General features: G+C 43.7%; 2 protein-coding genes and 2 non-coding genes across 10 annotated transcripts in view; 1 reads left to right on the top strand and 3 right to left on the bottom strand.

The window, feature by feature from the left end:
* The first annotated feature begins 60,133 nt into the window (after nucleotides 1-60,133).
* Nucleotides 60,134-250,072, top strand: LOC132887218 (rho GTPase-activating protein 21-like). 3 transcript variants are annotated; one of them, XM_060922705.1, is made up of 25 exons: nucleotides 60,134-60,533; nucleotides 66,076-66,283; nucleotides 152,971-153,171; nucleotides 156,075-156,096; nucleotides 190,782-190,874; nucleotides 195,020-195,098; nucleotides 195,444-195,498; nucleotides 197,302-199,063; nucleotides 215,113-215,247; nucleotides 215,359-215,461; nucleotides 217,984-218,023; nucleotides 218,309-218,428; nucleotides 225,871-226,167; nucleotides 226,915-226,979; nucleotides 228,486-228,625; nucleotides 230,939-231,081; nucleotides 231,577-231,732; nucleotides 233,256-233,334; nucleotides 233,506-233,579; nucleotides 239,900-239,989; nucleotides 240,112-240,237; nucleotides 240,321-240,362; nucleotides 241,260-241,365; nucleotides 247,227-247,258; nucleotides 248,468-250,072. In XM_060922705.1, exons 2-25 carry the CDS (start codon nucleotides 66,224-66,226, stop codon nucleotides 249,986-249,988), a joined length of 5,541 nt encoding a protein of 1,846 aa, XP_060778688.1. In that variant the 5' UTR covers nucleotides 60,134-60,533; nucleotides 66,076-66,223; the 3' UTR covers nucleotides 249,989-250,072. The 3 variants fall into 3 exon arrangements, with proteins under 3 accessions (XP_060778688.1, XP_060778689.1, XP_060778690.1); XM_060922706.1 differs by lacking the exon at nucleotides 66,076-66,283; XM_060922707.1 differs by lacking the exons at nucleotides 60,134-60,533; nucleotides 66,076-66,283; nucleotides 152,971-153,171; ... (2 more) ...; nucleotides 195,020-195,098; nucleotides 195,444-195,498 and adding an exon at nucleotides 196,852-197,064.
* On the bottom strand, nucleotides 121,096-121,168 carry trnar-ccg (transfer RNA arginine (anticodon CCG)). The gene has a single exon. It is a non-coding gene; the product is annotated as a tRNA-Arg (tRNA).
* Nucleotides 250,073-256,977: 6,905 nt separating the features above from the next.
* Nucleotides 256,978-288,358, bottom strand: part of LOC132887217 (rho guanine nucleotide exchange factor 4-like) — a 267,768-nt gene continuing 236,387 nt past the window's right edge. For all 5 annotated transcript variants that reach the window (XM_060922700.1, XM_060922701.1, XM_060922702.1 and 2 more), the window contains 9 exons: nucleotides 271,151-271,330; nucleotides 269,891-270,085; nucleotides 268,674-268,853; nucleotides 266,639-266,871; nucleotides 264,190-264,319; nucleotides 261,506-261,637; nucleotides 259,207-259,450; nucleotides 258,840-258,917; nucleotides 256,978-257,631 (listed from right to left, as the gene is read on the bottom strand). In XM_060922700.1, coding sequence (XP_060778683.1) covers nucleotides 257,474-257,631; nucleotides 258,840-258,917; nucleotides 259,207-259,450; nucleotides 261,506-261,637; nucleotides 264,190-264,319; nucleotides 266,639-266,871; nucleotides 268,674-268,853; nucleotides 269,891-270,085; nucleotides 271,151-271,330 — 1,530 coding nt within the window. In that variant the 3' untranslated portion in view covers nucleotides 256,978-257,473. The remainder of the gene's footprint in view (nucleotides 257,632-258,839; nucleotides 258,918-259,206; nucleotides 259,451-261,505; nucleotides 261,638-264,189; nucleotides 264,320-266,638; nucleotides 266,872-268,673; nucleotides 268,854-269,890; nucleotides 270,086-271,150; nucleotides 271,331-288,358) is intronic.
* Nucleotides 288,300-288,358, bottom strand: part of trnat-ugu (transfer RNA threonine (anticodon UGU)) — a 73-nt gene continuing 14 nt past the window's right edge. Inside the window, exon 1 of the tRNA in view lies at nucleotides 288,300-288,358. This exon is cut by the window's right edge and continues 14 nt beyond it. This is a non-coding gene — a tRNA (tRNA-Thr).

The raw sequence follows: 288,358 nt of genomic DNA, 5'->3' as shown, positions 1-288,358 counted from the left end.
GTATTCTCCATATGTCTGGACTATGGGGTAGCGTCGCAAGACAGAAGCCTTTTCTTACAAAGAAAACATCCAGGCCTGGCTAAATTTTGCAAGAAAAAAAACCCATCAACTCTCCCAAAAGCATGTGGGAAAATGTGTTATGGTCTGATGAAACCAAGGTTGAACTTTTTGGCCACAATTCCAAAAGGTGTATTTGGCGAAAAAACACTGCACATCACCAAAAGAACACTATACCCATGGTGAAGCATGGTGATGGCAGCATCGTGATTTCAGGTTGTTTTTCTTCAGCTGGAACAGGGGCTTTAGTCAAGGTGGAGGGAATTGTGAACAGTTTTAAATACCAGTCAATTTTGGCCCCAAACCTTCAGGTGTCTGCTAGAAAGCTGAAGGAGAAGAGGAACTTCATCTTTCAGCATGACAATGACCCCCAAAAAAGTTTTGGAATGGCCTAGCCAGAGCCCAGACCTATAGTAGTGCTTGAAAGTTTGTGAACCCATTAGAATTTTCTATATTTCTGCATAAATATGACCTAAAACACCACCAGATTTCCACACAAGTCCTAAAAGTAGATAAAGAGAACCCAGTTAAACAAATGAGACAAAAATATTATACTTGGTCATTTATTTATTGAGGAAAATGATTCAATATTACATATCTGTGAGTGGCAAAAGTATGTGAACCTTTGCTTTCAGTACCTGGTGTGACCCCCTTGTGCAGCAATAACTGGAAATAAACATTTCTGGTAACTGTTGTTCTTTCCTGCACACCAGCTTGGAGGAATTTTAGCCCATTCCTCTGTACAGAACAGCTTCAACTCTGGGATGTTGGTGGGTTTCCTCACATGAACTGCTCGTTTCAGGTCCTTCCACAACATTTTGATTGGATTAAGGTCAGGACTTTGACTTGGCCATTCCAAAACATTAACTTTATTCTTCTTTAACCATTCTTTGGTAGAACGACTTGTGTGCTTAGGGTCGTTGTCTTGCTGCATGACCCACCTTCTCTTGAGATTCAGTTCATGGACAGATGTCCTGACATTTTCCTTTAGAATTTGTTGGCATAATTCAGAATTCATTGTTCCATCAATGATGGCAAGCTGCCCTGACCCAGATGCAGCAAAACAGGCCCAAACCATGATACTACCACCACCACCATGTTTCACAGATGGGATAAGGTTCTTATGCTGGAATGCAGTGTTTTCCTTTCTCCAAATTGGAGAAGATGTAGATATCCCTGTTGTCACAGAATGCCAAGTGTGGAATGCTCTTCAAGGGATAAAAAAGACAGCCACAGGTCCCAACTCAATTCCTTACACCATCTGGAAGGATCACGCTGAACTATTAACTCCGGTGATCACGAGGGTCTGGAACTTATCTTTAAAAATGCATACTTGGCCATAATCATGGAAGAGATCTAGCATCAATCCACTGCCAAAAGTTGAAGTACCACTGGAGAACAATGATTATCGAGGTATTAATGCGACACCCGTTATAGCTAGAGCATTTGAGAAAGTAGTCTTGCTTGCTCATGCGCGGGATGTAATGGAAGAACATCTCAGTGCTTCCCGATTTGCATATAGGCATGGGGGTAGCTGCACAGATGCCTTGATCACCATCCAAAATATGGTTACTCAATTCCTCGATAATCTGAAGTGTAAGGCTGTTTGCCTGTTTGCAATGGATTTTAGTATGGCCTTTGACACTGTTAAACATGATTTGTTGTTGGTAAAGCTATAGCAGCTCAGCCTCAATCCATATATTGTTAACTGGTATTTAAGTTTTTTTGGAAGGTAGACAGCAGAGTACATGGTGACAAAGAAACTTGCAGGCAAATTCCTGCAGATGGACAAACCAGTGAAGGACAATAGTGGGAACCTCCTCACAGCAACAGAGGAACAGCTGAAGAGATGGGTGGAGCACTTCAATGAACTGCTTAATTGACCAGCATCAGAAGCACCACCAGACATCCCACCTGCAGAGGCAGAGCTACCAATCAACTGTGAGAAACCTTCCAAGGCGGAGATCAAGAAGGCCATCAAGTTGCTCAAGAATGGGAAGGCAGCAGGACCGGATGAGATTCCACCAGAAGCCATCAAAGCGGACCTGGACACAGCGGTCAACATGCTGTATGACCTCTTTGGCAATATCTGGGAAGAGGAGAAGATCCCGAATGACTGGAAGGAGGGAATTCTCATCAAGTTGCTGAAGAAAGGGGACCTGACTGAATGCAGCAACTATAGGGGAATCATGCTCCTATCTGTCCCTGGCAAGGTCCTGAACAGAGTGCTGTTGGAGAGGATGAAGGAGGTAGTGGATACCAAGCTCCGGGACGAACAGGCAGGATTTCGCAGTAACAGATCCTGTACGGACCAGATCGCCAGCCTGCGCATCATTGTGGAGCAGTCCCTGGAGTGGAATTCCCCCCTCTACATCAACTTCATAGACTATGAGAAGGCATTCAACAGCGTGGACAGAGAGATGCTGTGGAAGCTACTGCAGCATTATGGAGTCCCCAGGAAGCTGATCTCACTCATCCAGTGCATCTACCAAGGCATGACCTGCAGAGTGGCACATGCAGGTCAACTGTCAGCAAGTTTTGAGGTTCGAACCGGAGTACGACAGGGGTGCCTACTTTCTCCACTCCTTTTCCTCCTGGTCATTGACTGGATCATGAGGACCACAACAACAGGCAGAAACAATGGAATACAGTGGATGCTCTGGTTGCAGCTGGATGACCTGGACTTTGCTGATGACCTGGCGCTCCTGTCCCACAACCACAGATAGATGCAGGACAAGACCACGCGCCTAGCAGAAACATCAGCAGGGACAGGGCTCAAGATCAACAGCAGGAAAACCGAGTTGATGAACATCAACACGACGGCCAATACACCAGTCACTGTTGATGGGGAGCCAGTCAAGGAGACAGAGTCGTTTGTCTACCTGGGGAGCGTGGTGGACAGGCAGGGAGGCACGGACTGTGACGTGACTGCCAGGATTGGAAAGGCAAGAGCAGCCTTCATTATGTTGAAGAACATCTGGGCATCAAAGATGATCAGCAAGGCCACAAAGATGCGCATCTTCAACTCCAACATCAAGTCAGTACTACTCTATGGCTCTGAGACGTGGAGGATGACCAAGGCGGCACAACAGAAGATCCAGACCTTCATCAACACATGTCTGAGGTGCATCTTCAACATCAGGTGGCCAGAGAAAATCACGAACGAGGAGCTGTGGCAGAGAGCAGGTCAGGAGGCAGTTTCCAGCCAGATGCTGAGGAGGAAGTGGGGCTGGATTGGACACACCCTCAGGAAGCCAGCATCCAGCATCACACGCCAAGCCTTAACCTGGAACCCGCAAGGGGAAGAGGGGCTGGCCCAGGAACAGCTGGAGGCGCAACACTGATGCAGAACTGCAGAGGATGGGAACCAACTGGACAGGCGCGGGAAGGACGGCCCAGAGTCGAGTCAGATGGCGAGGCGTCGTTGATGGCCTATGCTCCCCAGCGGGCAATGGGCTTAAGTAAGTAAGTAAGTAAGTAAGTAAGTAAGACAGCAGAGAATTGTTTACAATGATTTTGTGGGAAAATGGAAAGACATTAATAAGGGGACCACACAAGGTAGCATTAGTGTCCTGCATTTGTTCATAAATTTTCTCAATGATCTGGAGATAAGCATAGATAGTAAGCCTGTATTGCTTAAATATGCAGATGATACCAGTATTGTATCACCTGTGTGGAAAGGTAGAGACAATTCTGAGGCCTTAGTGAATCAGTTTAAGGAGTGATCTAGTTATAATAGTATGCCTAACAACCCGACTAAGTGTAAGGAATTGATTTTTCGGAAGAGAGGTTGTATGGAGGAATTCCCAATGGTATCAGTTATACCGCAGACCAGTGAGCTTTCCATCTTGGGTGTAATGTTTCAAAATAATAGTAGATTTGATATTCATATTCATGAAAAGCTTGTTAAGGCCAACAAGTGCCTTTTTATCTTAAGATCATTACATAAGGAAAGATATAATCGGTTAGAGATTGATCACCTTTTCGCTAGTATCATCCTTCCCAATATCACTTATGGCCTTCCTATTTATGATGCATCCAATGCTGAATTAACAACTGTCCAATGTTTCTTGGACAGATGCTATAAATGTAAATATACATCAAGAGTTTATGTGCATGAATTATTAGAAAGGCAGGACAAGAGAATTTTTAAGAAAGTAATGTATTTAAGCCAAAACCCTCTAAGGAAATTGATGCCAAAGAAAAAGAGAATAAAGTACAATTGTAGAAAGAACTTCAGCTGCCGCCCAAAAGTTAACACTGATCATTTTAAGAAGCCTTATATAAATTGTGTAGTTTTTAGATATGACCTTGCACTATAAGATTCATTTTCTACTTTCAATTTTATCATTTGATATACAGTACATTGTATTCATATTTTTATTGTAGTTATATTATATTTTGTAACATAAGATATTTATATTTTATCTTGTGATGAAATAATAAAGAAGATAAAGATAAAGAAACATAGCACTTCTCATTTAAACCAAAAAGTTCTATTTTAGTCTTATCCATCCACAAAACATTTTTCCAATAGCCTTCCAGCTTGTCTATGTGATCTTTAGCAAACTGCAGACGAGCAGCAATGTTCTTTTTGGAGAGCAGTGGCTTTCTCTTTGCAACCCTGCCATGCACACCATTGTTGTTCAGTGTTCTCCTGATGGTGGACTTATGAACATTAACATTAGCCAATGTGAGAGAGGCCTTCAGTTGTTTAGAAGTTACCATGGGGTCCTTTGTGACCTCACCAACTATTACACGCCTTGCTCTTGGAGTGATCTTTGTTGGTCGACCACTCCTGGGGAGGGTAACAATGGTCTTGAATTTCCTCCATTTGTACACAGTCTGTCTGACTGTGGATTGGTGGAGTCCAAACTGTTTAGAGATGATTTTGTAACCTTTTCAAGCCTGATGAGCCTCAACAACGCTTTTTCTGAGGTCCTCAGAAATCTTCTTTGTTCGAGCCATGATACACTTCCACAAACATGTGTTGTGAAGCTCAGACTTTGACAGATCCCTGTTCTTTAAATAAAACAGGGTGCCCACTCACACCTGATTGTCATCCCATGGATTGAAAACACCTGGCTCTAATTTCACCTTCAAATTAACTGCTAATCCTAGAGGTTCACATACTTTTGCCACTCACAGATATGTAATATTGGATCATTTTCCTCAATAAATAAATGACCAAGTATAATATTTTTGTCTCATTTGTTTAACTGGGTTCTCTTTATCTATATTTAGGACTTGTGTGAAAATCTGATGATGTTTTAGGTCATATTTATGCAGAAATATAGAAAATTCTAAAGGGTTCACAAACTTTCAAGCACCACTGTAAATCCAATTGAAAATCTGTGGGGTGACCTGAAGATGGCTGTGCAAAAGAGATGCCTTCACAATCTGACAGACTTGGAGCACTTTTGCAAGGAAGAGTGGGCAAATATTGTCAAGTCTAGATGTGGCAGGCTGATAGACTCTGACCCAAAAAGACTGAATGCTTTAATTCAATCAAAAGTTGCTTCAACAAAGTATTAGTTTAAGGGTGTGCACACTTATGCAACCAGCTTATTGTACTTTTTTTATTATTTATGTTTTTCCCCCGAACAGATTTGTTTGTTTTTCAGTTGAATTGTACAGGTTATAGGTCACATTAAAGGCGGGAAAAGTTTTGAAATTATTTATTGTGGTCTAATTTTTTGACATCAGAAAAACCTACCATTTTAATGGGGTGTGTACACTATTGTGAACAATACTTAAAGCAAGCTGTAAGTGCAGCAGATGAGTCAGCTTACCCTTCAAACAATTAGCCTGTTATTTTTTAAAAAAGAAAGTGCGTCAAATTAATACAAGGAACGTTCAGGAAACACATAAATATTAACTTAACCTTTGAAATTACATGTATATCTGAGACTCTGAATATGGTCCAAGATGTTGGTCCTTTTATAATATTTTATAATGTGTTTTGTGTCAGATTTTGCTGTGAATTATTTGATATCGCATTAATAGAATATTGTGTTAAAGGTTTTAAACAAAATGGAAAGTGATGGTTTAAAAAAAGTAATTAAAACACTTCTGTGTGAAGGAGCCTTTATTTCTTCTCATCCTGGACCTCATTAATTGTTGTTATTAGTGAGAGTTTTGTGGAAATGAATTGCCACCACACAAGGCTATGAGATAAAGAGATAAATCCAATCAGGGCTTATATGACCAAGAGAAACTTCCTGCAAATATCTGCTTGTCTGCTTCAACTGATTAAATATTCTGTGTTTTCCTTGAAAATATTGATGAGGAAAGATAATTTTGCCAATTTTGCCAAGATCAGTGCTGAAGAACTTCAAAAGAACTTTCAGTATATGTCACTCTCAAAATAGCCAGAACAACTAGTTAGATGTACTCTATTATATCTAATTATACATGTACATTACAAATGTTTTCAGGTGTTTGTGGAATATAAATACACCTGGGAAGGACAAGTCTGTGTGTGGGATTAGTGTCGCAGTTAAAGATCTGTACTCCTGACCAGAATGTTGGATTCTTTAATTCCTTTCCTGCTCTGCTTTAGATTCATGGCTTAATGGTTGTGAGCTTTGGCCAGATCTAATGTTTGGCAGAGAGAGAGTTTCTCTCACATTCAGAAAGCATTCCATGACTCAGCCTGGGTGTGAGACCAGCAGAACCATCAGAGCTCACCATCTGTCATGGGGTTGGGACTGGAGAATGCTGTAGGTACGCAATCAAGACCTTTAGATCCATCACTGGGGCTGTTTTCACAGGCTTTTGGATGAAAACTTGCCTCTTCTTTTTCACAAATGTTTCCTGTGTAGAGAAATGAACACTGAGTTTCTAAATCATGCAGCAAATAACACAGAAATAACGGCATATTAGAGGACAAGGGCAAGTGACCAAGAGCAGCCCTGAAGATAAGTTGCAAGAAGTGGCTGATTTACTTATTCATTATTTTGTTCAGGATTATTTGCATGTTAAAATATCTTACATGAAGAATCAAGATATTCTTGAAGCCTCTTGAAACAGAATAGAACAGTCAGAATTGTAACCTAAGTATTTCCACAACTGATGTAAACTGAAGTAAGTGACATAAACCAACACTTTACATCACAACACAACCCCTCCCAACACATAATATAATAACCAAAACCCATCCCAACACATTACATAATAACCAAATCCCCTCCCAACACATTATATAATAACCAAAACCAATCCCGTCACATTGAACCAAAACCCCTCCCAACACTTTACATTACAACTAAAATCCAACCTGACAGTTTATATTAGAAATAAAACCCCACCCAACAAATTATAATAAACAAAACCGCTACCAGGACTTTACATTACAACCAAGACCCCTCCCAACATTTTGTATTACAGCCAAAACCCCTCTTGACACTTTACATTAGAACCAAAACCCCACCCAACAAAATATATAATCATTAAAATCCCTCCCAAAACTTTACATCAGAACCAAAATCCCTCCCAACACTTTACATCAGAACCAAAATCCCTCCCAACACTTTACATCAGTACCAAATCCCCCTCCCAACACTTTAAATCAGAAACAAAACCCTTCCTGACACTTTACGTCAGAACCAAAACCCCTCCCAACACTTAACATAAGAACCAAACCCCCCTTCCAACACTTTACATCGTAACCAAAATCCCTCCCAACACTTTACACCATAACCCAACCCCTCCCAACACTTTACATTATAACCCAACCCCTGCGGACACTATAGATAAGAACCAAAACCCCTCCCAACACTTTACATCAGAACGAAAACCCCTCCCAACAATTTACATCACAACCCAGCCCCTCTTGACACTTTACATCAGAACCAAAGCCCCTCCTGACATTTTACATTATAACCCAACCCTTACCAACACTATAGATCAGAACCCAACCCCTCCTGACACTTTACATCAGAACCAAAACCCCTCCTGACACTTTACATCATAACCCAACCCCTCCCAACGCTATACATCAGAACCAACCCCCCCGACACTTTATATCAGAACCAAACCCCCTCCCGACACTTTACATCGTAACCCAACCCCTCCTGACACTTTACATCAGAACCAAAACCCCTCCTGACACTTTACAACATAACCCAACCCCTCCCAACGCTTTACATCAGAACCAAACCCCCTGACACTTTATATCAGAACCAAACCTCCTCCCGACACTTTACATCATAACCCAACCCCTCCTGACACTTTACATCAGAACCAAAACCCCTCCAACACTTTACATCATAACCCAACCCTTCCTGACACTTTACATCAGAACCAAAACCACTCCAACACTTTATATCATAACCCAACCCCCCACAACACTTTATATCAGAACCAAACCCCCTCCCAACACTTTACATCATAACCCAACCCCTCCCAACGCTTTACATCAGAACCAAACCCCCCGACACTTTATATCAGAACCAAACAGCCTCCCGACACTTTACATCATAACCCAACCCCTCCTGACACTTTACATCAAAACCAAAACCCCTCTTGACACTTTTTACATCATAACCCAACCCATCCCAACACTTCACATCAGAACTAAACCCCACCGACACTTTATGTCAGAACAAAAAACCCTCCCAGCACTTTACATTATAACCCAACCCCTGCGGACACTAAAGATCAGAACCAAAACCCCTCACAACACTTTACATCAGAACCAAAACCCCACCCAACAATTTACATCACAACCCAGCCCCTCTTGACACTTTACATCAGAACCAAAGCCCCTCCTGACACTTTACATTATAACCCAACCCTTACCAACACTATAGATCAGAACCAAACCCCCTCCCAACACTTTACATCATAACCCAACCCTTCCTGACACTTTACATCAGAACCAAAACCCCTCCAACACTTTATATCATAACCCAACCCCCACAACACTTTATATCAGAACCAAACCCCCTCCCAACACTTTACATCATAACCCAACCCCTCCCAATGCTTTACATCAGAACCAACCCCCCCGACACTTTATATCAGAACCAAACACCCTCCCGACACTTTACATCATAACCCAACCCCTCCTGACACTTTACATCAAAACCAAAACCCCTCTTGACACTTTTTACATCATAACCCAACCCATCCCAACACTTCACATCAAAACTAAACCCCACCGACAATTTATGTCAGAACAAAAAACCCTCCCAGCACTTTACATTATAACCCAACCCCTGCGGACACTAAAGATCAGAACCAAAACCCCTCACAACACTTTACATCAGAACCAAAACCCCACCCAACAATTTACATCACAACCCAGCCCCTCTTGACACTTTACATCAGAACCAAAGCCCCTCCTGACACTTTACATTATAACCCAACCCTTACCAACACTATAGATCAGAACCAAACCCCCTCCCAACACTTTACATCATAACCCAACCCCATCTGACACTTTACATCAGAACCAAAACCCCTCCAACACTTTACATCATAACCCAACCCCCCCGACACTTTATATCAGAACCAAACCCCCTCCCAACACTTTACATCATAACCCAACCCCTCCCAACGCTTTACATCAGAACCAATCCCCCGACACTTTATATCAGAACCAAACCCCCTCCCGACACTTTACATCATAACCCAACCCCTCCTGACACTTTACATCAAAACCAAAACCCTTCTTGACACTTTACATCATAACCCAACCCGTCCCAACACTTCACATCAGAACCAAACCCTGCCCACGTTTTATGTCAGAACCAAAACCCCTCCCAGCACTTTACATTATAACCCAACACCAACCGACACTATAGATCAGAACCAAAACCCCTCCCAACACTTTACATTATAACCCAACCCCTGCCGACACTATAGATCAGAACTAAGAACCCTCCCAACACTTTACATCAGAACCAACCCCCCGACAATTTATATCAGAACTAAAACCCCTCCCAACACTTTACATCAGAATCAAAACCCCTCCTGACATTTTACATCATAACCCAACCCATCCTGACACTTTACATCAGAACCAAAACCCCTCCTGACACTTTACATCATAACCCAACCCCTCCCAACACTTTACATAAGAACCAAAATCCCTCCCAACACTTTACACCATAACCCAACCCCTCCCAACACTTTACATTATAACCCAACCCCTGCGGACACTATAGATCAGAACCAAAACCCCTCCCAACACTTTACATCAGAACCAAAACCCCTCCCAACAATTTACATCACAAGCCAGCCCCTCTTGACACTTTACATCAGAACCAAAGCCCCTCCTGACATTTTATATTATAACCCAACCCTTACCAACACTATAGATCAGAACCCAACCCCTCCTGACACTTTACATCAGAACCAAAACCCCTCCTGACACTTTACATCATAACCCAACCCCTCCCAATGCTTTACATCAGAACCAACCCCCCCGACACTTTATATCAGAACCAAACCCCCTCCCGACACTTTACATCATAACCCAACCCCTCCTGACACTTTACATCAGAACCAAAACCCCTCCTGACACTTTATATCATAACCCAACCCCTCCCAATGCTTTACATCAGAACCAAACCCCCTGACACGTTATATCAGAACCAAACCCCCTCCCGACACTTTACATCATAACTCAACCCCTCCTGACACTTTACATCAGAACCAAAACCCCTCCAACACTTTACATCATAACCCAGCCCTTCCTGACACTTTACATCAGAACCAAAACCCCTCCAACACTTTATATCATAACCCAACCCCTCCCAACGCTTTACATCAGAACCAACCCCCCCGACACTTTATATCAGAACCAAACACCCTCCCGACACTTTACATCATCACCCAACCCGTCCCAACACTTCACATCAGAACTAAACCCCACTGACACTTTATGTCAGAACAAAAACCCCTCCCAGCACTTTACATTATAACCCAGCCCCTGCGGACACTAAAGATCAGAACCAAAACCCCTCCCAACACTTTACATCAGAACCAAAATCCCAACCAACAATTTACATCACAACCCAGCCCCTCTTGACACTTTACATCAGAACCAAAGCCCCTCCTGACACTTTACATTATAACCCAACCCTTACCAACACTATAGATCAGAACCAAACCCCCTCCCAACACTTTACATCATAACCCAACCCCATCTGACACTTTACATCAGAACCAAAACCCCTCCAATATTTTACATCATAACCCAACCCCCCCGACACTTTATATCAGAACCAAACCCCCTCGTAACACTTTACATCATAACCCAACCCCTCCCAACGCTTTACATCAGAACCAATCCCCCGACACTTTATATCAGAACCAAACCCCCTCCCGACACTTTACATCATAACCCAACCCCTCCTGACACTTTACATCAAAACCAAAACCCTTCTTGACACTTTACATCATAACCCAACCCGTCCCAACACTTCACATCAGAACCAAACCCCGCCCACATTTTATGTCAGAACCAAAACCCCTCCCAGCACTTTACATTATAACCCAACACCTACCGACACTATAGATCAGAACCAAAACCCCTCCCAACACTTTACATTATAACCCAACCCCTGCTGACACTATAGATCAGAACTAAGACCCCTCCCAACACTTTACATCAGAACCACCTCCCCGACAATTTATATCAGAACTAAAACCCCTCCTGACATTTTACATCATAACCCAACCCCTCCTGACACTTTACATCAGAACCAAAACCCCTCCTGACACTTTACATCATAACCCAACCCCTCCCAACACTTTACATAAGAACCAAAACCCCTCCTAACACTTTACATCAGAACCAAAACCCCTCCCAACACTACATCAGGACCAAAACCTCTCCCGACACTTTACATCACAACCCAACCCCTCCTGACACTTTATATCAGAACCAAACCCCCTCCCGACACTTAAATCATAACCCAACCCCTCCTGACACTTTATATCAGAAGCAAACCCCCTCCCGACACTTACATCATAACCCAACCCCTCCTGACACTTTACATCAAAACCAAAACCCCTCCCAGCACTTTACATCATAACCCAAGTCCTCCCAACACTTTACATCAGAACCAAAGCCCCTCCTGACACTTTATATTATAACCCAACCCCTACCAACACTATAGATCAGAACATAAACCCCTCCCAACACTTTACATCAGAACCCAACCCCTGCCGACACTATAGATCAGAACTAAGACCCCTCCCAACACTTTACATCAGAACCAAAACCCCTCCTGACATTTTACATCATAACCCAACCCCTCCTGAGACTTTACATCAGAACCAAAACCCCTCCCGACACTTTACATCACAACCCAACCCCTCCTGACACTTTACATCACAACCCAACCCTTTCCGACACTTTACATCACAACCCAACCCCTCCTGACACTTTACATCAGAACCAAAACCCCTCCCGACACTTTACATCACAACCCAACCCCTCCTGACACTTTACATCAGAACCAAAACCCCTCCCGACACTTTACATCACAACCCAACCCCTCCTGACACTTTATATCAGAACCAAAACCCCTCCCAAGACTTTCCATTATAACCCAACCCCGACCGACACTATAGATCAGAACCAAAACCCCTCGCAACACTTTCCATCAGAACCAAAACCCCTCCCAACACTTTACATCACAACCCAACCCCTCCCGACACTTTATATCACAACCCAACCCCTCCTGACACTTTACATCAGAACCAAAACCCCTCCCGACACTTTACATCATAACCCAACCCTGTCCAACACTTTACATCAGAATCAAAACCCCTCCCGACACTTTACATCGTAACCCAACCTCTCCCAGCACTTTACTTCAGAACCAAGCCCCCTGACACTTAATATCAGAACCAAAACTCCTCCCAATATTTTACATAAGAACCAAAACCCCTCCTAACACTTTACATCAGAACCAAAACCCCTCCCAACACTACATCAGGACCAAAACCTCTCCCGACACTTTACATCACAACCCAACCCCTCCTGACACTTTATATCAGAACCAAACCCCCTCCCGACACTTAAATCATAACCCAACCCCTCCTGACACTTTATATCAGAAGCAAACCCCCTCCCGACACTTACATCATAACCCAACCCCTCCTGACACTTTACATCAAAACCAAAACCCCTCCCAGCACTTTACATCATAACCCAAGTCCTCCCAACACTTTACATCAGAACCAAAGCCCCTCCTGACACTTTATATTATAACCCAACCCCTACCAACACTATAGATCAGAACATAAACCCCTCCCAACACTTTACATCAGAACCCAACCCCTGCCGACACTATAGATCAGAACTAAGACCCCTCCCAACACTTTACATCAGAACCAAAACCCCTCCTGACATTTTACATCATAACCCAACCCCTCCTGAGACTTTACATCAGAACCAAAACCCCTCCCGACACTTTACATCACAACCCAACCCCTCCTGACACTTTACATCACAACCCAACCCCTCCCGACACTTTACATCACAACCCAACCCCTCCTGACACTTTACATCAGAACCAAAACCCCTCCCGACACTTTACATCACAACCCAACCCCTCCTGACACTTTAGATCAGAACCAAAACCTCTCCCGACACTTTACATCACAACCCAACCCCTCCTGACACTTTATATCAGAACCAAAACCCCTCCCAAGACTTTCCATTATAACCCAACCCCGACCGACACTATAGATCAGAACCAAAACCCCTCGCAACACTTTCCATCAGAACCAAAACCCCTCCCAACACTTTACATCACAACCCAACCCCTCCCGACACTTTATATCACAACCCAACCCCTCCTGACACTTTACATCAGAACCAAAACCCCTCCCGACACTTTACATCATAACCCAACCCTGTCCAACACTTTACATCAGAATCAAAACCCCTCCCGACACTTTACATCGTAACCCAACCTCTCCCAGCACTTTACTTCAGAACCAAGCCCCCTGACACTTAATATCAGAACCAAAACTCCTCCCAATATTTTACATAAGAACCAAAACCCCTCCCAACACTTTCCGTCAGAACCAAAACCCCTCTTGACACTTTACATCTCAACCCAATCCCTCCTAACACTTTACATCAGAACCAAAACCCCATCCAGCACTTTACATCAGAACCAAAACCCCATCCAGCACTTTACATCAGAACCAAAACCCCTCCCAACACTTTCCATCACAACTCAACCCCTCCTGAAACTTTACATCAGAACCAAAACCCCTCCCAACACTTTACATCATAACCCAACCCCTCCCAACACTTCACATCAGAACCAAACCCCGCCAACACTTTATGTCAAAACCAAAACCCCTCCCAGCACTTTACATTATAACCCAACACCTACCGACACTATAGATCAGAACCAAAACCCCTCCCAACACTTTGCATTATAACCCAACCCCTGCCGACACTATAGATCAGAACTAAGACCCCTCCCAACACTTTACATCAGAACCAAAACCCCTCCTGACATTTTACATCATAACCCAACCCCTCCTGACACTTTACATCAGAACCAAAACCCCTCCTGACACTTTACATTATAACCCAACCCCTCCCAACACTTTACATCAGAACCAACCCCCCGACACTATAGATCAGAACTAAAACCCCTCCCAACACTTTACATCAGAACCAAAACCCCTCCTGACACTTTACATCATAACCCAACCCCTCCCAACACTTTACATCAGAACCAACCCCCCGACACTATAGATCAGAACTAAAACCCCTCCCAACACTTTACATCAGAACCAAAACCCCTCCTGACACTTTACATCATAACCCAACCCCTCCTGACACTTTACATCAGAACCAAAACCCCTCCTGACACTTTACATCACAACCCAACCCCTCCTGACACGTTATATCAGAAGCAAAACCCCTCGCAACACTTTACATCACAACCCAACCCCTCCCGACACTTTACATCATAACGCAACCCCTCCTGACACTTTCCATCAGAACCAAAACCCCTCCTGACACTTTACATCATAACCCAACCCCTCCCAACACTTTACATCGGAACCAAAACCCCTCCCAACACTTTACATCATTACCCAACCCCTCCTGACACTTTACATCAGAACCAAATCCCCTCATAACACTTTACATCATAACCCAACGCATCCTAACACTTTACATCAGAACCAAAACCCCTCCCGATACTTTACATCGCAACCCAACCCCCCCGACACTATAGATCAGAACCAAAACCACTCCCGACACTTTACATCACAACCCAACCCCTCCTAACACTTTACATCAGAACCAAAACCCCTTCCGACAATTTACATCACAACCCAACCCCTCCCAAAACTTTATATCATAACACAACCCCTCCCAACACTTTACATCAGAAGCAAAACCCCTCCTAACACTTTACATCAGAACCAAAACCCCTCCCGACACTTTACATCACAACCCAACCCCTCCTGACACTTTACATCAGAACCAAAACCCCTCCTGACACTTTACATCGCAACCCAACACCCCCGACACTATAGATCAGAACCAAAACCCCTTCTGAGACTTTACATCACAACCCAACCCCTCCTAACACTTTACATCAGAACCAAAACCCCTCCCGACACTTTACATCACAACCCAACCCCTCCTGACACGTTATATCAGAAGCAAAACCCCTCGCAACACTTTACATCACAACCCAACCCCTCCCGACACTTTACATCATAACGCAACCCCTCCTGACACTTTCCATCAGAACCAAAACCCCTCCCAACACTTTACATTATAACCCAACCCCAACCGACACAATAGATCAGAACCAAAACACCTCCCAACACTTTACATCATAACCCAACCACTCCCAACACTTTACATCAGAACCAAAACCCCTCCTAACACTTTGTATCAGAACCAAAACCTCTCCCGACACTTTACATCACAACCAAACCCCTCCTAACACTTTACATCAGAACCAAAACCCCTCCCGACACTTTACATCACAACCCAACCCCTCCTGACACTTTATATCAGAAGCAAAACCCCTCCCAACACTTTTCATTATAACCCAACCCCAACCGACACTATAGATCAGAACCAAAACCCCTCCCAACACATTACACCAGAATGAAAACCCCTCCCGACACTTTACATCATAACCCAACCACTCCCAACACTTTACATCAGAACCAAAACCCCTCCCGACACTTTACATTATAACCCAACCCCTCCAAACACTTTATATCAGAACCAAAACCCCTCCTAACACTTTATATCAGAACCAAAACCCCTCCCGACACTTTACATCACAACCCAACCCCCCCGACACTTTATATCAGAACCAAAACCCCTCCCAACACTTTACATCAGAACCCAACCCCTCCCAACACTTTACATCAGAACCAAAACCCCTCCTAACACTGTACATCAGAACCAAAACCCCTCCCGACACTTTACATCACAAACCAACCCCTCCTGACACTTTATATCAGAAGCAAAACTCCTCCCAACACTTTACATTATAACCCAACCCCTCCCGACACTATAGATCAGAACCAAAACCCCTCCCAACACATTACATCAGAACCAAAACCCCTCCCAACACTTCACATCAGAATGAAAACTCCTCCCGACACTTTACATCATAACCCAACCACTCCCAACACTTTACATCAGAACCAAAACCCCTCCTAACACTTTACATCAGAACCAAAACCCCTCCCGACACTTTACATCAGAACCAAAACCCCTCCCGACACTTTACATCACAACCCAACCCCTCCTGACACTTTATATCAGAAGCAAAACTCCTCCCAACACTTTGCATTATAACCCAACCCCTCCCGACACTATAGATCAGAACCAAAACCCCTCCCAACACATTACATCAGAACCAAAACCCCTCCCAACACTTCACATCAGAACGAAAACTCCTCCCGACACTTTACATCATAACCCAACCACTCCCAACACTTTACATCAGAACCAAAACCCCTCCTAACACTTTACATCAGAACCAAAACCCCTCCCGACACTTTACATCACAACCCAACCCCTCCTGACACTTTATATCAGAAGCAAAACTCCTCCCAACACTTTACATTATAACCCAACCCCTCCCGACACTATAGATCAGAACCAAAACCCCTCCCAACACATTACATCAGAACCAAAACCCCTCCCAACACTTCACATCAGAACGAAAACTCCTCCCGACACTTTACATCATAACCCAACCACTCCCAACACTTTACATCAGAACCAAAACCCCTCCTAACACTTTACATCAGAACCAAAACCCCTCCTGACACTTTACATCACAACCCAACCCCTCCTGACACTTTATATCAGAAGCAAAACTCCTCCCAACACTTTACATTATAACTCAACCCCTCCCCACACTATAGAGCAGAACCAAAACCCCTCCCAACACATTACATCAGAACCAAAACCCCTCCCAACACTTCACATCAGAACGAAAACTCCTCCCGACACTTTACATCATAACCCAACCACTCCCAACACTTTACATCAGAACCAAAACCCCTCCTAACACTTTACATCAGAACCAAAACCCCTCCCGACACTTTACATCACAACCCAACCCCTCCTGACACTTTATATCAGAAGCAAAACTCCTCCCAACACTTTACATTATAACTCGACCCCTCCCCACACTATAGAGCAGAACCAAAACCCCTCCCAACACATTACATCAGAACCAAAACCCCTCCCAACACTTCACATCAGAACGAAAACTCCTCCCGACACTTTACATCATAACCCAACCACTCCCAACACTTTACATCAGAACCAAAACTCCTCCCGACACTTTACATCACAACCCAATCCCCCGACACTTTATATCAGAACCAAAACCCCTCCCAACACTTTATATCATAACCCAACCCCTCCCAACACTTTACATCAGAACCAAAATCGCTCCTAACATTTTACATCAGAACCCAACCCCTCCTAACACTTTCCATCATAGCCAATCCCCTCCTGACACTTTACATCATAGCCCAACCCCTCCCAGCACAAGCCCCTACCAACACATCATAACCCAACCCCCCCTTATACATGACATGATAAACCAAGCCCCCAACAGCATCATAACTTCCAAGTTGGATCTCCTGTATTAATTTTTTGGATTTCTGTTCATGATGTCATTTTGAGTTTGCATACTTTACTGTAAAGATGTTTCTTTCCTGGAGGTCATTTGTGCATCACTTTCAGGATGTCTGATGAACTCCCCTGTGGAATGTTTGGGATGTATAACGCCCCGGCAGTGGCTGAAAGCCTAACTGATAACACATCACTAACACACAAAAATAAAAAATAAATAAATAAATAAATCCTGCCCAGGTGGTCAGTTAAGGAGGAAGGAGGGACCTTGGAGACCTGGAATTTCATGAATCTGTCTTTAGAAACTCATCCTTGCATTAATTATTGTAATTCACTTCCGGTAGCTATCACTTATTGCACATTGTCTTAATTTCATGCACTTTTACAAATGTTATTCCAAAAAATGTGTCCTTTTCCTTATAAAGCACAATACATAAACTGTTCAAAATGGTGAAGGACACATGATCACTGTACAAAACTCCATCCAAACAATGTGAAACAAATGAATATTTCCAGAAACAGTTTACATTCTAGCTGGGATAGGCTCCAGCTTGCCTGCGACCCTGTAGAACAGGATAAAGCGGCTAGAGATAATGAGATGAGATGAGATGAGTTTATTTGTATAGCACTCTTAACAGCAGACATTGTCGCAAAGCATCTTTACAGTAAATTAAAGACTTTCAACATGAGGAATTGTTATCCCTAATAAATTTATTTATCCCTGATGATCAAGCCTGTGGCGATGGTAGTGAGGAAAAACTCCCTCAGACGACATGAGGAAGAAACCTTGAGAGGAGCCAGACTCTAAAGGGAACCCATCCTCATCTGAGTGATAACAGATAGTGTGATTATGAATAACTCACTTCTATAACTGTGCCCTATATACTGTAGTCACAAAGTACAACTGTGTCACCAGGAAATTCATTATAGTTTTAACATGAAGTCAATTTTGCTGAAGTTATCAACTGTTCCTTGATGGAGACTTGAGTGCAAAACTGTTCATCACAACTGCAGTCCTAAAGTTATCATGCCAATTGTAGTCCTCAGCCATCATAGCAGAACCGTAAGTGTCCAGAGCATCTGCTAAGTGTTACTTTCGACTGTCCATGTGGGGTCGTTCTCCACAGGAGCAATGTGATGACACTCCAGCCAGAAGTAAGGCATTAGGATGGATCAGGCAGGTCTGAGGAGCAGAAGAGGTCATCATCTTACCAGTGTTTCAAGATCGACATATAACTTGAGAGAGAGAGAGAGAGAGCACAGGTTGTTAGGTATGCCTGGTGTCATCTAATGAATAAGAACAGTATATGTTTTGTGCTGAGTGCAAGCAGGGGCTCCGGCAAGACTAACTATGACAGCCTAATTAAAAGGGGAGAGCCAGGAGGTAAGACAGACATGACGGAGCCCTGGGACATAAAGCAGCAGCCACTCCACTGTCAACAAACCTGAGTGAGTGACTGAGAGTGTGTGGGTGACAGCATCCATACATCCCAGCTTACCAAAACACTCTATGCCTGAGGACCCTCCAGATCTACTCCTTTACCTCATAAAAACTGTTAACAAAAGGCTTGACTAAACAGATATGTTTTCAGCTAAGACTTAAACACTGAGACTATGTCTGAGTCCCTAACACTACTTGGAAGGCTGTCCCATAACTGTGGGGCTTTGTAAGAAAGGCTCCACTATTGTAGGGGAATAGTTCCACTATGTACTAAGAATAGCCTTCACTATTCGAGGTACCAGCAGATAGCCTGCACCTTTTGATCTAAGTAGACGTGGCGGGTCATAAAGGACCAGAAGTTCGCTCAGGTACTGTAGTGTGAGACCATTCAGTGCTTTAAAGGCCAATAGTAGTATTTTATAATCAATACAAAATTTGATTTTAATTTGATTTAAATTTTAAATTTGATTTAATTTGGTCGTTTTATTTACAGGAAAGTCAAGTGTACTTACTGATGTGCAGAATTCCAACATGTCCAAAATACTGCAGTGTAAAAAATACTGAGGTGTAAAAAATACTAAGGTGTATGGAATACTGAAGTTACATTACATTACAGTCATTTAGCAGATGCTCTTATCCACATTGACATCCAACATACTCAGAGCAGCCTGGGGAGCAGTTGGAGGTTAGGTGTGTTGAATATTGCTGAATATAAAATCTGGAATACTGCTGGTCCAGGGAAATGAGCCGGCAACCATTTAATCCCCAAGGTGTGTCTCTAAACATTAAACCATGGTTTCTCCAAGTGTAGGGAAAACTGAAGTGCTTGGAAAATTGAAGTGTATGGAAACTAGATATGGTGGTGTAGTGATTAGTGTTGCTGCCTCACAGTAAGAAGGTCCGGGTTCGAGCCCTGTGGCCGGCGAGGGCCTTTCTGTGTGGAGTTTGCATGTTCTCCCCATGTCTGCGTGGGTTTCCTCTGGGTGCTCCGGTTTCCCCCACAGTCCAAAGACATGCAGGTTAGGCTAATTGGTGGCTCTAAATTGATCTTAGGTGTGAATGTGAGTGTGAATGGTTGTTTGTCTCTGTGTCAGCCCTGTGATAACCTGGTGACTTGTCCAGGGTGTACCCTGCCTCTCACCCATAGTCAGCTGGGATAGGCTCCAACTTGCCTGCAACCCTGTAGAACAGGATAAGTGGCTACAGATAATGGATGGATGGATGGATGGATGGATGGATGGATGAAAACCGGAAGTGTGGTGATTACTGAAGTGTATGGAATACTGAAGTGTATGGAATACTGAAGTGTAGGGGTGTGCATTGGCACAGCCCTCACGATTCAATTCGATTACGATTCGGAGGGTTTCGATTCGATTCAATCCGATTCTACAATGCATTGTGATGCGTTAAAATTTTACTGAAAGCAAGGCAAATTTTTCAGTAGTCATGAGGCAATACATGCAGTCAGATACTGAACAACATTTTATTGGCTGTTGTGTGTATCACTCCTGTTTTAAACAAAATAAAATTGAATGTTATAGAGTTTCAAATATGAAAAAGAAAACAAATTACAGCTGTTTAGTGTTTTTAGCGTTAATAATAACCTGTCTCTCGCAGTCCTCTTCCTCCGCCTCAGCCATCTTGCTAAGCTAGTGCTCTCTCGACTGGCGTGCAGCTACAGACTGCGCATGTCTGTGATCTTGCTCCGGAAATGCCCATGGAAGTTTTTTTTTTTAATACGCTGAATCGATCTGGCATGTTGCCGAATCGATGCTGAATCGTCCATGCCCCGCATTGCAATGCATTGCCGAATCGATTATTGTTGACACCACTACTGAAGTGTATGGAATACTGAAGGGTACAGAATCCTACACTATATGGAATACTGAAGTATAATACTGCAGTGGAGGGAATAATTCAGTTCTCATAATAATTCCTTGTCTGTCTGAGATCCACCTAAATCATCTCATCTCATCTAATTTTCTTCTGCTTATCTGGGGCCGGGTCACGGAGGCAGCAGTTTGAGCATGGAAGCTGGAACTTCCCTCTCCTCAGACACCTTGGCCAGCTCCGCAGGAAGAACACTGAGGCGTTCCCAGGCCAGCCGAGAGACATAGTCCCTCCAGCATGTCCTGGGTCTTCATTTTGGATGCCTGGAACACCTCCCCAGGGAGGCATCCAAAAGAGATGCCCGAGCCACCTCAGCTGATTCCTCTCGATGTGGAGGAGCAGCGGCTCTACTCCGAGCTCCTCCCGAGTGACTGTGCTTCTCACCCTATCTCTAAGGGAGCGCCCAGCCACTCTGCGAAGGAAACTCATTTCGGCCGCTTGTATCCGCGATCTTGTTCTTTCGGTCATTACCCAAAGCTCATGACCATAGATGAGTGTCGGAACATAGATCGACTGGTAAATCAAGAGCTTCGTCTTTTGGCTCAGCTCCTTCTTCACCACGACAGACCAGTAAAGCGACCGCATCACTGCGGAGGCTGCACCAATCCACCTGTCGATCTCATGCTCCATCCTTCCCTCACTCGTGAACAAGATCCCGAGATACTCAAACTCCTCCACTTGACACAGGACTTCTCCACCAACCTGAAGAGGGCAAGCCACCCTTTTCCGGTCGAGAACCATGGCCTTGGACTTGGAGGTGCTGATTCTCATCCCAGCCACTTCACACTCGACTGCAAACTGCCCCAGTGCATGCTAAATCACTTCATGAGTTTATTAATAAACAACTAAAATGTGCAGTGAGAGCAGCATTGGTCTCACACACACACACACACACACACACACACACACACACACACACACACACACACACACACACACACCTCTTAACACCTTATCCCACCAGGACACACTGTACCACAAGCCCACACATTAACCATGTAACACACCTACCATCCCTCTTACATGCCTGTATCCGCTTCCTGCTCCTACACATCACACGTCTGTATGGGACAGAGAAGGTGTTCTGTACCTGGGTCTGGAGCAAACAGAGGTCTCTCACATCCACATAGCCGATCCAATGTATGGACAGGGATTAGTGCCAGGGGAAAGCCCGCTCTCATCCTGGGGATAATGGTGTATTTTGGTAAGAGTGACAAAGACATCCTTTGTGGACGTGGCTCAGCCTCTGTGTCCCTTATCGGACATCGGCACTTAGGAATGGTTAACTTGCCTCACCGATAAGCTCTCTGCACTGCCATTGTGTACTGGGACCGCTCAGGATCTGCTCAGGAAAACGTTCTCATACACAGTCCTGATGGTGCACTACTGAGTGATGAAGGAGAGAGAGAGAGAGAGAGAGAGAGTGTGTGTCTGTTACAGGTACTGTAAATACAAAAAGCAAACAAAAAGTGTATTGTAGCTGTGAGCTTCTGTGCTAGTGCACTTAGCATAACATGACTGAAATGTAGTCGATCAGCCAGGAAGCACCTGCTGTCTGAGGTTCACTTTTTTACTCCTGTACTGGAGCTAAGAGGTAATGCAGGACTGTCTGAAAGTGAGAACTGGAACCTCAGAACACATGCATGACTTCAGCCATGTTCTGATGTGGTTTAGTGTGTGTGTGTGTGTGTATATGTGTGTGTCTGTGTCACAGGGTCGGGATAATGGGATAATGGTCATTATCCCGACCCTGCTGTACGCAAGTGAGATCTGGACAACTTACAGGCGTCATCTGAAAAGTTTGGAAAAGTGCAATCAACATTGTCTTTGTAAGATCTTAGATATCAGCTGGCAAGACAAGTGGACAAACACTAGTGTCTTGGAAGAGGCCAACAGTACAAGCATCAAAATCATGATTGTCCGCAACCAGTTACTCTGGACAGGGCACGTCCTACGGATGCCCGATTATCACCTACCAAAGCAACTTCTGTTTTCCCAACTTTGGGAAGGTCAGCGGACACAGGATGGCCAATGCAAGCATTTCAAAGACAATCTCAAGTCCAACCTAAAGAGATGTGGCATTGACATTGACAACTGGGAAGGGCTAGCCAAATAATGCCCAGTTTGGAAGTGTCAGGTGGCCGAAGGCACTAAGAACTATGAAGAAAGCCTATGCTGAGATGCAACCAGGAGGAGGGAGAGAAGGAAAGAGCGACAAGCAAGTAACAGCAACTCTCTTACCCCGGAGCCCACTACCCAGTGTCCTCATTGCTGCCGTGTATGCAAGTCCAGGATTGACCTCGTCAGCCATCTGTGAGTACATAAATAAGAGAACAATCTTACTCATTAGCGAGTGATAGCCGATAGATAGATAGATAGATAGATAGATAGATAGATAGATAGATAGATAGATAGATAGATAGATAGATAGATAGTGTGTGTGTCACAGTCATCCATAAACATGAACAAGCTGCATGCTGGGATGTTATTATTTATGTTGGTAGCCATCTTGGACAACCAGCACCACTTTTTTTTTTTGCTTGGTGCAATTTCGTATCATCATTGGCCATGCCTTTAAATTGACTTTTTCTTCTCTGTTCGTTTACAGTGTATTGTATTACAGAATCAGAAATCCTCTGTACTCTATTTTTCTGTACTTCCTGTTAATGATCATGATTGACTACAGCTTTGTATATTTTATCTGTGAAAATATAAAAAGTTTTGTTTGACATGTACAAGTGATTGGGAGGTGGAGCCATTTTGCCAAGCCACTTGACTGGAAGACGACCCAAACTGTCTCCCTCAGCTGAAAAGAAATTGGTTCGGATGGTCAGGAACATCCCAGGAGCCACCAAGGAACAGGCCTGCCATGAACTGGAAGCTTCTGGAACACCGGCGTCACTGTCTACAGTCAAGTGAGTTTTAATGCTTCGAAATCAACATCTTCAAGCTCAACAAAAGTTTGCAGTTGACCACATGGACCAAAGGAGTAAAGGTGAGATATTCAGCCCTGAGAGTTGAATGGAATAATGAAGAACCTCAGAATTACTCAGCAAAACCTCAAACCATCAGAAACTTGGACACAATCGGGTGTTCTAACAGGACAATGATCCCAAACACACATCAGATCTGGTTGTGGAGGATAAAGCAGGGTAACATTAAGCTGAAAACAAGTCCTGACCTCAACCCTGTCGAAAATATATGGACTGTGATTGATTAAAAGTTTAGTTTGTTCCAAGAAACACACACATTTAACTGAACTCTACCAATTCTACCAAGAAAAAAGGACAAATATCCAACCAGAATTCTGACTGAAGCTTGTTGATGACCATCAAAAGTGCTTTAGAGCCACTGTTCAAAAGATAAAAAATGCAATATTTTGAGAATTAAGTCATATTGCAAAAAGCTGTAATATTTGATAAATGAAATATTTTGAGAGTCATATAAATGGTACAGATAAGAACAGTGTTGTGGAAAAATGAGGGATGTTGATGTTTTGGTGATGTTATACTTTGGTATTGGTTGAACAAACAAACAAACGAACAAGCAAACAAACAAATTACCAGTACTATAATTAGTCCTGGCACTTTTTTCCTCATAATATCATATATTATAAGTTTTTTTTTTCCTCAGCGTATTATGATTTTGTTGCCCCTTGAAATTGTACATCTTTGTTTTTGAAATCTTTTTTAACTCATCATACTCTAAAAAGTTATTGTCACTTTTTCTAACTACTCCTTGTTGTCCTGTAACTTTTTAAACACTAGCCCTAAAACTCTGTTTGCTGAAACGAGCTTGGGCAGAGAGTTACAGAGCACTAACTCGGGTAGAACAGAGTCTGATTTCAGAGATTTAAAAGATTTCCTTACTGAGAGAGCAGCTGCTGTTTAACACACACACACACACACACACACACACACACACACACACACACACACACACACACACACACACACACACAGACTCCTTCTCCTCCATTCACCTTTTGTTCACTGTGTCTCTCATCATTAGTTGATCTCTCCCAGTGTCCTCACCGCCCTTGCCCCTCCCTTGCCCCCCCCAGCCCCGCCCCCACCATCACTCTGGGTCCCACACTCTTACCATCATCTGATTCCCATAATCCTCTCTGATATCTCAAACACCTCAATAAATCAGAGACTGTCTATAAATCCTGTTCCTTTAAATCAACACACTCAGATTTAATAAAACAGAACCGTGCTCCTGAGGGGTTTATATCATTTATTATTTCTGTTTACATTTTTTTCATAATGTTCTTTGAGTTATTTTAATTGTATTTGTTTATTTTTGATTTATTTTATTCTATTTTTATGTATTTTATTTTGGTCGACATTTGTATTCTTGGATTTGTATTTTCTTTATCTTTTATCTTTGATTTTGTCCTCGGTCCTTTATTGCATTACATTTTACCATTCAATTTTTATGACTTGTTGGTACTTTGAGTTACTGTGTGTATGAAAAGTTCTGTATAAATAAAGTTTATTCTTTTATTATTGGTGTTATTATTAAACATTAATGGAGAGGGAAGAACACATGGAGGATTAAAAATGAAACAAAAAAAATAATAATATGTAAAAGAATAAATATATATGTTATTTACCAGTTGGGAGGTCCGTATGGTGAAATACCATGACCGAGGTCTTGAAAGTACTGAGCGAGGCCTCTGGGCTGAGGTCAGTATTTAAGGCCGAGGTCACGGTATTTCACCATACGGACCGACCTTAAGCTGGTAAATAATATATTTATTTTTTTCTTTACCAAATTCTAACAGAAAACGAGAGCGCCCGAAAGGGGAAACCGAGCCAAGCCGCCGTTTTGAATCCTCATTCACGGCTGTAATGCAAATGGCTTCCTCCTCGGTATACAAGTGCACTTCCATGGCAGGAAAAAAACTACATTTTGCTGCCTATGTAGTCCCCTATTTATACAAATAGGAGTCATTCAGGATTCAGCCATGTTTTTGCTCAGCGTTAGCAACAGTTAGCGGTTTTTAGCTTTCTCCTGAAATGTTTTCTTTTATTTCTTCTTCCTCAGGGTAGTAAAACTCGCTTTCGCTGTGAAGACTGTCATTATTGCTATCCATGATGGAAAATGAATGCTATTCTCCTGAGAAATGCGGGCAAAAATGTATAAGATTTTTGATAATCTTATAAATAAATCTTATAAAAAAAAAGATGAATGTTGACAAAAAATTCTACTATGTTTGTTGTTGTTGTGAACGAGTGAGTTGCCAGAGGTCCGTAACTGTAACGGTACGTAGGATACGGACCCACTCGCCAGCCAATCAGAGCGCAGGATTTGATGGAAACCGCACCACGAAAAAAATAAATCTATATAGCTTCCAAAAATGTATACACATTTTTTTTCATATATATATATATATATATATATATATCATCTCATCTCATTATCTCTAGCCGCTTTATCCTTCTACAGGGTCGCAGGCAAGCTGGAGCCTATCCCAGCTGACTATGGGCGAAAGGCGGGGTACACCCTGGACAAGTCGCCAGGTCATCACAGGGCTGACACATAGACACAGACAACCATTCACACTCACATTCACACCTACGGTCAATTTAGAGTCACCAGTTAACCTAACCTGCATGTCTTTGGACTGTGGGGGAAACCGGAGCACCCGGAGGAAACCCACGCGGACACGGGGAGAACATGCAAACTCCACACAGAAAGGCCCTCGCCGGCCCCGGGGCTCGAACCCAGGACCTTCTTGCTGTGAGGCGACAGCGCTAACCACTACACCACCGTGCCGCCCATATATATATATATATATATATATATATAAATAAAATCTCATTCTCATCTCATTATCTCTAGCCGCATATATATATATATATATATATATATATATATATATATATATATATATATATATATTTCAGTTGTCACAGGGGATGATGAATTAATTAATTAATTTATTTATTTATTTATTTATTAGTTTGTTTGTTGTAAAACATCAGTGAATGAATGAATGAATGAATGAATCTTATTTGGAAAAAAGAAATTAGATTTTATTGCCAAAATATCTTTTTGCTTTTATTTGTAGTTTTATTCTTAAAATATTCAATCAAATGAATGGTTTAATCTATTAAACCATTAATTAAACAAATTAACTAATCAAATAATTAATTGTTAATTATTTAATTGACCAATTTGGTAATTTAATGTCACCAATGTTTATAAAGCTAATCTATGATGATTAAGTACTTTCAGATTAAATTTGCAGATTGCGTGTTTGTTTGTTTGTTTGTTTGTTTTTGTTAGTTCCATTCCTTAAAGAGACAGACCAGATGATTGCATCATCACCAAAAATGGAAGAGCCAATCATTTTGCATTATGTAAATTCAGAGGGTTTATCAGTGAAAGAGGGCGGAGCATGGAGGTGTTTAATTGAATATTAATTAGCATGTTCACAGAATTTGTTTAAACTGGAAACTGCAGTACAGATGTTCGATGTATAAAGTGTTTATATGGCGTTTATGAGTTTTGGTGACAGGAATTATACTAATGTAGTACTCAAACAATTTCATGAACATGTATTTGAATGAAAGGGTAATAGTTTAAGATCATTCTTCTCATGTTTGTGTGATGAGTTTGATCTCGTTATAAGGTTTAATAACAGTCTGTATGAGTGTAACGATCTGAGAGTGTTGGGTTGTGTAGTAAACGTGTGTGCACTCAGATAAGCGCTTAAATCTGCTATTGTTTGTGTGAAGGCTGTCAGACAATAGGCGAGTGAAAGCCCCCTCTCTCTGAGGCTCAGAGCGTTTTCTTTTTTTCACACGGGGTCAGTGAAGGCGCTCTCATTGTCCCGGCTGCATTGTGGCACTGAGAGACAGCCGAGCTCGACACACTGAGGCTCTTTATTCTCATCCACACGAGCTGCAAACTCTCTTCATCACGCATTCTTCAGCTGCAGCTTCTGTGTGGGAGAAACGCCGAGACATCTGGAGATTAATCAAACTGTTTAACACCACATTACTGCTGCTGAATTCTGCAGTCTGAGTTTCTTTTTCTATAACTAAACCTCCGATAGGTTTATATTAATGCATTTCTTCTGATATGTTTTGGTTTCTATTAGAGACGGCATGATGCCACTTTTTAATATGTTTTAACTGAAGCATTATTTTAAGAAAAAGCAGGAAAAAATATGGAGCTGAACACACAACTCCATGCTTTCACTGCAAATATGACGAAATATAAATACAATAAAATCAATCCTATTGAAACATATAATCAAATCTCTTTACATGTAAACATTTCCAGTTCCAAAAATATCTTTTCCAAACCCAATTCCAATCTTTTCCATTAGTTTCAGGGTCAGATCCCAGGTATTTGTTCAATCTCATCTGTCGTTTCTATAGATACACAACAGATCTGATGTTTTCTGTCAGGAGAAATGTGTTTCTGTAATGTTTCTGGAAGGAGTCTCCAGTGTCAGCGCTGTGTACCAGTCAGATATGAAGCTGTAGCTTTAAGTTTTCAGACGTCTTCGGGACAGTGGAGTTTACACTTCTTTGTGTTTTCTCAGTAACACAAGTTAAACTGTTTTTTTTTTAACCTTATTAATTTGAAGAGAGAGAAATAAGAGATGCTGGTGGTGGAACGACTGTTTATAGCTGCTACAGAACCTCAGGTTAAAGAATTTTTATTCAACAGTTCTGGTTCTCAGGAGTCATCAGTGTTTATTCGATATTAAACATTTACTTATTGTAATTGTATGCTCTAACTTTACAATGGTGATTGAAAGTTTGTGAACCCTTTAGAATTTTCTATATTTCTGCATAAATATGACCTAAAACATCATCAGATTTTCACACAAGTCCTAAAAGTAGATAAAGAGAACCCAGTTAAACAAATGAGACAAATATATTATACTTGGTCATTTATTTATTGAGGAAAATTATCCAATATTACATATCTGTGAGTGGCAAAAGTATGTGAACCTTTGCTTTCAGTATCTGGTGTGACCCCCTTGTGCAGCAATAACTGCAACTAAACGTTTGCGGTAACTGTTGATCAGTCCTGCACACCAGTTTGGAGGAATTTTAGCCCGTTCCTCCGTACAGAACAGCTTCAACTCTGGGATGTTGGTGGGTTTCCTCACATGAACTGCTCGCTTCAGGTCCTTCCACAATATTTTGATTGGATTAAGGTCAGGACTTTGACTTGGCCATTCCAAAACATTAACTTTATTCTTCTTTAAACATTCTTTGGTAGAACAACTTGTGTGCTTAGGGTTGTTGTCTTGCTGCATGACCCACCTTCTCTTGAGATTCAGTTCATGGACAGATGTCCTGACATTTTCCTTTAGAATTCGCTGGTATAATTCAGAATTCATTGTTCCATCAATGATGGCAAGCCATCCTGGCCCAGATGCAGCAAAACAGGCCCAAACCATGATACTACCACCACCATGTTTCACAGATGGGACAAGGTCCTTATGCTGGAATGCAGTGTTTTACTTTCTCCAAACATAATGCTTCTCATTTAAACCAAAAAGTTCTATTTTGGTCTCATCCGTCCACAAAACATTTTTCCAATAGCCTTCTGGCTTGTTCACGTGATCTTTAGCAAACTGCAGATGAGCAGCAGTATTCTTTTTGGAGAGCAGTGGCTTTCTCCTTGCAACCCTGCCATGCACACCATTGTTGTTCAGTGTTCTCCTGATGGTGGACTCATGAACATTAACATTAGCCAATGTGAGAGAGGCCTTCAGTTGCTTAGAAGTTACCCTGGGGTCCTTTGTGACCTTGTCAACTATTACACGCCTTGCTCTTGGAGTGATCTTTGTTGGTCGACCACTCCTGTGGAGGGTAACAATGGTCTTGAATTTCCTCCATTTGTACACAATCTGTCTGACTGTGGATTGGTGGAGTCCAAACTCTTTAGAGATGGTTTTGTAATCTTTTCCAGCCTGATGAGCCTCAACAATGCTTTTTCTGAGGTCCTCAGAAATCTTGTTTGTTCATGCCATGATTCACTTCCACAAACATGTGTTGTGAAGATCAGACTTTGATAGATCCCTGTTCTTTAAATAAAACAGGGTGCCCACTCACACCTGATTGTCATCCCATTGATTGAAAACACCTGACTCTAATTTCACCTTCACATTAACTGCTAATCCTAGCTGTTCACATACTTTTACTATTCACAGATATGTAATTTTGGATCATTTTCCTCAATAAATAAATGACCAAGTATAATATTTTGTCTGATTTGTTTAACTGGGTTCTCTTTATCTACTTTTAGGACTTGTGTGAAAAATCTGATGATGTTTTAGGTCATATTTATGCAGAAATATAGAAAATTCTAAAGGGTTCACAAACTTTCAAGCACCACTGTAGTTCCCATGTTGATCATATAATTCCTTTTGGACCACAATTGAAATTAGTGCTTGCACTTTATTGTGTTATACATTTATTATGATGTTATTATATCATTTTTATACAATGTCATTTTAATAATGAATAAAACAATTCAGTTCAAAATTCAATGCTATATCATACAGTAAGAACTTGTTTCATTGACATTCCACAATGTTAACTGTAACTCTAAATGGATAACAAATATGAAAAAATAATAGATGCCAAACTGTAGTGTGATAAGAAACTACTCAGTGATTAATTTCTGCTGTAGATTTGACACTCTCCTTCTGAATTAAAGCCTGGGAAAAAGACCTGCCAACCACTCTTGACACAGAAAGCTGGATTAAAATCTCTAGGAACATCTTTATCATGACCAGCAATACCAACTTACAACTAATACAGGATAAGACAATCCACAGAACACATTACACCCAAAACAGTTTGTATAGAATGAGTTTCACAGACTCTGACTCGTTTGCACTGAAAAAAATGTATCCCAGATAACTATTTTCACTCCATCTGGCTTTGTCCTCCAATTAATCGTTTCTGGGAAGAAATCATGAACAGATTATCAATTATTACAAACTATAGTATCCCAGTCTCTCCATCTTTCTGTTTACTTGGAGACCTATCAAAAATAAACCCACCAATCTCAAATCCTAGACCTATCCTAATTGCCTTAGTTATTGCCAAAACAACAATTCTTCTAAATTGGAAAACAAGGAATAAATTAAATACTATGCAATGTTGCAACCTTCTCAAGGAATTGCTGGGTTTCAGTCATGTGACTTTTCTTAGTGGTTTTACTGGAAGTGAAATAGCTGGTGGCAGGGGTGATTCTAGCATCTGATCTTTGGGGGTGCTTAGCCCCCAGAGCTGACAGAGGCACCTGGCTTGAACGACAGTGTTTCCACGTTTATTCCGCATTTAGACTAGACTTAACTAGACAAGAAGACTAGACAAGACAAGACTAGACTTATGCAATGTTTTAACAGAAGCTGACCCAATAAACTATGATATCTACACATTTACAACCACTGACACAAATATTTACATTATATTTTTAACTAAACAAGACCTACTACTGCATTTGTAATGTTGGAGCTATTCATTTTGAACAGTGGTAATTGTTAATTAATGTGTTATTGTGTATTGTGTAATAATAGTGTGTATTATTATGATATTACATTAGTTTACATTAGTTTATATTTTTTGTTGATAAGCATGATAAGCATGATAAGAATGATAAGCAAACGTAAACGCTATGTTACATTAAATAAAATTGACTAACACACGGTGGTCTAGCACCGTAGCACTTGTCCAGCTCTGCACAAAAGTATCTCGATATGGATGATAAATGTCGTTTTTATCATTCTGTTCATAGACCAGGGAACATCTATATTGCATTATGTATATTATTGTGTTGTGTTTAACAATTGTAACTCCAGTCCATACCTTCACATCTCACTATGCCAGTAATACTCAGGTGCTACTTCGAGTTCCTCATCGGCGTGGAATCCAGTTAAAAAAAACACCATGTCATAGCAAGCACTCGCACAGACAGGCAACCCAATCAGAGGGGACGCAAGGAGGAGAGGTATTTTACTGGTCATAGAACAATCACGTAACAGGTGAATTCAAGAACACACACACGCCCACACACACATTCATTGCGCAGTGCGCAAGGGCACTTATTTCTGAAAATTATGTCCAAAAGCAGTGTTTTTGAGGGTGCTGAGCTAGGGGGTGCTGAGCTCATTTTTGGGGGTGCTTGAGCACCCCCAAAATTAGGCTAAACACGCCCTTGGCTGGTGGTCTAAATGGCTGTCGTAGTGCAAACAACTAGAGATAACTTATCAGAGTATGCTCGTAATCTAGAAGCCGCTGCTCACTTTAGATATGTTCACAACATTGCTATGTGCAATGGAATCGACCCCTACAGTCTGGGAAAGAAGGATTTGCCATACGATCTCAAAAACTACACTTCAGTCGAGTTCCCCAACATCTCGAACTATCTGGTGTTGCAGACGTCCTTCTACACCGCAAAACAGATGAAAGCATGGAAGAGTATGGAAGCTTACAACTTTTTTGTATGTGTCTGGGTAAAGGACCTCGGGATCAAGTTGCTGCCCAATGAATCCTGTATTGTTTTTGCCCATGTAAGTATGTTTTTTTTAAGCTTTTTGTTCGTGTCTTTACAATGAAGCACTGCAAGTTGAAGTGTAAATGAACAACAGTTGGCTTGATTCTCACTTGTGTTGGCTCTTATCTCTCAGGTAAATCATTCACAAAGATCATCAGAAACCTCTTTAAAGACCTGGATCTTCATTAAACAAGACAGAGAAGTGATCATGGCGCATTGTAACTGTACGGCTGGGGAAGAATTTTGTCACAACCTTCATGCATATGGACTTTGTGAGGAGTAAACAAAGAAACAGCTGGGGACTTCAGCGCTTCATGACTAAAAAAAGTACCGTGAAATAATGACACATAGCAAGAAAAGTACTTGGAAAACACTAAGGCCAGAGCTGAGAGGGAAATACAAACCTTTCACCAAGTGATCACTGCAAACTTGAGTATGCTTCGACTCGGCTCCCTTCAATTTCAGTGAGAGGTTCAAGAGCCACCTTTCTCCACGTCTTTTTGTGAAATCCTGTGTTTGTTCACCCTTTTTTATTAGTTCACAGGGAACCCTGAAGGAACTTTTATCAGTTTCACAGTTTGATTGATTCGAATAACCTAAAACAATGCAAGTGTAAGGCATTTTTCATGCCAGCAATGCACCTTCTCTGTACAAACATTTTGTCAACTGAGCTTTGGTAGACCACCAGCTAAAGCTTTGAGTAACTAATGAGGTGGATGTGACATGATGTGAAACCCAGCAATATACTAGTGCATCTCAGAAAATTAGAATATTGTGAAAAAGTTCAATATTTTCCATCAGTTATTTAAGAAAGTGAAAATGTTATATATTATAGACTCATTACACATAAACTAAAATATTTCAAGCATTTTTCTATTTTAATTTTAATCAGTATGGCATACAGTACAAAAACATAAAAAAAAATCTCAAAATATTAGAATATTTAATTTTGAGTTTGAGTAAAACAGTATGAACACAGTGTATCTCTCGGTCTAGTTCAGTACACACAACCACAATCATGGGGAACACTGCTGACTTGACTGTTGTCCAGAAGATGATCACTGATGCCCTCCACAAGGAGGGTAAGCCACAAAAGGTCATTGCTGAAAAGGGTGGCTGGAAAAGGTGCACAAGCAACAGGGATGGCCGCAGTCTTGAGAGGATTGTCAAGAAAAGTTGATTCAAGAACTTGGGAGAGCTTCACAAGGAATGGACTGAGGCTGGTGTCAGTGTATCAAGACCCATCACGAACAGACATCTTCAAGAAAGGGGATACAACTTTCACATTCCTAATATCAAGCTACTCCTGAGCCAGAGACAATGTCAGAAGTGTCTTATCTGGGCTAAGGAGAGAAAGAAATGGACTGTTGCTCAGTGGTCCAAATAGGTCCTCTTTTCAGATGAAAGTATATTTTGCATTTAATTTGGAAATCACAGTTCTAGAATCTGGAGGAAGAGTGGAGAGGCACAGAATCCAAGGTGTTTGAAGCCCAGTGTGAAGTTTCCACAGTCTGTGATGATTTGGGGTGCCATGTCATCTGCTGGTGTTGGTCCACTGTTGTAGCAGTTCGTATGGGTGGAGCACAGAAAGACAGCAGGCCAGGATCAAGTTCCACAAAGAAACTTTTTATTTTACTTAATTTAGCTTTTCAGCTTTTACTCACTCACTCACACTATCACACACTCTACACACACACACATGCGTTGTGGTTGGGAGGGAGCTTCCTTCCTCTGCTCTCTCTCTCCTTATATAGGGTGCGGTCACTGGGGAAGACACACAAACACAGATTATCCAACATCAGGTGCAGTGATTCTGCCACTTACCTTCCCTGACTCCGCCCTCTGGTCACAGACCGATGCTTGACCACGCCCCCGCTGCACTCAGGTTGGGCAGCCGTCCGGCCTGCACGTCCGGCCTGCACGTCCGCCACGACCATCTGCGCCCCCGGCCTGTGGACCACCTTGAAATTAAAGGGCTGGAGTGCCAGATACCAACGGGTGATCCACGCATTGGCATCCTTCATGCGGTGGAGCCACTGGAGGGGTGCGTGGTCCGAACAGAGGGTGAAAGAGCACCCCAGGAGGTAGTAGCGGAGGGCAAGGACCACCCACTTGATCGCCGGGCACTCCTTTTCGATGGTGCTGTAGCGCCCCTCATGCACTGACAGCTTCCTGCTTATGTACAGGATGGGGCGGTCCTCCCCCTCCACCTCCTGGGACAGAACGGCCCCCAGCCCTCTGTCCGACGTGTCCGTCTACAATGTAAAGGGGAGAGAAAAGTCAGGGGAGTGTAACAGTGGCCCCCTGCACAGTGCAGCCTTCACTTCAGAGAAAGCCCGCTGGCATTGCTCCATCCACTGGACCAGATCTGGTGCTCCCTTTTTAGTCAGATCAGTCAGCGAGCTGGTGATGTCCGAATAATTAGGTATAAACCTACGATAGTAGCCAGCCAGCCCCAGGAACTGTCTCACACCCTTTTTGGTCTTGGGCCTCGGGCAGGCCACAATTGCTGCTGTCTTGTTAATTTGGGGATGCACCTGCCCTTTGCCCAAGTGGAAGCCCAGATACCGTACTTCCACCCGCCCAATCGCACACTTCTTCGGGTTGGCTGTGAGACCCGCCCGCCTCAGCGACCTAAGGACGGCCCTCAGGTGTTGTAGGTGCCGCAGCCAGTCATTACTATAAATAATGATATCGTCTAGGTACGCGGCCGCATAGGTGGCGTGGGGGCGGAGGACCCTATCCATCAGTCGCTGGAACATAGCGGGCACCCCAAACAGCCCAAAAGGAAGTGTGACAAACTGGTGTAAGCCGAACGGTGTGGAAAAGGCCGTTTTTTCTCGGGATAATGGAGTCAAGGGGATCTGCCAATAACCCTTTGTCAAATCCAGTGTCGAGTAAAAGTGAGCCGTGCCTCGTCGATCGAGCAACTCATCAATACGAGGCATTGGGTACGCGTCGAATTTAGACACCATGTTGACTTTTCTATAGTCTACACAGAACCGGACCGACCCGTCTGTCTTGGGTACTAAGACCACCGGGCTGCTCCAGTCACTGTGGGACTCCTCGATGATGCCCATTTCGAGCATGGCCTCAAGTTCTTCCCGAACCACTTTTTTCTTGTGTTCAGGTAGCCTGTAAGGGTGGCTGCACACTACCACCCCCGGGGGCGTCTCAATGTGGTGCTCTATGAGGTCGGTGCGGCTGGGCAGGGGTGAGAACACATCCGAAAACTTGGTCTGCAACTGGGCGACCTCTGCAAGTTGGGTCGGGGAGAGGTGGTCTCCACAGGGGACCGGAGAGGTACGCAATGCCAATGTTCCCTTTTGAACCTCCGACCCCAGCTCCGCCTTCTCCGGAACCACCGACACCAACGCCACGGGGACCTCCTCATTCCAGAGTTTGAGCAGATTGAGGTGGTAAACCTGTAGCACCCCACCCCTGTCCATTCGCCTCACCTTGTAGTCAACATCCCCAATTCGCCGTGTGACCTCAAAGGGTCCTTGCCACTTGGTGATTAATTTGGAGCTCGATGTGGGCAACAGTATGAGAACTTTATCTCCCGGTGCGAACTCCCTAAGGCGCGTACCCCGTCGTACAGGCGGGTTTGCCATTCTTGGGCCTGCCGCAAATTCTCCTGGAGGTGTGTGAGTGTGTGGAGTTTTGCGTGCAGGTCCATAATGTATTGAATTTGATTTTTACTGGGCGAAGGTCCCTCCTCCCAATTTTCTCACAGCACATCTAGAATGCCGCGCGGCTTACGCCCATATAACAATTCGAATGGGGAGAACCCCGTGGAGGCTTGGGGGACCTCTCGCACTGCAAATAACAAGAGTTCGAGCCATTTATCCCAATTACGTGCGTCCTCACTTACAAATATTTTAATTATATTTTTGAGGGTGCGATTAAACCATTCAACTAAACCGTCCGTTTGTGGGTGATAAACACCGGTGCGGATCAGCTTAATACCTAATAACCCATACAGTTCATTCAGTGTACGTGACATAAACAAGGTGCCTTGGTCAGTCAGAATCTCTTTCAGGATTCCAACTCAGGAGATGACGCGGAAGAGCGCTTCTGCAATATTGCGTGCTGAGATATTGCGAAGAGGCACTGCTTCCGGGTATCGCGTTGCATAGTCCACCAGAATTAAAATAAAGCGGTACCCTCGTGTTGACTGATCTAATGGCCCGACGAGATCCATCCCAATTCTTTCGAACGGGGTCTCAATTAATGGGAGAGGGTGCAAAGGCGCTTCCGGAATGGCCGCTGGATTTACTAACTGGCATTCGCCATACACTACCTTCGGACATCGCCGCGAATCCCTGGCCAATAGAACCAGGCCATTAGTCGGGCTAGTGTCTTATCCTGCCCTAAGTGTCCAGCCATGGGATTAAAGTGAGCCGCCTGGAATACCAATTCCCGGTGGCTCTTTGGAATCAAAAGCTTGCTCTTTAGTCTGAGTGTCCTGTGTCACTCGGTATAACCTATCCTTCATAATAGAAAAATAGGGGAAGGACAGGGTGGCGTTTGGCTGGAGTGTTTGACCATCGATTACTCTCACTTGGTCAAACGCATGCCGCAGAGACTCGTCTCGCGATTGCTCTAACGGGAAATCCCCAAGGGATTCCCCGAGAGAGGGAGGAGGAGCCTGCTGCTCCTCACTCTGATGCGGAGATGATGTAGACAGCTCTGTGACAGCTGCTCCCACCAAAGCCACACTGGGACCTCCCCCTGCTGAATTACGGCAGGACCCACCCTTCACTAGATGGCTCATTAACACCCCGAATCCCAGCCAATCAGTCCCCAAAATTATCGAGTGGGCGAGGCGAGGATTAACCGCCGCCTTTACTCTAAATTTTTCCCCTCGGAAAAAAATGTGGACTGAAACTAAAGGGTAGCTGTGAACATCCCCGTGCACATACAACACCTTCACCCCCTGTGCCCCCCCCAATGCCTCGCCTTGCATCAGGATTTGGTGAATTGAGGTCTGATTACAGCCCAAGTCCACCAAAGCCTGATATGCATCCCCTTAGATACTCACCGGTATGTGATACGCCCCGGCCCAATCGAGAGCAGCTCCTGGCGCGTCGGGGATCCGAACCACCGCGCCCACTTCCATCGCCAAGCACTGCTGTTGGAGGTGGCCCGGCTCCCCGTGTTAGGACTAGGACTGTTTTGGCCTCTAGAGGCCGCTGTTATTTCCTTTTAATGTCATGTTTATTTTGGCCTCTAGAGGCCGCCACTGTTCCTGTGTTTTGTGTTTGTGTTAATTGCCTGTTTAGTCCTGATTATCTTCACCTGTGTTCAATTTAGTTTGTGTATTTATACCCCCTGAGTTCAGTCCTCTTGTCACGGAGTCTTTGTGCTGTTATCTCCAGTTTCCTCTGTACTGTGTTCTTTGTTTTGCACTTTGCTTTTCTTTTGGATTTAGTAGTGACTGTGTTTTTGGATCTTCTGAGCTTTTGCATTTTTGCCTTTTCCTTTTTGGACTTTGAACTTTTGGATATTTTATTTTTCCCTTTGTCTTCCCAGTGTTGGATTATACTCTTTGTTTTTTGTTTTGCCCTGGATTGTATATAGTGTATATAGTATAAATAAACCTTTTGATACTTTTTCTACTTCCGCCTCACGCCTCTGCATTTGAGTCATCCCCCTGGTGGCCTAGTGGGGGTTTGCTGGATTATCACACCAACGAACCAGGTTCGAATCCCAGCAAAATCCTAACAGAAAGACTCCGTCATGACTGACTCAGCAGAGGCTGCTTCAACTGTCTACCCGGCCAACCTTCAGGGAATTACGGCAGCTTTGACACGCTTTGGAGCGACCATGGACGCTCATGGACGTACGCTCACCAGCCAACGTGAGGCCCTTGCTCGCCATGAGGAACTGCTTCAGCAAATCGGGAAAACCCTGGCACAGCTGACATCTCTGCCTGCATCTCCTGATCCAGCTCCCGCTCCTGCTCCTGTGCCTCCTGCTATGCTGCCTTCTTCACCTCATGAACCCAGCCTTCCTGCACCACAGAGGGACGACGGCAAGCACAGTGAGTGCCGAGAGTTCCTTACCCAGTGTCAACTCACCTTTGAGCTTCAGCCTACCACCTACACTACGGATCGCCGGAAGATTGCCTTTGTGATCACCTTATTAGCTGGTAAGGCACAAGCCTGGGCTACTGCTATCTGGCAAAGACAGGGACCTGAGTGCCTTGATTTCCAGCTGTTTTCTGAAGAGATGCTTTGGGTCTTCGATCAGGCGGACATCAGTACCGATGCAGCCCGAAAGCTCATGTCCATCCGGCAAGGAGGAAGCATCGCAGATTACGCCATCTCGTTCCAAACGCTCGCAGCAGTAAGTGGATGGAACGAGACTGCCCTGGTGTCAGCCTTCCACCATGGTCTGTCTGACCCCATCAAGGACGGTCTGGCCTCTATTGGATGCCCAAGTGACCTCAAAACCCTCATCTCACATGCTATTCGTCTGGACAACAGGATGAGAGAACGCCACCAAGCCTTGAGCCCTCCCAGCCTCCCTACCTCTACCTGGAAACCGTCTACCTCCTTCAGTGACTGTCCAGAACCCATGCAAGTGGGTCGTACTCGCCTCTCCGCATCTGAGAGGGAGCGCAGAAGGAGGGACAAGTGCTGCATCTACTGTGGCAAGCCTGGTCACTTCCGAGCATCATGTCCCGAACTCTTGGGAAAAGGACCGCCCCGTCCAGCCGAGGGAGGGTTGTGACGGGGCCTACCCTCTCTCCCGGACTCCCTGGCCAAGGAATCTACATCCCGGTCTCCATCTCCTGGGGTGAGTCTGTCCACTCTTGTCAAGCTTTGTTAGACTCAGGGGCGGCTGGGAACTTTATGGATATTCACTTCGCCCAAAGCATCAATATTCCGACTGCACCTCTTGAAGTCCCACTGTCTGTGTCTGCCCTCGATGGCCAAGCGTTAGGTGATGGAAGAGTCACCCAAGTTACTTCTCCAGTCTTCCTCCAGTCTCAAGGTCACAAGGAAGAAATATCCCTGCACCTGATTCCTTCACCTGAGTTCCCAGTTATTCTAGGCGTTCCTTGGCTTACTCGCCACAACCCTCACATAGACTGGGTAACAAGCCAGGTTGTGGAATGGGGCCCTGCATGCCATGCCTCTTGTCTGTTCTCTAGCTCTCCTGTGTCTCCTGCCGAGCCCCCTGATCTCACCGAGTTATCTCAAGTTCCCACAGAGTACTGGGATCTCAAGGAGGTATTCAGCAAGAGCAGGGCCGCCATTCTTCCTCCGCACCGGGCCTACGACTGTGCCATCGACTTGCTCCCTGGGACTATCCCTCCTCGTGGCAGACTGTTTTCCCTCTCTCAGCCAGAACGCAAGGCCATGGAGGAATACCTCAAAGATGCCCTGGTCTCTGGGTTCATTCGACCCTCCACCTCACCTGCTGGTGCCGGCTTCTTCTTTGTCGGCAAGAAGGATGGGGGGCTCCAACCATGTATTGACTACAGGGGCCTGAACAAGATCACTGTGCGCAACCGATATCCCCTTCCGCTGATGTCCACTGCTTTCGACCTGCTCCAAGGTGCCACCGTCTTCACCAAGTTGGATCTACGGAACGCATACCACCTCATCCGTATCCAACAGGGAGACGAGTGGAAGACTGCCTTTAACACCCCGTCTGGGCACTACGAATACCAGGTGATGCCCTTCGGACTCACCAACGCACCAGCTGTTTTTCAGGCCCTGATCAACGATGTCTTAAGGGACATGATTAACCTGTACATTTTTGTCTACCTCGACGACATCCTTATCTTTTCCAAGACCGTGCAGGAGCACCGCCACCATGTCCGCCAGGTTCTCCAGAGGCTGCTACAGAACAATCTGTTCGCCAAGGCCCAGAAATGCGAATTTCATGTTCCCGAGGTCTCCTTTCTGGGATTTATTTTACGGACAGGCCAACTCCAAATGGACCCTGCCAAGACCCTGGCCGTCCGGGACTGGCCTACTCCCAAGTCCGTTAAGGAGGTTCAGCGGTTCTTAGGATTTGCTAACTTCTACCGCAAGTTCATCAGGAACTTCAGTTCTGTAGCAGCACCCATGTCAGACCTCACCAAAGGGATAGGTGGATCTTATGGCTGGTCTCCTCAGGCGGAAAAGGCGTTCAAAGACCTCAAGGACCGCTTCTGCACGGCACCCATTCTGGTCCTCCCGGACACCTCCCAACCATTCATCGTGGAGGTGGACACCTCGGACAGTGGTGTCGGCGCGGTGCTCTCTCAACGTTCGGAAGGAAAGCTGCACCCCTGCGCTTACTTCTCCCACCACCTGAGTCCTGCGGAGTCCCGGTACGATGTGGGGGATCGAGAACTGCTAGCGGTCAAACTGGCCCTTGAGGAGTGGAGGCATTGGCTGGAGGGAGCGCAACATCCATTCCTGGTTTGGACTGACCACAAGAACCTGGAGTACCTCCAGCAAGCCAAGAGACTGAACCCTCGACAGGCTAGGTGGGCCCTGTTTTTCAGTCGGTTTGACTTCACCCTCTCGTACCGCCCTGGCTCCAAGAACACCAAACCTGACGCACTGTCCAGGCTGTTCTCTGCCACTAACAGGGAGAATGAAGTAGGGCCTATTATCCCTGTGTCCCGGATTGTGGCCCCTGTCCACTGGGGTATTGAGGAGGCTGTCCGACGAGCCCAACGCCAGGACTCCGGTCCTGGGACGGGGCCACCGGGCCTCTTGTATGTCCCACATCAAGCCCGGGCCAAGGTTCTCCAGTGGGGTCACTCTTCCCCTCTCACCGCCCACCCGGGAGCTCGGAGGACCCTGGACTTCCTGAAAAGACGCTTCTGGTGGCCTAACATGGAGAAGGAAGTAAGGTCATTTGTCCTGTCCTGTGAGGTTTGCACCCGAACCAAGAACCCACAACAGCGTCCCCAGGGTCTCCTGCATCCTCTGACCATTCCCCGGCATCCCTGGTCCCACGTGGCAGTCGACTTCATCACGGGTCTCCCTGAGTCACAAGGTAACACGGTCATTTTGGTCATAGTTGACAGATTCTCCAAGGCCTGCCGCTTCATACCACTGTGCAAACTCCCCTCTGCTCTTGAAACAGCGAAACTTATGTTTAATCATGTCTTCCGAGTCTTTGGTCTTCCACAGGACATCGTCTCAGACCGAGGGCCCCAGTTCTCCTCCCGAGTGTGGCACGGGTTCTGCAAGGTCATCGGAGCCACTGCCAGCCTCTCCTCTGGGTTTCACCCACAGTCCAATGGTCAGACGGAGAGGCTCAACCAGGACCTGGAAACCACCCTGCGAGGCCTGGCTATGGATAACCCGACATCGTGGAGCACCTGGCTGCCATGGGCGGAGTACGCCCACAACACCCTGCAGTCATCGGCCACCAAGCTGTCGCCATTCCAGTGCCAATTCAGGTTCCAGCCACCTCTGTTCCCGGACCAGGAGGAGGATGCGGGGGTGCCCTCGGTCAACCAATATGTGAGACGGTGTCGCAAGACCTGGAGTAAGGTCAGGAAGACCCTCATACAGACCTCCAGAACCAACCAGACTCAGGCCAACCGCCATAGAAGACCTGCACACGCTTTCTGCCCTGGGCAGCGGGTTTGGCTGTCCACTAAGGACCTTCCGCTGCGGGTGGAGAACTGCAAGCTTGCTCCTCACTACATTGGCCCCTTCAAGGTGGTGCGCAGGGTGAACCCTGTCTCCTACCGGCTCCAGTTGCCCCGGACTCTGAGGATCAACCCAACTTTCCATGTTTCCCTGTTGCAGCCCGTACTGACGTCTACGTATGCCCCTGCCCCTAGGAACCCCCCACCCCCCCGCATCTTCCAGGGTCAGACTGTGTTCACTGTGCATCGCCTGCTTGACTCCCGCCGGGTCCGTGGCGGGTTGCAATATCTGGTGGACTGGGAGGGCTATGGTCCTGAGGAGCGCTGCTGGGTTCCTGCTCGGGATGTCCTAGATAAAGAACTGTGTCGGGACTTCCATTCGGCCCATCCGGATCGCCCTGGGAACGTCAGGAGACGCTCCTAGGGGGGGGGTCCTGTTAGGACTAGGACTGTTTTGGCCTCTAGAGGCCGCTGTTATTTCCTTTTCATGTCATGTTTATTTTGGCCTCTAGAGGCCGCCACTGTTCCTGTGTTTTGTGTTTTTGTTAATTGCCTGTTTAGTCCTGATTATCTTCACCTGTGTTCAATTTAGTTTGTGTATTTATACCCCCTGAGTTCAGTCCTCTTATCACGGAGTCTTTGTGCTGTTACGTTTATCTCCAGTTTCCTCTGTACTGTGTTCTTTGTTTTGCACTTTGCTTTTCTTTTGGATTTAGTAGTGACTGTGTTTTTGGATCTTCTGAGCTTTTGCATTTTTGCCTTTTCCTTTTTGGACTTTGAACTTTTGGATATTTTATTTTTCCCTTTGTCTTCCCAGTGTTGGATTATACTCTTTGGTTTTTTTTTTTGTTTTTTGTTTTGCGCTGGATTGTATATAGTGTATATAGTATAAATAAACCTTTTGATACTTCTTCTACTTCCGCCTCACGCCTCTGCCTCTGGGATTTGAGTTATCCCCCTGGTGGCCTAGTGGGGGTTTGCTGGATTATCACACCAACGAACCAGGTTCGAATCCCAGCAAAATCCTAACACCCCGCAGCGCCAGCAAACCGGCCCGGGCTTCCTCTCTGCACCGGCGCTCTGGGGCTCACTCACCTGAGGGGGGAAGAGACAGACACAGAAGGGAAAAATGGGCGGGCACCGCGGGTGTGACAGACCGGCTGGTGTGGGGCAGCCCCCGCCTCCACGGTGGGGGAACGGGGCGAGGACGAGACACAGGAGGAGAGAGGGGGAGAGAGAGAGAGAGAAGAGGGAAGAAGAGGATGTCCACTGTCCTGCTGTCGGAACAGCCACCAAATGGTCCTCCACCAACTAGATGGCCTGATTCAGCGACGCCAGGCGGTGGCACTGGACCCACTCTGTGGTTCCCTCTGGTAGGTGGGCGATGAACTGCTCCAGTACCACCTGATCGATGATCCCCTCAGCGTCGCGGTTGTCGGCCCTCAACCACCGCCAGCAGGCGTCCCAGAGCTGCTGGCCAAACGCAAACGGCCGGCCGACTTCCTCCAGATGCAGAGCGCGGAAGCGCTGTCGCTGTTGTTCAGGGGTGCGCCCCACCCACTGGAGGACGGCCCGGCGAAGGTCCGCGTAGACCAGCTGGCAATTGGCGGGGAGCTGTAGCGTGGCCAGCTGCGCCTCGCCCGTTAGCAGGGGGAGGAGGCGCGCCGTGCGCTGTTCCACTGGCCAGCCCAAGGCCTCTGCTGCCTGCTCGAAGAGCGTGAGGAAGGCCTCGGGGTCATCATGTGGGCCCATCTTAGTGAGGGTGAGGGGAGAAGGGCCCATGGCGGTGGAGGTGGTGGACCCCGCCAACACGAGGAGGTGCCGGAATGCCTGTCGGTGCTCCTGCTCCTTTCGGAGGGTGACTAGCGCCTGGTGCTGGCTCTGCTGGGCTGTGGCGAGGGCGTGGACCAGGTTTGCGAAGGGGGGGGACTCCATGGGGCTGTTCTTCCTGTGCTTGAATTCCCGGGTTTCGGCACCACTGTAGCAGTTCGTATGGGTGGAGCACAGAAAGACGGCAGGCCAGGATTAAGTTCCACAAAGAAACTTTTTATTTTACTTAATTTAGCTTTTCAGCTTTTACTTACTCACTCACACTATCACACACTCTACACACACACACATGCGTTGTGGATGGGAGGGAGCTTCCTTCCTCTGCTCTCTCTCTCTCCTTATATATGGCGCGGTCACTGGGGAAGACACACAAACACAGATTAACCAACATCAGGTGCAGTGATTCTGCCCCTTACCTTCCCTGACTCCGCCCTCTGGTCACAGACCGACGCTTGACCATGCCCCCACTGCCACAACTGTATTTTATCAAGTCCAAAGTCAACACAGCCATCTACCAGGAGATTTTAGAGCACTTCATGCTTACATCTGCTGATGAGCTTTTTGGATATGCTGATTTCCTTTTCCAGCAGGACTTAGCACCTACCCACAGTGCCAAAACTACTACCAAATGGTTTGCTGACCATGATATTTGTTAGGGTTTTGCTGGGATTCGAACCTGGTTCGTTGGTGTGATAATCCAGCAAACCCCCACTAGGCCACCAGGGGGATGACTCAAATGCAGAGGCGTGAGGCGGAAGTAGAAAAAGAATCAAAAGGTTTATTTAAACTATATACACTATATACAGGGCAAAACAAAAGACAAAAAAAAACCAAAGAGTATAATCCAAAAGAAAAGCAAAGTGCAAAAATTCAAAAGCTAAGAAGATCAAAAAACACAGTACAAAGGAAACTGGAGATAAACATAACAGCACAAAGACTCCGTGACAAGAGGACTGAACTCAGGGGTATAAATAGACAAACTAATTAAGGACACAGGTGAAGATAATTAGGCAATTAACACAAACACAAAACACAGGAACAGTGGCGGCCTCTAGAGGCCAAAATAAACACGACATGAAAAGGAAATAACAGCGGCCTCTAGAGGCCAAAACAGTCCTAGTCCTAACAGGACCCCCCCCTCTAGGAGCGTCTCCTGACGTTCCCAGGGCGATCCGGATGGGCCGAATGGAAGTCCCGACATAGTTCTTTATCAAGGACATCCCGAGCAGGAACCCAGCAGCGCTCCTCAGGACCATAGCCCTCCCAGTCCACCAGATATTGCAACCCGCCGCGGACCCGGCGGGAGTCAAGCAGGCGATTCACAGTGAACACAGTCTGCCCCTGGAAGATGCGGGGGGGTGGAGGGTTCCTAGGGGCAGGGGCATACGTAGACGTCAGTACGGGCCGTAACAGGGAAACATGGAAAGTGGGGTTGATCCTCAGAGTCCGGGGCAACTGGAGCCGGTAGGAGACAGGGTTCACCCTGCGCACCACCTTGAAGGGGCCAATGTAGCGAGGAGCAAGCTTGCGGTTCTCCACCCGCAGTGGAAGGTCCTTAGTGGACAGCCAAACACGCTGCCCAGGGCGGAAAGCGTGTGCAGGTCTTCTATGGCGGTTGGCCTGAGTCTGGTTGGTTCTGGAGGTCTGTATGAGGGTCTTCCTGACCTTGCTCCAGGTCTTGCGACACCGTCTCACATATTGGTTGACCGAGGGCACCCCCGCGTCCTCCTCCTGGTCCGGGAACAGAGGTGGCTGGAACCCGAATTGGCACTGGAATGGCGACAGCTTGGTGGCCGATGACTGCAGGGTGTTGTGGGCGTACTCCGCCCATGGCAGCCAGGTGCTCCACGATGTCGGGTTATCCATAGCCAGGCCTCGCAGGGTGGTTTCCAGGTCCTGGTTGAGCCTCTCCGTCTGACCATTGGACTGTGGGTGAAACCCAGAGGAGAGGCTGGCAGTGGCTCCGATGACCTTGCAGAACCCGTGCCACACTCGGGAGGAGAACTGGGGCCCTCGGTCTGAGACGATGTCCTGTGGAAGACCAAAGACTCGGAAGACATGATTAAACAAAAGTTTCGCAGTTTCAAGAGCAGAGGGGAGTTTGCACAGTGGTATGAAGCGGCAGGCCTTGGAGAATCTGTCAACTAAGACCAAAATGACCGTGTTACCTTGTGACTCAGGGAGACCCGTGATAAAGTCGACTGCCACGTGGGACCAGGGACGCCGGGGAATGGTCAGAGGATGCAGGAGACCCTGGGGACGCTGTCGTGGGTTCTTGGTTCTGGTGCAAACCTCACAGGACAGGACAAATGACCTTACTTCCTTCTCCATGTTAGGCCACCAGAAGCGTCTTTTCAGGAAGTCCAGGGTCCTCCGAGCTCCCGGGTGGGCGGTGAGAGGGGAAGAGTGACCCCACTGGAGAACCTTGGCCCGGGCTTGATGTGGGACGTACAAGAGGCCTGGTGGCCCCGTCCCAGGACCGGGGTCCTGGCGTTGGGCTCGTCGGACAGCCTCCTCAATACCCCAGCGGACAGGGGCCACAATCCGGGACACAGGGATAATAGGCCCGACTTCATTCTCCCTGTTAGTGGCAGAGAACAGTCTGGACAGTGCGTCAGGTTTGGTGTTCTTGGAGCCGGGGCGGTATGAGAGGGTGAAGTCAAACCGACTGAAAAACAGGGCCCACCTAGCCTGTCGAGGGTTCAGTCTCTTGGCTTGCTGGAGGTACTCCAGGTTCTTGTGGTCAGTCCAAACCAGGAATGGATGTTGTGCTCCCTCCAGCCAGTGCCTCCACTCCTCAAGGGCCAGTTTGACCGCTAGCAGTTCTCGATCCCCCACATCGTACCGGGACTCAGCAGGACTCAGGCGGTGGGAGAAGTAAGCGCAGGGGTGCAGCTTTCCTTCCGAACGTTGAGAGAGCACCGCGCCGACACCACTGTCCGAGGCGTCCACCTCCACGATGAATGGTTGGGAGGTGTCCGGGAGAACCAGAATGGGTGCCGTGCAGAAGCGGTCCTTGAGGTCTTTGAACGCCTTTTCTGCCTGAGGAGACCAGCCATAAGATCCACCTGTCCCTTTGGTGAGGTCTGACATGGGTGCTGCCACAGAACTGAAGTTCCTGATGAACTTGCGGTAGAAGTTAGCGAATCCTAAGAACCGCTGAACCTCCTTAACGGACTTGGGAGTAGGCCAATCCCGGACGGCCAGGGTCTTGGCAGGGTCCATTTGGAGTTGGCCTGTCCGTACAATAAATCCCAGAAAGGAGACCTCGGGAACATGAAATTCGCATTTCTGGGCCTTGGCGAACAGATTGTTCTGTAGCAGCCTCTGGAGAACCTGGCGGACATGGTGGCGGTGCTCCTGCACGGTCTTGGAAAAGATAAGGATGTCGTCGAGGTAGACAAAAACGTATAGGTTAATCATGTCCCTTAAGACGTCGTTGATTAGGGCCTGAAAAACAGCTGGTGCGTTGGTGAGTCCGAAGGGCATCACCTGGTATTCGTAGTGCCCAGACGGGGTGTTAAAGGCAGTCTTCCACTCGTCTCCCTGTCGGATACGGATGAGGTGGTATGCGTTCCGTAGGTCCAACTTGGTGAAGACGGTGGCGCCTTGGAGCAGGTCGAAAGCTGTGGACATCAGCGGAAGGGGATATCGGTTGCGCACAGTGATCTTATTCAGGCCCCTGTAATCAATACATGGTCGGAGCCCCCCATCCTTCTTGCCGACAAAGAAGAAGCCGGCTCCAGCAGGTGAAGTGGAGGGTCGAATAAACCCAGAGACCAGGGCATCTTTGAGGTATTCCTCCATGGCCTTGCGTTCTGGCTGAGAGAGTGAAAACAGTCTGCCACGAGGAGGGGTAGTCCCAGGGAGCAAGTCGATGGCACAGTCGTAGGCCCGGTGCGGAGGAAGAACGGCGGCCCTGCTCTTGCTGAATACCTCCTTGAGATCCCAGTACTCTGTGGGAACTTGAGATAACTCGGTGAGATCAGGGGGCTCGGCAGGAGACACAGGAGAGCTAGAGAGCAGACAAGAGGCATGGCATGCAGGGCCCCATTCCACAACCTGGCTTGTTACCCAGTCTATGCGAGGGTTGTGGCGAGTAAGCCAAGGAAGGCCTAGAATAACTGGGAACTCAGGTGAAGGAATCAGGTGCAGGGATATTTCTTCCTTGTGACCTTGAGACTGGAGGAAAACTGGAGAAGTAACTTGGGTGACTCTTCCATCACCTAACGCTTGGCCATCGAGGGCAGACACAGACAGTGGGACTTCAAGAGGTGCAGTAGGTATATTGATGCTTTGGGCGAAGTGAATATCCATAAAGTTCCCAGCCGCCCCTGAGTCTATCAAAGCTTGACAAGAGTGGACAGACTCACCCCAGGAGATGGAGACCGGGATGTAGATTCCTTGACCAGGGAGTCCGGGAGAGAGGGTAGGCCCCGTCACAACCCTCCCTCGGCTGGACGGGGCGGTCCTTTTCCCAAGAGTTCGGGACATGATGCTCGGAAGTGACCAGGCTTGCCACAGTAGATGCAGCACTTGTCCCTCCTTCTGCGCTCCCTCTCAGATGCGGAGAGGCGAGTACGACCCACTTGCATGGGTTCTGGACAGTCACTGAAGGAGGTAGACGGTCTCCAGGTAGAGGTAGGGAGGCTGGGGGGGCTCAAGGCTTGGTGGCGTTCTCTCATCCTGTTGTCCAGACGAATAGCATGTGAGATGAGGGTTTCGAGGTCACTTGGGCATCCAATAGAGGCCAGACCGTCCTTGATGGGGTCAGACAGACCATGGTGGAAGGCTGACACCAGGGCAGTCTCGTTCCATCCACTTACTGCTGCGAGTGTTCGGAACGAGATGGCGTAATCTGCGACGCTTCCTCCTTGCCGGATGGACATGAGCTTTCGGGCTGCGTCGGTACTGATGTCTGCCTGATCGAAGACCCGAAGCATCTCTTCAGAAAACAGCTGGAAATCAAAGCACTCAGGTCCCTGTCTTTGCCAGATAGCAGTAGCCCAGGCTCGCGCCTTACCAGCTAATAAGGTGATCACAAAGGCAATCTTGCGGCGATCCGTAGTGTAGGTGGTAGGCTGAAGCTCAAAGGTGAGTTGACACTGGGTAAGGAACTCTCGGCACTCACTGTGCTTGCCGTCATACCTCTGTGGTGCAGGAAGGCTGGGTTCGCGAGGTGAAGAAGGCAGCATTGCAGGAGGCACTGGAGCAGGAGTGGGAGCTGGATCAGGAGCAGGAACTGGATCAGGAGCAGGAGATGCAGGCAGAGATGTCAGCTGTGCCAGGGTTTTCCCAATTTGCTGAAGCAGTTCCTCGTGGCGAGCGAGGGCCTCACGTTGGCTGGTGAGCGTACGTCCATGAGCGTCCATGGTCGCTCCGAAGCGTGTCAAAGCTGCCATAATTCCCTGAAGGTTGGCCGGGTAGACAGTTGAAGCAGCCTCTGCTGAGTCGGTCATGACGGAGTCTTTCTGTTAGGGTTTTGCTGGGATTCGAACCTGGTTCGTTGGTGTGATAATCCAGCAAACCCCCACTAGGCCACCAGGGGGATGACTCAAATGCAGAGGCGTGAGGCGGAAGTAGAAAAAGAATCAAAAGGTTTATTTAAACTATATACACTATATACAGGGCAAAACAAAAGACAAAAAAAAACCAAAGAGTATAATCCAAAAGAAAAGCAAAGTGCAAAAATTCAAAAGCTAAGAAGATCAAAAAACACAGTACAAAGGAAACTGGAGATAAACATAACAGCACAAAGACTCCGTGACAAGAGGACTGAACTCAGGGGTATAAATAGACAAACTAATTAAGGACACAGGTGAAGATAATTAGGCAATTAACACAAACACAAAACACAGGAACAGTGGCGGCCTCTAGAGGCCAAAATAAACACGACATGAAAAGGAAATAACAGCGGCCTCTAGAGGCCAAAACAGTCCTAGTCCTAACAATATTACTGTGTTTGATTGGCCAGCCAACTTGCCTGACCTGAACCCCATAGAGAATCTATGGGGTATTGTCAAGAGGAAGATGAGAAACACCCAACCCAAAAATACAGATACACTGAAGGCCACTATCAAAGCAACCTGGGCTTCAATAACACCTCAGCAGTGCCACAGACTGATTACCTCCATGCCACACCACATTGATACAGTAATTCATGGTAAAGGAGCCCCAACCAAGTATTGAGTGTATAAATGAATATACTTTTCAGAAGTTGGACATTTCTGTATTGTAAATCCTTTTTTTGATTGATATCAGGGAATATTCTAATAATTTGAGATACTGGATTTCTGATTTTCATGAGCTATAAGCCATAATCGTCAAAATTAAAATAAAAAAGGCTTTAAATATTTCACTTTACATGTAATGAATATAGAATATATGAAAGTTTACCTTTTTGAATTAAATTATGAAAAAAAGAAACTTTTTCATGGTATTCTAATTTTTTGAGATGCACTAGTATACCTATGGAAAAAATAACATTTGAAAACCAACCCTCGTATTTCAAAAAAGTTTGGAGTTCCTTTATAACAGCCTTAGATTAGATGGTATATGTTGCTGAATTGGTGCATTAATGGCCGCAGCAACAAGGTCGGCTCGACTGTTGACTTTGTTGGTATTTGCTGCTGAATGGTTCATAAATGGCTGTGGCAAAAAATAGGGTAATTAAAACCCTCCAACACATAGACCTGCATGCTTAACTAGCATTCAGTAAATCTTATTCCCTACCCCTCTCTGAATGTCAGTCAGGTTTTACATTAAATTTGCACATAGCTTCAAAAATCTCCAGCTAACTCCATTATTTAATACTTGAGTTCATTATGTCTGTCTGTTTGTCTATTTATCTGTTTGTGTTTGTATTTCGTGAATATGTGTGTGTGTGTGTGTGTGTGTGTGTGTGTGTGTGTGTGTTTTGGTCTATGTGATATAGTGTGATTTATTTATTGATGGTTCTCCTTTTTATAATTTGTCTTGCTAATTTTAAACTTTGTAATTGATTGTTTAAAATAAATAGAAGGCCTACTTGTCAGTCCTGCACACTTTGGTGCGTGCACCTGAAGGCGTGCCTCGGCCTGCACATGTGCCGAGTGAACTCCAGCAGGCGCGCCGTGAACAAGGCGCACCTGAACGCAATTAGAGAACTATGTGTCTTGCCTATTTAAGGACTACACTGATGCAGTAGCGGTGCAAAGTATTACGCCACATTTAGTGCGCATTACAGAGTCTTTCTTCCTGTGTTCTTGTTTTCCTTGTTTTTTGACTCCTGTGCCTGTTTCTAGTTCTTGTTTAGCCTCTGATACTCTGTTTGCGCCTCGACCAACCCTTTGCCTGTATTCTCGTGTATGACCTTGCCTGCTGATTTGGATTGTTTGCCTTTTTGTGGTTTTCTCATCTCATCTCATTATCTCTAGCCACTTTATCCTGTTCTACAGGGTCGCAGGCAAGCTGGAGCCTATCCCAGCTGACTACAGGCGAAAGGCGGGGTACACCCTGGACAAGTTGCCAGGTCATCACAGGGCTGACACATAGACACAGACAACCATTCACACTCACATTCACACCTACGGTCATTTTAGAGTCACCAGTTAACCTAACCTGCATGTCTTTGGACTGTGGGGGAAACCGGAGCACCCGGAGGAAACCCACGCAGACACTAACCACTATACCACCGTGCCGCCCCTTTTTGTGGTTTTGTGTGTGTGTGTATATATATATATATATATATATATATATATATATATATATATATATATATAAAATGCACTTTATTATTATACTGAAAACTTCTGCATATGCATCTGCCTCCCTTGTGTACTTGACACTACTTTAAAAAAAAAGAAACTACTCAGTGGTGGAATCTAATGTTACTGTAAGAGCACAACACACACGCTGCTCTTGAACTGATTCCGTTTAGGTGCCATGTAGTGAACCAACCCATGTTTTCACCAGTTTTGAGCAGAACCAGTGTAATCAATGGTGCATCATGAACTGAGGGTGTTACACAATGCACCATGGAAGTAAACAGCAGCAAGATGGTGGATCACCTTACTGATAACCTGTGAGCTTTTGTTCTGTTTTTGCAGATATTTGTTTTCATCAACAAAACAAGCACAGAGGCTCCAACTACTAATGATTATAGGACATAGAAACTCTCCAAACTAATGACACGCCCACTGATGTCATCATGGTTTACATTGGGGGGAGGGAACAAAAACAGACTTTGGTTCCAGCTGGGAGACTACTTTTCAAGTTCCAAACTGAATTATGTTTGGTTGAAGCTCTAAAAGGATTCAAAATTTGGTGCGTGAACCATGGAACCTGTTCCCTGTTGGTGAAAAAGGGGTCCAGTGTGCGGCCCAGTGGCTTATCCTGGACCAATTTTTTTTTTTTTTTATATATATATATATGAAAGAATGTCCCTTTACACACTCATCCAGAAGGGTAATTTTGCACAAGGCCATCTGTCTACAGCAGGAAAAAAAAAAGCGTCTGGAAAAATCCCAAGGGAGTCTGGAGCCAGATTTGTGATGTCACCTGCAGAAGCGTGGGCAGGCTGCGAGAGCTTGCACGGTTTCAGTGCACAGCCTGTGTAGACCAAGTTTAGCAGCTAGCAATTTTGCATTGAAATATGGAATTGTCACCTGAGCGCAATGTGGGAAACAATGAGTACTAATCCCATCAAGATTGGTGTTGCTACACCCTCCTACGATACATCTGTTCACCATTTTAATAAGTCAAGTCAAGTTTATTTGTATAGCACTTTTAACAATAAACATTGTTGCAAAGCAATGAGCAAGCCTGGGATTGCACAAAATGCAAAATGTGACAGATATTTGACCAAAGTTTAATATAAAATAGGAGAATTACATTGATCTTGCTCCTGAATTTACCCATGATATGCACTTTAATGGGCAAGGTGTTAGCCTCTGGACCTGGAAGTTGTGGTTTTGAGTTCCACCTATGGTCATGAGCTTTGGGTAATGACCGAAAGAACAAGATCGGGGATACAAGCGGCCGAAATGAGTTTCCTTCGCAGGGTGGCTGGGCGCTCCCTTAGAGATAGGGTGAGAAGCACAGTCACTCGGGAGCAGCTCAGAGTAGAGCCGCTGCTCCTCCACATCGAGAGGAACCAGCTGAGGTGGCTCGGGCATCTTTTTCGGATGCCTCCTGGATGCCTCCCTGGGGAGGTGTTCCAGGCATGTCCCCCCGGGAGGAGGCCCCGGGGAAGACCCAGGACATGCTGGAGGGACTATGTCTCTCGGCTGGCCTGGGAACGCCTCGGTGTTCTTCCCAAGGAGCTGACCGAGGTGTCTGGGGAGAGGGAAGTTTGGGCTTCCATGCTTAGACTGCTGCCTCCGCGACCCGGTCCTGGATAAAGCGGAAGAAGACGAGACGAGACGAGACACTTCGTGTCTTAAAGTAATGGCTGACTGTTATTTCTCTTTACTTAGTTGAGTGGTTCTTGACATAATATGGATTACTACAGTTGTCGAACAGGGCTGTTTACTGTATTTTTATTATTTACTCTTTACTGGTTGATGGTGTCAAATGCATTAAGAAGGCAAGAAATTCCATTTTTGACAAGACATACCTGTTAATTGAGAAGCATTCCAGGTGACTACCTCATGAAGCTGGTTCAGATAATGCCAATAGTGTGCAAAGCTGTTATCAAGGTAAATAGTGATGACTTTGAAGAATCTAAAAGATGAAACGTTTTTTTAAACACTTTTTTGTTTACCATATAATTCCATATGTTCCATATGTTATTTCATAGTTTTGATGAGTTCAGTATTGTTCTACAATGTAGGAAAATAAAAATAAAAACATCAAATTTGAAGGTGTTTCCAAACTTTTGACTGGTACTCAAAAACACAAAAAGGCAAACAATTCAAATCGGCAGGCAAGGTCATTGTGGAAAGATGTAACCATGTTGTAAAGTTTCGGGGGACAGCCAATTTTCTTGAGGATTGCAAAAAGACCACTTCTGACTAGATTGAAAGCCTTTGTAAGGTCGATGAAGGTGATGTAGAGAGACTGCTGCTGTTCCGGGCACTTCTCCTGAAGCTGGTGTAGTGAGAAGATCATATCCACTGTAGATCTACCACCTCTAAATCCGCATTATGACTCTGGATAGACACGCATAGCAAGAGGTTGCAGGCATCCCAAGACGACATGAGCAAATTCTTTCCCAATGATGGCAAGAAGTAAGATTCCATGGAAGTTGTTGCAGTCGCCGCAGTCACCTTTGTTCTTGTAGAGGGTGGCAAGAAGTGAATCACGCATGTCTTGTGGGATGCAGCCCTCTTCCCAGCAGAGACATAGCATACCAGACTTCAGTACTTCAGGTGTAGTGCCATCATTCCCTGTGGCCTTCCTGCTCATGAGACAATCAATAGCTTTACTGAGCTCATCCATAGTTGGTAGTTGGTCAGGTTCTTCCATGATGGTGAAACTTGGTAGGGAAGATAGGGCAGTATCAGTGACCATGTTATGTGTGCTGTACAGCTCGAGGTAGTGCTCAACCCAACATTGAAGTTGCTTGCTTGGGTCTGTGATAATATTCCCTGCTTTAGACTTAAGGGGGGTGGTTTTAGTGGGTGTAGGACCTGTCGCTGCTTTGATGCCCTCGTACATTCCTCTTGCATTCCCATTTGCAGCTGCTGTCTCAATTTTACAACACAACCTAAGCCAGTAGTCATTTGCGCAGTGGCGTGCAGTCTGCTGTGCAACACTCCGTGCAGCCCTGAGAGCATTGGGTGTGGTGGGGCAGGGGTTTTGTTTGTAGGCCAGCAGTGATTTCCTTTTCGCTTCAGTTACTGGTTGCATAACTTGCCAAAAAGCTGCATGCCAGTCCACATTTCTGTGCTCCTTTTGCCCATATGCTGTAAGAGCCGAGCTATAGATGGCATCGCGGAGCTTGGACCACTTAGAATCAACAGCAACATCACTGACCATGACCATCACTGAAAGAATCTACGAATGTCTGCTTTTTCACAGGATCATCGATGCAGCAGGTGTTGATGCGAGCTAGGCCCTTGATTTTGACATGATGGATCTTCTTTGGCCTCAACTTCACTTTGCTGGCAACAAGGGAATGGTCTGTGTTGCAATTGGCACTGTGATAAGCATGGGTGAGGAGGACATTGCATAGGTCATACCGCCTTGTGATGACAAGGTCTAGCTGGTGCCAATGGCGGGACCGAGGATGGCACCAGGAAGCCTTGTGGATCTCCTTGCACTTGAAATATGTGTTGGTGACACACAGGTTATGGAAGGAGCACAGTAGTCTGGCTAACGCGACTGCAAAGCTCTACGAGCTATTGGTCTGGCCAAGATATTCAGCCCAACTGTTTCCCAAAGCGCGTGGTTGACCCGCCTCCCTGAAATACCTCAGTTTGCTACTGGTCGAAGCCAGAAAAGGTTGTGACGAAGCTTAAACCAATCACATTACTCTTTCCTCTGACGTATGTGACGCGACAATAGGATTCTCGCTGAGCCCCATTGATTTGGCTACTAGCGGGGCTAACTGGTAGATTAAACTCTTACCGAAGCCGGTCGGGAGCAAGGCGAAAACGTCCTTCCTTTCAATAAATACCTCCAGGGCTGCTCTTTGCTCCGTTTTCAATGAGAACTTCCCGTTGAATGCTTTCAATACAGCATGATTCTGTAAACAATCTATGGCTTCCGGTCACAGTTCTACTACGTCAGTGCCTTGGACACGCCTCTACCCAGGGCCGTTAGAGATGCTCAAAGTTGATCGGCTCCCGATTTTTCCGGAGCTTGGAAGAGCTGTAGATAGCTTGCCTGGCCAGACTAAGCTCGCAACAGGCCCTCGTGTTGCGTCACGCTTAGGATGGGCGGGCCCAGGCTAGGAGCACAGTTTGAGTAATCGCTGCCCATTTTCATTTATCTTGACAATGCCATGGACACCTAAGCATGTAGGCCAAGATTGACTGTCGGCTCCCACCCGGGCATTGAAGTCACCTAGAAGAAACAGGCTTTCAGCAGTGGGTATTCTGGATATGGCAGCATCTAGTGCTTCATAAAACTGATCTTTGGCCTCTGGAGTTGAGTAGAGGGTCGGAGCATAAGCACTGATGATGGTTACAGGGCCTGACGATGTGGACATACAAAGTGTGAGGATTCTCTCTGTACCACCGGATGGACTTTCAATAGAGGCAGTAAGTGGGTTCTTCACAGTGAAGCCAACACCGTGATGCCTTGGCTGATCTAGTGGCAGACCTTGCCAAAAGAAGGTGTAGCTGGATTCTCTGATGGAACCGCTATCAGGGAGACAGGTTTCTTGCAGGCACGCGATGTCGATGTTCAGTCGTGCCAGCTCCCTGTCGATGACGGCAGTCTTGCGTGTGCCGTTTATGTGCTGAAGGTCTTCGGTCAGCTCCTGGGACATAGTACAAACATTCCAGCTTGCGAAGCGAAGGGCTGAAGTCTTCTTATATCTTTCATTGTTGCCTGGTGCAGATTTGCAGCCTGCTTGTCAAGGGTTGCTCTTAGCCCCACGCACCCAGTGGGGCAGGCAGGCCGTGGTGGAACAGCACCTTACTGGCTGGGGACTACCCAGCTTGAGGCAGGTGGTAGCTGTTCAGTGAGATGCAATGACCTCTCCCACCATCAAAAGTGACACCTGGTGCTTTGTTCCTATGCCAATTGGATAGAAGCTTATCACTGGTAACTGCCACATCCCGTGTTTTGCTGATATCTTGCGACATCAATGGAGTGTCCTCTCCACGTGTGCTACATTGCCTGGGCAAGGTTATGGAAATCTTGGGCTGCCTACACATCAAGATTCCCCTCTCGGTGTTGCTGATATAATCCAAAGGAAAGGGTGAACCAATACAATTTGGTACTAGTTCAGCTGCAGGAATTGTTGGAAGGGGATGCAGTACATTGTCCAACCATCTCAGGGGCTCCACTTCTGATTTTTTCAGGTTTACTCTTTGGCCTTTACTCTGACAAGGCAGCTGGGGGGGGGGGGGGGGGAGAGAGAGAGAGAGAGAGAGAGAGATCACTCTTTGTCTGGTCCCTACCCTTCAACCAATATGGCATGGGTGGCCCTACCAGGAGCATGGAGCTCCAGCCGACATAGCTCTAGGGGTCATTGGGACACACAAACTGCTCCACCATGTTAAGGTGGTGATCCCAAGCGAGGCAGATGTATTATCATTACAATTATTATAATTAATGAATCAGAATTTATGATATATTTATTACATTAGGATTTTTCATTATGTACATTTATTTTGAATATCTTTTTTGAACATATGATGGTTATTATATTTATGTTTGGATATTTCACAATAGGATGTTTTAGTATTTATAGTTTTTATAGTAATCATATGGTATTTTACCAGAGGACATTACCATCAGCTATTTTATATCTTTGTCATATTTTATGTTGTTTTTAATTTTGTAATGTGCATTTAATCAGATTAACATGTAATTTGTGCACTAGAAGCATTTATTATTATTATTATCTCATCTCATCTCATTATCTCTAGCCGCTTTATCCTGTTCTACAGGGTCGCAGGCGAGCTGGAGCCTATCCCAGCTGACTATGGGCGAAAGGCAGGGTACACCCTGGACAAGTCACCAGGTCATCACAGGGCTGACACATAGACACAGACAACCATTCACACTCACATTCACACCTACGGTCAATTTAGAGTCACCAGTTAACCTAACCTGCATGTCTTTGGACTGTGGGGGAAACCGGAGCACCCGGAGGAAACCCACGCGGACACGGGGAGAACATGCAAACTCCACACAGAAAGGCCCTCGCCGGCCACGGGGCTCGAACCCGGACCTTCTTGCTGTGAGGCGACAGCGCTAACCACTACACCACCGTGCCGCCCTATTATTATTATTATTTGTCAGTGTTTATTTACAGCTCAGGCTTCCAGTCCTGAATTACAGCCCTAATCTCAGTCAGACGCCCCATGATCCTTTCTTTCATGCTTTAAGGGAGAACGAATAAATTAATGAATGTTTATTGCTCCTGCTGTTTGTGTATTTGTTTGAGTTTAGAACACATTATCTATTCATTCTGAATAATCTATCCGTATTCAGGTGTGTGTGTGTGTGTGTGTGTGTGTGTGTGTGTGTGTGTGTGTTAAAATGACGTTATATCTCAGTATGTGGTGAAGGTTGAAGTTTTGGCCAAACGTTCGTTTTAATCATGTTTATATGACGTCATGATGAAAGTTTCCTGAATGAACTGTTCTCAGAGGGGAGCAGCAGTGTGTCTCATCCAGCAGTGGTGTATTAATAGTCTCTCTCTCTCTCTGTGCATATTATATAACCTCCTCACACCTGCTGCATGGTCAGTAATGGAGTCTGGTTGCACTGCCACTCTGATTTACCCCTCAGTCACCACACAGCATCACAGCCTCATTTATCTGAGACAAACAAACAGCCCGAATACACTTCTGTTTGTTTTAGTTTCTGTTTGTAAAACTTTTACAAGAGTTTGATTTTAAACAAACAAACAAACAAACAAACAAACAAACAAACAAACAAACAAACAAACAAACAACAGACACACAAACAATAGATAGATAGATAGATAGATAGATAGATAGATAGATAGATAGATAGATAGATAGATAGATAGTATCAAATGAAAGATATAATCCCAAATATATTTCCTGTTTTTTTATTTGTATTTGTATTGTGAAATAAAAAAAGTTTTATTTTAAGCAAACAAACAAACAAACAAAGAAAAAAGTTGATACAAAATTAAATATGAAAATTATTTCCTAAATTTTTCAAATAATTTATGAAGCAGGCAAACAAGCAAAAAACATCAGACATAAATAATCAAGAAAATTCCTCTTTTCCCTATTTATTTGTGTTAATTTACTGAAATTAGAAATAAAAGTTACAAACAAACAAACAACTCTAACAGCTCTGCTGAAGTAAACAAACAGGTCAAAACACTTTAACTGCATGAAATATGGGCCAGTGATCATTTATTTATCACGTTTACATTTCTCTTCTGTAAATGAAAGTGAAATGCACTGGGAGGGGTTTTGTGAAATGATATGTGATGATGATTAATTTGACGTGTTTGCTTTAATTTATATAAAAAAACTGTAAAATTATTTAAAATGCAAATTAAAATATTTGCATGTAAAATATAAAGTTTTTTTATTTACAGAATAAATCACTGCAAAGCCTGTCTATCTATCTATCTATCTATCTATCTATCTATCTATCTATCTATCTATCTATCTATGTAAAGAAAAGGAAACAGCAGACATCCTCACACTTTAACCACACTGCAGAATAAAAATAACACTGTTCATACAAAACCATAACTGGAACACTTCCATTATTATTATTATTATTATTATTATTATTATTATATCCAGGTGAACTCTCTCTCTCTCTCTCGGTGCTGTTTTATCTGATCGATCAGGTTGATTGCCACGCCCATACCAGGACGCAGCTGATTGGCAGAAACAGGAGCAATAAGAGGAGGTGAATTGTACTTGGTGTCCGGTAGAGGGCGCTGTTGTTCACCCTACGGACGGGCAGGAGCGAGTGTGTGTGTGTGTGTGTGTGTGTGTGAGAGAGAGCTGAGCTCCATGCAGCGCTGCGCTCTCTGTGCGTTTCCTTTCCACACTGGAGCAAAGTGTCCGGGGCTTTTGTGCGGGTCTCACGGTGCGGGGAGGATGCACACACACACACACACACACACACACACACCACAGCCACACACACACACACACACACCCCACTCACACACGCGCGCGCGTTAGCGGAGTGAGTCGGCGCTGTCCCTCTCCAGGTCTGAGCGGCTGGAGGCGCTGATGGAGTGATGGAGTGATGGAGGTGATGGAGTGATGGATGGAGTGATGGAGGTGATGGAGGCTTTTTGCGCGCACTTTATACTGTCGGAGTAAATCTCAACAAAACGCGCGCTCGTGTGTGTGTGTGTGTGTGTGTGTGTGTGTAGGAAAGTGGATCATGCGCTTCACGCTGGCCTCTGTGTGTTTCTGCGCGTTTTGTAACAGGTAGGATGCACACACACACACACACACGCAACATACAGAACACGCACACACACACACACACACACACATACAGAACACACTCAGAACATATACAGAACACGCACACACACACACACACACACACATACAGAACACACACACAGAACATACAGAACACACACACACACACACAGAACATACAGAACACACTCAGAACATACAGAACACACACACACACACACACACACACACACACACAGAGAACATACAGAACACACTCAGAACATACAGAACACACACACACACACACACACACACACACACACACACACACACACACACACAGAGAACATACAGAACACACTCAGAACATACAGAACACACACACAGAACATACAGAACACACACACACACAGAACATACAGAACACACTCAGAACATACAGAACACACACACTCAGAACATACAGAACACACACACAGAACATACAGAACATACAGAACACACTCAGAACATACAGAACACACACACTCAGAACATACAGAACACACACACACACACACACACACAGAACATACAGAACACACACACTCAGAACATACAGAAGACACACACACACACACACACACACACACACACACTCAGAACATACAGAACACACACAGAACACACTCAGAACACACAGAACACACTCAGAACATACAGAACACACTCAGAACACACAGAACATACAGAACACACTCAGAACACACAGAACACACTCAGAACATACAGAACACACTCAGAACACACTCAGAACATACAGAACACACTCAGAACATACAGAACACACTCAGAACATACAGAACACACACAGAACACACTCAGAACATACAGAACACACTCAGAACATACAGAACACACTCAGAACATACAGAACACACAGAACACACTCAGAACATACAGAACACACTCAGAACATACAGAACACACACAGAACACACAGAACACACTCAGAACATACAGAACACACTCAGAACACACTCAGAACATACAGAACACACTCAGAACACACAGAACACACTCAGAACACACTCAGAACACACAGAACACACTCAGAACACACAGAACACACTCAGAACATACAGAACACACAGAACACACTCAGAACATACAGAACACACACAGAACATACAGAACACACTCAGAACATACAGAACACACTCAGAACATACAGAACACACTCAGAACATACAGAACATACAGAACACACTCAGAACATACAGAACACACTCAGAACATACAGAACATACAGAACACACTCAGAACATACAGAACACACTCAGAACATACAGAACACACTCCGAATATACAGAACACACTCAGAACACACAGAACACACTCAGAACATACAGAACACACTCAGAACACACAGAACACACTCAGAATATACAGAACACACTCAGAACACACAGAACACACTCAGAACATACAGAACATACAGAACACACTCAGAACATACAGAACATACAGAACACACTCAGAACATACAGAACACACTCAGAACATACAGAACATACAGAACACACTCAGAACATACAGAACACACTCAGAACATACAGAACACACTCCGAATATACAGAACACACTCAGAACACACAGAACACACTCAGAACATACAGAACACACTCAGAACACACAGAACACACTCAGAATATACAGAACACACTCAGAACACACTCAGAACACATAGAACACACTCAGAACATACAGAATATACAGAACACACTCAGAACATACAGAACACACTCAGAACACACAGAACACACTCAGAACATATAGAACACACTCAGAATATACAGAACACACTCAGAACACACTCAGAACACAGAACACACTCAGAACATACAGAATATACAGAACACACTCAGAACATACAGAACACACTCAGAACACTCAGAACACACAGAATATACAGAACACACTCAGAACACACAGAACACACTCAGAACACACAGAACACACTCAGAACATACAGAACACACTCAGAACATACAGAATATACAGAACACACTCAGAACACACTCAGAACACACAGAACACACTCAGAACATACAGAACACACTCAGAACACACTCAGAACATACAGAACACACTCAGAACACACTCAGAACATACAGAACACACTCAGAACACACAGAACACACTCAGAACATACAGAACATACAGAACACACTCAGAACACACTCAGAACATACAGAACACACTCAGAACACACTCAGAACATACAGAACACACTCAGAACACACAGAACACACTCAGAACATACAGAACACACTCAGAACATACAGAATATACAGAACACACTCAGAACACACAGAACACACTCAGAACACACAGAACACACTCAGAACATACAGAACACACTCAGAACATACAGAACACACTCAGAACACACAGAACACACTCAGAACACACAGAACACACTCAGAACATAACATCAACATCATTTCATTTCTGTCGTGTCTTTCTGAGCAGTGAATGTATGGAAGCTCTGTCAGTGTATCTGGAGATGTTAAAAGGATCTGTTTGTAAACATCTCACACACTCACTCACCCACACACACCCATGTTATGGGTTTTAGTGAGATCGTCATCATCAACATCATCATTTTAATACCAGCATGCTGTAAAGTATTTGCTGTGATGTGTTTAGTAAATGTTCCTGAAGAGCGGAGACTTGTACATTCTGAACAGAATTCCAGTCTGATCAATCTGCAGCTCACGTGTCACAGCCTGTACCTGAGGGATGTGCTGATACACCCGTCTCACATCCTTTCAATTCAATACTGAAATCACAATTATTTCATTATCGCTGTAGAAAATTCGTGATTTCCTGCAGTAAGCCCTGCACATTCCTGATGGCAGTGTGGTGACAATCTGTGTCCTGAGTTCAATCCAAAATCTGTCTAATGCAATTACAGTTACACTGCTCAGATACAGCTCGGGTATGGTTCAGAAACAACTCGGATACTGCTCGGGTACGGGTCAGAAACAACTCGGATAACTGCTCGGGTACGGTTCAGATACAACTCGGATACTGCTCGGGTACCGTTCAGATACAACTTGGATACTGCTCGGGTACCGTTCAGATACAACTCGGATACGGCTCGGGTACAGTTCAGATACAACTCGGATACGGCTCGGGTACCGTTCAGATACAACTCGGATACGGCTCGGGTACAGTTCAGATACAACTCGGATACGGCTCGGGTACAGTTCAGATACAACTCGGATACGGCTCGGGTACAGTTCAGATACAACTCGGATACTGCTCGGGTACCGTTCAGATACAACTCGGATACGGCTCGGGTACCGTTCAGATACAACTCGGATACGGCTCGGGTACAGTTCAGATACAACTCGGATACTGCTCGGGTACCGTTCAGATACAACTCGGATACGGCTCGGGTACAGTTCAGATACAACTCGGATACTGCTCGGGTACCGTTCAGATACAACTCGGATACGGCTCGGGTACCGTTCAGATACAACTCGGATACGGCTCGGGTACAGTTCAGATACAACTCGGATACTGCTCGGGTACCGTTCAGATACAACTCGGATATGGCTCGGGTACAGTTCAGATACAACTCGGATAACTGCTCAGATACCGCTTGGGTACGGTTCAGATACAACTCAGATAACTGCTCAGATATGGCTTGGGTGCAGTTCACATATGGCTCAGCAACAGTTCAGATACGGCTCTGATATGGCTCTGAAACCACTCGGATACAGCTCAGAAACTGCTTGGATTCTGCTCAGATATGTCTCAGAGACAGCTTGGATACCGTTCAGATACGGCTCGGAAACCACTTGGATACCGCTTGGATACGGCTCAGAAACGGTTCGGATACAGCTCAGAAACTGCTTGGATACAGCTCAGAAACTGCTTGGATACAGCTCAGAAACTGCTCGGATACAGCTCAGAAACTGCTTGGATACAGCTTGGATACAGCTCAGAAACCGCTTGGATATGGCTCAGAAACTGCTTGGATACAGCTTGGATACGGCTCAGAAACCGCTTGGATACTGTTCAGAGACTGCTTGGATATAGCTCGGATACGGCTCAGAAACCGCTCGGATACGGCTCAGAAACTGCTTGGATATAGCTCAGATACAGCTCGGAAAACTGCTTGGATACAGCTCAGATACAGCTCTGATACGGCTCAGAAACCACTCGGATACAGCTCAGAAACTGCTTGGATTCTGCTCAGATATGTCTCGGAGACAGCTTAGATACCGTTCAGATATGGCTCGGAAACCACTTGGATACCGCTTGGATACAGCTCAGAAACCGCTCGGATACAGTTCAGATGCAGCTTGGTGACGGTTCAAATATGGCTTGGATACCGATTGGATACGGCTTGGACACTGCCATCTCATTACATGTTCTTTAAGGCATCAGCGGAGACAGACGTGTTCTCAGCTTTCTAAACTAAGATTCTACTTCAGACCCTTTCAGAGGGAAACACTCTGTTATTGGGTTCTACAGAGGAACTTTAGGGTTCCTCTGAAATACAAGCTCCAAGGGTTCTAAAGTATCAGCTTTAATACCAGACTGTACTGCTGTCTCAGATAGACAGAGAGACAGACAGGTGGATAGATAGATAGATTGCTCAACAGACAGCTGGAGAGACTGATAGACTGATAGACAGACTGGGAGATACACAGACAGCTAGACATACTGATAGAAAGATGAGGGAGACAGATTGATAGGCTTACAGGTACCCAGACAGATAGACAGACAAACTGGACTGACTGAACAAGCAGACAGACAAACAAATGGATGGACAGATGAACATTTTGAACTAAAATACAATGAGCTTGTGAGATTCTTTGGTTTGTCTGTGTGGGAAATCCCCTGAAGATTTTCTGTAAACCCCTTCAGCAGGGTTTTTCCTGTCAGAGAGAGTTCCCAGTAGAACCACAAAGAACCTTTAACCGGCCAGAGAACCTCAAAAGAACTCTTAAAGTAAACTTGATCTGTGGAATGTTTTCAGGTTGTTGTACAGGTCTGATCTAGAACCCTCAAGGAACATGTTCTTCAGCAGTCCTTCTTAGGAGAACCGTAAAAGTTCTCTGCAGAACCCTAAATGGAGCTCTTCCACATATGAGCAGATCCTAAGAACCTTGAGGATCACACTGTGATGCTCCTGGTAGTTCTTTTCAGTCTTGGTGTTTAGAATAATTCCATGCGGTACTAAGGATTAGACGTGTGGTTCCCCGTCATGTACGTCCGATATAGGGTTCCGCATGTCTCTTTATTCCTCCTGAATGGGTGAAGAGAGAGTGAGTGTGAGTATTTGTGGTGTTAATGTAGACAGTAGCTGTGTGTACATCGTCATCGTGTTGTGTTTGCTGTGTTCACCAAAAACCTTTAACTCTGAGTTGTAATATTCCATCATTTTCACATCTCCAGCTGTTTTCCTTTTTCCTTCGCACTGTGTCCTTCTTCACACTGATGGAACGGAGCAGTTCTCCATCACAGCCTCATTTTATCCTTCTTTTTTTATTCACTGTAGATCCGAGTGAAAACATGACAAGAGCAGACGGTGTGGATTAGACCTTTTTTTTTTAATTCCTTGGATTTTTTTTTTTTGGACGTCCTGGCTCTCCTTTCTCTCTCCATGTGGGATGTAACGGAGCTTCTCCTCGGTGGTTTGGAATGAAATGATGGCGACACGTCGGGGTGATGACGGGGAACGTGCAACCGCATCGCCAGCGTGTGAGGTAAGACACGTGAAGATCTGGGATTTGATATGATATTACTCAAACTCAGTATGTACTGTATATACACACGCATGTGCACTCGAAGTAGTGTGTGTGGCAAACACACAAGAGCTCTGTGTCTGCATAAGTATTGACACCCTTTTTCACATTTTGTAGTTAGTTGGGAATGAAGCATGGTGGTGGGAGCATCACGTTTAAAGTTACCCTTGTTGGCTAAGGTGGACGGTTTCCTTTACAGTATATTACATTTAGCGACAAGGCCCTGATATGCCCACAGCAATGGGTAGCCAAGGGACCAGTTGGGGGTTAGGTGCCTTGCTCAAAGGCACTCCAGCCATTCCTGCTGGTTCAGGGAATCAAACCAACAACCTTTTAGTCCCAAAGCTGCTTCTTTAAACATTAGGCCATGGTTTCCCCTTTAGGAACTGATGTGCAAACTCAGATGGGACTCGAACCCACAACCCTTGGCTCCTGAGGTCACTAGGATGCTGGTTATATCGTTGAAGCCAGGGGTTTTCAACTTATGTACTCAAGTGCACTAGAACTCATAAACTTGTGTTCTAATGCATGGAGTCCACACACAATATTTCTAGTGCCCTTGGTTTCTGGTTTCACCCACTGGTTCCAGTACACTCCTGTTCTTGCTAGGTTCACCTGTTCTAGTTGTAGCTCTACACACCATTTCTAGTGCACTTGTTTTCTGGCTACACACATTGCTAGTGCAGTAGGTGTTCTGGTGCACTTGTGTACTACCTACACACACATTAGTATGTTGGCTGCACACTACTCCTAGTGCACTTGATGTAATAGAATGAGACCATGTTTCGGAGCTCATCTGTGTGTAGTGTAGCTGTGTTTGCTTGTCACACAGCCGCTGAAGTCAGCTGTGTGGATTTGGGACAAGGTCACGTGCAGTGTCTTTAACTGGACCGCTGAAGTGTGTGTGTGTGTGTGTGTGTGTGAGAGAGAGAGGCACGGGTGTGTCCAGCGTTTAAAGCAGCCGTCTGGATCTCATAAAGTCCCGATTTTGTTACTAAGTGAGAGAAACACACCCGTGACGTGGACACGGACGCTGGAGGAGGATCTTCGAGCCTGGTGTCATTTTGTTGCTAAAATGTCGTGTGTTAATCAGCTCTGATGATCATCAGGTCACCTGAGGTCATCCTTCATGGTGTGTATGGGAACTTAAAACGTAACTGATTCTCAGCAGGGGTCTTAAACACACACACACGTTTTATTTATTTTATTATTTTCTTCTTTTTTAGTTTGTTTTTGTGTATGTTTGTGTGTTCTATTCAACACAATGTCATTTTTTTTTTCCCCTCGTGGTTGAAAACTCGTTGTGTGGAGTTTAGGGGTTGAGTGATAATATCGATATGAAGTAATATTGCTATTGTTATTATATTATAATACATTTTTTTGAGGATATTTTGGGTCACATTAGTACCGTTAACTCAGGCTGGGGCGATATGATGTGAATATCGTATCACAATACTTAAAGACAGTTCTGTAAAGCTGCTTTGCGACAATGTTTATTGTTAAAAGCGCGATACAAATAAACTTGACTTGACTTGACTATGATCAGAAATGCCTAACAGGAAGATAAATTATTTTAAAAACTGTAAAAATGTAACGTCGTTTCAAACTTTAATAACACTTTTTAACATTTTACAGATTCAGTGCAAACTTGTAGCGCCAAATCAGCTGATTCGTCACTGTTACACTGCAAAAAAATGATTTCTTGTTAAGAGAAAATATCTTTAATATGGGTGAATTTATCTAATATTTCTTATTAGAAGATTATTTGGACTCCGATATAAAATTATTTCGCTTACTTTTAGACACCTTTCCTCATTTTAAGCTTTAAATTGATTTATTCTATTGGCAGGTAATTTCGCTTCCTCATCTCATCTCATCTCATCTCATCTCATCTCATTATCTGTAGCCGCTTTATCCTTCTACAGGGTCGCAGGCAAGCTGGAGCCTATCCCAGCTGACTACGGGCGAAAGGCGGGGTACACCCTGGACAAGTCGCCAGGTCATCACAGGGCTGACACATAGACACAGACAACCATTCACACTCACATTCACACCTACGCTCAATTTAGAGTCACCAGTTAACCTAACCTGCATGTCTTTGGACTGTGGGGGAAACCGGAGCACCCGGAGGAAACCCACGCGGACACGGGGAGAACATGCAAACTCCACACAGAAAGGCCCTCGCCGGCCACAGGGCTCGAACCCAGGACCTTCTTGCTGTGAGGCAACAGCGCTAACCACTACACCACCGTGCCGCCCCAATTTCGCTTCCTTTTAGAATTAAATGCTTAAAAATTAGCAAAATGATCTGCCAATAGAATAAGACAGTTTAAAGCTTGAAATGAGGAAAAGTGTCTAAAAGTAAACTAAATATTCTTATATTTGAGTCCAAATAATCTTCTAATTAAATAATATTGGCTGGTGTTGAGTGGTCTATCTGATATATTCCATTCAGCTAGCATGATACTGAACAAGTCGAAGACGAGTAGCTGAATGGAATATATCTGATAGACCACTCAACACCAGCCAGTATTATTATTATTATTATTATTATTATTATACATACACACTCTCTTCATATCAGCATTCTCGAAGGCCAACGCTAGCTTACCCACGACTCGGTGCTGTTAGCGCGGCAGTCCAGTTGCCTTCCAGCCAGTGTAGTGTTAGCGAAGGGCAATGCTAGCGCAGTCAGGCCAAATGTTATTATTATTATTATTATTATTATTATTATTATTATTATTATTTTCCCTGTGCAATTTACTGAGTTATTTTTAAAATCAACATTGACAGCTACACACAGCGGAGCGACCTAGCAGCCAAAATTCTCTCAAAATCTTCCTCTTTTAACAAAGCAAACCTGGCGGCCATGTTTATTTACAAATTGTCACAGTCACTCCCTAGCGTGGAAGTTTTACGTCTCTGACATGTCTCTTTTCCAGTTTTTTGATGTCCGTTGGTATGTTTTTTTTCTTGTAAATATGCGTGAAGAATATAGAATGAAGTTTTGGTAGCCTGTTGAGTGTTCAGTACGTCTTTAGTTTCAGTTTTAAGTTTCTTTATTTAGTGCTTAAACCGAGCACTGGATTAACCCTGTCTTCTCTCTTTCCTGGCCGAAAAAGAAATGATTGTGCTCATGCGCAGCAGAAAAGTTTGGTCACTGGATCTTCGCATCAGCTCCGATGTGTGACGTCGTGTTGTGTTGTATTGACAGCGTGCAATATTATAGCAATATTGCATGCTCATTCTCTATTGGGGAGAGTGGAGTAATACATGGAGGATAAGCAATATGATAACAATATTGCATGCCATCAATCAACCCACTAGAAGGGAATAGAACACATGTTTTTATTCTACAGAAAAAGTGGCCCGTATGTATAATAATAATAATAATAAGAAGAAATATTAGATAAATTCACCCATATTAAAGATGTTTCCTCTTAACAAGAGAAGTTTTTGCAGTGTGTAAAACAACAAATAAGATGGAAAATAAAAAAAACGTGTACCACTCTTTTAAAATGGACAAATAAGTAATATAATATAATATGATAAAAATAACATACTATACAGCAATATCAGTGATATCAATGATCATGACATCGAGCTCCATCATGTGGTAGGTTTGAGGTAAATTTGATTAATTTCCTCCAACTAGAACCCTGTAATTATCCAAAGAACCCTTAAAGAACCCTTGAGGAATTTTTTTTTAAGTGTGTGGTACAAACTCTCCACACTATTGCTTTTTAAAAAAAAATTTTTCCTCTAAACACCTCAAATCTGTCAGGGGTTTAACACTGACCTACATGACACACTCCTAGAAGAGATGGTTCCTCAAGGGATCTGTTGAATAATGAAGGGTTCTAGCACCTTCAGAGGTTTCTTCTTGGACCCCTTTCTGAAGTAAAGCACTGCTGTCGGGTTCTCCATAGCCTCAGTGATGAGGCTTCCGTAACTCTTCACTCCTCTTGAACTGTGTTACAATCTGGAACTGAAAGGGATTTAATTTGAAGTGAAGCACGGTGGTGGGAGCATCACTCTTCTCTGCTCTAATCAGGATTATAGTGTATGTCATGGATCAGTACAAAACACTATAATATTGTGGTTGTGAGAAAAAAATCTAGTTTGTATAATTATTTACAAATAAAAAAATATAAAGTTTCTGAATGCATAAGTATTCACCCCCGGTGTGAAACCCCAGAACTGAGTGATGTGTTCAAGCATACAAATAAAACGATAGAAAAGATTGCATTCGGTGAAAGGGTGAGTGGTTGTTCATCTTGTCCAGCCTTTGACAACGCCCGTGTTCGGAGACGGCAGTGAGTGTATCAGCTGCTTTGTGCTTAGTTAATCCCACATCGAGAGGCTTAATTGTGGAGGCTGATTGCCTTCATGTCAGTGATGAATTCGGTCAGATCGATGTTTCCCTGGAGGCCTGCAGAGCCTGCTTTACGTCAGACCAAATGGGTGGTGGTGGTGGTGGTGGGGGGGGGGGGGGGGGGGTAGACAGGGGGTAGATGAGGGGGAGACGGGGCAGACGTCCCATCGCTCCGTCCATCTGCCGCGCTGAAGTCTGTAGGGACTTGATGCTTCAGGGAGAAGGATAAGGAGGAGAAAATGTGCTGAGTGCATCAGAGGATCCGTGATGCTGCTCTTTGTTAGCGTGTGGCTGTGGGGGCGGGGATTAGGGCGGGTCTGTGTACAGTAGTGCTGGTGCGAATGTTTTGGTACCTCACTATTCAATTTAATTCAAAACAGAGGAAAGTATAACACAGTTTGCAAAACATTTAATGTTTGTGGAAACCAACGACTGTAACTAGATAGATAGATTGATAAATGGATGGATGGAAGGATGGATGGATAGGTGGATCGATCACGTTATTTATCCCAGAGGGAAATTCAGAACAAAACAATTCCTTATCAGATTACAAGAGGAACCCTTGCAGAAAGTTAAAGGCCCTCGGCTTTTAAAGACTCTGAGAGAAACTCTGTTTGTAAAGGTACATGAACTTTTCAGGAAAAAAAATAAGACGAAATCTCGGAGAAGGAAGAGTTTTTAGTTATAAAGTGTAATTTGTGCATTAATACAGAAACATTCAGGAAATAATGGTGATGTTTGGTGATGTTTCCCTGTACATGATGTGATGAAGATGAAGAATGAGTCCAGTGTTATCAATACACAGACGAGTGTGTGAACAGAGTCGGTATCAGGTGCTGGTCATTGAGGACTCTGTGTGTGTGTGTGTGTGTGTGTGTGTGTGTGTGTGTGTGTGTGTGTGAAATATGATGACAGTAAAAATAAAGTGTGTGAAACAGGAGATTCTGATGAATTCCTCACGCTGATAAACAGCATCTCCATTCTGGTGTGAAGGACCACGTTATAATAAACACCAGCTGAGTGAAATACAGCAGAAACACCGTCACTGATGAAACGCTTCCTGATTACTGACTCTCACACACACTGATCAAACCACACACACACACTGATCCAAACACACACACGCACACTCTGATCAAACCACACACACACACACACACACTGATCCAAACACACACACCACTCACAGAAAGGGCAAAAACATCTACACTAACCTGTCTCTCTCTCTCTGTCTGTCTCTCTCTATCTCTCTCTCTGTCTGTCTGTCTGTCTGTCTGTCTCTGTCTGTCTGTGTCTATCTGTCTGTCTCTGTCTGTCTCTCTTTCTCTCTCTCTCTGTCTATCTGTCTGTCTCTCTGTCGTCTGTCTGTCTGTCTCTCCTCTCTGTCTATCTGTCTGTCTCTCTCTCTCTCCTTCTGTCTCTCCTCTCTCTCTCTCTCTCTCTCTCTCTCTCTCTGTCTCTATGTCTGTTTGTCTGTCTCTCTCTCTCTCTCCCTCAGACTCTCAGAGCACTCAGTAGATGTGGAGGGTAATTAAAGCCCAGCTGCTCCTGGTCATTAAAGCAGATACGCAGAGCCCTGGCCTCACTTTCATTTATAAACGCCTTGAGACCTCAAGAATGGCACAGGAATAGTTTTAAGCGTTAATAATAAATCTAATATAGTCATTTTTACGATTAAAGTGATTTATATAGGTAGCGGTCTGAGTGAATGACCTTGACGTCCGTAACGTCACAGCAGGAAGTCTATCGGTCTCATTGCCATTTCCGCTAAACTAAAACACAGAGCTGACTGCGACTCCGATCCTCCATTTTGAGCTAATTTATCACCATGCCATGTAGATGTGTTGCTGGTCGGTGCAGCAACACGACAGAAGGTGGGTTTACGTTGCATTCATGGCCCAAGAATGTTCAAACTGCAAAGATTTGGATGCGTTTTGCGAGAAGTTCACGGGCACATTGGGTGCATATGAAGTGGTCTCTCCTCTGCTCTGCGCATTTTACTGAAGACTCGTACGAGACCTCTGATCTGTTGAGGAGCGTTGGCTATAAGCCCGGATTGAAAGAGGGTGCAGTACCAACAATTAAAGGAAAAGAAAACTACAAGAAAAGGAAAGTAAGTTCAATTGCACCAGTTCTCCTGGAGTGTGAGCCGAGGGTTGTTGGTAAAACCCGGGACGGAACGGGACGTGACATATTCTCGCTCGGGCAGTGACCTCCCCGCGGTTGTTGCTAAAACCTGTGACGTCCCGTCCCGTCCCGGGTTTTAGTAATTGCCTGAACCGAGCAGTAATGGTGGAGTACTCAGGATGGAGAAAATGGAGAATGAGTGGACCAGCCGTCTGAATTTTCCGCTGGATATGCTCGCCTCAGCAACAATGTCTCGCCCTTATGCGGGAGAAGTGAATGAATGAAGAACTGACCGAACAACTGAAAGTCAGATTGTTTCAAAACAATCGACCACAAGATCGGCCTTCAAGAAGCGAGAACACAGACGGGTAAGCGTCGACTCTCATTTGGATAAAAAGCAACAAGAACAACACTCGTTGTTTACCTGCGTTTAGATTAATCCATGTAACTTGTATTGTGTGTTTAAGTGAGGGGTGTAAGATTATTTAATTTGCTTCAGAATGTGATCGTCTCAGTTCATCTGATTATTTAATGAGCCTTTTATGTTTTATCAGTGAAAATGCATGCATGTACATGTATGTTGCGCAAGTTATAACACCCATCCTGTTTTAATGAGAGTCAACCCACAATCAGTGAAGTCAAATCAGTCTTAGTTGAGCAAGTCGGTAACGGGATTTCTTACTTTCACCATAAATTTTTATTGATATGACTTTGGTCTATAGCTGTAAAAGGCCTCGGCCTTAAAACCGGTTCCTGCTGTGACGTCACGCACTCAGGGCTGGCTGGCTCAGCGGGGCAGCTCCAATGACAACTTTGCGCTCAATTTTAACTCTCAAAAATATATATTTTTAAAATTCCCATTTATGCAGCATACAAGAGTCAAGGATGGAGATACTATCCACTCAGAAATAGGGTATTAGGCAGAAAAAGAAATTTACCAGTCAAAAATAATATTTTATATAATCCTGATAAGCGCCGCAGGCGCGAAGTCCCTCTAGGGGGGTCTGGGGGCATGCCCCCCCCAGAAAATTTTTGAAATTTAGACTTCATTTCCTGCATTCTAGGACATTTTCAGGGTGAAATGGCGTGTAATTTTTGATCAGAAATATTGCATATTTTTACTTTGTATTTTTTTCAGTTTCACTCCTGAATGTATCAGATGTATGTATGGTGTTTGATTTGGTAACAAAAGTGAAAAGAAAATAAACAACAATGAATTGTATATAATCTTTTGATCTAGTTACAGTATTTAATAAAAAAAAAAACCCAACAGTATTCTATTTTACCATACCCCAATGAAACCCCCTTGTTAATCAATGTATCACACATACCTTTTCTGTCTTTTTGTGGAAAAACGAATCAGTTTTTGTCACATTCAATTTGGGGCGTTTGTTGGGATTCATCTTGATCCAGAAGAGTGAGTCAGCAAAAAAAAATGCGGTTCTCCCGCCAAGAAAGAGGAAACTACAACGCAGGGTGTTTGGCAATTTTCGACCAATCAGAATTCGCGATTTATTCAGTCCGCATGTTACAAGATTCAGTGCGGGCCAAAATGGCGGAAACGATGAAATATTCTGATTTTTCATTTCAAGTTTTCAGTATTTTTCGTATTAAACTGTGTTTCTTACGATTTGTAAATGATGGCGGAACCACACACGGACTGGCCATCGGGAGTAGCGGGAGTTTTCCCAGTGGGCCGGTGGTTCAGTGTGGGCCAGCGGAGAAAAAAAAAAAAACAGTTGCGCGCTGGCCTTTAATATGATAAGCAATGTTAACAGTTTCTTTAACAAACTGTTAACATTGCTTATCATATTAAAGGCCAGCGCGCAACTGTTTTTTTTTTTTTCTCCGCCGGCCCACGCTGAACCACCAGCCCACCGGGAAAACTCCCGCTACTCCCGATGGCCAGTCCGTGTGTGGGCGGAACATAACTGGATTTATCGGATGACATGTGGGAGTATTCATGTGCGAAAATTTTCGGCATTATCGTCCGTTTCAGTATCCGTCTGTGTGTATACTTGCCCGTTGAAATCGGCAATTGCCCGTCAAATTTACGGGTGGACGGGTCTCTGCCTAATACCTTACTCAGAAATCTCTCATCTCACCCTGGACAAGTCACCAGGTCATCACAGGGCTGACACATAGACACAGACAACCATTCACACTCACATTCACACCTACGCTCAATTTAGAGTCACCAGTTAACCTAACCTGCATGTCTTTGGACTGTGGGGGAAACCGGAGCACCCAGAGGAAACCCACGCGGACACGGGGAGAACATGCAAACTCCGCACAGAAAGGCCCTCGCCGGCCACGGGGCTCGAACCCGGACCTTCTTGCTGTGAGGCGACAGCGCTAACCACTACACCACCTTGCCATCCGCTCAAAAATGTATTTAAAAATAAAGGTTCTGTGTATCTGCTTTAAGAGAACCCCCCTATAACCATCTCACACACACCACACACACAGAGCAGCTGAGACACATTGTTGAGGTTATTCTGATATCATCACATCAGTGTTTTATTTAAAGTGGTTTGCCAAAACTTTCGCTCTTATTTATTAAAGAATGACGTGTCGTACTTTCGGTGTGTTTATGGTTCCTGCTGAGTTCCTCTCCTCACTGACGTTACTGCAGCTATGAGAAACCACAGAGTGTAACGTACACTCCTCAGTCCTGAAGAAGCTCCAGCTTCACCTCTGAGTTTTACAGAGCGCTGACACTGGAGACTCCTTCCATAACCACCACCATGTCAGTGATTACTCTGACTCAGTTCCTGAGCCTCCTGCCTTTCCGCTCTCCTCTGTTTCAGCAGCTCTGTATTTAAACTCTCCTCGTGCCCGGGTTTGTGAGGTGAAGTGAGGTGTTTGCGGATGTTCTCGTGTGTTCCTTCGGCATCTCTTCACCCGAGTGTGAGGAGCAGAATTCTTTTCAACAAGGCATGAAGGCCAAAAGCTGATCCTGTTATGCTGGAAAATTGGATGTGTGCAACCACAGGCCCATGTGTTCAGCAGAGAGAGAGATATTTTCATTCCAGACCTGATTTGAGACGGGGCGGAGACGCACGAGAGTCTGAGCTCTGATGTTTTTCATCATCGTTCATCTGCTGCCTGAATTCAGTCATGCTGAGAATCAGATCTGCGTCAAATATGGCGGCTCAGGAGAAAATAACGCTCGCGGGATTTAGCGTAAACGTGAAAGGAAGTGTTCGTTTCGCATGAAGTCGAGGATTCTGTTAAACTTTAATCCATTAATGTTTGAGTAAAAAAAAAAAATTAAAAAATTATGTATGCGATAATGTAATCGGAAGTGTATGAAGGGGAGTGGCCTAATATTCTAATCAGAGATATGATTGACAGGCCTGTCTCTGTTTGAGATTCTGCATAAACAGCAGTACTGAATCAGGAATTGGCCTCGATTTACCAACCCACAGTTCCTCAGTAGCTCCACTCGCTTTCACTCACCAGGTTAGAGTTGCGGGGGGGGGGGGGGGGGGGTTTCTTGCGACGTTCGATTTCAACATTTAACGATTTAACTTGTACTGCGGGGCGGCGCAGTGGTGTAGTGGTTAGTGCTGTCGCCTCACAGCAAGAAGGTTCTGGGTTCGAGCCCCGTGGCCGACGAGGGCCTTTCTGTGTGGAGTTTGCATGTTCTGCCCGTGTCCGCGTGGGTTTCCTCTGGGTGCTCCGGTTTCCCCCACAGTCCAAAGACATTTAGGTTAACTGGTGACTCTAAATTGACCGTGAGTGTGAATGGTTGTCTGTGTCTATGTGTCAGCCCTGTGATGACCTGGCGACTTGTCCAGGGTGTACCCCGCCTTTCGCCCGTAGTCAGCTGGGATAGGCTTCAGCTTGCCTGTGACCCTGTAGAACAGGATAAAGCGGCTAGAGATGAACTTGTACTGCTCGCTTTTTCTCATGAATTTGCACTTAAAGCTGTACTGCCTTTCAGATTTTTCAAGAAAAGTAACATTTATTTAACTATTCTACATCAACTTAAATATTCATTTTGTTTAAAAAAAAAAAACGTTTGTTTCATTTTCTTAAAGCTGTACTGCCTTTCAGATTTTTCAAGTGTAGGTCATAAAAATAATTTTCCCCGACACCCGATTATTTTTGTTTAGTGACCGAAAGCTACTGAATTCGAATCACAGACTTCCAATTTTATTAGTTTTTAAAAAATAGAACAATTAATGAATTTATCTTCACATGTCCCCAAATTCTCCGATATTTTTTCCTGCTTCACCATGACCCAATACAAGATACTACGTCATGCATCACGTGGTGGGCTTTCCCCATTCGCGCAAGGTATTGTGGGATACAAATTTGAAACAGGAGAGAAAAATGGAGGACGTGAGTGTGCGAATGAAACGTGAAAGAGCGACTACAGTAATGGAAAGAAAGCGAGAAGAAAAGACGTTATGTTATATACGAAGGAAAGTAAACGCAGGACCAAACTAATAAATATCGGCGCTCAGCGAGCACCTCGGTGTGATCAGCTGTTCGTTTAGCGACAGAATAATGGAACTGTCAGCGCACGCTCAAAGGGAAACCTGTAGATGGCAGTAATGCAACACTGTGGATGCCAGCTGCCGTAAAACCCAAAAGAAGAAGAAGAAGGTAAACCTGCGCATGCGCACACGGACTTCCTCTGTCTGCTTGACTGCACCAAGCGAGCGATTTCATGCACATTATTTGCTTTAATCCCCTCAAATTAAATAACTTCCCAGCCACAGAATGGCCTGATATTTTGTGAGATATTACAGAAATAAACAGATATCACAATGACCACATTTCAGACGGAACTAAATTTCACCGATTTTATGAAATCGAAAGGCCGTCTCGCTTTAATGTTCTAGTTTTTTTCTTAAAAACTCGCGTGATTGGTGAAGGTGGCACTTACACCAGCATTAGCATTAGCCCCGCCCATTTAGCTTGATATATGTTATTCACACTGCTGAAGTTCACGCGTTGAACCTGTGTACCTTCCCAACTATAATACGATCCCAGTGCAGTCATAATCTTGGAAACGAATTTCAAATATTAGAAAACGATTATATACCTTGTACAGTATGTTGTGTAATTCTATATAGATCCCTACGGATGGCCGAGTGTGACCTCTGTTTGACCTTGAATGACCTCTCGTGATTTTAAAGAGATTCCTCGATGTGTAAATGCTAATCAGTTCACAGACCTGTTAAGGCCAATTTATGCTGACAACCCAGTCTTCGCAGATGGCGTCGCAGATGGCGTCTGCGAAGCCCCCCCCTTCGCAGACGCTCTGCGCGCACCTCCCAAAAATTGTGACCACCGCAGACAGCCTCGCAGACAGCGTCGCAGACAAGAGGGCTCTGATTGGTCCACTCTACAGCCGCTGTACACGCACTTCCGCTTCCCTACTTTCCCGGTTTGGTTTGTTTTCACGACCGTCATTTTTAAAAACACGAGCGAAGATGGAGCAGCACGAAGAGCGGTTGATCGAGGAAGTGAGGAAGTACGTACATCTATATGACTCCAGTTCTAGTCATTATAAGTAACCAGAGGATAAACACTCCACTAACCACACCCACCAACTACTCCTAGCGATTTCATGACTTCGTGCCCCCTTGCGTTGTGGCGGTGAATAACATCGCGCACGCCTATTACTCCCCGCTCAACGGTAAATTACAACTGTCTGCGAAAAGCTATCTGCGAAAGCCTTGTCGCAAGAGCATGCAGAGGCCTTTACAGTAGACCTGGCTAGCATTAGGTTAATGTGTAATTCTGTCATTGCTCTGGTGTGTGTGTGTGTGTGTGTGTGTGTGCTGTAAAAGGAAACCCAAATTCCGTCCTCATGTGGAATTCCTGCCACTTGAAGGTCACTTATTCATAGTTGCCAAGGAGCAGCGTAGTGGCATGCGCTCTGTTATCTAGTACACCGCACCTCTGCTTCAGCTTCTTCCTGTGTGTGTGTGTGTGTGTGTGTGTGTGTGTGTGTGTGTGTGTATGTGTGTGTTTTCACATTTCTGCCAGAAATCCAAAAACTCTCTTGTTTATCCAGGGACTTATGTGCTGTACCACCGGAAAGAAGGAAGCCACATCCGTGCTCTTCCTTTTTTTGTCCTTTTTTTTGGCCCTGACTGCGTTTTATTTTTATCTAGCGTAGCTGCTAACTCCATTCTGAGTCACTAGTGTAGGAGACGTGCAATAGTGAGCTGTGATTTCCTGTATGACTCTTGTGATTTGGCTCTGATTGATACGGCCGATTGGGCGGCACGGTGGTGTAGTGGTTAGCGCTGTCGCCTCACAGCAAGAAGGTCCGGGTTCGAGCCCCGTGGCCGGCGAGGGCCTTTCTGTGTGGAGTTTGCATGTTCTCCCCGTGTCCGCGTGGGTTTCCTCCGGGTGCTCCGGTTTCCCCCACAGTCCAAAGACATGCAGGTTAGGTTAACTGGTGACTCTAAATTGACCGTAGGTGTGAATGTGAGTGTGAATGGTTGTCTGTGTCTATGTGTCAGCCCTGTGATGACCTGGCGACTTGTCCAGGGTGTACCCCGCCTTTCGCCCATAGTCAGCTGGGATAGGCTCCAGCTTGCCTGCGACCCTGTAGAAGGATAAAGCGGCTAGAGGTAATGAGATGAGTTTGTGAATGAATGATGGAGAAGGTGAAACAAAATCGTTCGTTCTTTCGGCTGAAAATCGGTTACTGTTAATTTACTGACGTTCTTGACAAACTAACCATTCTGAGAGCGTGCTCCGAGACTTTCACCTGGGTTCTCCTGGAGCCGGCGCTTTCTGAAGACGGACACATTTTCCAGACAAACGATAAACAAGAACTTAAGAACAACCAAGAGGAGCGTGAGGAACCTCATCCAAGCAGTTGAACAACAGAAGTGAGAACGTTTCCAGTTTATCTGGAGCACTGAGCTTGCAGTACCTGAAAGCTTTTCTGCCTGTGAAGCAGGACTTTCAGCTTTGATGCCACATTGACATGTGATTCTGGAATGATTGACAATTCCTTAGGACTCAGTGGAAGCCACACCCACTTCCCCTTCCCCTTCTCCTGTTTCACATTATGAATCTCTCGTCTCCTTTCCATTTTTCCTGTGTGAAAGATGTGCTGATGTCGCATCCTCGCCTTCCGTCACAGTAAACTGAGAAGGTTTTTGTCGTTATTAATGTGAAACCTTAGACATTATATACAGATACAGTTCTGTGTAAGTCTCAGGCACATGCAGTGAAATGCTGTGGAGAAAAGACGCCTTCAAAAATAATGAAATGAAACATTTCAACTTAAAAAAAATACTATAAACCGTAATCAGTGAGCCATAATAAATGAAACGAAGCCAGTATTTGGTGTGAGACGACCCTTAAATATCCGTCTGAGGTCCAGTGAGTGCAGTTTTATGCGGAAATGAGCTGTAGGTTTTACTGAGCGTCTTACAGAACCAGCCGCAGTTCTTCTGGACACTTTGTCACACTCGCCTCTTCATTTAGCACCAAAATTTTGCCAGTAGCCTTCATTATGTTTTCTTTTTTAAATCTGTAAAGTAGAGGTCGACCGATATGGGTTTTTCTAAAGCCGATGCCGATACCGATATTTAGAGGTCAGAGTCAGCCGATGGCCGATATGAGCTGCCGATTTTTTTGGGCCGATATGCTATCGTATTGTCCTTAATTGGCATGCTAAAATATCATACTAGTAAGAGGACGCACAACACTTATAAACTTAACACGATTTATTGAAAATTGAACACTCTGAAAAAATCAACATATGAAATAAATATAAAATAAATAAATACCAGTTAAGTGAAAGGCTACTAATGAAATACTACTGAACTCTGAGTCTGAAATATTCAATATATAATCAACATAAAAATAAATATGAAATAAATGTATATTAGTGCTGCAAACACACTAGTAACACAGGACGTACTAGGCTAGTACGTCCTGTGTTACTAGTGTGTTTGCACCACTAGTTCAGATAGTTACTTCAAAACGGCAAAATACATGTTCAAGTTATACAGTTTCACTGTGGAACTTCCATGCCTTGAACTTTCACACGTTTCCGTTTCAACAATATAAAACTCCGTCTCCCAGCATGCTGTGCAGGAAACCGGAAATAGGAACTGCAGAGGTCTGGCATCGGTCTCTGGTTCACAATCAAATCAAACATGTAAACATCGCGAAAACGAATGGACATGGGATGGCAATGTTATAATACGTTCACAGGTTAGTTTTGCGTCCTCTTTTTGTTAACTTTTCACTTAGATTCTCCGTTACTACAGTTTAGATCGGAACATAGCGGTCACCAGCGTTAAGGGGGCTTACATAGTCGACGCATTCCCGATGCACTCGCGGCCGCAAGGCTATGCATCGCAACGTTTCGTTTCGAGAGGAATTCTACAACTCCGATGCAGTTGAAATGCTATTCGCTTTTCCTTTCGCTAAATGAAGCAACACATCACAGATTACAGCTATCATGAGAGCAAATATACGACTTTAGGACATTGAAATGTAAGAATTGAAGCCTTACCTGTAGGCTCTCTCTGCTGACTCCTGAAACGTTTGTTGGCTTGGGTCTTTTGCACGCCACGTTCTACGTAGCTGTCGTGCCTGACTTTAAATCGGCGCGACCAAATGAGAAAATCGGCCGATGCCGATTCATTAAAAAATGGCAAAAATCAGCCGATTAAATCGGCCGGCTGATAGATCGGTCGACCTCTACTGTAAAGTGCTCTCTTATGGAAGATGCTGCAGACAGAATACAAACTTTTTTTTTTCTGTCACATTTTAATTTTGTGCTGGAAAAAAAAATGCACGTTTGGACTCTGAAATGTTTTTGTAATGTTGTGACTCGATAATGTAGAAGTCATAAACTAGAAATCTATAACAAAGTTTGTATGGTAAAAGCATTAGGGTGCCAAGGACCTTTGCAGTTCACGTAAGTTCGCTATTTTTGTTATGAATGCACCAGAAATGGTAAAAGTGGCACTGTTTTGATCAAAAAAGGAAAAAACAACAACATGGCGGTGACTTATCAATTCTTTCTTTCTTTCTTTCTTCAGGAGGAAGAGACCCCTTTTTATGCCTCCGCCACCGTAAGGTTTTCGGGTTGTCCGTCTGTCCGTGCGTCCGTCCTGAAACCTTGTGAACGCGATATCTCAAAGGCTAATGAAAGGAATTTCACCAAATTTTCACCATTTGTGTGCTTTGGGACAAACATGAACTGATTAGATTTTGAGATCAAAAGGTCTAAGGCCAAGGTCACTGTGAGGTCAAATGTCTGTCCGCGTGCGTCCGTCCCAAAACCTTGTGAACGCGATATCTCAAAGGCTAATGAAAGGAATTTCACCAAACTTTCACCATTTGTGCGCTTTGGGACAAACATGAACTGATTAGATTTTGAGATCAAAAGGTCTAAGGTCAAGGTCGCTGTGAGGTCAAATGTCTGTCTGCAAACCTTGTGAACACAATATCTCCAAGGTGAATGAAAGGAATTTCACCAAACTTTCACCATTTGTGCATTTGGGGACAAAGAAAGACTGATTAGATTTTGAGATCAAAAGGTCTAAGGTCAAGGTCGCTGTGAGGTCAAATGTCTGTCCGAAAACCTTGTGAACACAATATCTCCAAGGCTGATGCAAGTAATTCCACCAGGTCAAGATTACTGTGAGGTCAAATGTCCATCCGCAAATCACAACTTAATAAGGCGTGTAGTCTACCAGGCGGAGGCATCCCCATCAACACCATTGGCATCAAGTTCTATCTTTTTTAATTTATGCTGCAATCATGATATGTCAGAAATTTGGAAATTGCAAGCTCCGAGTTGTAAAAACATGATCAGATTGTATTTTTTGCTCAGAAACCTGTTTATAAAATCGGAAGAGTACACCATCAGATCACATCTATGGAGAATGATATATAATATTCTCTCCACATTCACTGGATATAAGCAATCGTGCGTTCTGATTGGCTACTCTACTACTAGGATATCAGCTCATATACCTACCGTGAGTAGAAAAAAACAAAACGGCGGAGCGTGTTGCTGAACCAACCAAGGACGAAATAAAAACTCAACTCAAAAACAAAACCCCCCAAATTAGCAAGAAAATATGGAATAAAAGTATTCGATGGTAGGAACACATCTTTTTTTTTATTTTTCAAGAATTATTATTATTATCGCGTTTTTTCACAAATTGCTCCTGTTATTTTGCCGGTTAGAGGAAATTATTTTGTCGGACGTTTTGTATAAAGTTTTTAATTTATCAACTTTGCAAAATAATAAAAATAAAAATGCTCTGTTTCTCAAAAGCCAGCAAATGTGGATAGAATAAAGCAGTTATTCCACTCAATCTCGTCGTACATGGATTATAGACAACTCGGTGCTACGCGCCTCGTCAGCTGTCGGCTCATGTACGACTCGATTTCGTGGAATGACTGTTAAATCGGTGTGACGGATCCACAATCAGAATGTGATTAAGTGTAAAAAAAAAAAAAACGCAGAGATTTTTTATCCGAATACTATAAATATGCAAATTGTAAACTGTCTCTACAACCCGACACCCCACCCCCACCCCCATAAGGCGATATTCATAAAACCTTTAAAATCCATTTAAAAATCTTTCAAAAATTAAAAACATGAATTAAATAAACACATTTAAATTGTATGAAGTTGAAAGTAACTTTAACATTCTTCATCTTTGATAACACACACACACACACACACACACACACACACACAGTACAGTCTGGTGTTGATTTGCTCAGTGTGTGTGTGTGTGTGTGTGTGTGTGCGTGCACCACCAGATCTGTCATCCAGGATTGATTCCATCAGGCTGAATGCTGGAGGTGGTGAGGTAATCATACTCAGACCGTACCATTCTGTACCAACCCCGGGGGGTGGGGGGGGAGTGGGAGACACAAAGCTCCACTTTCTCCATGTTTCTGTTTGCTAAAAGAAGAAAATAATCAACACTTCATTTATCACTTCGCAGTTTCGTTTTCTATAATCTTTAGCCTTTTCATCAACGCTTCAGCGCCCCCTGCTGGTGGAGTAGCTATAGTTTAGTATTTGCGTTGTTCATGTTGCCATGGTTACACCCTATGCAACTCTTGCTACAGTTTTGTTTGTAAGTCCGTCGTTAACTAAAATGCACTGTACAGCAATTTTTAGCTTTTATACCAGATTTGTATTTTCAGTGCTGTCGCGATTAGCGTCACGTAAACACGAATGCTAATTTCCTACACGTCTCACACGCAGAACACAGAACTTCGTGAATAACGAATTCTTTATCAGTGACTGATTTCCTGCCACTGATTCCAAAGACATTCGACAACACAATCATGCATCAGTGCGAGAAACGTTTGATTAAAATCTCAGAATGTGAGCGCTCGTGAGCGAGGACGCTTCGAATAAATCCACCAGTAGGAGACGGGAAAACTCACGGGACACCTACAGATACGCTAGTGACGATGGAGATAAACACAAATCCCCTGAAAGGATGATGTCATTTGCTTTAATCACAGGTCTGCCGTTAGACGGACCTCCCGCTGTGACACAGTGTCATTGGGATCTCAGGCAGTGTGACAAGGAATGACATTAAAACAGCGCTGTCAAAAAAACATCTCGCCGGAAGCCAGTATTGGCTCTGAGATGTCACAAGATTGCATCAGTCACACACGAATGAACTCAAGAATGAGAACGGAGGTCGTAAATGTTGCGAGAAGTCGCCATATTTGTCAGTAATTGCGAAATAAGCTTTTTAGTTGTGAAGTCAGAAGGTGGCTAAATTGCCAATGCTACTTAATGTAAAAGTCTGCTGAAGTGACACCGTGTAAAACTAATAAACACGGTGAAACTTCCTGCTGATTGAAACGGAAAAGTGCGCAGGGACGCTGGAGCGGAATTCACTTCCTGCAGCCATTCATCCACCCAGATTTGCAGACCTGGGAAGCACGAGCTAACGGACAACAAGGAGGGTATTAGGATCACCAGGAACACATCTCGCACCATCTAATGTTACAAAAATAACATTTCTGCAATGTTCTAAAAACATGATGGAGTTCTGGTCTACTGCGCAATGTTCTTATCACACAACGGTCCATCAGTTAGATTAAAATAAATACAATACAACTTTATTAATTCTCTCACAGTGTTTTTCAGAATTAATTTACAATGCAGAATTTTTTTTTACAATTATCCTAACCTCAAGTCAAGTTTATTTGTATAGCACTTTTAACAATAAACATTGTCGCAAAGCAGCTTTACAGAATTTGAACGACTTAAAACATGAGCTAATTTTATCCCTAATCTATCCCCAATGATGAAGCCTGTGGCGACGGTGGCAAGGAAAAACTCCCTCAGACGACATGAGGAAGAAACCTCGAGAGGAACCAGACTCAAAAGGGAACCCATCCTCATTTGGGCAACAACAGACAACATGACGATAACATTAACAGTTTTAACATAAAGTCAGCTTCGTTGATGCTATAAACCCCTCACCGACGGAAACCCGAGCGCAAAACCGTTCACGACAACCGCAGCCCTAAAGTCAGCAAGTCAACCGCAGTCCCCAGCCACAAAAGCACCACTGCAAGAGTCCAGAGTGTCCTCCAGGCGCGACCCCCAACTGTCCACATGACAACTAACCTGCACATCTTTGGACAAAACCGGAGCAAACCCACACAGACATGGGGAGAACATGCGAACTCCACACAGAAACGCTCTCATCAGCCACTGGGCTCGAACCCAGAACCTTCTTGCTGTGAGGCAACAGTGCTGACCACTACACCACCATGCCGCCCAAATAAATAAATAAATAACTCCCTTAATTTAATTATTTGTATACTTTCTACAATTTAATTTAGGGTGGGTTTTATTTTATATTATTTTATTTTACCAAAAATGTTGGTGCAGGGTGGTGTAGTGGTTAGCGCTGTCGCCTCACAGCAAGAAGGTCCGGGTTCGAGCCCCGTGGCCGGCGAGGGCCTTTCTGTGTGGAGTTTGCATGTTCTCCCCGTGTCCGCGTGGGTTTCCTCCGGGTGCTCCGGTTTCCCCCACAGTCCAAAGACATGCAGGTTAGGTTAACTGGTGACTCTAAATTGACCGTAGGTGTGAATGTGAGTGTGAATGGTTGTCTGTGTCTATGTGTCAGCCCTGTGATGACCTGGCGACTTGTCCAGGGTGTACCCCGCCTTTCGCCCGTAGTCAGCTGGGATAGGCTCCAGCTCGCCTGCGACCCTGTAGAACAGGATAAAGCGGCTAGAGATAATGAGATGAGATGATTCTCAGTGTTTGATGAATAATTAATATTTTTAGTAAATGAATCAATGTTGTTTAATTTGCATGCTGGATACATTTATAATTTTTTCACCCAAGTATAAAAAAAGAAAAAAAAAGCAGAAAGACAGTTTGGCGTTATGGAGAAGCTGTAACATTTTGCTCACTAATGTTAGTCCACTCAGTCACTGCATTCCTTTCATGGTTGTGTCCCGTCAGGACCCGGACCGTCCGTAATCAAGATGATAAACACTGATGGAAATTTTTGGCAAGGCTGCTTTATAGTGCAGGAATTACAGTAAATTTATTGACATTTTTTATTAAATTAAATTATGAACATGATTTGGGTCACTGTGAGAAGGTGGAAGATTTATACAAACCCCGTGTGTGTGTGTGTGTGTGTGTGTGTGTCCTGAGGCAGTCCACCGAGTTCAGAGCTCAGTATTTGTTCATACAGCTGGTCTCTGTGAGGACGAAGAGGACGAGGTTTATTTTAGATTCAGTTCCATTCACACAATGAGACGGTGAATCAGTGACGGCGTAGCTCACTCCGGCCCCGCCTACTCCAGAAGGAACGATCTAAAGTGGGCCACCTTCCTTCCGCAATAAATATTAAAAGCTCTATACACTATATACAAGCTATATATAGAAGTGATATCCACTCTAGGGCTAATTAATACCTGGTTTTCTTTAATTAACAGACCAAGTCGATGTGATTCAGGAAAACTGAATGAAATCTGATCTTTGGTTTATTCCTGATGTGGCAGAGCGTGTTGTAAAATCAGAAACACTGTTTTAGTGTCAACATTACGCTATGTAGCTACTCTCATTCATTATAAAAGAAATTACGCAGCTCTGATTTGCTGTTTTTTGTCTAAATGCTTGCGTGAGCTTCACATTGATCTCTCTTTAGTCGTTAGCTCATCCAGCCAACAGGTGATGAGTTTATGCCCTTATGTATTGTCCGTCATCTGTCCGGCGTCATCCACATTTCCCAAAAATCGCTTCTTCTGTCTCAATTCTTCACCGATTTTGATTCTTTCTGGTATGAAGGTAGGGATACCTAGGGTGCATAGAACTTGTACCCAGATTTGCTTCATTACAATTATTAATAATGAAGTTATGGACTAATTAAGCTTGAATGAGCAGTTCAACAAAAATCGGTCAATTCCTCGCCGTTTTGGATTCTTTCTGGTAAATAGGTCGGTATTCCTAGGGTGGATATCACTTCTATGTATAGCTTGTATATAGTGTATATAGCTTACAACATTTATTGCACAAGGTGGCCCACTTTCGATCGTTCCTTCTGGACTAGACGGGGCCGGAGTGAGCTGCGCCATCATTGATAGTCGCGTTAGAATTTTTATTGTCTGTATCAAGAGCAGAAAAATCATAAATGAAGGTGTAAAAGTGTTCGGTAACATGATGCTAAACACTAACGCACTAACGTGGGTGTGGTCGCTAGTTAAAGTGCTAGCTAGTATACATTCGCATGTCCCATCATGGAGCACATTGTGTTTGTTTCAGCAAGTCGTTGATGATAAACGTTTCATCTATGAGCTGTAGAGTTCCGCCCTGGTGTTCTGTGAAAGACCTTATCTAATATCTAGCATGTTTATTTTGCTCATAATGCTTCATCGCTTTTCACAAACCTGCGTGTTCATCATTCTGAAAAGGTCACCGGACATCGCCGCACGCTAAATGATCCCGCGAGTAAAAACCAGCCGATGTGTGTATAAGAGCTGAGTGGTGTTATGATCTGATAAAGTATCGATATTGTGATAAAGTCGGCCACGATACACTTTTGTATCCCGGATATCATCGGTATTTTTAATAACGTTTTGAAACTTTGATTAGAAATAAAATGTGTTAAATTTGTACTGAACTTTTTTACAAACTGGTCCATTTTTAAATAAAATGTGAGTGTATTTCAGTGTTTGGATTTTCCAGTAAAGAAATAAAGGTAGTTTTAAAGAGGTACAGCACACTTAAATGAGGTTGTGTGGTTTGTTTGTTTTTTTCGGTGAAATCTCGATGATGCGACTGAACTTTGCTGTGATCAAACAGATCAGTGCTGGTGTTATCTCATCCCATCTCATTATCTGTAGCCGCTTTATCCTGTTCTACAGGGTTGTAGGCAAGCTGGAGCCTATCCCAGCTGACTACGGGCGAAAGGCGGGGTACACCCTGGACAAGTCGCCAGGTCATCACAGGGCTGACACATAGACACAGACAACCATTCACACTCACATTCACACCTACGCTCAATTTAGAGTCACCAGTTAACCTAACCTGCATGTCTTTGGACTGTGGGGGAAACCGGAGCACCCGGAGGAAACCCACGTGGACACGGGGAGAACATGCAAACTCCGCACAGAAAGGCCCTCGCCGGCCCCGGGGCTCGAACCCAGACCTTCTTGCTGTGAGGCGACAGCGCTAACCACTACACCACCGTGCCGCCCAGTGCTGGTGTTAATATTGACAAAATTAGCATTTTTATAAAAATCAGGTTAAAGTTTTACAGGTTGAAAAACAGCTCAAAACGTCACCATCTACTGTTTAAAATAATCCTGAACCTTTCAAGGCCGATGCTGACGTTGAGTCGACCGTTTGGCACTTCTTTACATTAAAGAATGTTAACACCCTCTAATCAGAAGTGGGAGGCCCCCAACTCCCCCATCTGCCCCACCCTCCCCAGCCCCTCCCCTTGAGTGGGAGTCTGTGAAACCGTACTCATTTTCAAATACTCTATATGCTAAATGGGACTCATCATTCCGAGGAGTTTATGCCCCTCCGCCCTCCCTGCACCCCGCTTAGACCCTTGCCCACTTTTTACCGTTTTTCAAAACTGAGTGGGTGGAGTTCGGCTCAGACCTGGGGGTAGAGTTACACTTTAATCTCAGATTTACACTTTTTTATATGCGTCACGACACTTTTGCTTGTTGCCTGTGTATTATGATAATGACTATTGAAGCATATTTAAAGGGGAACTGAAGGCAAAATTTTTATTATCAAAATTCTATTTATCTCATTTTATTAAATATCGGAATGCATGTTTGATCGCTATTTTGTCGCTGCTATAGCAAGTTATGAGTGTTTGAAATATGCTCTGTAATATATCAGTCCATATGTCAAAGCAACGGCTGTAAACGAGATTCGTTGACACCTGTGCGAGACATCGTAGGACGGAAGTAAAATGTACAGCGGAAATCAAAGTGACCAACATCTGCCAACGTTGTCAAAAGACGCACATGCCCTCTTTCAAATGCTGATGTAATCAAGCCGGAAGTTTTCCCTGTGTCCGAAATCGCTCCCTATTCACTATATAGGGCACTATATAGTATGGACGCCATTTTGTAGTGCTGTCCAAAACCTTAGTGAGGATTATGTGGGAAATGCGCTCAGTATAATATGGATTTATCACAAAAATACATGCATGTATTTGTTATTTTGAAAACTCACCAGCCGCCTGATCTGGCACGTTTTAATTGTGCGACAGTCTTCTTCTTCTTCTTTTGGCTGCTCCCGATTAGGGGTCGCCACAGCGAACCTTTCGTCTCCATTGGTCCCTGTCTTCCGCATCCTTCTCTACCACTCCTGCCACTTTCATGTCCTCTCTCACCACATCCATGTATCTCCTCTTTGGCCTTCCTCGTTTACGTTTGCCTGGCAGCTCCATCCTCAACATTCTCCTTCCCACATGCTCTGCATCTCTTTTCAGGATGTGCCCAGACCATCTCAGCCTCATCTCTCTTAGCTTAATTCCCAAACTCTCCACATGTGCTGTCCGTCTGATGTGCTCGTTCCTTATCCTGTCCAACCTCGTCACTCCCGTCGCAAACCTTAACATCCTCAACTCCGCCACCTTCAACTTTACCTCCTGTCTCTTCGTTAAGGGTCCGGTCTCCAATCCATACATCACAGCTGGTCTCACTACTGTCTTATACATCTTACCTTTCACTTTTGCTGGGACTTTCCGATCACAAATGACTCCCGAAATCCTTCTCCAACTGCTCCACCCTGCCTGCACTCTCTTTCTCACCTCACTATCGCAGCCCCCATTTTCCTGCACAGTTGACCCCAGGGACTTGAATTCACCAACTTTCTTTACGTCTACTCCGTGCATCTTCACTACACTCTCATCCCCATTCTCACTGATGCACGTGTATTCTGTTTTGCTCCTGCTCACCTTCATTCCTCTTCATTCCAATGCATCCCTCCATCTCTCCAAACCCAACTCAACCTCCTTTCTACTTTCACCACATATCACAATATCATCCGCAAACATCATGTTCCATGGTGACTCTTGCCTCACTTCGTCCGTCAAGCTATCCATCACTATGGCAAACAAGAAAGGACTCAAAGCAGATCCTTGATGGAGTCCCACCTTCACCTTGAACCATTCAGTCGTTCCAACTGCACACCTCACTGCTGTTTCACTGTTCTCATACATGTCCTGCACCACTCTAATATACTTCTCATTCACTCCACTCTTTCTCATACAATACCATAACTCCTCTCTCGGCACTCTATCGTATGCCTTCTCCAGGTCTACAAACACGATGTAGCTTTCTCTGGCCTTCCCTGTGCTTCTCCATTAACATTCTTAAAGCAAAAATTGCATCCGACTTGCTCTTCCTTGGCATAAACCCGTACTGCTGTTCACAGATTGCTACCTCTCGTCTCAGTCTCGCCTCCAATACCCTTTCCCATAGCTTCATGGTGTGGCTCATCAATTTTATCCCTCTGTAATTACTGCAGCTCTGTACATCTCCCTTATTCTTGTATATTGGGACTAGCACACTCTCCATTCATTTGGCATTTTCTCATTCTCTAGGATCTTATTAAACAATTAATTGTGCGACAGTAATGACGTAAATACCAACGCGACAGACTAGTCCTTATCCTGTCATCTTTCCAACTCTTCTCTCCTCCACGTTGGTTCGAAGTCGTATGGAATAATCTCCATCACTGATGAAGCTGGCAAATCTTGAAATTAATCTCAATTAGAATGATATGGCGATCTGGCCGCTGTGCAAACAGTTTTCAAATTGGCGGCGCTGACACGTCACGTTTGAAGTCTCGCACAAGTCTCGTGAAGATCGCGCGGATAAGCGACACCTGCCGTGGACCAAACGAACTAAATTCACCATGGCTAAAATCCAAATAGGCTGATAAGTACAGGGCTTTCCACTAAGGCTCATACTAGCCAGCCATGACAAATAAGTAGCCAGCCGGGGGGGTAAACAGGATAAACTCCTGTGCACGCAGTTCCCAGGATTAAATGTATTCTCCACAGACCATTTATTTATTCACTTTACTCAAATACAAAGTAAAATGGCAGTAAATCTTCTTTCTTTTCTTGCGTATTGCATCATGAGGCGTTCCTGGCTTGTAAATCTCTTATTTTCGGTGCATGACACATTCACGCAGCTGAGCATGCTATGAATTAACAACGACAACGGTCTGCAGTGGGGCTACACAATTACACACTCAGCCAACATTTCTCCATTTGTGTATGAAAATACACTCCAACCGCTCAGTTTGGGTTCATTTACAACCAACGGTGTCTTTTGATGCCAGCACGTAATTGAACGAGAGAAGACTGGTTTACCGGAGACAAAATAAGCGTCATCTCTGCTTCTGTTCCCTCCGACGGCCCCGACACACTACTGCTTCCGCCGAGTGCGCGCACACACACACCGCATGTCGGGGCCGCGGATGAGTTACTCTCCCTTCATTAACGAAGTCTGCGGGGAATTTGTGGTTATTATCGGTACAAACAGCGCGAATCACAACTTAAATGAGTGCGGTTCAGTTTGACATTATTGTCAGTCCGTTAGATAAACATTTAATTTTATTAAAATTGAAAATTAATATTTAGAGCCTGTGGGCTACAAAAATAATAGTCATTAAAGTAGCCGGCTGGACTAGACCCCGAAGCCGTTTGTTTTCAGGATAATGGCTGGCTGATGAAATTATTGGCTGGCTAGCTGACTCAGCCAAAACCTTAATGGCTGCTGCAGCCACCAAAATGTTTATGGCTACAAATGGCTGATACTGGACATCACTGTGTGGCATATATCCGGGCGAACGGATCAAACAAATGGGGGGAATAAATAGCAAATTACCACAGGTCCCCTGGTCTCTTACTTCATTGTAAATATAAATCTAGCAAGATTGTAGTTCAATGCTAATAATAAGCTAATCTGGATTGTTCGAGGAAGGCATCTAGCTATCTACTCTCACTAGCAATGACCAGTGAAGGACTGGCAGCTATCTTACTATGATGAAAGTAGAGTGGTGGAGTACTTTTTTTTTTATCAATCTCGAAGTATGTGAAACAAACAAACAAACAAAAAAAATACCTTTACACTTTCCCTCAGCAGCGGCAAAGAATGCAGCCATCTCGTCGATATCGGAGTCGATTGATGCTCTGGGTGGGTTCCCGGGTTCCCCAGTGTATCGTGGTAACGGTGTGAGGGGCGGGAAGCCAGACAGGTAGTCACAACGGCAAGCTTGTGGTGGCTCTCTGTGCTGTGATATCAGTTCTAAATCTCTACAGTGTATGCCTATACGTCTCTATTGTGTTACTACTAGTGTGTACAGTTGATCATGTTTGTGTCACTTTTCTTGTAGCTCATGATGTGGATAAACCCATTATTTGATGTACACAATTCTTAGTGGCTCAGCCAAATTTTATTAGATAGCGGCTCAAATTGGCTTACAAAATTATTGGCTGGCGGTGGCTCAAATTCTAAATGGTGGTTTTAGCGGCGCCTGGCGGCGGCTTCGGAGTCTAGGCTGGACTTAATTGTGTAGTCGGCTGTATGGCCGGCAGCCGGCGCTTGTGGAAAGCCCTGTAAGTATAATATTTAATTGCAATTAGTTGCCAATATGAGTCACAATATAAGGTTACTAAAACCGAAAACGGAATTGAATAACACGTTAATTAAGAAATAAAGCAAGTTTAAAAATGACTTCAGTTCTCCTTTAAGTATTGTGATCTGATAATATCGTCCAGGGGTGTTACGGTGGTGTAGTGGTTAGCACTGTCACCTCACAAAAAGAAGGTTCTGGGTTTGAATCACATGGCTGACGGGGGCCTTTCTGTATGGAGTTTGCATGTTCTACCTGTGGGTTTCCTCCGGGTGCTCCGGTTTCCCCCACAGTCCAAAGACATGCAAGTATTAGGGGAAAATACCCAGCCACTGAGGGTTACGCAGTCCAGTGCATACTTCGTGCCAGTCCCAAGCTAGGATAGATTGGGCAGGGTTGCGTCAGGAAGGGCATTTGGTGTAAAACTTACACCAAATCAAATATGCGGATTATAAATGGGGAAGGATTATCCGCTGTGGTGAGCCCTAACGGGAGCAGCTGGAAGAAGAAGATCTGATAATAGCAGAGAATGAGAAGTGTGTGTGCTATAGTACACCAGAAGGTAATGAAGAGTAGAGTTTTGTTTCTTTTCTCTGGTTATTGAATTAACGTGTCCTCCAAGGAACTATCAAAAAAAAAAAAAAAGCTGAGAAGTGAAATCTGGTCATCTCAGGTTACTGACTTGTCCACTGCTGTAGATATAAACTAAGGCCAAGTTTACATTAGACCGTATCTGTCTCATTTTCTTCGCGGATGCACTGTCCGTTTACATTAAAATGCCTGGAAACGCCGGGAAACGGGAATCCGCCAGGGTCCACGTATTCAATCCAGATCGTGTCTGGTCCGGTGCTGTGTAAACATTGAGAATACGCGGATACGCTGTGCTGAGCTCTAGCTGGCATCGTCATTGGACAACGTCACTGTGACATCCACCTTCCTGATTCGCTGGCGTTGGTCATGTGACGCGACTGCTGAAAAACGGCGCGGACTTCCGCCTTGTATCACCTTTCATTAAAGAGTATAAAAGTATGAAAATACTGCAAATACTGATGCAAATACTGCCCATTGTGTAGTTATGATTGTCTTTAGGCTTGCCATCCTTCCACTTGCAAGTGGTAAGTGACTTGCGCACAGCGGCTCAGTCCCGAATCACTGCTCGTGCACTACACTCGCGCGCTCTGTGAGCTGCGCAGGGCTGGAGTGCGCACCCTCTAGAGGGCACTCGCTGTTCAGGGCGGAGTGATTTGGAGCGCAGCCGCTGAGGAGGAAGCGATGAGCCGCACTGACACATTTCAACTTACGTGCCGAATTAGTCATGTGATTAGCGTATCCGTGTATTGGCGTTGCTGTGTGCACGCGAATCATGTATTGGCGTTGCTGTGTGCACGCTAATCGTTTTTAAAAACGTTAATCTGATGATCCGCTGATACGGTCTAATGTAAACCCCACCTAAAAAAAAAGTCTTGTCCATCTTGAGAGTTTCTTCAGGACTTGGTGATGAGGAGCGGAACACATGCTGATAAAAACAAATAAACACACACAAAGTAACTTAAACAACTGGCAGTTTCTCCAGTTAAATCAGCGTTTCAAGCAGGAGTCCTGTACGACGGCCTGGGACTCTGTTCTCCTCCTGCAGAACCACAGCACCATCACATCGCCTCCGGAAAACTTCTTCTCATCCACGACTCCGACTCGGCTCTCTGATGGAGCTCCTTTTGCTTGTTTCACGATTCGTTTCATGCTCTATCACACTGACACTCGGCATCTGGCTGTTATTAAATATGTATTGGACCCCCTCCGGTCCCTCAGCATCACACTGTAAGTGTGCAGCATTGCCAGATTGGACATAAATCCATCTCAGCTGGAGATATTTAAATAATTTTTTAAAATCATTACACATGTTCAAAGGTTTTTCCTTCTTGGCTGTTAAAAAAAAAATCACTGTATTTGTACTTGATGCTTTTTGTCAGAATTGAGTTATGTATAAAGTGAAGATGGGTAAAACAGGTCATAAAATAAATCCTAACTTTACGTAAAGTCAGTAAAATCGAAGACGTTTCTACAAAACGTAATCCATGATTTCCAAGCAACGCAGTAATACTGTATTAAATAAAGATGATACTTTATTCGATGCTTTTACTCAAAATATATTTTTCATTTTGTAATATTTAAAAATGACAGTTTTATTCCTGAAAATAATATTCAACACTGAAAGGAAGGAACAGGTCATAATTACACTTGATGTTAAAGATTAGTTACATAGCATTAATATAAAAAAAAATCAGCTGCTTCTGTTCGGTCTGTAATTATTTAAAACATAAAATATTTAATAAAAGGATATCAAACTATCCACAGTATTGATATTAAATCATCATATCATCCCGACAAATAGATCTAAAAAATTAAAGAACCTAATTAATTTTTGATGAGCAGACACATCACTTCAGATTCAGAAAATATTTTAAAAATGTTATCGTGTATGAAATTCAAGCCAAAAAAAAAAATCTCATTCATTCTATTAATTAAGTTTTTAAACTGACAGTCATTTAAGAACGACTGTGTGTGTGTGAGAGAGAGGGAGAGAGAGATGAAGGAAGGAATACAGAAAGACAGAGTGGATGACAGCGTATTCTGTCTTACTTTTGCCGGTTCGTTGATTGCACTGGCAATCTATCTTTCCCACTCTGATGCAGGAGAGAGAGAGAGAGAGAGAGATTTCAGGTGTATGGTGGTCTTCCTCATCCTCTCGCTTGTCTTGTTTTATTAGCGCGGAGTCACTGATGTAGAGAGTAGATGCTGCAGGGTGTTGGGGTGCCTACAGGACCTGCGCCTGAACACACACACACACACACACACACACACACACACACACACACACACACACACACATTCTAATGCGGATGGAGTTGGGCTGACGTGGTGTGATCGTACGCACTCATCATGGCTCACCTCGGGATGCTGGGCTGCATGGTGAACCGCAACTCGTCTGTGAAAAGCCTAATCTGTGACCTGTACTGCGCCTTCAACACACAGGTGTGTGTGTGTGTGTGTGTGTATCAGTATGTGTATGACTTCTGTTATGCAATGTGACCTATATCATCTGTAACTGTACCGTGTACTGTGGTTATGTGTGTGTGTGTGTGTGTGTGTGTGTGTGTGTGTGTGTGTGTGCATACATCTGAATTTCGGCTGGCTGTGCTTTGCTGTAACACTGCAGCATGTTTGAGTGATGCTGAATGTTTGGCTTTAATCAGGAACACAGACAAAGTCGCTGTCAGAGCCGAGCTCACATTTACGATTCTGTGAGGGAAAATGTGTGGATTCTGTTTTTCTGGATAAAATACAAACAGAACTGAGGCTCAGTCAAAAGTGGCTCTATAAATATATTCACTGCTGCAGCTGAGCAGACCATAAGAGTGGTCAGTCTATTGGTCAGTCAGTACCTGCTCGCAATTGGTACTGACTGACCATCTGTCAAAACGAGAACAGGTACTGACCAAGTGTCTGTCAAAACAAAAACGAGTACTGACCGACTGTCTGTCAAAACAAGAACGGGTACTAACCGACCATCTGTCAAAACAAGAATGGGTACTGACCGTCCGTCTGTCAAAATGAGAATGGGAACTCACCAACCTCATCTCATCTCATCATCTCTAGCCACTTTATCCTTCTACAGGGTTGCAGGCAAGCTGGATCCTATCCCAGCTGACTACGGGCGAAAGGCGGGGTACACCCTGGACAAGTCGCCAGGTCATCACAGGGCTGACACATAGACACAGACAACCATTCACACTCACATTCACACCTACGCTCAATTTAGAGTCACCAGTTAACCTAACCTGCATGTCTTTGGACTGTGGGGGAAACCGGAGCACCCGGAGGAAACCCACGCGGACACGGGGAGAACATGCAAACTCCACACAGAAAGGCCCTCGCCGGCCACAGGGCTCGAACCCGGACCTTCTTGCTGTGAGGTGACAGTGCTAACCACTACACCACCATGCCACCCCGGAACTCACCAACCATCTGTCAAAACGAGAACAGGTACTGACCGACCGTCTGTCAAAATGAGAATGGGTACTGACTGACCGTCTGTCAAAATGAGAACGGGTACTGACCGACCGTCTAACCAATGAGAAAGGGTACCAAGTGTAAAAATGTGAAGAGGTACAGTGTCTTGCAAAAGTATTCCTTCCCCCATTGGTGTTTGTCCTGTTTTGTCGCATTACAGGCTGGAATTAAAATTGATTTTTGGAGGGTTAGCACCATTTGATTTACACAACATGACGACCACTTTAAAGGGGAAATTTTTTTGTTTTAATGTGATACAAACAATAATTAAGATGAAAAAACAGAAATCTGGAGTGTGCATTCACCCCCCCCCCCCCCCCCAAAAAAAAAAGGCAATACTTTGTAGAGCCACCTTTTGCTGCAATTCCAGCTGCAAGTCTCTTGTGGTATGTCTCTATTAGCTTAGCACATCTAGCCACTGGGAGTTTTGCCCATTCCTCAAGGCAAAACTGCTCCAACTCCTTCAAATTAGATGGGTTGCGTTGGTGTACAGCAATCTTCAAGTTATGCCACAGATTCTCAATTGGATTGAGGTCTGGGCTTTGATTAGACCATTCGAAGACATTTAAATGTTTCCCTTTAAACCACTCCAGTGGAGCTTTAGCAGTATGTTTAGGGTCATTGTCCTGCTGGAACGTGAACCTTCATCCAAGTCTCAAACCTCTGGCCGACTCAAACAGGTTTTCCTCCAGAATTGCCCTGTATTTAGCGCTATCCATCTTTCCTTCAGTCCTGACCAGCTTTCCTGCCCCTGCAGATGAAAAACATCCCCACAGCATGATGCTGCCACCACCATGCTTCACTGTAGGAATGGTGTTCTCAGGGTGTTGGGTTTGCGCCACACATATGGCGTTTCCCATGATGGCCAAAATCATCAATTTTAGTCTCATTTGACCAGAGAATCTTCTTCCATGTGTTTGGGGAGTCTGCTACATGCTGTTGGGCAAACTCCCAACGTGTTTTCTTAAGCAATGGCTTTTTTCTGGCCACTCTTCCTTAAAGCCCCACTCTGTGGAGTGTACAGCTTAAAGTGGTCCTATGGACGGATACTCCCATCTCCGCTGTGGATCTTTGCAGCTCCTTCAGTGTTATCTTTGGTGTCTTTGTTGCATCTCTGATTAATGCCCTCCTTGGCTGGTCTGTGAGTTTTGGTGGGCGGGGCCTTCTCTTGTCAGGTTTGTAGTGGTGCTATATTCTTTCCATTTTGGTATAATGGAGTTAATGGCGCTCTGTGGGATATTTAAAGTTTGGGATATTTTTTATAACCCAACCCTGATCTATTCTTCTCCACAACTTTGTCTCTGACCTGTTTGGAGGCTCCTTGGTTTTCATGTTGCTTGCTTAGTAGTGTTGCAGAGTCAGGGTCCTTCCAGAACAGGGTGATTTATACAGACATCATGTGACACTTTGATTGCACACAGGTGGATCTTTTTTTTTTAAAGATATTTTTTGGGCTTTTTTCACCTTTATTGGATAGGACAGTGTAGAGACAGGACAGGAAATGAGTGGGAGAGAGAGACAGGGAGGGAATCAGGAAATGACCTCGGGTTGGAATCAAACCCAGGTCCCCGGATTTATGGTATGGCACCTTAGCCACCTGAGCCACGACACCCCACACAGGTGGATCTTAATCAACTTATTATGTGACTTATGAAGTGAATTGGTTGGAGCAGCTCTTATTTAGGGGTTTCATACGAAAGGGGGTGAATACTTATGCACACTCCAGATTTCTGTTTTTTCATCTTAATTATTGTTTGTGTCACAATTAACCAACAACGTGCACCTTTAAAGTGGTCGGCATGTTGTGTAAATCAAATGGTGCTCACCCTCCAAAAATCCATTTTAATTCCAGCTTGTAATGCGACAAAACAGGACAAACGCCAAGGGGGTGAATACTTTTGCAAGGCACTGTACTGATTGGGCCAGTAAAAATTATTGCTTGAGACATAATTTACATCAAATATGACGTAGATTGTATATTAGCAATCTTATTATTAGTATTATGCTCATTAAATTATATTGTTTCCACTGTCCTATTTTATCTCTGTGTGTGTGTGTGTGTGTGTGTGTGAGAGAGAGAGAGAGAGAGAGAGAGAGAGAGACTTTCTCCTGATATAGTTGTTATTTATAGAAGTGAAAGTGTTGCATGAATGATCTCTCCGTCTGGCTCGTTTCCCATCACGTCTCGCATGAACATGTGGGCTGTGTAGATATGCAACACTGGAAATCCTGTGTGTGTGTGTGTGTGTGTGTGTGTGTGTGTGTACCTAAATGCATATTCTAATATTAAACAATTGAGTTCATACAGTGCCCTCCACAGTTATTGGCACCCTTTCTCATGATCAGTAAAAAGGGATTGAAAAAATCCACCTTTTGGTGAAGTCGCTTCATCTCACCCTGAAAAAATGAGAAAACTCCAACCTTTAATTGAAATAACTTTATTCAGAGAAAACAAATGCATTATAAAGGATTATTTTCAACAAAAATACATGTGCCACTATATCTTTGGCACCCCTGCATTAACACTCTGCTCAACCTCCTTTGGCAGTAAAACAGCCTTGAGTCTTCTCTAACACTTTATAAGGTTGGAGATCTAGAGCAGGGCATCTGACCCCATTCCTCTTTACACAACCTCTCCAGATCATCCAGGGTCCTCAACCCTCTCTTGTGCTCTGTCCTCTTCAGCTCAGCCCACAGGTTTTCAGCTCAGGGGACTGAGATGTTCAGGGCAGAAGATGATTCTGTGCTCAGTGAACCATTTTGGTGTTGATTTGGACATCAGATCATTGTCCTGCTGGAAGATCCAGTGACAACGCAGTTTTAGTTTCCTGGCAGAGGAGCCAGATTCTGATTTAAAATGTCCTGGAATTTCATGGAGTCCATGGTGCCATGGACCCTAACAAGGTTTCAGGGCCTTTGGAGGAAAAACGGCCCCAAAACATCACAGAACCTCCACCAGTTGGGATTGGGTTCTTTTCATTATAGCCATCCTTCTTTTTACACCAAATCACTGTGAGTGTTAATCACCAAAAAGCTCAATTTTTGTTCCATCAGACCAGAGAACACGGTTCCAGTCAAAGTTGTCGTAGCGTTTTGCAAACTTCAGGTGTTTGTGGTTAACTGACAGAAAAGGCTTTTTTCTGGAACCTTCTGAAGAATCTGTTGGCATGGAGGTGGAGTCTGATGGAGGTTTTGGAGACTCGGAAACCCCAAGATTTGACTTTTTCTTGTAATTCACCAACAGTGATCCTTGGGGACTTTTTGTCTCTCTTACCCTCCTCACTGTACATGGGGGTAAAATAAACTCGTCTCCTCTTCCAGGTGAGTTTGTACCAGGTCCAGTTGGTGTCCGTTTTTTTATTATTGTCCTAACAGTAGAAATGGACATTTTCAGGCGAGAAGCTATTTTTTCTCACCATTCCCTGACTTAAGGTCAACACACTTCTCCCTCATTTGGTTTGTGTGTCTCTTATCTTTCCCATGTTGATGTTGAGGGAATTTGGCCTCTGTGTCACCTCATATTTGTTCCCCAGTTAATCAGGAAGTCATGGATTACAGCTTGAAAGTTCCTACACACTCCAATCAACTCAAACATGTACAATTTAAATAAGAAACATGTTTCAGGTACATTGTGTTCACTATTGTTTCAGCACATGGGGTTTTGTTGAAAATAATTATTTCTTGAGGAGAGATTTGTTCTTCAGAGAAAAAATAAATTTCAGTGAAAGATTGGATTTTTCTCTTTTTTTTTCAGTGTGAGATGAAGCGACTTCACCAAAAGGTTGATTATTCCACTCAAAAGTAAACAAAACATGGGCCTTGCATTTCCTAAGGACCATAAATATACAGATAATTAAATATTAACTGTAATTTTGTTTCCTGTAATGTGTTAGTGTTGTACTGGATCTGAAAAGAGAGACCGGGTTTTTTGGGCTCTTCTGAATGTGTGATGGTTCTGTGCCTTGTCTGAAGCGGCAAATGCATGCAGGACTTCACTGTACAGATCCTGGAAAAGACTGCAGCTATTATCCAGCCCACTGTCCTTCGTGCTTTTTTTGGTCCGATCTCTGCCCCCGAATTTAATTTTAGTCTTGTTGAAGCCGGACGAACTGATCTGCCTCTGTTCCATTGCTGAAAACAGGCTTTGTATGTGAGCTACAGTGCAGCCTTATGAAATATTCCTGCACCACCACCTGGTCACGAACAGGCGAAGGCAGCAAGGCGTCAACACACTCGCTGTCTCGCAGAAGAGCCGGAGGCCATGAAGAGAATATGCCATTGTATGTTCTCGATCGTCTGAGTCTTAATTCGACATGTAGGCGTGCGTGTTTCTGGGATTCTTACCAAGGAGGAGGCTGTTAATTATTTATAGTGAGTCTGTGGTGAAGATCCCAATTACAGTCGCATCTGGGGACGCCCAGGGGATTTGGAGGGGTAGGGGTGGGGGTGGTGGCTGGGGGTCTTTGTCTGGAAGCCCTCTAGCTCACCCCCCCACCCATGTGCACACACACACCTCTAGCAATATGCTTTGACAAATCCCAAGAGAGTGTATATAAGGTGTGGAGAATGAGAAATGATGGAGAAACCATCAAGACAGTGGGTTGATCATTATAACATTACAGATGGCTGTTTTGATATACTGTGTTGGGTCAAACTATGAAGGGATGTGCTGTGTTCAGGTTCTTTGGGTTTGGTTGTGCTAGCCTGTAAGGAAAAGCACATTTTTTTTTTGCTTGGTATATCCTGGCTCGTTAGGAAGTTGTGGTCAGAGCAGCTCAGATACAGTACTCAATAGCTACAGCTTGGCAGTGCTGGGACTTGATCCCCCAACCTTCTAGTCAGTAACCTAGAGCCTTAACCATTGAGCCACTACTGCCCCTCAGCTGGTGTTAGGTGTGCTGGGTTTAGGCAAGTCTGTTTTGGGCCAGTCTGTGTTCAGTTACCCTGTACTGGGGTGTACGGTGTTTGGTTTTATGTATAATGAGTATACTGTGCTGGGCTGTAGTGTCCTTGATTGGGATGAGAGCTGAACAAGAGGACACAACAAAGGATTCGCATGAGCTGGAGGCAGGCAGTCGGATATGAAGCTCATACAACAAAGACCTCGCACATCAATGTTAACGTTAATCCTGTTTGATTCACTGACAGCGGTAATTCCTTCATCCTTTGGAACTTCTAACTAAATTAGCTGACTAGTGTGTTTATATTTTTGGAAACAGAACCAACTAAATTAGTTAGAATTAGTGTTGGAGTCAAGACCATCTAAATCAAGACCAAGTCATGACCGAGACCAGAGTGTATTGAGACCAAGACAAGACCAGGACTTTGAGGGGTTGAGACCAAGACCAAGGCAGGGTGAGACCGAGTCAAGACCAGGATCAGACCAATGTGTGTGAATGGGTGGGGGAGGGGTGACGACCATTAACAGGAAGAAAAAATTCAAATGAGCAGTGAGTCACGTTATTGGTTGCATTTGATGCAGGAAGTTTTACATCCAGTCACAGTAATGATGTTAACAAGTAACAGACAATACACAGGTAGTTTAGTGAAATCCCCAGCTGTGGTCTTGACTGGTCTTGAAACAAAATCCTGAGTCCTCTATGTCTGAGACAAGACCGAATAAAAATGTGGTTGATTCCGAGACGAGACCTTCAAAAAGTGGTCTTGAGACCGGTCTTGATTACGACAACACTAGTTAGAATATATCACCGGTACAAAGAAAAATAATAACCATGTGAGTGGGATTGAATAAAGAACCTCATACACGTCTCCAGTTGAGAACAGTTCTGAACTGGAGTGATGTAGCTGAGGTTGAAGAACTGTTCACACTGTTCTACATCCTTTTACACATAGTTCAGGTTTAAATCTGAATGCACCTCCAGATAGACTTTGTGACCACAAGTATGTGCACCCTTGAAGATCACACCCATATGTGGCTCTTCTCCAAACTGCTACCGAGCAATTCCAGCGTTATGGACGTGACACTTGAACTCAAAATGGCAACAAATGACCCAGTGCATGTTTTATTGTCTCCCAGTATTTAAACAGGTGTTGCATGTTTTAAGGCTGTACCATACTGGAGAAGTGATAGAACAAGAACAATTCCCATAGTACATCTAGGGCATGCCAGAAAATGCCAATAAAAGATGCGTTATGGATGTGACAGAAAAAGTATCACTTTTCTTGGGTGACTGTACATTTTTATCAAACTCTGTGAAATTGTAAACCTAATGTCGAAATGGAGATATCCATTTGATAGAGGGGTCCAAGGTGAATATTAAAAAATCTTTGTTTAAAATATTTTGTATTTCATGCAGAGTTTCGGAAGGAAAAGTCAGCGTTATGGATGTGACGAAATTCCGTTATGGATGTGACGCGTCTGAAATAGACATGGCATACGTTTAGAAAATCAGCAATTTAACCACCATAACCCTTTGAAAAACTCTCTAAATATCAGCTAAAACTATCAAAGTTCTTAAATAATATTTAGGATGGCTATTGTTTTGCTGTTTTGTGGATTTTAGCATACATTTCTGTGGCTTGTGGCAATAATATAGAATTGTACATGATCAAAGTTGATTTTAGCTTGGGGTTTACATTATAAGAAAGAAAGACTGACAGTGACATATTAGGTTGGTTACAAATTGGTTCAACTTATTCACATCTGTAAAATACAGGCCGAGGTGAGATCTCTGGGAGTGGTTTTGATGTATTACATGTTGCTTTATTTTTGCATGGTGAGGTTGACATTTACATGGAATTGCCCTACCACAAAGTTTGAAGCACACAGTTGTATAGAACGTCTCTGTTTGCTGTAGGATTACAGTTTCCCCTCACTGGAACTAAGAGTCCAAACTTGTTCCAGCACAATGATGCTCCTGTACACAAAGCGAGCTCCATGAAGACGTGATGTGTGAAGGTTGGAGTGAAGAACTCGAGTGTCCTGCACAGAGCCCTGACTGAACTCAACCCCAGTGAACACCTTTAGGATGAACTGGAACTGGAGGCTCCTCAACATCCCAACAGCAGTGTCTGATCTCACTAATGAACACAGGTCCTGACAGCCATGCCCCAAAATCTAGTGAAAAGCCTTCCCAGACCTCAGATTGGAGCTTATTATAACAGGAAAAGGGGAATAAATCTGGAATGAATGAGATGTTCAGCTGGAACATATGGGTGTCATGGTCACATGTTCACATACTTTTGACCACAGTGTGTAATTTGAGCATTGAACAAATTAAATAGATCTCTCGTGAATGCATGAAGCTTGTTTTTGGTGTTAAAATGATAAACAGCCTGGATAACTATGAAACATTTCTGATTTTTAATAACCGAGCACAAGCACCTTCGTACATTGCGAGTTTGTGCTGGAGAGAAGAGTTCAGAAGCGAGACTGTCTGATAGTCAGGTTTCTCTCTGTGTCTTTCTCTCTCTCGCTCTTCTTTGCAAAAAAGAAATTCCAGGCCTTTGACCCCCACAATGGTGGCCATTTCCATATGAAAGCGTCCCTTTGGCAGGACGGAGGGAGCTGCTTCACAAACAGAGTGCACACTTCAGCCAAGTTGATTCTGTTTACACACCACACATCACACTTAGTGAACATGTGCCTCTGCTTCCGATACCTCAAAAGTGTGCTAGTGAAACGCTGGGGTATTTCTGAAGTTGGGCCATGTTTGTGTGTGTGTGTGTGTGTGTGTGTGTGAGAGAGAGAGAGAGAGAGAGAGAGAGAGCAGAAGGCTGCAGGGTCTCTGAAGGAAAAAACCTGAAAAGACGCAATGCAGGCAGGCTCAAGGAGGAGGGCCAATGGGCGGGGCTACAGGCCAGCGCCAAGGTTTGGAGGGAGGGTTTTTTAACAACTGCGTAACCAAGGGAAACGTGCTGCACGTGTACACACACACACACACACACACAGAGCATGCACATGTAGAGAAGAGGTGCCTTGTTGCCATGACAACAGCATTTGGGCAGCATAGGGCGACAGAAAGGGCGAGTGGCATTATCAGAGAGCAGAGAGAGAGAGAGAGAGAGAGAGATGGAGGGAAAGTAATGGAATGAGAGTTTGAGACAGGAAGACAGAGGAAGATAAATAAGAGAGACTCGAGCGGAGACGGATTGACGTAGATGTACGGGACACGGCTGAAGAGCACTCAGGAGGAGAAAATCTTCCTCATGTAAAATTCATATCCACGTCCAGATTTAGAACATTGGGATGAAGTCTTTCATAAGCATGGAAAAAAGGTCCTCTGGAGATACCCTTAAACTAGTCTTACACTGTACAGCCATTACCTCACAATGCTCACACTGTGAAATCATGAAAGGTTAAAATGCCACAGGAAGATCGCAGTTTGTGCAGTTTGTGCGCTGAAACTTCAGAACAAAAGGAGAAACCAAAGAACGTAATTACATTCTGTAGGACGCTGTGGATACTGTTCAGTTAATTCTACTTCCATCACTTGGGCTGTTTTATGATTTGTTTGTTTGTTTGTTTGTTTGTTTGTTTGTTTTTCCCTCAGTCACAGCATCGTTTTTACTTTTGGTTTTTCACTCACGACACAGATAGACGAGCTTCTGAAATGTTTATCAGACATTGTAATACTGCTCATACTACATGATGTCCAATGTCAGAAATTCCCTCTATCCCCCTAAAGCATAATGGAATGCATTTTTGGACAGTGTTTATAATTTTCCATCTGAATTAGCCACAATTTAAAAAAAAAAAAAAAATTGCTGTTGACTGCAAACTCTTATCTACTACATCTGGCTTTAGGTTGGGAGTTTGGGAAGCTAAGAATGCTCAACTATTCAAGAAACTGAAGTGAATAACAAATGTTATTAATACTCCTTGCAGCTGACTAGTGGCCTAGTGGTAGCGTGTCCGCCTCTTGATTGGGAGATTGTGAGTTCTATTCACGGTCGGGTCATACCAAAGACCATCGTAAAAATGGTACCTACTGCCATCTGGCAAGGCACGCTGCAATACAGATGTGCATGGGGAGTTAAACTCTTGTGGTTACCAGAGGACTAGCCCCCCACTGTAACCCTAGCTATGTGAGAGGCTGAGGGCTATGGAGATCGGCGCCGCCCGATGCGCCACATACAGAGTTGGGCCTGGTTAGTACTTGAGTGGGAGACTGCCTAGGAATACCAGGTACTGTAAGGTGTGGGAGGGACTTTAACTTTTAATTAATATTCCTTAGTAATACAATTCCAGGTATTTTTTTTAGATGCAGACTTGTGCCACAGACGACCTCTCACCTGTCTCCTCTCTCCAAAGAGTGTTCACTTAAAGGAGAACCGAAGTCATTTTTAAACTTGCTTTATTTCTTAATTAACGTGTTATTCAATTATGTTTTCGGTTTTAGTAACCTTATATCGTGACTCGTATTGGCAACTAATTGCAATTAAATATTATACTTATCAGCCTATTCGGTTTGTAGCCGTGTTGAATTTAGTTCATTTGGTCCACGGCAGGCGTCGCTTATCCGCGCGATCTTCACGAGACTTGTGCGAGACTTCGAAACGTGAAGTGTCAGCCAGGTGTCAGTGCCGCCATTTTGAAAGCTGTTTTCCAAACGAAGTATTGCACAAAAACGAGTTTAAATGACGATTACTGCTTACTTTTTTCAAACTTTCCTGATTGCTATCAAAACAAACAAAACTTCCGTCTTGATTACGTCAGCATTTGAAAGAGGGCGCGCGCGTCTTTTGACAACCCCTGTGTCCGAAATCGCTCCCTACTCACTATATAGGGCGCTATATAGTGAGGACGCCATTTTGTAATGCTGTCCGAAACCTTAGTGAGGATTATTTACACCCTATATAGTGCACTCAAAGTATCCCACAATGCATCACGAAAAGTAGTGAACAACGATGGTCACTAACCAAAGCAATATATCCCATCATGCATTGCGGTCGCGCTGAAAGAAATCAAATTAAAAGTCTGAAATGTGATTTAATAAAAGGCAGCGGCGAAGAAGAAAGTATTCAGCCTTGATTTAAAAGAACTGAAAGCTGCAGGTACTTTGTATTGATTAATGTGGGAAATGCGCTCAGTATAATATGGATTTATCACAAAAACACACGTGTGTATTTATTATTTTGAAACCCATCAGCCGACTGATCTGGCACGTTTTAATCGTGCGACAGTAATGATGTAAATACCAGCGTGACGGACTAGTGTCCGAAAGCGTTTTTTCATTTTACCAATGAGCTCACTGTATAGTCCTCTATACAGTAATTCCCTATATAGGGAGTAGGGAGTAGTGAACGAGTGAGTGAGTTCGGACACAGGGAACGTTGGCAGATGTCGGTCACTTTGATTTCCTCTGTACGTTTTACTTCCGTCCTACGATGTCTCGCACAGGTCTCAGCGAATCTCGTTTACGGCCATCGCTTTGACATACGGACTGATATATTACAGAGCATATTTCAAACACTCATAACTTGCTATAGCAGCGACAAAATAGCGATCAAAAATGCATTCCGATATTTAATGAAATGAGATAAATAAAATTTTGATAATAAAAAAATTGCCTTCAGTTCCCCTTTAAGAGAAACCCTTCACACAGAACCTCATAAAAGTCTTTTTTTTCTTCTCTTTTTTTCAGCCTCATTCTTTCGCCCGGGATATGAATGAATACTTTCCTAAACCTAAGCAGGAGTATTTGTAGTCAGGAAAATTATTAATATTCTGCTCGGCTTGGGATGATGGATGATCAGATCAAGAATCGTTGATAGCGTAGATTCCAGTTATCATGATGGATATCAAGTCGGACAGATTAAAATCTGTTGGAAAACATGGTGACTGATGAATATCTTTCTTCTTTCGGCTACTCCCGTTAGGGGTCACCACAGCGGATCTGTTCCACATATTTGATTTGGCGTAGGTTTTTACACCGGATGCCCTTCCTGATGTAACCCTCTCCAGTCTATCCTGGCTTGGGACTGGCACTAAGTACACACTGGTTTGGGGTACCCCAGTGGCTGGGGATTTAACCTCATCTACATGTCTTTGGACTGTGGGATGAAACCAGAGAAAACCCATGCAAGCACGGGGAGAACATGCAAACTCAACACAGAAAGGCCCCTGTCAGCCACTGGACTCGAACCCAGAGCCTTCTTGCCATGAGGTGACAGTGCTAACCACTACACCACCGCACTCTGACTTAGTTTTGTTTGTCTGTACTGCCAAACCAATAAAGCTGCGAATGAGAGTTAAACATAGTTTATACCTTTTTATTAAAATGTTATAATGATCTCAGTTGCAAGTAATAAATCATTAGGTTTATTTACAGTCCCGACTTCAGATTTGAAAGGATTCCTGACCTTGTGAAAAAGATTAAACAAACAAAAAAAACCCAGACTAAACGCTAATGATAGTGTTTGTAGATACAGATAATGCGTAATCAGCTTCTGGTATTTTTATCTCACTGGCTGTAGGGCGATGAGCTATTGCCATCATGTGGCATCCGTCTGTCCGTCCGTCCACAATTCACAAAAATCGCTACTCCTCCCTGAGTTTTCAATGGATTTTGATTCTGATTGGTTTGTTTGGAAGATCTAATCAGTCCACACAATAATTACTCCTTGGTTTAGTGATTGGTACGGCCGGGCGAGCTCCTGCATCGCTGACGCTCTGGTTTCTGCTCTAATGACACGACACACTGTAGGTGCACTACCGTTCAAAAGTTTGGGGTCACTTTGAAATGTCCTTATTTTTGAAAGAAAAGCACTGTTCTTTTCAATGAAGATCACTTTAAACTAATCAGAAATCCACTCTATACATTGCTAATGTGGTAAATGACTATTCTAGCTGCAAATGTCTGGTTTTTGGTGCAATATCTCCATAGGTGTATAGAGGCCCATTTCCAGCAACTCTCACTCCAGTGTTCTAATGGTACAATGTGTTTGCTCATTGCCTCAGAAGGCTAATGGATGATTAGAAAACCCTTGTACAATCATGTTAGCACAGCTGAAAACAGTTGAGCTCTTTAGAGAAGCTATAAAACTGACCTTCCTTTGAGCAGATTGAGTTTCTGGAGCATCACATTTGTGGGGTCGATTAAATGCTCAAAATGGCCAGAAAAATGTCTCGACTATATTTTCTATTCATTTTACAACTTATGGTGGGAAATAAAAGTGTGACTTTTCATGGAAAACACAAAATTGTCTGGGTGACCCCAAACTTTTGAACGGTAGTGTATGTGTGGCCACGCCCATGTCTTTTCCACCTATTGTCAATTAGAACTGCCTACTGAAGAATCTGGTGATATGATACACATCATGATACGATGGTTATGATTTAATATTTTGTGATATATACTGCAATTTCAGGAAAACTGTCTGATTATTGTAGCTGTTCATTCCCATTCATGTCTCATGAGCGCCCTCTAGGTGAATCACAGCCAATTTTGGTACTAAAGCACTAACAGGAAGTGGACAGGCTCTACAACACCGGGCTCTGGTACACTGCTAAAGTTAGCATTAGCAAAAATAGTAATATATAATAGTAATATAATAGTAATATAATAGTAATATAATAGTAACTAGTAATGCTAGCTAATTTTGATGGCTGAATCTGAAAGAGCTATAACCGGCTCCCAAAGCACCCTTTAATCTGAATTTATATTCTGATCTACGCAAATGTTAATTCCTTTGCACGATAATCAGTGTAACGATGTTGGCTGTTACAGGATGTTACTCTGAGTTTATGCATATGATGATGTGTTTTTTAGACAGTTATGCGCCTCTCGACAAAAAAAAAACAAGCCCAGATTTTATTTTGGTTTTGCAAATATAGTATTGATTTTGATGATAGATATATCAGAGTTGGAATTTCAAAAGACTAATGTGCTTTCGTTTTCTCACAGGAAGATGATTTTGCTCATAAAAAGCTACCTTTCTGCTAACATACCGTATACGTCAAGATGGTCACATTTTGATTTTGCGAAAAGTGCACTTGCTGCATATTTTACTGCAATTTAAAAATGAGAAAAAAAAGGGGTCTCCACCCCTTAACTTATATCGAAAACATAATGAAAATTGGCAGAATTTCTTTTCTTTTTTTTTTTACCTCATGAATGTTGCATTTTGGGGCTCTAACTCCATAAACCAGAAGTTCTGAGAGTGCGAGTGGCTGAAGATCGATTCCGACACTGCCATCTAGTGGTCAGGAGTTTAAACACAACCCAAAATGAAGCACTGTCTGCTACGAATCTTTGCTTGTAAACTGAATTAAAAATCGTTAGTGTTTTTGAGGATTGATATCGTGTTACAAAACATAATATTGCGATACTCAAGTGTATTGATATTTTCTTACCCGCCTATTTTCATAAGCTGATATCCGATGTTGTACGTGTCTCTCCTGAGTTTGTGTAAATCGTATCACTGTCGATGAGTTGGTGTGATTTTTCTGGACAAATGATGATACTGTCGAGTTTAATCACGTAAACACACGAAATGAACATTATTTCAAATTAATGACTTGGGGAGAAAAAAATTTGCAAAAGAAATCAATGAATAAATAAATAAGGAGGAGGAGTTAGTGTGTTTGTCTGTGTTAGCTGCAGTGGCCGAGCTGCATTATTGGAAGATTCAACAAAACGGCGTCTACGTTCCTGACACATGACCATGTAGGGATTCTTGGGTTGTTCTCACCTTCCTGAATGTCTTCAGCTTGAAAAATAACACAATTTCATAAGTTACGATTTTCCATTTCTGAGGTAAGTGCACTCTGAATATGGCCCTGTGTGTGCTCACGACATACACGGCACACAACGTGGTGTGTGCTGGTGAAGACACTGGAGTGGAGAGGAACGAGTGAGGAGTAAATGACCAAGAACCTGTGAAAGTGCGTTGGAAATTTGGAACGCGAGCAGAGGGGATGAATCGTATCATACTGAAAGTGTGTTTTAGACAGAAACCGAAACGTAAGGAAAGGAAAGAACAGCGGAGGAATAAAGAGCGAGTGGACAGAGAGGAGAGAGGACGGCTGGCACCAATACAGCAAGAGGGAGGGTGTGTGTGTGTGACAGAGGGAATGTGTTCATGTGACACATGGTGTGTGTTTGAGAGAGAGAGAGAAAGCAATAGGGAGTGTGTGTGTGTGTGTGTGTGTGTGTGTGTGTGAATAAAAAGGAAATAGAGGGATGGTGGGTGTGGTGTGTGTGTGTGTGTGAGAGAGAGAGAGAGAAATAAAGACAGACGGATTTGCACGTGTGTGTGTGTGAGGGAAACAGTGTCTTTATTGAGTGCAGCTGCACTGGGGTGTGGTCCTCGGTCTGGAGACCCACTGAGCTCAGAGTTTCTCAGCCTCGTGCCAAACGTCTGCTCACCTCTCCCTGTGTGTGTGTGTGTGTGTGTGTGTGTGTGTGTGTGGACCCCACCCTGCTATTGCACTTACACCAGAACCCAGATATGTTCTTTGTGTCGCTGAAGGGGTCCTTCACCCCAAAATCCTAACAGTGAGTGAAGGATAATGATTGGCTGCCTTGCATGATGTCATCATGGTGGTTGTGTTGAACAAACCCCACCCCTTTGCTAAAAACACCCAATGGCTTTGTTGATAAAGTAGCTGTGGACTGGGTGGAAAACCTGGCCTAGACCGGCACTTTACTCACAAACTCCTCCGTATAACGATGCGGCTCAAGAATGATTGTCGGACTGGACTAAGTGATCGTATGACATCATCGCTAGACCCCTCATAACATTTTAAGAATGTTATTGTTAAAACGTACCAGCAACATATTGCTGTTGGAATGGACCAGATGACACCGTTATGTCATTGATGGGACTCGAACATTGTTGGAACTTCGCAATTTGAACAATGAAACTTTCAAAGTGGTTCTACAACATAATGGATAGACGTACTCGACCGCATTTTTGCGCCGTTACCGAATCTCCGATTGTGGTTCTCGAAGCTGATTGGAGGAACATTCTAGATGCCATTGTTCTAATCAGTGATGGAGCGTCCATGCTTATTGTACAACATAACTGTGAGAAGGTCCTAGATGTCATCAATGTTGGTGCGTCATCAGTGGAACTTGAATGGTAGTGAGCTTCGAGGACTGAAATGGAACTCACGTCAGTGTTGGACCTCGGTGAAGGTGGAACCCTGTGATGAAAAATGTTTGTGCACGCAAAATAAAAATATGTCGAGAAAGGAACCGTTAAAAGTTTTAATGACGTTTTAAAGACCCAGAACGTCATTAACTCCCAAATGACTCCAAGCACATCTGATTCATTTGTGCATCGTTTGCATATGCGAAATAAACACATTAATGGGGTTCTGAGTGAAGCATGTGTATATACGGTATATTTAGCGTGTATCAACAAATCGAAATACTTTTATTCACATTCTCATCATATGGAGTGCCAAGTTCACAGCTCAAGAATTGTCAGACGGTATTCAATACCGCTGCTACCACATCATCACTGGGTCACAGCCCTCACTCTGGTTCTAAGGCCATTATTAAAAAATGTTCTGTTTCCGGTCCACCGGCTGGGTGAGTGCTGTTTGTGCAGGTGAAATTAATTTTTTTAACGCCGGTTTTTTGACATTTTTTTAGGGTTCATAAATCTAAAATCGAACTTGACATTTATGCATTCCCAGGGCTTTCCACTAAGGCTCATACTAGCCAGCCATGACAAATAAGTAGCCAGCCGGGGGGGGGAGTAAACACAAAATAAACTCCTGTGCATGCAGTTCCCAGGATTAAATGTATTTTCCACAGACCATTTATTTATTCACTTTACTCAAATACAAAGTAAAATGGCAGTAAATCTGCTTTCTTTTCTTGCGTATTGCATCATGAGGCGTTCCTGGCTTGTAAATCTCTTATTTTCGGTGCATGACACATTCACGCAGCTGAGCATGCTATGAATTAACAACGACAACGGTCTGCAGTGGGGCGACACAATTACACACTCAGCGAACATTTCTCCATTTGTGTATGAAAATACACTCCAACGACTCAGTTTGGGTTCATTTACAACCAGCGTTGTCTTTTGATGCCAGCACGTAATTGAACGAGAGAAGACTGGTTTACCGGAGACAAAATAAGCGTCAGTTCTGCTTCTGTCCCCTCCGACACACTACTGCCTCCGCCGAGTGTGCGCGCACTCTGAACTGAATCAGCTCTGTGCATGCGCCGTGCGGCACAAAAAAATGGCAGCCACCATGAAGGAAGGAGATCCGGAGTTTTCAAACATTTGCTTAAGTGTGAAATCGCAAAATGGTATTCTAGCGAACAACAAAATAGTAAAGATTCAGAAAAACAAATCATTCAGTGATCATTTTAATAGTGTAATTTCATCCGAACTAGGCCTAACGGGCGATTTAGAACTACAAAAAGTCCGTGTGTCAGACATTTTAAGTACCTTTGTAAAAGTTTTGCAAATGTTGCAGTCAGCATTTAAAATGCTAACTTAAAGTTTTTGTACAAGTTTCAGTTGATTAAACTGTCATTTTATTAAATGTGTCTGCTTTTGTAATAAAAAAAGTACTGAAAGAAAAAGCAAACACAGCATTGCGATTTCTTATCCATCCATCCATATATATATATATATATATATATATATATATATATATATATATATATTTAAAAAAAAAAAATCCCTCCCTACCGAAAATTTTTTTGCTCACCTGGTGGACAGGAAACGGATTTTTTTTTAAGGATGGCCTAGATTGTAATTGCTGGGGCGGCGAATCAAACTCGTATCACGTAGACTCTACAGCAGGGGTGGGCAATTATTTTTTCCATGGGGCCACATGAAAAACAGAAAATTTTGTGGAGGGCCGGACCAAAAGGCTGAACTAAATTCTGCATAATATTAATTATATTTCTTTATATAAAGCAGTAAATAACATTGTTTTTACAAGCTGCTAAGACTGGTAAGAGTATGGAAGAAACGAGGTTGCCTTACAAAAAATGTCATTTATTCAATCATTCATTTCATCTCATTATCTCTAGCCGCTTTATCCTTCTACAGGGTCGCAGGCAAGCTGGAGCCTATCCCAGCTGACTACGGGCGAAAGGCGGGGTACACCCTGGACAAGTCGCCAGGTCATCACAGGGCTGACACATAGACACAGACAACCATTCACACTCACATTCACACCTACGGTCAATTTAGAGTCACCAGTTAACCTAACCTGCATGTCTTTGGACTGTGGGGGAAACCGGAGCACCCGGAGGAAACCCACGCGGACACGGGGAGAACACGCAAACTCCACACAGAAAGGCCCTCGCCGGCCCCGGGGCTCGGACCCAGGACCTTCTTGCTGTGAGGCGACAGCGCTAACCACTACACCACCGTGCCACCCCTTTATTCAATCAAATTTCCCAAAACAATGGTTAACAAAATGTGAACGTTTGTACCGTTTTTTTTTCAGTCACATTCACCCCAAAACACAATAAAGACATCACAATATTGTCTTTCTGCTCCAAATATCAAGCAAGATACATCATATTATAATAATGATGCCCACATTTGTAGTCTAATCACCTCATTTGGTGTTTTTCATTTGGTAATGCCGACTCAAATTGTAGTCTTTGAACACGGCGTTCTGCTCTCCGCAAACTAAACACACGGCTTCATCTCTGACTTCAGTAAATAAATACTTAGCAGTCCATGTTTTGTTGAAAGCCCTGCATTTGGCATCTACCTTTCTTCTTTTTGGGGGCTAAAGTCTTCTTGCGATCTGCTCGCAACAACGTCGATTCGGTGTAGGAATCAGATCTACAGATCGGCTCGGGCTCCGGCGCCTGCTAGTGACGTCACACTATGTGATTGGCTGGACCGTTTGAAGGATGACGTATAAGTTTGTGGTTGGTCTGGACAAATAACGGAAGTAATTATCGCGGGATTAGGTTTCGTGGGATTTCATGTCATGCTCATGTCATGCGCATGTCGTGCGATTTTGTTGAACACAACTTCAAAATAAAAGCAATGCACATTCAGTCCATGCATGAGGTAAAATTAGAAAATACGTTTATTTTGTAATTTCTCATTAACCTTACGCGGGCCGGTCAGAATGAACCAAAGGGCCGGATGCGGCCCGCGGGCCATAAAATGCCCAGGTCTGCTTTACAGCGTAGGTACAGCACTGACACTCACGCAGGGTGAAGGATTTATACCTGCATGTAAGGTGGGTGTGTCCTCTAGGAGGCGCTGTTGCATGAACCGCATCAGAATTGGGGTAAAACAAAAAAGGCACGAGTTCTGTGAAGGAAGAATAAACAAAGTAACATGGAGAAAAGGTTTTGAAACCAGTGTTAACTGGCTTGGATTTGCGTCGCCGTGTTGTGTTGCTACATTTCTGGAGACGTGCGCGTTAGGCTACGGCGTAGATTCTATACAGAAATGTAAACCTGCCTTTATAGTACGGTTTGAGATTTATTTTTTTTTACAAAGGTACAAGATACCACTGTTAGATCATCAGAGGGACTCTCATTGTGGTTCCTGAACGTTTTTTCTTATCACTAACCCATTAGTCCTGTTGGTTTCCCAGACCCGTGTGTGTGAGATGTGTGTGTTTGTCTCGATCGCGTTCCGTCCTGTTTATTTCCTGCTGTACCCTGACGTCGGTGGTTCTCTGAGCTCTGTAATGCTGTTCTGAGTGCTCGGAGACACATTGGGGTTCTCACACACGGCTGTAGTGAAGCAGAAGTGTGTGTCGTATGTGTGTGTGTGTGTGTGTGGTTCTCTGCCTGCTATTACTGAATTAATCTGCAGTTGTACAATATGGGCTTGTTTGGAGCCTGAACCTGTGTCGGAGTGTGTTGGGTAGGTTCAGAGGCTCACACGTGTCTGATCTAAGCGTGCAGAGCGGTATGAGGGACGCCTGTGCTGTTACATGGTGAATATAAAACTCCAGGAGCTCATCGCTTTTCATTAAAGGGTTATTTTATACACAGGGGTGTATACGTGTTTAGATTGAAGCTGAACACACACACACACAGAGCACTGACGTTTCCAGTCACAACATTCCACATGCTTTTTTTTATAGCGCGGGCCTCGAATGCTTTTAATCAGCAGGTCACGAGGCGGTCCAGCTGTCTTCAGTTGGGTTGGGAGTGGAGGAGCTCAGAGGAGGAGGAGAACCTACATGCTAATGACGAACAGATTTCACTGGACCCTGCCCTCCACATTACTTCATCGGACAGAGAGAAAAATATTGTGTACGTGCACATGACTGTGACTTTACTGAACATGTTCATACATTTTTGCTGTTGTTGTGCAACAGAGAGAGAGAGATATTTAGAAGTGTCTCTAATTGACGGAGTGATGCTAATCAGCTAGCGCTTAGCACTGTGTGTAATATAGTCAGTGTCTCTCATGCCTGAAGAGTGTTGTCCAGAATACTGTAGCGTGACCATCTGTCTCTCTGTGTGCGTGCGTGTGTGTAACAGAAATATTTTGTTTACGATCATCATTTATTTCATTATTTCTGCTCCAGTTATTGTTTTGATATGAATTAGTTTTGATTTCTTACCAAAAAAAATAACTAGACAAAATAGTCTGACATTTCATTCAACCCTGTCCTGATTTACACAAACTGAGGACGCTTTTCCCAGGAAATGAAAATGCGTCACCCACACGCAAGCACCATGTGGAGATACCTGGTGTGTGTGTAGCAGTGTAATTTCAGTGCATGGCCACTAGAGGGTGCATCACAGGTATCCATGAATATCCACCAGGATTTCAGAAGAAACCTTTATTTGTCACATGCACACTTCAAGCACAGTGAGATTCATCCTCTGCATTTAACCCATCTGAAACAGTGAACACACACACACACACACACACACCCAGAGCAGTGGGCAGCCACACCAGAGCGCCCGGGGAGCAGTCAGGGGTTCGGTACCTTGCTCAAGGGCGCCTCAACCCAAGGCCGCCCCACGTTAACCTAACTGCATGTCTTTGGACTGTGGGGGAAACCGGAGCACCCGGAGGAAACCCACACAGACACGGGGAGAACATGCAAACTCCGCACAGAAAGGCCCTCACCGGCCACGGGGCTCGAACCCGGACCTTCTTGCTGTAAGGCGACAGTGCTAACCACTACACCACTGTCCCAGGGATCATATTAGAAAAGATAAAGAATCAAGTGGGATTAAATTATGGCCTGAGGTTGAGACGCATAACGTTTATGGTTTAAATCCTGATTGGATCCTACTTGAGTCTTGGTTAATTGCTGATGTATGGGTGGAGATCAGTTGGCGCTGCTTAGTTACGGTTGGACCAAACTGGGTCAGACTTGGTTGTTGGTTGAGTCCTGATTTGGTCCTATTTGAGTTGTGGTTAAAACCCTGCTGAAACTTGGTTGAAAAGGTATGGATCATGCTTACAGTCTGATTTAGGACATGTTTGAGTCCTGGTTAAAGGGCAGAGTCTGGACCAATTTCGTGTTTTTTTTTTTATATGAAAGTATGTTCCTTTACACACTCATCCAGAAGGGTAATTTTGCACAAGGCCATCTGTCTACAGCAGAAAAAATAAAATAACAAAACGCGTCTGGAAAAATCCCAAGGGAGTCTGGAGCCAGATTCGTGACGTTACCTGCGGAAGCGCCAGCAGGCTGCGAGAGCTTTGCACGGTTTCGGTGCACAGCCTGTGTAGACCAAGCGCTCCCATTTCTCTCTCACTGTCCGGTCTTTTGGGAAACGATGAGAACTAATCCCATCAAGATTGGTGTTGCTACACCCTCCTACGATACATCTGTTAACCATTTTAATTATTATGTGATAACATTGAAGAAATTTGCAGAAAACCACCAGGTTGTTTTCTCATAAACAAATCAGCGCTGACGTAGGATTCAGAGGGAGGCGTCCCGCACGCGACATCACGAAAATCAGTGTTTGCCAGGAAATCCAAATGCCAAGTTTTTTCAGAGGCGGACCAATTCACCTCAAATGGCTTGATTTCAACTGAATTTTTCTGGTATTGTGCAAGGTAAAAAAATTGCAGAGAATGCAGAATGTGACAGATATTTGACCAAAGTTTAATATAAAATAGGAGAATTACATTGATCTTGCTCCTGAATTTAGAATAGAATAGAATGCCTTTATTGTCACTATACACATGTACAATGAGATTAAAGCATCTCCAATAACAGTGCAAACAGCGTGTAGAGAGAGAGAGAGAGAGAGGAAGGGAGGAAAAAAAGGGGGGGTGTAAGGGGGGTAAGGTGCACAGGCGTGAGGTGTATGTGTTGTTTTACACATTATGGAGTGAGTTATTGCTCATTTCACATATAAAGTATTGCACAGAGTCACATTATAAATTATTGCATGAGAGAGTCACATTATAAAATAAAATATTACACATTTATGAAGTATTGCAAGGTAAGGTAGGTGCACAGTCCTGAGGTGTATGTGTTGCGTGTAAGGTGCACAATTTACCCGTGATATGCACTTTAAGGCCAAGGTTAAGTCTTCGTTTCTTGTTGAGAGTTGTTTGGATCCTGCTTGAGTGCTTGTTAAGTCCTGGTTAGGTTTTTGGTAAGTCCTGGTTGGTTCCTGGTTGAGTCAAGGTTGGTTACTGGTTGAGATTGGCTTGCATCCTGAACCTAAGGTGAAGTTCTTGGTAGTTCATGTTTTGGCCCGTGAATGAGTCCTGTTTGAAGCCTGGGTCAGTCCTGATTGGATCCTGCTTAAGTCCTGGTTAAGTGCTGATGTATGGGTGGAGATCAGTTGGCACTGTTTAGTTATGGTTGGACCTGTTTTCATCACCCTTATGTCCTGATTGGTTCCTGGTTGAGTCCTGATTTTGTCTGATTCGAGTTGTCGTTGAAAGCCTGCTGAAACTTGGTTGAACAGATATGGATCATGCTTACGGTCTGGTTGGGACATGTTTGAGTCCTAGTTAAGTTCTGGTTGGGTTTTTGATAAGTCTTGGTTGGTTACTGGTTGAGATTGGTTTGCATCCTGAATCTGAGGTGAACTTCTGGGTAGTTCATGTTTAGGCTCCTGCTTCTTTGTTTCTTTCAGGGTTTGAGCCCTGGTTCTGTCCTGGTTGAGTTCTGGTTGAGTTCTTGTTTGTCCTGTTTGTACCCTGTAGCCTGTGTTTTTATGTATTCAGGTTGTTTGGGTTCACAGTAACACATTTGTCTCTCAGGCAGATTTAAAGCGATACTTTTCCCACAACAATGCTCAGATCACTAGTAAGTCAGCAAGGAAGTCAGTGGATGCTAGCAGGCTTGGTGTGGTGTGTTTGTGATGCTAATGATCCTCATTCATTAGAAGCAGCACTAGCATCAGACCCTCAGAGGCTTTGGCAGAAGAGCACAACATCAAGCCAAACGTCTTCCCTGGTAACACTGTTAAACCAATACAACAATGGAATTAAATGCTTCTTGTAAAGAACTTCTCAATTCTTGACATTTTGTGTGTGATACTGATACCACAGTGTTTAACTTGTGGTGTACGATGTTGGCCTTGTGTGTGTGTGTGTGTGTGTGTGTGTGTGTATAGTTTAATGGTTCTGAGTCCTGCCTCTGAATTGAAGTTTGAACGGTGATCAGTCTTCTCTTATTCCTAAACTCTTTCTGGTCTTCCATGACAGGACTTTTGGTGAATCCAATATTTAATTCCTTTTTGAAATGTCTAGCGACATGACACACAGCTAGCCCATGGTTTATAGGTGAGGACTCCGTGATTTATATCAGTTTCAGCGCCAACATGCTTTTGTTTTTGTTTGGTAAGTGTTCTTGCCCAGGGAGCACAGGGGTTTGGAGATCTCCGAACTCATCCACCACTGAATCTCTGTCTCCTGTTCTCAGATTAAAGACTGATTTAGTGATTAATCAGATGTTCTCTCTCACAGGCGCCCTGAGGGCTTGTCTCCTCCCCCTTATCCTGGGCATGTGGATCTCACTGATGGGACCATCTGGTCCTCATTCTGGGGTTGAGATGGGCCAAATGAGCTTTCTCTTCCTCCACTGAGCCTGCTGTGGGAGCTAGCCAGCTGATTGTGCTGATTAGCTTAGCTTAGATTTGGAGTGCACTTATGGCTTTAGCTACTGTCAGTCCGGCAGCCTGGCTGGCTCATGTTGTGGGTTAGGTGATGTAACGAAGAAAAAAACTGAGTAACTCAATATTGTAAGATTGATTGCACTGTTTAGCAAATGCTACATGACATCGTTTACTCGACTAATCAATCATGAAGTGGAATAAGAGTTGGCTGGATCACATTTCTGAAATTTCACTGCCATCAGGTAGAGAGTTTTCTAAGCCTGCTTGGGTCAATAACTGTAGTGCGTGTGTAAACTCGTGCCGTCTAAACAAGCTTGACTGTTCAACTATTCAAATTAAAGGCAAGCTCCAGCCTAGATTGAAATTTCTGTGATGTGTTTAGTGATTCTGGTGCTACTTTTATAATATTTAGCAGATGCTATTATCCAGAGTGACGTACAACAGGACCATGACATACCCCTAGCAGTGGGCAGCCCAAGGAGCAGTTGTGCTCAAACGTTCCTTCTGGTCCAATGAATCAAACTGGCAACCTTTCAGTCCCAAAGCTGCTTCTCTAATCATGAGGTGTCCCATAAACTCATCTCTCATCTTATCTCATTATCTCTAGATGCTTTATCCTGTTCTACAGGGTCGCAGGCAAGCTGGAGCCTATCCCAGCTGACGGGCGAAAGGCGGGGTACACCCTGGACAAGTCGCCAGGTCATCACAGGGCTGACACATAGACACAGACAACCATTCACACTCACATTCACACCTACGGTCAATTTAGAGTCACCAGTTAACCTAACCTGCATGTCTTTGGACTGTGGGGGAAACCGGAGCACCCGGAGGAAACCCACGCGGACACGGGGAGAACATGCAAACTCCACACAGAAAGGCCCTCGCCGGCCACGGGGCTCGAACCCGGACCTTCTTGCTGTGAGGCGACAGCGCCAACCACTACACCACCGTGCCACCCCGTCCCATAAACTAACAGCAAAAAACCTTACCTATCAGGAAATTATGGTGAGATTGCTCAGCTTAATGAAGATGTTCTTCAACATTTTGTCATGACTCACAGCAAGTGCTGTTAATATTAGAGCCGAAGGTCCAACCCAGGTGGGACTTGAACCCACAATCCCCAGCTCCGGAGGCTGATGCCTTTTCCATTAGGCCACTGGGTCTTGGTAGAGAGTTGAAGCGAAGATGTGTATGTGATGAAGACTTCTTCTTCTTCTTCAAAATTAACCTCTCTGAAGTGAATCCAGTTGAACGTCCTGCTGATGATGTGTCATGGAGGTGGATTGGCTGTTTTTTTGTTATTTGAGTGAGAAGTTAGTGATTGTGTGCTGTGTTAATCTCACAGAGGGACATGGTTATTGCTTGAGCAGTAAGAAAAAAAATCAACAAACTCAAACATAAGCGATAAGAATCAGGTTGTGTCGGTTGTGTGTTTTCAAGGTGATATTAATGAGAAATCCGGTGCAGATGTAATGGAGACATTGATGCAGACGCTGGACTCAGACTCCCAAAAAGCATTGCAGCTATACAGTACTGAGTTACGGAAAACACTCGGCTCAGATCAGCGAGTTAGCGAGCTAAGAAACGATGAGCGAGATCACACTGATGGTATTAGCATGAAGCTTTGGAAGTGGATCTGTTTGACGAAGGCCAGCATCCGCATCTGCGAGTACGCAGGAGTCAGCGAGGGTCCAGGTGATGTAAATTTCATCATCATCAGAGGGTGTACACGAGGCTCAGCTCAAACGTCCACGGAGCCTCCAAGGCACCGTTGTGTATACACTGTACATCTGTCATGTCCCAAATCTTTAACATAATATAAAGACAATCAAATGTGCAATAATTTGTGGAGGGAAATGAAGATCGACTGCGCATGGATGGAACGCGTCCTTCAAGTGGAATAGGAACAACTGCATGTTCTTGGTGTTCACAGCTTGGTGTTGGTGTGCAGGTTTACAAGGGAGGATAACCAGGACTAAAACTCAAGGACTAAAATTTCAATTAAAATTGTTTATTTATCTTAGTCATTAATATTTACACATAGTCATATCCTGGATATTTTAAGTAGATAAAATTTATAGTCATTCTTGTCCGAGACAGATTTTAGTCTGATGGTAATGATCCAACCTCATAATGGTTTGCAATATAACCATTATATACACTACTGTTCAAAAGTTTGGGGTCACTTTGAAATGTCCTTATTTTTGAAAGAAAAGCACTGTTCTTTTCAATGAAGATCACTTTAAACTAATCAGAAATCCACTCTATACATTGCTAATGTGGTAAATGCCTATTCTAGCTGCAAATGTCTGGTTTTTGGTGCAATATCTCCATAGGTGTATAGAGGCCCATTTCCAGCAACTCTCACTCCAGTGTTCTAATGGTACAATGTGTTTGCTCATTGCCTCAGAAGGCTAATGGATGATTAGAAAACCCTTGTACAATCATGTTAGCACAGCTGAAAACAGTTGAGCTCTTTAGAGAAGCTATAAAACTGACCTTCCTTTGAGCAGATTGAGTTTCTGGAGCATCACATTTGTGGGGTCGATTAAATGCTCAAAATGGCCAGAAAAATGTCTCGACTATATTTTCTATTCATTTTACAACTTATGGTGGTAAATAAAAGTGTGACTTTTCATGGAAAACACAAAAGTGTCTGGGTGACCCCAAACTTTTGAACGGTAGTGTAATCAATCAATCAATCAATCAGTCAATCAATTATGGCATGCTATGCGCTATCAAATTAGCAAACCTCCAAGCAGGATGTACGAAACACTATGCAGGAGTCGTGTTGATATTTTTCAGCCATGTTGTATTAAATATTTAAATAATGTTGGCTGGATTTTTTTTCATGGTCTATCAGATATATTCCGTTCAGCTAGCATGATACTGAACAAGTCGAAGATGAGTAGCTGAATAGAATATATCTGCTAGACCATGCAAAAAAGCCATTATTATTATTATTATTATTATTATTATAATACATTCCTTTTGGATGTTCAACGTGTCTTTCTCTTTTAAAGTTCTCTCAAAATCTTCTATATTTAACGAAGCAAACCTGGCAGCCATATTTGTTTACACATTGTTACAGTCGCTCACTCGCTAGCGTGGAAGTTTTACATCTCTGACGTGTGACATCATGTGGTCTTGACAGCCATGCAATATCGTAAATCATATTCAACGCTCATTCTCCATTGGGTAGAGTGATGTAATGCACGTAGGATAAGCGATATGCTCACAATATTGCATGCTATTGAACCAAATGAATGAAACAAGCTAGAAGTGAATAGAACACGTTTTTATTCCATCGAAAAAGTGTCCTGTATGGATAATAATAGCTTATATTGTAGATTATAATTGATTTTCCGTGCACGTGTAATGCATGATGATGTAAAACTCCTGGTGAAAGATTGATCTTCTCACCAGTGACACACGGAGTTACAGGTTTGCCATAACACGGTTGATTTATGTGACAGTTTTTAATGAACTGTAGATTCAGTCCTGGGAAACAGAGTAACGTCTATTACCGTGCCAAGAGAGAAACATTACCTGTGTGTGTGCGCGAGATTGAACACGACCCTCCTCACACAGCTTTCATCCGCCGTGTACCTGTACACGGGTGAGCTTATTCTCAGCTGATAGCTGACCTCCTCTTTCACCATCTCACAAGCTGGGATAGGCGAAGAAAAGAATTTCACTGTGCTATAATGTCTATGTGACAAATAAAGGCTTCTTATTCTTATTCATCGCCACACCTGCGGTTATTAATGAGATTCCACACATTTTATTGCACAATCGCTTCATTCTTTACAGAAACAAGAGAAACATGTCACGTTCTGACCATCCAGGAAGTTGCTGTTGTTGTAGTAAAGAATCAGAAAGACGCGTCTCTTCTGTAAGAAGGCTTTGAACGTTATTTGAAGTGCGGGTTATTTCAAAGTTCAAAGGATTTCCAGTGAAAGGACAACCAATCAGATTCCAACCTCAACAAAGAGCCGTGTTGGGATTCGGGACAGAGCTTGAATCATGTGATGGTGATAAATTTACGACCTGAGAACAAATCCCAACACAATACACATCAACCATAAAGACAAGACTGTAGCTGAGTGTCATCTGTGTATTTTAAGGAGAAGAAAATGATGAACTGGGATTATTACTGATCACACCGTCTGAGACGGGGTCAGTCTGTCATCCATTTCAGACGATACAATGAAGATTTAATAGACAGTGACTCATCAGTATACTGCACAGCTCCGCAAAATGTGCTTGCAGATGTGGAATTCAGAACCATCCAGCTGTTGTTCTCACGTCTCACTGGGACTGCCTTTATTTCTGGGTGAAAGCTGCAAAAATCTGCCTTTAAATCAAACACACAGGCAGTGATGATCATTTGGATGGTCCATGATGACATTCAGACTGGGCGAGTCTCATCTCATCTCATCATCTCTAGCCGCTTTATCCTGTTCTACAGGGTCGCAGGTGAGCTGGAGCCTATCCCAGCTGACTACGGGTGAGAGGCGGGGTACACCCTGGACAAGTCACCAGGTCATCACAGGGCTGACACATAGACACAGACAACCATTCACACTCACACCTACGGTCAATTTAGAGTCACCAGTTAACCTAACCTGCATGTCTTTGGACTGTGGGGGAAACCGGAGCACCCGGAGGAAACCCACGCGGACAACATGCAAACTCCGCACAGAAAGACCCTCGCCGGCCACGGGGCTCGAACCCGGACCTTCTTGCTGTGAGGCGACAGCGCTAACCACTACACCACCATGCCGACTGGGCACGGCATCAGATTTTATTTTCAATTATAATTCTGGGTGACCCGGCGATGACCTGGCGACTTGTCCAGGGTGTACCCCACCTCTCGCCCATAGTCAGCTGGGATAGGCTCCAGCTTACCTGTGACCCTGTAGGACAGGATAAGCGGCTACAGATAATGGATGGAATGGATAATTCTGGGTTCTAACGATTGCAATAATAATAATTGTGATATAAGCATATGACGATTCAGCCAATTCATGATTCCATTTGATTCATGATATCGGGTTCACGGTTCAATTTTCCCCACATATTTAAATAAATATATAAATACTTTTTTTTTTCAGAAAAGTAACATTTATTTAACTATTCTACATCAACTTAAATATTCCTTTTGTTAAAAAAAAAAAAAAACGTTTGTTTCAATTTCTTAAAGCTGTACTGCCTTGCAGATTTTTCAAGTGTAGGTCAAAAAAAGAATTTTCCCCGACACCCGATTATTTTTGTTTAGTGACCGAAAGCTACTGAATTCGAATCACAGACTTCCAATTTTATTAGTTTTTTAAAAAACAGAACAATTAATGAATTTATCTCCACGTGGCCGTAAATTCTCCACTATTTTTTCCTGCTTCACCATGACCCAATACAAGATACTACGTCAGGGATGCCATGGTTACGGCCCGCGGGCCGGAAGTGGCCCGGTTGGACATCACATCCGGCCCATGGTTGATATGGGAGAGCCATTTTTTAATTAAAAAATGTAATAAAATAAACTTTCATCTAATGGTTTTTCCTTTAAAAAATTCAATCTGACGTTTTATTTTTATTCAATTTTCGTGGAATTATTTCAGTTTGTCTTTTGCTGCTGCCCGCCTCAGCTGCTGCAGCGCGTGCGCTGACCAGGATGTTAGCCTACGGACTAACATCCTGATGCAAATGGAACTGATTGAACTGCAGTGTTGCGCGCCGTTGAAGGATAAGTACACATCTGTTGCAATCGAATCATTCTACAAATACTTGCCGCCAGAGTGCCCAGTTATGACGGCATTTGCAGGCAAAATATTGTGTATGTTCGGGACAACATATTTATGTGAGCAGGCCTTTTCTGTGATGAATATTAATAAATCGAAACTGCGTAATCGCCTGACACACGAACATCTCAATGACGTTATGAAAATAGCCACGGCCCAGAACCTGTCCCCCAATGTCGACAAGCTAGTGAAAGTTAAAAGGTGTCTAGCTTCGACAAGTAAAATGTAGCTGAAGTAGGTTTGTCTTCCCATTCATCATATTCCTGTGTGATATGGTTGGGAGGGAATAAAATGGGTTGGATTTTACTGATGTATGCTGTACAGTAGGCTAATGCCATAAGCATGGGTTTGTGAAAATGTGGGTTGGAGTTGTATGACTGGCAAAGGAAATGTGCCATCTGTTGTTGAGCCAATGTAATGTGAGGTCATATCTGGCTTTTTTCAAGAACCTTACGTTTTTCTACTGAATATTAAGTCACTTTGCTTATTTTTTGGATTGCTTTGTTCTGGCACTTATTTCTGTGACTTGTTTAGGAGTGTTTGGCCTTGACTTTTTTAATTGGCCTAATTTTGGCCTAACAATGCTTTTATGTGTAAGCCTTCAATAAATATGATCAAAATAATTTACAGTTTACTCTTGTGTTATTTGTAGAAAATGTGTTGGGATTGGCACCTAGTCTATTTTGTTGCATTTCTAATTTATAAATGTGGACTACTTGCATGGATATGTCCGTGTCACATTTTCAAAGGGTAAATATCTGCTATGTAATTGTATGTCTCATTGTGAGGCTATTGTGGTGCCAATACAATTCCTTTTCGATGTGTTGTTGGCATCATTTTAAAAACAGTATATCCATGTGTTGAGTTACCTAAGGTGTAATTCGGCCCCCGAGGTCCCACTTAAAAAAAATCTGGCCCCCTAACCAATTTCACCCTGGCATCCCTGTACTACGTCATGCATCACGTGGTGGGCTTTCCCCGTTTGCGCAAGGCATTGTGGGATACAAATTTGTAACAGGGGAGAAAAATGGAGGACGTGAGTGTGCGAATGAAACATGAAAGCGAGACTACAGTAACGGAAAGAAAGCGAGAAGAAAAGACGTTATGTTATACAAGTATACGAAGGAATGGAAACGTAGGACCAAACTAATAAATATGGGCGCTCAGCGAGCACCTCGGTGTGATCAGCTGTTCGTTTAGCGACAGAATGATGGAACTGTCAGTGCACGCTCAAAGGGAAACCTGTAGATGGCAGTAATGCAACATTGTGGATACCAGCTGCCGTAAAACCCAAAAGAAGAAGAAGGTAAACCTGCGCATGCGCACACGGACTTCCTCTGTCTGCTTGACTGCGCCAAGTGAGCGATTTCATGCACATTATTTGCTTTAATCCCCTCAAATTAAATAACTTCCCAGCCACAGAATGGCCCGATATTTTGTGAGATATTACTACATTATTGTTAAAATAACGGCTTTTGAAATGTCAGACATGAATATGAACAGGTTTATGAAGTGTCCTTGTGGATGTCTAAGGCTACAAGGACATTTGATAATAATAATAATAATAATAATGTATTTAGGGGCGGCACGGTGGTGTAGTGGTTAGCGCTGTCGCCTCACAGCAAGAAGGTCCTGGGTTCAAGCCCCGGGGCCGGCGAGGGCCTTTCTGTGCGGAGTTTGCATGTTCTCCCCGTGTCCGCGTGGGTTTCCTCCGGGTGCTCCGGTTTCCCCCACAGTCCAAAGACATGCAGGTTAGGTTAACTGGTGACTCTAAATTGACCGTAGGTGTGAGTGTGAATGGTTGTCTGTGTCTATGTGTCAGCCCTGTGATGACCTGGCGACTTGTCCAGGGTGTACCCCGCCTTTCGCCCATAGTCAGCTGGGATAGGCTCCAGCTTGCCTGCGACCCTGTAGAAGGATAAAGCGGCTAGAGATAATGAGATGAGATGAGATAATGTATTTAGATGTGATTAGTTTAACGTTCAATAAATTCATGATGTTTCCAAAGTCAGTGAGTAATTGTATTAAAGATCATGATCTCAATATTGACCAAAATAATCGTGATTATCATGTTTGCCCAAATCGAACAGTCCTAGACAAGATTATCATGAACCGTTATAGTGATACAGTCATGTGTCTGCATGCTGGGCGTTACAGTGGTGCAGTGGGTTATTGTTGTTGTCTCACAGCTCCAGCGTCCCGGTTTGATCCAGAGCCGTGTAGAGTTTCACATGTTCTTCCTGTATCCATGTGGGTTTCCTTCAGGTTCTCTGGTTTGCCAGAAGGTGGCTTGGCGTTGAAATACTCCTCGTTGTGAATGAGATGGGCTGGTGTTCCTTCCAGGTGCTCAAGCCTGTTCTTCCTGCTGAAACCCTGACCAGGATAAAGCGCTTGGAGATGAATGTCTGCATGTTATTTTTCCAAAGATGGTTTCTGAAGTCCTTGAGAGTGGAGCATGCTAAGATAAGAAAATATTTCTCCTGATCATAACCGGTGTGATTTGCACCATGAATCAGGCCAGTAGTAGATTCTTGATTAAAGGTTTGGAAGGCTATGCATTTTAGGACTGTCTGAGAGCTGCCTTTGACCATCTCTTAACCCTCAGCAGGCCTAGACCTCATCCACATTCTCAAAATAACAGGCTGCTTGGTTATGAAACATAACTGCGAGGTTCAGAATTCACCAGCTCTCGAGAAACCCAGGGTTGGAGACGACTCTCAGTCAGCTGATTGATCACAGTATGGTGGTGAAGAGCAGATTTTGGTCTGATAGTCCAGGAGATGTTTCGACGCCGTTTCTCTCTGGTTTGAGTCACAATTCTCTGTCTGTTCATCTAACCAGAGTAGGGAGAGACACTGCTTCCTCCACACTTGTTTCTCATGTCTTCAAGAACCAAAATGGTAATCCTCACACTCCTGGAAAAAGACGTGAATAATTAGAAATGTACTAAAGGTGTGAAATACTGTACAGTAGGTGTCTCCAGCAGGTAGGAGAGCACACTGCAGTAAAACAGTTAAAGTTTAGTGCTGTGGATGGAGAGCAATGCAGATAACATCCAATAGTTCTATCCGTCTGTCTTTCTGTCCATCCTTGTCTCTGTTTGCCTTTTTGTTTGTATATCTGTCTGTTTTTTTGTTTTCCATCTCTCTGTTGGTTTGTCTTTGTGTCTATCTTCTCCCTCATCTGTCTGTCTCTCCTACTGTGTGTCTGTTGGTCCGTCTCTCCATCTGTCTGACTTTATCTGTCAGTCACTTCATCTATCTGTCACTCCAACACTCTGTCTGTCTGCTTGTCTCTTTGTCTGTTCTTTCTTCCTGTTTGCTAATCTGCTCATTTCTTTACTAATTCCTACTCATTTCTAATCTGTCCTTCTTTCCCTCTACCCCTCTGTCTGTCTGCTTATCTGTCTGCCCCTCTATCTGTGTGTCTCTATTTTTATCTTAATTTCCCACCATCTATTGGTCTGTCCTTCTGTCTGTTCTTTGCTCCATTTATCCATCTCTCTTATTAACTTAAAGAGACCGAAAACAAACTGGCTGATGATGGAGAGACCGTTTATCGCTACTATAACAAATGTGAGAACTGGAACTAAGTTATTTTTGGGTTCCACAACATTAACTGTAGCACTAAAGGGAGAAAACATCTGATGTGTTGTTCTGTAATAATTGGCAAACTGCTGTGGTATAAGAAGAATCAAACACTTGGGGATATACTGTTATGGGAAACTAATCAACATGGGAAGTCTTTTACACTAACAGCAGAACACACCGTCTTCAATTCCTCTTGAAAACACATCTTGTTTTGTTTTTGTCTGAATACTCATTTCCGTCAGTGAGGAAATCTCTAACTGTTACAGAGAACGCATGTGTCCCGTGTGAGTCTCGGCAGAGTTATTTGTTCTGGAATTTTCTCTTCTGAGAAGCAGTGCAGTGCCATCATGTGTGGTGAAGGATGTGTTCTTGCACAAACCGAGCACTCGGGCAGCTGAGAGAGTCTCTCTGACCCAACTTCCACAAAGTGACGCAACTGAGAAGAAAAGAAAACATTCCTTGTTGATTCTGTAGTGTAGGACACGGTCGCTTGAGCCCACCACCTCCACACTCCTGGATCCCTTCCCGAGGTGTGTGTTTAACCTCCCCGGTGAGCTGGCATCATCTGAAAACCACAAACGCCTGTTGTGAGTCGATCAGTTGTCCAAAAGATCCAAACCTCTCAGGAGTCTGAGCTTCACCCCTTTCGTGTCGCTTACCATCAGTGTGGTTGAAGGTATTCTTCATTCTCAGCATGTCTCAACCTTCATGGCTGCACTTCTGCATGGTTTTATTGAGGCGGCAGTAAAGTGGAACCCCGCCGAGCCCACATGTCATCAGGTTTGGTTTCGACAGAAATATGTACAAGTGGGTGTTTGGTTCTCATCTCATCTCATCTCATTATCTGTAGCCGCTTTATCCTGTTCTACAGGGTTGCAGGCAAGCTGGAGCCTATCCCAGCTGACTACAGGCGAAAGGCGGGGTTCACCCTGGACAAGTCGCCAGGTCATCACAGGGCTGACACATAGACACAGACAACCGTTCACACTCACATTCACACCTACGGTCAATTTAGAGTCACCAGTTAACCTAACCTGCATGTCTTTGGACTGTGGGGGAAACCGGAGCACCCGGAGGAAACCAACGCGGACACGGGGAGAACATGCAAACTCCGCACAGAAAGGCCCTCGCCGGCCACGGGGCTCGAACCCAGGACCTTCTTGCTGTGAGGCGACAGCACTAAGCACTACACCACCGTGCCGCCGTGTTTGGTTTAGATTTTTAATTTTTAATTTTAATTCCAAGGAACCTCTGTGCGTGGGACGTCCCATGATCTATGCATTATTTCAGCTATTTTATAAAGAATCGTATGAACAGAAGTTATAATGTATATCCTGTAACGTTGTGCTGTTATAGGATAATAATCAGTGATCAGGTGGTGTGATGAAATTGAGTGACTGTGACCAGCCCAGAGTTGATTATTTTCCTATAATTGATACAACTTTATCGTTATTCTGCAGTACAGATGTTCAGAAACGAAATGCAGGTTAGCATCGACTAGAAGTGCAAGTAGTAGCATTGTGCAAACTAGCATGGCACTCGGAGAGCGCAGACCTACACCAACGACAGCAGTCGACTCTTCTATGATATGCAAGTCCACAACCTTAACCTTTTATCTGTCTGGCTGAGTCATACTGACTGTCCCTGAGGGCTCCATGACAGCTGCTTTCTGTACTACATTTGAGCCGATAACCCACATGTGTATCCCAGAGGATTACTGGTTCCTGTCAATGTGGAGGGTGATTACAGAGTCATCGTGTTTCTACATTGGCTATATTTTATCACTGGATTCTAAGATGTATAGCATTATTGAGTGCACACTTCCACCAAGGCCAAACACCATATCTCGCAACATTCACGAAAGAGAAATGGAATTCGTGGAGCCACCCCATGACTCAGATTCAACCCACAATTTATTGGGTTCTTCCATGGCCCATACTACACCCTTCCACCAAGTTTCATGGAAATCGGTCTATAGGTTTTGTATATACAGATAACCAGAAAGTCAAGGACGTAGTAGCTCATCTGTCCTGCCATCAAAACAACCCTGACGACCAAAACATCAAACAGAACTGAAATGTGACGATGTGAGAGAGGACGAACCTCCACGACAAACTGTTTACAGCAGGAACATCAACAACCAAATGACCAAGTTTTGTTCCCCGAGAGAAGATCGACCCAATACATCGATCAGAACTGAATTCACATGATCAGTGAGAGAGGAGATGCAATTCTAGTCAGAAGAAAAATGTGTTAAGTTGAACTAATTACTAATTCGTTAGCAGAAAATTGACAATGCAATGACCAGGTTTTATGCAGAAGGTCGAGTTCTTTCAAATAAAACAATCAGGACTGAAATCCATTGAGAACTGAGGGAGGAGATACCGTATGATTTAACTGAATTGTGGATGATGGATGGATGATGGACGCTACGCCATGGCAACAGCTCATCGGCCTTATGGACACTTGAGCTAAAAATAGAGAACATACCGTATCGAATAGAGGTGCAGGATGATTCAGGTGCAGGCAGTAAACCGTCAGCGGTGTAACGGTGTAGTGTGGAGTTCAGCACGGTGAGGGTTGTGGGGAAGAAGCTGGCCCTGAGCCTGCTGGGTCTGCTGTGAATGTGAATGAAGATGGTTGAAGAGTTTGTGAGATGGATGGATGGGAGGAGCCCCTGATGAAGTTGTGCGGTCTGTGCAGGTATCTCCGGGGGTGAAGATGTTCAGTGGATGGGAGTTGGGCACCAGGGGTGTGTTGGGTGGTTTGTTGGGCTACAACACACAACAGCATGTTCACAAGTGTGTTAGTCCTCATGTAGCACAGCAATTTGCCAAATGCAACCGTGTAAGAGTGTGTGTGTGTGTGAGAGAGAGAGAGATGAAAAAGTGTTGAGAGGGAAACACACCCGTTGGCCAGTTGAGGCCCATTCAAGGGGACCATGTGCTCACACTCTGGCCTTGTTTACACTTGATGGGGAAAACACCAGCCCAGTTTCCAGGGGAGCTAATTTCACTATTACACACACACACACATTCTCAATGACAATTGTGGTCATTAACTTCTCTCACACTTTCTCCTTTTCCTTTCCTCTCTCTCTCTCTCTCTCTCTGTCTCTCTCTCTTTTTGTCTCCCTTTCTCTCTCTCTCTCTCAGATGGAGCAGCGCTCCTGCAGGATGTTGAATTCAGACTCAGCACTAATCCACTTTAATATTGTTTCCTTTCTTTTCTTTTTCTGACTCAGCTCTTCAACCCAAACCTTCTCTCTCTCTCTCTCTCTCTCTCTCTCTCTCTCTCTCACACACACACACACACATTTCAATACAGAAAGACACAGCTATGCTGAACTCTGTGGCTTCTCGCTGAAAGAGAAAAAGAACATAAAACCGTGTGGTTGTTGTGACTCAGAGTTGCTGTGTTAAGGAGTGCATGGTTTACACACCAGAGACTTGGACAGATGTTTTGGCAGATGTGCGTGTTTTTTCACCACCACACTTACAGGCCTGGTGAATCGAGGGCTGGGTTTTCTATACAATATTTCCAAGACACAAAAGTCAGAATTCCAAACGTATACTTTCTTTTCTTCAAGTCCAGCTTGAAACATGAGTCATTACACAAAACACTCACTCTCTCTCTCTCTCACACACACACATACACACAATGTCCCGAGTGACAAAGATCAGGGCTTTTTTTTTTCCTCTGGCATTATCTTTCCACCTCCACACTCATTCATTCTTCCATGAGAAAAAAATAACATTTTAGGTGTGTGTGTGTGTGAGAGAGAGAGAGAGAGAGAGAGAGAGAGAGATGGTTATAATTAGCCTGGGCCCGCCCATCCTAAGTGTGACGCAACACAGGGGCCTGTTGCGAACTTAGTCTGGCAAGGCAAGCTATCTCCAGCTCTTCCAAGCTCCCGAAAAATCGGGAGCCAATCAATATGTAGTGAAAGTTCATTATGTCTACCTATTGAAACTATTCTTTAAATTCGTTTCTTAAGACAAGGATTTTTTAAGATGTTACCTTGACAGTTTCGGCGATAAACTTCCGCCTTCTTCAAAACAGTCACCAGATGTCGAGTGGTGACGTGCCTTATCAGCTGATGTTACTCTAAGGAGGCGTGAACGTCCCGCCCAATTTGACAGGTAGTTCATGCCTCCTGCTGTCAGGTCGCTCCTCCAGGACGGCGCTCCAGGTGTGCGACAGCGCATACGCTCCCTCATCCCGGTTCATCGTCCTCTGCGCCCGCTTGCGTATCTCCACTGCCTCTAAAATCCAACACTGGAATCTATTTTCTTCAGCGCAAATGACTCTGGCCTCTTCCCAATTCATTATATGATTTTGCCGTTTACAGTGGTCTGAAATGGCTGATTTTAGGTTTTCTTGGTGTGCTTTTTCTTTTTCGGCAAACGGTAAACGGTAAACAGCAAAATCATATAATGAATTGGGAGGAGGCCAGAGTCATTCGCGCTGAAGAAAATAGATTCCAGCGTTGGATTTTAGAGGCAGTGGAGATACGCAAGCGTGCGCAGAGAACGATGAACCGGGATGAGGGAGCGTATGCGCTGTCGCACACCTGGAGCGCCGTCCTGGGGGAGCGACCTGCCAGCAGGAGGTGTGAACTACCTGTCAAATTGGGCGGGACGTTCACGCCTCCTTAGAGTAACATCAGCTGATAAGGCACGTCACCACTCGACATCTGGTGACCGTTTTGAAGAAGGCGGAAGTTTATCGCCGAAACTGTCAAGGTAACATCTTAAAAAATCCTTGTCTTAAGAAACAAATTTAAAGAATGGGAGCCAATCAACTTTGAGCATCTCCAACAGCCCTGGGTAGAGGCGTGTTCAAGGCAGTGACGTAGTAGAACTGCGACCGGAAGCCATAGATTGTTTACAGAATCTATGCCGGAAGCGCTTCATTCACTAGAAATATTACGAACATGGAGCAGCGGCAAGCATTCAACGGGAAGTTCTCATTGAAAATGGAGCAAAGAGCAGCCCTGGAGGAATTTATTCTCCTCCTTCTTCTTCCTGTTACTCAAGCAGTTTCCGTCGCGTCACATACGTCAGAGGAAAGAGTGATGTGATTGGTTTAAGCTTCGTCACAGCCTTTTCTGGCTTCGACCAGTAGCAAACTGAGGCATTTCAGGGAGGCGGGTCAACCACGCGCTTTGGGAAACGGTTGGGCTTAATATCTTTGCCAGACCAAATGCTCGCAGAGCTTTGAAGTCGCGTTAGCCAGACTAGGTTATAATGCTTTTTAATAATCTTTTTTCATTTGTTTACATATTCATGCGTATTTATAATTCATTATTTTCTTTATGATGGTGAAAGTGGAGAGAGGTTCCTCAGCTCTTTTTGTCAGTTCATACATTTTTTCACACATTATTAAAAGATACTTACTTTTTTCACGATTTATGATAAAATATTATGCACTTTTCTGATTTCCGTGCCCTCCTGTCCTGCATGTCTGAATCTGCCGACTATAATTTGCTCTTCAGCTGTAATTTTCTTCTTGTTTGCGTCATCATATACACCGAGAACCAATAATTACATTCTCAGACTCTTCATTTCCCAAACTGCTGCATTTACATTTACTGCTCTTGGAGATGAGTTCATCCAAAGTGACCAACATGTGACGTAAAATCAATCCCAAGCAGAGGAAGGTTATGAGTTTTGCTCAAAGAAGCAGAAGTTTCTCTCTGGGATTTGATCTCACAGTCTACAAAATCCCAGGGCTGCTGGCTTACTCCCCAGTCTTACCCTGTGTCAGTCCAGTGTGTAGAGTTTAGTGTGGGGGGTACAGTGTGTAGGGTTCAGAGTGTAGGGTTTAGTGTGTCGGGTTTAGTCTGCAGGGTTTCATGTGTACGGTTTACTCTGTAGGGTTTAGTGTGTCGGGTTTACTCTGTAGGGTTTAGTGTGTCGGGTTTACTCTGTAGGGTTTAGTGTGTCGGGTTTACTCTGTAGGGTTTAGCATGTAAGGTTTACTCTGTAGGGTTTACTCTGTAGGGTTTAGTGTGTCGGGTTTACTCTGTATGGTTTAGTATGTAGGGTTTAGTATGTAAGGTTCAGTGTGTATTAGGGCTGCACGATTATGGAAAAAATGATAATCACGATTATCTTGATCAAAATTGTAATCACGATTATTAATCACAATTATTCTTGATGTTAGGGAAATCACTTAAATTTTATTTCACTATATTCAAACAAACAATATGAACAGCTTTCAGTGCAGAATGAAATTTAAAAGAGAAATTCTGATTTCCAAATGACAAATAAATGAAATTTATCCAAGAAATTACCAAAGGATGAAGGAACTGAAAACTCAATTGCAACAATTACATAGCATTATACTGAGGCCTACAAGTTTTTAGCTAGAGAGACCAGCCTATCAACATGCTCTGGCTTTAAACATGAGCGAAGGCAGGTCACAGCATTGCCTCCAGTGCTAAATAGTCTGTTGTTCCGACATAGTTAGCTTTTCTCTCTCACCTCAATCTGTTACCTACTCTCACGCCATTAGGGGGCGAACCGACGCATGTAAGGCAGCTGGGCCATAGAAGGTTCACGCTGCACGCTGCATGCTGCACGCTACACGCTACACGTTCACGTGAAGAACCGGACCCTGGGCCATTAAACTTCATGCTTGGATGTTCACGTGTTGCGTCTGTTCTACTTTGACCGAGTAACCAACAATATGGACTCTTCGGATGACGATGATTGCCTCATTCTGCTTTTACTGAGACAGAGGAAGAGAAAAAGGAACAGAATTTGGAGCCGAGAACACTTCCTTCTGAGAGAAACCCGTGGTGAATTTCACCGAACATTCTATAATCTGCTTGACAATCCCGATGAAGAACTATTTTTCAATTATACCATTCAATTATATTTTTTCTGAAGTTTTCCCCTGAAAGCATAGAGTTATCTCCCTAGACCCGTTCTGATTGGCTGGCGCGGCGGTGACCGCATGCATTGACTGGAATTTCCATCTTCACGCCTAGAAAAAAAGTGTGCATGTTCATTTCACGCTTCACGCGTGAAGTGTGCAGCGTGCAGCATGCAACGTGAACGCCGTTCTATGGCCCAGAGCAAGTCATGCTACGTTTGTCCACTTTTCTTTACACGCGTGTAGCGTGTAGTGTGCAGCATGCAGCGTACAGCGTGAACCTTCTATGGCCCAGCAGCCTAAGGTTTCATTACTGTGACTTGGCTTGCTTGCTTATTTAGGCGGAGTAATGAAACCTTACATGCGTTGGTTCGCCCCCTAATGGTTTGGCGGAGTACTGGTCAAAAAGTGCTTGATCAGATATGCAGCAGAGCTCGCATTTTAAATGGAAATAAATCGCGATTTTCATTTAATTTAATCGTGGCAGCCAAAATCACGATTTTCGATTAAATTCGATTAATTGTGCAGCCTTAGTGTGTATGGCTTACTCTATATGGATTAGTTTTTAGGGTTTAGTGTGTAGGGTTTAGTGTGTCAGGTTGTGTCAGTAGGGTTAGTGTGTATAGTGTGTAGGGTTCAGTGGTTTCCAGAAGCTCCATATGTTAAACTGGTGGGAGTTGAAAGTGGATCAGTTGAATAAATTCAGTGTGTGTGTGTGTGTGTGTGCGTGCTAGGGCTGTAACGATATGCGTATCGAAATCGCGATACGCAGAGCCACGATCCATATCGTGATACAAGAAGGCAGAATCGCGGTACACCCTTTCAAACTTCTCCTCAGCCCAAAAACAGAGGCGCTTCCAAACTTCAATTTATGAATACTTTACTTTTTATTTAAATTACATTTTAAACTTACTTAAATTACTTTTATTTTTTTTATATCTATTAGTAAGTCGTTTTTTCGCCGACCTGCGACAATTTTCTGCGAGTCACGCAACGTCCACACTCGCCACTGGCAGAGCATTCATTTCTTTTAGCGGTCGCCATTCTGATTGCAACGCGGGGAGCGAATCTGTAAACAAGCAGCTCATTGGCTGGCTAGGTGTGCCACAAGCCAATCACAATCACTTGACCGGAAAGGCATGCAGTGTTGCCAGATTGGGCGGGTTTAGGTGCTTTTTGGCTGGTTTTGAACATATTTTGGGGTGGAAAACGTTAGCAATATCTGGCAACACTGAAGGCATGTCTGCTTGGGCGGAAGCCTTCTGCGGCAGTTACATTTTGACACGCGAGCAATGTTTCACCATAAAAATTCCGTAATTTCCATCTGTTTTCCGCGATCACAGAAAATCATTGGCCCTATGAGAGTGAGACAGTGAGAGAGCCACCCCCCCAAAAAAAAAATCTTAACGGATTTACACGATTTGGAAAAATTACTTTTTCAGAACCGAAAAAAACAGAGCTTCCAGCTCAACAGTATTATTTTGAGAAATAAAACAATCTTTGGATATACATTTGTTCATTTTTGCATACATATTACTCATTCTCTGCAGTGGTCTGAATTATTTGTTATTAAATAGTAAATGTAAGTAAGTAAATGTTAATAAGTCAAATTTACTACTTTAAAAAAAAATTTTTTTAAAAATCGTGGGCGTATCGAATCGTGGGTCAAAAATCGCGATACGAATCGGATCGTTTGTTGGGTGTATCGTTACAGCCCTAGTGCGTGCGTGTGTGTAAGGTGAATATTGCTTGAATCATTACACATTGTCTTGTATAAGTATTCACCACTGTTGAAATTTTCAACATTTTGTCATCTTAGAAACGTGGGACTGAAATGGACTTATTTGGGAGTGAAACGTGGTGGTGGTAGCATCATGATGAGCATTACCCTGGCCTGTTGATTGAGACTCTGACTAATAATTTTATTGTGATTATCCATCATGAATCGACTCATAATAGCCCACCGTATTGAAGTGCGTGTGTGTATGAAAGATGTAAAAGCTGTGATTTCAGAAAGGGACGAGCATTCTCACTGATTTAGACTTTATACTGCAGACTGTGGAGCAACACGAACCTCATGAACACGGCCCTGGATTTAGCTTCCTAAAGCTTTAGCATGCTAATACCCAGACATACTGATGTAGAAATGTGAGGAAACTGAATTAAAGATTTGTAATCCACTTCACTTACACACACACACACACACACACACACACACTGAGCTGCCAGTGTGTTGGTGCTCGGTCAGTGGTGGTAAAGGTCAGGTGGTGATTGAAGGGAAGCACCTGTGGGGTCAAAGCACTTTCCTGTTCAAATGCTCGTCTGTGTTTTGTGGTTGCTTTGAAGCCTGTGTGTTTGATGCACCTTTGGAGAAGTGTAGATTTCTAAAGGTCTACTTTTATATTTTATTGATGAATAGAGTCAGAGCAAACAGCAAATGACATTCCATAGCAATTCTCACACACACACGCACACACACACTCTGCAGCATTGTGCAGAAACAGTCTACATGACCCACTTTTCCACACTATACCAAGTCCAGTGAAACCAGCGTAGGTGTGTATTGTCCTCAAGATTGATTTATTGTCTGTCTTTTTTATTATATTGTGAGAAAGAGAGGGAAAACAAAACTGGGTGGAGGTCATACAGTTATAAAGCTGTGCTGCAAAACAAACAAAACAAATGTTCTCAAGAATACTCTCTCAAAATATCACATTACACTGGCTTTGCTCCTCCCATAAATTAAGATAGCGTGGATATCATATCAAAATATCACCTTAGGTTGACATCCAGTGGTGCTTGAAAGTTTGTGAACCCTTTAGAATTTTCTATATTTCTGCATAAATGTGACCTAAAACATCATCAGATTTTCACACAAGTCCTAAAAGTAGATAAAGAGAACCCAGTTAAACAAATGAGACAAAAATATTATACTTGGTCATTTATTTATTGAGGAAAATGATCCAATATTACATATCTGTGAGTAGCAAAAGTATGTGAACCTCTAAGATTAGCAGTTAATTTGAAGGTGAAATTAGAGTCAGGTGTTTTCAGTCAATGGGATGACAAGCAGGTGTGAGTGGGCACCCTGTTTTATTTAAAGAACAGGGATCTATCAAAGTCTGATCTTCACAGCACATGTTTGTGGAAGTGTATCATGGCACGAATAAAGGAGATTTCTGAGGACCTCAGAAAAAGCATTGTTGATGCTCATCAGGCTGGAAAAGGTTACAAAACCATCTCTAAAGAGTTTGGACTCCACCAATGCACAGTCAGACAGATTGTGTACAAATGGAGGAAATTCAAGACCATTGTTACCCTCCCCAGGAGTGGTCGACCAACAAAGATCACTCCAAGAGCAAGGCGTGTAATAGTCAGCGAGGTCACAAAGGACCCCATGATAACTTCTCAGCAACTGAAGGCCTCTCTCACATTGGCTAATGTTAATGTTCATGAGTCCACCATCAGGAGAACACTGAACAACAATGGTGTGCATGGCAGGCTTGCAAGGAGAAAGCCACTGCTCTCCAAAAAGAACATTGCTGCTCGTCTGCAGTTTCCTAAAGATCACGTAGACAAGCCAGAAGGCTATTGGAAAAATGTTTTGTGGATGGATGAGACCAAAATAGAACTTTTTGGTTTAAATGAGAAGCATTATGTTTGGAGAAAGGAAAACACTGCATTCCAGCATAAGAACCTCATCCCATCTGTGAAACATGGTGGTGGTAGTATCATGGTTTGGGCCTGTTTTGCTGCATCTGGGCCAGGACGGCTTGCCATCATTGATGGAACAATGAATTCTGAATTATACCAGCGAATTCTAAAGGAAAATGTCAGGACATCTGTCCATGAACTGAATCTCAAGAGAAGGTGGGTCATGCAGCAAGACAACGACCCTAAGCACACAAGTCGTTCTACCAAAGAATGGTTAAAGAAGAATAAAGTTAATGTTTTGGAATGGCCAAGTCAAAGTCCTGACCTTAATCCAATTGAAATGTTGTGGAAGGACCTGAAGCGAGCAGTTCATGTGAGGAAACCCACCAACATCCCAGAGTTGAAGCTGTTCTGTACGGAGGAATGGGCTAAAATTGTAGCACTGTAGCTACCTTCTCAAATCACTGCATTTCCTTAAATATGCTAACTCTGCCCCAAATCCAGATTCAACCCTAAATAACCTTATCTCCACCCCCACATCCTAAATAGCTTTCGCTTTTCCCAAATCCTAGATGTTTTTGCATGAAATCAAGCCATCATCTGAAGATAGCTCCTCTCCCAAAGGTCTAACTCGTCTCCAACCCTAAATAATCCTAGCTCCTCCCCCAAACCTGAAACAGACATAGCCCTTCCCCTTAAACAGGTCTAATTAATCCCCAAACACTAAATAATCCTAGCTCTTCTCCTAAAACTGAAAAAGGCCTCACTCCTCCCTTGGACCATTAATAATCTCAGCTCTTCCTCTAAACTATAAACAGATAAACCCAGAATCTAGTGCTGTAGGACTCGAGTCCAATCTCAAGACCACTTTTTGAAGGTCCCGTCTCAGACCCGAGTGTATTTTTACTCGGTCTTGTCTCGGTCTCAGATGGAGAGGACTTAGGATTTTATTTCAAGAGCACAACTGTGGGGATTTCACTCGATTGTCTGTGTATTGTTGGATTTATTTGTTAACATCGTTACTGTGATTGGAGGTAAAACTCTCTCATCTCTCATTATCTCTAGCCGCTTTATCCTTCTACAGGGTCGCAGGCAAGCTGGAGCCTATCCCAGCTGACTACGGGCGAAAGGCGGGGTACACCCTGGACAAGTCGCCAGGTCATCACAGGGCTGACACATAGACACAGACAACCATTCACACCTACGGTCAATTTAGAGTCACCAGTTAACCTAACTTGCATGTCTTTGGACTGTGGGGGAAACCGGAGCACCCGGAGGAAACCCACGCGGACACGGGGAGAACATGCAAACTCCACACAGAAAGGCCCTCGCCGGCCCCGGGGCTCGAACCCAGGACCTTCTTGCTGTGAGGCGACAGCGCTAACCACTACACCACCGTGCCGCCCTGGAGGTAAAACTGCCTGCTTCAAATGCGACCAATAATGTGACTCATTACTAATTTGAAATTTTCATTACTGTTGAATTCCACAAGAATGAACTCCACAAAAGCATATTCGTTATAAATTTGATATCACTTCAATAAACTTATATTAAGTGCACATTGCTTTATCATTCCTAGCTCCCTTTTTAATCTCTTCGGTCGTGATTTTTGACTCAGCTCAATTGTTGTAATGTACATGATGTTTTGAGCCCACTCAATCAGGGAAGCCATGGCCTAATGGTTAGAGAAGCAGCTTTGGGACCCAAAGGTTGTTGGTTTGATTCCCTGTACCAGCAGGAATGGCTGAAGTGACCTTGAGAAAGGCACCTAACCCCCAGGGTATGTTGTATGCTGCTCTGGACAAGAGCATGTCATTAATGTAATATTAATGGCTGTCTCACACACTGGTCTTGACTTGGTCTTAAAGCTGTTGTCTTGATTACAACACTACCAAAGTTTAAATAGACTAGCTGTTTCCCAAACAGCCCATCCCTCAGACCCTACATAATCTTAGATCCTCCTCCAAACTAGCCTAACCCCACCCCCAAACTTTAAACAGCCCAACCTTCTCCCCTAAATGTTAAATAGGCCTAGCTGTGCTCCGTTAGTGACCGACTACAAGAGGACGCCTTTGGCGACTCGGCTACAAACATTAGAGCCAGTGGAAGATTTTAACGCTTTGCCTGAATATTGATGGGTGGAGGAGGAGGAAGAGCGAGGAACACTCAGAGCCTGGCTGAAGAGACAATATCAGATGCAGCTGAATAATAAACAGCATCAACAGCTCACAAGGCCATCACGAGGTGGACAGACACCACTGAGCTGTAGAATCACTTCAGACCAACACCGAACTCCTCCCTGATCTCTGGTTTGGTGGAACTCATCTCTGACTTGTATTCCAGGTTAAATTGTCATCTCAGATTGTACATGTAACTATCAATAAACTTTACTGACGAAGAGAGAGCATAAAAATATATATAACTAGGTCTAGCTCATCCCCTAAATCCATCAAACCTTCCTCCAAATAGGCTAAGCCCCTCCCCGAATCTTTATATAAACCCTAAACAATCCTGGCTCCTCCCTTGAACCTTGAACAATCTATATATCAGACAGGTCTAGCTCCTCCCCCAAATAGGTCATACGGTAGATATCTCCTGTTAGTTTTTTTGAAATCGAGGCTTTTTCCATTATCTACCACAAGCCCCGCCCATTCTGTTTTGCAGTGCCTGATGGGAGAGGATCACACAAAACCTTTTGGTCATCTATTTTTACTAATTTTCTGTCTAGCCTCATGTAGGTCATGTAGGAGCTGTAATGGGTCATGATGGATCCTGCGGTTGGCAGTAATGAGTGGAGTCGTGTGTGTTAAAGTGGTGCGGTGTGGTGAAGTAGCCCCACAGGATCACTGCATTAGAGAATAAACCACACACACACACACACGCTGTGTGTGGAGAATCCTAAAATAAGAAGGCGAATGTGGAATGCGATGATGACGGAATGCCCCCTCCGATGCTCCTATTACCACACACACATGAACAAGCGTCCCTCACACAGCGGCCTGTGGAGCACAGGGTAAAAATAATTCCATGTGAGGCCCCGTTGTTGTGAGGAGAGGCGAGACGGTGAAAGCCTGCAGTGTCGGAGCAAACCACAGACAGCCGGAACTAAATACCAGCCTAAAAAAAGATGGAGTGAAACGGGATGAGATGTGTGATGGGGTTTGTGCTCGTCTCGTCTCCCAGCGTTCCTCTCATCAAGCGAAAACATTCCAAACCCACTGACATCGTCGTCCTGGAAAAAATAGTGCAGATTGACGGCGATGAAATGAAATAGTGCAGCTTGTCTCGGCTCTACTGCCAATTCACGAGATGATCAGTCAGTCCAGCTGGAGATAACCTAGAAGAGGAAAAAAAAAAGATATTGTTGCTATGGAAACGAACATGGCAGTCAGAACATAAGACATCCTAAAATATATATATATATGGCGGCACGGTGGTGTAGTGGTTAGCGCTGTCGCCTCACAGCAAGAAGGTCCTGGGTTCGAGCCCCGGGGCCGGCGAGGGCCTTTCTGTGTAGAGTTTGCATGTTCTCCCCGTGTCCGCGTGAGTTTCCTCCGGGTGCTCCGGTTTCCCCCACAGTCCAAAGACATGCAGGTTAGGTTAACTGGTGACTCTAAATTGAGCGTAGGTGTGAATGTGAGTGTGAATGGTTGTCTGTGTCTATGTGTCATCCCTGTGATGACCTGGCGACTTGTCCAGGGTGTACCCCGCCTTTCGCCCGTAGTCAGCTGGGATAGGCTCCAGCTTGCCTGCGACCCTGTAGAAGGATAAAGCGGCTAGAGATAATGAGAATGAGAATATATATAAATAGAAAACTTAAAACTCTACCTTCACCTCCGACCTCATCTCATTATCTCTAGCTGCTTTATCCTTCTACAGGGTCGCAGGCAAGCTGGAGCCTATCCCAGCTGACTACGGGTGAAAGGCGGGGTACACCCTGGACAAGTCGCCAGGTCATCACAGGGCTGGCACATAGACACAGACAACCATTCACACTCACATTCACACCTACGCTCAATTTAGAGTCACCAGTTAACCTAACCTGCATGTCTTTGGACTGTGGGGGAAACCGGAGCACCCGGAGGAAACCCACGCGGACACGGGGAGAACATGCAAATTCCGCACAGAAAGGCCCTCGCCGGCCACGGGGCTCGAACCCTGACCTTCTTGCTGTGAGGTGACAGCGCTAACCACTACACCACCGTGCCGCCCTCTGACTCCTACCATAAACATTAAATAAAATTCTCAGTCATGATGATTGCACGCATTTCTTATAATCAGTTTATGTGGACCTTTCCACTGTGAATGAGCCGTTGCTATAGAAACGATAAGAATGATATCCATGTACAAATATTGAGAATAATACACTCACCGGCCACTTTATTAGGAACATCCATCCATCCACCTGCTCTTTGATGCAGTTCTCTAATCAGCCGATCCTTCGACAGCAGCACGTCATGCAGATACAAATCAAGAGCTTCAGTTAATGTTCACGATGTTCAAACATCAGAATGGGAAAAATCTCCGTGATCTCAAAGTGTGACTTTCTTTTACTGTGGTATGGGCGTTGGTTTGAGCCAGATGAGTGTGAGGTTTGAGTATTTCAGAAACTGCTGACCTCTTTCCTGGGGTTTTCACACAGAACAGTCTCTAGAGTTTACACAGAATGGTGCCAAAAACATCATCGAGTGAGTGAGCGACAGTTCTGTGGGTGGAAACAAACGCCTTGTTGATAAGAGAGGGTCAGAGGGAAATGGACAGATTTGAGTTGGGTTGAGCTTTTTTGCCAGGAAGGATATAGTAACTCATATAATCACTCTTTACAACCGTGGTGAGCAGAAAAGCATCTCAGGATAAAACATCCGAAGAACACAGTGGGTTCCAGGAATCTTAAGGGGTGTTCACACGGCAACTTTTACTCCGGTGTAGCGCCGGGGCTGCCCCGGTAGAGCGTTCACACGGTACAAAGTTATACCGGTGTAGCCCCTGAAAGCTGCTTAAACCGGTGCAAATCTAACCCTGCTCGGGAGGTGGTTTAAGAAATTTACTCCGGAGTAAATGCTAGTTTGCGGGGCAGCACCGATAATAAAATGGGACGTCTGAACGCTACAGGGGTAGACTCGCTACGCGTCAGGAGAGTTGATTACATACGGGCATTGCATAATTCGCATCCTGGTATTTTGCGCTTCCAAAATGGCGAATATCAACAACAACAGAACTGCGTGTCTTCCAGTGTTGCCAGATTGGGCGGTTTTAAGTGCATTTTGGTGGGTTTGAACATATTTTGGGCTGGAAAACGTCAGCAGTATCTGGCAGCACTGGTGTCTTCATCCACGTTGTTTTGCCGGCGCTTGGTGATGCCATGACAACCGGGAAAAGGAAGTACATTTTCACGCATGCGCATATTTCATTTCCGCATTATTACTATCGTATAGCACGGTCGCAAAAACTGCCGTGTGAACGCAAGTGGGGCTGCACCGGTGCTACGTGCTTCTCTCTAGTAAGCAGGTTTGTGACGTGTGAACGCTCCACAAAATTTACACCGGCGTAAGATATATCGCAACAAAATACATCGGTGCAGCATCGATGCAAATATGTGGCAGATCACAGAATCCAGGGACACATGTCGGCCCGGGGGCATTTTGAGTTATTGACAGATTCAGAAAATACAGTTTCTAAGCTTTGCAATGATGCCTTCCATGTGGAGATCTGACAGTATTTGAAGAATGTGTGGCCTTTTGAAAGTGTATACTTCTTAAAACAGAAAAGGGAGAAAATCGCCCTCAAAGTTTTCCATCTCAGCTACTCTGGGTGTAGGGCGGGCACATAATGCTGCTCATCTGCATGACATTAAGGAAAGCCCTACCCCCTACGAGCTAGCACGATACTACTTTCATGTAAACAAAGATCACCACGTCAATTTTCCTTCCATGCAAAGTATGCCCAACACAATTATGAAGTACAAAAATAAGTCCTAAAGTATACTTTAACGTTTTGTGGTTGAAAAATTACTCACACCGTAAGAAAGAAAGATAGCACGATGATGACACAACTAACACAACGCTAGTTTCATGTAAAGCCTCGGTCACAACCGAGGTCTACACGCAAAAAACGCAAGAAACACACGGAGAGCGCGCATGAAACGCACGAGAGCGCGCGTGTGAAAAGCACGAGAGCGCGCGTGTGATGTGCTGATTTTCGAGCCGCAGACCGGCCGCAGAGGTTCTTTGTCATGTCAAACAAACTCTACGGGCGCTTATGTTTTTTTCAGGTTGCAAGACAAACTTACGGCCAACGCGCGTCTTTCTCCGTGAACAAAAAAAAAACGCAGCGATTTGGGAAACGCCAAAAATCACACGGCCAAAAAATCGTACGTCCGGTTGTGACCTAGGCTTAACCAAACCACAACACTCTCCGTTACATGCAAAAATAAGCACACAGCCTTAGATTAATAAACTCACCCCATCAGAAAGAGAAACGGCGCCTTGCACACACCAATGCCTCCGATGGAATGTAATCCTAGAACGGTCCGTGTATCATCCGATCATTCAAGTATTCCATTCAATCTGGAAAACGAGGTTGCATTTTTTTTGCTAGAAATGGTTATCTCCGATGTAAATACCGTGTGTCTGTTTGCTTCGCGGTGTTTGCTCCTCTGCGGTCTGTTTAGTAACTCATTCCATAGTGAAATCACACGCCTGTATGCAGTTAAGTAGCCATGCGCTCAGCTCGTATCATACAGCTGATTCGCAAAAAAAAACAAAACAAAAGACTTAAATCATCATGTGAATGGCCCATATGGTAATTTACCCACACCCCCCAGCAGGCTACAGTCCTGACAAAAACGAGACAATTTGCAACAAAAAATGTATGCTTTTCCAACAAAACAATCTATTATCTGAAATACTGATTGCATTCTTCAAGATCTCAACTTGCACATGATGGAAAAAAACAAAAATCACAAATTTCGAAAAAAAAAATGCTTCTTTTGCCATTATCTCGGATTCGTTTCGGCCGACACGTGTCCCTGGATTCGGTGAGGGGTCACATATGTGCCGTGTGAACACCCCTATAGAATCAAGTACAGGTTCCTATTAAAGTGGCCGGTGAGGGTATACGTATGCTGTTTTAAAGACACGTGTCAGGGTGATTTCCTCTCATCGGATCGTCATTGATTGACATCTGTGTCCGTGCTTGAAAAAGAGGGAAAATCAGTAACGAGATTGGATTGACACACAGTGGATTGGTTTAATGACGATTAGAGAGAGAGAGAGAGAGTGTGTGGGTGGGGTTATTGTTCAAACAAACTGAGACATCATATTAGAAAACTGATGAACATTGCGAAGTGTCAGTGTGAGAATTATGTGGTGGTTTGAGTCAGCGTTTACCCAAGTGTGTGTGTGTGTGTGTGTGAGGTATGACACAGATCTGCCTTATTGTCCCAGTGCTGGAAAAACACACTCAGAAAAGGTGGTTTTGGTAAAACCAGTCCCATATAAACGCCTCCAGGATGTTCTTGTTTCATTTTGTTGCTATGACAACAAATCAAGCCACTCGTCATTATATCTGTGACTGCCATTAAAATAATGGCACATTAAAATGGAATTTGTGAATTTGTTTTTCTGGCTAACATAAAGACACAGCGAGGGTAGAAACCAGACAGAATTATCGGAAACATCAACATTTCCCTCAGATGTGTTGGTAATTTTCCAATAAAAGACTTTGTACAATAATCACAACGTAAACAGACTTAGCGTCGACCGCTAACCAAAATTTAATGGGTTTTTCCGCCATATTGAGAAAGTGAGCCGTATGTGTGACATTTCCTTCTAAAAACGTTCCAACATGACATGTGGCAAACATTTCAATGTGCTGTTTTGTTGCCATGACGACAACTTAAGCTACTCTAGTCGTATCCATGACTGCCATGAAAATGACCGTATATTTTCTTGTGAATTTGGGTTTTTGGATAATATAAAGACACGGTGAGGGTAGAAACTGTACAGAATTATAGGAAATATTACAACCCCGATTCCAAAAAAGTTGGGACAAAGTACAAATTGTAAATAAAAACGGAATGCAATGATGTGGAAGTTTCAAAATTCCATATTTTATTCAGAATAGAACATAGATGACATATCAAATGTTTAAACTGAGAAAATGTATCATTTAAAGAGAAAAATTAGGTGATTTTAAATTTCATGACAACAACACATCTCAAAAAAGTTGGGACAAGGCCATGTTTCCCACTGTGAGACATCCCCTTTTCTCTTTACAACAGTCTGTAAACGTCTGGGGACTGAGGAGACAAGTTGCTCAAGTTTAGGGATAGGAATGTTAACCCATTCTTGTCTAATGTAGGATTCTAGTTGCTCAACTGTCTTGGGTCTTTTTTGTTGTATCTTCCGTTTTTATGATGCGCCAAATGTTTTCTATGGGTGAAAGATCTGGACTGCAGGCTGGCCAGTTCAGTACCCGGACCCTTCTTCTACGCAGCCATGATGCTGTAATTGATGCAGTATGTGGTTTGGCATTGTCATGTTGGAAAATGCAAGGTCTTCCCTGAAAGAGACGTCGTCTGGATGGGAGCATATGTTGCTCTAGAACCTGGATATACCTTTCAGCATTGATGGTGTCTTTCCAGATGTGTAAGCTGCCCATGCCACACGCACTAATGCGACCCCATACCATCAGAGATGCAGGCTTCTGAACTGAGCGCTGATAACAACTTGGGTCGTCCTTTTCCTCTTTAGTCCGAATGACACGGCGTCCCTGATTTCCATAAAGAACTTCAGATTTTGATTCGTCTGACCACAGAACAGTTTTCCACTTTGCCACAGTCCATTTTAAATGAGCCTTGGCCCAGAGAAGACGTCTGCGCTTCTGGATCGTGTTTAGATACGGCTTCTTCTTTGAACTATAGAGTTTTAGCCGGCAACGGCAGATGGCACGGTGAATTGTGTTCACAGATAATGTTCTCTGGAAATATTCCTGAGCCCATTTTGTGATTTCCAATACAGAAGCATGCCTGTATGTGATGCAGTGCCGTCTAAGGGCCCGAAGATCACGGGCACCCAGTATGGTTTTCCGGCCTTGACCCTTACGCACAGAGATTCTTCCAGATTCTCTGAATCTTTTGATGATATTATGCACTGTAGATGATGATATGTTCAAACTCTTTAAACTGTCCCATGAGGACAGTTGAGGGTTATACCTGTTAAAACTGTTAATATTATAGTCAGGCTGTCTGTTGTTGCCCAAATGAGGATGGGTTCCCTTTTGAGTCTGGTTCCTCTCGAGGTTTCTTCCTCATGTCGTCTGAGGGAGTTTTTCCTTGCCACCGTCGCCACAGGCTTGCTCATTGGGGATAGATTAGGGATAAAATTAGCTCATGTTTTAAGTCGTTCAAATTCTGTAAAGCTGCTTTGCGACAATGTTTATTGTTAAAAGCGCTGTACAAATAAACTTGATTTGATTTGATTTGATTCAAACTCTTTGCAAGTTTACACTGTCGAACTCCTTTCTGATATTGCTCCACTATTTGTCGGCGCAGAATTAGGGGGATTGGTGATCCTCTTCCCATCTTTACTTCTGAGAGCCGCTGCCACTCCAAGATGCTCTTTTTATACCCAGTCATGTTAATGACCTATTGCCAATTGACCTAATGAGTTGCAATTTGTTCCTCCAGCTGTTCCTTTTTTGTACCTTTAACTTTTCCAGCCTCTTATTGCCCCTGTCCCAACTTTTTTGAGATGTGTTGCTGTCATGAAATTTCAAATGAGCCAATATTTGGCATGAAATTTCAAAATGTCTCACTTTCGACATTTGATATGTTGTCTATGTTCTATTGTGAATACAATATCAGTTTTTGAGATTTGTAAATTATTGCATTCCATTTTTATTTACAATTTGTACTTTGTCCCAACTTTTTTGGAATCGGGGTTGTAACATTTCCCTCAGATATGTTGGGAACTTTCCAATAAAATATTTTATACAACTGTAAAAACAGTGTAAATAGATTTAGTATCGACTGCTCACCAAAATTTTGTTGTTAAAACATGATAATTGAGAAAGACTGGGTCACACATGGAATTTTCTTATAAACATCTGAACATCGTGTGTGATGTAAATAGTGTGAGGGTAAAGCTCTGTGATGTTTTGATGTCGGCTATACGCAGAAGCTAGCAAGTGCTGGCTCCAGAATTAGCGATTAAAGTGAGATGTTTCTGGGTTTAAACAAAAGGAAATAGGACAGATGTTCTGTGAATGCGTGTGGATCATATATAATATTTCATTTAGTTTTCTTTAATGTTCATATTTTTGTTTTGTTTAGGGTGACCAGATTTCCCGAGTCTAAAACCGGGACACTTTGCACGTGACCGTGATACTCGTGCACGCACACGCGTTTTGATGTAATCATGCGCCGGCTCAAACCGGCTCAGACAGGTGCTGTTATCATTTTGTAGAAGCTCACTTTTATCAACATTTCAGAGAATAATCAAGTATTTTCTTGTTCTCTACATGTACTTCTATCACAATTCAGTTAAAGTAAGAAAATCAGACAGCAGATGTGATGATAGGGAATAGGCCAATAGCCTAAATTTCAACTGATTTATTCCACCTTTGTGAAAACGCCAAGAAAATGCATTGCTTGCATATTAACATCAACATTTTATGCGATGAACTTTTTTTTTAAACAATAGGCTATGCATTGTAACAGGAATGAGCGCATGAGCCTAATCGTTGTCACCTCCGAACCTTTACCCAAAATGCCTCTGTTTAATCTTAACCAGTGTCGGCTATTAACTATTTTGAAAATGTGAACCCTGAATTGACAACAGCATCAAACTAGCCAAGACAATCTGTGATACAGATTAAAGACACGTGAAAGACAACAAAAAATGTTTCAGAAACACAGCCGCCCAACCCACCCACCCTAAAGAAGATGCCATTTTATTGCATACTGTATATTTACATGATGAGTGAATTTGCTCCAGTAGTGCTTTATTGCCCGAGAGCCTGCTGGGAAACTGCGAGCAAGTATCGTTGAAATTGGCCTGGGTAATGAGCAAGGCTTCGAGAGTAGGCACGGTCATGTGATTCCTCTCGTCAGTCCGGGTGTTGCTCATGAGTGAAAATATTCGCTCAGCTGGAGCATTGGTGCCAGGTAGGCACATGGCAAACTGGCAAAGCTGGCTGACACTGCTGTAAGGAATCTCCCTACTCTTGAAGTGCGCGAACATCTCCCAGCGCTCATCCGTTCGGCATTGCCGCGTAGTAGTTAACAGCGGCTAGCGCAAAAAAAAAAAACGTTATAACGCGGCCTCTATATTACAACATTGTACAAATAGATACATTGTAAGGTTGACTGCGCACACACGCACATTGATGCTGAATTGCTAGAAGCTTTATTGACATCTCGTTGGCTATATATGATCGCTGTAACTGGGACAGTTTGTTAGTGTTTGGTGTAAACCGGGACATTTCAGTGTCCCGACGGACCTTTGTTGGGACTAGGGACACGCAACTCAAAATCGGGACTGTCCCGGTCAAACTGGGACGTCTGGTCACGCTAGTTTTGTTGTTTTTCCTGCAGTTAGTTAGCTGGCTAGCTAATTTCAGGTCATCTCAGAAGCCGGGTATGTAACTACAGTAGCTAGTGTTTGGGCAATTCCATGTAAATGTCAACCTCACCATGCAAAAATAAAGCAACATGTAATACATCAAAACCACTCCCAGAGATATCACCTAAGCCTGTATTTTACAGATGTGAATAAGTTGAACCAATTTGTCACAAGAATTGTTCCCTTCGCCTTAATATGTCAGTCTTTCTTTCTTATAATGTAAACCCCAAGCTAAAATCAACTTTGATCATGTACAATTCTATATTATTGCCACAAGCCACAGAAATGTATGCTAAAATCCACAAAACAGCAAAACAATAGCCATCCTAAATATTATTTAAGAACTTTGATAGTTTTAGCTGATATTTAGAGAGTTTTTCAAAGGGTTATGGTGGTTAAATTGCTGATTTTCTAAACATATGCCATGTCTATTTCAGACGCGTCACATCCATAACGGAATTTCGTCACATCCATTACGCTGACTTTTCCTTCCGAAACTCTGCATGAAATACAAAATATTTTAAACAAAGATTTTTTAATATTCACCTTGGACCCCTCTGTCAAATGGATATCTCCATTTCGACATTAGGTTTACAATTTCACAGAGTTTGATAAAAATGTACAGTCACCCAAGAAAAGTGATACTTTTTCTGTCACATCCATAACGCATCTTTTATTGGCATTTTCTGGCATGCCCTAGATGTACTATGGGAATTGTTCTTGTTCTATCACTTCTCCAGTATGGTACAGCCTTAAAATATGCAACACCTGTTTAAATACTGGGAGACAATAAAACATGCACTGGGTCATTTGTTGCCATTTTGAGTTCAAGTGTCACGTCCATAACGCTGGAATTGCTCATTTCTGATATGATCCCTAAGCGCTAGCAAGCAGCACATTTCACGTAAGCAGTGGTTTAGAATTATTGATGCTAGTGGTGTGTGTGTGTGTGTGTGTGTTGATGAACTGGGTCAGTGTGTGTCTGGGTTCCTCTGTTCAAGATGGCTGAAGTGAGTCATGGTGTTTCTTGTATCGTTGCCGTTGTCATGGCAGAATTGGGGACATTTGGAAAGTTTTATGTTTTGTCTTTTGGAAACAGGAGACTTTCTCCCTCTCTACACTGAGTGAGAGTCGGTTTTACACAGTCTATAAATTTACAACTTTTTTTTTTAATTTCATGTCACATTTTATTAAGATATTATTATTTTTTTAAAAGAATATGCTTTTTTGTGACAATGATATTGTGTCACACACTCTTACACACAGAAAACCTGTCTTGAATTTAATTTTGTTTTGGGTTCAATGTAATAATAAAATAGTTTTAAGTAAGTGTATTTTAATGAGTGAATTATCAATAATTAAAACCTTATTTTTATTTTTAAGTGCTTTCCTTCTTCTCTCTTTCCCGTCTCAGTGTAAGAAGGATGGCCGTGATCCGAGTGAGCTGTCCCCCGTGTCCCCCATGTCCCCCATATCCCCGGCACCTGTGGACCAGCTCTTCTCCTGGCCTGGGCCTAAAACTCTGCACCTGCGCCGAACCTCGCAGGGCTTCGGCTTCACGCTGCGCCACTTCATCGTCTACCCACCCGAGTCTGCCGTACACTCCTCGTTAAAGGTTAGGGCTGGCACACAACACGCACACAGTGGGAATAGACATGGTGCTGTGTCTCCTGTCTTCTTCTGGATTTGTCTGTCTGTCATCTGTCTAATGGCCTAAAGGCCTGTTGTGTCGATTTGTTTGTCTATTTGTTTGTCTCACATTTTATTTTTCTATCTCTGTCCATTTATCTGTCTGCATTGTCTGTCTGTCTGTCTTTCACTTCATCTTGCTATCTGTCTGTCTTTTTGTCTATCTGTATGTTGTTCTCTCTGCCTGTCTGTGTGTATACATATCTATCTGTTTGTCTGTCTATGTATCTATATATCTGTCTGTCTGTTAGTATCTGTGCCTGTATATCTGTCTGTATATGTGTCTATGTACCTGTATATCTGTCTGTCTGTCTGTCTGTCTATGTATCTATATATCTGTCTGTCTATCTATCAGTCTATGTGTCTATATATCTGTCTTTCTGTCTATGTATCTGTATGTCTGTCAGGCTGTTTGTCTATGTATCCATATATCTGTTGATATGTCTGTGTATCTATCTGTCTATGTGTTTACATATCTGTCTGTCTGTCTATATGTCTGTCTGTCTGTCTGTGTGTCGATATATGTCTGTCTGTATCTATATATCTGTCTCAGTCTATCTGTCTATGTGTCTGTAGTCTGTGAAGTATGATGAAGTGTAGATGTAGGTGATGTGTGTGTGAGGAATTCATTTTACCTGTCTGTCTGTCTGTGTGTGAGGAATGATGAAGTGGAGGTGATGCGTGCCTGTTCTCCGTGGTGTTTTATGAAGCCCCGTGTGTGTGTGTGTGTGTGTGTGTGTGGGGAATGATGAAGTGGAGGTGATGCGTGCCTGTTCTCTGTGGTGTTTTATCTGTGTGTGTGTGTGTGTGTGTGTGTGTGTGTGTGTGTGTAGTGTGTGGGGAATGATGGAGGTGATGCGTGCCTGTTCTCCGTGGTGTTTTATCTGTGTGTGTGTGTGTGTGTGTGTGTGTGTGTAGTGTGTGGGGAATTATGGAGGTGATGCGTGCCTGTTCTCCATGGTGTTTTATCTGTGTGTGTGTGTGTGTGTGTGTGTGTGTGTGTGTGTGTGTGTGTGTGTGTGTGTAGTGTGTGGGGAATGATGGAGGTGGTGATGCGTGCCTGTTCTCCTTGGTGTTTTATCTGTGTGTGTGTGTGTGTGTGTGTAGTGTGTGGGGAATGATGGAGGTGATGCGTGCCTGTTCTCCTTGGTGTTTTATCTGTGTGTGTGTGTGTGTGTGTGTAGTGTGTGGGGAATGATGAAGTGGAGGTGATGCGTGCCTGTTCTCCGTGGTGTTTTATCTGTGTGTGTGTGTGTGTGTGTGTGTGTGTGTGTGTGTGTGTGTGTAGTGTGTGGGGAATGATGAAGTGGAGGTGATGCGTGCCTGTTCTCCGTGGTGTTTTATGAAGCCCCGTGTGTGTGTGTGTGTGTGTGTGTGTGTGTGTGTGTGTGTGTGTGGAATGATGAAGTGGAGGTGATGCGTGCCTGTTCTTCGTGGTGTTTTATCTCTGTGTGTGTGTGTGTGTGTGTGTGTGTGTGTGTGTGTGTGTGTGTGTGTGTGTGTGTGTGTGTGTAGTGTGTGGGGAATGATGGAGGTGGTGATGCGTGCCTGTTCTCCTTGGTGTTTTATCTGTGTGTGTGTGTGTGTGTGTGTGTGTGTAGTGTGTGGGGAATGATGGAGGTGATGCGTGCCTGTTCTCCTTGGTGTTTTATCTGTGTGTGTGTGTGTGTGTGTGTGTGTGTGTGTAGTGTGTGGGGAATGATGAAGTGGAGGTGATGCGTGCCTGTTCTCCGTGGTGTTTTATCTGTGTGTGTGTGTGTGTGTGTGTGTGTGTGTGTGTGTAGTGTGTGGGGAATGATGAAGTGGAGGTGATGCGTGCCTGTTCTCCGTGGTGTTTTATGAAGCCCCGTGTGTGTGTGTGTGTGTGTGTGTGTGTGTGTGTGTGTGTGTGTGTGTGTGTGTGTGTGTGTGGAATGATGAAGTGGAGGTGATGCGTGCCTGTTCTTCGTGGTGTTTTATCTCTGTGTGTGTGTGTGTGTGTGTGTGTGTGTGTGTAGTGTGTGGGGAACGATGAAGTGGAGGTGATGCGTGCCTGTTCTTCGTGGTGTTTTATCTCTGTGTGTGTGTGTGTGTGTGTGTGTGTGTGTGTGTGTGTGTGTGTGTGTGTGTGTAGTGTGTGGGGAATGATGAAGTGGAGGTGATGCGTGCCTGTTCTTCGTGGTGTTTTATCTCTGTGTGTGTGTGTGTGTGTGTGTGTGTGTGTGTAGTGTGTGGGGAATGATGAAGTGGAGGTGATGCGTGCCTGTTCTTCGTGGTGTTTTATCTGTGTGTGTGTGTAGTGTGTGGGGAATGATGAAGTGGAGGTGATGCGTGCCTGTTCTCCGTGGTGTTTTATCTGTGTGTGTGTGTGTGTGTGTGTGTGTGTGTGTGTGTGTGGGGAATGATGAAGTGGAGGTGATGCGTGCCTGTTCTCCGTGGTGTTTTATCTGTGTGTGTGTGTGTGTGTAGTGTGTGGGGAATGATGAAGTGGAGGTGATGCGTGCCTGTTCTCCGTGGTGTTTTATCTGTGTGTGTGTGTGTGTGTGTGTGTGTGTGTGTGTGTGTGTGTGTGTGGGGAATGATGAAGTGGAGGTGATGCGTGCCTGTTCTCCGTGGTGTTTTATCTGTGTGTGTGTGTGTGTGTAGTGTGTGGGGAATGATGAAGTGGAGGTGATGCGTGCCTGTTCTCCGTGGTGTTTTATGAAGCCCCGTGTGTGTGCAGGTGTAGTGTTTACTCTGACGCTGTCCTGAGTGCACTGCAGTGTTTGTGAATGAAGTGATTTGATTCCATTCAGCTCTTTACTGGAACTGAAACTTCTTTAAACCTCACTCTGCTCTTCTCTCTTCCAGGATGAAGAAAACGCAAGTGGAGGTGAGTTTCTAGCAGACCTGTCCTCTATGCACACTCTTTCTGTTTACACTGGCACAGGTTAGAGGAGAGGGAGAGAGAGAGAGAGAGAGAGAGATTGTGAAACTGTGGCTTTTTACTGGCAGAGCGGAGACTGAAATTATTTGCAAACAAGGATTCATCATATTCCTTCTGCACAACTGATACAGAGGCCACACCTCCTTCACTGAGCCTGACAGATACAGAGGCCACACCTCCTTCACTGAGCCTGACAGATACAGAGGCCACACCTCCTTCACTGAGCCTGACAGATACAGAGGCCACACCTCCTTCACTGAGCCTGACAGATACAGAGGCCACACCTCCTTCACTGAGCCTGACAGATACAGAGGCCACACCTCCTTCACTGAGCCTGACAGATACAGAGGCCACACCTCCTTCAGTGAGACTGACAGATCCAGAGGCCACACCTCCTTCACTGAGCCTGACAGATACAGAGGCCACACCTCCTTCACTGAGCCTGACAGACACAGAGGCCACACCTCCTTCAGTGAGACTGACAGATACAGAGGCCACACCTCCTTCACTGAGCCTGACGGATACAGAGGCCACACCTCCTTCACTGAGCCTGACAGATACAGAGGCCACACCTCCTTCACTGAGCCTGACAGATACAGAGGCCACACCTCCTTCACTGAGCCTGACAGATCCAGAGGCCACACCTCCTTCAGTGAGACTGACAGATCCAGAGGCCACACCTCCTTCACTGAGCCTGACAGATACAGAGGCCACACCTCCTTCACTGAGCCTGACAGACACAGAGGCCACACCTCCTTCAGTGAGACTGACAGATACAGAGGCCACACCTCCTTCAGTGAGACTGACAGATACAGAGGCCACACCTCCTTCACTCAGCCTGACGGATACAGAGGCCACACCTCCTTCACTGAGCCTGACAGATACAGAGGCCACACCTCCTTCAGTGAGACTGACAGATACAGAGGCCACACCTCCTTCACTGAGCCTGACGGATACAGAGGCCACACCTCCTTCACTGAGCCTGACAGATACAGAGGCCACACCTCCTTCACTGAGCCTGACAGATACAGAGGCCACACCTCCTTCACTGAGCCTGACAGATACAGAGGCCACACCTCCTTCAGTGAGACTGACAGATCCAGAGGCCACACCTCCTTCACTGAGCCTGACAGATACAGAGGCCACACCTCCTTCACTGAGCCTGACAGACACAGAGGCCACACCTCCTTCAGTGAGACTGACAGATACAGAGGCCACACCTCCTTCAGTGAGACTGACAGATACAGAGGCCACACCTCCTTCACTCAGCCTGACAGATACAGAGGCCACACCTCCTTCACTCAGCCTGACAGATACAGAGGCCACACCTCCTTCAGTGAGACTGACAGATACAGAGGCCACACCTCCTTCACTGAGCCTGACAGATACAGAGGCCACACCTCCTTCACTGAGCCTGACAGATACAGAGGCCACACCTCCTTCACTGAGCCTGACAGATACAGAGGCCACGCCTCCTTCACTGAGACTGACAGATACAGAGGCCACACCTCCTTCACTGAGCCTGACAGATAGAGGCCACAACCCCTTCACTGAGACTGACAGATACAGAGGCCACACCTCCTTCACTGAGCCTGACAGATACAGAGGCCACACCTCCTTCACTGAGCCTGACAGATACAGTGGCCACACCTCCTTCAGTGAGACTGACAGATACAGAGGCCACACCTCCTTCACTGAGAATGACAGATACAGAGGCCACACCTCCTTCACTGAGAATGACAAATACAGAGGCCACACCTCCTTCACTGAGACTGACAGATACAGAGGCCACACCTCCTTCACTGAGAATGACAAATACAGAGGCCACACCTCCTTCACTGAGCCTGACAGATACAGAGGCCACACCTCCTTCACTGAGCCTAACAGATACAGAGGCCACACCTCCTTCACTGAGCCTGACAGATAAAGAGGCCACACCTCCTTCACTGAGACTGACAGATCCAGAGGCCACACCTCCTTCACTGAGCCTGACAGATACAGAGGCCACACCTCCTTCACTGAGCCTGACAGATAAAGAGGCCACACCTCCTTCACTGAGACTGACAGATACAGAGGCCACACCTCCTTCACTGAGCCTGACAGATACAGAGGCCACACCTCCTTCACTGAGACTGACAGATACAGAGGCCACACCTCCTTCACTGAGCCTGACAGATACAGAGGCCACACCTCCTTCACTCAGCCTGACAGATACAGAGGCCACACCTCCTTCACTGAGAATGACAAATACAGAGGCCACACCTCCTTCACTGAGACTGACAGATACAGAGGCCACACCTCCTTCACTGAGAATGACAAATACAGAGGCCACACCTCCTTCACTGAGCCTGACAGATACAGAGGCCACACGTCCTTCACTGAGCCTAACAGATACAGAGGCCACACCTCCTTCACTGAGCCTGACAGATAAAGAGGCCACACCTCCTTCACTGAGACTGACAGATACAGAGGCCACACCTCCTTCACTGAGCCTGACAGATACAGAGGCCACACCTCCTTCACTGAGCCTGACAGATAAAGAGGCCACACCTCCTTCACTGAGACTGACAGATACAGAGGCCACACCTCCTTCACTGAGCCTGACAGATACAGAGGCCACACCTCATTCACTGAGCCTGACAGATACAGAGGCCACACCTCCTTCACTGAGCCTGACAGATACAGGGGCCACACCTCCTTCAGTGAGACTGACAGATACAGAGGCCACACCTCCTTCACTGAGACTGACAAATACAGAGGCCACATCTCCTTCACTGAGACTGACAGATACAGAGGCCACACCTCCTTCACTGAGAATGACAGATACAGAGGCCACACCTCCTTCACTGAGAATGACAGATACAGAGGCCACACCTCCTTCACTGAGAATGACAGATACAGAGGCCACACCTCCTTCAGTGAGACTGACAGATACACAGGCCACACCTCCTTCAGTGAGACTGACAGATACAGAGGCCACACCTCGTTCAGTGAGACTGACAGATACAGAGGCCACACCTCCTTCAGTGAGACTGACAGATACAGAGGCCACACCTCGTTCAGTGAGACTGACAGATACAGAGGCCACACCTCGTTCAGTGAGACTGACAGATACAGAGGCCACACCTCCTTCACTGAGACTGACAGATACAGAGGCCACACTTCCTTCACTGAGCCTGACGGATACAGAGGCCACACCTCCTTCAGTGAGACTGACAGATACAGAGGCCACACTTCCTTCAGTGAGACTGACAGATACAGAGGCCACACTTCCTTCAGTGAGACTGACAGATCCAGAGGCCACACCTCCTTCACTGAGCCTGACAGATACAGAGGCCACACTTCCTTCAGTGAGACTGACAGATACAGAGGCCACACCTCCTTCAGTGAGACTGACAGATACAGAGGCCACACCTCCTTCAGTGAGACTGACAGATACAGAGGCCACATCTCCTTCACTGAGACTGACAGATACAGAGGCCACACCTCCTTCACTGAAACTGACAGATACAGAGGCCACACCTCCTTCACTGAGATTAACAGATACAGAGGCCACACCTCCTTCACTGTGACTGACAGATACAGAGGCCACACCTCCTTCCCTGAGCCTGACAGTTACAGAGACCACACCTCCTTCACTGAGACTGACGGATACAGAGGCCACACCTCCTTCACTGAGCCTGACAGATACAGAGGCCACACCTCCTTCACTGAGATTAACAGATACAGAGGACACACCTCCTTCACTGAGCCTGACAGATACAGAGGCCACACCTCCTTCACTCAGCCTGACAGATACAGAGGCCACACCTCCTTCACTGAGCCTGACGGATACAGAGGCCACACCTCCTTCAGTGAGACTGACAGATACAGAGGCCACACCTCCTTCACTGAGCCTGCCAGATACAGAGGCCACACCTCCTTCACTGAGCCTGACAGATACAGAGGCCACACCTCCTTCACTCAGCCTGACAGATACAGAGGCCACACCTCCTTCACTGAGACTGACAGATACAGAGGCCACACCTCCTTCAGTGAGCCTGACAGATACAGAGGCCACACCTCCTTCACTGAGATTAACAGATACAGAGGCCACACCTCCTTCACTTAGCCTGAAAGATACAGAGGCCACACCTCCTTCACTGAGCCTGACAGATACAGAGGCCACACCTCCTTCACTGAGACTGACAGATACAGAGGCCACACCTCCTTCAGTGAGACTGACAGATCCAGAGGCCACACCTCCTTCACTGAGCCTGACAGATACAGAGGCCACACCTCCTTCACTGAGACTGACAGATACAGAGGCCACACCGCCTTCACTGAGACTGACGGATACATCGGCCACACCTCCTTCACTGAGCCTGACGGATACAGAGGCCACACCTCCTTCACTCAGCCTGACAGATACAGAGGCCACACCTCCTTCAGTGAGACTGACAGATACAGAGGCCACACCTCCTTCACTGAGCCTGACAGATACAGAGGCCACACCTCCTTCACTGAGAATGTCAGATACAGAGGCCACACCTCCTTCACTGAGCCTGACAGATACAGAGGCCACACCTCCTTCACTGAGACTGACAGATACAGAGGCCACACCTCCTTCACTGAGCCTGACAGATACAGAGGCCACACCTCCTTCACTGAGCCTGACAGATACAGAGGCCACACCTCCTTCACTGAGACTGACAGATACAGAGGCCACACGTCCTTCACTGAGCCTGACAGATACAGAGGCCACACCTCCTTCACTGAGCCTGACAGATACAGAGGCCACACCTCCTTCACTGAGACTGACAGATACAGAGGCCACACCTCCTTCAGTGAGACTGACAGATCCAGAGGCCACACCTCCTTCACTGAGCCTGACAGATACAGAGGCCACACCTCCTTCACTGAGACTGACAGATACAGAGGCCACACCGCCTTCACTGAGACTGACGGATACAGAGGCCACACCTCCTTCACTGAGCCTGACGGATACAGAGGCCACACCTCCTTCACTGAGCCTGACAGATACAGAGGCCACACCGCCTTCACTGAGACTGACGGATACAGAGGCCACACCTCCTTCACTGAGCCTGACAGATACAGAGGCCACACCTCCTTCACTGAGCCTGACAGATACAGAGGCCACACCTCCTTCACTGAGCCTGACAGATACAGAGGCCACACCTCCTTCACTGAGCCTGACAGATACAGAGGCCACACCTCCTTCAGTGAGACTGACAGATACAGAGGCCACACCTCCTTCAGTGAGACTGACAGATACAGAGGCCACACCTCCTTCACTGAGCCTGACGGATACAGAGGCCACACCTCCTTCAGTGAGACTGACAGATACAGAGGCCACACCTCCTTCAGTGAGACTGACAGATACAGAGGCCACACCTCCTTCACTGAGACTGACAGATACAGAGGCCACACCGCCTTCACTGAGACTGACGGATACAGAGGCCACACCTCCTTCACTGAGCCTGACGGATACAGAGGCCACACCTCCTTCACTGAGCCTGACCGATACAGAGGCCACACCTCCTTCACTGAGACTGACAGATACAGAGGCCACACCTCCTTCACTGAGCCTGACAGATACAGAGGCCACACCGCCTTCACTGAGACTGACAGATACAGAGGCCACACCTCCTTCACTCAGCCTGACAGATACAGAGGCCACACCTCCTTCACTGAGCCTGACCGATACAGAGGCCACACCTCCTTCACTGAGCCTGACAGATACAGAGGCCACACCTCCTTCACTGAGCCTGACAGATACAGAGGCCACACCTCCTTCACTGAGCCTGACAGATACAGAGGCCACACCTCCTTCACTGAGCCTGACAGGTACAGAGGCCACACCTCCTTCACTGAGCCTGACAGATACAGAGGCCACACCGCCTTCACTGAGACTGACGGATACAGAGGCCACACCTCCTTCACTGAGCCTGACGGATACAGAGGCCACACCTCCTTCACTCAGCCTGACAGATACAGAGGCCACACCTCCTTCACTGAGCCTGACAGGTACAGAGGCCACACCTCCTTCACTGAGCCTGACAGATACAGAGGCCACACCTCCTTCACTGAGCCTGACAGATACAGAGGCCACACCGCCTTCACTGAGACTGACGGATACAGAGGCCACACCTCCTTCACTCAGCCTGACAGATACAGAGGCCACACCTCCTTCAGTGAGACTGACAGATACAGAGGCCACACCTCCTTCACTGAGCCTGACAGATACAGAGGCCACACCTCCTTCACTGAGCCTGACAGATACAGAGGCCACACCTCCTTCACTCAGCCTGACAGATACAGAGGCCAGACCTCCTTCACTGAGACTGACAGATACAGAGGCCACACCTCCTTCAGTGAGACTGACAGATACAGAGGCCACACCTCCTTCACTGAGCCTGACAGATACAGAGGCCACACCTCCTTCACTGAGAATGTCAGATACAGAGGCCACACCTCCTTCACTGAGCCTGACAGATACAGAGGCCACACCTCCTTCACTGAGACTGACAGATACAGAGGCCACACCTCCTTCACTGAGCCTGACAGATACAGAGGCCACACCTCCTTCACTGAGACTGACAGATACAGAGGCCACACCTCCTTCACTGAGCCTGACAGATACAGAGGCCACACCTCCTTCACTGAGCCTGACAGATACAGAGGCCACACCTCCTTCACTGAGCCTGACAGATACAGAGGCCACACCGCCTTCACTGAGACTGACAGATCCAGAGGCCACACCTCCTTCACTGAGCCTGACAGATACAGAGGCCACACCTCCTTCACTGAGCCTGACAGATACAGAGGCCACACCTCCTTCACTGAGCCTGACAGATACAGAGGCCACACCTCCTTCACTGAGACTGACAGATACAGAGGCCACACCTCCTTCACTGAGCCTGACAGATACAGAGGCCACACCTCCTTCACTGAGCCTGACAGATACAGAGGCCACACCTCCTTCACTGAGCCTGACAGATACAGAGACCACACCTCCTTCACTGAGACTGACAGATACAGAGGCCACACGTCCTTCACTGAGCCTGACAGATACAGGGGCCACACCTCCTTCACTGAGCCTGACAGATACAGAGGCCACACCTCCTTCACTGAGACTGACAGATACAGAGGCCACACCGCCTTCACTGAGACTGACGGATACAGAGGCCACACCTCCTTCACTGAGCCTGACGGATACAGAGGCCACACCTCCTTCACTGAGCCTGACAGATACAGAGGCCACACCTCCTTCACTGAGCCTGACAGATACAGAGACCACACCTCCTTCACTGAGCCTGACAGATACAGAGGCCACACCTCCTTCACTGAGCCTGACGGATACAGAGGCCACACCTCCTTCACTGAGCCTGACAGATACAGAGGCCACACCTCCTTCACTGAGCCTGACAGATACAGAGGCCACACCTCCTTCACTGAGCCTGACAGATACAGAGACCACACCTCCTTCACTGAGCCTGACAGATACAGAGGCCACACCTCCTTCACTGAGCCTGACGGATACAGAGGCCACACCTCCTTCACTGAGCCTGACAGATACAGAGGCCACACCTCCTTCACTGAGCCTGACAGATACAGAGGCCACACCTCCTTCACTGAGCCTGACAGATACAGAGGCCACACCTCCTTCACTGAGAATGACAGATACAGAGGCCACACCTCCTTCAGTGAGACTGACAGATACAGAGGCCACACCTCCTTCACTGAGCCTGACAGATACAGAGGCCACACCTCCTTCACTGAGCCTGACAGATACAGAGGCCACACCTCCTTCACTGAGCCTGACAGATACAGAGGCCACACCTCCTTCACTGAGACTGACGGATACAGAGGCCACACCTCCTTCACTGAGCCTGACGGATACAGAGGCCACACCTCCTTCAGTGAGACTGACAGATACAGAGGCCACACCTCCTTCACTGAGCCTGACAGATACAGAGGCCACACCTCCTTCACTGAGCCTGACAGATACAGAAGCCACACCTCCTTCACTGAGCCTGACAGATACAGAGGCCACACCTCCTTCACTCAGCCTGACAGATACAGAGGCCACACCTCCTTCACTGAGACTGACAGATACAGAGGCCACACCTCCTTCAGTGAGACTGACAGATACAGAGGCCACACCTCCTTCACTGAGCCTGACAGATACAGAGGCCACACCTCCTTCACTGAGAATGTCAGATACAGAGGCCACACCTCCTTCACTGAGCCTGACAGATACAGAGGCCACACCTCCTTCACTGAGCCTGACAGATACAGAGGCCACACCGCCTTCACTGAGACTGACAGATCCAGAGGCCACACCTCCTTCACTGAGCCTGACAGATACAGAGGCCACACCTCCTTCACTGAGCCTGACAGATACAGAGGCCACACCTCCTTCACTGAGCCTGACAGATACAGAGGCCACACCTCCTTCACTGAGACTGACAGATACAGAGGCCACACCTCCTTCACTGAGCCTGACAGATACAGAGGCCACACCTCCTTCACTGAGCCTGACAGATACAGAGGCCACACCTCCTTCACTGAGCCTGACAGATACAGAGACCACACCTCCTTCACTGAGACTGACAGATACAGAGGCCACACGTCCTTCACTGAGCCTGACAGATACAGGGGCCACACCTCCTTCACTGAGCCTGACAGATACAGAGGCCACACCTCCTTCACTGAGACTGACAGATACAGAGGCCACACCGCCTTCACTGAGACTGACGGATACAGAGGCCACACCTCCTTCACTGAGCCTGACGGATACAGAGGCCACACCTCCTTCACTGAGCCTGACAGATACAGAGGCCACACCTCCTTCACTGAGCCTGACAGATACAGAGACCACACCTCCTTCACTGAGCCTGACAGATACAGAGGCCACACCTCCTTCACTGAGCCTGACGGATACAGAGGCCACACCTCCTTCACTGAGCCTGACAGATACAGAGGCCACACCTCCTTCACTGAGCCTGACAGATACAGAGGCCACACCTCCTTCACTGAGCCTGACAGATACAGAGACCACACCTCCTTCACTGAGCCTGACAGATACAGAGGCCACACCTCCTTCACTGAGCCTGACGGATACAGAGGCCACACCTCCTTCACTGAGCCTGACAGATACAGAGGCCACACCTCCTTCACTGAGCCTGACAGATACAGAGGCCACACCTCCTTCACTGAGCCTGACAGATACAGAGGCCACACCTCCTTCACTGAGAATGACAGATACAGAGGCCACACCTCCTTCAGTGAGACTGACAGATACAGAGGCCACACCTCCTTCACTGAGCCTGACAGATACAGAGGCCACACCGCCTTCACTGAGACTGACGGATACAGAGGCCACACCTCCTTCACTGAGCCTGACGGATACAGAGGCCACACCTCCTTCAGTGAGACTGACAGATACAGAGGCCACACCTCCTTCACTGAGCCTGACAGATACAGAGGCCACACCTCCTTCACTGAGCCTGACAGATACAGAAGCCACACCTCCTTCACTGAGCCTGACAGATACAGAGGCCACACCTCCTTCACTCAGCCTGACAGATACAGAGGCCACACCTCCTTCACTGAGACTGACAGATACAGAGGCCACACCTCCTTCAGTGAGACTGACAGATACAGAGGCCACACCTCCTTCACTGAGCCTGACAGATACAGAGGCCACACCTCCTTCACTGAGAATGTCAGATACAGAGGCCACACCTCCTTCACTGAGCCTGACAGATACAGAGGCCACACCTCCTTCACTGAGACTGACAGATACAGAGGCCACACCTCCTTCACTGAGCCTGACAGATACAGAGGCCACACCTCCTTCACTGAGACTGACAGATACAGAGGCCACACCTCCTTCACTGAGCCTGACAGATACAGAGGCCACACCTCCTTCACTGAGCCTGACAAATACAGAGGCCACACCTCCTTCACTGAGCCTGACAGATAGAGGCCACACCTCCTTCACTGAGCCTGACAGATACAGAGGCCACACCTCCTTCACTGAGACTGACAGATACAGAGGCCACACCTCCTTCAGTGAGACTGACAGATACAGAGGCCTCACCTCCTTCACTGAGCCTGACAGATACAGAGGCCACCCCTCCTTCACTGAGACTGACAGATACAGAGGCCACACCTCATTCACTGAGCCTGACAGATACAGAGGCCACACCTCCTTCACTGAGCCTGACAGATACAGAGGCCACACCTCCTTCACTGAGACTGACAGATACAGAGGCCACACCTCCTTCACTGAGCCTGACAGATACAGAGGCCACACCTCCTTCACTGAGCCTGACAGATACAGGGGCCACACCTCCTTCACTGAGACTGACAGTTACAGAGGCCACACCTCCTTCACTGAGCCTGACAGATACAGAGGCCACACCTCCTTCACTGAGCCTGACAGATACAGAGGCCACACCTCCTTCACTGAGCCTGACAGATACAGAGGCCACACCTCCTTCACTGAGACTGACAGATACAGAGGCCACACCTCCTTCTCTGAGCCTGACAGATACAGAGGCCACACCTCCTTCACTGAGCCTGACAAATACAGAGGCCACACCTCCTTCACTGAGCCTGACAGATAGAGGCCACACCTCCTTCACTGAGCCTGACAGATACAGAGGCCACACCTCCTTCACTGAGACTGACAGATACAGAGGCCACACCTCCTTCAGTGAGACTGACAGATACAGAGGCCACACCTCCTTCACTGTGACTAATAACCCTATCAGTCACAGCATGGTTTCCCATCTTTGATCATGAGTTGCAACACACTGTCGCCACATTTATATCAGACCATCACATTCCTCTGTGCGTGTGTGTGTCTGTGTGTGTGCGTGTGCGTGTGTGTGTCTGTGTGTCTGTGTGTGTGTGTGTGCGTCTGTGTGTGTGTGTGTGTTTGTGCGTGTGTGTGTGTGTCTGTGTGTGCGTGTGTGTGTGTGTCCTGCATTCCGCTGGTTCTGTGCAGCACAATCAGACGGCTGTGTGCTCTTCAGTGGCCCGTGTTTGACCCGGTTGCTCACTGAGGCAGTTGGACTTTTCCTGAAAACTCCCAGTATGCCATGCAGTGGGAGGTCGTGGGTGTCAACTTTCAGAATTACTGGCACCCTTTATGAAAACAAACAACATATGTCATTAGTGATGATGTGACCTTAAACACTTGGATCGTTGCATTGTAGTTACAAACACGACACAGACAAAAAGTATTGGCACCTTGATAATTAATCCACCAATAGAAAGACGACACTTATTAATAATTAATGACGTCGATATGTTCTTTAATCGTAGGTTTATCATAAGAGGATCTTCATCGTATAACCTGAGACGGAGACGCACGCTATCAGACAGTCGGTTCTAGACTTCAGACAGCAGGTTATTGGGCTCTTGTACAGTGTGATGAGGAATGATCGTAAAAGAGCGCTGGAATTAGTAAAAGTCCACATGGTGACACTTTTAGAGGATCTTGGACTCTCCAGACAAAATGGCTGTTTGAGGTCATTGTCTCAAAACATGGAGAAATGTTAAAATTCCATTAAAAAAAAAAAATTCACTGTTGAGTTGGGCTGAGTTTGAACTGCTTCATGGTGACTTTTGCCTTCTTAAAGGGACCTGTTCATGCTTCCCAGCATCCAGCGTGCTGTTTTTGTTTACATACGGCCTGCTGTGTGCGGGCTCAGATCTCTTCAGAACTGATTTTGAACTTTTTCTTCATCCATGTGTCATTAAGTTTTGAACACAATATACCTGTCCTTCATGGCTGTGCATGAGACAGCCGAGGCCGAGTCCGGTTCTGATCCATTACCGGGGAGCGAACATGCAAAAACAGACTGGATCAGTCAAAACAATTTAAAGTATTTACAGTTTAAAACGTTGGCAAAACTCTGGTGTTTGATCTGTAGCCTTGGATGCCGCTGCATTGTTGAAGAGTGTTTGCTTGTTTGTTTGTTGTGGAATATTGCTGGCATTAAAAATGTTGATTCATTACTTCATGCAGAACCTTCTGGGAAGGGTGGGTGAACCCTAAAGTATGCTCATGGGTCCAATGTTTCACTGTTTAACTGAGACTTTCATGACTTTCTGATTCCTCTTCTCTCTTGGACTCTCCTCTTGTCCTCTTTTGACATCTGTCTCTCGTCTGCCGTTTCTCTGTGTGCAAGATTGTTTGGCGGTTTGTCCCTCATTCCTCTCTTGTCCCATTCCAGCACAGCGTGACAGTGGCACCATGCCTGGCCTTCATCTGCAGCAGCCACACACACACACACACACACATACATACATACATATATATATATATATATATATGTGTCGTGACTTTGGAATGCTGAACTCAGAGGGTGCAGGCAGTGTGTGTGTGTGTGTGTGTGTGTGTAAACATGGTGAAGTGAAAGTGTGTCTCACTTCAGTTCACACCAGAACATTCCAGTCATGTCTGTCATTCTGTATTGTGCTGTTTATCAGATACACCCACACACACACTCTCTCTCTCTCTCTCTGCGATAGTGTTGATCAGTGTGAACTGTCTGCTGTTTCATCATACAGCCATAAAGCCACCATCAGAGTCCAAATCAGGTCCAATAGACCCCACAGAACCTTATCCTCGAACCTTACCTTAGGAACTTCAGGAAGCACAAACACTTCAGCTCTAGAACATCAACTTCACACTATAGTTAGCCACATCAGACGCTCGCTGGCCGTGCTGTGAAAATTATCCATGCAGACGCTCATCTAAGTTTCCGAACCTGTCACTGCTTAACTCTTGAATATTTTCTATCATTAAAAAGCTTATAATCTCTGCTTTCCAAAGAAATGTACCTGGTTAAGATCTGTTCAGTACTTTGGGAGGAACGGCAGGTTGAAGTCGGTACAACAGAGTAAAAACTGCTCGCAGAGCATTGCGAAACTGCCGGTGCTTTTTTTTTTGAGTCGCGGGAAAGCGGTCAGACTCACTCTCTCTCTCTCCTGATCGGTTTCCCACTGTATTACTCGTGAATATCAATCAAATCACTTTTATAGGGATGTTCTCTCGCTCTCACTGTTTCTGATGAAGGATTCAGCAACATTTTCTGTCCGCTAGTTTTGATGTTCTGATTCACGGGAGACTTTAAAGTGAGTTTTCATAGCTTTACCTACTTCTTTTTCTCAATCAAACTGATTCCTGTAAATAAATAACTATGTTAGAATATAACTGGAGTTGTTTTGATGAAAAATATCGAGATCTTAGTGGTCGGAATGATATTTTATAAAACTGGAAGTCAGAAACGTGAGTGTCGATTTCAGTTCAGTTAATGTGAATTGTTTATTGGATGTGGATCAGACAGTTTTTTCGAGGTTCGCCTTGAAAGCTGTGAATATTAATCGAAATAATCATTTATATTCTTTCATATAAACACTACTAGGCGCTACTGAGAAATACAAAGGTCTACAGAGCACAAAGAGGGGATTAGAAATAAACTTTTATTACTTTTTTATTGAGTGTACCAAATTAACGTTTTTATATAATGAGCATAATTAATACTAATTAAATGCTAATTTGCATAATTTGTTTTTACTTTTTTTTTATTTGTATTCAGTATACAACCATCTAGGGCGGCACGGTGGTGTAGTGGTTAGCGCTGTCGCCTCACAGCAAGAAGGTCCTGGGTTCGAGCCCCGTGGCCGGCGAGGGCCTTTCTGTGTGGAGTTTGCATGTTCTCCCCGTGTCCGCGTGGGTTTCCTCCGGGTGCTCCGGTTTCCCCCACAGTCCAAAGACATGCAGGTTAGGTTAACTGGTGACTCTAAATTGACCGTGAGTGTGAATGGTTGTCTGTGTCTATGTGTCAGCCCTGTGATGACCTGGCGACTTGTCCAGGGTGTACCCCGCCTTTCGCCCGTAGTCAGCTGGGATAGGCTCCAGCTTGCCTGCGACCCTGTTGAAGGATAAAGCGGCTAGAGATAATGAGATGAGATGAGATACAACCATCTATGTTCCTGCCAATTTCCATGTAAATATCTTGAAAAAAAAAAGTTATGAAGAAAAAAACATTTGATCTCATTGGTTAATGAGGCCCATTTTGGACCATGTGATCCTCATACAGAATATTACAGCAGCTTTGTAACAATTAAGCCATTTTTGAGTCTTTGATTTATAATATCTGAAGAACAGATAAACATATTTTAATTCTGTAAAAAGTATGTTGTTCTGCATTCAATTCTGAATTCAGAGCAGTTTGGATTGAATTTGAATTTTCACCTGATATGCCTACTGTAGTCCATAAACTTCAACCCAGGAAATTTGCTGTAATTGATGCAGTATGTGGTTTGGCATTGTCATGTTGGAAAATGCAAGGTCTTCCCTGAAAGACACGTCGTCTGGATGGGAGCATATGTTGCTCTAGAACCTGGATATACCTTTCAGCATTGATGGTGTCTTTCCAGATGTGTAAGCTGCCCATGCCACACGCACTAATGCAACCCCATACCATCAGAGATGCAGGCTTCTGAACTGAGCACTGATAACAACTCGGGTCGTCCTTCTCCTCTTTAGTCCGAATGACACGGCGTCCCTGATTTCCATAAAGAACTTCAAATTTTGATTCGTCTGACCACAGAACAGTTTTCCACTTTGCCACAGTCCATTTTAAACGAGCCTTGGCCCAGAGAAGACGTCTGCGCTTCTGGATCGTGTTTAGATACGGCTTCTTCTTTGAACTATAGAGTTTTAGCTGGCAACGGCGGATGGCACGGTGAATTGTGTTCACAGATAATGTTCTCTGGAAATATTCCTGAGCCCATTTTGTGATTTCCAATACAGAAGCATGCCTGTATGTGATGCAGTGCCGTCTAAGGGCCCGAAGATCACGGGCACCCAGTATGGTTTTCCGGCCTTGACCCTTACGCACAGAGATTCTTCCAGATTCTCTGAATCTTTTGATGATATTATGCACTGTAGATGATGATATGTTCAACCTCTTTGCAATTTTACACTGTCGAACTCCTTTCTGATATTGCTCCACTATTTGTCGGTGCAGAATTAGGGGGATTGGTGATCCTCTTCCCATCTTTACTTCTGAGAGCCGCTGCCACTCCAAGATGCTCTTTTTATACCCAGTCATGTTAATGACCTATTGCCAATTGACCTAATGAGTTGCAATTTGGTCCTCCAGCTGTTCCTTTTTTGTCCCTTTAACTTTTCCAGCCTCTTATTGCCCCTGTCCCAACTTTTTTGAGATGTGTTGCTGTCATGAAATTTCAAATGAGCCAATATTTGGCATGAAATTTCAAAATGTCTCACTTTCGACATTTGATATGTTGTCTATGTTCTATTGTGAATACAATATCAGTTTCTGAGATTTGTAAATTATTGCATTATGTTTTTATTTACAATTTGTACTTTGTCCCAACTTTTTTGGAATCGGGGTTGTAATTTACATCCACCATCATTAAGCTCAAAATTAAAGCCCAGGAAATTGAGCCTGAGAATGGGTTAAATCCATTTTTTATCCATAGAATTTAAGCCCAAGTGTTGAAACCCAGGATCATTTCTCCACTGATGTTCATCCATGAATGAAAGGTCATGAACTGTAGCCTTATTATTAAATCCCATGAACTTTAACCTAGACATTCTGAACTTTACTCCAGGAATTAAAGCCCAGGAAATTTAACATAAAAGTGTGTGTTTTTATATGAAAGAATGTCCCTTTACACACTCATCCAGAAGGGTAATTTTGCACAAGGCCATCTGTCTACAGCAGAAAAAAATAAAATAACAAAACGCGTCTGGAAAAATCCCAAGGGAGTCTGGAGCCAGATTGATCCAGATTCGTGACGTCACGTGCGGATCCGCCAGCAGGCAGAGAGACTCTGCATGGGTTCAGTGCCCAGTCTGTGTAGACCAAGTTTAGCAGCCAGCGATTTTGCATTGAAATGATGATCGTTAAAAGCTTCAGCTTCTAAACCCATGGATTCATGTATCAATGCCCATCTATCTATTGTTACATAAACCCTATTTTTTCTAATTACTATTATGTATTTATATATTTCTTCATTTAGAAGAGTACTGGCTACTGTAGGAGAAAGATTTCATAAGCTACACACATGGAATCGGCTAAGCAGGGCTGTATACACATTTAATGTGTTTGACGGGTCCCAAGATCTCAAGCCCTGACACGCCGTATATCCCTTGATACATGCGAAGTAAGTGTATTATCGCCCAGCGCTTTCGTGTTGTTTACTTTTGTGTGTGCCAATAAATAACATTATCTGTGTATCACACAAACACAGGAACTCCTAATTTAGAGTATAGTCTCTCTTATTTCTTACCTTGGCAACAGTCAACTTGTGAATTGCCGATTTTCTTGGTCGTTTTCTCGGCTCTGCTTGGTCCTCGGCTTCGAGGGCCTCGGTGGATGCGGCACTTCGCCTTCTGTCAGGGGAGACGAACATGGCTGGCTCCTTTGGTGACACTGACACAGACGGAAACGGTGTTGCTTTGGGCATTCTAACAGATGGAACTGTGTCTTTTTTCAGATCAAGTTGCTTCTTGAAGCCCATTTCCCACTGCAAATAGTTCTCAAAGTCGTCGGGCTTTATGAAGCGAGCCCCGCATATGATGCTGTGGTCTGTTGCATGTTGCCAGTTTTTCCGGGTGCTTCGCACGAAGCGCTCCCATTTCTCTCTCATTGTCCGGTCTTTTGGGAAACGATGAGTACTAATCCCATGACGATTGGTGTTGCTACACCCTCCTATGATACATCTGTTAACCATTTTAATAATTACATGATAACGTTGGAGAAATTTGCAGAAAACCACCAGGTCGTTTTCTCATAAACAAACCAGCGCTGACGTAGGATTCAGAGGAAGGCGTCCCGCACGTGACGTCATGAAAATCAATGTTTCCCAGGAAATCCAAATGCCAAGGTTTTTCAGAGGCGGACCAATTCGCCTCAAATGGCTTGAGTTCAACTGAATTTTTCTGGGATTGCGCAAGGTAAAAAAATTGTAGAGAATGCAGAATGTTACAGATATTTGAGCAAAGTTTAATATAAAATACGAGAATTACATTGATCTTGCTCCTAAATATACCCAAGATGTGCCCTTTAAGAAAAGAAGAGCTGCTGAAACTGGTTGCCACTCACACAGCGCCATTCATCAGGATCTTCAGTGACAGCTCTGGAGTAATGGAGCACCGTTTTCACTCGTTTTCACCTTTTGGTCACTTTATTCATGTCTCATCACCATCATCTGCTTATGCTGTGCAATAATGTTACTATCTGGTACAATATCCTTTTCATTTTTAAGTATTATTCTTATTTAAGTCTCACTCTTATATTGTTGTGTACGGTTACATTCATAGCCGGTGTTTTTGTTATATACGGGTCGTTCTAGAATCCAGGGTATTTTGCATCTCTGAGATAAACCTTTTGTTATTTTCCACAAAATAAATCAGTTTTGAACAATAATGCAAATTATGACACACTTTCACCAATAGCGATGCTTGATGTACATTTTAGACCCAATTTATCCATAAAACATTAACTAAATGACTCTCCCCCGACATTATTGGCTGTCTTCGACTCCTGATTCATCCATTCAACTCCAATAAACAGGAAGTGATTCAGTCAAACAGTCTGGTTTTTTGGAGCTTATTCTATTAACTATAATAAAATCAATTGCATCTAAAGTCTATTTTCTGTATTATGTGAAATTTCAGTCATAAAAAAAATTATTTTTATCCGTCCCAATGTCCATGTCAACTCTGTTAGCTCTGTTATAAAACCGCATAAAATCCACAAAGACTTGTAATAATACGCATGACACCTGCACCGCGGGATGTCACTTCCTCTGGTAGGAAACTTCAGAAAGGCAGCGAGGTACGTTCTGTTTCTTCTCTCATTAACTTGAGCAAAATGTTGAGGATTTTACACCGACAGGAGATTCATTATTCATCAACTCTGTTATTGTGATATTGGAGTGAATCTCTCACTCATTTAAAAAAACAACAACAATAAGAATAAAATCCATAACATTCTGTTTTGAGACATGCCGTATAGCAACTAGTTTGAAGTTAGCACGTGGAATTAAGACACGGGAAATGTCAACTCTGTTGTCATCGAGTCTGTTAATGGATTGCCCAGTTTAACGGTAACAGAGTTGACGCTGACTAACAGAGTCAACACTTGAAATGTACCCATAACTATAGAATGGGCCATATATATTTTTACTATATATTTTTTTAATACTTTTATTGCGTACTATATTTTGTTACTGTATATTCCTGACTCTTTTTCTATCTGTGAGCTGCTGTAACATGTAAATTTCCCCACCGAGGGATGAATAAAGTTTATCTTATCTTATCTTTAGCTAGTAAGTTTTGGGCCAAGAATTAAAGCCCTGAAACTTTAGCCCAAGATTTTAAACCCAGGAATTTTAATGCAAGCCTTTAACTCAAACATGTAGGTTCTGAGATTTTGACTCAATCATTCAAACCCATGAAATTTAGCTCAGGAAGTAACGTGGTCTCGAACTCTATCCAGGACACACACGCCTTGAAACGTTAGTCTTATAAAAACCCAACTCTTGTTCAAAATGTATTTGTTTAATAACTGAGAGAATAAAAATAGCTCATTGGCTGATGTGAGGGAACGATTGGCAGCAAACACACACACACACACACACACAGTAGCATAAGAACCAATCAAATGTGTTCATCGACTGGTTGAAGTGTGTATTTAGAGCACAGCTCGAGCCTGAATAATGAATGAGAGAGTGCTATATTGAGGTTGATAGAAGAATAGGAATAGGTGCTGTAAGAACAGTTGGAGATCGTGTGTGTGTGTGTGTTCAGCTAAAACCCCTTCACATCCTGCAGCTTTAAAGGTCTCTGTGACCCTCAGCGATTATAGAGCTGATATAAATCAACAGCACAGCTCAATTAACCACTCAACACACACTAAGGAACTGTTTTCCTCACTAGTACATCTGCTCATCGTCCTCTCACCTTCATGGTTGTCTCCCTCTTTGGGTTTTATTTCTCTCGTTTATGGTTGTTTATTTATTCATTAATTGGAGAGCATTAAATTGCAGGCCATCGTGCCAGAGTACTGACGAGCCACAAGTAAACGATAAAAGATCGAAATAAAACATAAACTGGAACAGTGAAATACACTTACCATAAGGATGAAGTGCTTATACAGTCTTAGACTGTTCTGTTTTTATTGGCCTGATCTGGAATCAGTAGGAGAACATTCTCTGTGAGAACATCCTACTGTTTATATTACTGCTGATTGAGATGATAAAGTTATGAGAAGGTGGTGGGTGAGGATGGTGGTGATGGTGTTAATGCTGGTGAATATGATGAGTATTAAATGGATGATGATGGTGGTGGTGGGTGTGAAGGGGATGATGAGGAAGGTGATAAAGGAGAATGTCAGGATGAAGAGGTGGATCATGAAGTGGGTGGTGAGGATGTCAGTGGTGATAAGGATACTGGGAATGTGGAGAAGAAGAAACCTTTATTTGTCACATACACACTCAAGCACAGTGAGTATCCTCTGCATTTAACCCATCTGAAGCAGTGAACACACACACACACACACACCCAAAGCAGTGGCAGCCATACTACAGCGCCCGGGGAGCAGTCAGGCATTAGGTACCTTACTCAAGGGCACTTCAGCCCAAGGCCGCCCCACGTTAACCTAACTGCATGTCTTTGGACCGTGGGGGAAACCGAAGCACCCGGAGGAAACCCACGCAGACATGGGGAGAACTTCACACAGAAAGGCCCCTATCGGTCACTGGGCTCAAACCCAGAACCTTCTTGCTGTGAGGCGACAGTGCTAACCACTACACCACCGTGGCGCCCTCACCATAGAGGGTGATGATTATGAAGATGAGGATGATGACAGGGCAGGGAGGGATGAAGGTGAGGTTGTAATGGAGATAATAAAGTTGGAGTGAAGATGATGAAGGGGTTTGAGGAGGAAATTTATAATAATGATGTTGAAGAGTCAAGTCAAGTTTATTTGTATAGCGCTTTTAACAATAAATATTGTTGCAAAGCAGGTTTACAGAATTTGAACGACTTAAAACACAAGCTAATTTTATCCCTAATCTATCCCCAATGATGAAGCCTGTGGCGACGGTGGCAAGGAAAAACTCCCTCAGACGACATGAGGAAGAAATCTCGAGAGGAACCAGACTCAAAAGGGAACCCATCCTCATTTGGGCAACAACAGACAACATGACTATAACATTAACAGTTTTTACATGAAGTCAGTTTCGTTGATGTTATAAACTCTTCATTGATGGAAACTTGAGTCCAAAACTGTTCATGACAACTGCAGTCCTAAAGTTAGCAAGTCAGCTGTAGTCCTCAGCCATAAAAGCATTACTGTAAGAGTCCAGAGCGTCCTCCAGGTGTGACTTTCAACTGTCCACATGGGGCCGTCCTCCACAGGAGCGATGCGATGAGACTCCAACCAGACACAGGGCACCAGGATGGATCAGGCAGGTCCGAGGGGCAGAAGAGGCCAGCATCTCAATCCCAGGACCGACATGTAACTCAGAGGGACAGATTTGGGGGGAGGGGGGAGAGAGAGAGGGAGAGAAAACACAGGTTGTTAGGTATGTCCAATGTCACCTGAATAAGTAGGAACAGTATACATATTGCACTGAGTACAAGCAGGGACTCCGGCAACTAACTATGACAGCATAACTAAAAGGGGAGAACCAGAAGGTAACACAGGCATGAGGGAGCCCCGGGGCATAAAGCAGCAGCCACTACACCGTCAACAAACTCGAGTGAGCAAGCGAGTGGGGACTGACAGCATCCATACATCCCAGTTTACCAAAACACTCTGTCTGAGGACCCTCCAGATCTACACCTTTACCTCATAAACACCATTAACACAAGGCTTGACTAAACAGATATGTTTTCAGCCGAGACTTAAACACTGAGACTGTGTCTGATTCCCGAACATTACTTGGAAGGCTGTTCCATAACTGTGGGGCTTTGTAAGAAAAGGCTCCGCCCCCTGATGTAGCCTTCACTATACGAGGTACCAGCAGATAGCCTGCACCTTTTGATCTAAGTAGGCGTGGCAGGTCATAGAGGAGCAGAAGTTCACTCAGGTACTGTGGTGCGAGACCATTCAGTGCTTTAAAGGTCAATAGTAGTATTTTATAATCAATACGAAATTTGATTGTGAGCCAGTGCAGTGTGGATAAGACAGGGGTGATGGGGTCATATTTTCTAGTTCTAGTAAGGACTCTTGCTGCGGCATTTTGAACTAACTGGATCTTGTTTATGCACTTATTGGAACATCCAGACAGTAAGGCATTACAATAATCCCACCTGGAGGTAACGAAAGCATGAACTAGTTTTTCCACGTCATGTAGTGACATTAAATTTCTTATCTTTGCAATATTTCTGAGATGAAAGAAAGCTATCCGGGTGATGTTATCAATGTGAGTTTCGAATGAAAGACTGGGGTCAATAATCACTCCGAGGTCTTTTACTGCTGCACGTGAAGAAACAGAAAGGCCATCCAGAGTTACTGTGGAATCAGAAAACTTACTTCTAGCTGCATGTGGTCCTAGTACAAGTACTTCAGTCTTGTCAGAGTTAAGCAGAAGGAAGTTAATAAGCATCCGGTGTCTAATGTCCTTAACACATTCCTCAATTCTATTAAGCTGGTGTCTCTCATCAGGTTTTGCAGAAACATACAACTGTGTGTCATCAGCATAACAGTGGAAACTAATACAATATTTACGAATAATATCACCCAGAGGGAACATATATAAAGAAAAAAGCAGTGGACCCAAGACAGAACCTTGTGGAACACCAAACTTTACCTCAGTATGTCTAGAAAGATCACCATTTATATCAACTTACTGATAGCGATCAGTTAAATAAGAGCTGAGCCAGGAGAGGGCCGTTCCCTTAACTCCCACAACATTTTCTAGTCTATCCAGAAGAATGGAATGATCAATGGTATCAAATGCTGCACTAAGGTCAAGCAACACAAGCAGCGAGACACAGCCCTGATCAGACGCCAACAGTAGGTCGTTTACTACTTTAACCAAAGCTGTTTCTGTGCTATGATGAGGTCTAAATCCTGACTGATACATTTCATGGATGTTATTCCTATGTAAATATGAGCATAACTGCTGTGCCACAGCTTTTTCAAGGATCTTGGAGATAAAGGGGAGGTTTGATATTGGCCGATAATTGGTCAGCTGACAGGGATCAAGGTCAGGTTTTTTAATCAGGGGTTTGATAACTGCTAGTTTAAAGGATTTGGGTACATAACCAATCGTAAGAGAAGAATTTATTATTTTTAGAAGCGGTTCAATTACTTCAGGTATTATCTGTTTGAATAGACGTGTAGGTAAGGGATCTAGTACACAAGTTGAGGCTTTTGATGCCAAGATTAATTAAAGTAATTCAGTTTCTTTTAGTTAAGTAAAACATTCTAACTGATGATCTGATACAGTTATATTGTTAACTACAGGGTCACTTACATTGTCTGACCTTAAATTAGTAGTTTGAATTTTTTGTCGGATATTCTCAATTTTGTTATTAAAAAAATTCATGAAATCATTGCTACTACATACTACAGGTGTGCATGTGTCTATAGTGGACTTATTCCTGGTTAATTTTGCTCCAGTATTAAATAGGAATCTAGGATTATTTTTGTTATCTTCTATTAGGGAGGAGAGATATCGCAGCACTAAGAGCTTTTCTATACTTCAGGAAGCTCTCCTTCCACGCTAATTTGAACGCTACCAGTTTTGTTTGACGCCATTTACGTTCCAATTTTCGAGTGGGCTGTTTTAATGTGCGAGTGTCATCATTATACCAGGGTGCTAATTTTTTGTCTCTGACCATTTTCCTTTTAAGAGCAGCTACATTATCTAAGGTATGGTGGAATGTTGACTTTAAGCATTCAGTTGCCTGATCAAGTTCTGCAGGGGCTGACAGTGACCCAATCAAAGTTGATAACTCTGGGAGATCATTTATAAAGCTCTGTGCAGTAGTTGACATGAATGTACGTTTAATACAGTAGCGTGGTGAGGTGCATATATTATTACTCAGACATAGTTTGAATGAGATGAGATAATGATCTGAGATAACTTCAGACTGTGGAAGTGTGACTATATTTTCTACGTTTAATCCGAATGTTAGTATTAGATCAAGGGTGTGACCACCATTATGGGTCGGTCCTATGACATTCTGATTAATCCCGACTGAATCTAAAATGGACACAAACGCTGTTTTTAAAGGGTCTTCTGGGTTATCGAAGTGAATATTAAAATCTCCGACAACTAAAGCTTTGTCTAAGGAAATAACCAGATTGGAGATAAAATCTGCAAATTCAGAAAGAAACTCAGAATATGGCCCCTTACTTACTTAGACTTAGAGGCTCCCACGTCGTGCGACGCATAAGGCAGTTAGAGAAGTCCAGCACGCTCTGTCTACAGCCAGTCTCATCACATCCTTCCATCTCCTGTTCACTGTCTGGAGATCTCTGTCGATTGTCTGCTGCCAGCTCATCTTTGGACGACCCCTCCTTCTCCGGCCTTGTGGTTTCCATTGAAGGACTTGATTAGCAAATCTCTAATATTTATAGTATATATTATTATAATCTATAATATGGCCTCGGGGGCCTGTAAATAATAAGTAACGGAATTAATTGAGTAGACTTATTTTTTGAGGCTACATACATTATATGAGTATGAAGAACTTCAAATGTATTAAATTTATAACCAGGTTTGTGTGTTACACCTAGATAATCATTATAAATAACAGCGACGCCTCCTCCTCTGCCAGTTAGACGAGGCTGGTGTATATAACTGTACCCAGGAGGGCTCGCTTCATTTAATGCTATATATTCATTTGGTTTAATCCATGTTTCAGTTAAACAAAGTACATTAAACTCCTGATCAGTAATGAGTTCATTAACCATTAGCGCTTTAGATGTAAGAGATCTAATATTTAATAGCCCCACCTTTAGATCAAAGGTGCTGGCAGCAGCTGTACAGTCAGTATGATCTAATTTTATATTGATTAGGTTACTGGAACAAACTCTCTGAAAATTTCTACCTTTTTGTTGAGCTCGGGGAACAGACACAGTCTCGATGTAGTGGACCCTGAGTGACGACTCTGTGCAGCTAGCAGACAGTCGGTTTAGCCTGTTCGTCTGCTCCCTGGCCTTGGCTCTGGATTGTCAGAAATTAACTAGGCCTGTTCTGAGACTAGGAAATGAGAGCAGCACCTTCCCAAGTGGGATGGATACCGTCCCGCCCTAACAGGCCAGCAGTGCCCTCAAAATTAGCCCAATTATCTATAAAGCCCACACTGTTTTCAGAGCACCACCTGGACAACCAGCAGTTCAGCGACCATAACCTGCTGTAAGCTACATCGGCACGCCGCATTGGGATGGGGCCAGAGCATACTACAGCATCTACCACCACCATGGCAGTGAAGAGTGGGGTGTTTGGTAAGAAGATGTTGAAGGTTAGATTAGATTGAACTTTGTCATTGTGCAGCGTACAGGTACAAAGCCAATGAAATGCAGTGAGCATCGAAGCAGAAGTGCAGAATTATTGCAGTATTATTTATGGATCAGTGCCAGAAGTGAGTACTGCAGCACAGTGATCCATAATAACTCAGAACTTACAGTACTTACTTCTGTAGAGGGTGGTGATGATCAAGATGGCAGTGATGATGATGATGATGATGGTGGTGCATAGTGATGATAATGATGTGGTGTAAGTGATGATGGTGATGATGATCATGACGATAGCGGTGGGTGGTTGCAGTGAAGATGATGGTGATGATCAAGATGGTGGTGTGATGATGATGATGATGATGATGATGATGGCAGTGTTGATGATGATGATAGCGGTAGGTAGTTGCAGTGAAGATGATGATGATGATCAAGATGATGATGATGATGATGATGATGATGATGGCAGTGTTGATGATGATGGCGGTGGGTAGTTGCAGTGAAGATGGTGGTGGTAGTGATGATAATGATGGTGGTGGTGATGGCGATGGTGATGAAGATGATCATGATGATGGCGGTGGGTGGTTGCAGTGAAGATGATGGTGATGATCAAGATGGTGATGATGATGATGATGATGGTGGTGCATAGTGATGATAATGATGTGGTGTAAGTGATGATGGTGATGATGATCATGACGATAACGGTGGGTGGTTGCAGTGAAGATGATGGTGATGATCAAGATGGTGGTGTGATGATGATGATGATGGTGGCAGTGTTGATGATGATGATAGCGGTGGGTAGTTGCAGTGAAGATGGTGGTGAGAGTGATGATAATGATGGTGGTGGTGATGGCGATGGTGATGAAGATGATCATGATGATGGCGGTGGGTGGTTGCAGGGAAGATGGTGGTGGTGATGATGGCAGCGTGTAGTTGCAGTGAAGATGGTGGTTGTAGTGATGATGATGGTGGTGGTGATGGTGATAAAGATGATCATGATGGTGGTGGGTGGTTGCAGTGAAGATGATGGTAATGGTGGTGATGATGATGGTGGTGATCATGATGAAGATGATAATGATGATGGTGGTAGTGATGGCAGTGTTGGTGATGGTGGTGGTGATGATGGTGGCATGCAGTTGCAATGAAGATGGTCGTGGTAGTGGTGATGGTGATGAAGATGATCATGATGATAGTGGTGAGTGGTTGCAATGAAGATGGTGGTGGTGATGACGGTGGTGATGGTGATGACGATGATCATGATGATCATGATGGTGGTTGCAGTGAATGAAGATGGTAGTGGTGATGTTGATGGCGATGAAGAAAAAGATGATGATATCATGAAAATATCTCATATTTATTAGTTTAAAGTTTCTGTTTAAATAAACCCTACTTTCTTTACTCTGTGGTGTTTGGGTGGAGTCCCGGTGGGTGATTGTTTTACTGGACTCTCATTGGACACAGTGATACACTGGAATTCCTTATGATCCTTAACGACCCTGTTAAACCCAAAGTCCGACTGTTTTACTCCGCCCTGTATCTGCTCTCACCATCACTGCACGGCTCATACACTCTCTCTCACACACACACACACACACACACACACACACACACACACACACACACACACACACACACATTCCAGCCCTCACGTCCCTCCAGGGATCATCAGGAATCAGAGCAGAATCACAGGCGTGTAAAGGCTGGTGATTTCAGCACCAGGTCGCGTGCACTGCACTCTTTATGATGCGATCGATGATCGTGTTCCTCGCAGTTACATGCACAGATATGCCAGTGTTTCATATACTGTATTTACTCTTGGAGTCATTGCTAATATTATGAGACCTATTGCTTTAAACAGTGAAAGCAGCTCATTGGATGTGGCAGGAACTGGCAGTTACCAGGCAACTAGCTGGATGAGAACAGTACAGCCATGTTTATGAGGTGGTTTAACCCACACGACCTCCCAATAATCAAGACTTTCATATTGAGTATTGGACCATTTCAGAAAACATCACCATCTCTTCTCAATTTGTTTTATAAAAGAAAGAAAAATAGGGAGATAATGGATAAAGCAAAGAGGGAGGAGCAAGAATTCAATGTGAGAAGAGAGAGAGAGAGAATTCATCTGTGTTGTGTAATTGTCTGGCCGCTGAAGAATATGGGCGTCCTCCCAGTCCCTGCAGAATAACATAATCCAGTGCTTAGAGCGAGCAGGAGGACCAAACCCAACATAGCTCAACCAGCTGTGCTAAGTAGAGATCTATGTGTGTGTGTGTGTGTGTGTGAGAGAGAGAGAGAGAAAAGAGCGAATCCCAGGGTCCATCCAGATCATCAGTGTGCCGATGTCACATTATAACGCATTTATCCAAGATGGATGATTCATGGTGTCCAGTACACCATCTGACCCTGAGCGTCTGCCTGTCTGATCTCTGACAGTCAAACAAAGATGGAGTGAGGAATTGAGGGGGGGTGCTTTCTTTGTTAGGACGATACTGATCTCAGAGTTCGATCTCAAAGCAGCAGTTTGTGGTTGAGGGACCAGAGCTACAGATTGAAATTCAGAAATTAAAGTTGCAGTGTGTGAAGTTCAGGACTCAGAACTAAAGTTTCAATTTAATTCAGTTCAATTTTATTTGTAGAGCACTTTCGTTAATGAACCATGTCACAAAGGAGCTTTACAGAAATATATAAATTCTGGATATAAATTTTAAATGTATGCATTTATCCCTTATGAACGAGCCAGAAGCAACAGGGGGCAAGGAGAAACTCCCTGAGGAGAAACCATGAGGAATAAACCCTGAGAGGAACCAGACTCAAAAGGGAATTAGTTTGAGGTTGAGGAATCTGAGCTGTAGCTTGAGGATGAGGAATCAGAGCTGGACTGAGAGGATGAGGAATCAGAGCTGGACTGAGAGGATGAGGAATCAGAGCTGGAGTGTGAGGAAGAAAAATCAGAGCTGTAGATTGGGGTTGAGGAACCAGAGCTGCAGTGTCAGGTTGAGGAATCAGAGCTGTAGACTGAGAATGAGGAATCAGAGCTGGAGTGTGAGGATGAGGAATCAGAGCTGGAGTGTGAGGATGAGGAATCAGAGCTGGAGTGTGAGGATGAGGAATCAGAGCTGGAGTGTGAGGATGAGGAACCAGAGCTGCAGTGTGAGGATGAGGAACCAGAGCTGCAGTGTGACGATGAGGAAGCAGAACTGCAGTGTGAGGTTGAGGAACCAGAGCTGTAGACTGAGAATGAGGAATCAGAGCTGCAGATTGAGAATGAGGAACCAGAGCTGTAGATTGAGGATGAGGAACCAGAACTACAGTGTGAGGATGAGGAACCAGAGCTGTAGACTGAGAATGAGGAATCAGAGCTGCAGATTGAGAATGAGGAACCAGAGCTGTAGATTGAGGATGAGGAACCAGAGCTGCAGTGTGAGGATGAGGAACCAGAGCTGCAGTGTGAGGATGAGGAACCAGAGCTGCAGTGTGAGGATGAGGAACCAGAGCTGCAGTGTGAGGATGAGGAACCAGAGCTGCAGTGTGAGGATGAGGAACCAGAGCTGCAGTGTGAGGATGAGGAACCAGAGCTGTAGATTGAGGATGAGGAATCAGAGCTGTAGATTGGGGTTAGGGAATTGGAGACACAGATTAGGGTTGAGAACCAGAGCTGGAGATTGAGGTTGAGGAACCAGAGCTGCACTGCGAGTTTGAGGAACCAGAGATGCTGTTTAAAGTTCAGAAATTAAAGTTAAGAAATTGCAGTGTGAGACTGAGGAATCAGAGTTGCACTGTGAGAAGCCAAGGACTGAAGGTCCAGAGCTGCGGGTTGAGTTTTAGGAATCAGAGCTGCAACTTTATGTTCAGAAATTCAAGCTTTCCTTTGAGGTTGAGGAATCAGAGCTGCAGTTTGAGGCAGAGGGTTTAAAACCTCAGAGCTGGAGTTAAAGTTTATGGAAATGAAGCTGCTGTTTGAGAAATGGAGTGAGGTGGAGAACTCGGAGCTTCATTATGAATGTCTTGTTTAGACCTGCACTGTGAGGCTGGCATCTTGTTTCTGCACTCACTTAAGGAGCTTTATTAGGAAGAAATTAATATGTCATGTCTTCAAACTTACTATATCGTAATAATAATAAGTTAAATTTATATAGCACCTTTCAAGAAACCCAAGGACGCTTTACAATAGTAGACAAAGAAAAAAAATAAAAAATATAATAAGAAAAAAATTAATAAATAATAAAAAAGTAAAAAGTCCACCAAGTAGGGTCAGGATGTAATTCCGTGGTGTAGCAACCACAGTCCCACCAAAAGGCGCACGAAAACAAGTCCTACATCTCCAGCACTGCCGCCGCGACGCCGTCAGCAACATCGCTCAGAACATCACGCCATGGATCCACAAAGTGAGCAGAGAAGCTCCACCACGCAAAGCGCTGGTGTGTCCCAAACTGCCTGCACAGCCACCGCGACACCACCAAGCAACATCGCTCGGAGCATCACGCCAAGCGTTAAAGCGCAGAGCGCTGGACAACCATGATGTAAAATGAGCAACGAGCTCACTGCAGTCCACAGCTGGGAGCGCAGGCATCGCCCACAGCGAACCAAGGCCTGGAGGGAACTGACGCCCAAAACTAGGTCCGTAGCTACACCACCACCGGTGGAGAAAACACTCAAACAAACATCAAACTACACAAACACACAGAAAAAAAAATAGAAAAAGAAATTAAAAAAAAAAAGCTCTGGTGAGAAGCGGCAGCCAGAACGCGCACGACGTACTCTCAACTGGAAACGGAAACAAAAAAAAAGTAGTAGAGGAATGAAACTTTCTTCAACAATATGATAATTTTTACATCACATTATTGTGTCCCAAGTTGTATTGGATTGAACTTGTATTGGATTGAACTTTTTCTGGATTGAGCTTGTACTGGACTGAACTTGTACTGGACTGAACTTGTACTGGACTGAACTTGTATCGGATTGAACTTGTGCTGGACTGAACTTTTTCTGGATTGAACTTGCAGGCTTTCGTCTAAACCGGGGAACAGGGGCTCTGCGCCCTCTTACTCTCGGCATGCGCCCCCTTACCGAAATGCCGATTGAACCCCAAGTCACACTTAGGCCATGCACTTATATGCTACAGCACAACATGCAATCTTTCTCAAACCGATCTTTTCTCTGTGAAAACACCCCAGCAACACCATGTGACAATGTGTCTGATCATCAAATACGTTATAATTACTCCAAAAATATTCCAATCATAGTAGATACACCGCCAGACGGTGCAAAAACAATCCGAATTGGCATTTTCCAGACTGAGGCGCCATGTTTACTTGTCGCGGCTGCTCTCGCGAGATTTGACATGGGTTACATACTAGGTCAGCTGACTTGTAGAGTGAGATTTCTCGAGACTGAATGACCTTTCACCCACCGGCGCGGGAGCTTTTGACAGAAGTAGTTCGCGAGCTGTTTTTGTTGACACTTGGGCATTTAAAGATGTCATCCTGCGGCACGAAGCGGAAGAAAGCCAAAGACTGTCCGGGGCAGAAGAAGATTACTTTTCTTTTTCAATGTTGACAATTTGTTACAATTTCCCTGTCAGATAGCCTCAATTTTTCAAAGGCTTCGCACAGCGGAGGGGGGGGACGGACAACCGGCACCATCCCCCCCTCTGTTGTCGCTTCGCTCCCTCGCCATGGTGAGCGCCCTCATACTAAATTTTTCTAGAAAAACCCCTGAACTTGTACTGGATTGAACTTTTTCTGGATTGAACTTGTACTGGACTGAACTTGTACTGGATTGAACGTGTATTGGACTGAACTTGTACTGGACTGAACTTGTACTGGATTGAACTTTTTTCTGGATTGAACTTGTATTGGAATGAATTTTTTCTGGATTGAACTTGTATTGGACTAAACTTGTATTGGATTGAATTTGTCCTGGATTGAACTTTTTCTGGATTGAACTTGTATTGGATTGAACTTGTACTGGATTGAACTTGTACTGGACTGAACTTGTACTGGATTGAACTTTTTTCTGGATTGAACTTGTATTGGATTGAACTTTTTCTGGATTGAACTTGTACTGGATTGAACTTGTATTGGACTAAACTTGTATTGGATTGAATTTGTCCTGGATTGAACTTGTATTGGACTAAACTTGTACTGGACTGAACTTGTACTGGATTGAACTTTTTCTGGATTGAACTTGTATTGGATTGAACTTGTATTGGATTGAACTTGTACTGGATTGAACTTGTACTGGACTGAACTTGTACTGCAGGGGTCTTCAATCCTATCCACAAAGGGCCAGTGTGGCTGCAGGCTTTCATTCCAACCAAGCAGGAGCTACACCTGATTTCACTTGTTTAATCATTTCACCCTCGTCTCCAGTCAACAATCAAGTGAGCCTCCAATTTGGCTGTAATGAAAGCCTGCAGCTACACCGGCCCTTTGCGGATAGGATTGAAGACCCCTGTTGTACTGGATTGAACTTGTACTGGACTGAACTTGTACTGGATTGAACTTTTTCTGGATTGAACTTGTATTGGATTGAACTTTTTCTGGATTGAACTTGTACTGGATTGAACTTGTATTGGACTAAACTTGTATTGGATTGAATTTGTCCTGGATTGAACTTTTTCTGGATTGAACTTGTATTGGACTGAACTTGTACTGGACTGAACTTTTTCTGGATTGAACTTGTATTGGATTGAACTTGTACTGGATTGAATTGGATGTCCAGTCACTCAAATTGATTTCTATTTCTGTTTCTTATTTTTGCTTGCCAAATGCTTTTATCCAAACCTTTGATGCGAGTGTTAATCTGAGCAGCTGAGGGTTAAAGATCCTGATTAACGATCCATCACTTGCTCTCTGGCAATCCTGGGATTTAAATTCACCACATTCCAGCCACTAGCGCAGAATCTTAACCTTTGAGTTACTACTACATCTAGTGAGAACAAATAACCTGCACACGAGAGCTTTTACTGAGCACGTGCAGGTGGAGTAAGAACTGTCATTATATTATTCCTGAGAAATTATTACAGAGTTACTAATTACATTTTAGTCAGTAGCTAAATGGGAGTCAGATAAAAGCTGCACGTTTTGACATGATATTTTTTATTTGTAAAGATTGATTGATTGAGGATTAGGTGACTGAAGACATTTGATACTGTACTACCAATATGAGGACATTTCTCTATCAAACTTTGGTCCTCAAAAAGCTCTAAATACACACCCACGTGCACACACACATAAAAATGTGTCACTCCGCCCTCTGCTGGTGTCTTTCTATAAAAGTGAAAAAGTGAAACGTCCCGTTTCAGCAGTAAAATGAAAACAAGCTTGTTGTCATAAAGCATCAGTGGGAAAAGGAACTACTAAAACTCCACCCTTTGGAAAATAGTGATGCTATGAGACTGGAATTCGGTTGTAATGTGATGTAGAAGTGTGTTATTGAGCCCAAGCCGAAATCCGCTGCATGTGTGAGGGAGATGGAATGAAATATGATATTTTTTAGCTGAGACTTTACAGAAAAGTGTGAGGTACATGTGATCGCACTGCCTCTTTCCCTTCTCCACATCCATATCTATCCTTATCATCAGCACCACTCCATCAGAGACAGAAACAACTCTTCAGGTCTGTACGAGTCAATCGTAATCCAATTCGCCCGTACACACACTCGATCGAGTGGAGGTGAGTAGAGCTGAGGTCTTGGTCTGAGAAGCCTTTAAATCTTTTTCCACTACGATGGTGATGACATTATGGTTAACCAATTTTACTGCCCTCTTTAAATTTTCATAGCATGATTTTTATATGCCATGCACACAGTATGAGTTTAAACAAAAATACATATGTATGTTTTTCTCAGCAGGCGTGACCGCAGTGTCGGTCATATTTCAGCTGCAGCAAGTAATTGGCAAAGTAAAAAAAAAACAAAAAAGGGCAAAAACATAAATTCCAAAATAGTTGGCAATGAATTTTGTTCTCGAATCCATTACCTCATGAGCGCGTTAACCTTTTCTTTTTTTTAATAAGCGCTGCATGGTTTAATTCTAATATATATTTTAAGCCATCAAGTTTGCATCCTGCTGTTGGTTCACATCAGAGGAGTCGATTCCCTGATTCCAGACATTGAGAACTAAAACTCAATCCCCAAAGCTTCAGAGTCACTTCCACACACCAAGTGATGGCCACCAAATGATTTATTATAAATTCCAATTGATTCATCATGGGCAATAAATGAATCATCATACACAGTATGTGAGTCATTATGGGCACCACGTGAACCACATGATTCATCAAAGGCACCAAATGATTCATTATGAATAACAGATGTTTCCTCACAGGCACCAAGTGATTCATTATGGGAATCAAATTATTCCTCTTGGGCATTAAGTGATTCACCATGGGCACCGAATGATTTATTATGGGAATCAAATGATTCGTCTTGGGTACCAGGTGATTCACCATGGGAGCCAAATGATTCATTATGGGTATCAAATGATTCTTCTTGGGCAGTAAGTGATTCACCTTGGGCACCAAATGGTTCGTTATGGGTATCAAATGTTTCCTCACGGACACCAGGTGATTCACCATGGGCACCAAATGATTCATTATGGGAATCAAATGATTCCTCTTGGGCATTAAGTGATTCACAGTGGGCACTAAATGATTCATTATTGGAATCAAATGATTCCTCTTGGGTACCAGGTGATTCACCATGGGAGCCAAATGATTCATTATGGGTATCAAATGATTCCTCTTGGGCAGTAAGTGATTCACCTTGGGCACCAAGTGATTCGTTATGGGTATCAAATGTTTCCTCACGGACACCAGGTGATTCACCATGGGCACCAAATGATTCATTATGGGAATCAAATGATTCCTCTTGGGCATTAAGTGATTCACATGGGCACTAAATGATTCATTATTGGAATCAAATAATTCCTCTTGGGTACCAGGTGATTCATCATGGGAGCCAAATGATTCATTATGGGTATCAAATGTTTCCTCATGGGCACCAGGTGATTCACCATGGGCACTAAATGAGTCATTATGGGAGTCAAATGATTCCTATTTGAGCACCAACTGATTCATTATGAGTAACAAATGATTCATTATGGGTACAAACTGATAAATCCTGGACAATAAGTGGCTCATCACGGGCAGTGTGAACCATTATTGGCACCATTTGAAGCACATGATTCATTATGGGCACCAAATGATGAATTATGGGTACTGGGTGTGTCATTATGGTCACCATGACTTGCCCTGCGAATGATTATGGACACCGAAAGATTCATCATGGCCAGTAAATGAGTCATTTGCAGCAAATCAGTTTCACACACTAAAAATGATTTGCCTCGTGAATGCGGCAAGCAGAATGCATTTAGCATCTTAAATATTTCAGTTTCAATTAACCTACATCTTTAGAGAGGTTGTGGTCATTCATAGGGGGCGGGGTTTAGCTCAAATGTCTGTTTCTCTGGAACCATCTGTCTGATCAAGCTGAAATTTGGTATATTAAATTATCATACTAATCTGAATGTGATGAATGTGATTTGGTAAGAACTGGCCACTGGGAGTGCGCTATGCGAAGTGTGCTTGGACCCCGTAGATTACCTCTGGTTTTTATCTTTGCTGACATACACTATACAGCAATAACACAAATAAATTTGCTCCAAAAAATATTTGTAGACATTGAAATAAATTGAAGTTAATTGCATAACATTGTATTACACTATGGAGAGCATATGGTGTGTGTATGTGTTTGTTTGTAGGTCATGCTTTTGCTTAGCCATCATGTTTTCTCCCTGTAAACTGCTCTATACTGATATTTGCCATGCACACATCTGCTGCTTTTTAAAGCTCGCTGTGTGAAAAACTGGATGTGGGAATCTCCAAAGCTGTTTTAAGACAGATTTTATTTATTTATGTTTTATTAAAAACACTACAGAGATGAATTGAGCCATCGTCATTTGATTTTTATTTTTAAACAAAAGCATTGCATTCGTGTTTGATACCTGATTCAATAAAACATTTGTTGTGTTTTGGAGATTTATGTCCTGTGAATACAGAATAACGTTTTGTCTTTTGTCCTGCTCAGGGAGGCCGCGGTGCCGTCTTGAGCCGATGGACACTATCTTCGTGAAGCAGGTGAAGGAGGGAGGCTCCGCCCACCAGGCTGGACTCTGCACAGGTAGCATGGCCATGATTTCTCTCCTTCTCTCTTTCTGTGAGCAGAGAGAAAACAACCCTCTGCCTGACTCACTAATGATTATAAGTACGAGATTGCTGATTACAAGCACCAGTTGATTGATTTTGGATGGCAAGAGATTGTTTACTGGCCACAAGAGGGTTTTTTTTTTGTACTCAGGTTAATGATTGAATGTACCATGGAAAGTAAATCATTATATGCAATAAGTGAGTCATTGTGAGCAATAAATTAGTGATTCTGGCTAATAAGTGAATCATTCTGGGCAATAAGTGAGTCATTCTGGCCAATAAGTGAGTCATTTTGTCAATCAGTCAGTATGGGCAATAAGTGAGTCATTCTGAGCAATAATTGAGTCATTCTGGGCAATGAGTGAGTCATTCTGGGCAATGAGTGAGTCATTCTGGCCAATAAGTGAGTTATTCTGAGCAATAAATGAGTCATTCTGCCAATAAGTGAGTCATTCTGGCCAATAAGTGAGCCATTATGGGCACCAAGTTAACCAGGGGCTTCAATATAGGCAGCAAATGATTCATCATGGGCACAAAATGACTCACTAATAAGTGATTCACTGTTGATACCAAGTGATTCATTATGGGCACCAGGTGAGTCATCATTGGCAATAAGTGAGTCATTATGAGCAGTAAATTAGTGATTCTGGCCAATAAGTGAGTCATTCTGGGCAATAAGTGAGTCATTCTGTCAATCAGTCATGATGGGCAATGAGTGAGTCATTCTGAGCAATGAGTGAGTCATTCTGTCAATCAGTCATTCTGGCCAGTAAGTGAGTCATTCTGGCCAGTAAGTGAGTCGTTCTGAGCAATAAGTGAGTCATTCTGAGCAATAAGTGAGTCGTTCTGGCCAATAATTGAGTTGTTCTGGCCAATAAGTGAGTCATGATGGGCAATAAGTGAGTCATTCTGCCAAAAAGTGAGTCATTATGGCAAATAAGTGAGTCACTATGGGCAGTAAGTGAGACATTCTGGCCAATAAGAGAGTCATTATGGGCACCAAGTTAACCAGGGGGTTCAATATAGGCAGCAAATGAATCATCATGGGCACAAAATGACTCACTAATAAGTGATTCATTGTTGATACCAAGTGATTCGTTATGGGCACCAGGTGATTCGTCACTGGCAATAAGTGAGTCATTATGGGCAGAAAGTGAGTCATTATGGGTACAGATTGATTCATTATAGCCACCAACTGATTCATTGTGGGCACCAAATTATTTGTCAGATGCACATATTGATATTATTATTCACATTAAATAATTAATTAGGAGCACTGTGTGACATTAAGTGATTCATCTTGATCAATAAAGGATTCATTGCTGGCATCAGGTGAACCAAGTGATTCATTATGGGCACCAGGTGATTCATCATGGGTACAAAGTGAGTCTTTATGAGCAACATGTGAATCAAGTGATTCATTATGAGCAGCAAGTGAAACATGGTAGGTAAGTCATCATTGGCAGTAAATGAGTCATTATGGGCACCAGGTGATTCATTATGGGGAGCCGTTGATTGATTATGAGCACAAAATGATCAGCCACATGTACAGAGTGATTCTTTATGGGCACTGTATGATTTATCATGGCAGCAAATCATTTATCAAGCAATACATTATGGGCTGTAAGCGAGTCATCATGGGCAATACGTGATTCCTTGTTGACAGCAAATGAATCAAGTGATTTTTAATGAGCACCATGTGATTCACTTTGGGCGCTACGTGATACATGATACATGATGGGCATTAAGTGAGTCATTTTGGGCACTAAATGACTCATCATGGGTATGAAGTGATTCATTATGGTTACGCAGTGAGTCATTATGGGCACAAAGTCAATCGAGTGATTCATTGTGGGCACCAAATGATTCATCATATACACAGAGTAATTCAGTATGGGCATCAAATAATTCATTAGGAGCACTGTTTGATTCATCAGTGAGTCATCTTGGGGAGTAAGTGAGTCATTATGAATTAGCTTGGGCACCAAATGATTCACTATCGGCAAAAATTTAATTTAATCATGTTAATAGTTAGGTACAGTAAACAGATATACCCTGCACTGAGTGACTATTCCTGGAGCCTCTCAGTGCATGGGATATTAGATTTATATCCCTCATCAAAAAATTCCAAACTATTAAAGTATTAAAATTGAATCTTGGCGTAAACTCACTGGAGGCAGCCATGTTTGTTGCTTACATCAGAGTGACCTTTGACCTGCACATGTCCAATGTACCCTGCTATCACCTTCTTCGCTAGGCATGATCATGATATATAGATCTACACACACAGAAATGCTCACGATGCCACAGCTGTGACTCGAGTCGGCTGTATAGCTTGAAATTGTGGCATCAGTTCATGGAATATCCAATATATACCACTCACACCATATCCATTTTTTTTTCCATTTTTGACGTCACGAGATACATTGCTTAATCAGTAGTGGAACTGTTTAATGTCACGTGAGCCATCCTTGGCCAACCCCTGCACGGACATTTTTTTGATGAGGGATATAAACAGGGATGTAATTTTTCCGCGAATTCGCGGAATTCCGCTTTTTTCACCTCAAAACTTGAAAAAAAAAATGCTTCCGATTTTTCCCTCAAATCCACATTCGTATCCTATTCGTTCCGACTTTGTTTGAAAGATGGCAGCCTCGGATTTGCATCTTTACGCCTCGATCACGGAGGCTGCCATCTTTCAACTCTTTGTTTGAAGCGAGCGCATTCATTGGTTGTTACAGAGCGATGGGCCAATCATGTACCTCGTTTCATCTCATTGACGTAATTACGTCATTTACGCAATTACGTCATTGAGATGAAACGAGGTACGTGATTGGCCCATCGCTCTGTAACAACCAATGAACGCGCTTGTTAGATAGCTGTACGTAAGCTCGCTTCAAACAGAGTTGAAAGATGGCAGCCTCCGTGATCGAGCGTAAAGATGCAAATCGAGTTAAAGAAATCGACAGAATAGTGAAAAACAAGTTCCGCTGGGAATGGTTGGAGAAAGAGGTTGCTACAGACATTGGACATGAGACTGTGAGACATTTGTTCAGCGATTTCGTTCTTTGGGGAGAGGGCAGAGGTCTCTGGCTGTCAAGTTTGGGGATACTGGGACCTCCCCTGCCCGAGCTACGAGCGTCCAAATTCGGGCTGGAGCCCGGGATAGAAACGAAACCTAAGCGGAGCGCTGCGGCTCACCTCGGGGCGAATTACGTCCCAAGGCGCGGGGCTAGCAGGCCCTGCTGCGCTGGTTCTTTGGGGTGTGTGAGTGAGAGTGTGTGTGTGTTTGTGTGTGTGTGTGTGTGTGAGAGTGAGTGAGAGAGAGAGAGAGAGTGTGTGTGTGTGAGTGAGTGTGTGTGTGTGAGAGAGTGCGCGCGCGAGTGAGAGAGAGAGCGCGAGCGAGTGAGAGAGAGTGCCCGTGAGTGAGAGAGTGCGCGCGCAAGAGAGAGAGAGCGAGAGAGAGAGAGAGCGCGTGAGTGAGAGAGAGAGAGAGAGCGAGTGAGAGAGAGAGAGAGCGCTCGAGTGAGAGAGAGAGAGAGCGCGCATGAGTGAGAGAGAGAGAGAGCGAGTGAGAGAGAGAGAGAGCGCGAGTGAGAGAGAGCGCACGAGTGAGAGAGAGAGAGAGCGCGAGTGAGAGAGAGAGAGCGAGAGAGAGAGAGTGCGTGTGCGAGTGAGAGAGTGTGTGCGTGCGCGAGTGAGAGAGTGTGTGCACGCGCGAGTGAGAGAGAGAGTGAGCGAGAGTGTGTGTGTGTCAGAGTTGCATGTTGACCATGAAATTGGCTTGAATTTGTTAATCATGACAAGTTTTTTCTTGTGTGTTTGCTTGCCATTTTAGTACAATTTTTAAGTCAGAAAACCCCAAAACCCAGGAGCTTCGGGGGGCTTCCCCCCTTGTCCCCCCACCAGGGTGCTGCCCTGGACCAGCTGGGGGCCTGCGGCCCCCAGACCCCCGCCTAAAATTTTCAGATAATTTCACCAGCCCCAAATCACATCCCTGTATAAAGTTAAATAAACAGTTAAATGACAAAATAGTCAGCGGGTATTTTTATGGAAAGTCTAACTTGTACTGAAGGAGTAAAAGTGCTGCTGGGGTTCTCGTGTGTTTTCGATTCTCAGGTGATCGTATCGTGAAGGTGAACGGCGAGAGCATCATCGGCAAAACATATTCACAAGTCATCGCTCTCATACAGCACAGGTAAAGCACTTTCTTTTCTTTCTTTCATCTCTCTTTCTCCATCCCTGTTTCTTATTTTCCGTGGAGGCAGAGATGTGGGTGTTTTGTTTTGAGTGAATCACTTGTTTTTCAGACATCAATCCTGATCTCCAGCGAAACGGAAGGAGTGGCCTCTTGAGCCGAGCCTTATCTCTCCTTCATTTCCTCTGAGCATTTCTTCGTCTCATTTAGAATTTCAGATGAAATTCCTCTCAGCACTTCCGTGTGTGTGTGTGGGTGTGTGCTCTTCAGCACAGACTGTCCTACATGTTGTGAGTTTGTGGATTGTCAGTCAAAGATGGTTGTGTTTCTGTTTCCTGATTTCAGTGACACGTCTCTGGAGCTCTGTGTGATGCCTAAAGATGAAGACATTTTGCAGCTGGTGGGTTCCTTTTGAATATTTTGTAAAATTCTCTCTCTCTCTCTCTCTCTCTCTCTCTCACACACACATGCTCTCAACCACAGTGGTGTGTATGCATAGCCTGTTTTATCCTGCACTAGTGTGGCCATTATAGCTCTTGCTGATCTTCATTGCTTCCTTTCCTTTCTGCCTTCCGTCTTTCGGCCCACAGTTCTCCCGGGACATCACAGCTCTGGTAAGCAGGATTTCAGCTCCTCGTCTATTTTATTGCATCTGCTTTTCTTTTCCTTTTTTTCATAGGTACATGTCTTCTTTATGTCCGTGTTTATGTCTTCGATGCTGTGTAAAGCAGCTCTGTTACCCCTTTTCCACCAAATCAGTGCCAGGGCTGGTTCAGGGCCGGTGCTGGTGCTGGTTCACAACTCGTTCAACTTGCGAGCCAGCTGAGAACCAGTTTGCTTTTCCATAGCTCGCGGTGCTAAGCGGAGCCACGTCATTACGTCGCTGTATACGTCATTACGTCGCTGTATACGTCAGTTACGTCTTTGTATACGTCATTACGTCGCTGTATACGTCAGTTACGTCGCTACGTTTGCATAAACCTTGGCGCGAATATCGAAGCAAAAACAACACGGAAGAAGCACCAGCAGCAACAACAACAACAATAATAATAATAATGGATGACTTCGCGTTTGTACAGCTGCTGCTTCTCGGCGCTTAAAAATGGCGATCTTTCGCGGTCTTGTTATTGTTGTTGGTCTTAACAACTCCGCCCCCCCGCTGACGTAAGCGGTTCTTTCCTCTGGCCCAGCAGAGAGTTGGTGCTAGCCTGGAACCGGTTTTTCTGTCCCCAGAGCCAGTTCTTTGTCAGTGGAAACAGAAAACCCGGTTCCAAACTAAGCACTGGCCCCGAACCAGCCCTGGAACCGCTTTGGTGGAAAAGGGGCATGTGTCTCTACGTTAAAGTTCTTCCTAACTCTTATAGGAACTTGTGTGTGTGTGTGTGTGAGAGAGAGAGAGAGAGGATGGATGGATGGATGGATGGATGGATGGATGGATGGATGGATGGATGGAGAGTGAGTTATTGAAAGAAAGAAATGAAAAGAGGGGTATGAGCAGAGAGGGAGAGATGATTGATTATTTATGTATTAAGCCAGAATCGTTCGACTTGTTTAATGGTCATTAATAGTTTATCATTAGACAGTAAGTGCTTTAGTAATGTTGTTAATAAACAGAGAGCGAGAGAGAGAGGAAGAGAGTATTCCGAGGTAATTTGACACCTTCGGTAAATTTGCCATGGCAAAAGTCCAACACATAACTCACTCGCTTTCACTTCAGCCTAAGTGCTTATTTCATACACACTTGCAGAGAAGACGCGGCTTTAGACAGATGATACGCTGACCGCCGAACCAGTAGCACAGTACCGTTTGAATAACAGAGAACCGGGAGCGGAATGGATTTGGGCTCATTATTTTCACTGGAGCGATGAGTGTTATGTTGATAGTCATGTTTGCTTTGGCTGGTAGAAGCTGCCGTGCTCTTTATCGTTCCTCGTATGTGTGTGCTCCTATTTCACCATAGCCAAGGGTGTGTAAGTATGAGGCTCAAAACTACTCCTAAGTATCGCTGGATTTTGTTTTGTCTTGCACTTCTTGTTGCATGCTTCTGTCATGTTTAATGCCCTTGGGGTGGTAACGGGATCTCTGCTTCATCACAACATAGCGTTGTTGACTATTTTCATATAACAACATGAGACACGGTGTTTTATTCCTTACTTAATTAACAATCATGTAAGTACTTAAGTACTTGTTTGCTCATTTTTAGGCCTATTCCAAAGATGCATACCTCAAAGGGAATGAAGCATACAGTGGAAATGCCCAGAATATCCCAGCACCGCCTCCTATCTGCTACCCACAGATAGAGCCTAAGACGTTAGGGATGACGCACACTGATGAACCTGCTGCTCCCTCAGGAGCTCATGGAGGGTTCTCCCAGGGGGCAGAGCCAAGCTCTGCTGTGGGCTATTGTCTGGAAGTCCCTAGTACCCAATTGTCTCCATGTCCTCCTCACTCGCAGGTATCCAAAATCCAGACTGTTGCATGTGCATATGATGAAAATGTCCGGGTGGCAGGGGCGGAGGTTTCGGATTCCTTGGAATGTTCTCCTCACCCATATGGCACGAACTCTAATGATAGGTTGCAGGAGACTAAAAACACACGGCTTTGTACCATGTCCCTTGAAAACCTTTCCTCGGTCCGTCCGAGATCCCAAACCACGCCTTGTTCTTCTTCTGCTAGAGGAACACTGTTACACTACACACCAAAAAGACCGTCAGAATCACCGGGATTCTCCACATACATTCCTTTTCACCCTGACTCCACATCTACACCATCCAGTAGACAAACCAAGAGCCCGTTCACACCCTCTCCTCCAGCTGTCGCATCATCTCCCTGCTCCCCAATGCATCAGAACATTGACTGGAGGAATTACACGACTTACAAGGAGTACATTGACAACAAGCGTCTCTATACCTACGGTAGCAGGACCATCCAGGAAAGACTGGACAGTCTGCGGGCAGCAAGCCAAGCTAATAAAGCAAAAACAAGTGCAGAGAGCATGCATGGATCCCAGCCAAGGCAGAGGAGCATGTGTCAGGAGCGAGGTCCTGCAAATTCTGGGGTCCAGTCTCTATGCAGCATGTCTCAGGAAAGACTAGAAGTAAAAGAACGAGCAGCGTCAAGGGATTGGCATCGAAGTGCATCACAGGATGCACTTCCTTCATCCACAAAGAGCACATACAAACCTCGGGCAAGATCTTGCGACTATCTGGGCAGACAGGCTGAGAGCAAGGTGTCACTGATGGACAGAAGGGTTTATGGAAGAACCGAGACGGAGGAGAAGGCACTTATTTGCACTGGAGGGGAGACCAGAGGCTGCAGGCAGTCGCTCTCGTCAGGCAAAGTGGCACAGACTCAAAGTCTTCCAGGACTAAATGCTAAAAGTAAAGGTACAGATCCAGTTCTGAGCTCCAGAGTGGAGAGTCTGGGTAACACTGCTGCTGCTTCTAAGGCACGGCTCCCCATTCAGACCTCTATACTGGACGACTCCTACGTAGCCAAGGCTCTCGCTTCCTTAAACACGGGTGTCACCACAGCCTCAGTGACGACGAAAAACCAAAGAACTGCCCTGGTGCCAAATCACATGTCTCCTGGACAGCAAACTGAGAGCCATCAGGGACCCACTGGTTCCATTCCTTGCCCTGACCAGTCCAAAAGTCAAAGGAAACAGCAGACTGGGTCTTCAGCAGCCACTAATGGCTCGGAAGGTCTTGAAGGTGCAGAGGCCACAGTGGTAGTCTTGAGGAGGGAGAAAACAAAAAAGTTTGGTTCTTTACCCCTCAGACACCCATCCTACATCCAGGCTGTGAACGATGGAACAGGTAGAATGGAGAAACCCACAAAGACGCCAAAGTGCTGGAGGTCCAACAATGCTGTGCAAGACGGGTACAAGCAGTGGTTCGGAGACGAATACAGACCCTCAGGATACGACCAACTGCATGAGTCACTCGACTCTATCCCCTTCATTGGTAAGCCTTATTTTAATTCAATAATAGCTGTGATTGACCAGTTTGTATCAGCAGTACTGTCATGAGTGATATTGGTTACTGTACATTAATAGATATTTTTGAATAGATTTTGTAATGTTTTATTTGATCTATTTGATTGCTGCTTATTTTTTATTTATTTGTTTAAAAAGGCACAAGACTCAGCACAGTACCATTGTCAGGCTAGGTTTTACACTTAGTCATGGTTTATTTTTGGATGACACCTCTTAATTTCAGTGGTTCTCATCCCTGCAACTCCTCCTCCTCGAAAATTTCACAATGATGTCCAGAGATTTTCCATTACCAATTTGTGGCTTTTTAAAATGATTAATTCATAGCATGATACCCCTACTGATTCCACTTGTTGGGCAAAAACTTGGGAACTGGCCTGCTAGGTGTTAGTCTGCTCTAGTTTTAAGATCTTAAGTTGTATTCAGTGGTAGTATTATGAAGATGAGGATGTTTATATGCTCACCTGGCTATTTAACCATACTTTTTTTTGACCTTATAGTGAATGGGGTATTCGTATAGCTACTGCTGTAATGAATACACCAACTATTAAACATACAGCACTCGAGAGATATTTACATGCTACCAACACCCAAATCACTGTGTGTGTGTGTGTGTGTGTGTGTGTGTGTGTGTGTGTGTGTGTGTATTTAACACTTATTAAGCATGAGATGGTGAAATGAAGTGATCTGACTCATCATTTTCCATTACATGGAATGTTCAGTGTTGTTTTGGCTCAAACAGCATTTCAGTCAGATGAAACATGGCAGGTTCACAGAACACCTGAGATCACAGTGATAACAGATGATGTTATGGTGGAATGGGATGTGGAACAGATCAATTCAATTTTATTTGTATGATATGTGTCATATGATTATATGGCAGGATAAAGAGTGTAGACGTTGCCCTGGACTGCCAGGAAAGAGGATCCTGTTATTACTTTTACAGATTAAAGCTCTTATCTAAAGTTGTTCTGCTTTTAAATCTGAAACCTGAGACCAGTAGGTCATGTGTGAGGTGACTGGCATTACAAAACATTCCAGGAAACATTGCAGTGGATTGCGTAATGTAGAGTGTATTTAAGGTATGAAAAATATGTAGCTGCCTGTGCAAACATATAGTGGGAACCTAATAAAGCAGCACTTCCATTCGAGTGCACACCAATACCAAGATTCTCCATCACACACCAACACTCGCCATCACGCACCAACACTCGCCATCATACACCAAGATTCACCATCACACACCAAGATTCACCATCAGACACCAACACTCTCCATCATACACCAAGATTCGCCATTACACACCAACACTTGCCATCACACACCAACACTCTCCATCCCACACCAACACTCGACATCATACAGCAAGATTCGCCATCACACACTAACACTCTCCATCCCACACCAACACTCACCATCACTTGCTGTCACACACCAACACTCGCCATCACACACCAAGATTCGCCATCACACACCAACACTCACCATCACACACAAACACTCGCCATCACACACCAAGATTCGCCATTACACACCAACACTCACCATCACTTGCCATCACACACCAACACTCGCCATCACACACCAACACTTGCCATCATACACCAAGATTCGCCATTACACACCAACACTCCATCCCACACCAACACTCGCCATCACAGACCAACACTCACCATCACACACAAACACTCGCCATCACACACCAAGATTCGCCATTACACACCAACACTCACCATCACTTGCCATCACACACAACACTCGCCATCGCACACCAACACTCTCCATCCCACACCAACACTCACCATCCCACACCAACACTCACCATCACCACCAACACTCTCCATCCCACACCAACACTCACCATCACTTACCAACACTCGCCATCACACACCAACACTCGCCATCACACACCAAGATTCACTATCCCACACAAACATCTCAACTCATTATCTCTAGCCGCTTTATCCTGTCCTACAGGGTCGCAGGCAAGCTGGAGCCTATCCCAGCTGACTACGGGCGAAAGGCGGGGTACACGCTGGACAAGTCGCCAGGTCATCACAGGGCTGACACATAGACACAGACAACCATTCACACTCACATTCACACCTACGCTCAATTTAGAGTCACCAGTTAACCTAACCTGCATGTCTTTGGACTGTGGGGGAAACCGGAGCACCCGGAGGAAACCCACGCGGACACGGGGAGAACATGCAAACTCCGCACAGAAAGGCCCTCGCCGCCCACGGGGCTCGAACCCGGACCTTCTTGCTGTGAGGCGACAGCGCTAACCACTATACCACCGTGCTGCCCACACACCAACATTATCAGTCTAATCTTTCTTTCTGAGGATCAGTGATAGTAAAAGTAAACAAAAATGAAACTATGAAGTGTGATTACAACCTTGAGCTCCATTATTCAGATTCCAGGGTTTCACTTGGTTGCAAGACTGAGAGGCAGCAACCTGCTGAATCATATTTATTTGGGTTATTCCATTAGTCATTGGCAATTTTGCACCAGTGAGGATCCAAAACACAGAGTTTCAGAAAAAATAACCCCTCAAATTAAAATTAAAAAAGCAAGACTATGAAGATCCAGGAAGAGAGCCAGATCAAAACAAACGATTACAATGAGGAAGTTTATAGCAGAGAGAAGCAATCACTGGTGAGCGAGACAGAGGTAAGAAGAACAGGAAGCTCTGGTCAGATTGTACATGGGATGTAAAAGCTGAGGAACAGTTGAAATAAATCAACATAAAGAGGGACAGTTCATGAGAACAGGAAGTTGTGGCTATTATAATGAACACTAAAAGGAGGGACAGTGTGCTGGATCAACTGGGACAGAATCAGTGTGGACATGACAGACAGACAGACAGACAGACAGCTGTTTGCCTGATGATGGTTTATGATGGGGCAGGGTGTAGTAATCCGTATTATGCCAAGAATAGCTCAGCTAAGTAAAGAGAAACGACATCCATCATTACTTTAAGACAGGAAGTGACTTTTAATTAAAAAATAAAGAAAAAAAACACTGAATTTGGAGGTGTGGCCAAACTTCTGACTGGTTCTGTAACTTTAATATATCGGATTGTTGGCAGTGCATCGAGATGTGTATCGTATCGGCCTCGGTGATGGAAATGCGTCTCATCAGTGTATCAAAAAAAAAAAAAAAATCAGCAACTCTGTTTTGTTTGTTTGTTTGTTTGTTTGTTTGTTTGTTTGTTTGTTTTTCTAAATATAACCCAGAGCAGGTTTTATATCTGATTGTCTGCTTTGGTTTATCCAGTCACACACATTTCTGCAAATTATTGAGCTCTTCAGATCAGAGACTCGCTATTTCGAGACTGGAAACCTCCAGAGCAGAAATGGGAGAGTTTTGCACAGGTTGGTTTAAAGAGCTGACGGTGAAAACAGAAGAATGGGTGGAGAGCTGTGTGTTTGTTCTCCGTGTCATGTTCAAAACAGACGCTCCAGACAGGCTAATGTCAAATAAAACATTATCATATGACGCACGCTCTTAATAAAACCATTGGGAAAAGTCTTGTGACTGGGCAGATACGGATTTCTGAATCCGGTCCGGAAAAACCGTATGCAGCCCCGGGTCCGCTTCCTTCGCTCGCTTCCTTCCACCGTTTTCATTTCACTCCGAATTGTTACTTTGAAAAATGAGTGAAAGTGAATGTTATTATCCAGATGATTTATCAGACCCAGAGCTACAGTTGTGCTTGAAAGTTTGTGAACCCTTTAGAATTTTCTATATTTCTGCATAAATATGACCTAAAACAACATCAGATTTTCACACAAGTCCTAAAAGTAGATAAAGAGAATCCAGTTAAACAAATGAGACAAAAATATTATACTTGGTCATTTATTTATTGAGGAAAATGATCCAATATTACATATCTGTGAGTGGCAAAAGTATGTGAACCTTTGCTTTCAGTATCTGGTGTGACCCCCTTGTGCAGCAATAACTGCAACTAAACGTTTGCGGTAACTGTTGATCAGTCCTGCACACCGGCTTGGAGGAATTTTAGCCCGTTCCTCCGTACAGAACAGCTTCAACTCTGGGATGTTGGTGGGTTTCCTCACATGAACTACTCGCTTCAGGTCCTTCCACAACATTTCGATTGGATTAAGGTCAGGACTTTGACTTGGCCATTCCAAAACATTAACTTTATTCTTCTTTAACCATTCTTTGGTAGAACGACTTGTGTGCTTAGGGTCGTTGTCTTGCTGCACGACCCACCTTCTCTTGAGATTCAATTCATGGACAGATGTCCTGACATTTTCCTTTAGAATTCGCTGGTATAATTCAGAATTCATTGTTCCATCAATGATGGCAAGCCGTCCTGGCTTAGATGCAGCAAAACAGGCCCAAACCATGATACTACCACCACCATGTTTCACAGAGGGGATAAGGTTCTTATGCTGGAATGCAGTGTTTTCTTTTCTCCAAACATAACGCTTCTCATTTAAACCAAAAAGTTCTATTTTGGTCTCATCCGTCCACAAAACATTTTTCCAATAGCCTTCTGGCTTGTCCACATGATTTTTAGCAAACTGTAGATGAGCAGCAATGTTCTTTTTGGAGAGCAGTGGCTTTCTCCTTGCAACCCTGCCATGCACACCATTGTTGTTCAGTGTTCTCCTGATGGTGGACTCATGAACATTAACATTAGCCAATGTGAGAGAGGCCTTCAGTTGCTTAGAAGTTACCCTGGGGTCCTTTGTGACCTCGCCGACTATTACACGCCTTGCTCTTGGAGTGATCTTTGTTGGTCGACCACTCCTGGGGAGGGTAACAATGGTCTTGAATTTCCTCCATTTGTACACAATCTGTCTGACTGTGGATTGGTGGAGTCCAAACTCTTTAGAGATGGTTTTGTAACCTTTTCCAGCCTGATGAGCCTCAACAGCGCTTTTTCTGAGGTCCTCAGAAATCTCATTTGTTTGTGCCATGATACACTTCCACAAACATGTGTTGTGAAGATGAGACTTTGATAGATCCCTGTTCTTTAAATAAAACAGGGTGCCCACTCACACCTGATTGTCATCCCATTGATTGAAAACACCTGACTCTAATTTCACCTTCAAATTAACTGCTAATCCTAGAGGTTCACATACTTTTGCCACTCACAGATATGTAATATTGGATCATTTTCCTCAATAAATACATGACCAAGTATAATATTTTTGTCTCATTTGTTTAACTGGGTTCTCTTTATCTACTTTTAGGACTTGTGTGAAAATCTGATGATGTTTTAGGTCATATTTATGCAGAAATATAGAAAATTCTAAAGGGTTCACAAACTTTCGAGCACCACTGTAATTGAACGAGCTGAAATTGTCGAAGGAAATGGAAAAAAAAGGTACTTTTGAGCGAAGAAATTCCCGACGACAACAAGAAGTCAGTACGACATGAACGTTTTCAAAAGATTTCCTGTTGAAGTTCAGGAGGAAAGAGACACAACAGTCATCCGCTCGAAGGAGCTCGGCAGCTTTCTGTGTAGTTTCGATATACAGTACGAGCAAAGAAAAAAGGAAATTTTAGACGACCAACCTGACACTTTGTCTTCCTTTTGGCGAAGTATTCAACGTTACCTTGATAACAACAATAGTAAGATAAATATCCTGAAAGACGAAGACTTTAAAAAGTCACTGTGTATGTTAGTTAGTTAAAAAAGTTCATATGATAAAATACTTATTGACTGACTGGGAGGGCCAGACGGGAAAACATTTGGCTCGAGGTCATGCCGTACGGACCAAGCTTGGTCCGTACGGCATGACCTCGAGCCAAATGTTTTCCCGTCTGGCCCTCCCAGTAAGTCAATAAGTACATAATATCCTTTTAAAGCAGTGTTGCTGTATTTTAAAAAAGAGAAATGGTGTAAAAATGACTCTCAAGACTAGCATGGAAGTGCGACTTTATTTGTTTAAAATTGTTTTCACTGTAGGACAGAATCATTGTGGACGTGACAATCCACTCTTCTTCCAATCCCTCTGTTTACTCTTTGCCTGCTTTTGCAATTTGTCATTACAGCAATCCCACGTCATGGGTTAAGGATGTGGTATGGCGCAGATTACATGCAGCTCTTCAGTCTTTCACGCTTGGATTTCTGTTTTTTTACACTGTCGATATGGAAGTGCAATAACCCTCAGGGCCTGTTAGGACTCGAGCGTAGACGTTCAGCTCCCTGTCTGGCGTCAAACACGATGACTCCATCGCTCACCTGGTTCTTTAATCCCAACACAGGAATTAATCACTTCCTCTTCATTAGATGTGCCAGGTTTACTCAGACCAAAACAGTGTTCCTTGTCCAGTAAAATCACCACAAGCGCAAGCTTGAAGATGTAGACGTACCGTATACATTTTGAATAATCTGTCTTGACTTTTAAATTGTTAATAACGAAACTTGGATTATTAATTCAGTGGTACAATAAACTTGCCAGGGCCTATTAACTTCCTGTTAGTGATGATACTTGGCTACAGCTGGTAGCTTCTCTGTGCCAACATAAAAAGGGTTTGTTTAACAGCACTCAATGGATTGACCCACACACAATACAAAGGGAAAGTCCATGGACTCATGTCTAGACAACTACAGATTCCGAGTTCATCATTTCATACTGTATAAACGCTAAGCCGCTTTGCTGGAAGACGACCCAAATTGTCCCCCTCAGCTGAGAGGAAATTGGTTCAAAGGGTCAGGAACAACCATGGAACCACCAAAGAACAGGTCTGCCATGAACTGGAAGCTTCTGGAATACCAGTGCCACAGAAATGACCAGAGGTGCATTGAGCTTGAAAGTATGTGAACCTTTTAGAATTTTCTATATTTCTGCATAAATATGACCTAAAACATCATCAGATTTTCACACAAGTCCTAAAAGTAGATGAAGAGAACCCAGTTAAACAAACGAGACAAAAATATTGCATTTGGTCATTTATTTATTGAGTAAAATGATCCAATATTACATATCTGTGAGTGGCAAAAGTATGCGAACCTCTAGGATTAGCAGTTAATTTGAAGGTGAAATTAGAGTCAGGTGTTTTCAATCAATGGGATGACAATCAGGTGTGAGTGGGCACCCTGTTTTATTTAAAGAACAGGGATCTATCAAAGTCTGATCTTCACAACACATGTTTGTGGAAGTGTATCATGGCACGAACAAAGGAGATTTCTGAGGACCTCAGAAAAAGCGTTGTTGATGCTCATCAGGCTGGAAAAGGTTACAAAACCATCTCTAAAGAGTTTGGACTCCACCAATCCACAGTCAGACAGATTGTGTACAAATGGAGGAAATTCAAGACCATTGTTACCCTCCCCAGGAGTGGTCGACCAACAAAGATCACTCCAAGAGCAAGGCGTGTAATAGTCAGCGAGGTCACAAAGGACCCCAGGGTAATGTCTAAGCAAATGAAGGCCTCTCTCACATTGGCTAATGTTAATGTTCATGAGTCCACCATCAGGAGAACACTGAACAACAATGGTGTGCATGGCAGGGTTGCAAGGAGAAAGCCACTGATCTCCAAAAAGAACATTGCTGCTCGTCTGCAGTTTGCTAAAGATCACATGAACAAGCCAGAAGGCTATTGGAAAAATGTTTTGTGGACGGATGAGACCAAAATAGAACTTTTTGGTTTAAATGAGAAGCATTATGTTTGGAGAAAAGAAAACACTGCCTTCCAGCATAAGAACCTTATCCCATCTGTGAAACATGGTGGTGGTAGTATCATGGTTTGGGCCTGTTTTGCTGCATCTGGGTCAGGACGGCTTGCCATCATTGATGGAACAATGAACTCTGAATTATACCAGCGAATTCTAAAGGAAAATGTCAGGACATCTGTCCAGGAACTGAATCTCAAGAGAAGGTGGGTCATGCAGCAAGACAACGACCCTAAGCACACAAGTCGTTCTACCAAAGAATGGTTAAAGAAGAATAAAGTTAATGTTTTGGAATGGCCAAATCAAAGTCCTGACCTTAATCCAATGGAAATGTTGTGGAAGAACCTAAAGCGAGCAGTTCATGTGAGGAAACCCACCAACATCCCAGAGCTGAAGCTGTTCTGTACGGAGGAACGGGCTAAAATTCCTCCAAGCCGGTGTGCAGGACTGATCAACAGTTACCGCAAATGTTTAGTTGCAGTTATTGCTGCACAAGGGGGTCACACCAGATACTGAAAGCAAAGGTTCACATACTTTTGCCACTCACAGATATGTAATATTGGATCATTTTCCTCAATAAATAAATGACCAAGTATAATATTTTTGTCTCATTTGTTTAACTGGGTTCTCTTTATCTACTTTTAGGACTTGTGTGAAAATCTGATGATGATTTAGGTCATATTTATGCAGAAATACAGAAAATTCTAAAGGGTTCACAAACTTTCAAGCACCACTGTACACTGTAAAAAAAAAACTGTTACGCAAATATTAAACATGGTGGTGGTAGCATCATGCTGTGGGTTGTTTTGCTGCCAGTAGGAACTGGTGCTTTTGCACAAAAAGGATGATTTGAAGAATAAAGAAGGAGGACTACTTAAGAGTTCTCAAACCATCAGAAACATGGACATAATTGTATGTTCTAACAGGAGAATGACCCTAAACTCATATCAGAGCTGGTTGTGGAGGATAAATCAGACTAGCGTTAAACATAAAACAAGTTCTGATTTCAACTTTATCGAAAATATGTGGACTGTGATTGAGTAAACGTCTGGAACGTCTCAGGAAATGCATGGAATTGAATTGATCTCTACCAATTCTGCTAAGAAGAGTGGACAAATATCCAACCAGAATTCTGACAGAAGCTTGTTGATGACGACCAGTAGCATCTGGTCAGGGTGAAACCTGCTGAGGTGAAATTTTAATAAAATATTAGGTGTGCTGTATGTATACTTTTGACCCTGTGTTGATTTCAGGAAATAAATGAAAACTTGTGCATCGAATCCTTGTTCTTTGTTTTCTGTTAAAGACGTGTGGGGCACAATCAGAACAAGAACCATTCAGAGAAATCACTGGGAAGCCCAATATTAAGTAATGTTAGTATTTGGTGGTGGTGTGTATATACAGTGCCTTGCAAAAGTATTCACCCCCTCGGTATTTGTCCTGTTTTGTCGCATTACAAGCTGGAATTAAAATGGATTTTTGGAAGGTTTAGCAGCATTTGATTTACACAACATGCCTACCACTTTAAAGGTGAAAATTGTTGTTTAATTGTGACACAAACAATAATTAAGATTTAAAAAAAAAAACCAGAAATCTGGAGTGTGCATAAGTATTCACCCCCTTTCGTATGAAACCCCTAAATAAGAGCTGGTCCAACCAATTCACTTCGTAAGTCACATAATTAGTTGATTAAGATCCACCTGTGTGCAATCAAAGTGTCACATGATCTGTCACATGATGTCTGTATAAATCACCCTGTTCTGGAAGGACTCTGACTCTGCAACACGACTAAGCAAGCAACATGAAAACCAAGGATCCTCCAAACAGGTCAGAGACAAAGTTGTGGAGAAGTATAGATCAGGGTTGGGTTATAAAAAATATCCCAAACTTTGAATATCCCACAGAGCTCCATTAAATCCATTATAGCAAAATGGAAAGAATATGGCACCACTACAAACCTGACAAGAGAAGGCCTCGCCCACCAAAACTCACAGACCGGGCAAGGAGGGCATTAATCAGAGATGCAACAAAGACACCAAAGATAACACTGAAGGAGCTGCAAAGATCCACAGTGGAGATGGGAGTATCTGTCCATAGGACCACTTTAAGCCATACACTCCACAGAGTGGGCGGGGCTTTATGGAAGAGTGGCCAGAAAAAAGCCATTGCTTCAGAAAACACGTTTGGAGTTTGCCCAACAGCATGTGGCAGACTCCCCAAACACATGGAAGAAGATTCTCTGGTCAAATGAGACTCAGGCTTGTAGTACTCGAGTCCGACTCGTGCCCTAATTTTAAGGACTCATGACTCGACTCAGACTTGAGCACTGATGACTTGGACTTGAACAAAGTCAGGCATTAAATCCATTTTGCTATAATGGATTTAATGGAGCTCTGTGGGATATTCAGAGTTTGGGACTCATGCATTAACTGCATTTGGACTCGTAAATTGGAGACGAGGACTGATTTTTTCTTTATTTTTTTGTAACATGCCATAATAATTTAGTATAAGGTATTTATATTTATATCTACATTAATTTTGTACTAATTTCGTGTAAGAGTGTCACACCTGAGCGCCTTGGCGGGTGCATCAGATAGATTCTCGGGCGTGGTCTGGACAGCACACGTGCCAAGCGGACTCTTGCGTGCGCCATAAATGACACGCGTCTGCACAGGATTAAGGCACAAACAGTGCACCTATATAAAAACTGTGAAAACGCACTTACTTTGCGAAGTATTGAGTTGCGTTGCTGACACATTATTGAGCCTTATTTCCTTGTTTGGTTTCCTGATCCCTGATTTCCTGTTTCTCATTTTTGATTTTGCCCAGTCTATGATAGCCTGTTTGTGCCTCGCTCGACCTATCGCCTGTTTCACCATTTTATGATTTTGCCTGCTGTTCTGCATTGGTTACCTGTCTTCACTCTGCACTTACATCCGTCTCCCAACCATCTCTGACAGAATACTTCACACTCCCTGAAAAAGAGAAGCACATATACCTGTTCATACGTCATGTTCAGGAACAAACTAATGTTAATGGTGCTAAAACAGCCACCATCAAATGGTGCAGTTGGAGTGTTGGACTCAACTCGGATCAATCCTGGACTCAACTCAGACTTGGCTCAGTTTTTTTTTTTTAAATGACTTGGACTTGACTCGGACTTGAACACTGGGGACTCGAGACTAGACTCGGACTCGAGGTTTAGTGACTCGACTACAACACTGATGAGACTAAAATTGACCTTTTTGGCCATCATGGGAAATGCCATGTGTGGTGCAAACCCAACACCCTGAGAACGCCATTCCTACAGTGAAGCATGGTGGTGGCAGCATCATGCTGTGGGGATGTGTTTCATCTGCAGTGACAGGAAAGCTGGTCAGGACTGAAGGAAAGATAGATGTTACTAAATACAGGGCAATTCTGGAGGAAAACCTGTTTGAGTCAGCCAGAGGTTTGAGACTGGGATGAAGATTCACGTTCCAGCAGGACAATGACCCTAAACATACTGCTAAACCTCCACTGGAGTGGTTTAAAGGGAAACATTTAAATATCTTGGAATGGCCTAATCAAAGCCCAGACCTCAATCCAATTGAGAATCCGTGGCATAACTTGAAGATTGCTGAACACCAACGCAACCCATCTAACTTGAAGGAGTTGGAGCAGTTTTGCCTTGAGGAATGGGCAAAAATCCCAGTGGCTAGATGTGCTAAGCTAATAAAGACAGACCCCAAGAGACTTGCATCTGGAATTGCAGCAAAAGGTGGCTCTACAAAGTATTGACTTTGAGGGTGAATACCTATGCCCACACCAGATTTCTGTTTTTTCATCTTAATTATTGTTTGTGTCACAATAAAACAACAATGTTCACCTTTAAAGTGGTCGGCATGTTGTGTAAATCAAATGGTGCTAACCCTCCAAACATCCATTTTAATTCCAGCTTGTAATGCGACAAAACAGGACAAACACCAAGGGGGTGAATACTTTTTCAAGACACTGTATGAATAATAATAATAATAATAATAATAATAATAATAATAATGGCTTTTTTTCATGGTATATCAGATATATTCCATTCAATAAATTGGTATCTTGTAAGCACATTGTTCACCAATACATAGAAACAAACAGATAAATGAGTGGAAATGATTGAACACTGGTGTTAACTCGCACCTGCCTCTTGGAGAACTCACTTTCCCTCACTGAGATTTTAATAAGCAATTAGACTCTATGACTCACAGCTTCCCTTTCTATTGTTTACCCAACGTTTGCATTAGCAAGCCACAAAGCGACAGGGGACATACGCCACACCCAGCTGTGATTCCATTATTAACTGACATTTGAATTGAGATTTTCTCCAGTTTATGTGTTCAGTTTGACTCTGTAAACCAACAGAACCAACCACTGGCTCGAACGGTTCCTCGGACCAATCCTGGGGCGTGTGTGTGGTCCAACGGTTCTTCAGTTCCTCACTCAGAACTTTATTACAATTAGTTTGGCATAGAAAAACAGAAGAAAACCTTTTAACCATGATTTCATCATATCCTGTCATATACAGTACGACCGCTTATGAAATATGTGTACAGACATTACTGTACAGATGAAGAAACATTTCTGTCCAAAATGTGTCACTTCCTTTCTTGTACAGTACGTCTGGCTACAGAAGGTTTGAAGATAGATAGCCATGATAACCAGATCTTAAAGTGCCATTCCACCATTGGATGTATTCTTTGGCATAAAATACAATATATTTTATGACAACATGACTAGGCAGAGAAATCTTTTAGCTTCAAAATGATATATCAAACATAATTTTTTGACAACGACAAGTATATTAATTTTGCGACCAAAGTCACCTACCCTTTTAATTTCCGCGCGGTAGTGAAACGTGATGTCATCGGCAGGTTCCCCTTCTTGTGTACCACGTGTCGGTCTATTTTTAGACCAGGAAACCCCCAAAGTGAGAGAGTCATTTCTCCTCGTATATGGGGCCAAAAAAATTTCGAAAAATTTTGAGTTAATCTTTCAGTTAGCTAGATTTATTGGTATTAGCTAGATTTATTGGTATTATTTTTATCGCGTTCTATCCGCCATTGCTGATAATATGTGCCACGTCACACGTCACGTGGTACACAAGAAGGGGAACCTGCCGATGACATCACGTGCGGAAATTAAAAGGGTAGATGACTTTGGTCGCAAAATTAATATACTTGTCGTTGTCAAAAAATTATGTTTGATATATCATTTTGAAGCTAAAAGATTTCTCTATCTAGTGATACCATTTATATATGTTGTCAAAATATATTGTATTTTATGCCAAAGAATACATCCAATGGTGGAATGGCACTTTAAGGATGGAATAACAGCAAGAAAATCGGTGTCAAGTATTTTTCCTATAATTCTGCAAGCAAAACATGACACTGTAAAGTGTCTCGTTTGTCTCCGAGACTTCCTGTAAGCATAGCGGGTTATTATATGTCAAGAATCGTGCACGTTTCAGTGAATTGGAGAACAACAGGTCTGGTTCTCATCTTACTGATGAACATGAATTGAAGTCGGAAACTAAGGGCCCGTCCACACGAGTACGTTTTTGTCAAATCCGCATAAATACTTTATCGTTTCGGCCTCGCGTCCAGACGGATCTGGCTTTTTCGAGGTGTGAAACCGGTATTTTTTGAAAACGGGTCCCAGAGTGGGAAAATCCTAAAACGCCGGATAGCCCGAAGTCGTCTGGACGGCGAATGCGGATTTTTTCAGAAACGATGACATATAAACCCCACCTCTCTAACCTTTATCCTCAGCCTCCGCTGCTAGACGCGTCATAACAGCAACAATGGCGGACTACAGGCTTCTACCATATAGTTCCACTTCATTGTCGGTCCACACAAAAGACTCTCCTCTTCCTCTCAGAGTTGCACTGGCCATGATCGTCCTCTTCTCGTGTTATGAGCTTGTTTGTAAACAGCGCGTGACCTTTATACGCATGGTCCATGGCTTCTCTTCCAGTTTTAGTGTATTGGTGTGGCGGCGTCACAGCACCACATACAGGGCTGGCATATGTACTACAGCGTTTTGGGTCGTTTCCAGTGAATCCATGTGGACACAGATATTTCTGGAAACGACGCCGTGTTTATGGAGATTTTTTTCAAAACGACAGCGTATTGGGTGAGGCCGCGTACTCGTGTGGACGGGCCCTAAGCTACATCGTGATGATGTAAGTGCAGTGTGAGCACAAAACAGTGGGGTACTAGGGAGAGGGGTGGGGCATTCACTTTCAGGGGTGGTACAAGGCAGTTGGTCCTAGTGTCAATATGCCCCAACCTAGTGTGTCTACCAGAGGTCACCAACCCGTCGATTGCGATCGACTGGTCGATCTCGGAGGCTTTCCCAGTCGATCTTGGGGGATGAGGAAAGAAATTGGAAGATTATACAGAAATACACTGCAGTATATCTGATTGGCGTTCATATTACATGTCTTCCGATAGGCCCACTACAGCTTTCCCCCTCTGTGTCGCAGGGTTCTTTTTTTTTTTAAACTCCTGCTGCTTACGTCTTACGTCTCTGAGCGTCGTCACCATGGTGATAGCCTCGCAATATGGTTCAGGGTTCTCCACGAGGGGTTTTAGAGGTGCGGGCCGCCCCCCTTTCTGTGATTCCCGCCCCCGTTTAATTTCTGCCGCCCCTTTACAAAAGGAAGCATGATATTGCCTATAAAACCATGAGGATATAACCTGGCTATCAGTGTTACTGTAGCTCTTGAAGTGTTTCCGCGGAGTGGTGGATCAGACTCGAGCCTGGCATGAACCGCTCCGACGCGCTATAATGACACCAATCTATCACCAGCCAATCAGGAGACTTAATCAAACGCATCCCCCGCCCACCAATCTATCACCAGCCAATCAGGAGACTTAATCAAACGCATCCCCCGCCCACCAATCTATCACCAGCCAATCAGGAGACTTAATCAAACGCATCCCCCGCCCACCAATCTATCACCAGCCAATCAGGAGACTTAATCAAACGCATCCCCTGCCCACTCGTGTCCGCGTCTGAGACGTTGAATTTTCACAGAAGGAGGGAAGAAGTTGACTGAGGTAAGACTGTGTGATAAATTAACGAACGAATAAGAGAGGAATTTCAACATATAGGGCTTAAGTTTGTTACCGTTAAATAAGCATTGCTTGTACAGTAGCGTTATGTCGTTACAACGCTGACCCACTTTTAACGTGCCTAGTACCGACTGTAGCTGCTAACAAATGCTAATTAGCTTGCTGTCAAGTTTTTCCTTTGTCGAGCTTTAAGCGTAAGGTCATGGATGTTACTACTGCTTGTTCCTGCCGTAATATGATACATGATATGAACCTAACTATAAGGCACTCACTGACCGTGTTCAGTCACAGCCATCACATTGACTTGAGTTGCGTGATGAACTGGAACCTCTGTAGCATGACAGCAGTCACTGGTAGTAGCATCACTGCAAGTTCATATTTGTCTTTATTGTGTGTGTATGGTTAAAGGAAATCAGTTCATGTTGAATTGAAGTTGTCATTTTGTCACCTAAGTTACAATTTGTGATGTATCATCACTGTTGTGTTGTAATTTCAGTTGACAATTTCCATTTTATGTTGCTGTGAAATTAATTAATTTAGTGTTACAATACAAACAAGACAGTGCAACTGATGTTAACAGTTCAGCTTTCTCATTACAATATTATTAGTTGATATTAATAACAATCTGAGTCATTGGTGGTTCATTCATTCTGCTCACTACAGATATAGGCCTATATATTTTTTGTGTAGAGTTAATTTCCATTGTATGTTGTACTGAAATTAAGTCATTTAGTCAGCTCTCACAAGAAATTAAAAAGTTGGACCAGGGTCTTAAATCTTATTCAGTTAAAATTAGGCTAAATAAAAAGCCTCAACTTGAAACAGTCTAGTCTGGATTTCTTTTTCTGTCAACGCTTCAAGGGGTAGATCTTGCTTGCCATCTAGGCAGAGGTTAGGGATCTCGGGCATAAAAAGGTTGGTGACCACTGGTCTAGACATACCCGTAGCTAGTAAAAGGGTGGAAGGGAAAACAAAGCAACAATCAAAACAACTGCAATGCAAACAAGCGAGCAAGCTAACAGGCAAGAAGTGAGCTGACGTGAGGCTTTGAAACTGATTTGGTCAAGTTTCTGCCTTCTCATTGGTCAAGTCCTGACCACCGGTTCATGCTGATTGCTGCAGAGATCCAGGGCGAGAGCCAGAGCAGAGCAAACAATCAGTGGAGAAAAGAGTAGAGGGGAAGCACAGACATGGACGTACACTGATGCGTAACAATCACAATCTTTTTCACTTGTCCTTTCTGTTTCTCCTTAGACGAGCCGTCTAGCCCCAGCGCCGACCTCGATGACGCACAATTCCCTGTTTGCACCACCGTCTCCGCCGTTCCGCTGAGCCCCACCTCCTCCTCCTCCGCCGCCATCCTTCATCGCCAGCTCTCTCACGACCAAGGTAACTCACACACACACGTACATTTCAAACATGTCAAGTCAGCAGTCAGTGTATACCTGGAGAGCAGGTTATGACCTGAGTTTTGGTGTGTGTGTGTGCACGCGTGCGAAGACTCGTTGCGGCTCGCAGTTCTGGATTCAGATTCCGGCGCTAAAACAGAGCGCTCCAAGTCCTACGATGAGGGACTGGACAACTACAGGGACGAAGGACGCGGGTAGGTTTATCATTTCATCACATCACATCTATGTACGCAGAGGTGGTGGGGTTGATAGCGTAGAAATACAAATACTCAAAGTTTTAACCTCTTAACTCAAGTTAAAGCAGAAAAGAAATAATAATAAAGAATAAATAAACCCTACAAACCCTGTTACTACACGAGAATAGTTTACATCGTGTCCCAGGTCCGTGTGGATCTTCATGTCATAAATGTTACTGAACGTATTTACAATTAGGGGGCAATATTTTGTTAGAAAAACAGCACGGGGAGCGTGTGTTTTAATAATAATAATAATAATAATAATAATAATGTCAATAGTTGCAGATTTGATAGTATTATTTCCAGTTAATCAATATGTTTATTGTTGTTCTTTAGAATGTTGAGAGAATCAACACGTGACAGAAAACGAGTAACAATAATCACAGCGAGGAGAAGTGCGGCATTACACTAACGACATGTAGCAGAGTATTAATGACAGGCAGTGTTGTAGTCGAGTCACGAAACCTCAAGTCCAACTCCAGTCTCGAGTCATTAAAAAAAATTTCGAGTCAAGTTCGAGACCCCACCCGCACCATGTGACGGCGTCTGTTGCTGCCTTTATGTGAAAGCGTCTCTGCTACTGTGTTGGACTAACGTTCCTGCTCCACTGCACCATTTTAGTAAACGGGCTACAGATAAAAAGCTTGTTCATTGCTCAGCAAGCCCCGCCCACTATCAACAGAGTAAATAACATGCGAGAAGGTTAACACTCGCTAGTTCATTGCTCAGCAAGCAAGCCCCGCCCACTATCACCAGGGCGAATAACATGAGAGAAGGTTAACACTGGCTAGTTCATCACTCAGCAAGCCCCGCCCACTATCAACAGGGCAAATAACATGAGAGAGGGTTAACACTAGCTAGTTCATCGCTCAGCAAGCCCCGCCCACTATCAACAGGGCAAATAACATGAGAGAGGGTTAACACTAGCTAGTTCATCGCTCAGCAAGCCCCGCCCACTATCAACAGAATAAATAACATGAGAGAGGGTTAACACTCTTTAGTTCATCGCTCAGCAAGCCCCGCCCACTAACAACAGAATAAATAACATGAGAGAGGGTTAACACTCTTTAGTTCATCGCTCAACAAGCCCCGCCCACTATCAACAGGGCAAATAACATGAGAGAGGGTTAACACTCTTTAGTTCATCACTCAGCAAGCCCCGCCCATTATCAACAGGGCAAATAACATGCGAGAAGGTTAACACTAGCTAGTTCATCGCTCAGCAAGCCCCGCCCACTATCAACAGAGCAAATAACACGAGAGAGGGTTGACACTCTTTAGTTCATTGCTCAGCAAGCAAGCCCCGCCCACTACCACCAGCGCGAATAACATGAGAGAGGATTAACACTAGCTAGTTCATCACTCAGCAAGCAAGCCCTGCCCACTACCACCAGCACGAATAACATGAGAGAGGTTAACACTAGCTAGTTCATCACTCAGCAAGCAAGCCCCGCCCACTATCAACAGGGCAAATAGCATGATAGAGGGTTAACACTGGCTAGCTCATTGCTCAGCAAGCAAGCCCCGCCCACTATCAACAGGGCAAATAGCATGATAGAGGGTTAACACTGGCTAGCTCATTGCTCAGCAAGCAAGCCCCGCCCCATATCACCAGGACAAATAGCATGATAGAGGGTTAACACTGGCTAGCTCATTGCTCAGCAAGCAAGCCCCGCCCACTATCAACAGGGCAAATAGCATGATAGAGGGTTAACACTGGCTAGCTCATTGCTCAGCAAGCAAGCCCCGCCCCATATCACCAGGACAAATAACATGAGAGAGGGTTAACACTTGCTAGTTCATCGCTCAGCAAGCCCCGCCCACTATCAACAGCGCATTGAACATAGTGTGTCACTTCCTTCTCTGGGTGGAGTCTTAACAAATGGCGATTGAAGTTCGAGGTTGTCCCCGTCGTCTCCTCGATAGTTCTTCTACATATGGAACACACAGCAGTGCGTTTTTTCCCACTGCACGAGAAGAAACAAAGCGGACAATCCTAGCGGCGTCTCTCCAGGCATTTTAACGCCGTTAACGTTAGCTTGTTCCTGAACATGACATATGAACAGGTGAATGTGCATTCTCTTCCACAAAATTACTATAAAAATTAATGTAGATATAAATATCTTCTGCCAAAGTATTATGGCATGTTACAAAAAAATTAAAAACAAATCCATCCGAGTTCTCGTCTCCAATTTACGAGTCCGAATGCAGTTAATGCACGAGTCCGAGTCATCAGCGCTCAAGACCAAGTCAAATCACAAGTCCTTAAAATTAGTGCACGAGTCGGACTCGAGTCCTGCAAGCCTGGTGACAGGTGTTTATTGGCGTTACCGCGCTATTGAACTAATGACAGGTCCTCTGTTTCATTAATGACCTGTGAGGCCTTGCACTAATGACACTAATGCCAATTAACTGAAGTTACATTAATGACACGTGTCACGTTACAGTATTCGTCTCACTCATAATGTCTCCCTGTGTAGGACTCTGATAAAGCACATCGGTCTGAGAGGACTTCGGAAGGTCAGTAAAGACACTATTATAATGTGTGTGTGTGTGTGTGTGTGTGTGTGTGTGTGTGTGTGTGAGATTGCAGATCGTTTTACAGTGAAATGATGATGAAGAGAATGGTGATGATAGGTGTGTTGATTTTATTGTGTAAATCGTGACTGATATTTTTGGTTCAGGTGTACAGATGTTTGATGATTGAACACACACACACCGAACATGATGGAGAGAACATTTCAGACAAGCACACACTCATTGCGATATTCGTGTGTGTGTGTGTGTGTGTGTGTGCTGGTGCAGGCTGTGGATCGGTCCTCAGAAGATTCCGGCTCCAGGAGAAACTCTTTGTCGGACGTCTTTGTTCACGCTACTAAGGAGGGAGTCCTGCACTTCCGCCAGTTCAGCTCAGATAAGGGCAAGGTATACACATACACACACACACACACACACACACACTTACATGCATAGTCAGTCCTATTATATTATTATATTCACCATATTTAGAGGTGCATTTCTAAGCTGATGTTTTTTTCCCCCCTTCATTATAATGTACATAATAATTTCTGTATATTATACAGTGGTGCTTGAAAGTTTGTGAACCCTTTAGAATTTTCTATATTTCTGCATAAATATGACCTAAAACATCATCAGATTTTCACACAAACCCGAAAAGTAGATAAAGAGAACCCAGTTTAAAAAATGTGACAAAAATATTATACTTGGTCATTTATTTATTGAAGAAAATGATCCAATATTACATATCTGTGAGTGGCAAAAGTCTGTGAACTTTTGCTTTCAGTATCTGGTGTGACCCCCTTGTGCAGCAATAACTGCAGCTAAACGTTTGCGGTAACTGTTGATCAGTCCTGCACACCGGCTTGGAGGAATTTTAGCCCGTTCCTCCGTACAGAACAGCTTCAACTCTGGGATGTTGGTGGGTTTCCTCACATGAACTGCTCGCTTCAGGTCCTTCCACAACATTTCGATTGGATTAAGGTCAGGACTTTGACTTGGCCATTCCAAAACATTAACTTTATTCTTCTTGAACCATTCTTTGGTAGAACGACTTGTGTGCTTAGGGTCGTTGTCTTGCTGTATGACCCACCTTCTCTTGAGATTCAGTTCATTGACAGATGTCCTGACATTTTCCTTTAGAATTCGCTGGTATAATTCAGAATTCATTGTTCCATCAATGATGGCAAGCCGTCCTGGCCCAGATGCAGCAAAATAGGCCCGAACCATGATACTACCACCACCATGTTTCACAGATAGGATAAGGTTCTTATGCTGGAATGCAGTGTTTTCCTTTCTCCAAATATAACGCTTCTCATTTAAACCAAAAAGTTCTATTTTGGTCTCATCCGTCCACCAAACATTTTTCCAATAGCCTTCTGGCTTGTCCATGTGGTCTTTAGCAAACTGCAGACGAGCAGCAATGTTCTTTTTGGAGAGCAGTTGCTTTCTCCTTGCAACCCTGCTATGCACACCGTTGTTGTTCAGTGTTCTCCTGATGCTGGACTCATGAACATGAACATTAGCCAATGTGAGAGAGGCCTTCAGTTGCTTAGAAGTTACCCTGGGGTCCTTTGTGACCTTGCCAACTATTACATGCCTTGCTCTTGGAGTGATCTTTGTTGGTCGACCACTCCTGGGGCGGGTAACAATGGTCTTGAATTTTCTCCATTTGTACACAATCTGTCTGACTGTGGATTGGTGGAGTCCAAACTCTTTAGAGATGGTTTTGTAACCTTTTCCAGCCTGATGAGCATCAACAACGCTTTTTCTGAGGTCCTCAGAAATCTCCTTTGTTCGTGCCATGATACACTTCCACAAACATGTGTTGTGAAGATCAGACTTTGATAGATCCCTGTTCTTTAAATAAAACAGGGTGCCCACTTACACCTGATTGTCATCCCATTGATTGAAAACACCTGACTCTAATTTCACCTTTAAATTAACTGCTAATCCTAGAGGTTCACATACTTTTGCCACTCACAGATATGTAATATTGGATCATTTTCCTCAATAAATAAATGACTAAGTATAATATTTTTGTCTCATTTGTTTAACTGGGTTCTCTTTATCTACTTTTAAGACTTGTGTGAAAATCTGATGATGTTTTAGGTCATATTTATACAGAAATATAGAAAATTCTAAAGGGTTCACAAACTTTCAAGCACCACTGTAATTAATAAAGACTTTATCAGAGCCAGCTGTGTGGATGTAAAAGATAGTTTTGGCACAGAAAGGTCTCGATATCAAATGCTTTAACCTTGTATCCGTGCAGTACGATGCAGTGTGATATGATACAACACGCTGTAACGTAATTGAGTATCGCGTCATCAGTTCGATATTAATTCTGCTGTAGTTCTGTTCAGAAGATATCATTTCATGTAACTTCATAAACCACGATGTGAGGAAAATTGAGACTACATCACAAAAGACTCCAAGATAAGATGCTAATTGATGTACAGTGTGTCTTTGTGCGTATTATATTTATATGTATTAAATCTATAGTATTAATACGATTCCAAAACTCTCAGTATGTAAAGGAGACTTGTGTGTTCTAGCGACGGTAAGGAGACGTACGGTACATCAAGCAACATAAACACTTATTAAAGGAGAGCTGAAGTCATTTTTAAACTTGCTTTATTTCTTAATTAACGTGTTATTCAATTACGTTTTCAGTTTTAGTAACCTTATATCGTGACTCGTATTGGCAACTAATTGCAATTAAATATTATACTTATCGGCCTATTCGGTTTTTAGCCGTGTTGAGTTTAGTTCGTTTGGTCCACGGCAGGCGTCGCTTATCCGCGCGATCTTCACGAGACTTGTGCGAGACTTCGAAACGTGAAGCGTCAGCCAGGCGTCAGTGCCGCCATTTTGAAAACTGTTTTCCAAATGAAATATTGCACAAAAACGAGTTTAAATGACGATTACTGCCGACTTTTTTCAAACTTTCCTGATTGCTATCAAAACAAACAAAACTTCCGGCTTGATTACATCAGCATTCGAAAGAGGGCGCGCGCGTCTTTTGACAACCCCTGTGTCCGAAATCGCTCCCTACTCACTATACAGAGCGCTATATAGTGAGGACGCCATTTTGTAGTGCTGTCCAAAACCTTAGTGAGGATTATTTACACCCTATATAGTGCACTCAAAGTATCCCACAATGCATCACGAAAAGTAGTGAACAACGATGGTCACTAACCAAAGCAATATATCCCATCATGCATTGCGGTCGCGCTGAAAGAAATCAAATTAAAAGTCTGAAATGTGATTTAATAAAAGGCAGCGGCCAGCGCTCGAAACTAACGGTGTCCCGATGTCCCGGGGACTATAAAAAATGTCATCGGGACACAAAATTATCATATCTGGGACAATCCCGGGACAATGGAAAAAAATAGATCTAGAAAAAAAGTTCTACATTAATATTATTTACAAAGCCGTAACACATACGTAGACATTCACCTAATTTGTCAATTTTAATTTTAAAACGTTAACAGCGAAAAACACATAGTAGCTACACTTTCGATGCACCTGCATCCGTAGGCTACAGAGCAGCGCATTCTGTTCTAGAATCTTCGGCCGGTGTCCGCATTATATGGACTTGGAATGGAATTGCTACCGCACACGCTGCGCCGACTCTTGCCAGAACAAAAATGCTTAAGTGGTTGAAGCGGACCGACCGCGGGGAAGAAACTGAAAGCCCAGACATAACGTCTCCGGGACCTTCAGGATCCAAAGTGTCATCGCCTGGTCTGCAGGCAACGCTAGCAACTGAATGAACTTAATGAACACTGTTAGACACGTTATAAAATACAACAGGAATTATGTGGATGATATTGACGGAAGATACCGTTCAACAGAATAAGTGAGTTTTCTTGGTGTCTTTCCAGTTCAGAAAGTTTAGTCAGTCAGCAGCACAACTAGGCTCGGACCTGGCACTATGCTGATGTTCCACCCACGTTTCGGCAGCGAAAGTTCATAAAATGGATAAAGGAAAGTTCATAAAAATGGGAAAGTTCATAAAAATGGATAACGGTAATGGATAACGGAAAGTTCATAAAAATGGATAACGATCTCATCTCATTATCTGTCGCTGCTTTATCCTGTTCTACAGGGTCGCAGGCAAGCTGGAGCCTATCCCAGCTGACTACGGGCGAAAGGCGGGGTACACCCTGGACAAGTCGCCAGGTCATCACAGGGCTATGGATAACGGTAATGGTGAAAATTATAAGTTGGCCTTATAAGTGCCAACAGATATTCAAGGTATAAGTAGATGAAATGAACATAAAAGGGGTCTTATTTTCAACTAAAGTGTTCTGCAGATGTAGTGAGTTAAAACATTTTCTGAATGAGCTAGTTGGCCCCTTTAAATAAATGGGTATCTATTCATACAGCGAGATCGCCAAAGTTTAATAAACTGAAAATGCAATAACTGTAATTTTGAAGTAGATGATGTATAGGACATGTGTCACTTGTGTCTTGTGACTTATTGTAAAAATGATATAAAGGGTTCAAAATCGCATAGTTACAAATATAATAGTAACTTCATATGATAATATTAACCACTGGTTATTTCAGAGAGGAAAAAAAATGGGGACACTATTGCTTCCATTCGGGACAATACAACACAGAATTCGGGACCACTGGGGGACACAAAGAAAAAAAGTTAATTTCGAGCCCTGGCAGTGGCGAAGAAGAAAGTATTCAGCCTTGATTTAAAAGAACTGAAAGCTGCAGGTACTTTGTATTGATTAATGTGTGAAGCGCGCTCAGTATAATATGGATTTATCACAAAAACACACGCGTGTATTTATTATTTTGAAACCCACCAGCCGACTGATCTGGCACGTTTTAATTGTGCGACAGTAATGATGTAAATACCAGCGCGACGGACTAGTGTCCGAAAGCGTTTTTTCATTTTACCAATGAGCTCACTGTATAGTCCTCTATACAGTAATTCCCTATATAGTGAGTAGGGAGTAGTGAACGAGTGAGCGATTTCGGACACAGGGAACGTTGGCAGATGTCGGTCACTTTGATTTCCTCTGTACGTTTTACTTCCGTCCTACGATGTCTCGCACAGGTCTCAGCGAATCTCGTTTACGGCCGTTGCTTTGACATATGGACTGATATATTACAGAGCATATTTCAAACACTCATAACTTGCTATAGCAGCGACAAAATAGCGATCAAAAACACATTCCGATATTTAATAAAATGAGATAAATAGAATTTTGATCATAAAAAATTTGCCTTCAGTTCTCCTTTAATTTTCAGAAAAGTCACACGTCCGTCATATATAACTTCAGTCATATTATCGCACTATAAACAGTCAGCATCAGCCAGTTCTGATTGGTCAGAAGAGAAGGTGTTGATTGAATCTCTATAACAGCAGCAAATTACAGGTTTATATGTATTAATGCGCTCGTTGTGATATCGTTATCGTCTCCATAGTAACCGATTCATTCGCAGTTCTTCAGGACAGAGGAGTTTTTACTCTTTTTAAAGAATGGCAAGCTACATTTTTATCCCCCGCTGGCCGAAAGACCCAAAGAGGGATTATGTCGTGGCGATTTCCGTCCGTCCGTCCCGGGAAGGGTGCTCACCTTCTGAAATCAACTCCTCTCACAATTTTTGGAGGAATTTCACAAAACTTGGCAGGATTCTTTGTTATATGTCAATAATACTGTACGTATACAGTAGACCCCCGCCTATTCGCGGTTCAGTATTCGCGAATTCACATATTCGTGGGATTTTATATAGAACATATCTCCTATACATTTGCGGAAATCTCAACGATTCGCGGTCATTTGCGGCGAACATATCGAACGTTTACGCACTGTGAACGTTTACGCACTGCTACATTCTCGGAGCCGAATGCTCGCTCGCTATTGGCTGAAGTTTGAATGGCGGGCTGCTGCTTATTGGCTGATACGAATGAGCGCATTGTACAGTACAGTCTCGCGGTTCCCGTAGTTCAGACTTGTTCACGTGTTGTGCGTTCTTGGTATTTTTGAATAATTTTTACGCCCTACAATGGCTCCTAAACGCTCTGCATCTTCTAAGGCTCCTGCCAAGGAACCTAAGCGCCAGAAGAAGGTAATGACGCTGCAGGAGAAGGTAGGACTTCTCGATATGCTAAAGGAAGGGAAGAGTTTTGCGGCAGTGGCTTGTCACTACGGCATCAACAAGAGTACCGTTGGGGGGGGGGGTTACAAGTATTCGCGATTTTGGCTTATTCGCGGCCATGTTCGGTCCCTAACCCCCGCGAATACTGAGGGCTTACTGTATTGCAGTTTTGTTCAATTGGGTCATATTTTACCAGAGTTACAGCCCTATATTAACAAAATTATACTTTGACAGTTTCATGAGGGTGTACGTTCTTCTGAAATCAACTCCTCTCACAATTTTTGGACAAATTTCAGCAAACTTGGTAAAAGTCTTTGTTATATGTCAATAATACGCATATTGTTATTTTGTTCAATTCGGTCGCATTTTACCAGAGTGACCACCCTTGATTAACAACCTTGTACTTTCACAATTTCATGAAGGTGCGCTCGCCTTCTGACATCAACTCCTCTGACAAATTTTGGACGAATTTCTCGAAGCTTGGCAAAAAGCCTTGGTATATGACGGTAATACGCAGATTGCGATTTAATTTCGTTTGTGAAAATTCTCCCAGAGTTTTGACCCTTGATTAAATAACTTGTACTTTGACACTTTCATGAAGGTGTACGTTCTTCTGAAATCAACTCCTGTTACGATTTGTGGAGGAATTTCACCAAACTTGGCTTTCTTATATGACAGTTATACGCAGATTGAATTTTCATTTAATTTGGGCAGATTTTCCCAGAGTTACGCCCTTGATTATTAACAGACTTGTACTTTAGCAATTTCATCAAGGAGTGCTTGCTTTCTGAAATCAACTTCCCTCACAATTTTTAAGGCCTGAAGGGGGATTATGTCGTGACGATGTCCATCTGTCCGTCCCGGGAAGGGTACTCACCTTCTGAAATCAACTCCTCTCACAATTTTTGGAGGAATTTCACCAAACTTGACAGGATTCTTTGTTATATGTCGGTAATACACAGATTGCAATTTTGTTAAATTCAGTCACATTTTACCAGAGTTGTGGCCCTTGATTAACAACTTTGTACTTTGACAATTTCATGAAGGTGTACGTTCTTCTGAAATCAACTCCTCGCACAATTTGTGGAGGAATTTCACCAAACTTGGCAAAAGGCTTTGTTATCTGACAGTTATACGCAGATTGAAATTTCGTTTAATTTGGGTAAATTTTACCAGAGTTACGCCCCTGATTATTAACAAACTCCGTCCGTCCCGGGAAGGGTGCTCACCTTCTGAAATCAACTCCTCTCACAGTTTTTGGAGAAATTTCAGGAAACTTGACAGAATCCTTTGTTCTCTGTCAGTAATACACATATTGCAATTTCATTGTGCTCTCGGAGCACTCTTGTTGGAGAAAGAGAGAGATAATCAACTGCGTGTAGTTTATAGCTGCTATAACATGAGAAAAAGAACTAACTACAGTAGTTTCATCGACATTAAATGTAACTATAAATGGATAAAAGTATGATGGATTTTTTTTTTTTTCGTTTGCAAATTTCTGTAATATAAAAAGAATTAAACGCAAAAACCAGTTCAGGTGGTGACAGTGATTCTGATTCATCCTCATCCCGCAGTGAGAGTGATTTATTGACTTGCGGGAGTTGTTCCAGGTCACATGCACGTGATCATGCTCAGCGGTTTTGCTCCGTCATGTCGGAACATCGCGTCTGTGTAATTGACTCGTTTAATATTCGTGTCTGTACGTGCCTGACTCTCTGCAGCGTGTCAGCAGCGGCATGCGGCCGTGGAAGCAGATGTATGCTGTGCTCCGTGGCCACTCCCTCTACCTGTATAAGGACAAGAAGGAGGGGCAAACTCCAAACTCACATGCGGAGGAGGAGCCTTTGTCGATCAGCATTAAGGCCTGTCTGATCGACATCTCCTACAGCGACACGAAGAGGAAGAACGTCCTGAGGCTGACCACGTCGGACCGCGAGTACCTGTTCCAGGCCGAGGACAGGGAGGACATGCTGGCCTGGATACGAGCTATTCAGGGCAACAGCAACCTGGATGAGGAGGTACAGCGTGCTCCTTCATCACGCCTCAGTCAGTTCAGGACCAAACGCAGGATTTTAGACTTTACTGCACTGAAGGATCACGTCACAGATTAGGGAATTATCCTGTGATATCACCAGTGTTCAACACGCTTCAGTGATACACGAATAGCTATCACGGTATTTATCACGGTAGTGCTGTTTTTTATAAACAAACAAATAAAAAAATAAAGTTTGCTTAATAGTTTAATAAATATTAATATATTTTTCTCTATATATGTTTTTTTAATTACATTTTTATTTATACAAGAAAATCAAAACATTTTGATAAATACGCAATAAAAAATAAACAGAATAAAAGTAAACATCCTGCGATGACTTTAAAGATTAAATACTAATTGAACACCAAATCAGCTGTTTAAAAAAAACTGTAGTAAAATTCTATATCTCACACTGTATGATGTAATTAATATGGAGTGAGTGACATTTCAGACACAATCTGGCCAAATGCTCAGTTTATTTTTTCCCTGTGAGCGTAAATAAATCGATCCCGAAGATTCCACACTCACTTTATAGGATGATTTATAGCAAGCTCACATTTATTTATGTTACATTCCCGTTAAAGGTGTTTACGATCAAATTTGCGTCCTTTCTTCCTTTATGTGGCACAAACACTGGTGGAGTTTTACTTATTAAAAAAAAAATTCCTAGCTATATCCCCCCATCCTCGTGTTTTGAACCTGTAACTTATTCATGTTTTCTTTCATTTAGAACGCACTGGTTACAAGCACAGACCTCATCAATCGCAAAATCAAGGAGTACAACATTCTGATGAGGTGAGCAGTGTGCGAGCAGTGTATGAGGTGTGTGTGACCAGCGTACAAGGTGTGTGTGACCAGTGTGTGTGACGAGTGTGTGAGCAGTGTGTGCAAGCAGTGTGCAAGGGGTGTGATTAGTGTGTGAGGTGTGTGCGAGCAGTGTGCAAAGAGTGTGCAAGCAGTGTGAGGTGTGGGTGAGCAGTGTGTGAGGTGTATGCGAGCAGTGTGCAAGGAGTGTGAGGTGTGTCCAAGCAGTGTGCGAGGTGTGGGTGAGCAGTGTGCAAGGTGTGGGTGAGGAGTGTGCGAGGTGTGGGTGAGGAGTGTGCGAGGTGTGGGTGAGGAGTGTGCGAGGTGTGGGTGAGGAGTGTGCGAGGTGTGGGTGAGGAGTGTGCGAGGTGTGGGTGAGGAGTGTGCGAGGTGTGTGTGAGCAGTGAGTGAGCAGTGTGTGAGCAGTGTGCGAGGTGTGTATGAGGAGTGTGCAAGGTGTGGGTGAGTAGTGTGTGAGGAGTGTGTGAGGTGTGGGTGAGGAGTGTGTGAGCAGTGTGCGAGGTGTGGGTGAGGAGTGTGTAAGGAGTGTGTGAGCAGTGTGCGAGGTGTGGGTGAGGAGTGTGTAAGGAGTGTGCGAGGTGTGGGTGAGGAGTGTGTAAGGAGTGTGTGAGCAGTGTGCGAGGTGTGGGTGAGGAGTGTGTAAGGAGTGTGTAAGGAGTGTGCGAGGTGTGGGTGAGGAGTGTGTAAGGAGTGTGTAAGGAGTGTGCGAGGTGTGGGTGAGGAGTGTGTAAGGAGTGTGTAAGGTGTGTGCGAGGTGTGGGTGAGGTGTGCGCGAGGTGTGTGCGAGGTGTGTGCAAGGTGTGGGTGAGGAGTGTGTGAGGAGTGTGTAAGGTGTGTGCGAGGTGTGGGTGAGGAGTGTGTGAGGAGTGTGTAAGGTGTGTGCGAGGTGTGGGTGAGGAGTGTGTGAGCAGTGTGCGAGGTGTGTGCGAGGAGTGTGTAAGGAGTGTGTGAGCAGTGTGCGAGGAGCATGCAAAGTGTGTGAGGTGTGTGATGAGTGTTACCTGACTCTTACTCTTCATCACACCACACCGTCACTGATTATTTTCCATGAACAGTGTTTCACACGGTGTTTCACTCCTGATTGTGCTGCAAGAGGATCACACAGTGAGCGGGTCATTACCATGAAGTGAACCCCGACAGGATGATGCAGGACCCCGACACCAAGCGGAGGGTCTCAGATCAGCCTGAAGAGTTTTATTTCATGATAATGACCATCGAGCTTATTGCAGGGCTTTTTACTAAAGAAATCAATAATTTACACAAAATATTGATTAAAAAAAAATTATTGGTTCCGGTAATGTGTTCCATAGCAACGGAAATAACTGACTGTAGATCGACAAAATCGACCAATCAGAATTGAGTATTCAAATGAGCTGTGTAATTAAACAGTTTACTAATACACTACATTATGAAGAGTTCAGTCACACAACATGATTGTAAATGTGACTGACGTGTGTGTGTGTGTGTGTGTTTCAGTCCCCTCAGCAGTAAGACCGAGCCGTCCCCGAGGTCCTCCCGTCAGTCTCTGAGTATCAGACACACCCTGCTGGGGGGGAATAAAACCCCGAGCCCTCACTCACCCCACAAGGAGCAGGAGAGGAGATTCACACACAGAGGTAGTGCTGCTCGAACCCCAGCGGAAACACACTCACGGGTTCAGCTCACGATGGGTCTGAGGGAGATGCAGTTTCTCCAGGATTAAAAAAAGAAAAGTCAGGATAAAATAAGGAATAAACTTGAGCAAAATGACTGTAATAGTGATAGTGCGATGAATTATGACACAGGAAACTTTTCCTGAGATATAGCGGCTTTATTTATTTATTTATTTATTTATTTATGTATTTATAAACCTAACTGGAATCAGCAGATTTATTTTTAAAATTATGCATTTGTACTTTAAAAAAAAATTCCCCACATTTTCATTTTCACTGAGAAATAAATCAAATTATTATTTTTTAAATTTTATTTCTTATTTATTTAGATTTATCCAGGATAAAAAAAAGACAATGTAAAAATTGTAAACATTAGGATAAAGTAAAGCAAAGAGTTGAGCAAAATGGTGATATGATCTGGATCTTTTGTTAAATTATCTCACGGTAAAGTTTTCCTGAGACACCATGGACAGCGATGTATATTTAATGACATTTATTTATTTATTTAAAACTGATAAGAAGCAGTGGATTTGATGTGAAAATTATATACTTGTACGTAATTGATTTTTCCCTCTTTTTTATTTTTAATTTTATTTTTCATAAATACAGTTATTGATACAGTTAATAAAATACATTTATTTTTTTCGCGGTCCAAATCCTGCACTCTGATTGGCTGGCAAGCGGGTCCGTATCCGGACCCCGGTTATGGACCTCTGGCGACTCGTTCGTTCACAACAACAACAAACATAGTAGTATTTTTTGTCAACATTTATCTTTTTTTTATAAGATTATCAAAAATCTTATAAATTTTTGCCAGCATTTCTCAGGAGAATAGCATTAATTTTACAGCATGGATAGCGATAACGACAGTGTTCACAGTGAAAGCGAGTTTTACTACCCTGAGGAAGAAGAAATAAAAGAAAACATTTCAGGAGAAAGCTAAAAACCTCTTACTTGCTAACGCCGAGCAAAAACATGGCTGAATCCTGAATGACTCCTATTTGTATAAATAGGGGACTACATAGGCGACAAAATGTAGTTTTTTTCCTGCTATGGAAGTGCACTTGTATACCGAGGAGGAAGCCATTTACATTACAGCCATGAATGAGGATTCAAAATGGCGTCTCGGCTCGGTTTTCCCTTTCGGGCGCTCTCGTTTTCTGTTAGAATTTGGTAAAGAAAAAAATAAATATATTATTTACCAGCTTAAGGTCGGTCCGTATGGTGAACAAACTCTACAGGCGCTTACGTTTTTTTCAGGTTGCAAGACAAACTTACAGCCAACGTGCGTCTTTCTCCATGAACAAAAAAAAAACGCAACGATTTGGGAAACGCCAAAAATCACACTGCCAAAAAATCGTACGTCCGGTTGTGACGTAGGCTTAACCAAACCACAACACTCTCCGTTACATGCAAAAATAACCACACAGCCTTAGATTAATAAACTCACCCCATCAGAAAGAGAAACGGTGCCTTGCACACACCAATGCCTCCGATGGAATGTAATCCTAGAACGGTCCGTGTATCATCCGATCATTCAAGTATTCCATTCAATCTGGAAAACGAGGTTGCGGGTTTTTTTGCTAGAAATGGTTATCTCTGATGTAAATACCGTGTGTCTGTTTGCTTCGCGGTGTTTCAGCTCCTCTGCGCTCTGTTTAGTAACTCATTCCATAGTGAAATCACACGCCTGTATGCAGTTAAGTAGCCATGCGCTCAGCTCGTATCACACAGCTGATTCGCGAAAAAAAAAAAGACTTAAATCATCATGTGAATGGCCCATATGGTAATTTACCCACACCCCCAGCAGGCTACAGTCCTGACAAAAACGAGACAATTTGCAACAAAAAATGTATGCTTTTCCAACAAAACAATCTATTATCTGAAATACTGATTGCATTCTTCAAGATCTCAACTTGCACATGATGGAAAAAAACAAAAATCACAAATTTCGAAAAAAAAAAAGCGTCTTTTGCGATTATCTCGGATTCGTTTCGGCCGACATGTGTCCCTGGATTCGGTGAGGGGTCACATATGGACTGATATATTACAGACCATATTTCAGACACTCATAACTTGCTATAGCAGCGACAAAATAGCGATCAAAAACGCATTCCGATATTTAATAAAATGAGATAAATAGAATTTTGATAATTAAAAAAAATTGCCTTCAGTTCCCCTTTAAAATGAATTGAGTAACCCAGGGTAGTTTAAGTATTTCCAGTTAAAATAATTGTAGTTTGTGTTCTGACTTCGTTTCTGTGTGACGCTGTCCAGATGAAGGGAGCTCACCGAAGGATAAGGGGCTGCGGAGGAAAGGGATCCCGGGACTGATGAGGAAGCCGTTTGAGAAGAAAGTTGCTCCTGGAGTCACCTTTGGCGTGAGACTGGACGACTGTCCTCCTGCTCACACCAACAGAGTAAGAACTCCGGTTGTGTCCCACGTCTCACACTGCTCACTACAGTCCCTGAATTATCACCGTCATTCTCCGTGGAGAAAGTTCCTGGTATTCACATCTGAGGTTGCCAGATCTATGGGTTTTGAGTAGAAGCGTCTGAGACGACCTTTAAACACAAACACTCGGCTTTGAACCTGAAATAATGTGGATTGAACAGTGTAAAATAATTGTCAATTCTGCCGTATGTACGGGACATGGAGAGGACTGAAATATCATTTCTCTCTGACCCTGTGTTCAGACATACAGACGTGCTAAAACACAACAACAACAACACAAGGGTTAAAAAGGCAAGAAAAAGCGAGGGAAAAGCACAAAGAATGAAATATTTGAAAGAACACAACGCAGTGATAAGACTGATAACAAACACAGTGCAGCGACTTAATGAACCACGAGATACTAAATCAAGGTCATGACCGTAATGTGTATGTGACAAATACTGTGCTGTGTGTGTGTTAGTTTGTGCCCCTGATCGTGGAGGTGTGCTGTAAGCTGGTGGAGGAGAGGGGTCTGGAGTACACAGGGATTTACCGAGTGCCAGGGAACAACGCTGCCATCTCCAGCATGCAGGAGGAACTGAACAGAGGCGTGGGAGAGATCGACGTCCAGGAGGACGTGAGTCTCACCACACCGACACCCCACACACCCAGCACACGAGATTATAATTTACACCTTATTGTCTCAGACAGGACCGTATTATACTCTGCACCTCATATTTACCTCCTTACCTCTGTTTATACACAACACCGTTATCTTTTATCAGATAATATACACACCCATCGTTACTGTGCTCTTAAGCCTAGATCACAACCGGACGTACGATTTTTTGGCCGTGCGATTTTTGGCGTTTCCCAAATCGCTGCGTTTTTTTTTTTGTTCGTGGAGAAAAACGCACGTTGGCCGTAAGTTTGTCTTGCAACCTGAAAAAAACGTAAGCGCCCGTAGAGTTTGTTTGACATGACAAAGAACCTCTGCGGCCGGTCTGCGGCTCGAAAATCAGCACGTCAGACGCGCGCCCTCCGTGCGTTTCTTGCGTTTTTTGCACGTGCTCCTATGGCCGGTTGTGACCGAGGCTTTAGGGAGCTGTATAATATATAATACAGGATTATTTACAAATAATAATTATTACATTATTATTACAATATATAATCCAGTATACACACACACAACATTTACATGACTGAAAGCATTAAAATCGGTCAATTATGTGTTCTTAAAAAAAACTTTATTAAAAAAGGCAAGATTAATAAATAATTGAAATGTTCACGTTCACATTAATGTGATGATCATATAATAAATTAATAATAATAATAATAATAATAATAATAATAATTAGTATTTCCATGAATAATAATTATAATTAGCATCTCTATTAACTCTTCACTTCCTGTTAAATGTCTGATTTTTGGTTGTTTTATAGTTTTTGTACGTTAAAAATAAATAAATAAATAAATAAATAAATAAAAGGTGACTATTATTATTATTGTTGTTGTTGTTGATGTTGTTGAGATTTTTTTATTATTTAATGTTATATAATTAATTGATTGATTTGTATTATCACTAGTGTTAGTCTTGTTTGTTTGTTTATTTGTTTGTTATGCTTGATTGATTTATTGTACAAGTGAATTAGAAAGCTATTAATAAATTGCATTATAATTCGTACTAGTACAACAACAAGAACAACAGCAGCAATAATAATAATAATAATAATAATAATAATAATAATTAGTAATACCATGAATAATAATTATGATTAGCATCTCCATTAACTCTTCATTTCCCATTAAATGTCTGATTTTTGGTTGTTTTTTGTTTTTGTACATTAAAAAAAAACAAAAGGTGCATTATTATTATTATTATTATTATTATTAAATTTTTATTATTATTGTTGTTGTTTTTGAGATTTTTTAACTATGTTATGTTAATTAATTCATTGATTGATTTGTATTATCACCAGTTAGTCTTGTTTGTTTATTTGTTTGTTATGCTTAATTGATTTATTGTACAAGTGAATTAGAAAGCTATTAATAAATTATTATATTATGATTATTAGTAGTAAAACAACAGCAACAACAACAATAATAATAATTTTTAAATCTATAGTGATTAATTTGTCTCACCTCTGCTGTTCTTCACAGAAATGGAAGGACCTCAATGTGATCAGCAGTTTATTGAAATCTTTCTTCCGGAAGCTTCCTGATCCTCTCTTCACCAACGGTACGAAACCCAAGAGCTCTGCTGAACTCCTCTCCATTACACACCGTCACTGATGAGCTTCCTTTCACAGCACCGCACACACAGTGTTTCATTCCTAATGCACTTCATTCTGAACCGTTGTATCAGACAGTGATTATAAATGGTGTGTGTGTGTGTGTGTGTGTGTGGTAGAGAAATACGGAGACTTTATTGATGCGAACAGAACAGAGGATCCAGTGGAGAGGCTGAAAGTCCTGAAGAGGCTGGTGAGTCGACGCTCTCCCTGTGAATTCTGGTATTTTAGTGTGAAGATGTGATTATTCGGTGAACTGAGATTCTGGTATTTTAGTGTGAAGATGTGATTATTCAGTGAACTGAGATTCTGGTATTTTAGTGTGAAGATGTGATTATTCAGTGAACTGAGATTCTGGTATTTTAGTGTGAAGATGTGATTATTCGGTGAACTGAGATTCTGGTATTTTAGTGTGAAGATGTGATTATTCGGTGAACTGAGATTCTGGTATTTTAGTGTGAAGATGTGATTATTCAGTGAACTGAGATTCTGGTATTTTAGTGTGAAGATGTGATTATTCAGTGAGCTGAGATTCTGGTATTTTAGTGTGAAGATGTGATTATTCAGTGAACTGAGATTCTGGTATTTTAGTGTGAAGATGTGATTATTCAGTGAACTGAGATTCTGGTATTTTAGTGTGAAGATGTGATTATTCAGTGAGCTGAGATTCTGGTAATTTAGTGTGAAGATGTGATTATTCAGTGAGCTGAGATTCTGGTATTTTAGTGTGAAGATGTGATTATTCAGTGAACTGAGATTCTGGTATTTTAGTGTGAAGATGTGATTATTCAGTGAACTGAGATTCTGGTATTTTAGTGTGAAGATGTGATTATTCAGTGAACTGAGATTCTGGTATTTTAGTGTGAAGATGTGATTATTCAGTGAACTGAGATTCTGGTATTTTAGTGTGAAGATGTGATTATTCAGTGAACTGAGATTCTGGTATTTTAGTGTGAAGATGTGATTATTCAGTGAACTGAGATTCTGGTATTTTAGTGTGAAGATGTGATTATTCAGTGAACTGAGATTCTGGTATTTTAGTGTGAAGATGTGATTATTCAGTGAACTGAGATTCTGGTATTTTAGTGTGAAGATGTGATTATTCAGTGAGCTGAGATTCTGGTATTTTAGTGTGAAGATGTGATTATTCAGTGAGCTGAGATTCTGGTATTTTAGTGTGAAGATGTGATTATTCAGTGAGCTGAGATTCTGGTATTTTAGTGTGAAGCTGTGATTATTCAGTGAGCTGAGATTCTGGTATTTTAGTGTGAAGATGTGATTATTCAGTGAGCTGAGATTCTGGTATTTTAGTGTGAAGATGTGATTATTCAGTGAGCTGAGATTCTGGTATTTTAGTGTGAAGATGTGATTATTCAGTGAACTGAGATTCTGGTATTTTAGTGTGAAGATGTGATTATTCAGTGAACTGAGATTCTGGTATTTTAGTGTGAAGATGTGATTATTCAGTGAACTGAGATTCTGGTATTTTAGTGTGAAGATGTGATTATTCAGTGAGCTGAGATTCTGGTATTTTAGTGTGAAGATGTGATTATTCAGTGAACTGAGATTCTGGTATTTTAGTGTGAAGATGTGATTATTCAGTGAACTGAGATTCTGGTATTTTAGTGTGAAGATGTGATTATTCAGTGAGCTGAGATTCTGGTATTTTAGTGTGAAGATGTGATTATTCAGTGAGCTGAGATTCTGGTATTTTAGTGTGAAGATGTGATTATTCAGTGAGCTGAGATTCTGGTATTTTAGTGTGAAGATGTGATTATTCAGTGAGCTGAGATTCTGGTATTTTAGTGTGAAGATGTGATTATTCAGTGAGCTGAGATTCTGGTATTTTAGTGTGAAGATGTGATTATTCAGTGAGCTGAGATTCTGGTATTTTAGTGTGAAGATGTGATTATTCAGTGAGCTGAGATTCTGGTATTTTAGTGTGAAGATGTGATTATTCAGTGAGCTGAGATTCTGGTATTTTAGTGTGAAGATGTGATTATTCAGTGAGCTGAGATTCTGGTATTTTAGTGTGAAGATGTGATTATTCAGTGAGCTGAGATTCTGGTATTTTAGTGTGAAGATGTGATTATTCAGTGAGCTGAGATTCTGGTATTTTAGTGTGAAGATGTGATTATTCAGTGAACTGAGATTCTGGTATTTTAGTGTGAAGATGTGATTATTCAGTGAACTGAGATTCTGGTATTTTAGTGTGAAGATGTGATTATTCAGTGAACTGAGATTCTGGTATTTTAGTGTGAAGATGTGATTATTCAGTGAACTGAGATTCTGGTATTTTAGTGTGAAGATGTGATTATTCAGTGAACTGAGATTCTGGTATTTTAGTGTGAAGATGTGATTATTCAGTGAACTGAGATTCTGGTATTTTAGTGTGAAGATGTGATTATTCAGTGAACTGAGATTCTGGTATTTTAGTGTGAAGATGTGATTATTCAGTGAACTGAGATTCTGGTATTTTAGTGTGAAGATGTGATTATTCAGTGAACTGAGATTCTGGTATTTTAGTGTGAAGATGTGATTATTCAGTGAGCTGAGATTCTGGTATTTTAGTGTGAAGATGTGATTATTCAGTGAACTGAGATTCTGGTATTTTAGTGTGAAGATGTGATTATTCAGTGAACTGAGATTCTGGTATTTTAGTGTGAAGATGTGATTATTCAGTGAGCTGAGATTCTGGTAATTTAGTGTGAAGATGTGATTATTCAGTGAGCTGAGATTCTGGTATTTTAGTGTGAAGATGTGATTATTCAGTGAACTGAGATTCTGGTATTTTAGTGTGAAGATGTGATTATTCAGTGAACTGAGATTCTGGTATTTTAGTGTGAAGATGTGATTATTCAGTGAACTGAGATTCTGGTATTTTAGTGTGAAGATGTGATTATTCAGTGAACTGAGATTCTGGTATTTTAGTGTGAAGATGTGATTATTCAGTGAACTGAGATTCTGGTATTTTAGTGTGAAGATGTGATTATTCAGTGAACTGAGATTCTGGTATTTTAGTGTGAAGATGTGATTATTCAGTGAACTGAGATTCTGGTATTTTAGTGTGAAGATGTGATTATTCAGTGAGCTGAGATTCTGGTATTTTAGTGTGAAGATGTGATTATTCAGTGAGCTGAGATTCTGGTATTTTAGTGTGAAGATGTGATTATTCAGTGAGCTGAGATTCTGGTATTTTAGTGTGAAGCTGTGATTATTCAGTGAACTGAGATTCTGGTATTTTAGTGTGAAGATGTGATTATTCAGTGAGCTGAGATTCTGGTATTTTAGTGTGAAGATGTGATTATTCAGTGAGCTGAGATTCTGGTATTTTAGTGTGAAGATGTGATTATTCAGTGAACTGAGATTCTGGTATTTTAGTGTGAAGATGTGATTATTCAGTGAACTGAGATTCTGGTATTTTAGTGTGAAGATGTGATTATTCAGTGAACTGAGATTCTGGTATTTTAGTGTGAAGATGTGATTATTCAGTGAACTGAGATTCTGGTATTTTAGTGTGAAGATGTGATTATTCAGTGAACTGAGATTCTGGTATTTTAGTGTGAAGATGTGATTATTCAGTGAACTGAGATTCTGGTATTTTAGTGTGAAGATGTGATTATTCAGTGAACTGAGATTCTGGTATTTTAGTGTGAAGATGTGATTATTCAGTGAACTGAGATTCTGGTATTTTAGTGTGAAGATGTGATTATTCAGTGAGCTGAGATTCTGGTATTTTAGTGTGAAGATGTGATTATTCAGTGAGCTGAGATTCTGGTATTTTAGTGTGAAGATGTGATTATTCAGTGAGCTGAGATTCTGGTATTTTAGTGTGAAGATGTGATTATTCAGTGAGCTGAGATTCTGGTATTTTAGTGTGAAGCTGTGATTATTCAGTGAACTGAGATTCTGGTATTTTAGTGTGAAGATGTGATTATTCAGTGAGCTGAGATTCTGGTATTTTAGTGTGAAGATGTGATTATTCAGTGAGCTGAGATTCTGGTATTTTAGTGTGAAGATGTGATTATTCAGTGAACTGAGATTCTGGTATTTTAGTGTGAAGATGTGATTATTCAGTGAACTGAGATTCTGGTATTTTAGTGTGAAGATGTGATTATTCAGTGAACTGAGATTCTGGTATTTTAGTGTGAAGATGTGATTATTCAGTGAACTGAGATTCTGGTATTTTAGTGTGAAGATGTGATTATTCAGTGAACTGAGATTCTGGTATTTTAGTGTGAAGATGTGATTATTCAGTGAACTGAGATTCTGGTATTTTAGTGTGAAGATGTGATTATTCAGTGAACTGAGATTCTGGTATTTTAGTGTGAAGATGTGATTATTCAGTGAACTGAGATTCTGGTATTTTAGTGTGAAGATGTGATTATTCAGTGAACTGAGATTCTGGTATTTTAGTGTGAAGATGTGATTATTCAGTGAGCTGAGATTCTGGTATTTTAGTGTGAAGATGTGATTATTCAGTGAGCTGAGATTCTGGTATTTTAGTGTGAAGATGTGATTATTCAGTGAACTGAGATTCTGGTATTTTAGTGTGAAGCTGTGATTATTCAGTGAACTGAGATTCTGGTATTTTAGTGTGAAGATGTGATTATTCAGTGAACTGAGATTCTGGTATTTTAGTGTGAAGATGTGATTATTCAGTGAGCTGAGATTCTGGTATTTTAGTGTGAAGATGTGATTATTCAGTGAACTGAGATTCTGGTATTTTAGTGTGAAGATGTGATTATTCGGTGAGCTGAGATTCTGGTATTTTAGTGTGAAGATGTGATTATTCAGTGAGCTGAGATTCTGGTATTTTAGTGTGAAGATGTGATTATTCAGTGAGCTGAGATTCTGGTATTTTAGTGTGAAGATGTGATTATTCAGTGAGCTGAGATTCTGGTATTTTAGTGTGAAGATGTGATTATTCAGTGAGCTGAGATTCTGGTATTTTAGTGTGAAGATGTGATTATTCAGTGAGCTGAGATTCTGGTATTTTAATGTGAAGATGTGATTATTCAGTGAGCTGAGATTCTGGTATTTTAGTGTGAAGATGTGATTATTCAGTGAACTGAGATTCTGGTATTTTAGTGTGAAGATGTGATTATTCAGTGAACTGAGATTCTGGTATTTTAGTGTGAAGATGTGATTATTCAGTGAACTGAGATTCTGGTATTTTAGTGTGAAGATGTGATTATTCAGTGAACTGAGATTCTGGTATTTTAGTGTGAAGATGTGATTATTCAGTGAACTGAGATTCTGGTATTTTAGTGTGAAGATGTGATTATTCAGTGAACTGAGATTCTGGTATTTTAGTGTGAAGATGTGATTATTCAGTGAACTGAGATTCTGGTATTTTAGTGTGAGGATGTGATTATTCAGTGAACTGAGATTCTGGTATTTTAGTGTGAAGATGTGATTATTCAGTGAACTGAGATTCTGGTATTTTAGTGTGAAGATGTGATTATTCAGTGAACTGAGATTCTGGTATTTTAGTGTGAAGATGTGATTATTCAGTGAACTGAGATTCTGGTATTTTAGTGTGAAGATGTGATTATTCAGTGAGCTGAGATTCTGGTATTTTAGTGTGAAGATGTGATTATTCAGTGAGCTGAGATTCTGGTATTTTAGTGTGAAGATGTGATTATTCAGTGAGCTGAGATTCTGGTATTTTAGTGTGAAGATGTGATTATTCAGTGAGCTGAGATTCTGGTATTTTAGTGTGAAGATGTGATTATTCAGTGAGCTGAGATTCTGGTATTTTAGTGTGAAGATGTGATTATTCAGTGAGCTGAGATTCTGGTATTTTAGTGTGAAGATGTGATTATTCAGTGAGCTGAGATTCTGGTATTTTAGTGTGAAGATGTGATTATTCGGTGAACTGAGATTCTGGTATTTTAGTGTGAAGATGTGATTATTCAGTGAACTGAGATTCTGGTATTTTAGTGTGAAGATGTGATTATTCAGTGAACTGAGATTCTGGTATTTTAGTGTGAAGATGTGATTATTCAGTGAACTGAGATTCTGGTATTTTAGTGTGAAGATGTGATTATTCAGTGAGCTGAGATTCTGGTATTTTAGTGTGAAGATGTGATTATTCAGTGAACTGAGATTCTGGTATTTTAGTGTGAAGATGTGATTATTCAGTGAACTGAGATTCTGGTATTTTAGTGTGAAGATGTGATTATTCAGTGAACTGAGATTCTGGTATTTTAGTGTGAAGATGTGATTATTCAGTGAGCTGAGATTCTGGTATTTTAGTGTGAAGATGTGATTATTCAGTGAACTGAGATTCTGGTATTTTAGTGTGAAGATGTGATTATTCGGTGAACTGAGATTCTGGTATTTTTTGTGAAACTCGTCTTAAACAGAAACGATGTAAATGTGCCGCACGGATCGAAATCCAGCTTTATACATTAGGTTTCTGTTGCAGTGTGTGAGAGCTGCGTGTTCAGTCTCAGGTACGATGTGAAGTCAGTGGTGATGAATGTGACGTTGTTTTGGTCGTTTCAGCTTCACGAGTTGCCGGATCATCACTACGAGACGCTGAAGTTCCTCTCGGCTCACCTCAAAACTGTGGCTGAAAACTCCGAGAAGAACAAAGTACAAGCCTTCTCACATTTACTTTTATTTAACAATTATATACATGATATTTGTATGTTTATTGTGCGTGTGTGTGTGTGTGTGTGTGTGTGTGTGCGCGTATGTGTGTGTGTGCGCCTCAGATGGAGCCGCGGAACTTGGCTATTGTGTTCGGTCCCACGCTGGTGCGCACGTCTGAGGACAACATGACACACATGGTTACACACATGCCTGATCAGTACAAGATCGTGGAGACGCTCATTCAACAAGTAAGACACACACACACACACACACACACACACTTCAACATCAGCTCGTGTGTACTGTAACGAGCTGTTCTTTTGTTTCGCAGTATGACTGGTTCTTCACTGACGAGGGAGAAGAGGAACCAGAGGTGTGTAGAACCATCAGGCCTTTATTACACAGACAGACAGACAGATATGGTAGACAGACAGACAGACAGATATGGTAGACAGACAGATACTGTAGACAGAGAGACAGAAACAGATATTGTAGACAGACAGACAGAGACTGTAGACAGACAGAGACCACAAACAGATAGACAGACAGATACTGTAGACAGACAGATACTGTAGACAGAGAGACAGAAACAGATATTGTAGACAGACAGACAGAGACTGTAGACAGACAGACATAGACCACAAACAGATAGACAGACAGATACTGTAGACAGACAGACAGATAGACAGACAGAGACTACAGACAGACAGATACTGTAGACAGACAGACAGGTATTGTCAACAGACAGACAGACAGATACTGTGGACAGACAGATAGACAGATACTGTACACAGACAGACAGACAGACAGACAAATACTGTCAACAGACAGACAGAGACTGTAGACAGACAGACAGACAAAGACTGTAGACAGATAGACAGATACTACAGACAGACAGACAGACAGATACTGTCAACAGACAGACAGAGATATACTGTAGACAGACAGACTTAGAACTATACCAGACAGAGAGATAGAATGTTAGATGGATAGACAGACAGAGTGAGACAGACAGATAGATAGTTAGAGACAGAGATAGACAGAGTGATGGATGGATGGATGGATGGATGGACAGACAGACAGATGGATGGATAGACAGAGTGAGACAAGACAGACAGATAATTAGACAGAGACAGACAGAATGATGGATGAACAAACAGTCAGACAGACAGGCAGTGAGACCGCTAAACACATAGAGACAGAGAAGGAGGGATGGATAGACAGATAGACAGATTCTCCCTGATCTCACTCCATCTCTCTTGCTGTACAGACGGTGGTGCAGACGGAGAGCGCGGTGGAGACGCAGCCCGTTCCCAACATTGACCACTTGCTCACCAACATCGGCCGCACCGGCGTCTCCCCGGGAGAAGTGTCAGGTAACGTGTCCCATTGGCCCACAGCCTGTAGGAGGCGGAGTCTCAGTGTCCCGCCCTCCACACTGTCAGATCCACTCGCTAGAGCTCTGAGTGTAGTGCAGTCTGTGTGCTGAGGATACAGTGGCATTCCTCACTGTTTACTTAAAGCAGCAGTATGGAACTCTGGCGCCCCCTAGAGCGTAAGTGGTATAGAAAGAAACTTGATGTGACAAAAAAAAAGAAATAATAATAATACCGTAAGACTGTGCTGTAGATTATTCTGGCTGCTTTTACATTGTGGGACTTAAAGCATGTGTGCGATCTTCTGACACAGATCCGATTTCATCCACTGCGTAAATGTGAGCTCTGATCCACATCTGAAAACAGCGCCTTCTGCCAGTAGCATCCTGCAGCTGGAGAAGAGACGCGATGCTGCTGGTTTGATTGTGTTTATTGTGCTCTTTAGCTGCTTTGATTTTGAACGTTATCTGAACGTGGCACGTATCGAATAAGAAAAATCTGATCCATGCTGTTTACACTTGAGCACCACCATGCGTTCTGTTAGCAGTGTAAACGCAGCCTCGGAGTCGTGCGAGCGGCAAGAATGTGCACGCTTCAGTCGCACTGAAAGAGTGTTTACTGTGGTGCTTGAAAGTTTGTGAACCCTTTAGAATTTTCTATATTTCTGCATAAACATGAGCTAAAACATCATCAGATTGTCTCATTTCTTTAACTGGGTTCTCTTTGACTACGTTCAGACTGCACCCTGAAACGACCCATACCCGATTTTTTTTTTGCCCATATGCGACCTGTATCCGATTTGTTATTGACAATCTGAACGACACAGATCCGATTTTTTTCACATGCGCCCCAACCCACTTGGATATGTGGTCCTAATTCCGATGCATATCCGATATTTTCACATGCGACTGCAGTCTGACTGGACAGGTCGCATTCATGCGACCTACACGTCATCAACAAGAGACAAACGTCACTATTCTGCGTTGGCTAATCCCGCCTCTTTGGTGGAAAACAACAACATTTGTACAGTTTTCAGAATTTAAATAGACTTTTATAGAATTGATCAAGCTAATGGTGGATTTGGTAGGGACCTGGATGTTGATCTGTTAGCCTGATTAAATAAAACAGTTTCTATAACTGATTTATAACTTAAACCATCCTGTATTACAAGATTATAAGATTGTTCTGGAAATTTCCAGTAATTTGACACCTTCGGTCTCATTAGTCTGCTGCCCACATTAATCAGATTATTGTGTGAGTTCCGCCGCCGCCACAAAAACCACATCGCCAGGTCTCGCCTCATCTCCATGCTTTACTTGCAAACTTGAAGAGTGCACTTTTTTTTTGTTTACGTAGATGTGCTTATTACGTGTCAATTTGCGCATGCGGGACACTTTTGGGTCGTTTTCCGTTCATATTGGAGATCGCATACAAGTCTCATATAATTGTTAATGTGAACGGCCTAACAAAAAAATCGGATTTCACAACAAATCGGATATGGGTCGTTTCAGGTTGCAGTCTGAACGTAGCGTTTATCTACTTTTAGGACTTGTGTGAAAATCCGATGATGTTTTAGGTCACATTTATGCAGAAATATAGAAAATTCTAAAGGGTTCACAAACTTTCAAGCACCACTGTATGACATCAGTCAGACTCAGATCCAATCTGATCACACGGCGCTGACTAAACCAGCATTTTAAAGTACGTCTAAAAAAAAAAAAGAAAGCAGTAATGCTAATTCTTAGCAAAAAAAGGTTCCATACTACAGCTTGATATGCAAGTTTGAAAAAAGATGACACTTTCCTGTCTAAAGCTGTCTTTATGTTTTATTTGGATTCTCTGTAACCATGAATCTGATTAATCCTCGCTCTTTTCCACACTCGTTCTCTCCACTAAGCTTTCTCACGCTCACATGGCATGATCTTCCTGTACAAGTGCCAAAAACAAAAAGCGGCAGAATTCCTCATCGAGCAAGCTTGCCAAATGTCTGATCCCTCTGTCCGTAGCCCGGCCGTGTCGCGTCTCCTAAGGCCATTCGCAGCATTTCACACAATCCTGATCTTGACACAGGCCAGGTGGGAGGAGTCTATCACGCCGTGATGTCACTGATGGACTCGCTCATGTCCGTGATGGACAGATGGAGCTGTAGGAAGAAAGAGGACTGTTGCCCGCACTGTAGCTGCCTAATCTGCAGGAACCCTCGCTTCCTGTGAAAGGAAACAAAAAGAGATGAAAGAAACAGGGACGACAAAAATCGAGCGAGAGCGAGGGGAATGCCTTTCTCTTGTCCCCTTTTCTTTCTCTCTCTCTCTCTTTCTCTCTCTCTCTCTCTCTCTCTCTCTCTCTCTTTGAATGCTGACCCAACGGAGTGACGGCACGGTAATGCTCCTCTGCTCCCAAACCTCGCTTGCTCATACCATCCGTCACCACAATAAAGGGGTGTACAGGAGGGGCTCGGCTCCCGATGAAGGAACTCCACTTTAAATTTGACTTTAAGAAAATGATCAGTTCGTTACTTTACTTTTCCTTTGTTTTATTTTTTCCTCTTTCCCGTGCTAACACGTAGTGTTGTCTTTTCTCCGTAGCTAGCCCCTCTCTGACTCCCCCCTCCCCCATCACTTCTCCTCTTGGTTGCTTCCGTAGTCATCCCTGTTGTTGCCATGCTACTGTTGTCATGACACCACCTCCAGCACTCCATCAAAAATATCGCCAAAATTATCTCTCTTCTTAACCTCCCTGCCCTCATGCCTTTCCTTCTTCTGTTTTCAGTTCCTCAGTCGTTTAGATTATGGATATTATAGCAACAGGTGTCAGATTTCCACAAAGATTCAGGGGAAAAATCCTTCATTTTTGGGGCTGATTAGAAAAACATTCCTTTTATCTGGGTTAAATTTCAGGTCATTAGCATGCATCTACTGCTTTGTGTCATTTATAACCACAGCGCTGTTGAGTTCCGGACTGTGATTGGTCGGATTAATTTTCCATAACAGCAGCTCTGATGGTCGTGCAGCTGCACATCATCTTCATATGAACCTTTCACCAGATTTATATTAACGCTTTTGTCTTATTAAACTCAAGAGACAGAATAACGCGAGGCCGCTGAAGGAAGGGTAAGGAATTTCGCACAGCTCACTATCAAAGTCAGAGTCCCTCCCGTGCCAGGAACTGGTCTTCCCAGGCGGTCTCCCATCCCAGTACTAACCAGGACCTTAAGGCGCATTGGGTGGCGCCAATCTCCGCTTCTATAGACCACTTGCATGTGACGTCACAGCCGATCCAGATTGTAAACAGACGCCATCTTGTCGGTCAAACGCCATATTTCCGCCATCGCAATTTACCGACACTGACTTTGAATGAGAGAGGCTCTTTCCTCACAGAGAGAGAGAGAGAGAGAGCGTGCGCGAGCTGGCAAACACCAAAGCGGCGGGTTTCTTTTCTTCTTTCCCGAGTCGCGATCAGCTGCGGTTCTGTTCTTCATTGTTCTTCTGTTCTTCATTGTTTTTCACCCAAATCTGCAAATATTACCGTGCCACAATGCTGGAGAGTTGTATGGCATATAAATGCCACAACAGGAGAGGTCAGAAATCGGGAAGAAAGTTTCATAGGCTGCCACGGGACCCTGACAGGCGTGCAAAATGGATTGCTGCTATCAGGTATACCATATATACAGTAATAGTGATAGACTACTGATACTTGATCTAACTGATAATATAAAATATTCAACCATAATCGGCTGGTCAGTGCTATACTAGATACTACTGATATATCTAGTATCAGTATTAGTACTCAATACTTAAGTGACTTACCCGTCCAATGAGGATTGTTATTTTCTTGTTTACAAGATGCCACATCTGAGGGTGGCTGACAAATCCTGAATTTCTGTAAAGATAACTGTCCAGAGATTTATAAGCACGCAGTGCTTCACCACTGAACAGCGAGGGAAAGTTAATGAGGTAATTATACACGTCTGGGTATTCCACCTCTGGCAGTTCCATATCCACTGACACGGTCGTGAAAACTACGTCCGGTAATCGATAAGGGTCACTAATCTGTAGGTCGTTTATTTTAGACATATATCTAGTTATCTGTTCATTAGAAAAATGAGCCGTGTAGTCCGTCGGTTGAAATTTATCCATTTTGTATACGAGTGCAGCAATATTCAGCTGTGTTGTTGACCGACAAGATGGCGGCTGTCTACATTCCAGCCGGGATTCGGTCACGTGACTGCAAGAGGTCTATAGCTCTATATTATAGAGCTAGGGTTACAGTGAGGGGGCGGGTCCTCTGGTAAACGCAAGAGTTTACTCCCTACTCGCATCTGTATTGCAGCGTGCCTTACCAGACGGCAGTAGGTACCATTTTTACAATGGTCTTTGGTATGACCCAAAGAACCAGTAGAACTTGCAAGCTCTCAGTTGAGCAGCAGACATGCTAACCACTAGGCCAGCTCGCGGTACAGCAAAACTATTAAAAATTATAATGAGTCATTGTTAAATGAATAATAGTTGTAATCCTTGGCAAATCACTGTGGTTTAAGAGGAATAAAACACTTCAGCATGTGCTGTTATTGGAAAATAATCAGTTTGACATGGCAACGGGAGCTCTGCTTCATCACACCAGCCTGTCGTTGATTGTTTTACTGTAACAGTATGTCCTGAAATGATTTGTTCCTTAAATAACATTGGACTTGGTGCTTATATAAAGCTCAACACAGCAGTGAAAGCTCAGGATATTACAACTGAAGGAAAACTTGTAGATCGTGAGAAGGTTCGGACCGAATACAGAACCCTGAGGAACACCCTGAGGAACACCCTGAGGAACCAGTGCACTAGAGGAAAAACTCCCATTTTGTGTGTTATTTTTATCCTTATAACATGGAGTATTGTTTATTTTTAACAATTGTATACTAATATTTTCCGTTCATACTATTTTTCTTTGTAAGAGACAGCATAGGTTCAAAATTTAGCACTGTTTTTTTTTTTTTGTATCCCTTACCCCAAATTCCTTTGTCTCTTAATTAATTTTCTTTTTGTGCTTTATGATTTTTTTTAACTTTCTAATAATTATGATAAAATGCACGCTGCCTGATACACCAGAACGGCCACACCCTGCTTGCATGGCTCTCCTTGTCATGTCTCCGGTAATCCTGGCAGCAATACTCAGTACCATGATGACTTATCGAAGCAAACCTTTACTGCTTTCATGACAGCTTCCTGGCTTAATCATGAAAAACTTTTTACATCCACTCATTTGTTTATTCAGTATTCATGAAAATGGGGAAAAGTTCGCCCCCTGCTGGAGAACATGGACCTGAGCGTAACCCAGTGTGCTGCTCAGTCATTCAAGAACCCCTTACTGTAGAACCAACAGTCCAGGGGTTGGAGTTGGACCTGATCTAGCTCCTTCTACATGGGGCAGAGCTAAACCATAAGTCCCGGGTGATGGAGTCAGACCTGATCTAGCTCCTACTACCTGGGCGGAGTCAAACCAAAAGTCCAGGGGATGGAGTCAGACCTGATCAAGCTCCTCCTGCCTGGGAGGAGTCAAACAAATGAGGGGTTGGAGAAAACTCATTGTACGGTACTTCAGGCTGGATAAGTGTGAAAGCTGGGTGTTTTACAGCGTCGCATGAGCAAGGGGTTAGGGGAGGAGTTGAATCAGGTCCAGCCCCAGCCCCGAGACTATTGGTTATGCGGTAAGGACTGTCCCCATTCACCTGCATGCTCTCTCTCGCTACACTTCTCTCTCTCGTCTTACACGGTGTGTTGTGCTCCCTGTCCTTCCTCATTGTCGTCTCTCAGTCTGTCTGTCATTGATTTTATTCATTTTCTTACACCCTCTCTCTATTTCTTCCTTCACAGATTCACCCACTAGTGATTCCGCCAAATCGAAGGTGAGTGCGAGTCCGATTTTGAACTCTCTCTTGAACACAGTTCACTCAAAAAAAAAAAAAAAAGGAAGCAAATTCCCTTTTGAGTTAAACACGAGCAGCTCTGACAGACGGATCAGAACCCTTTCTGCATTCATCACGCTTGCTAAAAGTCACGGCTGCTTGCTAGAGCGATGTCATTTCTGCAGTGCGTCCATGTCATACATGCAGAGGTGCGAGTCAGTGCTGCTGATGATACTCGATATATCTGCATCCAGCTTTCCATGGCTGTGTTTACATGCAGGGATTTTCACCAATCCGAATGAATTCATCCCAGTCGTAGAGTTCTAATAAACTGGGCAGTGTGGAGACAGCAGTAGGCCGATCCAGAAATCAGCGCCTTCAGCTTTTAATTGAGGTTTTAAAGCGAAGTAAAGTTGCTCAACATTTCATAATTATCTGAAATTCCGGAACAAAGACATTAGTTGACGGAAATGACATAAAATGCACACATTATCCATCAGAAAGGCAAATATATAATGCATTTACTCATCTACTTTTCTATCTGTTACCAACCACCATTTGAGAATAATATAAGAAATAGAAGTTTTATCAAATATTTCACCACTTCTTTTTTTTTTTTGGTGAACGCTTTAAATGGATTAAATTCTGGTGGACTTTGTTTTCTTACAAGATCGTTGTATCGCACAAGGGGCACATCATGATACAAAACCGCAAATGTTCACAACTCATGCACTGATTCCGATTGTGAAAGGAATCTCACACACACACAGGTTTACACAACTATTATAGTTAATGAGTTAATGAAATTTGGAGAGAAATTCCATTCAGATTGGACTCGGAGTTTACCCCCCCGAAGGTCTCTCCGTATTCCGATGGAGCTCTCAGGCGGATTATTAACCGATGCATGTAAACACAGATAATAGTGAATTGATGGTTTCGCTGCTAGTGTTGCTGGTGTGCTTTATGAGCTCTGGCACTTTTTACTGAGACTCTTTTCTCTTTTGACTCTGTCTTTTTTTTATTTGAGCTGATTTCAGAGGAGCAGGTGGAGTGGTGTTGCAATGGCCACAGCGGTTAGATCTTTGACTTCCTGCTCTTAATGCTGCTCTCAATGCTGTTGGTGCTTTCTCATATGTTCTCCACCCTCAGTGTTTCCTCATATATTTATCTCTCCCTCGTCTCCTTGCTCTGTCTGTTTCTCTCTCTCAGGGTTCATGGGGGTCTGGGAAAGACCAGTACAGCCGCGAACTGGTCTCCTCCATCTTTGCTGCAGCTAACCGCAAACGCAAGAAGCCCAAAGAGAAGCTGCATGCCAGCAGCTCCGATGATGACCTGGATGCTGTTTTTCTTGAGAGTGAGCTGCAGAACCAGAAACTAATCGAGCAGCATATAGCAAGAGACTTACATGATGGGCAAGAACCTGCTAAAACATCTAAGGGGCACAAAGAGCACAGGAACTCGTTCTTCTTGAAGAAACCGTCACCCTCTAAGATTTCAGAATCCCAAAAATACTCTACGCTGCCCAGTCTCCATCTCCGAACTCCGGCTCCTTCCAAAAGCTCCACATCTGAATCATCTTCTCAGGTGGAGGACCTTGGCACCATGAACCCAGGAACGTCCAGATCCAGGAATCGGTTGAGAATTTGGGACACCGTAGCTCCCTCTGCCATAGATCTAACTCCACCCGGACCTGTCGGAGGATCAGCCACGGCAGAAGTGAGCTCTATCACCTCGGATTACTCGACCACCTCCTCCATGACATTCCTGACAGGGGCGGAGTCAAGCATGCTCAGTGCAGATTTGCAGAGCCGGGGTGGAGACGAGGCTGATGATGAGCGCAGTGAGTTGATCAGCGAGGGACGAAACATGGAGACAGACAGTGAGACTGAGTTTCCTGTTTTTATCAGAGGCGCTATGACTCCTGTTACCCCATCCAAGAGCGTCCCTAGAAGGTCAGAGTGTACTAACATTCAAAAACCTTTAAACCGCTACATCCTGTCTTCACAAAGGCTGATGACTTTGTCCAAGAGGCGGTCCTTGCACCAGAAGACGGACAGCGAATCGTCATTAGAAGTTGGAGCCAGCCGAGAGGGTGAGAGGATGAGCCGAAGTGAACCGAGCCGTCTATCTCGTGTTCTGGAAGCAGTGAAAAAAGGGCGGTCTGTGGGAAGCCTCAGCTCCGTCTCTTCCTCCTCCCACAACCAGACAGAACCAACAAAGCGCCTGAGTATCACCGAGAGGTTGAAGTCCCACTTCCGCTTGTCTGCAGACGATATGTTTGGCATCGGAGGGCACAAAAATAGCAGGAAAAAAGAGAAAAGAGTCCGCCGGAGACACACTGTAGGTGGCCAGCGGGACTTTGGCGAACTTGCAGTCATTAATGACTGGCGTGAACAGGGTGGTGCCGAGAAGGGGGCGGAGCTTTCGGACACGGACCGACTCAGACTTCAAAACTCGGGAGAGATTTCCATTCAGGACTGGAACACCCGCGAGCACTGGCATCCTGGGTCCTCACGGGCTGGTTCACTGGGGTCAAAGGTCATGACGGGGACTGGAGAGGGTTCGAGTCATCCTACTTCTTTGCCAAGTTGCCAATCCAGTATGGATCAGTTGAATGGGGGGGAACCAAAGTGCAAAGGCAAAGCCAACCTGAACTCGGGCTCCGATGTTCACCCACATAAACTTTCTGGGGCTCAAGTTGTGTGTTCACAGTTCTACCAATGTTTATAAAAAAATCTGCATTTATGTGTGTGGATGAAACAAATGAGAGTGAATGAATGAATGAATCAATGTCCATAAAGGTACTGCACAATATTTTTTATCCTTTTAATTCCTTTGCCTCTTTTTAACAAAGTATATAAATATAAATATATATATATATAAATATAAATTGTATATATCTATATGTGTATAGGCTTATAAGAGGACTAACTGGAGTAAAGTGTATCAGATATGGAATGTAATCTCAATTTTATGGAACAAAGTTGCTAAATTTTCCCTCTTGTAGTGGATTTCCCAAGACCTGTTTACCAAGACGTTTACATCTTTTCATAATTTTGCGTTGGTGCTAATGTAGCTAACAAGGAACAGAGGTCTCTCCATCCATCCATTATCTGTAGCGGCTTATCCTGTACAGGGTCGCTGGAGCCTATCCTAGCTGACTGTGGGCGAGAGGTAGCCTGGGCCCGCCCATCCTAAGCGTGACGCAACACGAGGGCCTGTTCCGAGCTTAGTCTGGCCAGGCAAGCTATCTACAGCTCTTCCAAGCTCCCGAAAAATCGGGAACCAATCAACTTTGAGCATCTCCAACGGCCCTGGGTAGAGGCGTGTTCAAGGCAGTGACGTAGTAGAACTGCGACCGGAAGCCATAGATTGTTTACAGAATCTATGCCGGAAGCGCTTCATTCACATCACGAACATGGAGCAGCGGCAAGCCTTTAACACAGCGGTAGATGCTGTATTGAAAGCATTCAACAGGAAGTTCTCATTGAAAACGGAGCAAAGAGCAGCCCTGGAGGTATTTATTGAAAGGAAGGACGTTTTCGCCTTGCTCCCGACCAGCTTCGGTAAGAGTTTAATCTACCAGTTAGCCCCGTCGCATCACATACGTCAGAGGAAAGAGTGATGTGATTGGTTTAAGCTTCGTCACAGCCTTTTCTGGCTTCGACCAGTAGCAAACTGAGGCATTTCAGGGAGGCGGGTCAACCACGGGCTCTGGGAAACGGTTTGGCTTAATAGCTTGGCCAGACCAAATGCTCGGAGAGCTTTGAAGTCGCGTTAGCCAGGCTAGGCGAGAGGCAGGGTACACCCTGGACAAGTCACCAGATCATCACAGGGTTGAGACAAATAACCATTCACACTCAATTTAGAGCCACCAATTAACATAACCTGCATGTCTTTGGGGGGAAACCAGAGCAAATCTCATCTCATCTCATTATCTCTAGCCGCTTTATCCTTCTACAGGGTCGCAGGCAAGCTGGAGCCTATCCCAGCTGACTACGGGCGAAAGGCGGGGTACACCCTGGACAAGTCGCCAGGTCATCACAGGGCTGACACATAGACACAGACAACCATTCACACTCACATTCACACCTACGGTTAATTTAGAGTCACCAGTTAACCTAACCTGCATGTCTTTGGACTGTGGGGGAAACCGGAGCACCCGGAGGAAACCCACGCGGACACGGGGAGAACATGCAAACTCCGCACAGAAAGGCCCTCGCCGGCCCCGGGGCTCGAACCCAGGACCTTCTTGCTGTGAGGCGACAGCGCTAACCACTACACCACCGTGCCGCCCACCAGAGCAAATTCCACACAGAAAGGCCCTCATCAGCCACTGGGCTCAAACCCAGACCCTTCTGGTTATGAGGTGATGGTGCTAACCACTACACCACCGTGCCGCCCCAAACAGAGAGCTCTCCGACAGTAAATTCATAATTAATAAAGTCTTTTTTTTACAGACTGTGAGTGCAAGCGCCTCTCAAGATTATACTGTATTTTATGTTCTGTAAAATGAGCTGTAGAAATAACTCCACGTAATGGGTATACTACCCTGTCTGAATCGGATAGTCACTCCAGTCCACTGTTCTCCCACTGAAACCGAAATTAAACCAAGTTTAAAATGCATACCAGTAAAATATCGACGTGTCAAAAGGACATTTCCGGAGTTTGAGGTAAGCTACTGAGTTCCTTGCAAGTGTACGCTATGGTTATGTGATCAAAACGTAACAACCAGCACTTACAACGAAGCTCAAAACAATCACTGTTTTACAACAAGGTGTGTGTCGTACACAAGGAATATTTAGTGTGACGAGAAATCGCATATCCTGTGTGAATTACTCCAGACATCCTCCAGCAACAATACTGAACAGGGAAATGTAATCCAGTCCAAGATGGTGGCCTCCATAATGTTCAGTGTTGTGCTGCATGCTGAGGTTGAGTTCATGTCCTAACCCACATCAACAATCTATAGATACAAAGTGGAGAAGATCTGAGCTGAGATAGACTTCCATGACTTGTTGGCTACATATCTTAGGACACTCCAGTGCAGAAATTAAAGATGCAAATGTCCCACTAACACATCTTGGTTGATCAACTCCATTTGTGGTTGAAATGGTTTACATTTGATTTTTTTTTTTTCTGAGACGTTAGAAGACAGTACTGGAAAGGATGTCAGGGTGATCAAGGTCTCCTCCTGAAACCGCAGTAATAGGAAGTTCCTCTTCAGCATTTGAAGTTCGAAAGAACACACGATACAACCAATGTTGCTATCTTACCACCAGATTTCTTGAATATAAGTCATGTTTCCTGATTATGTCTGAAGCATGCTTGTGTCCATTTATTAGCGAGTTTTCAGCAGGAGTGCGACTCCGGTAGTTACAGTGGGGTTACATGAAGACACATCACTGTTAACAACAGCACTCTGGAAAATAATGAGCAAAATCTCTTTTTTCAAGTAAATTCCAACATTTTGGTGAGGGTAACACTAACCCTACGTTCACACTAGTCACTTGTACTTTGTTGCTTGTGGGTGTGGCCTGTTTAGCATTTTTTTAGGGCCTGAGCACCGGAGGTGCATGGTCTCTGGTGTCCACCAGAGGGTGCTGCAATTAGGTGCAAGGTCCAATAGTTTTCCTAAGGATACTTCTTATTCTTTTTCTTCAAGACTTTGCCATTTTTGAGGTGGTTCCCATGGGTGAAAACTCATCAAACTTGGTGCACACATCAGTCCTGGCCACTGCTACTCAGGGATAGAGGCTTGGCCCCAGGTGTCTCCAGGGGACTCCATAGCGCCCCCATATGTCATTGAGACTTTTGCCTGGTAAATAGTTTCACCTATCCATGTCAAATTTGGTAGGTGTGTCAGGAGCCCCAAGATGAACAAAATTGTAACATACATTGTACTAGCCAGACTCAACAGGAAGTGAGTTATTTTTGGTTTTGTGCCTTTTGACACGTGTTACATTGTGACGTTCTTCTCCTAGGCGGTTCGTTGGATTCTTACCAGATTTGGTATACCAGAGGTGCTCGGGCCCTTCATCGCCGCTTGCGGCTATTTTTAATTTTTTTAGTTCTGATGAGAAATGTCCTTACATAATGTACTTTGTGGAGCTGACTAGTTAAACAGAAATTAAATAACGCGCTAATCAGTGTGAAAATCATTTGTTTGATTTGCATCATGTTACAGGCTTAGCGTTGTACTTGCTTCCTTAGCAGATTAGATTAGCAAAGCAAGCTAGCTGTATGAGCTATGTACACTCACCAGGGGCACCATCAACTTTTGCTATTTCCTTCTTAGTTTCTTAAATCTCAATAAACATTTGATATATAGAGGATCATATATAACAAGACAAAATGGAAGCACGGTTCGAAGTTTTTCTTCCACTTTTGTGTACCAGTCAGTAAACAGGAACTAATTGCAGGTAGAAAGTAAAGTCCTGAGAGCGGATCTGGTACCTAATTTACATAGAAATAAGAAAGTCTCTGTTCAAATCTCACTTGTTGTGATGTCATGGAAACTGCCACTCTGTGTTGTGTACATAACGTAGAAAATTAACGATCGCGTGTCGCTTGCTAGTGTGAACGTAGGGTGATGGGACAAACACTAAACTAGATCATAATAGCAGGAATGTTTGAAGCACAAACGTTAATGTGAAATAAAGCCCTAATCTATACATGTTTTTTCTGTACTGAATATTTTTTTTATTATTATTCTGAAGGTGAAGTCCACGTCAGGACTTGTTTTCTGTGCTGTGGGAAGCTTTTTTTTTTTACAGTGCAATGAAACAGCCAGGTATCACAAAGCAACGACACAAGAATGAAGTCAATTTATATATGAATATAAAAAAGAAAATCAGAGCCTTTATACTGGTACGACAGGAAGTACCCGTAAGCGTTTAAGTCACATGAAGTTGTGTCTGTCTGTAATGAAGTGCCTCGAACAGCTAATCTCTGGAACAGGAACGTGTGTTGCTCTTTTTTGTCTAAGGTTGCATTTTTTTTTTTAATCACCAACTCCAAATGTGATCTGCATTTTTGTACGAAACAATGTGACTGCAAACCAGTGCTTCCAGTCTTAACTCATCTTTCATTCTGTTACTGGTCCATTATATATTTTTACATATACATGCCGATATAGTGAAATGGTAATGTCTGGGTCTGAGGTTGGACAGACTGAGGAAGTGTGTGTGCATGACATAAGCAGATGCATGTGTGATGACCAAAATGAAAAAACAAAGCAAAACAAAAAACAAAAACAGATGGTTAAAAACACTGGAAATAAATTGCCTTTTTTTGAAACTGGCTCGTGTTTCCTTCTTTCTTGATTAAGGTCCAGTTTAATCAAAATCACGTCAGTTTAACAGCTGGCCATGACTCATTATTGAAAGAGAACAAGATACTGAAGGAGGGAGCATTCTGCTGGGCCCCCAGAGGAGTGAAGTGTGGGAATATTAAGAGGTGCCCTCATGGCCACTCCTTACGGTAATTCTCTCATTCTCTCATGTTACCAAGTCGTGGCCACTCCTTAATTATCTCATTCTCTCATGTTACCAAGCTGTGGTCACTCCTTAATTATCTCATTTCTTCATGTTACCAAGCTGTGGTCACACTTTAATTATCTCATTCTCTCATGTTACCAAGTCATGGCCACTCCTTAATTATCTCATTCTCTCATGTTACCAAGCTGTGGCCACTCCTTAATTATCTCATTCTCTCCCATTACGAAGTTGTGGCCACTCCTTAATTATCTCATTCTCTCATGTTACCAAGCTGTGGTCACACCTTAATTATCTCATTTCTTCATGTTACCAAGCTGTGGCCACTCCTTAATTATCTCATTCTCTCATGTTACCAAGTCATGGCCACTCCTTAATTATCTCATTTCTTCATGTTACCAAGCTGTGGCCACTCCTTAATTATCTCATTCTCTCCCATTACGAAGTTGTGGCCACTCCTTAATTATCTCATTCTCTCATGTTACCAAGCTATGGCCACTCCTTAATTATCTCATTTCTTCATGTTACCAAGTCGTGGCCACTCCTTAATTATCTCATTCTCTCATGTTACCAAGTCATGGCCACTCCTTAATTATCTCATTTCTTCATGTTACCAAGTCGTGGCCACTCCTTAATTATCTCATTCTCTCATGTTACCAAGTCATGGCCACTCCTTAATTATCTCATTCTCTCATGTTACCAAATCATGGCCACTCCTTAATTATCTAATTTATTCATGTTACCAAGCTGTGGACACTCCTTAATTATCTCATTCACTTAAGTTACCATGTTGTGGCCACTCCTTAATTATCTTATTCTCTCCCATTAAGAAGTTGTGGACAGTCCATAAATATCTCAATCACTCATGTTACCAAGTCATGGTCACTCCTTAATTATCTCATTCTCTCGTGTTACCAAATCGTGGCCACTCCTTAATTATCTCGTTCTCTCTGCTTACCAAGTCATTGCCACTCCTTAATTATCTCATTTTCTCTGCTTACCAAGTCATCGCCACTTCTCAGTTATCTTATTCACTCTTGTTACCAAGTCATGGCCACTCCTTAATTATCTCATTCTCTCATTTTACCAAGTCCTAGCTATGCCTTAATTATCATATTCTCTCCCATTCCCAATCCGTGGCCATGCCATTATTATCTTGGTCTCTGCCATTACCAAGCTGCGGCCACTCCTCTATTGTTTCATTCTCTCCAGTTTCCAAGCTGGTGGCACTCCTTAATTATCTCATTCACTCATGTTACCAAGCTGTGGCCACTTCTTAATGATCTTGTTTTCTTGAGTAACCAAGCTGTGACCACTCCTTAATTATATCATTCTCTCCAATTACCAAGGCATTGCTACTCTTTAATTTTCTTGTTCTCTCCCAGCACCAAGCTGTGGCCATGCCTTCATGATCTTGTTTTCTCCTGTTCCCAAGTCGTGACCATTCCTTTATTGTTTCATTCTCTCCAGTTACTAACTCATGACCACTCCTTAATGATGCTGTTCCCTCATGTTACTAACTGATAGCTGTATTTATCTCATTCCCATTTCGTTACTACACTGTGGAGCCTCGTTACTATGCTAACAAGAGGCTGATGAGTTCTGTTCATGTAAAAAGCATGTAATTGAAGTAGCTTAACTGATCTCATCTTCGCCATCCATCCATGGGCAGTGGTAGATCAGCAGGTACACTTCACTACTATTGACCAGAAGGTTGTGGGTTCAAATCCTATGACTCTAATAGTGTTTTACCACCAACATGGTACTGGTCTAGATCTGAGGTAACAGTACCGTTTTGGTAACCATGGTCACCTGACATTATAGGTCACATGGAGCATCTTGTGAACCTGATTAAAATGAGGGACTAAACAAGTGAGTGACGTATATGAGCAAAACATATGAACTAGCTCGCAAAAAGCCCCCTAAAGTAAGATAATGACTCTAGCAAAGTAGAACCTGCGACCCTGAAACATATTCATATTATATTATGAAATGATTCTGTGCTTGTTTGTTGGTTGGTGCTCTATTTTCATTATTCCAGTGAGAAATTCGCTAGAAAAAATGTGACATATTCCAGAGTGACATTGCTGTGACCTTCAACATATTCTGCTTCCGATAAAATGTTTCTGTCTGCCAAGAAGCACGTAACTGCACGTAATATGTCACATTTGATCAACAACAGTCAAAAATAAACGTTAGCCGATACATAAACTCATCAGGATGTAACTGTAGTAACTCTTATTTACTTTTTCAGGTGACAAGGAACAAACTTAAATATGAAAGCAAACTCTGGCACTGTGTACAATTGGCATCTGCTGACATGAAAAGATTTAAGAAAACAAGATAATAAAAAATAAACACCAACATGTTAGTGATATTAGTGTGGACAGGGGTTAATCAGAGCTCCAGGAAATAAAAGACCCCCCCCCCAAAAAAAAAAAAAAAAATTGTCGCAGTCCCGGGGAGCCAGTCGCCGAGCCTGATTATAACCACCTTAATAAAGTGCTTTCTCCAAAAATCAAACACATTTACAGTAAATCTGTGGAGCGGTCTGCAATTACAACCATGACGATGGAATAAAAAAAGAACAATAATAATAATAATAATAATAATAATAATAATAATAATAATAAAATGAGAATAGAAGGGTAAAGTTCAGGCACAAGCTGAGAGCTCCTCTCTCGCTTTCTCTCTCTTTCTTTCTCTCTCTCTCTCTCATTCACTTTTTAAAAGGTGTCAGTCGGCCAATGTTGTGCCAGAAGTTGGAGCTCTTGCGTTTGGGCTCGGCCAGCATGAAGACCTGCTGCTGCGGGAGGCTGGTGGGGAGCGTCGGGTGTTTCTGCCGCAGCAGGAAGTCGTAGTAGGGCCTGGTCACGGCTGAGAGAAAAGAAACACACAATCACAGGATTGAGGAGTCTAGAAAAAGGATCAATCCACGTTTTCTGTTCCTAGACGTCTGTTATAGCTGACGAAGACAAGTCCTTTACACACCAATCTGAATTTTCAGATGAAATATTCACATAAAAATCATCCATCCATTATCTCTAGCCGCTTATCCTGTGCAGGGTCATGAAGCCTATCCCAGCTGACTACGGGCGAAAGGCGGGGTACACCCTGGACAAGTCGCCAGGTCATCACAGGGCTGACACATAGACACAGACAACCATTCACACTCTCATTCACACCTACGCTCAATTTAGAGTCACCAGTTAACCTAACCTGCATGTCTTTGGACTGTGGGGGAAACCGGAGCACCCGGAGGAAACCCACGCGGACACGGGGAGAACATGCAAACTCCACACAGAAAGGCCCTCGCCGGCCACAGGGCTCGAACCCGGACCTTCTTGCTGTGAGGCGGCAGCGCTAACCACTACACCACCGTGCCGCCCCGATTCAGATCAATGAAATAAAAAAAAAAATGAATCATGATTATTGATTGGCTGCGTAATCTTGTAGTTTTTCCAAGCTGTCATTGTGTTGTTTAGACAGCAGAGGACGCCATAATGTACAATAGCAATCAGGAATGCATATGACTTCACTGTAGTTGGAAGTAACACAGCTTTAATGCTGAAAACACGCAAAAAAGCAGATCTAAATGTGAAAGAGCTGCTGTGTGATTGTGTACAAATAGATTTAATAAGAAATCAGGGCTCTGTTTATACAAACTGCTGAAAGATAAAGAAAAGAGAAGCAAATGGAGGTCGAACAAACGTTCATAAAAGATTATTAAGAAAAGGGATATTTGTTATAATTTTTCATAAAAAAAGGAATATTTTACTTTATAGGCTATTATATTTTACTCCAACTTTTACAAATGTGGGTAAATAATTATTGTTGGTTATTTAAAAAAAAAAAAAATTTAATTTTAACAAAATGAATAAAGTTGATAAAGAATAGGAAAAATATATATATGTTTTGGGAATAAAATTTTCTCCATTTACATTTTTTTGCAAAATCTAATCGTGAACCATCGACTCGAATCGCCAATCGGCTGAATCGTTCCATGCCTAATGAATAGAGGTTATATATAAACAACCTCGTCAGATGTAGAGCTGCTGAATAATGTGATAATCACAGAATCTGACCTTTGGGCTTTCCAGCTGGATGGCTTTTACAGGCATTGAGCATGGCCTGCTTCTTCTGCACCTCAGTGATGGAAAAACCTGCAGTGAGCAACAGGAGAGAAGGTAAGAGAGACGCAGTAATACATTTCACACCACAGCGCTCTTCCGTTCTGGATTCTGATTGGTCAGAAAGCTACAGCAGGTTTTTTTTTCATGTTTATGTTTATCATCTATAGCATTTTTCACATTTTTGATTCACTGAAAACCTTCATGCCTGAACCCTGGGTGCGATTTATACACTTTACTGTACTGTAATAAATAAAACTACTTCACATGTTTGGAATGATTCTACAGGAAGACATTTTATGTGTGTGTGAGTGTGTGTCACCTGTTTCTTGGTCATGTTGCACCTGCTCCCTCTCGTCTCCGAACGCTCGGAGCCAGCGCTGCTTCTGTTCAGGTTTTTTAGCGCACAGGAGATGAACCTCGTCTCCACTGAGCGAGCGGAGCTTCACTGCGTTCTTCACACTCACGTTCAGCTCCCTGTCCTTCCCGTCCTCCACGTCCAACACCTCCATCTGATCCATGTCCATCCTCCCCTTGTAGTACAGGATGTCCCTGCGGAGCAAATCCTGAAACAGCAACGACAACAAACAAGAGGAAAACGTGAGTGTCAGGGTGAGGTGGGATGGGACAGGGCAGGGCAAGGCAAGTTCTTTACCCGACGTTACACGGACGTAAGGCAAGAAGTTAAAATAAACCAAAAAACACACACTTTTCTTCAGTAAGTTCAGCCATAAAAACATTATCTCTATAACATATGGACTTGATTATTTTCCAACAACAGCACATCCCCTAAGCAGGTTGTTCTTTGTATACCACAGCAATTTACCAACAATTCCACAAAGTGTAAACTCATCTGTCCTGAAGATGTCAGAAAAATGAAAGCCACAGCTTCACCTCTGACTGTAACAGAGCACTGACACTGGAGACTCCTTCCAGAAATGTGATATAAATAAACATCTCCTTACCCTGGAGAAAACTTCTAAACTGTAGAAACGATAATGTGTTAGAACGAGCGCATTAATTATAAATAAACCTGTGAGTTGCGGCCGCACTATTGTCAGAGCTGCTGTTACAGAGAATTAATCAACACCTTCTGGGCTGACCAATCAGAATGAAACAATATAATAAGGTATAACTGTGTGTACGGTCTACTAATGTGCAACTACTTCTGCACATTTTATCATTTTAATTGTAACATTGCGGCAAACGCTAAGGACGCGGTAGCATTACTAGCTGCAGTTCAGCCTTTGACCACCAGGTGTCATTAACGTGCACAGTGTAAATCCAGTTCTCAGTACATTGATGAGAAAAGCTTTATGGCTTCAGAAAACCTTCTTTTATCTCATCTCATCTCATTATCTCTAGCCGCTTTATCCTGTTCTACAGGGTCGCAGGCAAGCTGGAGCCTATCCCAGCTGACTACGGGCGAAAGGCGGGGTTCACCCTGGACAAGTCGCCAGGTCATCACAGGGCTGACACATAGACACAGACAACCATTCACACTCACATTCACACCTACGGTCAATTTAGAGTCACCAGTTAACCTAACCTGCATGTCTTTGGACTGTGGGGGAAACCGGAGCACCCGGAGGAAACCCACGCGGACACGGGGAGAACATGCAAACTCCGCACAGAAAGGCCCTCGCCGGCCACGGGGCTCGAACCCGGACCTTCTTGCTGTGAGGCGACAGGGTTAACCACTACACCACCGTGCCGCCCACCTTATATTCATGTTAATGATAATGTAGAGTGAAATGAAAGTACTGAAAGGACTCGAACATGGAGTTGACAAGAAGGTTTTCTCCCAGTTGGATGTTGGTAATTTACATAAGTTGAATGCACTATAACTCTTTGACTGAACCTGGAAATTCACCTGCGAATTGAATCAAGAGTTTTATGCCGCTTTTCCACTACCAACGCGGCTGAGTCGGGCTGAGCCGTGCCGTGCTGAGTCGGGCTGAGCGGGGCTGTTGGCGTTGCATTTCAACTACAACCGTGCTGAACCGTGCTGGCTGGAAGTGGGTGGACACATTGGGTGGAGTTAGCGAAAGTGGGTGGACGTCACGTGATGTCGTTAGGCGGCGCAAACAGTGACATCAGTGAGCTTTTAAGCGGTAGTCTCACGACCCAGATAGTAAACAATAAACATGGAGTCGTTAGTGTTGCTGGTCTTGGTGCTGTGGCTTGTTGTCACCGACAACGCCAACAGATACTGGCAAGAGCGTATAGATGAGGCGAGGCGCATAAGGCTTCAGAAATGCTCGTAAGTCGTAATTCTTCTTCTTCCGGGTTTACGGTGTTTACAGATCCCAGCGTGCTCGCGGGGCGTGTGTGGGCATGTGAGGACACTCCTCCTCACCAATCAGTGCACAGGGGAGTGTCTGCTCACGCCCCTAGCCCCACTCGGCTCGGTTTGGCTCGCTTCAGCCTCGCTGCAAAACCGTGCGAGTTTTGGGTGCTAAGCAGGGCTGAAGCGAGCCGAGTCGTGCTGCTCTAAGGTAGTCGAAACGCGAGCCGTGTCGGGCTGAAGCGAGCTGAAAAAGGGTAGTGGAAAAGGGCCATTAGATGTTGACTGTTGAGGACCGGGTTTAAAGTGTGATGGTGTATCTTTAAACTCGCACCTTTTTACAGTAGACCATCTGGTGGTTGAAAAGGAAGAACATGCGTTGCTGGCTCTTGGCATGAGGTGGAGAGATCTTTGTGAGCTCTCCGGAGTAAATCAGGTCCGAGCTCCTGCTGAGGATATCTTCACCCTGGCACACACACACACACAAAATACTAATTTATACAACATTGCTGTCATCAACACCATCTCACCAATCAGAATCCAGAATTCATCAGACGCTCTACAACAGTAACTGTTGTAACTATAAACTGTATATTCTTAATAAATCAAAATTTGTATTTGTTGGCAAACTGTTGTGTTTGAAAGGAACTTGATTAAAGACATGTTTGATTAGGAAAATAATCAGCTTTCAAGAGGTCACTGTAACTCCACTTATGTCATATTTATACACCGATCAGCCATAACATTATGACCACTGAGAGATGAAGAAGTGAATAATGTTGATTATCTCATTACAGTGGCACCTGTAAAGGGGAGGGATATATTAGGCAGCAAGAAAGAGAACAGTCAGTTCTTGAAGTTCAGTGGCGGCTGGTAGTCTTTCAAACAGGGGAGGCTGGTCGGTTACGACATTTCCAGATTTTAAAAGAAAAAACACATCAATTTTGCCCATACTCTTGCCTCTGATCTGGCTGATTGTTGGCAGCGTCACAAACTGTGAAATAACAGGTTCTTTTGGCCCATTAGCCTACTGTCCAATATACATGATGGTGGTGTTGGGGGGGGGGATATTTTAACATTTTATATTTTAAAATTGTGGCATGTTGTTTAAAAATTGATCATTATTGAAAGCAGCTCTTTGTCAGGAACCTCAGCAGTAACAGCAGAGTGTTCTGGAATAGGCACAAGCACTGACCTTGGGGAGCCAAACATAGAGCTGGGTGCCACACATTTCATTCAATGACACTTTCCCTATATTTTACTTATTTTGACTGAGAAATGTTTTATTGACAATTTTGATAACCCTTCACTTTTAATCCAGGTCTGTAGTGTGAAATGTTCTCGGCTGTGTTTTTGTTTAAAAATGTTTTCCAAATTGTAGCTGTGTTTAATTCATATCCAGAAAAATATATATTCCAATATAATATACTCAGCATAAACATTTTAAATAGATTCTATATTTTTGGTCCATCCATGACATATTACTAAAGTAGCCTATTTACTGTTGTTGATGTGGGTCACTTGCTGTTAGACAATTCACTTTCTCGTACCAGGAGAGCTGAAAGGAACGAGTATTATTCCCTACCTTTTTCACCAAGTCAATTTGAGGCGTTGGTCTACCCTGCTCTTTAATTTTAATTTTTTCCTCGAAAGGAAGACTGGCAAATGGTTTCGCCAAAATTAAATCAGCAATGCTTGGCATCCGTGCGCAGCTTTCTTGCTAGCTGACTAGCCCCCTCAAGTTCAAGTTCAGTCACTCAAATAAATGAAATTTCTGGAACTAAGATAGCAAACTTGACAACACTATATTTACACTTTATTTACAATGAAAATATATACAAACTAAAAAAGCTGGTAGAAACCGTATGTAATGAATGAAATCGAAATGTAAGCTGATCTCTTACAATACACCACAGCACTTGTGAATCCGCATGGGACTGAACTGAGATTCACCGCTGCCTGTCTATAGTTGAAACGAGCTGTCAATCAAAGAAAATATCCGGCCGCTTTCACCAATCACCAGTCTCCTCGCGGAAACTGCCATGTCCCTCCCATGTGAGGCTGGGAGTCCGTAGGCGGGCATTTTCGCAGTATTTGTCCAATAACCGTCTTGAATTTTGAGATTGAAAAGCGCAGAGCTCCCAAATGCCATTGAAGTCCACTGAGGCTGGGAGTCCGTGAGACTCCGTGGGCGGGCGTTTTCGCAGTATTTGTCCAATAACCGTCTTGCATTTTGAGATTGAAAAGCGCAGAGCTCCCAAATGCCATAAGTGCACTGAGGCTGCGCTGCATCGCGCTGTCACGAGGGGGAAAAACTCACGCACACATTAAAGTTATAAGGGCATTTTTAGAGGAGGCTGAGCCTCCCTCGTTGTCTTAGAGCAATCGCCCGTGTTGAAGTTGATGTGTTGGAAGCAGGAAAAATGGGCAAGCGTAAGGACTTTGACAAATTGTGATGGTGAGATGATTGGGCCTGATCATCTCCACAATGACACATCTTGTGGGGTATTCCCGGTATCCAGTGGTTAGAACCGAACAAAAGTGGTCCAAGGATCTGAAGGACAACCGGTGAACAGAAAACAGAAAGGTGTCAGTGTTAACTTTTTCAGCAGTTTGTACTACAGTAGCTCTTCTGTGGGATTGGACCATATGGGCTAACCTTCGCACCCCATGTGAGTCATTGAGTCTTCGACACCCATGATCCTGTCACTGGTTTGCCAGTTGTCCTTCCTTGGACCACTTTTGGCAGGGACTAATCACTGCATACCGGGGAAGCTGTGGCCTAATGGTCAGAGAAGCAACTTTAGGACCAAAAGGTTGCGGGTTCAATTCCTTGGACCAGCAGGACTGTCTGAAGTGCCCTTGAGCAAGGCACCAAACCCCCCAACTGTTTCCCAGGCTGCTCTGGATAAGAGTGTCTGCTAAATGCTGTAATGTAGAAGGAAGTGCTGAGAATGTTTCTGGTTGAAATAGAACATTATAAACAGGTATTAATATATCATATCATCTTCATATCACCTCCCAGTCCTCGATGGAGCTCTGCCACTGAGCGATCTTATCCACATTCTCCAGACGCCGTTTTCTCTCGTTAATCAGCCGGGCCACATTCTTCATCCCATTTAAAGCTGCCTCCACATCTTTGTAGTCCCTAGGAAAAGACATTCATCATGGTGCAGCAAAACACCACTGTGTATTAAAAAACAGTTCACTTGTTCATTGAGAGAAACATACGGTATGTAGCCTTACTTTTGTAGCTTAATTTTGGTATTTTTTTTTTCTTATGTGCTTTTGCGAATACTATAAGACAAGTGATGTAGTAGATATTCTGTACATGGAAATGTTTAGATGTGTGTTAAAATGAAACAGAAAATCCCTCATGAAGCTCTCAACTGGCATGAATTACCATACATGATTGATTCCCAAAACAGGGCGGCACGGTGGTGTAGTGGTTAGCGCTGTCGCCTCACAGCAAGAAGGTTCGGGTTTGAGCCCTGTGGCCGGCGAGGGCCTTTCTGTGTGGAGTTTGCATGTTCTCCCCGTGTCCGTGTGGGTTTCCTCCGGGTGCTCCGGTTTCCCCCACAGTCCAAAGACATGCAGGTTAGGTTAACTGGTGACTCTAAATTGAGCGTAGGTGTGAATGTGAGTGTGAATGGTTGTCTGTGTCTATGTGTCAGCCCTGTGATGACCTGGCGACTTGTCCAGGGTGTACCCCGCCTTTCGCCCATAGTCAGCTGGGATAGGCTCCAGCTTGCCTGCGACCCTGTAGAACAGGATAAAGCGGCTAGAGATAATGAGATTCCCAAATCATCATGTCTCTTAGGCTGTCATTCACAAATAATGCATTAATATTAATATATAGATTGAGTCACTGCCTAAAAGCGGAGCTCCCATCTGTTTCTGGGTTGTAGAATTTTCTTATATCATAGCCAGCCTCTTGTTTTATTTCTTTACCAGCTAACGCTGGCCATTAGGCCCCGGTCACACCGCCCGAACTTTGCTGGAGCGTTCCTTGAACGGTAGGGAGGGGGGGCCGAATTTCGACAACGCTCGTCACCGCGCACAAAATGGGAAAAAAATCGAAAACACGGGCGTTGGTTTAGCGGTGACGCGAGCGTTGGTATAGCGGCGTTCTGCGCATGCGGGCTTTGGCTCGGCGGGGGTATAAAGTTGGTTTAGCACCAATCATAGCAAGTCTCTCAGCATCCATGGTGATACAGTTTTACTGTAACTTTGAGCAAATTCGATATAGATGAGGTCTGAACTCAACGGCAGCTCGATTCCAAATGAGCTCCTGGTCCATTTCTCCCCGTATTTATAGCCAAATTCTGGTCCTGCTCCGACACCTCTATACCAACGCCAAACCAAAGTTCATCGCTGCCATGGATAGCTGCTTCAACGCCCGACACCGTTCCAGCAACCCCGTGTCCGCTCGTAAAATGCTTACAACTGCTCCACCGAAGTTTGTGCAATGTTTAATCGCCGCCCAGGCAACGCTGGCGAAGCAGCGGTGGTCCAGCGTTCAAGATTTCTGCGTTGGCCTAGCGGACCCAAGCGTCCACGAACTTGCGTCTAGCGGTGCCAAACTTTGACTGGGTGTTGGTGGAGCGGGGGTGAACTTTGCCGGGGCGGAAAATTGCCCCCTCCTCACCGCTCGCAATATTTTGTGCAGCTCAAAACTTTCGGAGCGGTAGGAGGGCCCCTCGAGAAACATCAGCGGTGGCCGAGTGTATATGGCGTTGCTTTAACGGGGGCCAACTTTTGTTAAACGGTGGTGAATGGTTACGAGCGGTGATGAATTTTTTTCACCGCTCCAGGAACGCTCCAGCAAAGTTCGGGCGGTGTGACCGGGGCCTTAGGTGGTGTGTCTGACTGGTAATTACTAACACTGGCCACTAGGCAGTGTGTCTGACTGGTAATTACTAACACTGGTATGATGGGAGGCACGCACAGGACCGAAACCATCAGAAAACAGCTCGATGGGTTTCTTTATATATCCACACTCTATGCCTATGGGGCTCTGCAGGAGCTCTGCTATTATTCTTATTATTGTTGTTGTTGTTGTTTATTGCACTGATATGAATGAATTCATTCATAATTTATTCACAGGAATGTGTTCGAGTGTCATTCATTCATTCATTCTTTCACTTGACCAGTCAGGGTTATGAGTGAACTGGAGCCAATCTCAGCTGCCTTCAGGCAGGACACACCCTGGACAGATCTATCACTAAAACAGAGATGAAAAACCATTCACACTCACACCTATGGGCCATTTAGAGTGGCCAGTTAACCTAATCCACATGTCTTTGGACTGTGGGAGGAAACCAGAGGAAAAGGTCACAGTTAACCAGCAGGTTCAAACCGAGAACCTTCTTGCTGTGAGGCAATAGTGCTAACCACTGCACCACATACTGTATGTCTAACGTGCTTGTGCTGACAAATGAAAGAGACCCTGCTATCTACTGCATACCTGTGCTGGGGGTTGGTGTACTTCAGTAACTCGGCCAGCTGCAGTGGGTACTTGCAGATCTTTTGAACGGGAGTGAGGAGGAAACCATCCAGAGAAATGTCAATCATCTTCTGGAGGAGACGGCAGGCTTCAAAGAAGAACACATACTTGTTGAGCTTCATCAGCTTGGAAAGCTGGACACAGGCGTTCGGGTGGTTGTTACAATACTCCGAGTAGATCTGGAAATCTGTTTGCTAGAAAACCACAAATACAGGATGACAATGGAGATTAAATGACATCAAAAGGACAGTGGAATTAGTGAAGAGTAACATCAAAGATTAAGATCAACTGGATCCAATGTGATCAGTGATGTCAAAAATAAGATTCCATCATTGATCAACAACATCAACGGTAATGTGGTACCACCGATCAAGGACATAAAAGCCAAGATTCCATTGCCAAGGATCCTCTGCTCCCATTAGGGGTTGCCTTGCTGATGCCAAATATTTGATTTGGCATCGGGTTTTACACTAGATGCCCTTTCTGACACAACACTCCCCAATCTTTCTGGCTGCTCCCATTAGGGGTTGCCACAGCAGATCATCATCTCATCTCATTATCTCTAGCCGCTTTATCCTTCTACAGGGTCGCAGGCAAGCTGGAGCCTATCCCAGCTGACTACGGGCGAAAGGCAGGGTACACCCTGGACAAGTCGCCAGGTCATCACAGGGCTGACACATAGACACAGACAACCATTCACACTCACATTCACACCTACGCTCAATTTAGAGTCACCAGTTAACCTAACCTGCATGTCTTTGGACTGTGGGGGAAACCGGAGCACCCGGAGGAAACCCACGCGGACACGGGGAGAACATGCAAACTCCGTACAGAAAGGCCCTCGCCAGCCACGGGGCTCGAACCCGGACCTTCTTGCTGTGAGCCGACAGCGTTAACCACTACACCACCGTGCCGCCCAGCGGATCATCATGATCAGCATATTTGATTCGGCATACGTTTTACATTGCCCTTCCTGATGCAACCCTCCCCAATCTATCTGGGCTTGGGACCAGCACTAAGCATGCACTGGCTTGTGCAACCCCAGGGGCTGGGTATTTTACCTAATCACCATGTCTTTGGACTGTGGGGGAAACTGGAGCACCCAGAGGAAACCCACACAGACACGAGGAGAACATGCAAACTCCACACAGAAAGGCCCTCATCAGCCATGAGGTTCAAACCAAGAACTTTCTTGCTGTGAGGCAACAGTGCTAACCACTGTACCACCGTGCTGCCTCTGTTGCACAAGGATATCAAATGTATATGCCATCATCGAATACATCAAAGTTACAACTTCTGGGGGCGTCGTGGCTCAGGTGGATAAGGCGCCATACCATAAATCCGGGGACCCAGGTTCGATTCCGACCTGAGGTCATTTCCCGATCCCTCCCCGTCTCTTTCTCCCACTCATTTCCTGTCTCTACACTGTCCTATCCAATAAAGGTGAAAAAAGCCCAAAAAATATCTTTTAAAAAAAAAAGTTACAACTTCATCGATCAATGATATCAAAGTTAAGATGCCATCTCTGATCAAGGGCATCAAAATTAAGCTGCATCATTGATCAAGAACACTGAGAATGTTAAGAACAGGTAATATCAAGGAAAGGTAAGACCCCATCATTGTTGATAAGCAAGGTGATTCTGGTGATATAACATCAAAACCAAGATAATATTAGTGATTAATGATATCAAAGACAATAGGCTCAATTGTGGAAAAAAGAAGACACGTCTACCAAAAAACATTTGGAATGGCTGTGGCAAAAACAAATACATGTCTGATCATCCTCATGTGGTGATGTGGATAACTTCTTGAAGGTCCCACTGGCAGATGGTGACAGACAAAGTGGGCTTGCTTAGTCTAGTTTGATTATAGTTAGCAGATGATTATTACACCGATTATGACGAGGTGAATGTCTTGGGATTAAAGTAAACTACAGTATCAGGAAGCATTTAATTCAAATACGCATCAGATTAAAAAAAAAAACCCAAAAACGTACATGCTCTAAAAAGCAGGAGCCGATTTCGCTGAGATGAGGCTCATCCTTGTTGAACCTCTTCTCTAGACATTTCAGGAACTTCTTTTGGAACCGATAGATGTCCTCAATGTTTCCAAAGATGGTGCACAGCTGCTCTTCTGTGAACATGTCCATGCGCCTCCGGCACTGTTTGATGTAACCCTATAAAGAGCACAGAGGGTCAAACAGAGGTCATTATGTTGGCTCACTGGGGTTAAAGGAGTTCAGTAAAGTCCATGTGAACAGTACAAGATCTAAAAATAGTCTCTAAGCAGGACAGGGCATCATTAAAAACTGGCAATCACTTGGTCTCTTCTAGCCCTTAGGATATACCAGTGAGTAGTGTCGGGAAAGCTAATGATTTTCACATGAGATTAGGAAGTGGCTGTGATTACGCTTCCCAAAAACCTATCTTAAACCATCTCATAAATGTGTGCATTTACTAGATAGTCTCTATATCAACATATGTTCATATTATTCACAGCACATCGAATAATAAGTGAAAGACAGGTCCTGACTTGCAGGAGGGTTTGGCCCCTATATCAGGGATCCTGCATTCCAGTCCCTGGGATACACCTTGAACAGATTTCAGGTTTCCCTTAATAAACTGGATTAGGGGTGCTGGGAATTGGCAGCATTGAACAACATCCACTATGATGCTGTTGTGGATGTGAACATTAGCATGTCTTCCCACCATTTCAAATCCAGGTAGCATCATGGTGAGCTAACAGGCATATCAAAACATGCCAGGTAAAGAGGAGCTAACCCATCTGCCCTATCCAATAAGCATTCCAATGGGATTTAAACTCAATCACCAATAATAAAGCCTAACTATTGGATGTGGTTGTTCAGTGGTAGCATAAGGTTTAGTGTTTAGAGACCTGGTGGATCTGAATTTTAATCCCACCAACTGCCAGAAAGCCAATGGCCAATTTGCTTAAAGGCCTTTCAGCAAAGCCCTTAACCTTCAACTGCTTCAAATTCTTTAAGAAAGGCTTCATCTAGCACCAAGAATGGCTCTTTGGTTTATCTGTCACTCAGCATCACAGGATTTTCCTTTTAAAGAAGGTTCCAAGTCTAACTCTTATGGGGATACCATGTACCATTAACTACCAATGACCCCTTCTTTCTAAGCATGAGTGAATTTGATTCTTCTCAACTCACTGAACAAGTTCCTGGTCTCATTGATTGTTTCTGACCTCACAGATGTCCTTCAGGTGTTTGATGTAATCCCTTTCTGTGCTCATGATCTCATTGATGACGTTGGTCCTCATCTGTTCTTTGCAGGGCAGGCCAGGTCCGAGGAGCAGCCCAACACCGGAGCTCTGCTCCTCCTGAGCCTCCTCCAGCTGTGCCAGGTAATCCTCCATCGGCTCATCCTGGTTCACACGCAACTAAGAGAGGACAGTCAGGGTCAAGTGGGGTCAAACAAGGCTTTTCAGACAAAGAAGAGTTTGGCTTTTTGGGAAATGCTCTGATTTAGGTGGGGTTTACATTAGACCGTATCAGCGGATCATCAGATTAACGTTTTTAAAACGATTAGTGTGCACACAGCAACACCAATACACGGATACGCTCGGCTCCACAGGCATCCTGCGCTCCAAATCACTCCGCCCTGAACAGCGAGTGCCCTCTGGAGGGTGCGCACTCCGGCCCTGCGCAGCTCACAGAGCGCGCGAGTGAAGCGCACGAGCAGTGATTCGGGACTGAGCCGCTGTGTGTGTGATCCCAGCGCATATCACTTACTACTTGCAAGTGGAAGGATGGCAAGCCTAAAGACAATCATAACTACACAATGGGCAGTATTTGCATCAGTATTTGCAGTATTTTCATACTTTTATACTCTTTAATGAAAGGTGATACAAGGCGGAAGTCCGCGCCGTTTTTCAGCAGTCGCGTCACATGACCAATGCCAGCGAATCAGGAAGGTGGATGTCACAGTGACGTTGTCCAATGACGATGCCAGCTAGAGCTCAGCACAGCGTATCCGCGTATTCTCAATGTTTACACAGCACCGGACCATACACGATCTGGGTTGAATACGTGGACCCTGGCGGATTCCCGTTTCCCGGTGTTTCCAGGCGGTTTAATGTAAACGGACAGTGCATCCGCGAAGAAAACGAGACAGATACGGTCTAATGTAAACTTGGCCTTAGTTCCTGTCATCAAGACTTAATTAGATATGCATGAGTTTTATCATATCAGGTCACTTTTACACTCTGTTAACATTTTAATACTTTTAATTCGGCTTGTTACTTTCAAGTCGAACATGAGCATCCTGTCTGCAATATGCATTTTTAATGTGCATTGGAAACCAACAAGTTGAGCACCTAAAGTCTCAGGTCTGAAAAGCATCCTTTGTATTGTTCCACCGTTAATTAAAATTTGAAATATGTCATTTTGATGTAAACAGGACACAATGGTTGAGTCGAATAGAAAATGAATGCCAAACTCCTCACTCTGACAAAGCTGGCTGGAAACCAGCCCTCGCTGTCCAGGATGCGTCCCCACCACCACTCCTTGTTTGTGGCGTCCACTACTTCAATGACGTCTCCAGCCTTGAAGCCGAGCTCCTGATCATCCATGGTGACGTGATCCCATAATGCCTCGGCATACACCACACTGCCGTCGCTGATCAGCTACAACATAGGACAGAAATTTGGTTTTATGTGTTCAATAAGTTAATAAGTCAGTTCACATAATCAATGTTATAAAAACCTATTGTTCGGTTCCTCTTGAGTATTGTTAATACCTATTCCTTGTGAAGAGCATTTCAATTGTCTCATTTGCATCTTATTTTGTTGCAATATGCCCCTTTGTTTTTGACTTGTAGATGCAAACCTGAAGTTTTAAGACTTGTTGCGTTGCTCCAGACACCTCTTGGTAACTTGTTAGCCTTGACCCTTGAATCTGACTATGACGACAATTCTTGAATAATTCCTAATAAAACTACATTTACAGACTTCTGGTATGCTCTGAGGGTGGTGTAGTGGTTAGCACCATCACAGCAAGAAGGTCATACCGTAGGTTCGAGCCCAGTGGCTGGCGAGGGCCTTTTTGTGTGGAGTTTGCATGTTCTCCCCGTGTCTGTGTGGGTTTCCTCCGGGTGCTCCGGTTTTCCCCACAGTCCAAGGACATGCAGGTTAGGTTAACTGGTGACTCTAAATTGACCATAGGTGTGAATGGTTGTTTGTCTCTGTGTCCTCCCTGCAATAACCTAGCGACTTGTCCAGGGTGTACCCTGCCTCTTGCCCATAGTCAGCTGGGATAGGCTCCAGCTTGCCTGCAACCCTGTAGAACAGGATAAGTGGCTATAGGTAATGGATGGATGGATATACGGTACTCTGATTCCAATCTATAAGCATTTATTTTTGGTGATAATCCACATTAAGCCACCTATCCGTTATCGATACAACTTATCTGCCAGGGTTGTAGGGGAAGCTAGAACCAATCCCAGCTGACTTCGGGTGAAAGTCAGGGTTCACCCTGGAGAGGTTGCCAACCTATCGCAGGGCTAACACAAAGATGAACAAACATTCATGCCTATGGGCGATTTAGAGTGCCCCGTTGACCTAATCCATGTCTTTGGACTGTCGGAGAAACTCAGAGCAACTGCAGGAAAGCCATGCAGGCACAGTGACAACATGCAAACTCCACACAGTAAGGCCCCAGTCAGCCATGATGTTTGGACCTAGAACCTTTTTGCTGTGAGGCAGCAGTGTGAACTACTGCACAACGGTGCCACCCTGCATTAGGCCATATTCAATCCTATTATAAGACACTGTGCAGCTCTTTAATAAAGAAATGGAATTGGATTCCTGCCAATCCAGTAATTCTGCCTTTTGCTTACAAGTAAATTATGTAAGGAATAAAACCATCCATGTCATCCTGTTATAGGTAACTAACACAGCAGTTCTGGACCAAAATTGTCAGAATTAGTTTACGAAGGCAGGACATCACTTATGTGTATATATATATATATATATATATATATATATATATATAGTATATACCGGTATATATTTTTGTAATTATATATTTATATAGCTATTTATGAAGTGTATATATGGTATGTAGTATATATTTATTTTTGTAATTAAATATTTATATAGCTATTTATGAAGTGTATATATGGTATATATATTTTATAGGTGTATTAATGTAGTTTGGATTTCGGGGTAGTTAAAAAGGGGTGGGAAATTAAAAAAGTATTGTACTTCCTCTTTATGTTATTTTATTTATTTTTATTTTTTTTGTCACTTTCTCGTTGCCTTTCTTTTGTATGTACAAATAGTTACATACATTTTTTTATACATGTTCGAAATAGGGGTGGCACGGTGGTGTAGTGGTTAGCGCTGTCGCCTCACAGCAAGAAGGTCCTGGGTTCGAGCCCCAGGGCCGGCGAGGGCCTTTCTGTGTGGAGTTTGCATGTTCTCCCCGTGTCCGCATGGGTTTCCTCCGGGTGCGCCGGTTTCCCCCACAGTCCAAAGACATGCAGGTTAGGTTAACTGGTGACTCTAAATTGAGCGTAGGTGTGAATGTGAGTGTGAATGGTTGTCTGTGTCTATGTGTCAGCCCTGTGATGACCTGGCGACTTGTCCAGGGTGTACCCCGCCTTTCGCCCGTAGTCAGCTGGGATAGGCTCCAGCTTGCCTGCGACCCTGTAGAAGGATAAAGCGGCTAGAGATAATGAGATGAGATGAGATGAGATGTTCGAAATAAAAATAAATTCATTCATAAATATATATGGTATATATATATATATAGGTTGCATAGTCTTCATGCTATGTCCTCTGCAGAGTGGAAGAAGCAAGATAGAAATAGAACTGTGGGATATTTCATGCCATTTGTCTCTCTCATCAATCCATCATTAAAAAGAGGGGTTTGTTGCTAGGCGACATGCCTGCATAATTTTGCCTGCCCATGACTTTCAGTTGCAACTCTTCAGTTTCTGCCAATATGATGTGGGAAAATGCTAAACAGCATCACAAGAATTCATATATACTCCTACAGCTCTCGAAAAATTAAGGGACCACTTCAATTTTTTTTCCCTCTTCAATTAGAATCTCTATATATGGCAGCCATTTCATTCCTAGTGTCTGTGGTGGAATTCCAACACAAACACATCTCATTTTACTTAATGAGGTACTGATTAGGTGATCACCTAAACCAAATCTTATTTAATGAGGAAAAGTATAAAAAAACACTGCTGTGGTCATCACTATCCTTTTGCAATAGGACCACTTTGGATGGCAAAAACAGTGCTAGTAGGACCCTCGATTTAATTGGAGTATGAAAATATCTATTCATCATGCCAAAAGAGTTGAAAAGAAAAGTTTTAAGTGAGAAAAACAAAGGTTCAATTCTGGCTTTACTGGCAGTGGGAAACAGTGAGTGTCAGGTCGCTTCCATCCTCAAGATTTAAAAAATGGCAGTTCATAAGAACAAGGTCAAGCAGCGGACATCGGCGACTACAAAGTTACAGACTGGCAGAGGGTGAAATGACTCTCTACTGACCGGTCAAGTCAAAAAAAGTCAAAGTCCTTCCCACGCCTTACAGTACCTGGTATTCCTAGGCAGTCTCCCACTCAAGTACTAACCAGGCCCAACCTGTATGTGGCGCATCGGGCGGCGCCGATCTCCGTTTCCATAGCCCTTAACCTCTTGCCTATTACATAGCTAGGGTTACAGTGGGGGGCTAGTCCTCTGGTAACCACGAGAGTTTAACTCCCCATGCACATCTGTATTGCAGCGTGCCTTGCCAGATGGCGGTAGGTACCATTTTTATGATGGTCTTTGGTATGACCCAACCATGAATAGAACTCACGATCTCCCGATCAAGAGGCGGACACGCTACCACTAGGCCACTAGTCGGTCTCCACTGACCAGGATGATCGTCAACTCCTTTGAATGTCACTCAACAACTGTATGATGACATCAAGTGACCTAAAAAAAAGAATGGCGAACGGTAGCTGGGGTTAAATGGACGGCAAGGACGGATCGAAACAGGCTCTCCAGGTGGGGCTGAGGAAGATGGATGGTCACAAGCCATCAAACAAACCTGAGCTGATTGAATTTTTTGCACTGAGGGGCATAAAGTCACCCAAGAGCAATGTGAAAGACTGGTGGAGAGTATGCCAAGACACATGAAAGCTGTGATTAAATGTCAGGGTTATTCCACCAAATAATGATTTCCGAACTCATCCTTAGTTCAAACATTAGTACTGTGTTGTTTAAACTTGAATATGATCTTGATTTCTATGCATTGTTCAAGGTCTGAGAACACGTCATCTTTTTTTTTATTTTTTATTTTGACTAGTTGATATTTTCTGTAATTAAATGATCTAAGTGACAATATGTTTATGTGGAATTTGGGGCAAATGTTGTCAATAGTTTATGGAATAAAACAAAAATGTTCCTGTCTCTCAAACACATGCCTGCAGTGGTTTCTTGAGTTTTCCCCCCAGAGCTGTATAGATGTAGAATTCAATCTACTGTTGAATTCCTGCCATCATTGTAAGGACTTTTACAAGATGTTATTACTCCAACTGAAGTTTGTAAGATAAGCCTTTAATGGTCTGAAAGATCACATAAACATTAGCAAAGGCATCAGAAGCATTAAGGTCCTCATACTGTAATCCAGTGTCTTTTTCTTAGCAATTCTAGCACAGGACTAACTGAGCTCAACTCCAGACAAGTCAAGTGGGTCAAGACCAAGTCAAGTTCAAGACTAAAAACCATAAAATCCTCTTCAAGACCAAGCCTTCACTTCAGCTAGCTGGTTCCATTCACACACTGTTCCAAGGATGAAGGTGCTTTCTAGAAGAAGGAATGACTTCTTTTCAAACTGTGTGCAATGCAAATAGAAAAAACACCACAAATATTATTTTTTGCAAACTCTCAGTGGAGACAAAATCATATTTAGTGAGATCAATGCCAAATCAAATCAACAGAGTGAATATGAAAATGTCTCGAGATCATCTTGGACTCAAGTCCTACAGTCCTACTACAGTACTGCACCTTATGGAATTTCTGAAAATGTGCATAACTGGCAGTCCATCAACCACAGCATACATGTGGCACCAATCTTGCTTACACTTACACAAACTTAAAATCAAGTTTAGTCCAGGATTAAGAGTCCTCATAAATAGCACTAAAGACTTCTAGCCAATAGTTTCTTCTTATAATTGAGTCATGGAACGCCTGAGAAGAACTTTTACCAAGGAATTACCAAGGGAAGTGGAAAGTGGCAGAGTTGACCAAAATTGCGAAGAATTACAGAGTGTTTAATGAATTGATCATTTCCAGAAACTACTTCTTGTTTGCAGGTGGAGCAGCTTTGGCTCAGTGCTAATAACTGGAAGGTTGTGAGTTCTAGTCCCAAGAGCACCTTGCTTGGCAGATGAGTAAATCAGCACTGTATCAAGGAGAAAATAAAAAATTCAACACCAGAGTTTAGGTCTCAGGAGGTTGTAGCATCAATGTTACTGCAGCGAAGCCCTGAACCGCCCAATACCTTTACTCCTCCTCAAGGTTCGTCCTTCATCTTTTCTCTAAAAAGTAAAGTAATCTATAAAATAAAATAATCTGTGGGGGGCACGGTGGTGTAGTGGTTAGCGTTGTCACCTCACAGCAAGAAGGTCCGGGTTCGAGCCCCGGGGCCGGTGAGGGCCTTTCTGTGCGGAGTTTGCATGTTCTCCCCATGTCCGCGTGGGTTTCCTCCGGGTGCTCCGGTTTCCCCCACAGTCCAAAGACATGCAGGTTAGGTTAACTGGTGACTCTAAATTGAGCGTAGGTGTGAATGTGAGTGTGAATGGTTGTCTGTGTCTATGTGTCAGCCCTGTGATGACCTGGCGACTTGTCCAGGGTGTACCCCGCCTTTCGCCCGTAGTCAGCTGGGATAGGCTCCAGCTTGCCTGCGACCCTGTAGGACAGGATAAAGCGGCTAGAGATAATGAGATGATGATGAGATGAGTTAGTCAATAAATTTTAAAACAGGATACAGTGGTTTTCCTTTTATCACTTCCTGTAATCGGAAAAAGTGATTTTTCTTGAAACAGTGGAACTGGATATAGCGTTTTGGAACCAAACTCTTCATATGTTCTTATGTTCATGTAGCAGTCACTCGGTTCTAATTTAAAGACTGGTCTTGCTTTGGATTTTACTGTGTTAAATATCCACAACAAAATCAAAAGTCAAAGTCCCTCCTGTGCCAGGATCTGGTCTTCCCAGGAAGTTTCCGACTCCCGTACTAACCAGGTCCTTAAGGCATATTGGGCAGCGTCGATCTCTGCTTCTATAGCCCTCGGCCTCTCGCCTATTATAGGGCTAGGGTTACAGTGGGGGTCCTTTGGTAACTGCGAGAGTTTGACTCCCTACTCACATCTGTATTGCAGCATGCCTTGCCAGACAGCAGTAGGTACCATTTTTATGATGGCCTTTGGTACAACCCAACCACGAGCAGAACTCGTGATCTCTTGATGAAGAAGAAGAAACCTTTATGTGTCACATGCACACTTCAAGCACAATGAAATTCATCCTCTGCATTTAACCCATCTGAAGCAGTGAACACACACACACACACACTCAGAGCAGCGGGCAGCCACACCAGAGCACCCAGGGAGCAGTCAGGGGCCAGGTACCTTGCTCAAGGGCACCTCAGCCTAAAGGGCTCTGCATGCTCTTGCGACAAGGCTTTCGCAGATAGCTTTTCGCAGACAGTTGTAATTTATCGTTGAGCGGGGAGTAATAGGCGTGTGCGATGTTATTCACCGCCACAACGCAAGGGGGCGCGAAGTCGCTAGGAGTAGTTGGTGGGTGTGGTTAGTGGAGTGTTTATCCTCCGGTTACTTATAATGACTAGAACTGGAGTCGTATAGATGTACGTACTTCCTCACTTCCTCGATCAACCGCTCTTCGTGCTGCTCCATCTTCGCTCATATTTTTAAAAATGGCAGTCGTGAAAACAAAACAAACCAGGAAAGTAGGGAAGCGCGTGTACAGTGGACCAATCAGAGCCCTCTTGTCTGTGACGGTCACAATTTTTGGGAGGTACGCGCAGAGCGTCTGCAAAGGGGGGGGGGGCTTCGCAGACGCCATCTGCAAGGACTGGGTTGTCAGCATAAATTGGCCTTAAGGCCACCTCACTGCATGTCTTTGGATTGTGGGGGAAACCAGAGCAAACCCACAGAGACAACATGCAAACTCCACACAGAAAGGCCCTTGCCAGCTGCTGGGTTCAAACCCAGAACCTTCTTGCTGTGAGGCAACCATGCTAACCACTACACCACCGTGTCACCCAATCAAGGGGCAGGCTGATCTCTAGGCCAGCTTGTGGTAACAACAATAACACAGCCCCAATGTCAGCTTATACAGTTGCAACTAAATGAATAAGATATTCAGAAAAAAAACCCCAAAAAACAATGAACCCTTTCTTATATAGTAATAATGATGACAATAATTTACTTGCTCATGATGTAGCTACTGTAGATTAATACAGCACTTTACTGTCTGCCTGCATGCTTTTGTGATTATTTATTGATTAATGTATTGATCATTATTCATTATTTCGAGTCTTTAACATTGACACAATTTTGTTAATTGGAATGAGTAAAGCTGATATGGTGGGATTTTGTTTTAAAACAGTACAACGGCAAAAATCATACTTCTAATTCTAAATATATATTTTTTTATTATCATAAAGTGCAATAACAGTTTTTGGCGAGTTTTAATATGGAGTGTAATAATTGCAATTATCGGTTTAGCCAATATTATGTAGCCTTAGAATAAAGATCAGAAAGTACGAATTCAGCCGTGAGATACAGTATTACTGTAGCATGATGAATAAGGAGCTGTCTGTGGTGCTGCAGATGTTTACACGCAAAACTGTGACATGCAGAAATGAACAAATACAATAAATAAATATATAAAGGATGTTTATTGTACAAGTCATTTTGCTTTACCTGGGTTCTCCTGCTGCAATCATTCCAGAAGCCCATCAGAAAAAGAAGTGTCCCACGCCCCTCTCCCTCCCTCCCTCCCTCTCTCTCTCGCTGGAAATCTCTCTCTGTTGTTACTGGAAGGCAAGCAGGAACACAAGCACCACGTTGACTACGACGAGGAACATCATGATGAGAAAGACGACCACACGCTGTGTCTCAGGCTCCATGTTGCAGCGGAGGAGTGTGTGGAGGAGGCCAGGCCGCGGCCTCACGCTCCTCACCCAGCTACGAGCCATGCGCACCCCCACTATCTATCGGAAACCCCAGTCCTCTGATCCTCGCCTCTTTTCTTCCTTTCTTCTCTTCCAGCCGAGATGTCAGGAGAATCCAAATCTCACCGGTAGGATCTCATCGATTCTGTTATTCATGTTTTATAGCACAGGCCTTTCCCTGTCTCTCTCTCTCTCTCTCTCTCTGTCCGTTACACACACACGATGGGATGATGGTAGTTCTTCTCCATGGCTGTATTTTCTCCTGTAAGTAAACACACGAGCTGATCACGGAGCTTGACTCTGCCCGGAGCGACGCTGGAACGCTCATCCATCACACTCGCAGCATCGTTCTAATCTCACACAGCTTTTTTTCCCCCTTGTTCTCTCCCTTTCCTATTGCGATTGACCAATCAGAGAACCCGGTTCTCCACCGTATCCTGGAAACCAGAATGGTTGAGGCAGCTCGTAGCAACCATGGAGAGGGGCGGAGGAGGGGGAGCCAAGAATATGGAGCTGACTGCTTATTAGACAGATCATCTGTCTGTCTCTCTCTCTGTCTGTCTCACATGCTATCGCTCTCTCTTTCTTTCTCTGTCTCTGTTTGTATTTCTTCCTCTTGTGGGATTAAATTCACATTAAATCTATCAGAGGTGTTCATTAAAAATACGCAAATAACAGAGCACTTATAAAACACACACACACACACACACACAATCTAGTGTTTTTGGTCCCTGTCTTTGGAGGCTCAGGTGTTTTCCACTTCAGCTATACAGGGAATCAGACCGAATAAATCCTCATCCATCCTCTTCAAATAATGATTCAGATCACAGCTTACGGATTATATAACACAATGGATGGATGGGGCGCCTGTCTATTTCAGGGCATCACACACACACACAAGGTTTTAGGAGGTGGGAGGAAACTGGAGAACCTTTCAGAAACTGAATATCTGACTTTCACTTCTTGCCTTTGATTCTTTGAGTATTTGTTAAAGTTTAATGTTCTTCGTGTTTACAGAATATCTGACACTCGGTGTTAAATATAACTCGCATTTCTGAATATGTACAATATCTTGTATTTCTTCACCGCGAGTTGGCCTAGTGGTTAGCATGTCCGTCTCTTGACCGGGCGATCATGAGTTCTACTCACAGTTGGGTCATACCAAAGACCATCATAAAAATGGTACCTACATAAGACTGTCCAGCAAGGCACGCTGCAATACAGATGTGAGTGGGGAGTCAAACTCTTGTGGTTACCAGAGGACTAGTGCCCCCCTGTAACCTTAGCCCTCTTGGTAAGAGTTTGAGGGCTATCGAAGTGGAGGTCGGTGCTGCCCAATGCGCCTTAAGGGCCTGGTTAGTACTGGGACAGGAGACTGCCTGGGAAGACCAGATTCTGGCATGGGAAGGACTTTGACATTTGTTGTATTTCTTCATGGTACAATGGGTCTTTGCCAGAACATTCCCAGGTCAGAAGTGATAAGACTCATCTGGCTCATCCCTTTATCTCTGGAGCTCCATCATCTGAGACTTTCTCCTGCTTAGTTAGACTGGGAGGCTGGTGTAGGCTTTCCAAAGATATACTCATGCTGATCTGTAGATACCCCGAGTGCACAGATACACATTAGCATCCGGTTTTCAATCCTGAATCATATTTAAAGAATTTCTTGGTGCTGTGACCCAGATGGCACACTAACACCTACACCATTATTTATGAAGCAAGAAAAAACAACAACATTGCCTGGGTTTCTTTCTTTCAACATAGGAAAGTCCAATCGGGACTGAAAGAAGACCAGAGGTTTTGCGATTGTAACCATGGTGACGTTTCCTGATGCTTCACTATAACTAGTGACAGACAAAATTCAGTGAATTTAGGAAACAATTCCTAGAACCCTCCCACCTGCCTACTTTAATCATGGAGCCACTGCTGAATCACAGTTCTGCAGAAATGGCATGTGTTCTGGAGATTTGAACCAAGAAACAAAATGAGAAAATAAATGCTTGTGTTCTTGGGTTTAAATTCATGAGTTTATGTTGTGATTTTTTACCTTAACGTGACACTGATCTGATGTTTTCAGGGCTGTGTGGATACAGAAATCTGATCTTTTCACATCAGATTTGAGTCCCTTTCATATCTGGTATTAGATTGGATATATATCTGATTCATGGCCATGTGACATGAAAGAGAATGCTCTGACTGGAATTAATGTGGCTTTTTGTCTCTCCTCATGCTCTGAGTTCTGTCTTCATCAGCCAGCAGTGTGGCAAAACAACAACGGAGGAGCTATAATAGCTGCAAAAACAGCAAAAGATAGCTGTCTGGATTTTTTCCATCTTCTCGACCTGATCATGTGCAGCTGATGAATTGTTTGCCCTCCAGAGCAAAACATGATGCATACATTAGCTACTAAGTTCCTGGGATTCAGTGCTTGAGGGAGAACACAGCCAGTAAGTTGCCTCCAAAGCAATCATCATCATCATCATCAACATCATCACCACAATCATCATCACCATAATCATCACCACCATTGCCACCACCACCACCATCATCATCATCCTCATCACGATCATCACCATCATCACCACCACCATCACATCATCATCATCATCACCACCACCCAGGGCTCAAAATTAACTTTTTTTTTCTTTGTGTCCCCCAGTGGTCCCGAATTCTGTGTTGTATTGTCCCGAATGGAAGCAATAGTGTCCCCATTTTTTTCCTCTCTGAAATAACCAGTGGTTAATATTATCATATGAAGTTACTATTATATTTGTAACTATGCGATTTTGAACCCTTTATATCATTTTTACAATAAGTCACAAAACACAAGTGACACATGTCCAATACATCATCTACTTCAAAATTACAGTTATTGCATTTTCAGTTTATTAAACTTTGGCGATCTCACTGTATGAATAGATACCTGTTTATTTAAAAGGGGCCAACTAGCTCATTCAGAAAATGTTTCAACTCCCTACATCTGCAGTACACTTTAGCTGAAAATAAGACCCCTTTTATGTTCGTTTCATCTACTTATACCTTGAATATCTGTTGGCATATATAAGGCCAACTTATCATTTTCACCATTACCGTTATCCATTTTTATGTAATATACCTGTTGCCCCATTCAGAGATGTTTTGAAAGCCATCAGCCATACCATCAATGGATGAAATGCACACCCATGTTGCAAGCAGTACAATAGAAGGTTTGACCCATAAAATGAAATATTTTAATCCAGTCTACAGTGTAAAATAAAGGAAAAACGCCATCCAATCATATCAAGGTACCACCTCAAAATGATTGGATCCTGACACGTCAATCAGACTGAAGCCCGCAAGCAGAGTGTCACACAGAGCGCACGATTCTCTCAGTGCGCTCCCTCCAAACAACAGGGATTTACACAAAAACGGAAGGAGATATTCACAAAATTCTTTCACAGTGAGCGCCACAAGGCTCTCCTGAACACATGGATGTAATTTTTTTGTCTATAGTGTAAAAAATGAGGTCACTAGAGCGAGTTAAAAACGAGTGACTTTTCTGCCACGTTTATAATGGGAGTCTATGAGGCTGTGCGGCTGTGCTCTCGTTACTTTCAGGCTTCTCATTCAAAAACTGTAAATCCTATCGCTCAGGTAGACACATTGTGTGAATCAGGACAAGTGTGGCTACTAATTTTGAGAAAATTATGTGTGTGGAGTGAAAATTGGGGCTGAAAACACAGTTTAAATGAGAAAGTTTGAGCTATTTTTCCAAGCTCTCTACACTCTAATGGCCCTTTTCCACTACCCTTTTTCAGCTCACTTCAGCCTGACACGGCTCGCGTTTCGACTATCTAAGAACAGCACGACTCAGCTCGCTTCAGCCCTGCTTAGCACCCAAAACTCGCACGGTTTTGGAGTGGGGCTGAAGCGAGCCAAAGCGAGCCGAGTGAGGTTGGGGGCGTGAGCAGACACTCCCCTGTGCACTGATTGGTGAGGAGGAGTGTCCTCACATGCCCACACACGCCCCGCGAGCACGCTGGGATCTGTAAACACCATAAACCCGGAAGAAGGAGAATTACGAATTACGAGAATTTCTGAAGCCTTATGTGCCTTGCCTCATCTATGCGCTCTTGCCAGTATCTGTTGGCGTTGTCGGTGACAACAAGCCACAGCACCAAGACCAGCAACACTAACGACTCCATGTCCTCCATGTTTATTGTTTACTCTCTGGGTCGTGAGACTACCGCTTAAAAGCTCACTGATGTCACTGTTTTTGCCGCCTAACGACATCACCTGATGTCCACCCACTTTCGCTAACTCCACCCAATGTGTCCACCCACTTCCAGCCAGCATGGTTCAGCGCGGTTGTAGTCGAAATGCAACTCCAACAGCCCCGCTCAGCTCGACTCAGCATGGCTCAGCATGGCACGGCTCAGCCCAACTCAGCCGCGTTGGTAGTGGAAAAGCGGCATAACTTAACGAGCTCCACTGGTGTGTAACGCAATAGACACCCATTCTAAAGCCGGAATTTCTCAGGCTTTATAAGGGGGAGGAGGGGTGGAGACGCGGGGGGTGGGAGTGTTTCTTTTCAAAATATGGCTTGCGGGCAGGGCCGTAACCAGGATTTTAAAAATAACGAGGTCAAACATTGCGATACATCTTATTTGCCAAAAAAAAAAATGTCCTAATATGGTGACTTTTCATACATTTTGGAAACGAGTCAAAATCACAAGCCCAACAAGATGAACATGTAGGTGAACATGTTTATTTTAACAATTTCAAAACTGCACGATCACAAAAGTATTTTGTGTGTGTGTGCGTGAGTGAGTGAGTGAGTGAGTGAGTGAGAGAGTTTGAGTGAGTGATGGAGTGTGAGTGAGAGAGTGTGAGTGAGTGATGGAGTGTGAGTGAGAGTGAGTGAGTGAGTGAGTGTGAGTGAGTGATGGAGTGTGAGTGAGAGAGAGAGTGTGAGTGAGTGAGAATGAGAGTGTGAGTGAGAGAGTGTGAGTGAGTGAGAATGAGAGAGTGAGTGAGTGAGTGAGTGAGTTAGTGTGAGTGAGAATGAGTGAGTGAGAGAGAGAGTGTGAGTGAGAGAGTGAGTGAGTGTGAGTGAGAGAGTGAGTGTGAGTGAGAATGAGTGAGTGAGAGAGAGAGTGAGTGAGAGAGTGTGAGTGAGAGAGTGAGTGTGAGTGAGAGAGTGAGTGAGAGAGAGAGTGTGAGTGAGAGAGAGAGTGTGAGTGAGAGAGTGTGTGAGTGAGAGAGTGAGTGAGTGAGAGAGTGAGTGAGAGAGAGAGTGAGAGTGTGTGAGTGAGAGAGTGAGTGAGTGTGAGTGAGAGAGTGAGTGAGAGAGTGTGAGTGAGAGAGTGAGTGAGAGAGTGTGAGTGAGAGAGTGAGTGAGTGTGAGAGAGTGAGTGAGAAAGTGAGTGAGAGAGTGTGAGTGAGAGAGTGAGTGAGTGTGAGTGAGTGAGAGAGTGTGAGTCAGAGAGTGAGTGAGAGAGTGTGAGTGAGAGAGTGAGTGAGAGTGTGAGTCAGAGAGTGAGAGAGTGTGAGTGAGAGAGTGAGTGTGAGTGAGAGAGTGAGTGAGAGAGTGAGTGAGTGAGAGAGTGTGAGTCAGAGAGTGAGTGAGAGAGTGTGAGTGAGAGAGTGAGTGAGTGAGTGAGAGAGTGAGAGAGAGTGTGAGTCAGAGAGTGAGTGAGAGAGTGTGAGTGAGAGAGTGAGTGAGAGAGTGTGAGTCAGAGAGTGAGTGAGAGTGAGTGAGAGAGTGAGTGAGAGAGTGTGAGTCAGAGAGTGTGAGTGAGAATGAGTGAGTGAGAGAGTTAGTGAGTGAGAACGCAATCTAGCCGAGCCTGAATGGACTTCAATTGCTTTTTAAAAAATATCTGCCCTTTTCAATAGCAAAATACTAGACGGTTATTGGACAAAACCGACTAAACCGCTCCATTCGGAGACTGAGCCTCACTGGAGATGGGAGTCAATAAGAGGGGCGGGACAAGACTTCCCGAGAGGAGGCTCATCTCCAGCTGCTGATTGGAGGAGGAGCTGTGAACGCGGCTGCGCTGCTCATGATTGACAGAAAGCAGTCAGAGGCGGTACATCATGTTGTAAATAAAATGTGAACATAATAAGTTTGCTACCCGTTTTCATTTCCGTTCGAAAATACAACCAATGATCAAAACAATAGTGTCTTGGGTTCCCGTTAGCCTATAGTCTGGTAAGTTAGCAAAATAGCTCAAGTCTCGTCAGCACCAATAACTTCATAAACAACAGGTCACGACTGTCCAGCCTTTTCTGATCTGAAACGCACCAAATCACATCGAGAGAGAGAATAAAAGAGTTTGTGCCGCCTGGAAAACGAAAATCCTATCTCGCTAAGTGGCTTCGACTGTTGTTGCTTGAAATGCTAATTAAAATTGCACTGTTAATGATCATAAGCATTCCGGCACATAACTGTCAGTGACTGGCAAAATTAACTCCCCTTCTTCCCTCTTTCTTTTTCTCTCACTTGTTGACTTTCCAGAGCTGAGTTTGGTTTGTTTTAGTGTAGTAGACTTCTTCATCTTATGTCAATTTTCAGATTCCGCGACTAATTGACAAACTGCCTGGCTGCGGAGGCGGACCTTGATGAGACACTTCTCAGCTCTTGTGTATCCCGCGGTGCTGAGCTGACTATCGCGAGGCTGCCGGATATGAAATGTTTCCAATGTCGGATATTTCAGCTTCGTTTAAAAATGATTATGTGGACTTTATTTTTAGACAAACAAATGAGAACAAGCTGAATTTAGAATTTTCCACCGATCAAAGTCAGAACGATTTTCATCATATATTAATTTCACATTTCTGAGTGAAAAAAAAAAATACCGTGGGAAAAAAATGCCGAGGACATGAGCTCGGTGTCCTCAGTGGTAGTTCCGGCCCTGTAGACAGTCATGCGATTAGTGTGTGTCGTGTTAGTAGATTATTAAAACTTAAGAAAAAAAATAAAAATCACTCAGTTAGTACAAGGTGACTTACTGCGAAGGAGAAGATTAAACCGCTGATGATCGCCGGAAACTCGCTGTTACGGTTTGTGTGGCTCTGAAGCTCTGTGTGGATGTGCGGCTCTTATATAGCTGCAGATTTTGAAACATAACTAATTAAACTGTTTTCATTTAAACTAATTGAACTAATGAAATTGTCTGAATCATGTGACCTGGGGTTTCCCCTAAACTTTAGGGGAAAACCCAGGTCATGTGACCAGGTGACATCAGCTCCCTGAGAGAGAGAGAGAGAGAGAGAGAGAGAGAGAGCATCCTGATCGCTCTGTGTTGCTCAGTAGCCCATTCAGTGTTCTGTGTGGGCGGCTTTACATCTTCTCTCCCGGACCGAGAGCTCAGACGCTACGTTCACACTGCAAGGCTCAAATCCGATTTTTTTGTGAAATCCGATTTTTTTGTGAGGTCGTTCACATTAACAAATATATGCGACTTGTATGTGATCCTCAGTATGAACGAAAAGCGACCTAAAAGTGTTCCGCATGCGCATTGCAGGATACGACGACGTCACACGCAGTGAGCATGGCCAGTGTTTACGGAAGTAAAACCGCCCGGTTGCGGTATGACCCATCCAATCTAGCTTGAATAGCTGCATCCCCCCAAATGGAAATCAGCTCCCTAACCTCTGCGTCCTTCCATTGAGAAGATTCAGAACCTTCACAGCCCGAAGCGTCCCTCGCATTGATGTCATGCGCAGGGGCGCAGATACGTTTTTTGAACTGGGAGGGACAAAAAACTGGGGGGGGGCAAAGCTGCCAGCAAACCAACCCCAACCCCGATATGCCTGTCAAACTTGTTTTGGGTTACCATAGCAACCTAGCCCGAGCTCGCAACCTGTGCAGTCTGCGCAGCTCAACCAACCGAATATCAGTCTTTGTTTTGTTTTATGTGAATTGTTGCAACTATGTATGTACTGCTGTGCACCTCAATAAACCGAATGGTAATTAGTCTTTTGATTTTTCCGTGAGGTTTGCCTTATGCAAAGAAAGACAGCATAGGCGTTTTCTCCTCCCTATAAGTGGGGGGGACCGAGCGAGGTGAATTTAAATCTGGGTGGGACGAATCCCCCCCCGTCCCACCCTCTATCTGCGCCCGTGATTATGCGCCATGTTGTTGTAACTTTTTTGAGAGACCCGCCGCCTACTTCAGCGCAGAATAGTGACGTTTGTGGCTTGTTGATGACGTGTAAGTCGGATGAATGCGACCTGGCGGTTCAGACTGAAGGCGCATATGAAAAGAGCGGATAGGAATCGGAATTAGGACCAGATATCCAAACGGCCTGGATCGGATTTGAAAAAATCGGATCTGTGTCGTTCATATTGTCAATAAAAGATCAGATACAGGTCACATATGGGCGAAAAGATCGGATTTGAGTCACTTCAGCCTGCAGTGTGAACGTAGTCAGAGTGAAGCCATCTGGCCGCCATCTTACCCCTCACATTGCGTGGATTTGGTTGTGTGTTAAACCGTCATATCCGATCAAACTGGCCCTAAAGGGCCCCATACACGTTCAAAAAAGTTGTCAAAATTTTGATACAAAGTTTGATCGTGTGTAGGGTGTTTTGATGTCAAAAATTTGATGTCAAAATTTTTAACCCAAATTTTGACATATCAAATCACTTTGATATTTTTTGAAGAGTCGTCAAATTAAGGGCCCCATACACGTTCAAAAAAGTCGTCAAAATTTTGCATCAAAATTTTGATATCAAAATTTTGATGCAAAATTTTGATGTAAAATGTCCACACAGGATTCAATGTTTTTTCTATCAAAAATTCAGTATTGTCAAAAACTTTGACATGGACGCAGCAGTGGCCGTAGCACTTGTGTTCGCTTTGGACAATGAACCGCCTCGGCATCGACGGAAATGGTCGAAAGACTGGTTTTTGAAACGGCGAACGTACGGTCACGTCAACCTCCTCAGAGAACTTCGTCTCAAAGAACCAGAGGACTTCCATAATTTCCTTAGGATGGATGCCCCATCCTTCGATGAATTATTGGACCTTGTCAAGCCATTGATATTGAAAGAAGACACTGTGATGCGTTCATCTATACCACCAAGTGAACGCTTGTCCATCACACTGAGGTACCTGGCATCTGGAAATTCTTTTGAAGACTTGAAATTCCTGACTGCAACGTCTCCGCAAGCAATTGGAAAGATAGTTATTGAAACTTGCGAGGCCATCATCTTTTGTCTGAAGTGTCAACAAACAATAAAGCCCCCCACACACGCATCAATAATTTGACGACTCTTCAAAAAATATCAAAGTGATTTGATATGTCAAAATTTGGGTTCAAAATTTTGACATCAAAACACCCTACACACGATCAAACTTTGTATCAAAAATTCAACAACTTTTTTGAACGTGTATGGGGCCCTTTATAGGCCCCAGTGAGGATTGAACTCACAACCCCTGGTTTACAAGGCCAGTGCTCTCACCAC

The sequence above is a fragment of the Neoarius graeffei genome, chromosome 5 (assembly GCF_027579695.1).
Source record: "Neoarius graeffei isolate fNeoGra1 chromosome 5, fNeoGra1.pri, whole genome shotgun sequence".
Taxonomy (NCBI): Eukaryota; Metazoa; Chordata; class Actinopteri; order Siluriformes; family Ariidae; genus Neoarius; species Neoarius graeffei.
The sequence above is the reverse complement of the archived record's forward strand: the minus strand, read 5'-3'. Positions and strand labels throughout refer to the sequence as shown.

Excerpts from the sequence above, each read along its gene's own strand:
- LOC132887218 (XM_060922705.1), top strand. The coding sequence starts at position 66,224 with ATGATGGCGACACGTCGGGGTGATGACGGGGAACGTGCAACCGCATCG. Across the intron at positions 226,168-226,914 it reads ACAGCAACCTGGATGAGGAG|AACGCACTGGTTACAAGCAC; the intron begins GTACAGCGTGCT and ends TCTTTCATTTAG. Across the intron at positions 239,990-240,111 it reads AAAACTCCGAGAAGAACAAA|ATGGAGCCGCGGAACTTGGC; the intron begins GTACAAGCCTTC and ends TGTGCGCCTCAG.